At 34.6% G+C, this 244,051-nt stretch overlaps 23 protein-coding genes and 1 pseudogene across 56 annotated transcripts; 8 read left to right on the top strand and 16 right to left on the bottom strand.

The window, feature by feature from the left end:
* The first annotated feature begins 5,509 nt into the window (after nucleotides 1-5,509).
* LOC103498711 (agamous-like MADS-box protein AGL11) lies at nucleotides 5,510-13,225 on the top strand. 4 transcript variants are annotated; one of them, XM_008461436.3, is made up of 9 exons: nucleotides 5,510-5,619; nucleotides 5,917-6,157; nucleotides 10,971-11,052; nucleotides 11,316-11,377; nucleotides 11,740-11,839; nucleotides 12,337-12,378; nucleotides 12,473-12,514; nucleotides 12,614-12,780; nucleotides 12,947-13,225. In XM_008461436.3, the coding sequence occupies exons 2-9, from the start codon at nucleotides 5,976-5,978 to the stop codon at nucleotides 12,948-12,950; spliced, it is 681 nt and encodes a 226-aa protein (XP_008459658.1). In that variant the 5' UTR covers nucleotides 5,510-5,619; nucleotides 5,917-5,975; the 3' UTR covers nucleotides 12,951-13,225. The 4 variants fall into 4 exon arrangements, with proteins under 4 accessions (XP_008459658.1, XP_008459656.1, XP_016902404.1 ...); XM_008461434.3 differs by having other exon boundaries at nucleotides 5,511-5,619; nucleotides 11,728-11,839; XM_017046915.2 differs by having other exon boundaries at nucleotides 5,536-5,619; nucleotides 5,921-6,157; nucleotides 11,728-11,839.
* A 949-nt stretch (nucleotides 13,226-14,174) lies between these two features.
* LOC103498712 (regulator of nonsense transcripts UPF3) lies at nucleotides 14,175-20,923 on the top strand. 3 transcript variants are annotated; one of them, XM_008461438.3, is made up of 13 exons: nucleotides 14,175-14,462; nucleotides 14,868-14,974; nucleotides 15,279-15,374; nucleotides 15,451-15,549; nucleotides 15,761-15,840; nucleotides 16,210-16,305; nucleotides 17,159-17,282; nucleotides 18,034-18,092; nucleotides 18,297-18,771; nucleotides 18,964-19,056; nucleotides 19,161-19,273; nucleotides 19,358-19,410; nucleotides 20,244-20,923. In XM_008461438.3, the coding sequence occupies exons 1-12, from the start codon at nucleotides 14,323-14,325 to the stop codon at nucleotides 19,394-19,396; spliced, it is 1,521 nt and encodes a 506-aa protein (XP_008459660.1). In that variant the 5' UTR covers nucleotides 14,175-14,322; the 3' UTR covers nucleotides 19,397-19,410; nucleotides 20,244-20,923. The 3 variants fall into 3 exon arrangements, with proteins under 3 accessions (XP_008459660.1, XP_050946045.1, XP_008459659.1); XM_051090088.1 differs by having other exon boundaries at nucleotides 14,185-14,462; nucleotides 18,303-18,771; XM_008461437.3 differs by having other exon boundaries at nucleotides 14,185-14,462; nucleotides 18,276-18,771.
* Nucleotides 20,924-21,446: 523 nt separating this feature from the next.
* Nucleotides 21,447-25,899, bottom strand: LOC103498713 (putative methylesterase 12, chloroplastic). The gene is made up of 6 exons (XM_008461439.3): nucleotides 25,069-25,899; nucleotides 24,445-24,504; nucleotides 23,150-23,389; nucleotides 22,715-22,858; nucleotides 22,353-22,487; nucleotides 21,447-21,874 (listed from the first exon to the last, which is right to left on the bottom strand). Exons 1-6 carry the CDS (start codon nucleotides 25,312-25,314, stop codon nucleotides 21,602-21,604), a joined length of 1,098 nt encoding a protein of 365 aa, XP_008459661.1. The 5' UTR covers nucleotides 25,315-25,899; the 3' UTR covers nucleotides 21,447-21,601.
* Nucleotides 25,900-28,212: 2,313 nt separating this feature from the next.
* Nucleotides 28,213-31,537, bottom strand: LOC103498714 (uncharacterized). The gene is made up of 5 exons (XM_008461442.3): nucleotides 30,617-31,537; nucleotides 29,718-30,185; nucleotides 29,073-29,450; nucleotides 28,891-28,958; nucleotides 28,213-28,809 (listed from the first exon to the last, which is right to left on the bottom strand). The coding sequence occupies exons 1-5, from the start codon at nucleotides 31,280-31,282 to the stop codon at nucleotides 28,599-28,601; spliced, it is 1,791 nt and encodes a 596-aa protein (XP_008459664.1). The 5' UTR covers nucleotides 31,283-31,537; the 3' UTR covers nucleotides 28,213-28,598.
* Nucleotides 31,538-41,820: 10,283 nt separating this feature from the next.
* Nucleotides 41,821-43,887, bottom strand: LOC103498715 (transcription factor MYB8-like). The gene is made up of 3 exons (XM_008461443.3): nucleotides 43,082-43,887; nucleotides 42,835-42,964; nucleotides 41,821-42,727 (listed from the first exon to the last, which is right to left on the bottom strand). Exons 1-3 carry the CDS (start codon nucleotides 43,212-43,214, stop codon nucleotides 42,109-42,111), a joined length of 882 nt encoding a protein of 293 aa, XP_008459665.1. The 5' UTR covers nucleotides 43,215-43,887; the 3' UTR covers nucleotides 41,821-42,108.
* A 2,929-nt stretch (nucleotides 43,888-46,816) lies between these two features.
* Nucleotides 46,817-62,532, bottom strand: LOC103498716 (O-fucosyltransferase 9). Of its 3 annotated transcripts, XM_051090086.1 has the most exons (11): nucleotides 61,709-62,532; nucleotides 60,961-61,030; nucleotides 60,117-60,184; nucleotides 55,507-55,595; nucleotides 52,805-53,002; nucleotides 52,421-52,625; nucleotides 52,152-52,319; nucleotides 49,008-49,175; nucleotides 48,741-48,931; nucleotides 48,081-48,273; nucleotides 46,817-47,208 (listed from the first exon to the last, which is right to left on the bottom strand). In XM_051090086.1, exons 1-10 carry the CDS (start codon nucleotides 62,072-62,074, stop codon nucleotides 48,126-48,128), a joined length of 1,671 nt encoding a protein of 556 aa, XP_050946043.1. In that variant the 5' UTR covers nucleotides 62,075-62,532; the 3' UTR covers nucleotides 46,817-47,208; nucleotides 48,081-48,125. The 3 variants fall into 3 exon arrangements, with proteins under 3 accessions (XP_050946043.1, XP_008459666.1, XP_050946044.1); XM_008461444.2 differs by lacking the exon at nucleotides 46,817-47,208 and having other exon boundaries at nucleotides 47,849-48,273; XM_051090087.1 differs by lacking the exon at nucleotides 46,817-47,208 and having other exon boundaries at nucleotides 48,124-48,273; nucleotides 48,741-48,824.
* Nucleotides 62,533-63,914: 1,382 nt separating this feature from the next.
* Nucleotides 63,915-68,259, top strand: LOC103498717 (uncharacterized). The gene is made up of 5 exons (XM_008461446.3): nucleotides 63,915-64,095; nucleotides 64,286-64,869; nucleotides 65,783-66,973; nucleotides 67,093-67,163; nucleotides 67,741-68,259. Exons 2-5 carry the CDS (start codon nucleotides 64,306-64,308, stop codon nucleotides 68,072-68,074), a joined length of 2,160 nt encoding a protein of 719 aa, XP_008459668.1. The 5' UTR covers nucleotides 63,915-64,095; nucleotides 64,286-64,305; the 3' UTR covers nucleotides 68,075-68,259.
* Nucleotides 68,260-69,921: 1,662 nt separating this feature from the next.
* Nucleotides 69,922-99,973, bottom strand: LOC103498718 (fanconi-associated nuclease 1 homolog). Of its 7 annotated transcripts, none has more exons than XM_051090081.1 (15): nucleotides 99,711-99,973; nucleotides 99,442-99,613; nucleotides 98,180-98,667; nucleotides 96,294-96,398; nucleotides 92,496-92,793; nucleotides 92,350-92,412; nucleotides 83,315-83,389; nucleotides 83,114-83,223; nucleotides 73,706-73,776; nucleotides 73,531-73,618; nucleotides 73,276-73,416; nucleotides 72,985-73,193; nucleotides 71,690-71,993; nucleotides 71,343-71,576; nucleotides 69,922-70,932 (listed from the first exon to the last, which is right to left on the bottom strand). In XM_051090081.1, the coding sequence occupies exons 1-15, from the start codon at nucleotides 99,789-99,791 to the stop codon at nucleotides 70,498-70,500; spliced, it is 2,874 nt and encodes a 957-aa protein (XP_050946038.1). In that variant the 5' UTR covers nucleotides 99,792-99,973; the 3' UTR covers nucleotides 69,922-70,497. The 7 variants fall into 7 exon arrangements, with proteins under 7 accessions (XP_050946038.1, XP_050946037.1, XP_050946040.1 ...); XM_051090080.1 differs by having other exon boundaries at nucleotides 83,114-83,229; nucleotides 99,711-99,972; XM_051090083.1 differs by having other exon boundaries at nucleotides 83,114-83,229; nucleotides 92,496-92,757; nucleotides 99,711-99,972.
* Nucleotides 99,974-101,396: 1,423 nt separating this feature from the next.
* Nucleotides 101,397-120,047, bottom strand: LOC103498719 (ran-binding protein M homolog). Its single transcript, XM_008461449.3, has 10 exons — nucleotides 119,392-120,047; nucleotides 118,944-119,090; nucleotides 118,772-118,858; nucleotides 116,670-116,715; nucleotides 115,375-115,451; nucleotides 114,547-114,709; nucleotides 112,962-113,030; nucleotides 103,922-103,981; nucleotides 103,736-103,822; nucleotides 101,397-101,885 (listed from the first exon to the last, which is right to left on the bottom strand). The coding sequence occupies exons 1-10, from the start codon at nucleotides 119,778-119,780 to the stop codon at nucleotides 101,604-101,606; spliced, it is 1,407 nt and encodes a 468-aa protein (XP_008459671.1). The 5' UTR covers nucleotides 119,781-120,047; the 3' UTR covers nucleotides 101,397-101,603.
* On the bottom strand, nucleotides 103,990-112,950 carry LOC107991677 (60S ribosomal protein L32-1-like; annotated as a pseudogene).
* Nucleotides 120,048-124,364: 4,317 nt separating the features above from the next.
* LOC103498722 (uncharacterized) lies at nucleotides 124,365-136,152 on the top strand. 3 transcript variants are annotated; one of them, XM_008461451.3, is made up of 11 exons: nucleotides 124,365-124,671; nucleotides 124,785-124,823; nucleotides 126,547-126,638; nucleotides 127,038-127,287; nucleotides 127,428-127,547; nucleotides 127,661-127,736; nucleotides 128,549-128,757; nucleotides 128,859-128,967; nucleotides 130,295-130,387; nucleotides 134,053-134,213; nucleotides 135,451-136,152. In XM_008461451.3, the coding sequence occupies exons 1-11, from the start codon at nucleotides 124,483-124,485 to the stop codon at nucleotides 136,012-136,014; spliced, it is 1,902 nt and encodes a 633-aa protein (XP_008459673.1). In that variant the 5' UTR covers nucleotides 124,365-124,482; the 3' UTR covers nucleotides 136,015-136,152. The 3 variants fall into 3 exon arrangements, with proteins under 3 accessions (XP_008459673.1, XP_008459674.1, XP_050946036.1); XM_008461452.3 differs by lacking the exon at nucleotides 124,365-124,671 and adding an exon at nucleotides 125,897-126,186 and having other exon boundaries at nucleotides 124,797-124,823; XM_051090079.1 differs by lacking the exons at nucleotides 124,365-124,671; nucleotides 124,785-124,823 and adding an exon at nucleotides 126,163-126,225.
* Nucleotides 136,153-136,971: 819 nt separating this feature from the next.
* On the bottom strand, nucleotides 136,972-140,761 carry LOC103498723 (FT-interacting protein 7). Its single transcript, XM_008461455.3, has one exon. The coding sequence runs from the start codon at nucleotides 140,166-140,168 to the stop codon at nucleotides 137,127-137,129; it is 3,042 nt and encodes a 1,013-aa protein (XP_008459677.1). The 5' UTR covers nucleotides 140,169-140,761; the 3' UTR covers nucleotides 136,972-137,126.
* A 5,473-nt stretch (nucleotides 140,762-146,234) lies between these two features.
* LOC103498724 (transcription factor bHLH80) lies at nucleotides 146,235-150,704 on the bottom strand. Of its 6 annotated transcripts, none has more exons than XR_007823649.1 (6): nucleotides 150,024-150,704; nucleotides 149,806-149,934; nucleotides 149,449-149,514; nucleotides 147,794-148,027; nucleotides 146,865-146,933; nucleotides 146,482-146,652 (listed from the first exon to the last, which is right to left on the bottom strand). XR_007823649.1 is itself a non-coding variant. In XM_008461456.3 (5 exons), the coding sequence occupies exons 1-5, from the start codon at nucleotides 150,438-150,440 to the stop codon at nucleotides 146,605-146,607; spliced, it is 729 nt and encodes a 242-aa protein (XP_008459678.1). In that variant the 5' UTR covers nucleotides 150,441-150,695; the 3' UTR covers nucleotides 146,235-146,604. The 6 variants fall into 6 exon arrangements, 3 of the variants coding, with proteins under 3 accessions (XP_008459678.1, XP_008459679.1, XP_050946035.1); XR_539636.3 differs by lacking the exon at nucleotides 146,482-146,652 and adding an exon at nucleotides 147,235-147,623 and having other exon boundaries at nucleotides 146,885-146,933; XR_539637.3 differs by lacking the exon at nucleotides 146,482-146,652 and adding an exon at nucleotides 147,235-147,614 and having other exon boundaries at nucleotides 146,885-146,933.
* A 5,627-nt stretch (nucleotides 150,705-156,331) lies between these two features.
* LOC107991676 (protein NRT1/ PTR FAMILY 5.10-like) lies at nucleotides 156,332-160,566 on the bottom strand. Its single transcript, XM_017046939.2, has 3 exons — nucleotides 158,900-160,566; nucleotides 157,861-158,420; nucleotides 156,332-157,178 (listed from the first exon to the last, which is right to left on the bottom strand). The coding sequence occupies exons 1-3, from the start codon at nucleotides 159,320-159,322 to the stop codon at nucleotides 156,359-156,361; spliced, it is 1,803 nt and encodes a 600-aa protein (XP_016902428.1). The 5' UTR covers nucleotides 159,323-160,566; the 3' UTR covers nucleotides 156,332-156,358.
* A 587-nt stretch (nucleotides 160,567-161,153) lies between these two features.
* On the bottom strand, nucleotides 161,154-164,142 carry LOC103498766 (protein NRT1/ PTR FAMILY 5.10-like). Its single transcript, XM_017046940.2, has 4 exons — nucleotides 163,054-164,142; nucleotides 162,766-162,983; nucleotides 162,100-162,647; nucleotides 161,154-161,973 (listed from the first exon to the last, which is right to left on the bottom strand). Exons 1-4 carry the CDS (start codon nucleotides 163,184-163,186, stop codon nucleotides 161,166-161,168), a joined length of 1,707 nt encoding a protein of 568 aa, XP_016902429.1. The 5' UTR covers nucleotides 163,187-164,142; the 3' UTR covers nucleotides 161,154-161,165.
* Nucleotides 164,143-164,291: 149 nt separating this feature from the next.
* On the bottom strand, nucleotides 164,292-166,558 carry LOC103498725 (protein NRT1/ PTR FAMILY 5.10-like). Its single transcript, XM_008461458.3, has 4 exons — nucleotides 166,383-166,558; nucleotides 166,067-166,284; nucleotides 165,478-165,989; nucleotides 164,292-165,176 (listed from the first exon to the last, which is right to left on the bottom strand). Exons 1-4 carry the CDS (start codon nucleotides 166,495-166,497, stop codon nucleotides 164,372-164,374), a joined length of 1,650 nt encoding a protein of 549 aa, XP_008459680.1. The 5' UTR covers nucleotides 166,498-166,558; the 3' UTR covers nucleotides 164,292-164,371.
* A 10,278-nt stretch (nucleotides 166,559-176,836) lies between these two features.
* LOC103498726 (patellin-3-like) lies at nucleotides 176,837-179,587 on the top strand. The gene is made up of 4 exons (XM_051090075.1): nucleotides 176,837-178,282; nucleotides 178,380-178,504; nucleotides 178,633-178,774; nucleotides 178,867-179,587. Exons 1-4 carry the CDS (start codon nucleotides 176,984-176,986, stop codon nucleotides 179,122-179,124), a joined length of 1,824 nt encoding a protein of 607 aa, XP_050946032.1. The 5' UTR covers nucleotides 176,837-176,983; the 3' UTR covers nucleotides 179,125-179,587.
* A 1,403-nt stretch (nucleotides 179,588-180,990) lies between these two features.
* LOC103498728 (uncharacterized) lies at nucleotides 180,991-184,624 on the top strand. 5 transcript variants are annotated; one of them, XM_008461460.3, is made up of 7 exons: nucleotides 180,991-181,570; nucleotides 181,866-181,934; nucleotides 183,117-183,236; nucleotides 183,335-183,409; nucleotides 183,523-183,657; nucleotides 184,011-184,152; nucleotides 184,312-184,624. In XM_008461460.3, the coding sequence occupies exons 1-7, from the start codon at nucleotides 181,247-181,249 to the stop codon at nucleotides 184,467-184,469; spliced, it is 1,023 nt and encodes a 340-aa protein (XP_008459682.2). In that variant the 5' UTR covers nucleotides 180,991-181,246; the 3' UTR covers nucleotides 184,470-184,624. The 5 variants fall into 5 exon arrangements, with proteins under 5 accessions (XP_008459682.2, XP_008459683.2, XP_050946033.1 ...); XM_051090076.1 differs by having other exon boundaries at nucleotides 181,194-181,570; nucleotides 183,111-183,236; XM_008461462.3 differs by having other exon boundaries at nucleotides 181,427-181,570; nucleotides 181,847-181,934.
* Nucleotides 184,625-189,283: 4,659 nt separating this feature from the next.
* Nucleotides 189,284-191,280, top strand: LOC103498731 (uncharacterized). The gene is made up of 3 exons (XM_008461467.3): nucleotides 189,284-189,822; nucleotides 189,937-190,214; nucleotides 190,600-191,280. The coding sequence occupies exons 1-3, from the start codon at nucleotides 189,703-189,705 to the stop codon at nucleotides 191,132-191,134; spliced, it is 933 nt and encodes a 310-aa protein (XP_008459689.2). The 5' UTR covers nucleotides 189,284-189,702; the 3' UTR covers nucleotides 191,135-191,280.
* A 132-nt stretch (nucleotides 191,281-191,412) lies between these two features.
* On the bottom strand, nucleotides 191,413-195,645 carry LOC103498730 (uncharacterized). 8 transcript variants are annotated; one of them, XR_539638.3, is made up of 4 exons: nucleotides 195,310-195,590; nucleotides 194,598-194,740; nucleotides 192,731-192,814; nucleotides 191,413-191,779 (listed from the first exon to the last, which is right to left on the bottom strand). XR_539638.3 is itself a non-coding variant. In XM_051090070.1 (4 exons), exons 1-3 carry the CDS (start codon nucleotides 195,440-195,442, stop codon nucleotides 194,123-194,125), a joined length of 327 nt encoding a protein of 108 aa, XP_050946027.1. In that variant the 5' UTR covers nucleotides 195,443-195,593; the 3' UTR covers nucleotides 192,253-192,567; nucleotides 194,093-194,122. The 8 variants fall into 8 exon arrangements, 7 of the variants coding, with proteins under 7 accessions (XP_008459687.1, XP_050946029.1, XP_050946028.1 ...); XM_051090070.1 differs by lacking the exons at nucleotides 191,413-191,779; nucleotides 192,731-192,814 and adding exons at nucleotides 192,253-192,567; nucleotides 194,093-194,173 and having other exon boundaries at nucleotides 195,310-195,593; XM_008461465.3 differs by lacking the exon at nucleotides 192,731-192,814 and having other exon boundaries at nucleotides 195,310-195,645.
* A 925-nt stretch (nucleotides 195,646-196,570) lies between these two features.
* Nucleotides 196,571-199,418, top strand: LOC127150976 (uncharacterized). The gene is made up of 3 exons (XM_051090050.1): nucleotides 196,571-197,691; nucleotides 197,919-198,700; nucleotides 198,868-199,418. Exons 1-3 carry the CDS (start codon nucleotides 196,755-196,757, stop codon nucleotides 199,291-199,293), a joined length of 2,145 nt encoding a protein of 714 aa, XP_050946007.1. The 5' UTR covers nucleotides 196,571-196,754; the 3' UTR covers nucleotides 199,294-199,418.
* Nucleotides 199,419-199,862: 444 nt separating this feature from the next.
* Nucleotides 199,863-202,261, bottom strand: LOC127150975 (uncharacterized). Its single transcript, XM_051090049.1, has 5 exons — nucleotides 202,013-202,261; nucleotides 201,071-201,928; nucleotides 200,496-200,867; nucleotides 200,172-200,258; nucleotides 199,863-200,084 (listed from the first exon to the last, which is right to left on the bottom strand). The coding sequence occupies exons 1-5, from the start codon at nucleotides 202,118-202,120 to the stop codon at nucleotides 199,863-199,865; spliced, it is 1,647 nt and encodes a 548-aa protein (XP_050946006.1). The 5' UTR covers nucleotides 202,121-202,261.
* A 1,654-nt stretch (nucleotides 202,262-203,915) lies between these two features.
* On the bottom strand, nucleotides 203,916-222,535 carry LOC103498729 (ubiquitin carboxyl-terminal hydrolase 2). Its single transcript, XM_008461463.3, has 6 exons — nucleotides 222,298-222,535; nucleotides 221,253-221,296; nucleotides 220,973-221,019; nucleotides 205,237-205,283; nucleotides 205,060-205,162; nucleotides 203,916-204,945 (listed from the first exon to the last, which is right to left on the bottom strand). Exons 2-6 carry the CDS (start codon nucleotides 221,281-221,283, stop codon nucleotides 204,172-204,174), a joined length of 1,002 nt encoding a protein of 333 aa, XP_008459685.1. The 5' UTR covers nucleotides 221,284-221,296; nucleotides 222,298-222,535; the 3' UTR covers nucleotides 203,916-204,171.
* A 7,564-nt stretch (nucleotides 222,536-230,099) lies between these two features.
* On the bottom strand, nucleotides 230,100-243,338 carry LOC103498732 (uncharacterized). 3 transcript variants are annotated; one of them, XM_051090068.1, is made up of 7 exons: nucleotides 243,063-243,337; nucleotides 233,696-233,810; nucleotides 232,500-232,515; nucleotides 232,268-232,369; nucleotides 231,460-231,601; nucleotides 231,337-231,383; nucleotides 230,100-230,827 (listed from the first exon to the last, which is right to left on the bottom strand). In XM_051090068.1, exons 2-7 carry the CDS (start codon nucleotides 233,701-233,703, stop codon nucleotides 230,603-230,605), a joined length of 540 nt encoding a protein of 179 aa, XP_050946025.1. In that variant the 5' UTR covers nucleotides 233,704-233,810; nucleotides 243,063-243,337; the 3' UTR covers nucleotides 230,100-230,602. The 3 variants fall into 3 exon arrangements, with proteins under 3 accessions (XP_050946025.1, XP_008459690.2, XP_008459691.2); XM_008461468.3 differs by lacking the exon at nucleotides 232,500-232,515 and having other exon boundaries at nucleotides 243,063-243,338; XM_008461469.3 differs by lacking the exons at nucleotides 231,337-231,383; nucleotides 232,500-232,515 and having other exon boundaries at nucleotides 231,449-231,601.
* Nucleotides 243,339-244,051: the final 713 nt, after the last annotated feature.

Raw genomic sequence — 244,051 nt, 5'->3', positions numbered from 1 at the left:
ACTACTACAAAAATCACAAATATAGTTTGTTACATATTTGTAAATCTATAAGTATATTTTTGTAACAAATATAAGAACCAAAATACTTGAAAAATATACAATAACTAAAATAAATAGTTCAAAGTTTAGAAATTAAAATAGAACAAATTTGGAAGTATAAGAATTAGTAAAAATATAAAGACTAAACGTAACTAACCAAAATAGCATTTAAACCTAAAAATAAATTAGGCAATGTGATTGAATTTGAACTGAAATGGTTGAATACTAATTAAGATTTAGATTAATTAAGTTGGGAATAATATTATATAATTAACGTATACTTTTTCTTGGGTTGATCAATTTAGACGGCCACCCTGATGTCACTTAAATTAAGTTTTTAATTCTTATATAGGAAAAGAGTGGATAAAATGAAATTGATTAGATTGTCCAAATCAATTTGAATGGCGAATATTTCAAATTAATAAAATGTATAGTTAACAATGTGATAGAAATGATATAGGTAAAAAAAATAAAAGTATATTATATAATTAGAATTGGGTTTAGGGTAAGGTTATATGTTGTGAGTGAGAAGGAAAATTAAAAGAGAAATGTTTAGGGTCATAGTTGACCTTTGAGAGAAGGGCAATAGTGTCCAAATTGATTGGTTGTTGTGGTAATAATGAGTACCCAAAATAACCCAAACAAAGATTGGAAAAAGAGGTTTCTATTTAAGGATGGAAGAAAGTGAGATTTCTAGATAAATTCATACCCACTAGATTCTAATTTTAAAATGGTCTCACTTCTTATTTAGCTAAGTGAGAAATTCCTATTCCTATTTTCAATCACTAACAAACCCCCTCTTTTGTTCTTTATTATTATTATTATTATTATTATTATTACTATTACAATCTTTCTAAATACAAACTAACAATTATTTTATTTTTTGTTTCAATTTCTTCTTCTTCTTCCTCTTTTTTTTTCCTCTAACAATTTATTTAATAACAAATATCTTTTGATATCCACATATACATATCTCATATAGATTAATTATTTAACAGATTTTTTGCTGCTTGGTTTATAAACATTCATTCAAATTATTAAAAAAAAAAATGTCTCTTTCTAATTCATAATTTCTTTAATTTATCCAATCTTTCAAATCTCTATCCTGATTCATATAGTACTCTTGGTTTTATTCCATTTGATTTGTTTTGTTAATTATAACATTTTTTTTAGTATAATACATGATAAGAAAATTTGAATTATATATAAACCTCTTCTAATGAATTAATACTGTTATGTTTTTTTTTTTTTTTGTTAAAGACCATATATATGTATGAGTTATATATATATATATATATATATATATATATATATTATTGTCTTTGGGAAATGTAAAGATGGATTTAAAGATGAGTGAATGTTAAAGACATAAACAAAGTAATTAAAATGAGCATCATTGGCAGTGTTTTTAAGTTGTAACGTTTTTACTTTGTTTTTCAGCTTAAGAGGTAGACGTCGTCTTTCCTTCTTTCTTTTTCTTCCATCCTACTCATTTTCTAGGTCAAGATGGATTTTCTTTTCCTCTAAAAACAACAAAAATTATTATTAAAATAACAAAACTTCTACGACTAAAAATATGAATTTCTTAAAAATGTAAATTAATGGACTAAAATTGAGTTGGCAGTGGCATTATATCGAGTGTTTTCTAATTTTATACAAGTTCGTAACTTGTTTAGTAAAACAAAAATATAATTTATAATTCAAAGTGTAGAAAGTTAGTTTTTGTGTGTCATATTTATAAAAGTGTGAAGGCAATTAAATAGCATAACTAAAAGAAAGAATATTGTGAAAGAATTAGAAGGAAATAGCGTTGATGATGAGAAGTTATTATTCAATCATTTGAACGAATTGTAATAAAGTGTGTGTTTTAATTTAATATAAAGGTATTAAGTACCATCTTAATCTTAGTCCTGTCATCTGTCTGTGTCTTTATAGGTTAGGTAGAGGAAGGGTAGATGAATGATCCAACACCATGCACACACACACACACATATATATATATATATGAATCAAATTTAAATAATCTTTATTATATTATAGGATACTATGATTCAAATAAATATCTTGTTTTAAATAAATACTAATTGATAACTACTTCCCAATTACACCAACAAAATGCATTATTTATGATATACTATGTGAGTAAGCCGAAGTAAGTTAGGATGCTACAAAAGTGTCAACCTAGTTGAGATGTTTTCGATATACAACCTTTTAGTATAAGCTTGTTTCAAAAAAAGAAAAAAGGACAAAGCAAGAGTTGAAATCAATCCTTAATTTGGCTTCTCTAATAGCTATTCACTTTTAGAGACAATTCAAAAACCTAGTAGATAGTTTACCAAGTCGAGAGAGAGAGAGAGAGCAATTAGAAGGAATGCTAGAGTATTACTCATTAGATGTGTTAGAATCCAAAACCCAACATGTGTTAGTCATTTCAGCATACTATTTCATCACCCAACATAGGATAATTGCTTTAAGCTTAAACATGCTTAACTTTGAAGTTCATCAATCGAGTATTGAAACGAAGGTACACTCCTAGTAGCTTTCAATTTTTTGAAGTATTTTCTTACGACCATATTTTCATATTTTTGTGTAATTCATTTTATTTGGATTTTGGTATTGATTCATTCATTTATCCATCGTAAACTCATCAAACATTACATTAATATGGGTCTTTGATTTAAGAGGATAAGGATTGATTTGAATCTCTAGTAACATGCATACATCATTTGAAAGAAAGGGTGAATATGAAATTGAAATTGGAAGGGGTTTTTGAATTAGTGTTGGTGTTTTCTTTTCTTTCTTTTTTTTTTTTTTTTTTTTTTTTTGAAAAGAGAGAGAGAGAGAGAGAGAGAAAGAAAAAAGAAATAATAAATTAAGAGTAAAGCATTGATTGTATTATGGACCACAAAAGAGAGAAAGAAAGAAAGAAAGAAAGAAAGAAAAAAAGAAAAAGGGGAATCCAAAAAAAAGGGTTAAGAATAGGGAAAGAAAGGGAGCATTTTAGGTGAGGAATCAAAAAACCCCCCACCAAACCCTAATTTAGATAAAAGTATTGAATTTGAAGATTTTGAGTTTGTTAGCAAAAACAGGTAACCAAAATTAACCAAAGTGGTCCTGATCTCAATTCGAAATATATATATATATATATATATATATATATATATATATATATCCATCCATACTTATCTATCTCTCACCCTCCTACCTCATTCTACACATTTTCACACCCCCACCTCTCTTGATCTCTCTTAATACATTTTCTAATTACCTCAATTCAATATTTTCATTTCATTAGGATATATGACACTTCTGATCTCACCTGCATCCACTTTTGTTCATTTATATATATATATATATATATATATACACATTACTAGAAATAGAGTACTCAGCTAATCTATATACAAAATTACATTTAAATAGAGGCATAATATATGGACAAGAATTTTGCGAGACTTACTACTACTCTTTCATCTTTCTATTTCTTCTTACCAATAATAATATTCCCATCCCATCCTCTCATTCATCATAGACGACCTACTACTTTACCTACGACACATTTATACACCATGCATATCTCTATCTCTATCTCTATCTCTATCTCTATCTCTATCTCTCTCTACACACACACACATATATGCCCTCTCTCTCTCTCTCCCTCTTTCTTCTATTATTATTTAAATTAATCAACTACATATTTCTTTAATTAAAATTTCTTATACTTTTTTCAAGATTATAAGTTAACAATTGCATTGAAACCTTAATCAACAACAACTCCACTTTTAACTCTAAGCTACCTACTTCAGGAATGTAATATGTAAATAACTTTAATTGTAATTTTTTTTTAAATATATATATATATATATATATGTAAATTATATATGTTCAAAAAGTAGTGTGTTGTTGAATAATGTGATCCAAACAAAAAGTATTGTTTGAATAGAATTAATTAATCGAATTCTTTTTTATCTACGTTGACTTAGCAACGGACCCAAAAACCTCAATTATAGAAACCCAAAAAAAGAAAAAAAAAAAAAAAAGAAATCTATATCTTTCGGTAGTTTGTCTCAAATCTATATATAAAAATATTCATGTCTTCAGCTTATGTCTTTGTTACACTTTCAAGGTTTACATAAAAGACGAGAATGATATATATATATATATATATATTATTATTATTACAAACAAATATTGTTGGTAATTTAGTTATTTATCATTGGACTATAACTAATGTTGGAAAGCAAAAAGAAAATAATTGTTGGTTCAAACCAAAATCATTATCATACTAGAAAAGAAATTTCATATATTAAGATTGATGAAGATGATGATTCATGATAAAGTATGTTATTATGTGTACATAGGGTAAGGTTGATCATGTTAGAATAAACTACTAATTGTAAATCATAAATTTTCAACAAAATTAACATCCTCTATCCTATATATGTTATTTCTATAACCATGAAAATGGAAGAAACATATAAAAATAGTTATAGAATTATCTTTCTTGATTGGGCGACATGGCAGAAACTTGATTTGCCCCAAACAAACTCAACATTTATATAACCCTACTTTCTACTAGAATCTAATTAAACTTATACAATTATACATATATATAAAAGAAAAAACCCTACAAATTAAAAATGATAGATAAAGGGCTCTTCATGTAAAAACAAAAAAAATTTAGACAGTAATTAATATGACCAACATAATCAAAGGAGAGAGTGGGGAATGAAAATAAAAACAGTAGACGTAATAGATTATAGATACCTCAACTATGTGTCACCAACACCTAGATGATATCTTTGTTGAGTTTTAGCCTTAATTTGAACTTATTGATCCCATTATACCTTTTGTATCTTGTTAAAAAGAAAGTTGCATGACAGAAGAACACATTGTACGTAGTAGAATGGATCGATATATATCCTCAAGATTGAGGAGGTCTTCGTCTGTCTCAAAAGATATGTCTCTAAGATATATGTAGGGATATTGAGAATTAATTAAGAGTTGTGATTTGAGAAGCTAGGGTGGGGTTTCGAAATAGAATTGAGTAGGGTTTTGGTTTGGGTGTATGGAGTACTGGTGAGATAAGGAAGGATGGAAAGGAAGAGTGATGTGGGTTAGGTTGATTAGATTTGTAAGCATTAATTAAGTGAATTAAATAAAAAGAAAGAAAGAAGAAGATGATGATGATATATAATTAAGAATAGATTGTGTTGTTGGGTGTAGAGAACTAAGGAGTGAAGAAGAGAGAAAGGGGCAAAAAGGTAAAATAAGAAAGAAAAGAGAAAAGTAAAGGAAAGAATTGCTGGTTATGGTGGGAATTTGCAGATGCAGAGAAGTTTCAATTCAGCTATTAACTCCAATGTCTTATATCATTTTTAGGCAAGACTCCCACTCCCACTTCCTATTTCTATTCTTTTTTATTTTATTTTATTTTTTTATTTTTATTTTATTTTTTATTTTTGTATTTACACAAAGTTGCTTAGTAAAGAAGCTTCATTTTTCTCTCTTTCTTTTTATTGGAAAATTTTTCCCATTCCTCAACTTCTCCTTCTCACCTCAAACCCCAATTTCTCTAAGGTTTGTTTTTTTTTCTTTTCCCTTCATCATCCTTTTTCAAACCCCTACTTCCAAAAATATAATAAAATAAAAAAAATAATAATTTCCTTTATTTCTTCCCCTTCATGCATCTATTTTTCTTTCTTTTTTTTTTTTTTTTCCTTTATCATTTAGATCTGTTCATCCATAAAACTAATTAAATCATTTATCATCATCTTCTACTTTAGGTACGGATGATGCATGATCTGTTATGATCTATTTTATATATTGTTGTAAATGAATTTATTAATTATTAAAATTGATTAATTTTTTTGTTAGGAAGAAGAAGAAGAAGAAGAAGAATTGAGAAGAATTATTGGAGGATCATATAAATAAGAATGGGGAGAGGAAAGATAGAGATAAAGAGAATAGAGAACACAACAAATAGACAAGTGACATTCTGTAAGAGAAGAAATGGACTTTTGAAAAAAGCTTATGAACTCTCTGTTCTTTGTGATGCTGAAGTTGCTCTCATTGTCTTCTCCAGCCGTGGCCGTCTCTATGAATACTCCAATAACAGGTTCTTCCATTCCCTACCTCCATTATTATTATTATTATTCTTTTCCTCCTTCATCTCCATATTTTACTTCACTCCCCAACACCTATATATACCACACCATTAATATATTATTCCAACTTCTAATTAATTAACCTTTTAATTATTTCCTCATCTTCTTCATCCTCTTCATGTTTTTTTTTTCTTTTGGTTTTTAGGGGCATAGATGAAGAAATATTGTGTTAATTAATTATTTAATTACCTCCATAGGTAATAATATAGATGTAGTGTTTGGTTTATATACTTTTTAAATTTGTGTCCATAAAAAGATTTCTAAACTTATTCTCAACTAATTTTCCAAAATGATTATTGTAACTAAACTCTTACACAACTTCTTCTATCGGCCATCTCGAAGTTGGGAAGTTTTATTTCTGAAAAGATTGTGTTCTAAAGCCCTTTTAAACTTTAAAAATATCTAATTAATTAGTTCTAATATATGATTTAATGCATTAAAAAAGATCAAAAATTTATTTATACATATGAAATAAGTATTGAACAACATTTATGACTAATATAGCCTCAGCTTTCAAGAGTTGAGAGTATCTACCCAGTATTTCCACGAATTTTGAAGCAATTTTATTAGACACAAAACATATCATATTGATGCAAAAATGTAATGGTTAACAGGGTTTAGTTAACAAAAATTAATGTTTAAAAAATAAATATACACAAGCCAAAAAGTTTAACAACTTATTAAGAAGTTAAAAAATTTGATAGATTTCCACTTAACATACTATAAGTACTATCAACCCACCCAGTACTGCCAAAAGAAGTGGGTATATATGGATCTTGAGAGTTTTCACATGTGAGTAAGGGTATCTTGGAGAATGTTAATGTCAATAATGACAACACCAATACTTAAAGTTTTTGGACTAAACTTATAGTTATTTCTAATGGTTTATTCCTAGGGAAGTATGAACAAAGTATGAGGAAGAAAAAGATGATAAAAAGTATGAAAAAATTGGCCATATGTATGACTGCCAAAACCCCATTTTTCATTGGTGTTGGATTTGGAATGGATATATTCATCAAAAGTGTGGTTTCCTTGTATAGTTTAGATTTATGAGGCATGAGCTGTGTTTAACAAAATTCTGCCCTAAATATGTCATCTTTTTTCAACAATGAACCAACTGTTCATTTTACATTAAAAAGGAAATAAAACAAAACACTTCTTCCCTTTTCATACTCAATGTTCCCTTCATTTCTAGGGTTTCAAACCTTACAACTTCGACCAACCTTCAAAATATAAGATTATATAATTAACAACTTTTATAATTTTTTTAAACAATTAGGGGTCATTTGTTGAAATTTTTTAGTATATTTGAGTGCACCTTCCCAATCACACATCATTTGTCTCTTGTTAAAAAAAAAAAAAAAAAAGGCCATTGGGTTTAAAAAACAAATTGGTCTTTTGTTCTATTTTTCTTCTAATTTAAATCTGAAATAGTTTGATTTATTATCTGTAATCTTACCTTTTAAAAAAGAAATTAAATAAATATTTTGTGGGAGAGTGAACTTACATTTTACCCCAAATATAATTTTGAGAAATTGTTTTAAATAAATAAAAAACTATATTAAAAATATTTATAAATATAACAAAATTTCTATCGTCTATCAATGATGTCACTTAGAAACATCTATTAGACTATATCATCTATCGGTGTTGTTTTTTTGTATGTTATAAATATTTTGTTTCATCTTGCACAAACGATTCTTTAAATTTTCAACAGATATTCTTATAATCATCATGAATCCTGTAAAAAAATATTTTTCTCCAAGGATTTTACACATTTCAAATAATTAAGCTAAGAAATATTAATCACCATGTTTTGTAAAATATATATTGTAAATGTCCCCCATATTCAATTCCTAAGCTTAGTCTCTCTCCCCTCATTGTTTTGATCTTTTTTTTTTTACTTTTAGATTTTTTTTCTTCTTTTTTTGCTCTTATTAAGTATCATCTGCACTTCTGAATTTGTTTTTGTTGATTTCCAAGAATATTTCCTATTTGTTTGGCTTCTGTGTTCCTTTTTATGTGTGTGTGTGTTTAATACTCTTTTAAGGAATCAGATTATTGTTTGTCAAAGCTTTGCCCCATCAATTTTTTTCAATAACTATGGTTTAATTATTTTGTTTTCCAAAATAAAGTTTCTTATCAGAAATAATGTATTATTGTTTAAGTTGTTGGAAACTTTCCTTTTCTGTTTTGAAAAATATCAATTCATACTAATAACTAAACTTTGAAATTGTACCAATTCAAACCTAAATTACTAATTCATTATATTGATTTAAACCTTTTTCCTAAAAGAATAAATAAATTAAATCTATAAACTGATCTGTAAAAAGAGTATTAGTTACTTATGTGGATCTTGAGAAAACCAAGAGTGTGAAGTCTGACAAAACAGCTTTGAAACAAGCTTTTCCAATGGCAATTAAATTTTATAGGACTATTCAGAACACCTGTCTTTTGCATATCCATTTTTTCACACCCCTTTGTGTTTTTCCCTCTTTGTGTAAATATCCAAACATAATCTCTATATAGAATCTATAGCCCATACATACAACACCATCTCTCCTTACTTTTCCATTTTAAGCTATAATAATTAGTTTGAGTTTGTTCCAATTCCCTATATCTCCCCCTTTTTCTCCTTTGCTATATCTTTCTTTCTTCCATGGGGTTTTCTTTTCAAATTTATAGAAAAACCTTCCAAAACAAAACCCAATGGTACCATTGCCTATTCTCATGTCAACAAAAATTGAAGCTCCTGACATTAGAGAGATTTGTAGGGTTTGCTGGAGAAAAATTAAGTGACCAATACCAGAGACTGTCCATTATACTACCAGTCTTCTCATATGCTTTGAATGTGTCTAGATTTGAACACACCCACATACTATTATAAAAGAGAGAAATAATGTTTCATATAAACATAATATCTTAAGGCGCAATTAACCTTCCAACTTGTCTTGGGTTGAAGTGGCCAAAATGTTCAAGTCTCCTATTATCATAGCCATATTGTTATAAGTTGCAGTGAAATTATCAGAAAACCCTTAGTCATTAGTGTTTACTATCTGTAATCATTCCCTCTCCTAGTTTGTAACCAGCAATAAAATAGTTTACATTATTCTGAATGCAACACATATTATTATTATAACCTAGACTAAAATAGTCGGTTCTTCAAATACATACTATATATTATAACTAAAGTACTAGCAAATATAACACGATACAAAAGAATATGCAAATATAACAAAACATTTAGATTTAACTTTAGACTATATAGCCGATAGTAGTCTATCATCGATACATTTTACTATATTGTTATTATGTGAATATATGAGACACATTTTTTTTAACAAGATACTAATGGAAGAGGGTTCAAGGAGTGCACCACGATATCTCAACAAGGTTGAGACATCCTTAACATCATGACATCAAAATTTTTTTATTAATCAACAAAAACAATAATATATAAAAGAGACCTAGCTAGAGGAGAGCTCGAAGAGTTGATAATACAACAAGGAATAGGGCTAGAGAAAAGTCATTTTGCATCGCCTTGAATTTAGTAGGAGGACATGAAATAATAAAACTGATATCACATCTAAACGAGAAAGAATACAAAAGCATATGGTTAAAAAAGATTTAGAATTGAAAGCTAATTATACCTATGTACTAACAAGAGCTACAGGTTCAATCATAGAAACTTTATAATTAAGCATATTTAGCTAAACAATTATATGTTGTTTTTTAGCTTAGAATAATTTTAAGATTATTCTAAGCTAAAAAACAACATATAATTGTTTATATGAAAATAATCTTCACTGTTGAAAGCATAGAAAGTAATTAAAAACGATGAAGAGACTTTTATTAGAGCGTTTCTAAAAAAAAATTGAGTTATGTTTTTATTGTTTTATTTAGGGAATATGTGAGGGCAGAGAAAATTGAAGTTATAAATTTGAAATGGATACTATAAATTATAAATTATAAGTAGGTTGTCTCAAGATGGCCTTTTATAAATTTCTGAGAGAACACATATTTGGTATTAAAGGATATATATTATAAAGAAATTAGAGTGCAGTCTGTTCTCTGAAATTTCATCATTTTCATGACAAATCTCAGTTCATTGAAGGATCTGTGTCGGAACATACACATTTACATATATTAGGCAATAATTGGAAGTGAGTTTGCATCTGCCTTCCCCATAAATATATTTTCTTTTACCTTTTCTAAATGCTTTTTCTTCACACACATATATTTGCTTTATCATGATTAAAACATTTTATTATTAACTTAAAAAAAAAGTGTCGTCTATTAAAAAAAAAAAAAAAAACTTTAGGAAAAGAAAGAATGTATACATATGAAAAACCAAAATAAAAATCTAGGTTATGTTTTTTTTTTCTTTGACAGAATCGTTTTAGGACTGTTTTCTTATGGGAAAAAAAAATCTATGTCATCATTTTGGGTATTTTTACAATATTTTTCATACTAATAATGTTATGCAAGGTAAGTGTTTGCTTTGAAAAAAAAGTCAATTTATTTGTTAAGATTAAAAGTGTAAGACTTTCCTAAATGGTGGACTAAAATAAAATAATATTCAAAGTTAAGGTTGCTTCTTACATTAATTAGTACATGTAGATCATCCATTATAGTAATATTTGGTTGAATCGGTAATTATTCTAAGATAAAATATCTTGCTGATTAAAAAAAAGTGAATGAATGTTGATAATTAAGAATGCTAATAATGAAATTGGTTGATATAATTATATGTAAATATTGCAGCATCAAAACAACTATTGAGAGGTACAAGAAGGCTTGTTCTGATAGCTCAGCCACTAGCTCTGTCACTGAATTAAACACTCAAGTCAGCTTCTCTCTCTCTCCCTCTCCATAATTAACTATTTTTAAATCTCGAGAGTAATTTTAGGCATTCAAAAGTGAGTATTGTAACACATACATGATGTACAATAAATTCATAAGTTAGTTAATTGGTTTCATAGTCCTAAAAGTTTTCTCTAGCTATGACAGATTTTCTTTCCCACAAATTTCTTAATATTCATGAAGCCTAACATGTTATTATGATATATATATATATATATATATATGATATATGGGGGAAAATTGAAGTATTATCAGCAAGAATCGGCTAAACTGCGTCAACAGATACAAATGCTTCAGAATTCCAACAGGTTATTATTATGAGTGATTTTTCTTTAATACACCATTCCATATATAAATTATATAATACAATATTGGGCTAAATATATAATTTTATCTTTAAATATTTGGGTTTCTTTTTTTGTTTTGTTTTGTTTTTTTTTTTTCAATTTCGTCCCTAATTTTTGTTTGTGTGTGTGTGTGTGTTAAGTATATATATAGAGGTATTAAAGAAAAAGATTGGGGACGAAATTAGAAAGAAAAAAAAAATAAAGAAAAGAGAGAAATTGAAAATATTGAAAAAGAAAAAGATTATATATTTAGCCAAAAAAGAAAGAAATATGAAAGGTGGTGTTGAATAAGCTACTCTCATGTGTTGAAGCAATCTTGTTAGGCACTTGATGGGGGACTCCTTGAGTGCTCTTACTGTCAAAGAACTCAAGCAGCTTGAAAATAGGCTTGAAAGAGGCATCACTAGAATCAGATCAAAGAAGGTTCTATATATATATATATATTTTTTCTTGCTCAAACTTTTTTTTTTTTTTTAATTTACATGATGTCACTAATTCAATTCTGAATCTAAATCAGTATTGGAAAGTTATTACTTTTTTTTTTTTTTTACTACTTTATGTATTAGGATATTTCTTCTCCATTTGAAAGATGGAACAATATGCATCATTCTAGTTCAATGCATATATTTAGTATTTGGGTTTGAGATATTTTGAGGGTAGTTTGGTTTGTTAAAACGTTTGGATGTTACATCTCTATTTAAATTTTGTGGTGATATTAGATCGTATATATTTATCTTGTTTTCTTTTTCAATATGGGCGGTAAGAACAAATATTTATGTTAGTTATATTGAACTAGATATGCTATATTTTTTTATTTGTCATTAATTATTGTTGCACTAATACTTGAAATCTTCCCCTTTTATATGAAGTTTTAAAAGTAAGTAATATATATTTTTTTTTCTTCTTAATTTGTTGAACAGCATGAAATGTTGCTAGCAGAAATTGAGTACCTTCAGAAAAGGGTAATTGATCTAGATTGAAACCACCACACACACACATTTACCTTTCTAATTTAGTTCCTGATCATCTTTTGCGATAATGCTGTTCTTGTATTAGGAGATTGAGCTGGAGAATGAAAATGTGTGTATTAGAACCAAGGTATGTATACATCATACATTATCATTCCTTCTTGTGTGTGTGTGTGTATATATCTATCGGAGTTTGAAATGGACAATATATATATATATATATATATAGATAGCGGAAGTAGAGAGGGTTCAACAAGCAAACATGGCCGTATCTGGACAAGAACTGAATGCAATTCAAGCATTGGCTAATTCTCGCAATTTCTTCTCTCCCAATATCATGGAACCTGCTGGACCTGTTTCTTTCTCTCATCAAGACAAGAAGATGCTTCATCTTGGGTACCTATTCTTTCCTTTTTCAAATTCTATGTTTCTTAAAATATAATCTGTGTTGACATTAATTGAGATTCAATATTGGATCGATAAAATCAAAAAGTCAATACTGATCTTATGTTTGAATTGGCAATGAGTATTTTTTTTTTTCTTCTTTCTTGTGATATCACAGGTGATGAAATGATCTGCAGCTGTTTTGGAGACCAAAATGATGGGGACAATTGTTTGTTTTAATTAATATTCAGAAAATCATTGAGATTACAAAAAGAATTAAAATAAAATATGCCCATCATTTTCTAAGTACAAAATTTAATTAATTTTCCTCAATGATCAGTGATGATCAGAGCGTGATGTGATTTAATTTGCAGTTGTGTGTTTCAAATTCTATATATATTATTATATACACTACGACATACATATGATATATATGCTACAATGACTCTAATGCTAATGATGTATGTAATTCTATGGATGATTTTTGTGCCTACATGGACCAATACGAATTTGAAACTTTGCAACTTTTAAGTTTATCTACTTTTTCTCTTAAATATATGGCTTTATCTAAGTTTCAACTCTTTTTTCTTTCTTTTTTTTTTTCTTTTTTTCCCTTTTCATTAAGTCATTTTTACTCAGAGTTTGGTGGAATGATATTGAATATATAGCTCTCTCTTATTAAATTATATTGCTGTTCAAATAAGTTATATATTACTATACACATTATTTTGTAGGTATAATATGCTTTATAATATCAAGGCATAATGCAAAATTCAGTAGGGCTTTACAGAATGTCAATGAATTTAATTACATATAGCTAGAAATGGTTGCATACATGAACCAAAACTTAAGCGTATTTAACTTGGAATAATTCTATGTTTAATGATCACCTCCTACACAATCATATTGAAGGGGACGTAGGGGATTGTCAAGGTCTTCCATCGATAGATCTGATTTCTAAATTCTAGGCCGATGTTTGAGAATAATTTAGAAGCTCAAATAGGTAGAAGGAATTAAATGAAACATCCAACCCAATATTTGGCGTGTGATTCATATTTGCTATGGTATGATGGGTTTAGAGTATAAACAAAAGTAAATTAAACATATATAAGAGTTTAGAAAACGTGTCTCTGTTAGATCTGTTTTTATGGTTCTCTTTTTATAATTTAGAGGTGGCCTGCGTAGTGCAGTGATTTTTTCAAATTATTAAATTTTTTCTTTTTGATAAAATATATACTCTAAATTATCCTATTATTGTAGATTTGTAGTTAAAGAAGAAGAAGAAGAAAAAAAAAAAGAGTCTGGGCCTTTAGTTGGGGCGAAGGTGGTGTAATAGTGGGCCTGATAAAAGAGTGAAAGAAGCCCAAAAGAGTTTGGCGAGCTTTCGGTCGTTTCATCTTCTCCGAACTCTCGTCGTTAGCGTTAGTAACCCCAATTCCCAAAAAACATTTTGTTGTTCTTGACTCGGTTGAGAATTTAGAAACCAAAAGCCGAAAGGGAAATTCTCCAATTCTTTTGTTGGTGTTCGCAGTGCGAGTGCGGGGGGTTTTTCAGATGAAGGACCCGTTGGAGAGGACCAAAGTAGTGATTAGGCACTTGCCCCCTTCTCTTTCTCACTCAGATCTCTTCCACCATATTCATGATCGATTCGCCGGTCGCTTCAATTGGTCTTACTATCGTCCCGGAAAGACCAGGTTTCCCCCTTTTTCTCTATTCACCATAAAACTACTCTTCCCAACTGGGTTTTCACTTTTATGTTGTTATCATGTCCTCCTTCTATTTTCAGAAATCTGGATGTTCTTTAACGCTTTTCGCCAACTGGGTATTTCTCGTATTGTGCGTTTGCGTGCTTTATCCTCTTTCTTCCCCCTTATGTGGGTTCATTGGGGGTTGGTGTCATTAGAATGATTGCTGTAGGACGCCCCTTCAATTTCATGCCCAATTGTTGTTTATGATTGTCATCTCCGGATACTAAATAAAAAAAATCGTGTTCTATACTTTGTGTATTTTTTTCTTTTCTCTTGGTTTCTATGGACTGCAGCTCACAATACTGAAGATTTTTTACTCATTCAGAGGTTTCTTCTGAAATAATTTTGCAGTCAGAAGGACCAGAGGTACGCTCGAGCCTACATAGACTTTACCAGACCTGAAGATGTTTTTGAGTTTGCCGAGTTCTTTGATGGCCATGTTTTCGTTAATGAGAAGGGTAAAGCCGAAAACTTTTTCCCTTTTTCCTGTATTGAACTTATCAGTGGCTTCTCGTTTCTTATGGCCTTCGTGGGTGGTTCACTGAAGCTCAACCCGTTTCTAAGAAGTGGGAAATAACAATATTATGAATGACACCAATGCTTAATATAGATTGCTCCCTTTTATGTTTTCTGATGTTCATTTTCCAATTGACTACACATCACCTTCGATATTGTGACAATGTTTAATTGTTCGAATCATGTTTAGTTCAACATGCTTGGAGTTTTGATTGAAGTTAACTTATTCTAGTCAAATGATTACAGGTGCTCAGTATAAGGCTGTAGTTGAATATGCCCCTTCACAGCGTGTTCCAAGATCATCTACCAAGAAGGATGGTCGTGAGGGGACAATATACAAAGGTAATGATCAGTTAGTGAGAAGATGGAATAAGCGATTGTTCTCGTTGTGTAAATTTTCTTTTCTCGATGAAAGCAGATCCAGATTATTTGGAGTTTCTCAAACTTATTGCAAAGCCTGCCGAGCATCTTCCCAGTGCTGAAATACAATTGGAAAGGAAAGAAGCCGAGCAATCTGGTTTGTTATTATGTTCACTTACTGGATTATTGACATTACTTGCATTCGTAAAGTCATTGCAAGATTGCCAAATATGTATATGATGTAAAATAGAGTGCCAAAAAGTTGCTGAATAGTCATTTCGTAACTTTGCTATGAACTGCCAGAGGGATACTATTAACTCTAAATTTGGATAATTCTAGAAGTTTTATGTATCCACTTTTGTTTGCAGGTGCTGCTAAAGAAACACCAATTGTTACCCCTCTCATGGAGTTTGTTCGCCAGAAACGAGCTGTTGAAAGTGGAACACAGGTGAGATTGCTGTATTCTTGATAGAATGGACCTATGTGTGTGCTATATTTTAGAAACATTTGTTCACTAAAATGAAGGTTGGAACCAGTTAATTTTACTTTATCTTTTCTACTTCACAAGATATTGGTTGTCCATATAGAGATCAATATTAATACATTCATTGAGGCGACATTCCTTTGTTTGAATTTATCTGATGCTTGTGTAATGACTTCAGTTTCTTTTCCTTTCATATGAGTTAATTTCATGCATTCAATGAATCCAAAGGCTCTTAGGACGGATACCTATGTGGTCTTGAAGATTTTTATTCCTCTTCTAACTTATAATGTATCAATTTCTCATTATCTCATGCTAAGTGTTTTGATTCAATAGGGATCTTCAGTACCTCGGAAGGTCAAAAGGGGTGGGGCAGCTTCATCTAGAAAGCCTGAGTCGAATTCCATGAAGCGAGGAATGGAGAAAAAGAAGGCATGTGCTACTTTCAATGTTTTCTTCCTAACGTTATAAGATCCCAAGTGTTAATTTGTTACTCGCTAGTGTCTTCACTATTTCCGCCCTATTGTTTTTGGGCAAATAAGCTTTATTGGCTTGTCTTAGATCTAAGAGGTAAGTGTTTTTAACTAACAAATGCCTTAAAGGAGAATTACGGAAGTTCTTAGTTACATATGCCTAAAGAGAGGCATTAAACCAGCAATGGTCTCAATCTCCTCCCAAGGCCTCTCAAAACCCTTCCTCTCTAGTCAAATATTCCATTAAAATAATCTAGTGAAATATTTTACAACATTGATCACATAAGACCACAATCTCTATTACAAACCAAACTAACTCCAACAGCCTCAACAAAAGTTGGAAATCAAGGTAGCAAACTGCCATCTCTAAAGGATGCAATGTAATCTAAATCCTCAAATGCTCCCCTGCTATGAATGCATTGGTGCAGCCTGAACACAAAGGAAGATTGTCTCTGTATATAATCTTTTTTTCTTTATAGGAAGCATCTCTGATATAATCTATAACGTTAACTCCCTAATGTAAGTCCTTGCTTCTATTTATGCCACTCTAAAAACTTGACATTCTTGGAAGTTTCTTCCTTTACGGTGAGGTGGAGTTGAAAGTAATGATATTGATGTGTTGACTGTGCAGAAACCAACCTAAACTGTATCAAACGAGACCACCTCAAGATCATGAATCATGAATGTTGGAATTGATGCTTTAGTTTTTTGGCCCCTAGATGTCATACTTGCTTATTCTTTTTCATGAACAACTTGTGTCTTCTATAATATTTTGTCTGAAGGTTTTAGTTTAATTTCTGTTATACATGCAGTATATTTTAAAGGACAGTGTGAAGAACACAAACCGCAGAGACAAGTCAAATTTCATTTTGGTGCCCAGGCGAGATGATCAGTCCGCTAATTCAAGTGGAATTGGAATTTCGGATGTTGGTGCAGGTATATCTATTTATATGTCTTTGTGTTCGGCGAGGTCATTTAAATTGTCATGTTTTGTTCCCAGTTATTGATCCAAAAAATTTTATTAGTAGACTGTTGAGAATGAGTCTGATTTAAACTCTCTTAGCAATTCAGTGTTACTAGTCATTGAGGAGCAGAGGAATGTCCTATTTGATTTAATCTGTGAACACTTATGCCCTACTCTGCTGCCAACTTGCTATTTTAAATAATTTTTTTTCCGATGCATGCTTGTTATGATGAGACTTGTTTTGTTATTTTTCTTTCTGGCGGAGTTCTCAGAACTATTTTTCGTTTCTCCTATTACAAATTACCAGAGCCCTGTAGTAATGCTCTTGAGAAACTCACTTTTCTCCTTATTAATAATTATGGCATTGTTTCTTCCCCGGATTTTTCCATATTGTGATGTGCAGGTTTTAGAATTATAATATTTGGACCTACATTTAACATAGGCATTATTAGCTTACCTTAAACACTTGGAAGTGATATATTTGAGAGATGGGAGGGGGCGCCTTTGCTTTGTCTTATCAAATTATGTTTATCAGGAAAAGGAAAAAATAAACAAGGTCATCCAGTAGATAGTGCGCGTTGTCTGAAATTTTGAATTATGTTCTTTTGCTGCATTGGACTTGCTACAAACTTATTTCTTTTAATTTATCAATATGTTCTACATGTTTATAATGAACTTGCAGTCTAGAATTTGAAGGCTCTATTTCATATGTATCTGTAACAGCTGACTTTGGAAAGAAAAAAATTCTGCTTCTCAAGGGGAAAGAGCGAGATATATCTCATGTATGTTTCTTTTGTTCTCTTGACTAATTATGTGATTACGACTTTTGTTTCTCTCTTCAGAACTATTAACTTCCATGAATGATTTCCAATCTCACTGAAGGCTTATTTTGGGAGGGCGCAAATTCCATTCTTTTTCCTTGAATTTTAACACACATCCATTTGATGGATAATGATACTTTCCAGGTTTCTGATGACATGTTACAGTTGCAGAGTGCTACATCTTCTGGGAATTCTCCTGCAAGTGCATCAAAACATAATCATAGGCGTGAGGCTGGTGGAAGCGTGATCAGAAGCATCCTTTTAAATAATGAAGCACGTCATGGACAGAGTTCATCAGTAGCTCAGTCTCATCAAAAAATTCAGATCCTGAACTCAGACAATGGGAAGCGGCCACCTCGTCCCACTAATGCTCGATCTGGGTCTAATGATATCTCCAGTAATGAACCAAATCCATCTGGTTCAGAAGGGGATGGAAAAAGGGCTCCAGACAATAAGTTTAGTAAAAAGGAACTTCATGGCCTGGGTAGTGCTAGTGAGAAGCAAGAGAAACGAATAAGAAACAAAGATAGACCTGATCGTGGAGTTTGGGCACCACGCAGTCGTTCAGATGCCTCAGTCTCACAACTTGAGGAATCCTCTGTTTCACAATCTAGTCATTTGCTTTCTGACTCAGTTGAAGGTACTCAGACTATTATACTCCTTTGGAGAATGGAGATAAAGAGACTACTTGCTTATAATATACAATCATATTATTGAAGTATCAGATCTTAATCATTGTGTCAAATCATCCTGCTTGATGAGCTGTGTATTTATATCAGTACTTAATGTTTCACATATGAAATTATAATACTATATTTTTTTGAGTTTACAGCATACCGCGGGGAAATGAAAGAAGATATTCATGGAAGCAGGACTGCGGATGTTACAACCATTGTGAGTGGGCGTAACAGTTCTGTGGAAAATGGTTGTACTTTCTCACGAACTTTTCTTATGTTATCCAACTATTTTAGGAAAATTTCCAAGTACTTTCTACTTTAGGTAATCTAAAACAAGTTGTGCTCTCTTCAGGTTCTGTTAGACATGTTGGACGTCGTGGGGCTGGCCATGTTATGAAGGATGATGGGTCTTTGAACCCAAATGAAGGGAAGCCGTCCAAAAGAGGTGTTGCTGGTGGTCATGAGGTTCGCTTCTGCATCCAAGCTAGTGTCTGTCTTGTATTACACGATCACTTCTTTTTAAAAATTTATTTTCTTTGATGCATGCAGAAACAAGTATGGGTTCAGAAGTCATCTTCAGGTTCTTAGCATAATTAAATCATGTGAGTTCTTTTTCAAATTAGCAATGTTTTTATCTCCTTTAAGTGTATCTTTTATGAGGTTTTTCTCTCTAGGGATATCTGACTGAATGACTAAGAAGGTCAAAATTGACTAAAGATTCTGGTTTGAAGTACATATAGCACATGTTAAAATTGATTGTGCTAACATTTGTCAGATATTTAATTTGGCATGCAACTCATGATAGTTTCATGCCTCTTAGCACTTCTAATATTCTTAGCACTCGGTAACTTTCCATGTAAATTAGCTTGTTTATGGTAATGTCTTCGTGTATGTTTTAATTGGTATGAACTTTGTTGTTTTATTATTATTTTTACGAGAAATAGGAAACAAAGTATGTGGTAGATGTGAATTTGTGATGAAATTTTTATGTAAGTGGGAAACGTCAAGTTAGTGAAAATGACAGAAAGGTCTAACAATTAACAAAAAGTTGGCTTTATACTGTAATTTCTTAAAGGATATGAATGTGCATGTACATTAAAACATAACATGGACGGACAAATTTATCAGAAGGGGGAAGCTTGTATGTCTTGCTATGAAAGATATAACTTATTGCTACTATATTATTATTCTTCTGCTGAAAGATTTACTGCTCTATGCTATGACATTTAATGTAATTCCTCGCATCCCCATCCTCACTGCTGCCATGCATTCTTCTTGAATTCAGCATATGCCTGCTGTACGGTCATACTTTCACCGATCATTGGCTAGATGTTGTTATTTGTTGTCTTTAGGTCTTCTTGTTTATTATATCGGTAAGGACATGTATTGCTTTCCATTGGACCATGACCGTAATGATGTCTATGTTATCCGACAGATAGTGGCATCCAGACAGGACTATGGTTCCTCAAACTTCCAGGGGGATTATCTCCATTCTGAGGACTTAATGCACATCCTCAGAAGGCATCATGTAAAATGGAGATATGCCCTGGAAGCAGTTGGTAACAGTAATAGGTTTCATGAACTGGATTGCAAGACTTGCAATTGTTTCGTCGTATACAGGTGGTTACAAAACACAAGGTTCTCTGGTTGAAGACCGAATGTGCGTTCTATGGATTTTTGGTTTTACGAAATCGAAGTTTCTTTGGTTGAAGACCAAATATGGTTGTGGATTTTGGTTTGGTATGATCTGATTTTTTTGCCCAACATACCAAGTGTGAATGCTTCACCTGGAGGAACGTGCTGGTACATATACATACGTGGCTCGAAAGACAGGAGATCAAAGCCAAGAGGGAGATTCCAACTTTTCCCTTTGCTTGATGTTTTGGTCACGAGCCAAGTTTTTTTTTTTCCCTTGGAAGCTGAATGTAGGAAGTACCTAGTAGTGCTCTACTTACCATAATTTCACTGGGGGTGGTTGGTACACAATTGTACTTTGATTCTATGCGTGGGGCAGTGAATCAGAAACATCAAAGTTATACTGTTTCATGTCGTATATGGAAAATGTGATTGGATTATGATGTGTTGCTATCGACTAATATATATCAGTTTTATTTATTTTCCCTTGTGCTATAATTTCATATTATGGTTGTACTATTTGGTCTGATGACCTCTATTCATTTGATTTCACAGGTTTTTCCTTAATATGTTGCATCACAGACTTGATTCTATCAAGAGATACGTAGTTTTTTTTATTAAGATTCATGAGCCAAATATCCTTTTATTGCTCTAGAATGGATAAGATCAGTTGCATTTACTTGTCTATTGTCATATTTTGAGGTCTAAAAACATGTAATATCGAAGGTCAACTTGGTAAAAATAAATACAATACCATACCAGGATGTGCGTTATAGAGTTGAATTATCATTTCAGTGAAACTTTTTTGGTCTCTAAAACCATTGAGATATTTCCTGTAGATTGTCGTATGCCTTTTTGATAGGAACAAGTTCATTGCGTTTCTAATATTCACAAACCAAACTCATGATTTTGTTATTTCTGGTGACCATATTTTTACTTCTCATTTTATTTCAACTTTATATTTCAATAGAAAAGACTGGTTTTTTTCTTATACCACTGAAAATTCTAACACCAGGAGATGAGTTATCTGGATCCAAGTTTTTCGTTTTGTTTTTGTTTTTTGGGTTCTGCTATAAATAAATAACTTAAAAATGAAATGAAGGAAAAAATATTCTTCTTTTTGTTCTTTCTATGAGACAGATGGAGAGTGAGCCTAGATTATGGTATTTGAGCAATTTCCAGGAGAATCTTGTGTAGTGATTGTGGCTTAGAGAAAAAGGGGCAATGATCACTGCCTTTTATCTTGAAAACTCTTTCAGGTGGATTTACCCTCACCAACTTTTCTTGAACATCAGGTGAGAGTGCGTGATCATCGAGCGTTTGGACGAAAAATCGGCGCCCGGTTCCATAGTTTTCAGGGGATAGTGAGAGTTTCTCCATGACTGGACCCAATGGGAAGGGTCTCATTGAAACCATTGCCAAGGCAACATCCTGCATCGCCACCAACCATTTTAGTTTTCAGCTCACTTACATAACATCACCATGTATATTTACACTCAGAAACTAATCTACAATGGACAAACGTATAAGTATTAACCCCTAGTCAAAATCTAGCACATACAACATGAAATACTACAACTTCTAGAAGAAACTACAAACATATTACGGGAAGAGATTCTAAACCAAACTCAGAGTTCACGAACTCCTAGTTTTGATATTTCACCAAAAATAAATCATTGGTTGATTGGAAAATAACATTGTTCAACGATCCTAGGTAGGCCGCACAAAAAAGGAAAATAAAGCATACAGGCTCTGTTTCACAGTTCATTTTCAACATCGAACACATAATATCTTCCCAAAGTTATAAATGGGATAGTAACCTTTAAAGCCACCCAGTCACAGTTGTTTCAAATAGTTCAGAAAATGACAACAAAAGCAATTTAAAAAGAAAAAAAAGGTCAGAAAATACCTTGGTAGGAGATTGATTGAAATACAACCCTTTGATTTGCTCTTTCTCAAACATGAATCCTGTAGGCGGTTTATCTTTTCCATTCCCATAGATCAAAAACTTCGAATCTTTCATAAAAATCTCTTCAGATCCAAGCTGCAACACAATTATTCGTAAGGGAACATATAAAAACAAATTTATACCACAAAATCCATATATGCCTAAAATGGAAGCTCATATAACAAAATGTTATCCATTGTTACAAGTTGCAGAATGTCCAATATTAAGCCATAGAAACTGCTCATTGGTTTTTAACATCCATATAAATAACAGAAAGTTTCTAAAATGCCAAGACAAGCGACTTTCTATGTCTAACCACATACCTCTTCCATGAATACATCAAAAGGTCTCTGGCCAGTAGCCACCATCGTTGCACAGACGTAAATTGCTTTCGATATTTTATTTGAGAAATGTTCCAATGCATAAGAAAGACAAGCGCCTCCACTACTGTGGCCAACTAGAACAACCTTCAAAATACCAACAATTGTTAACATATGCACAACCAAAAGGCAATGGTCGTTTTAAAAAATGGCTTTGTAAAATTTCAACTGGAAGAAAAGCCCATTTGGAATGACTTTCTAAGTGTTTATAAACACTATTCATTTACACTTATAAACACCTAAAAAGTCAACCACTCGAAGTTGATTGTCTTTAAAACCATCTTAACCTTAAGAATAAGTTAAGAAAAACAACTGTTTGAAAGAAAATCTTTAAACTAAGCTCTCCAACAAACAACCCCTTGTTATTTGTTATCCAACCTTTTCATCATCAGGAAGATCTTGTAGATAATCAGTCAATGGCTTTGAATACTCTGCTAGAGTATTCACCCTGTTTGTATCTGTTAGATCAATACCAGAACCTTTGAGATCAATGGCTATGGGAGATAATCCGACTTCCTCTAGTAGAGAAATAGTTTTGTACCAGCACCAAGCTCCAAATCCTTCACCATGAACTAAAACGAACTTTTTTTCTTTCAGATTTTCCAGAAATTCAGGTGCCTGAAAAAAGATGTGATAACTCCATCAATGCAAACCCCACTCATGGTAAGAAAGATAGCTAAATTTAACATTATACACCTCCAAAATTTAACAGACATGTCTGTCTCATTAAAAAGTGGAACTGAAGAAACAGATCACCATGTTTCCTTTCTACATGAAATAGTGACATGATTAGTGTTAAGGGTACAGAATCTCATAACAAGTAAGCTAGCAACTGTATGTTTCTCTTATTTTTCCTTTTTTTTTTATCAAGAAAAAAATGTTTTTGGTAATGAGTATGGGCACTAACAAATTTGAAGGTTAATTATTACCACTAACCATTATTGATCATTGCAAAATACTTCCAGGGTGCACATTGAGCACGGGATATGCATGAGTTTCAAGATTGTTAAAAATGCTTGTAGATACTAAAAAGTGTATATTTTTTTATTGCATTTAGTTATGCAATCTATAGTACTTGAGAAAAAAAAATTAACTATTTTCTCAAGGTGCATACTGAAAAAGTATTTTACTTAAGAAACCACTTGTTTAATGTCATACGTGTGGTATAACTTTTGAGAATAGTGATTACTTTTTCCATAAGCACTTTTTCGGAAACAACAATGACGTGCTTTTATAAGCACCTTTAAGTTCCTTTACATGCTTTTAGAATTCAAAAAAATACATTTTGACTTTATAACCAAAAATTATAAAAGGTTTGTAGGTAAGCATTTTTTATCGGTTCCAAAAGAGTACCAAATTCACCATAATTCTTTACGGTGCAAAAAATAATAAATATTAACACCCCTAGTGAAGATCTAGCATAAACAGCAATTGGGTAAGACTCTAAGGTACAACTCAGGACAATTGTAAGAGAAAGAAAATCATAGAAGATTTGAAGCAAGAACCTGCCATTCGTACACAAGATTATCTTTTTCCTTAGTGATTGAAGTAGCAAGAAGTAAAATGAAAAAGAAAAATGAAACATGTCATGTAAACAGCATTCAAATTCGGCAAAACCACAACAAAAACAATCAAAGAAAGAAAAAGAAAAAGGTAGACATTCTAAGCCTCACCTGCACATTTGCTTCACCAGAAGCCACATCTGCTCCACATAACTTTGAATCTTTCTTCCCCTGACCCAGAAAGGAAGACAACACGAATCTCTGTAAGTTCTAATGTAATAGATCTTGGTCAAAAAAACAACGAAAAACTTGCTTGACTGAATGGCAGCTCTTCAGAGCAAGCATCAATGTCGTTATTACAATATGTGGCCATGAAACCATAGCTCACGAGGTCCAAAACTCATTAAGATCCTACTGATTACATTGCAATAGTCTTCTACTTTCTAATTCATTGCTTACATCTTATAATTTGCACCACATGGTAGGTTAATGACCTAAAAGTTACTTTCTGACGTCTATAATTAAGCAAGCAAAGATCATTCATTCTCTTCATACTGACAAAAAGAACATAGTAATGATAACCTGAAAAGGTCAACCACAAGGGAAAAAGGAACTATTTAAAACTGAAAAGTAGACTCACAAAGATTATAAAATATGAAAAACTCCTAAAAGGCAATCGACCATAAAATTAAACAGAGCTTAATCACGATGAGCCACTTTTCTTGAAAGATTCAATCATCCCCAAAGTATGTAATCCGAAGTATAAAGAAACAAACAAACAAAATGAAGTCCCACCTGCTTCCCATTAGAAAATGGATCGGAGAGATTGCGTCTTCGAGAGCTTGTCGAGCCAATTCTTTTGGAAGTGGATCCATCAAACCTCTGAGATAATTGAAGCTGTTGAAGAGCCAATGAGAGAGCTTGCTTCTGCAAATACTCTTCCTCACTCTGCAACTTCCTCTGGGACCGACCCATTCTCTTGCTTCGAGATCCAATCTCTTTGACATCCTTCTTTGACTTACAAATTAGGCTATTACCCATTATTCAGAACCTAATTCCAAACGAAACCCACAAAGTTTTTGAACTCAAAGCCAAAAGAAATTAGGAAGAATTTGAAAAAAAAAAAAAAAAGGAAGTCTAAGGAGAGAAATTGGGGGTTTTGTCCACCCCCTTGAGGGGGATTTGATTCAGCATGAGATTTTTTTGGTCAAGAGTTTAGTTAGAGAGAGTGGGTGAAAAAGAAGGAAAAGCAAGAAGAAAAGGGAGAGTTGTTGAATAAGAGAGAGGAAAGAAAACAAAAAAGAAAGAAAAGGGTCGTGTCGAGTTGAGGTTTTGAAAAAATTGAAATTGCAAAGACTTTTTAATGGTGAATCCGTGTGAAATGAAAAGAACAACCCATGTTTACAAATCACCTCAGAATCTTATTAGTATTACTCAATGGAAGAAAAAGGAATAATAATGGCAGACGTGTAACAAACAGCAAGATTTGATTTTGGGAATCATTGATAATTTTGAGAAGAGGTTGTAAATGGGGAAGAAGCTGAAAACAGCAACTTTGCAGTTGAAAACGTGAAGGGGGAGAGGGAGAGTTCAATGGAAGAAGAATTGTTTACTCTTGGTTAAATTAATACAGCGGACTCAGGATAATAAATGTTACTTGTCTACTTTTTAAAGCCATGCAGCTTTTTCATTCAATTTTCCATCGATTTTGGCGGTTGCAGCTCTTCAAACAATCGTGCTGCTATATATTTAAACACCAAATTTCATTCAATCAATAATCATAACTTTTGCAACTCAACTGCCACAGTATCCTTCCCTTCGTTCTCAATGAGAAGGCCAGGTTGTGAGTAAGTTCACGTTAGATAATAGCAGAGGATTTTAAACATACCTTTCATCAAATGACTTTGACTGTTTAAATAAACTAGCAATGCAAAATCTATGTTTGGATTGGATTTATAACTCTCCCTCTTAAATTTTCTAAACCATTTAACCATTACGCAATGGATTGTTACTACTTAAGATTTAAGATTTGTAACCAACGGTTTAGTGCATCATCCATTCAACTTTTCAAAGGCTCATTTTATGGAGTCGGTTGAGAATGTGGACTTTTCTAAGATCCTCCCAAGATCTTTTAATCCCCTTTGGGTTATTTGAATTTTTCTGTGGATTCTTTTAGAGCACCTCAATATCTTTGGTTTTTATCTATAGATCTTGTGAACAAACTATTTGAATCAACCTTCTAAGGTCACGAGTAATTATTGGTTAAGTGTAAATGTTACTGGCCACCTAAGTATGTCATTTCAAGCATTTATCTTTAATTTTAAGTTTTAGACTATTGAATATTGTGTGTGTTTTCACATAAAATAATATCAAGTATCTTGTCGATGCATCAATAAGGCAAAATTAGTATTGTTAAAAAAATAGTAATCATATTTAAAAAAGTTACTATACAGATAAATCTAAAAAAAAAATTCACAAAACTACCATTAGTTTAATATAATTGACACTGCATTTTTTAGAGGACGAATGTTTGATCTCTATTGTTATTTGCTATACTAAAAAAGGTCTAAGAATTATTCCTATACAAACCTTTTTTTATTTATTTTTCTACCAATTACAATTCTATTTCAAACAACTTCAACAAATATTTATAGGTATTAATGTTTCTAATACCATTTTTTTTTTTAAAATTGTGGTTGTTAATGACTTCCAAAATCTGAGTCAACATCAGCTCTTTCATAACCTATCACTATAATAATAATAATAATAATAATAATAATAATAATAATAATAATAATAATAATAATAATAATAATAATAATAATAATAATAATAATAATAATAATAATAATAATAATAATAAATACTTAAAAAAAGGGCATTGGCCTGAAAGAATAATTGTGATTAAAGAAAGATAATGGAAACTATATACCATATGCTATTTTAAAGGTTAAAATACAGTTTGTCATTTAACTTCGATAAAAAAATTTAGTCTGAGTCAATTTAATCCGTAAATCTTGATTTGTACCGTTTTCTCTTTTTTAAGAAAAACATACGATCAAACATTCTATTTTATACTAGGAAAAAAGACACTCCATATATGAAAAGGTGATCTACCATATGGAAAGACTTCATTCTAGACCTTAAACGTTTAAGAGAAGATGCCTACACAATAATTGAGTTTAAAATATTGTTAAGATTTAATAAGATTTTCTATATGTACGTTGATTGATAAATTGATTAGGAATTAATAAAAGTGTTTATAAGCTACAAAGATTAAGTCACTACTTATTGGTAAAGTACTCAAAAAAAAATTAGAATTTGGTTCAAGTTGAGGATTGACCCAAACAGAACCAACCGATTCAATTGGGTTTAGTTTCATTCTACTTCTGATAAAAATGGCCCCAAACCAAACAGGTTAATTGCAACTGCAGTTGTTATGAAGTTTAATGGGCTAAGTAGACAAATTGAGTCCATGTATCGAAATCAACCAAACCATTGAGGTCGAGTTAGTCAACCTCGAGGACCCAAGCTACCAAACGAGGAGACTAATTTTAATTTTGATTTTAACAAAAAAAAAAAAAAAAAAGTTGCTATTATTTGAAAATATATGCCTAAGAAATATTTCATAACTTAAAATAACAAAATGCATAAAAGGTCGGCAAGAAGAAGATTAATGAATTCGGTTCAGCGTCCATTCGAACCGAACGGGCTGGCTAATCACCCCTTAAATTATAGCTTTTACCAGCTTTGCTGCAATTGTCATGGCTTGCTTTTTAGAACGGATGTTTTCATCACTCGTCACAATCCCAAAGACACGATTAATCTTTAAATAAACTCCCCAGTGCACAACCCAAGCATGAATTACAATCACGATCCTGGTGAGTTTAGACTTTGCAGAACAGCTCAAAACTTAAAAAGTTACAGTAAGAATACGTATAAAATTCCAACCTAAGAAACACTTTATATGTAGGAGCACTACAAGTAGGGTAATGTTAAGTTTATGGCCTACTCCCATCACCTTGCCATCTCCAAGAGGATACAGAAACGGCAACAAAATAGGTGATGCTCGGAGATTCCATCAACTCATTAAAGATAACTAGACAAACTTTTTTAACAGTGAAAGAGGGTTTTACAACCTACCAAAGCAAATCCAACACTAACACCATACAACTTTCCCTACATTCCTAAGCCCTAAAAGAAGCAAGCCTTTTTACACATTGGTCCACAATTACCAGAAACACAACAGATAGAACAAGTAGGCTGTTGAGATGAATCTGGGTATGACAATGGAAAAGAAACACCAACGAGGAGGGTTCTGATCTCTAACCAGACATGTAAGACATTGCCCGCCTGAAATCCAATGATCCTAGAGCTGATTCTGGGAAATGATTCCTGCCCGGTACCCATAAACGTTTATTTGCCAGCATTACTTGTGGTTGGGAACCATTTGCACCGTCTTGGCCAGCAGTTGATGAAGAAGCTTCATTCTTCTTTTTTACAAATGCAAAGAATTCGGCAACTTGACGAGCATACCTTTAACAAGGCACATATACAGCGGATAAGAATCAAATGGAACAAACATATGCAGCTCTAGTACTAAAAAATGCAACTTACCGGCTCTTAGCTTCAACATCTTTGCTGAAGTCAATGTTTGGTTCACAATCAAGAACCAAGGCAGGCACCTGCTACCCAGAAAATAGGATCAGAAGTTGAGGGAAAAAGAAAAACAGAAGCTACTTTAACCTGGATATAAATTTTGAAATAGTGAAATAGTGCGCATTGTTGAGGCAGATCACCTTCTGAATACTTCTATGCATATGGTCGCCCTCCAAGAAAAAGACACGGTCCCTGATATCAGGGTGTAAAGAATTGTCTAGATGTAATGGTAGCTTACTGACGGACAGAACCCCATGGTTACCACTTTGGAAAGGGAACAGCCAGCTTTCATGCTTCTCGTGCAAGTCACGGAGATACTCTAAACTGACCCCACCTTCTTCAGTTCTCTTACGTAACTTCATTCTTTGATGACAAGTATCAGGGCTTGCTCTAAGATAGATGAAACCGTCAGGAACAAGCCCAGGCAAGGTTGACACAACTGGATCAAACCATGAGTCATAGATGCTGATCTCCATCTCATTCATCCAATTTGCTTCATGAACAGCTCTCACAAACACCTTCAATAGTGTCAATGAAACAAAAGCGTCATGGTTTAAATTAAAGTTGGGGTCCGTCTTCTTCTCAAATGAACAGTCAAGTAAGGGCAAAGAAAGAAAAAGCAGGCAATTAAGTTCATCATTGCCGGTCTCAATGTAACAAAAGACCTTACTCTAGTACAAATTGAAAACTCAGTGTTATTGAATAATCATAAAGCTACGGCACAAGATATGATTGAATCTATGAGAATAATAATAAAAAAAAAGATTACAAATGATATTTCTTACCATTCTATCGCTGAAAACGCTCCTTTCCATCAACCTGAGTGGCTTGATTCCACCAGATGACTCTCTCTCCTGCATAACCCTTGTGACAAATACATAATTCTGGAAAGTATATGCATATCTCTGAGGCTCGGCATAGAAAGCATTTAGTATATTGAAGTGTTCAGGTCCAATATCCTGCCACTTGCCAATAGGCTCCGGAACCACTTCAACCAGGTCACGTAGTTCGAGAGTTTCATTAGCTATTCTTTGAAGGAATGTTGTCTTTCCAACACTAATGTTGCCCTCAACACAGAATGTAAGACGTTTTTTCAGAGATGACCTTGCATCTGAGCTTGAACTGTCCTCAGTCAACTCCTTATCTACACTGTCTTTTATATAACTGGTTATACTTTCAGCATGATTTCTGTGGATAATTCCAACAGAACTCTGTAAGAACTCAACCATCTTCGTGCTAGAATCACCAAAGAACTGCAAAAGAGCAGAGAGTGCTTTTCATGACAGCTTTAGTTATGTTCTTCGAGCTACACAATTAGTTGCTCTCTAAGTACACGTTAATAAGCCAAACAATCATGGCTTTTCAGAAATTTAACTTTTGACATATACGAAACTGTTAATTCATTATAGATGTATAAGAAACTGTAACAATAGCAATCGCTGGTCTCTAAATAAGCACGCTTACACAGAACACTTTGAGAATAGTACTTTAATCAACCAAAGCACTTCCACTCTTTCAAAAGTCATACCTAATTCAGCTTCAAAAGGAAACACAGTCAACCCTCAACGTTTCTATACTTCTAGCATTACATGAAGCTAGCAGAAATTAACATCAGGCACAGAAATCTCGAAAACTATATTCATAAATGCAGTATTTAGAAGCGCAAGTGGGCAAAAAATTTCACCTTATCTTTATACAACTGCTTGAGCTCAGCCACCCCTGCAATCCCCTTCTCTACCAGCTTCTTCAAATTTCTTGGACCAACTCCTGGAATGGTCAACAAATCAGGATTACCAACCAACACGCCTCCACCAGCCAGACTCTTCTGCCTCCTACTCGACTTCGACCCCTTTTCCTCTAAAACCTTCTCTCCTTCTTCATCATTATCACAGGCAAATTCATCTTCGTCTCCACCATTCTCACCAGCTACACTCACTCGCGAGCTCTTCAACCCCTCAACAGAAGAAGAAGAAAACAACCTATCAGAATCCGTGTGCAGCCACGCCGGGCGTAACCCATTTCGACTATCCTTGAACACAGCCCAAGGCCGCAATGCGGCAGGGGCATCAACTGCGCATCTGCACAAGAAGCAATTTCTTGAGGAATTAGCGGCGGAAAAGCGGGAAGAGACGGCAGCAGAAGAAGGGTTTCTGGAAAGAGAGGCTGAGGTGAAGGGGGAGGGACCGCCGGCGGTGTGAAATGAGGAAGCAGCAGACATTAGAAGGGGGTGTGGTGGTTTAAAGATGAAGGGGGTGGTGTTGGAAGGTAGAGAGGAAAAGGGTTTAACCGCAGTACAGAGAATGGGGACTGAGGAAGAAGAGGAAGGGTTTAATCGCAACAGCTTCTGCATCTCTAGTAGTTCTTGAGGGCATCTCAATGAGCAAAAGGCCTTTCAAAGAGTTGGAAGAGGAGAGAGAGGGACATTATACAGAAACAAAGGGCGGGAAAGTGGGAGGTGAAGAATGGGGTTTGTGGGGTTTCGACGGAAATGGAGAAACTGTATGAGGAGAAACTGTAGAAGGAGGTTAAGGGTTTAAAGTTGCGGCCATGAATGATGTGCCACTGCCACCCGTTGCCAGAGGGTTTTTGATTTTCGTTGGTATTGACCTCAGGCCGTATTTGTAGTCCATTTTGTGGGGTTCATAATTATATATTAGGATTTAACTCGTAGATAATTATAATTCATCCCAAATTTACGAATAATAATTAAGTATATAGTAATATTTTTAAAAAATTATAAATATAGTAAAATCTATCAGACGTCTATCGATTTTATTATATTTATATCGATAGATGTTGATAGATTTTGTTATATTTACAATTTTTTAAAAATGTTGCTATATATTTAATTATTTTGAATTTAATTATTATATTTGCAACTATTCATAGATTATAATAGTAATAATCTTGACCAAGTATATCTTTAGAAAATCGATTTCATATTAACTATTTTAGAAATCGATCAAACTGTATTATGGAGATCATTTTTTCAAAGAAAGCAAAATGAACCAATTTAAGAAAGCTATAAAAGTGATCAAGTAAATTCATTGACAAAGAGACCTTATACGACACAAATTTCATCTATAGAATTATTAGTATTGTGTTTCTACAACATCACATTACTTCATGGTATCACAATGCTTCTATGTAGGGCTATAGAATCTTGAGCTTTGTTGCACCCTTTTTCTATAGTACTACAACATTTTTCCAATTATGTTGATCGGGTATGGTGATAAAGTTTCATAGATTTAAATCTATAATTCATAAATAAAAGGCATGTAGTATACGAAATGAAACAAAAATTCACATGGTGAAAAAAACAAAGTTAGGATCATCTTTTTATCATTCTTACACTTTTGGAGAGGTTCAAAGTGAATGAGAATGAACTCATATTAATTAGAGATTGATCTACAACTAAAGGAAGAAAGAAACCCATTAGTAGTTGAAAGTGTATGGTTAGAAAAATTGAGTTAAGAATCATAATTTTTCTGCTTAACATGACATTGGGATTATCCAAATTTGATGAAAGTGAATCCATATTTTCCATACAAAAGTAAATTTCAAAACGTATCATATTTTCCTCCTACTTTTTTTTTTCTTCTTGTCATTCTTGAAAGGGACAGCATTGACCACTTTAGGGAGAGAATATCCCATCACATTTTAAGAATAGCAAGAAGAAAGAAACCCCACACCACAATGCTTCTTCACTTAAATCATGGGTGAAAGTAGGATTATCAAATTTTATTTTTACTGTGGGGATGATCAAATTTGATGAAAATTAACCAATAAGGGAGATATATGGACATCATTAATTATGTGGGGAATTAAATGATGTATGTTTGTTATGCCTTACCACCATTCTATTTTTTAAGGTAATCAACATTAATGATATATCAAACACATGTTTCTTTTAAATCTTCCACTTTAATTAAATATCTCCCAAATCTTTCACATTTTTCACATTCTCCATTCTTTTTTCCTACATTAATTAAAACAAGGATTTCAAAACATTATTTTTCTGTGTCATAGATGTTTTTCTCTAAAGATTCACACTCATCAGCCAAGAATTAAAAAAGTGGAAAGTTTGGTGGACAAGTTGTCTCTGGGTGATGCAAAGGAAAGACTGACTTACTACAAACATGCAAAAGTACTCTAAAGAAAAAGACTTATAATTGTTCATCAAAAGAGAAGAAAGAGATCATCTTGTTGGTTGTTGGGTTGTTGGGGTGTTGATTTCTTAGAGAATGGACCTCATAATCATATGTTTTTAGATATTCGAAGGCTTTGATGGTATGGATCTTATTTGAAATTGGTTCTTCTGCTCCTTATCCCCTCCAAAGGAAGGAGTATGTAAGGCCTCTATTATTATTATTATTATTATTTTTTTTTTTGGAGGTGGTTTCTCATAGGCTTTTGATTAAAGGGGCTTAGGCCCAAGGGCTTTACGATCCAACCATTTTCATTATTCAATCCAATTTGTTTATAATTTTTATGATAGGAGCTCCTTTTAGAATTTAATGGCTCAAAATTTCTCATTCAAATATACATTAATTTCATCGTCATCCTTTGAAAATTGATGAATGAATAAATAAATAAATAAATTCTACTTCCAAAATATCCCTTTGTAGATATTGAATCAAACGAGAATAAGTATAACAATTTTTTTTTTTTTTTTTTAAATTTAAAACATGAAAAATGTTTTAAGATTTATTATGGGTTAATTGCAAAAACTAGCATTTTAATTCTGATGTTGGTGGAATTGGATGTCCAAACTATATACTAAGTGTTGAAATGAAATCATTATATGTTTGTAACTGCAACTACCACTTTGCCCAGGATTTATTAATAATAACAGTTAAAGCTTATAAAAATGATTTTATTGGGTATTGTATGGGCCACAAGGAGAAGAGAAACATTGGGTTATATGCATCCACTACCCATTTAGAGTAGCCCATCCCCATAGTTCCCACTAAATTTAATCAATAAATTACAGCTTGTTTATGTTTGTTCAACCATTGCTAGGATTGAAAATCAAATTGCATTGATTGAAATTTAATTAGATAATAATTGATGTGTGTTCTTTAAGTACTAAAAATAAAAATTAAAAGAATGGGAGAAGGGGGGGGGGGGGGGGTTGGGTTAAGGAAAGAGAAAGTAAGAGAGGTTTGGTATGGAAAGTAATAAGAAGATACAATAATGAAATAATGTGAGGAAAATATGGTGATGGCATGTGACAAATTAAAAAAAGATATATTAAGATAAGTATTAGGTGAAGTTTGCACACAAACAATAAATTAAATTACTTCCCTCAATTTGGGGCATTTTTTTCATCCGAAAAAAGCTTTAACATATATTATCTCATCATTGTATTAATTAACCCTAATTTCTAATTAGTCACAACAACACACGTTGCTTTAATACTTTATTTCATTTATGCTTATATATTTGATAAATACTTTATTTCTTCGGACAAAATGAATGGAGTTTAGGGAGAAAAGAATAGGGTTGAAGTGTTAATAGAGTTTTTAAATTAATAAACTGTTGTAGGTTGTGTTGTGTTTAGAGAATAGAATAATATTTGGAACTCTCCAAAAACAATTATAGTTCAAACTTCAAACAATAATTTATGAGACGTGAGACTTGGAGATTCGAGACTTAAAATAATGCTTTTTTCTTTCTTTCTTTCTTTCTTTCTTTCTAAAATTTATATATATATATATATATGTGTGTGTGTGTGTGTGTATATGATTAATTAATTAATTGAAATTATTGATGATGGTATGATATAATGAAGTATATAATAAAAATAGAGTGAGAGATAGAGAGAGAAATAGAAGAAGAAGAAGAAGAAAAAAGGTGTCACAATCTTGAGAAGGAAGGTGCCAAGAAAATTAGGTAGGAAATAACGTGGGAATGGCGTGGATTAATTGGACTTCCTTCCCACAATACCAAATTCTTAATTACCTCTACAATCAATATATATATATATATATCTATTTTCAATCAGTATATGTTTACATGATTTATTCATCCTTCCTCTATTTTTATGTTTGGGGGTAATGGTTGAAATCTGAATAATGGGAAGGAGGGGGGGGGGGGGGGGGGGTGGTGGGAAGATAAGGCCAATCTTTGAAAGATACATTATAATAATAATGGAGAAAAGGATAGAAACAGACCAAAAAAAAAAGAAAGAGTAGACCCCAAAGATTTTAATGAAAAAGTGGAATAGGTAGTTGATGCTTTTAACATCATATCACTACCAACTTTCACCCACCAATATTACTTCTCACAATTTTTCTTTTTTTTGGATTATGACTATCATATCCTTTAAAAAAGAAACAAATAAATTATCATTCTTAGTTCAACAATCTCAAGATATAAGATCCATCCTTATATCAAAATTCACAATAGTAATTAGTATATCTTATTTATTACGAACTATCTTCATATTGCTCCTATCCATAATCTCATGATTTCAAAAGAAAATTGTGGTAAATTTATTTGACAAGTATCTCTAGTATTATACACTTTATAGGTTAATTTTTAAGGTCATTAAATTAAAGAAAAAGGAAGAACAAAATTAACCCTAAAAAACATAAAACAAAGTAGTCATATATGTACGATTTGTCTATGCCAAACTCCTAGTTGGTTTGGGTTTATCCATTCTCTCTTAAACACTTTTTTTCTAAAGTCCTTTTCATATTTCCCTGTGCATATACACTACTCATTCATCTTTGGTTTCTCATCATGTGGAAATAAAAGTTTGCGACTCTTTTTCCTTTTTCATGTTTGATTGTCTTTTTATAACTATGTATAGATATCGTGGTTATTATTACAATCTCAATTAAGCTAACTTTTCTTCACACATACATATTTGATTGTCAATTTTTGTTTTTTCTTTTTAAAAAAAAATCAATCCTAGTGTCAATTGTATCTCTAGACTTTCAATTTTAAAAATTGAATGCAATTAATAAAGTTGGAACCCTCCAAATCACAAAATTATAAAAACGGTGACAATTATGACTTGAACATGGAAATTATTTTTGTGGTTAACCATTGATTATTAAATGTTTAATTATATGGACTTAATATATATATATATATATATAGATATATAGATATATAGATATATAATTTAAAAATAGATAATGTTGAGGTGAAGTTGTATGTTTTAGATAAAATGAATTAATTATAATATTATATATGTTGAGGATAGTTTATTTAGACCGCCAATAATTAAAGTATTTATTTATGTTTCTTTCTTATTATCTCAGCCTACGTATAATTAATATCTTCTAACGTATGAAGATATGCTTAAAGTTTGAAGCTCAAAGTTGGCATCTTAATTAATCAAACACACCTAATTTTCTTCTAACATATAACATATATATATATATCAAGATTAATTTATATAGTTGACATAAAATATATAAAATAATCCAATTGTTTAGACTACAAAAACATCTCAATTAATATAACTTCTCTTATTTAAATAGCTAACTTATATAGGTGTGGCATAATTATATTATTTTTTTTCCCCACTTTTCCCTCTTGGTCATGGTTGGTTGCATATTAGGTGTTCATTTTTTTTTCTTCTTTTTCAAACTCTCTCTTCCTCTTTCTTTTTAATTAATTTGCCTTGCCGACCATATTATAATTACTTTTTACATTACCATGCATACACCCTATCTTACCTACTCGGTACAACCCTATACATTATAATATTAAAGATGATGAACTCTTTTTTACCCAAACCAAAAACTTTTTGATTGAGATCCACAACACATAATATATACATCAATTAATAGTTCTGTCATGTCTTTTTCTATATATATATATATCACATTGTTAATCTTATTTGTATATTTTTTTTTTTATATTTTTGCTTTAGGAGAAAAATTATATTAATTCTATATCTTCAAATTTTGATTAAAGATTATTAACAATATATATTCATATATTCTTACCATTGATAAGAAGTAAGAGACTTATATGTAATGTGTTTAACTTCTAGCTAGTAATATGTGCTAAAAAAAAGTGTTAGTTATTCCATTGGAGGATTTTTAAAAAAGCAATATTGGCTTAGTCATATTTTATACTTTTTAATAGAAGAATTGTCAGGTTATAAAGCTCGTTTTTGTTTTTAAAAAAATATTCTAAACAACTTGTTATATTCATGTTATTCTTTTTCTCTCATGATAGAAATGAAATATTAGCAAACTTTAATAGAAGAATAAGAGTAATAAAAAGTGAATCACATTGTCTATCATTGACTATTTTTAGAAAGTTATATATGGAGAATCACTTTTTTAATTTGACGTTAATTTACAAAATTGGAGAGCACATATATGTATATATATATATCTTTCAAATATTTGAAAATCAGCATATAAAATTTTGGTTGTGTTTTATTTTAGAATTTGTAATTTCAAAATATTCTGTTTTCCTTTTTTTTTCTTAATAAATCTTAAAGCCGATTTTATTTGAAAGTTAATTTTTATTAAATTGGTTAAATAATAATAAAGTTTAAATTTTATTTTAGTATCTATATTTTGGGGTCTAATTAATATTTTACTATATTTTAAAAATATTCACTTTAGTCAATGCATTTTTAACTTTGTTCATTCTTGTTTTCTACGTCGAAATGTACGTTTCGGTCCTTTTTACTATTGAAAAAGCGACTATTTTAATTTGATATTTTAAGTTTGATTTCATTTTAAAAGAAATAAGAAAATGGTAGTCAAGTTTGATTTCATTTTAAAAGAAATAAAAAAATGGTAGTCACTTCTTAACAAAGGTCAAAGACAAAAAGAAACATTCTAAAAGTTCAACCACCAAATGAACCAAAGTTAAAAAATATAAAAACTAAATAGAACGTTTGAAAGTATAAAGACAAAAATGAAATTTTAAAGTCAAAATTATAAGGATCAAAATAGTAATACATTAATAACTAATAATAATTTTCATGCAAGAAAAAAGATATATAATTATGCCAATATTCTTATAAAATTCTTAAAGTAAAAACTTATAGATAATAGAGTTTTTCAAAAAAATCATTGCCATCATCTTTCTCTTAAGGTGGCTTGAAATACACTTTCAAGTATTTAATTTAGAATATTAGTCACTTTTAAAAAAATTGAAGTGTTTAATAAACGTTCAAAATAAATTTTGAAATTATTTCATAGAAAAAGTTAAAATAAAAATATGTTAATTTAAAATAAATTTCTTTAAGCCAATCAAAAGGGTCCTTGATCTAAGGACATTTATGTAAGAATTTTCACTTTCCTTTATATGTGATGTAACTTGGTTTCTCTCTGGTCCTCTTTAATTCCTTTGTACTTATTGTATATTATTGAGAATGAGAAGGATGAATAAGATAAGGTGCTAACAAGCTGAGATATTTCAATGCATTTATTGATTCATATTTATATACAAATTAATAATAGAGACTAAATTTAAAGAAATTTTAAAAATATAGAAATAAAAAGTTGAACAATGTCTTAAAATACATAAACTAAAATGGTATGTTACCTACGTATTATTATATTTTTATACTTGGATAAAATTTTCCATCATAAACATAAAATCTTGTAGCTTTATTTTTTAGTTTCACAAGAAAAGAAAAGTATCTAATAGTATCATATTGATAGGGATTGTTTAAATTGTGTCCTAGAGTAGACATAGATCGTGGCTACTTTTAGGTAATATGTTGAGAACAATAATGTTCTTATTCCCAATACAATTTATAATATATTATATATAATGAACTATATGGTAAAGTGTGTAAGAAATAATTAAAAGATGGGTATACACAATTTGTAGTATGATGATTCTCTAAAAAGGTCATGTGGCCTCTTAAAGAGAGTTTCAACATTATGTGTGTATATATATATATATATATATATATATATTATAAACACTTATAAATGAAGTTTTTGGTGAAAGGGGAATAATAATAATAATAGAAAAATATATAATAAATACGGAAGAGAAGAGTACTTCCTTTATAGTTTATAATTATATTAATCTACATGTGAAGAAGTTTTTGTTAAATCTCTCATTAAAATTTTCACATAATAAAAAACCAATTTGTTATTCATTAAAGTTTCTGAAGTGTTACAATTTTACAACTATAATAGTTTGAGCTTCAAATGAACCCTATTTTTGTTTATGGGTTATTATAAATGTAGGAATATATTTATGAACAATTTAATCAACAACCATTATCCTGGCAATATGTATATATTAAATTATTTTTTGGAAGAGAGAGGGTGAAGCAAATGAATGAGTTGTAGAGGAGAGAGATGGTAGGGGAGAGTTGTGTTTTATTATATTAAATTAATGTGTAGAATCCCATACCCTCAACTCATGAACTGTAACTGCACATGTCATTTCATCACTTCCTTCTAATAATATAATTCCTTTTTCTTTTCTTTTCTTTTCTTTTCTTTTTTTGTTTTCTTTATTATCTTCTTTAATAATTTCATTTTGTTATTCCTTTTTTCTCCACCTTATATGTATATAATATCACACACACAGATAGTCTATCCCCCATCGGTCATCGGCCGTAATCAGTGAGCTGCATGCAGCCACCACCCCCTATCTCCTATCTCCTAACTCCCAAGTCTATGTACCTTTTAAACTAACCAACTGTTTTCTACCTTTTCAATTATATTTCTCAATCACTCATTGCCTTACCTAACTCCAAACACATCACATGTTCTTTTTCTCTCTTCCAATCACATTTAGATGCTCCCATCCCCCTTTTCTCCTCTTCCTCCCTCCTTCCCCACCTCAATCATATATCTTTTCTTTTTCTTTTTCTTTACCTACAATGAAGTCTCATAACTTAGTTTGATGTTATTATTAAATTTCAACCATATGTAGACAACTTTTATAGTATTATAAATATTAATTCATCTCTTCTGATAATCTTAAATTCATGAACATTCATATATAGAAATATTTATAGGCATATTAAAGAATATTTAAAATCCTATTGTCAAAATATATGGGAAAAGGAAGCTTACCTAAATAATGGGAAAAATATTTTGACACTTTTAAAATTAAATTAATTTAAATTTATTAATACTAAATAATCAACGACAATAGCTATTATGATATCTATCAATATCATGAGAGTATCGATTCAATTTCATTCTAGTTGAAGCTTAATCACACTAAACATATCATTATAAACATTTAATCGATGGATCAAAAGAGATAGAAATATAAATGAACAAGGCAAAGAGTATATGTGAGAAGTAAAATCTCATCTGTTTAAGATGAATAATTGTGTCAGTCACTGTGTGGAGAGAAGGGAATGATATATATATATATATATATATATAGAAAGGTATGGAAGAGTTGGTTAAGATGAAAAAAAAAGCTAAAAAACAGACTGGTTAGATTCGAGATTAAAAAGGGGCAGTATGTTTAAGTTAGATGGAAGTGCAATAGGAAAGAGAGAAATTAGCTGATAATGTGGAGTTGAAGTTTAGAGAGGAAAAAGAATTGAATGAAGTTGATAAACGTGTGGGTTAGGAGGATGGTGAGAAGGTCCCATCAAACAACAACAAAAACATATATATTTATATATTTATTGGGTTGGGTAATTTAAATTATTAGATAAAGTTTGGTAGGTTTTCCCTATTCCCACTATATATTATATAAATATTCTCATCGTTACAAATCATAAAACAAATTCAAATTTAAAACCCATCCTTCTAGAACCCAAACACCCAACTAATTAAGTATTTCTTTCTTTTAAGTAATTAACTATTATATACTACCATAACCCTCATCATGTGTCTTACTATATATGTCCTTTGCTTGGGAGAGACATTGTTTGGTTTTACATTTTCAAAATTATGATCTTTAATCCTTAAATATTTTAAACTAAACATACAAGTTTTAAAATATGTGAGATTATTTTTAAATCTAGAAAAATCAATCAAAATAGTCTATTTACAATAAATGGTAAAATAAACCAAAATATATAAACTACCATTTGTCTATGATAGATACATATAGTAGTCTATTATAGATAAATTATAATATTTTTACTATATTCTTATAAATATTTTCATAAATTACTCAAACACCTAATTTACCTCTATGTCCAAACCAAAAGAATATCCAATAAAATACATAAATGTCAACTAGCTAAGCTCGTAAATATGTAACAAACAAAAAATAATTGAACTAAAAGAACACCTTGCAACCTTAACCACCATGTCATTACATGCAATCGTGGGCATGTGTCAAAGGATTGACTTATAAATAGCATTGTTCGATCGTACTATTTGAAGGGAAGCACGTAAGTAACCCACAAAAAAGAGATTCAACCTTATTTCTCATCATGCTTTTAGTCAAATTATTCACTTCAAATAATCAATTATATATATATATATATCAGCTAAGATATACTTGATTGATCTTTTGTTTAAAATACTTTGAGTATGTTGCTGTTATATATAAAAGCAAGACCTATAGTTATTGGGTTGGGAATTGACACTTTCCATATATTACCAAATTCTTTCCACCAATTTTTGTGTTGCAATAGAAGAAAGGCACCCAAAATATAATCCCTCTTTTTTTCTTTTCTTTTTCTTATCTCTCCTTTCCTAAATAAAGAAAATAAAAATATATTAAGATAATGATTTTTTTTTTTTATTGGGTTGTTATCTTAAAGTAACTTTCTGATAATTTTGAAGGAGTAAAAGTACAATTTAGTATAGTGGATAAAACATTAATAATAACTTTCATAGTTAATTAAAAAAAGAAAAGAAAAGATCAAAAGAAAAGAAAAGAGAAAGGAAGGTAATATATTAATAGATAAAGAATAATGATAAAAAGTAAAAATGGGAGAAGACGTGAAAGATGATATGATGAAATTATAGATGAATCCACTTTTAGTAACCCAATAGGGATTTACACATTAGGTTTAATTAGCTAATGGAAAATGACCCAAAACTTGATTAAAAATTTCTTTTCTTTTATGGGTTTTGGGTTTTTGGGTTTTGAGTGAATAAAAATGTTTGTCAATCTACAATATCTATAGATATCTACATTACAATAATAATTAATAATTTTGGCATTGAAAGTTGGGAGATTTAGATTTTGATATTATTCTCTCCTATCTCCCTACAAACCTCTTTCTAAAAACAAATGTCTCTATGAAGAAGAACCCAAAGCACTTCCCCGGAACCACCCGTACGTCCTCTCACAATTCCGGCAACTCTCCCCGCCCTTCTCCCATCCCAATTGCCAGCACAAGCACATCACCAACGCCCTTCTCTCTTCTCGCAATCTCGACTCTGCCGAGCTCCCCAGTACTGACCCTCCCCTCACCCCCTCTCCCTGAAATGGTTGCAGCCCAATTGAGAGCTCCAAATTCACCTCTGTTTTCACATGGACTCCCAACATGGTTTCCGCCGCAGCCACCGGCGGATCCATCTCCGTGGTGGTCCCGCTTCCTTCTTCGTCGGCGTCGGAGGAGTGGACGTTGTTTGCAGGCTTCACAATCGGAAGTTCTGCGATGTTGGGAAGAGAGGAGGAAGAAGAGGAGGAATGGTTGGGCGTGAGATGCTGATGATGACGACGATGATGGTGATGACTCTGGTAAGGCAAACGTGGGGAGAGGGCGGTGCCGGCGGTGGGGGGTTCGTTAAGAGGGCGGTGGGTTTGTGGATCGATGCCACGGGTGATGAGTTTTCTCTTGATGTGAGTGTTCCAATAGTTTTTGATTTCGTTATCTGTTCTTCCAGGTAATTTACCCGCAATCACAGACCATCTGATAAAATGAAAATTGAAAAAGAAGGAAAACCCAAATGAGATTAGATTGGAAGAAATTAAAAAGGAAAGAAAAGACGAGAAATAATAATTAAGAGATACACATACTTGTTTCCAAGAAGGGAATGGAGTCTGATGATGAGTTCATCTTCATCTTCAGTGAAATTGCCACGTTTGAGATCAGGACGAAGGTAATTGATCCAACGAAGCCTACAGCTTTTGCCACAACGAAGCAATCCTAAAAATATATAGAAAATGAAAGAATTGAAATAAGAATTAATTAGATCAGAAAAGGAAAGAAAGAAAGAATGAAAATTGTACGTAATTTAGTTTTTGTTTTAGAAGAAATACAAACCAGCAGCCTTAGGGAGAGTACGCCAACAGCCTTCACCATGGAGGCGAATGTAATCGATGAGGCGTTGATCTTCATCTTTGGTCCAAGCACCTTTGTTGGTGTGGGCTTTCTCACAGCAAGGGGATCTCCCCATAACAACGACCAACAACCAACACACACACACACACTAACTCAATCCAAATATTATTAATCAACAAAAACAAGAAAGTAAGGAGGATAGAAGAGGAAGAAGAAGAGGGTATTGTTGTTTTTCCTTCTTTTTTATATATATATATATATATATGTATATATGTGGTGTATGGATGGAAAAAGAAAAGGGTAAAAGGGATATATAGAAGAAATGAAAGGCAAATGGAGGTTATGTATGGCTATGCCTATGTGTAACCACTAACAACTTCTCTCTTTCTTTTCTTTTTCTATCTTACCAACTTGGTCAAATCCAACCCCACACCACAACACTCTCTCTTCTTTCATTAAGTGTCCGACTTTTTTGCTTTCCCTTTTCTTCTCTCTCTTCTTTCCCTTCCCTTTTACCTAAAGCTAAATTATTCATTCAATCCACTTCCCTACATCTCAGACACTAACACATATTTTTCTCCATTTTCTTGCTCCAAATTTTTTTAATTATAATTTTACTTTTCTTTTATATTATATAATGAGTGAAACTAAAATGAGTTATTATTTTAAGATGTACCTAACTAACGGTGAATTTAAATCCGCATATACGTAAAGGAAATAAAAGAGAAGAGTTTGTAATTAGAAGCAAGTTATTAGGTTTGTATCCATTACCACTTCATCTATCATCAAAAGCATTCACTATTTCGAGAGAGAGAGAGAGAGAGAAGATGGTTAATTATCTTTTCATTTTGATATTTTCTAATAATAGTGTGTTGTTTTTCACAATTTAAAACTTTTGGTTACAATTCTAATTAAGCTGCACAAACATTTGAACCCCAATAACCATATATTCTCTATTTCACAAGCTCTTCTTGAGTACAATCATATCTAAGTTTCTTTAGAATTTGATTCTCTTCTCACATGCCCATTAACATCTAATTCCCAAGACTTTTGATACCAATGTCAAACCCCCAAATACTCCCAGAGGACATTTTGTTTATATGGTAATCACTTATTAAAAAAATAATACAAATTCAAACCTCATGTCATTATAATTAATTTTGAATGATTAAGTACTTTAGTATATATACACCATTAATAAAAACAACTGAAAATAAAATTAATTATAAATATGATTAAATCATACCCAAATTATAAAGTTGGTCCTAAACTTTTAATTAAGAATAATGAAAATTTCCTTTTTCTCTTCTCATTTATTAAATAATCTGGTTGACATGATAATATTCCATTTTGTAATATCATATTGGTATTACCAACATCTACATTCTCATTATTCTTCCATACCAAATATACCCTCTTGGAACCTTTTTTTTTTTTTCTTTTTTTTTCCTATTTCTCATTTTTTTAGTAATGTATATATCATTTTCAAATAATAAAGAATCAATTTTGAAAGAGAAAGAAAAAACAGCATTTAATTTTTATTTTTTTTTTATTTTTTGACATATTCGAACAGTATGAGATTATTATTTCTCTCATTCACATTTATGCGTAATATGAAGTTTTGCAAAATTTATGTAATGTAGACCTTTGAACAATGTTTCCAAATTTTGAACTTTGTTGTACAAATTGTGTTGTGTGTAGAGAGAGTCCCTCCAAAAATGACTGCCCAACCAACAAAATGAATCCAACTAATTATCATTGTTATTATTTCATTCCTAATATGTCAATTTGTTTTTAATATTGGCTTGGATATATAAACATTTTAATTTCCTCATACAAATCAATCCAAACATATCCATATTAATGTAATGTCAAATAAATTGAATTGAACAAAGCTACCATTCATTCATACCTACGTGATAATTACAGGACCGATACTACTAATGGTTTGAAATTCATTTAATCAAAAGTTTGTAGTTTTTATGAATTTATGATCATATTACTTCAAAAGCATTATCATTTTTCATAAATATGATTGCTTCTTTTCTTAAATAGTAGCTTTTTTCACCCATTTGTTTCTTCTTTCGTGAGTAATCATTTATTTTAGGTCGTTTCCTTTTAAGTCTATAATTAATTGTCTCGTTCCTTTCATCAATTGCTCATTGGCCAACTTTCTATGTTAGGTAGACATCGATTCTTGATTCTTTATAATTTGATTAGAAAACCACCATCAAAGGACGATATATTCTCTAATTTTCTTAATCTTGATCCTTAACTTTGTGTTGTACTTCTCTCTTGTTATCGTGTACGTGTATAGATATTTCTTGTTTCTTACTACTACATATAATAGTTCTTCAATCTAATCCAATTGTATCGAAAAAAATGTAGTTAAAAAAAATAATATAATCAACGATTTAAAAGGAAAGATAACAATGAGTACATTTTACCAAAAGCAGGTCAAAACATTTGAAACCAACTTAAATGAAATGGAAAATTTGAATTTGAAAAGGAATAAAAACTTTTTTTGAAAAACATAATAAAAAAGAAAAGGTTAGTTTAGGATAGTGTGTTTGGTGACCAATGTGTTGGTTTTTAGTGGATGTTTTTATTATAGAAAATGATAAAGAAAAGTGAATCAAATGGTTTGGAAGGTTTAGGGTTTCAATATGAGTTTGATGTTTAGGTAAAAATAATATGCTGCTCACAATTCACAAGAGGGAAGATACTTAGAACAATCAACAAAAGGACCAAAAAACTCACACAAACTGCCAAAACAACATCAATCAGTAGGTTCAATAGCTAGAGTTTCATCATTTTTATCACTTTAATTTCAATTCATTGTAGATTAAACATTGAAAAATATTTGAAGTTCCTAAACTAAACTTATTAAATTTATGTTTTACATCTTCTCATGCCAACAAATTTAAGCCCTATTATCACACGTGTGAACCATATTTATTGTGCCTCCTTTCAACCCACAACCTTCGATTTTTCTTTTAATCTTTTGCTAGCTAATTAGATACATCTCTTGTATGTGTTCGGATTTGTCCAAAAACTAATGAAAACTAGCCTTCTATTGACATCACATATCATTTGAAGTGATGCTCATTTCAAATGCTATGTTTTTTAAAGAACCAATTCGGCCAATGTTCGAATTATTTTGATTTACTTTGTTCATAAATTGAGACAAGGTTCTACTATGAATCTATGATATTACATGGGAGGGCACTTGCAACCCCAGTTGGAGGATTGTTGCTTTTTTTTTTTTTTTTTTTTTTTTTCTTTTCTTTTAAGAAAAGATGATTGAAATGAATATCGCATTAGAGCTCCAACAAAACTTTGAAAACTACTAAGAAATATGATTTTGCTCTTACACATTATTTTATATAGATAATACACTTTTGTATAAAATGAATCATTACTATTAGAACATTTTATTTCAAGAACATCAGAGAAGACACATGAAGATGACAAACTAATATCCTGCTTTCATTGTTTATTTATATTATGGGAACTGTTTTAATTAAATGATTTATCCTACCAAATAAGTTCTCTAAACAAGACATTCAAATTCAAACATGCTCTAACACATATATATTTTTTAATTAATAGAAGTAATTGGAAAGATAAATTTTACTCTACTGTTTGTTTGTGTTTTGGAGTTTTGCTGGTAGATTTGGTTTCCTGAATAAAAGTTCTAAACAATTAATTGTGGAGTGACACAAAAGGGTAATATAAAAAATTATCAAAGAAAACAAAAGAGATGAAATAAGAGGGGTATGTTAGCAAAAAAAAAGTAGGTAGAACAAGCAAGGTCGGTCTTTTTTGTCCTCATTGCAAAATCCCTAATTTTTAGGTTTTGGAGACCTGTGTTTTGTTGGTTTTCCCTTTCTCACTCTTTTTTTTGTGGCTCACAAACTTTCAAATACATACATACAAACAAATTCCCCTAATCTTTCTTTCCTACTTTCCTTCAGTTGCATGAAAAAAACTATCACCAAATTGTATTTTCAACCAACTGGGTTTCCCAATTTCAACATTTTAGGTCTGCACGTTCTTGTGTTCATAGAATTGAAGAAGCTGTCCCAGAGTTTGTACATACCAAATTACTACACATCCAAAAGTTTAAGTCAATGATTTAAGATAAATCTATTTTTCTTTTAACATCGTTCTCCATGTTATTCCTTCACTCCTAAACTTACAATACTACCACAAGATAGCCTTCAACAATTAAAATGAAATAAAACAACTATGGCATTGTAGATGTTCGACCTTAAAAGCTTGAACTCGAGACTCTTTATTTTTTTTTTTAATTAAATGTAGGGGAGGAAAGATTTGAATCCAAGACCTGTTGTCCAACAATACATACACTTATCTGGGTCTTCACATTTAGCTGAGCCATAAAGAAAGAATAGCGACCTAGTTTATCAATCAGGGGGAAATCTGGGAGACCATACATGAAGAACGTGAATATTTGCTAATTGGACATGTGTTATGACTTGTAAAGCTTGTGGGGGGGGGGGGGGGGGGGGGGGGGGAGGGGGGGAATAAAATTCAGATTAGTCCATGATTTAAGTTCTTTTTCCTCAACTCATATGAAGAAAACAGGAATAAAAAGAAAACAGAGTCATCAACATGTGTTATACTTTATTGGTTGTTGACCATGTGGGTTTAGCTAAGAGACAGCTAAGACAACAAAATGGTTGCACATAGAGCACCTGCTACTATGTGGGACAGAAACATTGCGGATGAGTAAAAAGAATAATATCTTAAAATCATTTGACATCAGAATGTTATGTTTTTTTGCATATACAATGAATTTTTTGTCAGTTAACCAATTCCAGCGGCTAAAATAACCCCACTCAATCACAGCCTACAAAACTATCCCCTCTCAACTTACATGAAACTTCAAAGAATATTTATGTGTTCCAATTTCATATAATACGATGAAAAAATTATAGGTATAAAGAAAAATGTGTACCTTTGCAGACCAAAAAGAAAAAAGAAAATCTGTATGTCCAAAAGCTTAATCATGGTTCTTCGTGTTTGGTACTTTGCACATGCAATCTGGCATGGGAAACGTATACAGCGATCCACTGGACTTTTTCATTTCCATTCCCTTTTGGTCATTATGGCGAAGCATGTCTTGCATTTGTTGCGCGAAGTTCTGCCATCTAGATTCGAGTTTGTTACCAAATATTAACAAAAAAATGTCAGTATAACCAGCAAGATATAATCAATGAACTGCTTCATGAAATAATAAATCAAAACTAAAGTGAATGTTTCTGGGTAAGAATGTCGCACACTGTCCATTTGATTCTCTTCCTTGAAATACATGAAATCATATATTGGAACTTAAGTAACCATTATTATGCTTGACAATGAAGCAGTTGCATAATTCATATATTCTTTGGTAAGGTTATGCATTTGTTTATTCAGTTCTTATTTCAGAAAATACAAACAAGTTGACCTGACATAACCAGGTAAAGTGTTAAGGGAGACAATGGTAAAAAAGTTTCGAAGTATCCAAAATACAGATCTTAAAGTTACAGAACTTAATTGAACCAATTTTGTAACACAATAACGAGGCACAAACATTCAAAAGAAAAGAAAGGTATTAGTGTGTGAAGCTTCAGCATACCGTATATTAGGATCATCAAAAATTAACGCTAGTTTCCTCTTATCTGGTTTGACTGTCTTTGCATGTCCAGCATAAATATAGCGCCTGTGACCCATCAAAAAGTGGGGGAAATTCCCACCTTGAGTTGTGACAAAGACTTCACTATGAAGACATACCGTGTAATCAAGAGCAGCCAATCTAGAAGAGTGGCGCTGCATCACAGACCTTCTTTGAGCTAAACGATCAACTTGTTTGTCAGATAAATCTAAGAATAAATTGATAAAGTACCTTGAAAGGAGCAAGTTCTTCCTTAGTAGCTATGGTATCTTTTGTTTCTAAACGCGGAAACATCTGCCTAAGTGGGGCCATATACTTTTCTGCTTTATAAATTTTTCCTGCTGCCACATATATGGAACTTGTATTATCAAAACCCATTCCTCTAAGCATCATTCCGACCTACAATATCATATAAAGGTGAATTATGAATCAGCAGACTGGAAACACAGGTTTTAAGGGTATGAAAGCATTATATTTATTGGCCCTGGACAGATCTCTTGCAAGCCCAAAAGTTTTCATCGGAGTAGAACATTATTGTGAAACAACAATTGGCCAAAGGCAGACAAATCCAACAAGAATACAAAACAAAGTATCAACAAGTAAATTTTCAAATAACCAACAAAGGAAGAAAGAAAGAACAAAGGGATAAAAAGGGTGGGCATCCTAGTAATTTTTAGATGCAAAGACCATAAATGAAGCAGCAAAATGTTCTAAATCTTGCCCTCTTCATGTGGCAACTTATCAACAAAATCACAATAGATAAGGACAAGAGTGAATGATAGCTCTGGCTTCACAATAGCAAATAATGAAGGGTCTTCACAAAGATTCTCAAGCAGCAAAAACAGGTTCATAAAATATCGCTAATTGATGACTTAAATAAAACTCTGCAACAATATACTAGGTCTTAAATCACCAATTGACCCAAAGTTTAAACTAGTAGGTGAAGGTAAATTTAATTATATATCACTAACGTTCCCCTCACTTGTGAGTTTGAATTATTTGAAAGGCCCAACAAGTGGAAATCAATTTAATTGAGGAGAAAATAACAATGCAAAGGGTTGAACACAAAACCTCCTGAACGAGCAGATTGCTCTGATGCCATCTTAAATCACAATTGACCTAAAAGCTTAAGCTAGTAGTTGAATACAAATTTAATTATATATCACTAACACTAGGTACTTTGGTTCATAAATTATCAACACCAACAGATTTTTGTTCACTGCCATGAAGAACGATTCAGAAAAATTGATGCTAATGGAGTGTTTCGGCCCCAACCAAGTGAGTGGGGTGGACTATTATACCCAATTCCATGCTTGGGACTCCAAGTATAATAGTTGATGTTTTCAACTATATAACCTACAATTAACTACAGTATTACTATTTCAAGTCCCTCTTTGTTAGCGTGTTTATTACTTCCTACTTCCTAGTTCTTACTTATCTTCTCTTCTTTGTTATAACGTCTACAATTTTGCCTACCCATACTAAAATAGTCTATACCTCAAACACGCACTATTAAAACACACACTAAAATAGTTTGCACTCTAAACACATATTATTATAATCGACAAACTATAAAAACCACTAATTATAATAACCAACTCAATACCCCAAACAACCTCTAAGACAACAAGATGGTTTGAAATTTTGTGAACAAACTAACCATGGCATGGTTCTAAATATTCTTTTATATATCTTTCATATGCAACTCAAAAATTCTAGCAGAGCAACTTGCTTGATCCTACTAGATTTGGTTGCTAAAAAAATATTAAATCCCAAGTAGGTGGCCACTATAGGCTTAAACCTATCCCTTCTAAACCATTTATTATTTATATTGACCCTTCCTAACCTCTAGGGTAACTTTCTTAACTTTCACAAACAAATATATAAGAAATCACAAGAATTTCTCTTGACGTTTTAACAAATAATGTGCTTTAAAACAACAAAATCCAAAGAAGAAACGGCCTAAGGTTTTCAGGGTAGAGAAAACTCCATCCGAAGGAAACTTCTTGACAATGAATCAAGACACTGTAATCATAAAGGAATTTAGGAACCAACTTAAGCATAGTTCAATTGGTTTAGACGATATACCTTGGATTAAGAGGTTAAATGTTCACATCCTCAACACCACATATTATTGAGAAAAAAGGTAAAGAAGTCATACAAGGTTACAAAAATAAGCAAAATGAAGAATGCCCTTATATATTCCTTCTGTCTCTTTACGCTCTTTAATGCTTGTTTGGTTTGTAAGACTTTAGAGACACTTACCAGGTACATTTAGTAGGAAGGGTTGATGAGGGGAGGAATGCGCAGGTTTGGTGAGTTGGGGGACGGTGAAGATGCCCATGAATCTTGGCAGGCTTGATTAGGGGAATGTAGTTTTGTGGTCTATGAAAAACTGTTCGGTGGCTTCTGAGAGCTCTCCCTTTCCTTCACTTGGCTTCCATCATCCATTATCTGAACATGGCTCTCATATCTTTAATTGGAAAGTTTGAGCTCAAGGTGGGGAGACGGATATCTGTTCTTAGAGTCCTAACCCCATTAAAGGTTTATCTTGTATATCCCTCTCAATGTTTGTTGATTCCATCCCAGAAAATGAGTCAGTTTTTTGGTCTTCGAGGAAGATAAAAATTCCAAAGGTTCAAATTTTCATTTTGCATGTCACCACAGAAGAGCTAACGATTTAGATTCACCTTCACAAAAGATGTCTACTTTGATTGGGTTTCAGTTTGCTATACACACCGCCCAAGGGAGATTAATCAAGGAACTCCTTCCCCATCTTCCTTTTAGAAAGAATGGAAGGATTTTATGTAAAGCGGGAGTTAGCATTGTGTTGTGGAGTTTGCGGGGTGAGAAGAATCATAGGATTCTTGGAGAGGGATGGAGAAAGACCGTAATAAAGTTTAGTTCCTTGTTAAGTTCTATGCTTCTCTTTGGGTGTCAAAAGCTTTTTGCAACTATTCTTTAGATCTTATTTTATTTCGTCTCATTCTGTAGTTGGATTCCCTTTTGTGCACTTGGATTTTCTGAGAAGCCCTTGTATTATTCCTTTTTTTTTCCTTCTATGAAAGTTCCATTTATTATTAAATTGCAGCTCATAATTTTGTCTTTGGAACTAGGTCCAGTTTTTATAACATGTGAAATATTTTTATGAAATTTTTGTCCAAATTTCATCATATAAAATTATTAAAATATTTAAATATGTGTATCTAGATTCATCTATGGGTTGCCTTTTGAAACAACCAGTGATCACTGGGTCCATTATGTGATGTACTAAGTGATGGTGTTTATACGACATACACATTTCATCCTAAAAATATTATTTCAGAAAACTGAGAAAGATAATTGATTAAGATGATGAAGTCCAGGTATATTCACCTCCAGTGGGGTTAAAGGACATTTTCCATCCACCCTATTAACACCAGGCCTTATTACTCTCCCCCGTCTTCTGAATTTTCCTCTCCAGCTCCTTTCTCTAGCCAGGTCCATCTCGTGCTTCTCTTCCTCTCCACCATCATATTCACAGCACGAAAATGCAACCATATCCTTTTATAAGCAGAATACTTACTTTTAGTCATATATTACATTTGAAAGGCAATATAGTGAACATGAATGAAAAGAAAAGAAAAGAAAGCCACGATGGACACCTCTTCGAAACGAAGATGAACTGAAATATATTTTCCTCCACTTTGAGAGCTTTTTTTTATCATTCGATCAACCATGAGATCTGCCAGCATTCTTATAGATTCTGCAAACCTCAAAGCTTCAAAATTGGCTAAGCATCTAAGTGCTTGAACATCAGAAGGAACTCCATGAGCCAACCGGTTGGAAAACGGGGCAATCCTTACAGCCCTACACCACAGAATGAGAAGTGATTCTTGTCATCGTCTGAAACTGTTGAAATCAAGAACCTACAACTGTTGGTCTTAATACATTTGACGAACGTTATCAAACTGGATGGAGACCGCCAGAGATCTAAATGGAATAAACTTCTCAAGTCAAAATCCTATTTTTAGACAAGGAAAACATACCTCAATTGCAAGAGCTTCGGAAGGACTTTATGTAAATAGTACATTGGGCTTGACCATGCTTTTACTCTTAAGTTCACAATACTGCTTATGTTATTATTATACTGCTGCAGCACATCAGCTGGGAGCTCTCTCACAATATTAACATGCTTGCTTAATGCTTGTATGAAAAAGTCCTCATCGAAAATATCACCAAATTTGCTGCCACAAGTAGGAAAAGGAAGAAAACTACATGAATGGTTTCTGTTCGTCTGGGATTTTAAAGAAATAAAAAAGCATTTACTTCTGCCATTTGAAAGATTTAACTACCAGTGGCACCTAGGCACCAGGAGCAAACACGATGCCCAGTGCCAAATAAGACCACATTGCAGAAAGCCTCTAATAATATGGTTTTACAAATTGGCTGGACATGGTATCTGGTGTAAAAAAATAATCTTCAGCTTGCAGATTTTGAGCTGAGGAAGCTTTTTGGACATGGGGACTTGAATAATGAACACCTATTGCCTTAAAACTAACGTAGAAAGAATGGATCAATGTTAAACTATCATGGAGAATGCTTACCTTACACAGGTTAGATACATATTTTAAAGTCCCTAGCTTTTCAGATTATTTTTAAAATCTCAGAGATGACATGGAAAAGGTACATCCTTAGGACACACTCAAGACACATGGAGGACACATTTCACAGAGAAAACATCAAAATAATGAAGTTCTCAGTCAAGCCTGGGAATAAATATATCACAGAACCAAGATATAAATTAATAAAATGAATCCATCATATTTAAAAAATATGCGTCCTAAGACTTCCAATCATCCACGCGTATGAAAGAAGGGGTAAAAGCGGAAATCGGTTGAGAGAAAGATGCAGGGGACATGGAATTTATAGTTACAATAGTGGGGAAAATTTTGTGAGTTTTTAAGAGAGGTTCTGGGGATCATTTTGGGGTGTGGAGAATTTGATCTGAGGTAGCTTCGGGGGAGGGAGGCACTCTCACATCAGCCCTTAGATTTTCATTCTGTGTTCTTGAATCGTCACTGTTTTTGCTCTGTTTCTATTTTGTCATTATCATACCATTCATTATGGTTATTTGGCAGGATTTCTTGATTAAATATCATATTATCAAGGAAGTAGTTCCCCTGTTTTCCATCTTGTTGGGTATTTTCTGAGAGCAGGAGCAGTTGGATACCTAACAGTGTTGCACGAAATAATTTTTAAAATGAATATATCTAACAATGCTCGCAAGAAAAAAGACTTCCTTCTTTAACTCTTGGTCGAAATTTGCAAATTCGGATTTGCTTGAGGAATGTTGTGTTAGAGTTCAAATTCTTGGTTTTTTCCTGAAAGGACAGATACTTTTCCTCCAAATTCTGGTTCTTTTTCATTCAGAGTTTAAAATTCCAGGCTCAAATGTGAATTTTGTGCGAGGAATTCCAAGCAATCAATCAATTGCTTCCCGTTCCAGCAAGCAAGATTCTGATGAAAACTCAATAGTAAGCACTAGAATTGAAGATTTCAAAAATTCTGAATCTGAGGACCAAGAAGAAGAAGAGACAGTGGATGACTTTAGCAAGGAATTTAGCTTTTTATTTCAAACAGAGGAAGCATAGGTGATTGGAAAGGCAGGAGACTTTTCATTTTCCCTCTCATTAAGAAGGAAATCCCTCAGAATCTTCATTCAATAACTGAAGATTGTGATCTTGTTCTTGGTTAAGAATAGGTGTTGGCTTTTTTACCCTAGTGGGTTGATGTTTTTCATTGAAGAAATAACATTTTGGTGTTGCGTGGCAGAAGCTCTTTGATTGTCTCTCGACAGTAGAAGAGAGTATTTCTTAATCTAGCAGCCCTTGGTTTTCCACATCATGGCATCAAAGTCCTTCCAAGACTTTTGCTGTTTTTTACCAAAGTCCTCAGTCATTGTTGAAGGCTGTCTTTTTTCCAGCTTATTAGTTTCAGTGTTTTGTTGTATTGTTGCTGTTGTTTTTTATTTGCTCTCCTCTGTTTTGGAGCTTTTTGTTTCCGTTCTTGTTTGTTTCTTTTGTTCCATTTGAATTCAGGGGTCAAATTCAGTTGGTGGTTTGTCTTTTCCATTTTGGGTTATATTTTTTCTTCTTGTTTATTTCTCTGTACTTCGAGCATTAGACTTATTTCATTAATTCTATGAGATAGTCTTGTCTCCATTTCAAACAACAATGCTAAAAGTAGTCAATGAAAAATGAAGCACGATAGAAAAAGATGAATTAGAAATATAAGATTGGAAGAAAGTGGCAATGAACTACTCCCCCGAGATGAGACAAAAGCAGGAGAACAAAAAGGGTTTGCAGATTTAATTAGAGATCCCCCAAATGAGTTGAAGGAAGAGAACGAAGTGGAAGTTGTCAGATTTTTAAAAAGTAAAGTTCTTTCCCAATTTCATCAACGACCTAGAAAGAAAGAGGGGGGGAACAAAAAACATGCTCACAAGAGAAGTAAAGCAAGCAAGCAATCATAATGATTATCTTTTGATATAAGAAAATCATTTAATTTCTTTCCTACGAAAGAAAAAAACAAATTGTTTTTCTTTAAAAATATGTACAGAAGAAAGTAATCGGTGTTAATTAGCAATGATATGGTTTTATGGGAAAGAAGACAGGCCTTGTTAAAACTAGCTAAACAAGTAACGATCTGAAAAGTACAAATAATTGAGTAATGGAAACTTGATTTCAACCTTGAATCTCGCCAAACACTATTCAAATGAAATATTGGAATGACAAGAGAAGCATTCAGTAGTCCAGCCACAGCAACTGCATCACATATCTGTGTGTTGAATGCAGTCAGAGTTAGCAAATCAGTTATTAAGACCAAAAAATATGTAATTCTACGAGTTATTCCGCATGTGGCAATTGCCAATCAATATCCCTCCTCTCTTTCCCAGCCTGCCTCCCTATGAACATAAAGGAAAATCATCCAGTCCACTAAAGTCAAGATTGAGAGTGACCAGTAACATTCATAGACATTGATACCTTTTATAACTACAGAATAATTGGATGTTTAGGGGGTGAGGGAGGGGCTTTTCGGAGTTTGGTCTCTTGTTAGATATCATGATTCTCCTTGGGTTTCAAAGACCTTTTGGCTACTCTTATATGTTCTATTTTATATAGCTAGAGTCTCTTCCCTTGTTTTAGAGGGATTCCTCTCTCTTTCGGTGGGGTTAGTTTTCTAGCGCCCCTGATCACTTCATTTCTTTTCTAAATGAAAATTATGTTTCAATATACATATAAATAATAATAACTTTTTTCTTTTTATCTGGGAGTTGATAAGATATAAAATTGATGTTCTTTAGTAATGGGACCCACCAACTCCTTGAGCCAAAGACCAGGTGTGGGGTTCACAACTCCTACTTCCCAACTTCTTGGCCAAACACACTCTAAGAATTACAATTTAAGTGATGATATTAATTGCAAACAAAACCAGGTTTCTTCCTATTTTTAACCCACACTTCAATAAGACAATAATTATATTTCAGACTTAATCCATATTGAAAATGTTACATTGCTGATCTTTAATCACCCCATAAACTTTCCACAAATCAATAAAAAATTTAGTATATTTGTCATGATAATTGGACATTTGGATTATGATTGAGACACAAGATCTCAGCACACAAATCAGAATTCGTTAGTATTGTCAGAGTGTGTGAGGCAAGAAACTTTGGGATTAGGAACTAGGCTTAAATCAGCATTGAGTACTCGAATCATTCCCCTTATAATTGTAAATATGGACCATGACATTAAGACAAATCAGAATTAGACTTCTTATGGTCAGAGTGTCTGAGGCAAGAAATCTGGGATCAGGAACTCGCTAGCAAAAACATTGCCATTTTCTCCAAGTTGTAAATCATTCTCCCTATAATTCAACAGTTAGAACATTACATTAAGAGATCTTATCACAAACTAAATCTGCATTATTCACTCTGATAATGGTACTGAAAATTTTAATGAACAATTAACCAATTTCTTGCAAGATAAGGGTATTTTTCATCAAGCTACTTGTTGAGATACTCCTCGGAAAAATGGTATTGTTGAGCGAAAAATAGACATTTACTTGAAGTTGCTTGTGCTCTTATTTTTCTATGCACACACCAAAATATTTGTGGGGTTAGGGTGATGCAATTCTTACAGCTATGTACCTCATAAATTGAATGCCGACTAAGGTTTTGAATTTTTAAAACTCTGGAATCATTTCCAAGAATTTTTTCCTACTTTTAGGTTGTTTTCTGACTTACCAATAAACTTATTTGGGTGTATTGTTTATGTTCATACTAAATTTGATCCTTGAGCCATTAAATGCATTTTTGTAGACTATGCCTCTCATAAGAAGGCTTACAAATGTTTTGACCTTTCGACGAAAAGGTATTTTAAGAGTATGAACGTATTTTTCTTGGAAAATCAACCATTTCTTTAGCTTTAGTTCTCTTCAGGAGGAGACATCTAACCTTGAAGATAATTTCTAAGACATTCACCTACCACAGGCATCATTGGTTCTGAAATTACGAGTTCTAATCCTTAGATGCCAAGAGTGGAAACTGGAAAGTTCTTCTTTAGGGGGAGAAACACTACAGATTGATTTGACAAGTCGAAAACCTGAACTTTGGGATTTTATTAAAAGAAACTTGACTTAGAGGGATCAAGAATAGACAGTTAATCTATCACAGGGCCAATCTAATTCTCCGATGAATGATTTTGCAAATCCAACTCACATAAACTCTCCTTCCCATAATTCTTCAAGTACTTTTCTCATAATTCTCCCAGTTCTTTGCATAATCCTTAACATAATGTCACTGATCTTGATATTTCAATTGCCCATAGGAAAGCCACTTGGAAATAGACCAATTATACCATTGCAAACTATCTTTCTTATCATAGATTGTATGATAGTCATAAAGTCTTCCCATCCAAAACAACCAACTTGTTTGTTCCAATGAATATACAGGAGGCCCTAAATGATTTGAATTGGATATTAGCAATGGTGGATGAGATGAATGTGCTGAAACAAAGTTGCACATGGGACATAGTAGAAAAGATAAGAAAACAGTGGGATGCAAATGGGTGTTCACTGTAAAATGTAAAGTTGATGGTAGTGTCAAAAGGTACAAGGCCGGATTGGTTGCCAAGGGGTTCGCTCAGACCTATGGAGTTGATTATCAAGAAACATTTGCTCTAGTTACTAAAATTATCTATTAGACTTTTGTTGTCTGCAGCAATTAATTTTTATGGGCCTTCTATTAACTTGATGTTAAGAATGTCTTTCTCAATGGGGATCTTGAAGAAGAGGTATTTATGGATTTGTCATCAGGCTTTGAGGTGGATCTCGGGTTTAACAAAGTGTACAAGTTAAAGAAAGTATTATGTGGCATTAAAGCAGTCACGAGCTATGAATTCGCCGGGTTGTTGTTTTCGTAGTGTATGTTGATGATATCATAATTACAAGTAATGACGAGACAGGACTGACTTTCGTGAAGAAAAAACTAGTTAATGATTTCCAAATCAAAGACTAAGAAACCTTAAGATACTTCCTAGGCATGGAGTTTGCTAGGTCCAAAAGTGGTATTCTTGTCAACCAAAGGAAGTATATCTTGATCTACTAATAAAGACTGGTTACATGGAAGCAGAAACTCTCATTGAGCAGAACCAAAAATTGGAAGCAGCTACTAAAAAAGAGAGAAAAGAAATAGAAAAGTACCAGAGACTTGTGGGGAAACTTACATATCTCTCTCTCACATGTCCTGACATCACTTTTGCAGTTAGTATCGTAAGTCAGTTCACACATGCTCCTGGACCAGCTCATTCTGATGCAGTTTGTAGAATCCTGAGATATTTGAAAGCTACTCTAGAAAAAGGCATATTGTTTAAAAAGCATGACCGTGTACATCAATGTTGATTGGGCAAGTAGCACGACTGATAGAAGATCCACTTCTGGTTATTGCTCTTGTTTGTCAAAGGAAATCTAGACTTGACGAAGTAAAAAACAGAGTGTGGTTGCAAGATGTAGTGCAGAAGCAAAATTTAAGACATTAGCCCTGATACTTGCAAGGGCATATGGATAAGACTATTGGAAGAATAGAGATTCTCTCAGACAATGTCTATGTGCACTTGTTGTGATAACAAGGCAGCAATTCCCATTGCCCACGGTCCAGTACTTCATGATAGGACGAAACAATTGAAGTTGATAAACACTTCACAAAGGAGAAGATTTGTTCAAGGAATAATATGCATCCTCTATCTTCCAACAATAGAACAAATTTCAAATGTGTTAACTAAAGGTCTTCCAAAGTGACAATTCAATAACTTGATTGACAAGCTAGATATGGATGATATCTTCAAACCAACATGAGTGGAAGTGTTGATTATTTCCTTTATTCTCAATATTTTTATTTTTATTTTTTTGGATAATATGTGTATTCATATTTTCCTTATTTGTTGGGTATTTCTTCTTAGGAAAACCCTTTCTTTCTATGAGACATAAGAAAAAGAATACGTTATACACATAAAAGGGAAAATACCATAAAGGAAAATACTAAAGAGAAATAACCTAAAATACTAATTAGAAAAAAACCCTAATTTTCTTTAACAGTTAGTATGGTTAAAGTGTGAGGCAAGAGGGCTTGAGTGTAGAAACTTGGCTAGCAACAACATTGCTTGTGTCACAAATTGAAATTTCTCTTGGAGCCTGATTATTTGTTGGAACCAATCATTTTAGGTATAGGCATCACTACAGTTATTAGGGAACTTAGGAAAGCAATTGGGGTTACTCACAAGAATTCATGAAAAAATCTCCCGTTACTACAATTTCACAGGATGTTTTGGGAGAACCATTGGTTAAGGGATCGTTCTTTTTGTTCCTCTCAACCTAACTGTGTCTACATTGCCTCTATTTATTTTTATTTATTTATTTAGTTTTTTTTTTTTTTTTTTTGGGGGGGGGGGGGGGGGGGGGGGGGGGTTGCAAGCCTTTTTTCTCTTTCATATTTTCCTCAAATTAGTCCCTATATCTATATCCTTTTCAACAAAGCTATGTAGGTTGTTTTTTATGTGATTGATTTGAAGACTAATTCAGCATAGAGGTTTTGGAATGAGCACCCTCTTTCACCTTCTTGTTTTCAGGATCAGCTACTTTCCAGAGTATTTGGAATGAGCAAAACAGCAGAGTAGTAGGAAGAAGAAACTTAAAGAGCTGCTTTGAAATCTACAAATCACAGTACCATCATTTTTTCCCCTACAGTCTTTGCACACCAACAATACATAAAAGCGGTATTCTTCTTCATGAACTAAAACTCACCGACAACCTTTGCTGATTTAACCCACCGTTGGCTTCAATGATAAGAAAACCATTCGACTTTGGCAACTCTGCAGATCATTTAAGAGGAAAAATGTGAAACGGTTTAATAAAGAGGTAACTACAATGAGGGGAGATAGAGACTGTTTGGAAGTTGAGTTAAGAGAGAGGGGAAGATCAACTAAGAAAACTAATTTAGTGTATTTGGGAACTTTTTTATAAATGTTTTCTCCTGGCCAGCTTTACAGAACAGCTGATGTTGATATTTCTTCCAAAATCACATGTCATAAAATAATGAACTTAGAGTAAACTTAACATATTCAAATTAGTTTTTTCAAAACAAACTGTTGTACAGACCTCCACCCTCCTTATAAGCCTTGGGAAAAATCAAAAACCATAAATTGGGAAATGATAATAAAAAACTTGTCTTATTGCAGAAAAATGCTGAAATACTTGGAGGAATGGGAGACGTAGTTGCTCCTAACATCTATATGTCTTATAGTGTCTTTTGAAGCTTGAGGTGCATTAAAATCCAACAGCTTGAAAGTTGAAGTATGAAGCAAAAAAGGAAAAGGTGAGGGATTTTCTTTGCCAAGCACTGAACAGAAATACATAACTAAAGTTTTTATTCATGGAAAAATATAACATTATGAATACTAAAAAAATGAAAATTAGATTAGAAGATTTCAAGAGATCTTCTAGAAAAATGAGAGTTCCTGGATCACATTTTTTGACCAACTTTCTGAAGTAGATGTAGAAGTGAGTTTCAGGAATAGGGCTGAGTTGAACTCCGTAACTTTAGAACTTGGTTATAAAACTTAGAACTAAGTAATAACAAGTCTCAAACCTGTCACAGTGCTGCTATTGATGCATGGTTTCCAAACATTGTGCACTCTCGAATTCCATGCAGTTGACAACTGCACAACCACCAATCAATTTTCATTAGGTCAACGTCCATAGAAATTCTGAACAGAAAATCTCAATTGAAAGACAGAATTCAGAGAAAAGAATAGTTAATAATATGAGGGTTAGGATGATGAGATGGAATTGTTCAGAAGTTAAGACGGAGGAGATTTCATAGCAGACAGTGTAAATAATGGGGAGTTAACTTTGTTTTGGTTGCTTGATCACTCAGTTGAAGAAATGCTTTTCAAAATCTTACTCATAAATACCTTCAATTAGGGACATCCTTTAACCTTTTTTTTTCTGTATACATAAATATCTTTAATCGTTTGCTTTCGCATCTATATCCTTTGTGTAAACAGCCTTCTGGAAATCATGAAACTCTTACTGTTTCTAAAATATTTCATTAAATGAGAAGCTATCGAAAATATAAGATCTTTCGTAGCAAAATATCACTAAAAAACCTACTTCCTGGCTGCGAGGTAGAAAAAACTTAATTACACCATCAGAAGCCTATGAATCTCTAAATTTCCCTTCCATTTCACTACTTTTCATAGAAACAATACAATGACACGAGGGAAAAGAGATAGAACTTCCTCACAAAGTAGATTTTCAGTCAATTTGGAAATTATCATTCCCATAACAAAACCAGGTGAAAAAGACTAGAAACAGAAAAGAGTGCACAAAAATACCGCATGCGTGGTACTATTTCGGCTCTCAGCTTCCATGAAAGGCCAGAGCTTCTCAAAAACCTGAGGACTCCTATACAAAGACCCCGGCGGAGCGCGTTTGCTAACTGAAACAACCCTGGTTTTCAGATTGGAAATGGAAACATCGAAATTCAAGGAGCCCATATACAATAACATCATTGAAATATACAACAAGGGAGCAAACAAAAGTAGCCCTTTTCTTCTAAACACCGCCGACAAAATAAGAAAAACCAATTTCTCCATAATGCTGCTCTGCTTCGAGTCACGAACACTGAAACCGCCGGTACCGCTACCACTATCACTGCCAGTCCGACTTCTTAGTTGCCGATGCCGAGGCGAGCCATGCATTGCGGCAATGGTCGATGTTAAGGATTACACGAACCTCACGATTCCGAAAGAAACAAAAGATCTGGATCGGAAATTCACCTCGTGGAATCGAATTTTCATCTTTTTTTTTTTTTTTCTTTTCTTTTCTTTTGTGTGGGAAAATGGCTTCGAATTCCTCAATTGTCAGCCCCAAGAAGTAGCAATTTCGACATACGGCACATGTTGAATTAAGATTCAGAGACTTGGGTCCTGGAATCCCGTAAATGGGTTGCTAGAAGAAATGAAGGGAGAAAGGAAGAGGGGACAGGATTCATAAATTGGAGTGGGAAGAGCAGGACATAAATTGGAGCATTGATAGAGAGCTCATCCATGAGCTGGGATTGTTAAGTGTTGAATGCGTAGGCCGGAGCTTTTTGCATACTTTCTTCTTTTCAATATTCTTTTTTTTTTTTTTTTTGTTTAGATTACAAACCTTTTCAATGCCAATTCTATACATTTAAATTTGTAAAAGTAATATAAAGTTTGGTGTGTCCTCTTCTTTGTTTTTCTATTGAGGAGTATAAACCATTTTGTCCACATCCTCAAATACATGGAATACTTTGGATTAAGAAGGTAATATTATTTAGTTCCTCATTTTATTGAACAGAATAGAAACAATTCCCTTTTTTCTCATTACATCCACTATTCTTTTATCACCCACCCATTCATCTATGTTTTAACTTGTAGTGATTTGCTCATCTTAGTTTTTTATCCTTATATTTTTAGAAAAGCCTATTCCCTACTTTAATTATACTCTTAAATCTTCTTCTTCTTCTTTTTTTGTCGTAGTTAAAAAATTAAACTTTAAATTTATCCAAATTTTAAAATTAAACTTTCAAACTTTCATAATTGATTGATTGTGTACACTGTGTATTGATTATACAAATTTGAGTATTCAACTTTTATTATTTGTGGTTCAATTTTTACCATTATTGTATGTTTAAAAGTTCAATCTTTAATACTTTTTAAGGATTATGGTCTAATTTTTATTATTTAAAATCTGAGAGTCTACTTGTAACTACCACCTCAGTTAGGATTTTATCTTTTTTTGACATTTTACATTTTGCCCCTTCTTTTTATATTTGACAATTTGTATTAAAAAATAATATTCATTTAGAATTTTTAAAAGATATATCTTAGACACTCAAGTTTGAAAAGATATGATAGGTTTGCTCCTTCCTTATTTATATACGATGTCCAAATAAACCCTCGATTTAATCAAAAAGGCTAATTAGTTTAACCATCAATAATTTAGTATACGTGTGAGGGGCTCAAACCCCTTCAACTTCTATTAGCTAGCCTATTGTTAATTTGCCTTCCAAATTCTTGGGTTCAAACCTTGTTCTTATATTATTATATGACCCTTATTTTTACGTTCCATATTGCCTTCTGTCTTTGTTAGCTTTTTTTTCCTGTTTCATTTTCTTCTTCTTAGACTGTTTTCATCCACCTATTGAAGTAAGAATTGGAAGTAAAAAATAACGCACTTAAATTCTTTTTCTTACGAAACTAATACACTTTTTAAAAATCGTTCAAACAGTTATTTTCGATCAATATTGGATGTGATCGACCACTTTGTCTAAGAAATTAGTTTTTTTTTTTTTCAACTCATAGAATTTTGAAAGATATTTTTTTCGCATATTCTCAAATATTAGACTAAAACTTTTATATTTTCAAAAATTTAAGAAACTGTGGTTATCTTTACCAAATTGGGTTAATTTAGTCAAATGACAATAATTATGTGAGATAATAGGTAGAAGATGTAGGTAACTTTGTAAACATTATTGAAAAGGTGCTAATTTTGTGTGATTTAAATTTAAAGGGATTAGTTGTCATACCATAATTTTCCTCAACTCTCTCCCTCGCCTTTTCAAACAGAATTCGCCACTCACGTCATGGAGCCATCGGCGACTGCCTCGCATACCCTCCAACGGCCCCCTTCTTCCACCTCCCGCACTGCTCAACCTCCATCCACGACGCCTAGCCTAAACAGAATTCCTCAAGTATGTTCCAATTTCTGGCGGTTTTATTGTTCGCATTTCGTTATTTCCTTTTTTTTTTTCTTCTGGTTAATGTTTCAGCTATTTCTGTTTTCTTGCTGCTGAGGTTAGGTGAATTTTGAGATAATGGGGGAATTAATCTTGGGAAACTATGATCATTACTCATCTTTTTCTTACATTGTATCGTCTTCAGGGTTTGTAACTCCCGCCGTCATGAAACGTGTGTACTATCTCCTGCTCCAATTGTCTTTAGGTGAGCAGTTTGATTTATCTAGAACTGAAGCTGCGTTGAATGAGTTGAACCACGAATTTGGTCGGTTTGGATTCAAGGAAAGTTCGCGGGATTTTTTGGGTCTGGCAGATGTTTTGTTCAAAGAACTTGATAGGAGGTTTAAAGGAGTTTTTCGTGATTTGAGAAATGTCTCTTTTAGCCCTTCTCCTGAAGTTGCTCATAAAGATAATGATTTGTGGGATACCATTGAAGAGTTTATGTTGCTCTTAAGAAGTTGTTTGGTTATCATGACTCTCGTCGAGTTTGAGCAAGACGCTTTACTTGAAAAGGCCGGATTCCTTCTTTCAGTTCTCAGGAAATTGCTCCATTTGATTACAACTGGAAAGGAGGAGAAAGAGTCAATCAGCTTGGAAAAGTCTTTTTTACACGAATGCAAAATCACTGGATCTGATTGTACTACCTTTGTCTCTGAGGATTTGTTTGCTTCCTTGTGTATTTTAGAACCTTCTGATCCATGCCATCCATTTATATGTGCAGTCCTTGAGGTTCTTACAGAAGTTCCTTCTCTCTTTGGGGTCTTATTCATTTCTCTGCTTTTTGCTGCATTTTCACCTTTTTTTTCCCTTGTTTGAAATATCTTTTCTCAACAAGTTATTTATCGATTACCTTGATTAAAAAGATATAATATTTTGATATCTTTACCTATGAGATAAGAATGTTGTAGTTTAGGAATATTATGAGCAACTTACATGCTCAATTGCACTCACGTTGGGAAATGGCTGGATTTAACGTCTTTTTGTGGATGCTTGTCACTTAATTCTTTTGTAATTATGAGCTTGACCAGTCCTATCCTATAGACTATAGTTAGGATAAGACTCCTTTTTTTTTTTTTTTTTTTCCTGTTGGTCTGGTGTTTTATGTATGCCCTTTAAAGTTTTTCATTTTTTACGATGAAAGCGTGGTTATTTTCAAGAGAGAAAAGAAATGCACATGCTAAACTGAACATATTCACATGAAGTGCACTGTTATCTTTTGCTAATATTTATCATCTAGTTCACATTTCTTATATATCAAGAATTTCTTTGGTTGGATCATCAACTTATTAGTGTCCTCCACAAGTTTTATGCAAAAGGAAAATGCCCTTGGTTTAAAGGTTGGGCAGCTATGATTATTTTATAGCATTATCACTTTTGCTCTCTGATCTTTGATGTTGGCTTTTCTTCGCCCACCATTCAGCTTGACAATCTCCGTATGTTCACATAATATCTTCTTAGTGGAGGAATGGATTTCAGCGGGCAGTCAATTCTCATGATTGTTTTGCACAAACTGTTCACCTTGTTGTGATAAGCTTCTTATTTTTGGGGTACCATTTTGGCTTTATTGATTTGCTTATACATTATTATTACTCATGTGTGTGTTGATTTGTCACTGCAATTAATTTAGGATATTAATTCTCAGGTATTTGTGGACGAGCTTCTGATGCATAGATCGTTAAGAGAATACTTCATGCTGGTAGATTCTGCATCTTCTACTAATAAAATGGTATTTGTGCACAACCTAGATCATGGTGGAATTGGGACAGTGCTGGAGGTCATTTCTGCTCATTTTATCTTGTCGGTCTCTAATCAACAGGCATTTCATAATTTCCTCAATAGACTATATTGGGCACGCTATGGGGATTTAAAAGTTCCTGAATTAAGCCTGACCTCAGCTTTATCATTACTTCTAAATCCTGTCATGCTCTCTGCACCCAAACTGTTCCAGGCTCATTTTATTTCACTGGTTTGTGAAGTCATTGGCGTTTTCTTGAAATCCCCAAACCCAGATCAGAGGCTTATGGATTGGTACCTTGTAGGGTTTGAAAAGGCAATCGTGTTGTATAATAGGCATATTTCTAATTCTTATATGAAAGATACCCCATTGAATTCCAATGGCTGTTTTTCCGATCCAAGTGTGCCATGGAATAGTGCTCAGCAACCTTTTGAATCTTATATCCATCAAGTTAGGAGAGAAAAAATTAACCATCTTTCTTCCAAATATGAAAACACATGTTTGTTTTTTAGGGAAAAATCAGAGCTGCTAGCCTTATCGATTTCGTATGTCGAGGAGAACAGACATATTTTGGATGAATCACTTGAAGATGATCCTTTATCAATCTTACATTGTATACTTCTTGGAGCTTCTCAGGATGATGTTAATGACACTGAAATTTACAAGGCTGGGTATACAAGTCAATATGATATTTATCTTCTTGCTTCTATATTGAAGTTGATGAGTTCATCATTTTTGCCTGCTATCCGGTGTCTAAGGCACCATGGAAATTCAGATGGCCTTAAAACCTTACTAGACGTTTCATCTAGTAAGGAGTACAGTTTTATTTTGAGTATCATTAGCTGTTTTCAGGAATTTGATATTTTCTTACCAAATCAGAATCTCATATCTGAAGTGATGAAATCTCACCCAAAGAGGCATAAGAATTCCAAGTGGATGTTCCTGCATTTTATAGGACTACTGGCATTAAGCTTTTCTATAGGGTCTGACATCTTAGTCAAAGACTGTGTACTTGCAATTATGGCAACGTTGAATTTGTTTGTTTTTGAAGAGGGAGATTTAGATGCTTTATCATCATTAATTGGCTCAGCTAAAGAGGTACATTTTATTTTGTTTTGTTTTTAATTACTTCGATTTGCTTTGCTCTTTAATTTTTCTTGTCTTTCATTTCACCGTTACTTTGAATTACTGCTTTTAACTATTGACATATCCTACAGGGTGTCTACCACCTAAAATCTAGTAAAACAGTTGCAATGGAGTTCCAAAAGATTCAGACAATTCACGTAAGGTAAAGGGAGCCACTTTTTACAATATCTTTAGAACTATTTCGTATATGAACAAAATAACACTCTCTTTCTCATTTTCTGGGTTCATTATACTTCACTGTTATGTATTTGTGTCATTTGGTGTCTGAATTCGCTCTTTATGGTTAACCGTCTTACATTTGAAAATGCAAATATCATGTGGTTCTCTTTTATGTACTTGTTCCTGCTTCCTCACCTTATAGACTACTATTCTTCATAGTTGGTTTTGCTTCTTTAGAGAGATTCTTAAAACGTTTCTCTTTCTGGCATTGTACAAGTAAAACAACGAGAAAAATGTTTTTAAACCCAAATTCTTCAGGTGACTGGACTAAATTGTTCTCTTCTGTACAGCCTTGTTTTAAGATGTTTGATTGTTTAAGTTGCATTTCTTATTAGCACTTCTTTATGCTGCTGCTTTGCGTACTTTTCAGTTCTGCAATTTGTCATTCTCGTGACATTAACATATCAGAAATAGATCTTGGCTGGAATGGAATGGTTTGACCATATATTACTATAAAGAGCTTTTGTGAGGGGTATATTTATTTAACCTTCATCTTGCAGTACAACTTCTCTCGAAAGCTGCCATCATAGAATACGGGATGAGTCAGGACAATGGTTGGAAACTGCAGCCATTCATAGTAGTGAAAAGGAGAGTAGTATTGAAGTAGAGGAAGCGGAAGAAACTTGGAGTGGGGAGATATTTCTAAAATGTTTGGGCTCTTCATCCCATGATGATATAGTAGACTTTGTGGAGTGCAAGCGTGGGAAGGATTATTCGCAGTGGATGAAGAATAGACAAAAATATCGCAAATGGAAATCACATAAATTGGCAGTGTTGAGATGGAAGAAAAAGAAACATATCTGGAAATGTATCAAAACAAAAAATGATAACTGATTTGCTAACATAGCTTTCTGGGTATATAGTTTTTTTTAACAAAAGAATTTTAGATCTTGTCTCATTTCCGTTCTCCGTGTACAAACAATCAAATTGAAACTCCCGGATCAAAAGACTCATTCAAAGTGAATTCTGTAAAAATCTTGCTACTGCACCAATTGATTCACTTGTTACACTCGTTTCTAGTTCTCGTCCCTCCATTGTGTTTCACTTTGAGAATGCATCAATTGTCCCTCTTTTTACATGCAACAAAATCATACAAAAAAGACAACATTGAACAGTAAATCTTTCTCATATCACAAGGTTCAAATTATCGAAGTCCTTATTTTATTGAAATTTTAGAAAATTTGATGTAATTATTTGTAATTAGAATGTGTAACTTTGACCGTAGTCTAATTAGACTACATTTGACCATTTTTAATCATTTCTATAAAGTAAGATAACTTTTAAATATATAGGGTAGAAATTTGGGTAAATGTCGATGTGAATAGATTTTTTTTTATAAAAGAAAAAATATTAATTGGTTTGAAGAAATATATTATTTCAAAATCAAAGGAAATGCAATGTTTGCATACATAATATTTATAAATTACCTTCCTAATACCAAAAAATGATCTTGGTGCATCTAATTCATAGTGTTGATAATTCTCGTAGAGTACTTCAATGTCATCCTACATTGAAAATGTTGATCATAGTCACTTAAATGAAAATGATAGGACTCGTACAACAATCAATTGGTGGATACATCTCATTGGTTGTTGATCTTCTTTCAGATGGATAATAACTATTTGGTGAAAAGGTAGGTTGGAAATTGTTGTGGTCAAGTTTTAAAGGAGCATCATGATTTGAGTAAGAATAATTATCTTGACCATAGCTTTGTTGTGTATTACTTAGGCTCATCGTCTCTATATTTGAAATTAAGGAATTCTCGTCAGAATCAAAATATTTTGCATATTATTGTCAATGGAACAACAATTCTTTTGCCACCCACTTGAGATCCATCGTGAAAATTCAATAGAAAATGTTTGAGAGAAGTTAGTAATTTATATGCTATTTTTATCAATTTTGGTTTCTTTGGATGGTAAAAAAGTAAAACTCATATCAATTCAATTTTGAGATAAAATTATATCATTGTATGAAATTATACGATTGGCGTAATCAAGACAAGTTCATAAACCTTAAAAAATATCAATTGACCTTAATCGTAAAAAAAGAATGGAATAAAAAGAGAAAAAAAACTTTAAAATTGTGAGAAACAAGAGAAAAGTCAAAATTTCCCTATATCAAAATATCGAACTGATCGAAATACCAAGATTCTCACTACTTGTACCATTCAAATGTTTCTAAAATTGACGAGCTTTTGAAAGTTTAATTATTTTTGTCAAGAATCTTTGATCAATCATTATTTGGAGGAAATGAGAAGATGTAAAAGTGTAGGGTAAGTTTGGGTCCTAATATGTTTAGTAAAAATGGTCTTCACGACTCTCCAATAAATCAAACAATGCAGATAGCTGGGTGGAGAATTTCTTGAGTCTTCGTGAGGATTGAAAATTTATGAATGTCACTCTACTCAATCTCCAAATCTAGTTTGGGCTTTAAGGGCTCATAAATACGTGTACATGGCAATATTCATAGTGAATTGAAATACATTGCAACAAAGATAATTTCGATAAACAAAATTTTCCACGAAAAAAAAATTATGAATAACAAAAATCAAACGGTTGGTATCTAGTAAAGAAGTTGACAAACCTCTAACCTCGAAAGAAACTCCTAGAAAATGACATTAGACCAACCTACGTCGCAATGACATTGTGTAGCAAAGGAAAACAAAAAAAAACAAAAAACCACACAGAGAATGTGAGCTTTATTATGCCTAGAGTGCAGGGTGAAAGTCAATGTTCAGGGGTGAACAATTGTAAAATCATAAAATTAGTTGATGTAAAATCAAATGTAGTACATTATATTATCCCCCAAACAAATTCTCCTACTTGGTGTCGTTTTTCCTACAAAGCGAACTAATTTAGTATTTACCCAAAACCCTACTTCTTAGTTATTTCAGTTGCAGCTCTTGAAAGCTTTTCACAAACTTTTCACAAGGTTTTACCCTTTCAGCTACCAATCCAAAAAGCACTTCCATGTCATTAAGTGACAACCACTTCATCGTCTATTCACAAATCGTATCTTTCAATGCATTACTTGGGATTTTCAAGGATCGTTTCTTCAATTTTTTCTTCCCAGAATTCATGCCTACTGATCGACAGATTTAAGTCATTCTCTCAACCTATAAATACGTGCGTTATGACAGTCATCCTTGTAACATTTCCCAACCAAGGTACCATTGGTTTCTTAGGTAGCTTTGGTTTCAACTTTGAAGACAGGCTCGATTTGCCTATTCTGTTGATGATTGACCTTTTAAGTTGATTTTAGCATGGGGTGATTTTGCAGACTTCTGTTATGAAGCCACAATCCATTAAAAGTAACATCCATGCCCGCTGCTGTTCAGAGAGTCTGTCTTTGGGACCTTTTACTTCGACGAGTTTAGCTTCACCACTGTATTCACTATTAAAGCGCCACAACAACAAATCTGGCATTCCACTAGACCAACTTCGATAATCTTGTGCAAGATGCCGACATAGTGAAGCCATACAAGGGCCACCAATACATGTGACAGCTGCCCGAAGCTCGGCTAGTGAGTGTCGGTCCCAGTTAACTCCATTACATGATGTTCCCTTGTGTGATTCCCAAGACGTAATCAGGATCTCCTCACCCATCCCATCTTGAATTTTCTGAAGTTGAGATTCTATACTGTTCTGTCTCAATATGTAAAAGCTATCTGTTCCAAAATCCAGGGGAGCAGTCTGCCAAAGACAGGTTTCCAATGTAAAGATTTAACTCAAAAAAGAAAAATATTAGAACTCGTAAAACCTTATATCTAACAACAGACCCGGTAAAACACTCATCCTCAGATTAATACAAACGCGGCTTTTACATAAGAAACGCTTAGTAAGTTGAATAGATCATTTTTCCAATGCGTAACATTTATCTTACATAGTTTCAGCATGACACCTTTAATGACAATTAAAAGTGCATGGGATTCTGACTCGAGCTTTATTGACTTCCATGAGAGTGCAAGGACTGTAAGACCCACTAAATAAATATAGCTGACCAGCTCATACCACGGTTTGCATTGCAAACTATGTACCCCCAAGAGAGAGTGCAAGGAAAATATTGAGACTAGTGTTTATTGGCTTTCTTTACTAAAACATACCTGAAATTTTGTCCGGAAGACATTTGGGACATCGGAAAATATGACATCCCACAAGAGAAGCCCAAAAATGGTTAACCAAATGCCACTTTCGGAATGAACACCTTGCCATCCACCTCCCTCCCCACTATAATACTCAAGGGCGAGTTGCTCAACTGAACATTGTTCGCCACTTTCTCCATAAAACCTGCTCTTCATACCTGTTTCACGGTTCAATGGTCGCCCTTGGATGCGTACCTACTTGTTTGCAATAAAGGCTACAGTTACTAACATATACCAGAACCAATTACTTTGATAATAGATCCGGTAGACATTAAACCTCAGAATAACAGCCATGTATATGTTAATACCTCTGTGATTTTCCTATTGATAGACTCAGCAAAACTAGGGATTTTCCACCGCCGTGGTGGTTTTCCTAACCGAAGGATGCGCCTTTGCAATCCCATTCTTGAACCAGCTCGAACCCATGGATCTAACAATCCATGCTCAGCAACTAACAGGCTCTCACTGGGATAGCCCAAATGCTCCAAATCAATTGACAACCTTAAGGTCCAATATCCTCTTCTTCCATCACGAGTGTAACAGTTTAGCAAACGCTTTAGTAGTAGCACTGCATCGTTGTACCTACTCAGAAATACACGTTCCTTTTTAGCCCTGATGATGAAGTTACATGAACAATGTAACTATTCCAATAAACATATTTGACCAATTTTTTGTAACGATCACTCTATAAAGCCTTTTCTGCATGATTTATCAAATTGGCAATCAGAAAGGTAGTTACTGGACACCAAACTTTACCTTTACTCTCTGGTAACACATTTAATTGACCAAATAGAATAGCCTTCTGATTGTCAAGCTAAAAGAAATGAAGCTAATTCTGATAGCTTCCTCGTATTACTGATCAGTTGGGAGCAAAGCGAGAAAAATTCAGGGATAAAAACTGGGGTAACAAGAATGGGTAAAGGTGTAAGAAAATATCACCAGGCCGTTAACGGTCTTGTCAAAATGTCGGTGCTCAGGGTTGATAAAAAGGGGAAGAATTCTACTTTCCACAGTAATAAATGTAATAAGTGGTAATATAAAATAAATATACATTACGAGATAGGAAATGTTAGATATAAAGAAGAAAATGTCAGATATAATAAAATTATATGGAAATCTCGAAGGTCCAACAGTTTAATTTGTTGAATGCCAAGGGTAAAGGTATTTCAAATTCTGCCAAAACAAAGGAAGGATCGTTCTAGCCAAGTGCGGATTTACTCATTCTATTTACATTAACGACTCATGTCAAAATGCAAAGCGTTGTGCTCTCAAGGCAAGGATGTATGGAGTGTTCTCTATTTCCTTTCTTCTCCTCCGGTGCGTTAACATAACACTCCATTAGCATTTATTAGCATTCATACTATCCTTTCTTACTTCCTTTACGTTCAATTCATGCATGAATGGTGATATTTCATCCAATACAGCTAATTTTTTTAGTAGTCAATGTTAGTTCAATATCAAAGTGCAGAAAAGGCCAAGATGGTAGGCCAAAGCATGAATATGTGTATATGCCAAAGCATGAATATGTATTCGTGCACATACATGTCTCGTGTATGTGTAAATAAAATGGGGCTGAAGCAGAAATTTTAAGATGCAGATAGACCTATTCTCACGCTCAAGAAAGGAAACACCAAGAGACACTACTTTTGAATAGATCCATGATGCTGAAAAGCATGAAAAGAATGGAACTGATTCAGAGGTAGTGCACTGGTTTGGCTGCACATGAGAGTCAGCAACTGATACACATCTTAAAATCATTTTGTCGTCCTTCTCATCCAGAGCTTGATCAATTAGTTGTGCAACTTCCATAGCCTATAAAGTATAAGCATTACATAAAGCAAAATATCACAAGAGTCAAGAACAAAACAAAATTAGCATGAGAAGAAAGTTAAACCTCTTCATAAGCAAGCAAATCATTTCGATCCAAGAAAATCTGATCTGAGACTATGCAGCTGTAGGTAGGATACTTGACTACTCCCATATCAACAAGCAGAAAGGCTGACAAATCCTGCTCTCCATTGAGGAAGAAAAGCCTCTGCACAAGGAACAAAATTGGCATTTTGCGTTAAAAAATAGGCCAGGCTAAAATTTTCTGATGAAAGTTACGTCAAAGATGAAAAATTGAAAACATAATGCAGATAACAGCTACCTCAGCACGCCAGATAAGCAGCTCAGCTTTAGATGATATCCTAGCGCAGATACCAGCTATGCCCAGAATTAGATCTGGAAGTAGTGGACTACAGAAACAATGTGAAAGAAAAATTTCTAATTTCTAATTATACAACATAGTTGATGTCTTCAACAAAAAGGAAAGGCATATATACCACGACCCATCTTCATAAGCGGACAAAAGAGAGGCAACAAGATCATCCTTTCTCATGCTGCTATTGCAATTCTGAGACCTCGAAAGGAGTATGGAAGAAACATCAGATAAACATGCAAAAGTACACAAGTCTAGTGAGTGAATTGATAGTAGGTCTGAGCAAGCTTGAATTGCACGGTTACCCGTTTCAGACTGAAGCAATCCAACTTCTTGCTAATAGTTCGATCACCTCTTCAATGGTTTGATTTGAAACTTAGTGGTGGAAATAAATTTTCTTTTATTATCTTCTTGGTTTCCTAGAGAACTTGAAGGCACTGTTGTCGGCTTAAAGTTTCTGGGCTTTGGGTGAAGTTTCAGGCTTCTTCTAGGAGTAGTATAAGAGCTTTTCAGTTTTTTGGTTCCAAGTTCAGGCTTCCTCTCGAAAATGCTCAAGACCTTCATTTCCCCACTTTACTAGAGTCCATAAAGATTACCAAAGTTCTTCAGGAAGGTTTTTCAATTCTTTTTTAAGTTTTTGTGGAGTTGGTAGGGAGAAAATTGTAGAGTTGAGTGATGAGAGTTTCGTCTAAAGGGTCATACTTTTTGTATAGAAATAGTTCTAAAGGGGAGATGTCTTTTTATGAACTCAAAGGACCCCAAACACATACCAGGTCACTTTTTCTGCCATTCATTCGCTCCGAGTATCTTTTGAACATTGTCTATGCATGACATCAATGGGGTAAGTATGCTCTCTCGTCTCTCGTCTCTCGTCTCTCGTCTCACCTCTCTCTTTCCTCCATTGTCTTCTCCATTGATTTTCTGCTCCTTTCCGGTAATTTACCTGGCATCTTTTTCAGTGTTCTTCGTGGTTTTCTTCGCCTTAGTTCTTGCACAATGGAAGTAGCAAGTTTCAAAATACTTCATATGCACTTTCGCGTTTGGTTGGAAAACGACCACTTTCACGTGGAGGATGTGGAAGCTCAATGATCTGTAGTCATATCAGAAGCCCATCTGATTTGGTTCCTAGCAGCGATAACAAAGTTAGTTAGAAAAGCTCGGAGGATCGTTTCTTTCTGAAATTTGGGGAGCTCGACCGTGGGAGAACAAACCTCCCAAAGTTCAGATCCAGTTGGGTTTTATGTTGCAACTTCTGGCCTGCTTCAAGAGGTCGTTCAACCGTCAGGGTTCTTTCAAGGGAATACAAGAAGGGTTGGTCGTGCTTCCTCCAAATGTTGGAATAGTTCTTATCAAACTTGGAGTGTAAGAAATGGTTATCGAGCCATCGGCTTCCAAATCAACCCTTTCACAGCTCCAAAGATCGACTTATGTTGATAAAGTTGAGTCCATGGATTATACAAATATTGACCAGAATATAGGAACCCGGGACATAGCAAAGGCAAGCTTGAATCCTTACAGCCCTCCCTTGTTTCGAAGTCAGGAATATAAATTCCTCCGGCCTCTATTTGGGCATCAGCAAAAATAGAGCATTTACTCAGGTCATCTGCAATTTCACCATTCGGGTAATCCGACCTCTCCTTATTGGGTGCATAAGAATGAAAAGGTTTTCGTGGAAGATTTCAGCTGTATGGATTATTTCCAGGCTCTTTCATAATGAGTGGAAGCATATTGCCGAAACTCCGAGGACCACTTTCAAGAACAAATCAGCATCAATCCTTTGTATGCTGATAAGGCATTAATCCGCCTCTCCCCGAAGGAATTTGGAAGGTTTGGTAGAGCTCTAGGTAAATGGCAGCGTATTGGACTCTTTCATATTTTAGTCGAAAAATGGAACAAGTTCAAACATGGCAGGCTGGAAGTTATTCAAGGATTCCGAGGGTGGTTATCCATCAACAACTTACTGTTGGATTATTAGAAAAAGGATGTCTTTGCTGCAATTGGGAATTATTTTGGTGGCCTCAAGAGCCTATCCTTAGATACATTGAATATGATTAATGTGTGGAAAGCTAAAATTAAGGTGAAGAAAAATCTCTGTGGTTTTTTACCGACAACAATTAAATTGAAGGATGAATCTCGTGGAAACTTCTATTTTAATTTTGGTGATATTGAAGTTCTAGAAGAACTTTCAGTGGTTCAAAATCCCTTTTTTATCAAGGATTTCCGAATCCTATTGACTTAGTAAGAATTAATAAAGTTTTGAAAGATGAAGGGTTGGGTTTGAATGGCTTAAATCCGGAATGGGATTTTCTCAAGGGAAATTGTATAAAGAGACAAAAAGTTGCAATCAATAAGGAGAGAAAAAATTACGGCCAAGACTTTTGCATTGCCCAATGAAAACCCAAAAGTCACTCTACCATTAAATATTCAATTAAATCCCTCCCAAATTAATTCGATTGATACCTCATTAAAGGAAAGCCAAAAGGCAAAAAAGTCACACACATGGCACCCAGACTTCTTCAAATCACCAACAGCCACCTTCTATGCCATCAGAGCTTCAGCTTTTGTCCCCCCCTCCCCCCTATCGAGTGCTTTAGAGTCCTTTAAAGTTTCCCTCGACCAAGCTCCCATCAACTCTTCATCATCAGGCTCTTTCTCTTCTTCTACCCTTCCACTCGTCAGCTAGATCAAGGTCAAGATTAAAACCGAAAGAAGAAATCTTCAAAGGTCTTCCCACATTGCCTCAAGCCCTTTCCAAAGTATTTCATTGGAAGGAAAAACTTCAGGAAGATCTCGATTAAGTGTTCCTTAAGAGCCCAGATTCTTAAATATCAAGCTCTAGACTTGTTAGTGGCAAATCGTTTCTTTGCTCATCCCTCAGTTTATTCCAGCAGTTTCAAGGACTTTTTAAAGATGAATCCAAATTTATTGGAAGTTAGTTGTACCCGGTTGCAAGCTCCAACCCGTTCTACAAAGTTGGTGTGAACTAAAGTCTTTATTTTTTGTATGAATGTTCTGCTCTCAATGTGAGAGGATGTACTTTATTTATAGGAAAAATAGGTGGTTACATAGTAACTAACAGCTATTAATAAATCTTAACGGTCTATTAATGAATAACAACTCTTAACTAAAAAGAGTTCAGATATAATAGAAAGCAATAAAGTAGTAGATTTATTTGATTTACATCATTCCACTCCCCGAACATCAAACTTGTCTCGAGTTTGCTATGAAAGCTGAAATTCATCCGGTGCATTGTAGCTTCTAAGGTCGGTAGTTCAATTTTGTAAGCATTGGGCTCATATTTAGCAAGTATTCTACATGGGCAATCTGTTTGTCTTTCATCTTTCAATAGGTTCCAACGGGGAACCTCTTCTTCTTCAAATGTGCCATTACAAGATCGCCAACTTGGAAATAGACTTCCTTTTTCTTCTTATTCTTTTCTTCTTTGTAGGACTTAGTAGTTTTAGTGATATGGTCAATGACTTCTCTGTGAAGTTTCTGTATTCTTTCAGCTAATTGTTCAGCTTCCTCTTGGATTTCTACTTCTTTAGGAAGACTAGTTAGGTCGAATGTCAGCCTTGGTGCCTTGGTGTACACGATCTCAAAGGGGCATTTGCCCGTGGTTCTATTCATCATATTGTTAAAAGCAATTTCTGCTTGTAGGAGGGCCATGTCCCATTGTCTAGGGTGGTTTCCACTAAGGCATCAAATTAGATTTCCTAAGGACTGGTTAGTTACCTCAGTTTGTTCATCTATTTGTGGGTGAGCAATGGTACTAAACTTCAAGGTGGTGTCAAACTTCTTCCACAATGTCTTCCAAAAATGGCTAAGAAATTTTGTATCTTGGTCAGAAACTATTTGTTTTGGGATGCCATGTAGTCTAACAATTTCCTTAAAGAAGAGAGTGGCAATGTGCAATGCATCTGTGGTTTTTTTACAAGGCAAGAAATGAGACATCTTGCTGAATCTGTCCACCACAACCATTTTCGAGTCGAAGCCCCTTTGAGTCTTAGGTAAACCCACAACGAAGTCAATTGACAAATCCTCCCATATGTTCTTAGGAATTGGAAGAGGAGTGTAGGGACCGGCATTAGATGAAGATCCTTTTGCTCTTTGGCAAATATAACATCTTTGTCTCGTCTAGCTTGAGGCCAATAAAACCTCTTGATGACAATCTGAAAAGTCTTTTCTTGACCAAAGTGACCAGTTAGGCCTCCCGAATGAGCTTCTTTTATAAGGGCTTCCCTTAAGGAAGTATGGGGAATGCATAATTGGTCTCCTTTGAAGAGAAAACCTTCCACCAAATGATAATCTCTATCATGGATATGATCAATACAATGACTCTAAATCTCACCAAAGTCTTCATCAGTCTCATATAGCGTTGGAAGATGATTAAAGGCTGTAATTTCAGCTGAAAGCACAGTTAGGAGAGTCTCTTTTCTGCTTAAGGCATCTGCAACTCTGTTTTCTTTGCCCGCTTGATGCTTGATTAAGAAATCAAATCTTTGGATATAAGACACCCATCTAGCATGCATCTTGTTAATGTTTTTTTTGGGCTTGGAGATACTTTAAGGAGAAATGATCAGTGAGCAGTACAAACTCCTTAGATAATAAGTAGTGCTCCCACTGTTTTAAGGCCCTAACAAGTGCATAAAGTTCCTACTCATATGTGCTCCAATTTTGCCTAGGACTCAATTTTTCACTAAAAAATTCTACCGGATGACCACCTTGGGAAAGGACCGCACCAATTCCCACTCCACTGGCGTCTACTGCCACTTCAAAAGGGCTGTCAACCTCTGGTAATTTGAGGACGGGTTGGCTGGCAAGCTTTCTTTTGAGGGAGTCAAAACTGTGCTGCTGTTTTTTCCCCAATAAAAGGCTCCCTTCTTCAAACAATCAGTCATAGGAACTGTTATAGAGCTAAAGTTCTTAATAAACTTCCTGTAAAAAGATGCTAGTCCCATAAAAGCTTGAATCTCCTTTGCTGTTTTAGGGATCGGCCATTTAGTTATAGCTTCCACCTTGCTTTCATCCATCTTCACTTGATTTTCAGATATAATAAAGCCCTGGAAAGATATTTCTTCCGTGCAGAAAATACATTTCTTCAAATTAATGAACAACTTATCTTTTGAAGGGCTTCAAAAACTAGTCTTAGGTGCTGCATGTGGTCTTGTTCATTCTTGCTATAGATTAAGATATCATCAAAGTAGACTACCACGAATTTGTTTAAGAATATATGTAACACTTGGTGCATCAATCGCATAAAGGTACTTGGGGCATTTGGTAAGCCAAAAGACATCACTAACCATTCAAATAACCCCTCATTAGTCTTGAAGGCCGTCTTCCACTCATCTCCCGGCCTTATTCTAATTTGATGATATCCACTTCTTAGGTCTACCTTTGAAAAAACAAGAGCTCCAAGTTGGTCAAGGAGATCATTAATTCTTAGGGAAGCGATACTTGACCATGATTTTGTTGATGGCTCAACTGTCTACACACATCCTCCAGCTGCCATCCTTCTTTGGAGTTAATAGAGCTGGTACGGCACAAGGGCTGATGCTTGGCTGAATCTGCCCTTTTTTTCAACAAATCTTCAATGTGTTGGTGTAAGAACTCATACTCCTTAGGACTCATTCTGTAATGAGGAAGGTTGGGAAGAGAGGAGCCGGGTATCAAATCAATAATGTGCTGGATGTCTCGAAGAGGAGGCAATGCAGAGGGTTCCTCTATTATAGGTTGAAATTGGCGCAATAGGTCTTGCACCTTTGGTGGAATCAAGCTGGAAATTTCTGTAGTACGAGGGTCTGCAATAACAAAACCCAAAATATCAGATTCTCTAGTTTCTAGATATTTTTTTCCACTTACAGTGATGAAAAGATGACTTTCAGCCTTCTTTTCATAGACTCCTTTCTCATTCTTCTTGATTAGGGGCATCAACACAATCTTCTTGTTCATCCATTGGAACTCATATGTGTTCTCTCCCCCTATGAATAGCTTGAATGTCGTATTGCCATGATCTTTCAAGTAAAATATGGCAAACATCCATATCCAAGACATCACACACAATTTGATCTTTATAGGTCCCTCCACTTGATAAAGGGACTGAACAAACCTCATTTATTTGTGCATCACCACCTTTCTTGATCCACCCAATCTTGTAAGGACATGAATGAGGCTCCGTTTTCAGCTTAAGTGCAGCCACAAGCTTCTTGGAGACAAAATTTTCACTGTTGCTGCTGTCAATGATTACACTGCACACTTTGCCTTGATGGTACATCGGGTCTTGAAAAGGCTATGCCTTTGTTGGTAAGAGGTGTCACTTTTTGGAGTAATTAAGACTCTTTGCAGCACACATGATAGCCTCTCTCCATCATCGGGTTCTAATACTTCTTCTTCTTAAGAGAAATCCTCTTCTTGTTCCTCAATATAATCTTCATCTTCTTCAAGAATAGCCACTGTCTTTCTTTTAGGGCAAGCATTTGAGAGATGGTCAGTTTGACCACAGTGAAAACACTTGCTTAAATTCGACCTTTGATAGGCATTTTCCGCTGCTTCTTTCCATTTGTCTCATTAATTTTATCCTTCTCTTGATCTTTGTTATAACGAGTCACAGGGGATTGAGTTGCAGCCGATTTGGAACTAGTGTTCCATGGTCCCCTCCTTGTATTTTTCTTCAAATTCAACTCAATAATTTCTCAAACGGATTCTGCATGGTAATAGCATCAGCAAGATTTAAAAAAGGTTGTAATTTTACCTTCTCTTTGATGTCCAACCTTAATCCTCCTACAAACCGTGCAATAAGGTGCTGCTCGTTCTCCATCAGGTTGGTTTTTGCACCCAACCGGTGAAATTCCTCTATATAATCAGCAACTTTTCTTGCTCCTTGTCGGCAATTATGATACTGATTATAAAGAGTTTGCTCATAATTGATAGGGAGGAAACATGTCTTCATTAATTTTTTTTCATTTTCTCCCATGAAGCAATAGGTCTCTTCCCATTTTTTCGCCTATTAACCTCGAGTTGTTTCCACCAAGCCGATGCTCCAGCCTTCAATTTTAATGCTACTAAGTGGACTTTCTTTACCTCGAGAGTGTTCATATAACTGAAAAAATTTTCAGTATTCTTCAACCAATCAAGAAAAATCTCAATATTACGTTTACCATCGTAGCTTGGAAGATCAATTTTCATCTTGTATTCTCCTGGTTCTCTCCTTCTTTCATCAAATTGAGGTCGAAATCTTCTATTCTGGTTAAAAAAGGTCTTTCTTGCAGCTCATCATCAGAGGAACTCCAATCTTGAGGTTCTTGATACATTTCTTGGTTTCTTGGAAAAGGATTTTGATAGACTTGAAATGGTCTCCTTCGTTCTTAGACATCATATCTCCTTTCTTGATGATTTATTTCAGCCCTACAAATTCCAGCACCACGTATGCCACACTGCCCCCAGTCACAAACACGTTCTTGATGAACATCTTGATGAGGTGCCAATGCCTCTAGTCTTTGTAAGACTTCTTGAAGTGTATTTTCGATTCTTTCCGCAAAAGCTTCCACGGACAGCAAGCGTCTCGAGGTAGTTCTTGGAGAGAGGACGGGATTTTCTTCCGCCTCTTGGTTTTGAGCAAGTTGCTCTGCTGCCCCCAGATTAGCACGTCGGACAGTCATTCGACCCAGAAACTTTTGGCGCTTTGATACCAAATGGTGTGAACTAAAGAGTATTTTTTGTATGAATGTTCTGCTCTCAATGTGAGAGGATGTACTTTATTTATAGGAAAAATAGGTGGTTACATAGTAACTAACAGCAATTAACAAATCTTAACAGCCTATTAATGAATAACAAATCTTAACTAAAAAGAGATAAGATATAATAGAAAGCAATAAAGTAGTAGATTTATTTGATTTACATCAAAAGTCAAATCTATTTCCTCTCATCCTATGCAGTTAAGTATGGTGAGTTTTCTTTACCCAACTCAAAGGTGAAATTCTTGAGGGGCTCCCCGAGCAGAACCCCTCTCCATCTTTTGACTCTCCTTTCAGCATTAGTAGTGAGGAAATTGAGCATTTTGATAAGACAGCCAAGCCGGAGGGGGAGAGACATTTTGAGCCTCTAGAAAGAAATCTTAATGCCCTTTTCTATTGCGAGGAAGACCTAATTTTTTAAAAACTGCCCCTTGCTACTCGCCCTTTTCCCCGGCCTTGCGACATACCAAAAAATCTAAAGTCAATAGTTGCTGAGTGTGGTCTTATTCAAGTACGATCCTTCGGATGTTCATTATAGTCCCTCCAGTTGTTGAACCGTGCTTCCTTTCCTAGATTTCTCTCGCACTAGGTGGATGAGTTAAGCCTTGTTGTTTGTGGTAGCCTACTTGATTGTGTTTTGGTCTCCGTTTTTATAGCTCGTCAAAGGGGAGTATTTTCTGGGGAATTCTTTTGGAATAAATTTTGCTTGTTTTGGAAGATTTATTCGAGTTCCTCTGGGTTCTAGAAGGCACAGACAAGAAAAGTTTGGAGGTGGCCAGCTACTTCTCTTCGACGCTTCTCTTTCTCCTCTCATTTTGAAGTTTTGGGTGTGCAAGTTATTATATTCGAATGGACTCCTCTTGAGAGAGTTGTCAAGTTTTTCTTTGTATTTAGATTTCTATGGATGTTTCGCCTTGGAAAGGCTTTGCTCTGTTTGACTTCATTTGTTTAGGTTGTCTTCTTTTTGTTGCCTAAGTTTTCACTTAGATTGTATTCTCCCTTATTTCTTTTGCTCTTAGTACAATACTCTTGTACTTTAAATTTAAATCTCATATATTATCATTAATATAGAGGCTTGTCTCCATTTCAAGGAAAAGAAATCTAGGACACTATTGACTTATGGAACAAATTCTTTTCAAGTAAGGTCGTAAAAGAATGTAATAGGATTCGGATATTTTGGTAAAACCATTACATTTTGATTACCAAATTAGTTTTTAATCTCCTTTATTTATCTTTTTAGGATTCTTGTAATATGTTTGAAGAGAGATTTTTTATCTGCAAACGCTTTTGAATGATCAGACAATCTTGTTTCCTTAGAAAAAAAGTTATGGTTCATTCCAAACTTGTAGATGATCACTTCAATGTGGAGTTCTCAATCACTCAAAAATCTCATCTTAACATAAGTTCATACAATCGTTTAGTTTCTAATATTAAAAAATAACATAAATCCACACGATAAAGGTGATTGATGATACACAAAACAGTAACATTGTTGCTTTAATGAAATCTTAAGATATTATACCTTTGATTCTACTTGCCCCTTGTGGACTTGTTCAAATGGCCTATGGACAGCCAAAAAATATTTTGAACTTATGGTACTATTCAACTCTTAAAGGGGGTGTTTAAACCAAGGTGTTAGAGTTGGAGGAATTAAACTCCACTCCTGGCCAGCCTTTCATGAACACCATGACTACATAACTCTCCAGAATTAACTACTCTACACCTTACCCCAAATGCCTCCTAAGTGTAAGATGCACTCACTAACAAGTTACAGTGAAGAGGAACACTAACTAGCAAACCTTCTTAAGCATGCGCATAACTTCACGAAGCTCAGAGACAGTGAGAATATTCAAAATCTGGATCATGTCAGTGTTATCAGCTTCAGTTGTATCAAAGCAACATAGATAACCTGCTTCTGAAGGTGGACTGGGGTTAAGGAGAATCCCAAAATTTAATTGCCCTTGCAAGGAAGATTGTGCTTGTGGGTGAAGATAATTTACCTGAGAGCTCCTCGGCTGCCCTTTTAGGATCCAATACTTCTTTGTAAGAAGTACAAGACATCCGAAACCATGGTCCTGAAAACAAAACAAAACAACACAAGAAAATAAATATTTTAGGCATGAAGAAAACTTAGATGATGTAAGAGGAGGCACGCAGAGAAAAACATGTTAGTATAACAACAAAATAATAGTTTATCTTTCTCTTTTTGTGAATTAACAGTCAATAACCAAAAGAAAATGAGAGCAGTTATCCCGGTTAATAATTATATTTGTGCCAACATAGTACTCATAGAATGTTGTTACCAAAAATTGTTGGTGAAACGGAACTGTTTTAAGTAAACTAATTGGCTTAAAGATCCTTCGCTCCATTTATCTTCATTGATCTCATAGTCAACAGCAAAATTGTAGAAAATATATGCTTTATCTCTTAAAAAGGAGGCCGTGATTGCTGATTATTAGTGTGCTGCTAATCAATCCTGGAAATATGGGGCTTAGAAAACGGGTTTTTTTTTATAGAGAAATGGGTGACATGCTGGCTATTCTGGAGGTTCTAAATTCTTGGACTCCTCTTGACAGCCCGGACTGTCTTAGATGGATGATTGATGCCTCCAGGACTTTTACGACCAAATCAGCTTTTTGAACAGTGCTAGAAGAACTTTTACGCCAACCATTCCTTTAGTCAGTCTTGTATGGAAGCTCAAAATTCCTAAAAAGGTGAAACTCTTCTTGTGGTCTATGACAAACTCTAGAGGAAGCTTAAAATTATGGGCCTCTCCATCTCTATCTGCTGCTTACGTGGGAACAGTGATGAAACTCTTGATCAACTTTTTCTGCAATGTGACTTTGCTAGGAAGGGTCATTGGGAATTTACGCGAGATATAAATAAATGCGGAATAAACTAAATTATATCTCAAATTCCCACTTCACAGGTTAGAACCAAATAAGCAACGAATCATAAAATTGTAAATAACGTAGCGAAAGGGAAAAAAGGAGAACGACACTATTAGAATTATTAGAATTAGTGGGCTTAGCCCATTGGGAAGATTTACCCTAAATATTTTTTCCTTTTTTATCTCTTTGTACTTTTCTATTCATTCCCTCTTGTACCTATTGTATGAATATCATAAAATAATAAAAACTAAAAACATCATGGTTTTTCTCCCGATTCTCGGGTTTCCACGTAAGCTAGTTTCGTGTTTATTGCTTTCAATATGGTATCAGAACAGGTGATCCAGGGAAGTCCTGTGTTCAAGCCCCTGTATTGTCGTTTCCTCCCCAATTAAAAATTAATTTCTACTTGTTGGGCCTTTCAAACATTTCAGCCCACAAGTGAGGTAAAATTGATTTCCACTTGTTGGGTCTTTCAAATATTTCAAGCCCACAAGTGAGGGGAGTGTTGGTGATATATAATTAAATTTGCCTTCAACCACCAGCTTAAGCTTTTGGGTGAATTGGCAGTTTAATATGGTATTAGAGCGAAACAACAAAACCCTAGAAAAAATTTTAGGAATCACCCCCACCAAAACAGCCGCCGCCGCCGTGGACACCACCATGGAAAAACTACTCCAACGGATTCAGACGCCGCCGATCTATCAAATGGGCCAACCCTCGTCGCCGTCCGCGCAACCTTCCGGCCAGAAACCACTTCACGCGCCGCCTCTGTCGAGCGCGTGGGCCCACGCGCCGCCGTCCATTAATCTCACTGCCCATCCCATCCGCTTCTACTCGTCGTCGCTGTTCAACCGTCTCACCCTTCCGATCATCCACCGCCACACGTGTCGCCCATCGCCGCCGGACAGCAACCTTCAAAACTGTCAAATTTGTACAGCAGTGCAAATCTGTCCGTCGACCATTTACAACAACCTTTCTTCTATAGGAACGGGGCTGACCAACACCATAACAGATTGGGGATTGAAGCGGACGAGTCATCGGCACCCTTCGATTATGGACAGCCATATGTTTGTGGTATCGGGATTAATTAAACCTACAGAAGAGCTGTTTTTGAAGTTAGTGCATCCTTGGCACAAACCAATCTACCGATGTATTCCAAGAACTCGGTCATTTCGCTTCCTAACGTGCCTTCAAATTATATAACTAACTCTTTTGCCTTTAGTGCTCGATCCTTGACCCATGATAATGGGAAACCAATTCTCGTTTGTGAGCATTACAAGAAACAACGGTATACCAAGGACCAGTGTTGGAAACTCCACGGTCGGTCCCCAAGAGGTAACAAACGCTCCTCCAACGAGCAACAGAACTCAGGACGTACCAATGTTAGGGAGACTGCCAGCACCTCTCAGCCAATTGTCCCTACTGCTAGCCAGACCAACTCTCATACTCTAAGTGCCATTGCTCAATCAAGTATGTCTCAGTCCCTTGGCCTTATTAGTGTTGATGGGTCGAATCCCTGGATTTTGGACTCGGGGGTCACAGATCACTTAACAGGTTTCTCGGAGCACTTTGTCTCTTATACCCCATATGCCGGTAATGAGAAAATCCGAATAGCCGATGGCTTTTTAGCCCCAATTGCTGGGAAAGGACAAATAGTCCTCTTTGACGGTTTCTCCCTCCATAATGTTTTGCATGTGCCTAAGCTTTCTTACAATTTGTTATCTATTAGTAAGATCACCCATGAGTTGTACTGTAAAGCTCCTTTCTTACCTGAGTCTGTTTGCTTTCGAGACTTAAATTCGGAGAGGACGATTGGCACTGCCCGACATAGTAGGGGACTTTACATCCTTAATGATGATACCTCTGACAGTAGTATCTCTACGATTATTTTACTGTCTTCCTATTTTAGCAACTCTGAACATGACTTTATATTATGGCATTTTTGGTTAGGTCACCCGAACTTTACATATATGAAATATTTGTTTTCCCATCTCTTTCTTAAAATAGATGTCTCCTCGTTAACTTGTGATGTGTGCATTCGGGCAAAACAACATCGTGTTTCTTTTCCCTCACAACCATATAAACCCACACAACCGTTTACCCTTATCCATAGTGACGTTTGGGGGTCCCTCCAAGGTCACCACCTCATCTAGAAAAAGGTGGTTTGTAACTTTCATCGATGATCATACCCATCTTACCTGGGTCTACCTTATCACCGATAAATCTGAGGTTTTCGTTATTTTCCAAAACTTCTATCACACAATTGAAACACAATTCCATAAAAAAATTGTTATTCTACAATGGTCTGGAATTCCAAAACCATAACTTTAGTGAATTTCTAGCCTCTAAAAGGATTGTTCACCAAAACTCGTGCGCCTACACTCCTCAACAAAATGGAGTGGCTGAGCGAAAAGATCACCACCTTCTGGAAGTAGCCCATTCCCTTATGCTTTCCACTTCCCTTCCTTCATACCTATGGGGAGATGCTATTCTTACAGCAGCTCATTTAATCAATAGAATGCCTTCTAGTATCCTCCACCTTCAAACTCCCTTAGAATGTCTTAAGGAGTCCTACCCCTCTACTCATCTTGTTTTAAAGGTTCCTCTTCGTGTGTTTGGGTGTACCGCTTATGTCCATAGTTTTGGCCCTAATCAGACCAAATTTACCCCTCGAGCTCAGGCTTGTGTGTTTGTTGGGTATCCCCTTGGTTATAAATGTTTTCACCCGCCGTCCAAGAAATACTTTGTCACTATGGATGTTACTTTCTGTAAGAACCAACCCTATTTTCCTGTTAGCCATCTTTAGGGGGAGAGTGTGGGTGAAGAGTCTAACAACACCTTTGAATTTATCGAACCTACTCCTAGTACCGTGTCTGACATTGATCCTCACCCTATAATCCTACCCACAAACCAAGTTCTTTGGAAAACATATTACAGGAGGAATCTCATATAGAAGGAATCTCAAAAAGACCATTGAGGCATATACTGACTCAGATTGGGCAGGATCTATTGTTGACAAAAAGTCTACCTCCGGTTATTGTACCTTTGTTTGGGGCAATCTTGTAACTTGGAGAGTAAGAAGCAAAGTGTTGTGGCCAGGAGCAGTGTTGAGGCCAAATATAAAGCTATGAGTTAGGGAATATGTGAGGAAATTTGACTCCAGAAAGTCCTTATAAGGAATGTGAAACTCCATTGAAGCTCTTTTGTGATAATAAAACTGCAATTAGTATTGCTAACAACCCAGTTCAACATGATAGAACTAAACATGTTGAGATTGATCGACATTTCATCAAAGAAAGACTTGACAGTGGAAGCATATGCATTTCGTACATCCCTTCGAGTCGACAGGTTGCTGATGTCCTCACCAAGGGGCTTCTCAGACCAAACTTCGACTTTTGTGTTAGCAAGTTGAGCTTCATTGATATTTACATCCCAACTTGAGGGAGAGTGTTAGAATTATTAGAATTAGTGGGCTTAGCCCATTGGGAACTTTTATCCTATATATTTTTTCCTTTTTTCTCTTTGTACTTTTCTATTTATTCCCTCTTGTACCTATTGTATGAATATCAGAAAATAATAAAAACTAAAAACATCGTGGTTTTTCTCCCGGTTCTCGGATTTCCACATAAGCCGATTTCGTATTTATTGCTTTCAATAGACATTGAAAATTATACCTGTTCACTCCAAACTTAAGACTACGTTCAGTCTTTTGCAACTACAAGTTCTACTGTGTTAGAACACTTGCTAACAAGAACAAGATCTTAATTTATTATAATGAACTATAAGAAAATACAAGATAAACCCAAGTATAAGGCATTTGGAACCTCCCTTTTGATTACTCTCACCCAAGCCCTAAATCACTCCACAGAATAACCTCCCTCTCTCACTTGCCCTCCCTCCATTTATAACAAGATGTAACCACCCTAGTAACCACACTAACATAATAACTACTAGTAACCACACTTACATAATAACTACCAGTAACTTTCTAAGTATCTAACTACCCTTATACCCCTAACCCTATACTAATCTAATTACTCTTATACAAGATAAACCCGTGTATACTAATCTAGGTATCTAACATACTATGATGGAGATTGAAAGAAATCCAAATCCACGCTCACAAATCTCTCCCCAAATAGCCCAACAAAAGCCAATACCACATGTTGGTATCTTGGAATAAAATAAGAGAAATTCTCAACCCAAATAGAAAAACACACTGTATTTTCAAATAGTAAGATCACTGCCCCTCACTAAAGTGCTGAAAAAACACTCAATGCTCTTCAAAAAAAAATTATGCTCACGGCACACTTCAATTTATCAAATTTTTTTCTTCAATGGTGAGGAGGCTCTCAGCCAACTGCTGGATTTTTCTTTCAACAATTTGCTTCATTGAATAGAGAACTCCACCGCCACTTGCATCCTTTAATCATGACTTGCCTCTCAAATGGCCAATGGGATTACTTGCTTTCCTTTTTTAAAAAAGGAAACAGCCTCTTTATTAATATATTGATACTGAGACAAAAGCTCATCGTACAAGAGAATTATACAATGAACATATAAATCATGGATCAAGAGGTGCACCTGGGCATCTCAACTAGCATGTAAACCATGGAATTAAACAATGAGTATGTAAACCATGGATATGATGAGGTGCTTCGGGGACTACTTGCTTACTGAAGTCAATAAAAAAAATATTGGCCAACTATTTCCTTTTATTTTTCATCTCTTGGTTGATTCACCGCCTCAATTTTTTTTTTAATAAAAAGCACACCTCCCTGGTTGATCAATTAAAAACTTGTTTATTGGACTTAGAAATAAGAGATGGAGTTTTTTAGAAACTTGTTTATTGGTCTCTTCTGTTTGAAACTTTTGGGTTGACTTGCTTCCTTCCTAACAAAATTGATGATCGGATGATGGAAGAATTAGATTGTCCCGTCTATGGCGGTAGGGTAGAATTTTATGGAAATGTGCCACTCTTACTTTGGTGTTTATGGAATGAAAGAAACAGCATAAAAAATTAAAGACAAGTGTGCTTCCTTTAATGCTCTTTGGATGGTTGTGCAACACACAACCCTCTTGGTGGTGTACGAATTACACCAAATTCTTTTGTAATTATATCCTTTCCATGATTTTTAACAATTGGAAGGCTCTTATCTAATAGTTTTTTTTTTTTTGTAATTATATCCTCTTTGTTGTTCTCCGTTGAACATACATATTTGTTTCCTGTAAAGAAAAATCTTATAGTCAATAGTAGAAAATCACTAATGCATGATTAAATAAATTATCCATAAAAGCGTCAAACTACAAATAGCACCATGGTAATTGGTAAGCACTAGCCTAGTGTTATGCCCCGAAGTGCCAAAGCACACGGCATGTTAGGTGGACCATGTCGAGTAGCTAAGGAGCACACCCATAGGCTGACTTGAGGTTAGCCAAGACACATGCCCAAGGTGTCATGGCATGTGGGCTAGCACACAACAATCTACAAGAAATTAGCATAATGCAAGGCATGACGTCGGCTGGCTGCTCATGCCACATGCTTAGTGGCCAACATATGCGGTCGACAACCAGGTGGCGTACACAAGAATGCCAAAGTGTGCTGGGAGAGCAAGCACCCAACATAGGCAAGCCCGCACAGAATCCTGCAGGCGCTTAGGTGTGAGAGCGTCAGCGTGGTCAAGATAGGGCAGCAACACACTCAACGTAAGGAGCAGTGGGGGTGCACAACGCCAGATAGATGAACGGTGTGTCATAAGCCAACGCCAAGTAGCAACCGGCAAGGCATGCACACACATGGCATTCACGAGAGGTGTAGCCTCAACACTTATATAGCGCGAGCGATCGAGCAAGCACTAGGGTGTGAATGGAAGCTTGGTCTAGGGTGAGGAAAAATGCAACACAACACTCTTGGAGCTAGCTCGTTTCGGCTTCAACAAAAAAACACTCTCGGAGCCATCTTACCCAAAGGCAAGGCACGTGACAAGTAATTCTAAGAGTCACTTAATAATAGAAAATTATTATTAAGTATAGTCTAGGAAGCACGGACAAGCGACATGCTAACACGGCAGCAAGCTAATTTTCAAAAAAGTAAGACACGACACGTTGGGGATACGTTATTTAAAAAAATAATAAATAATTATATGTCGTGCATATAAACATATTGTAAAACATTCCATTTGAAAACATCAAAATAACAAGTTAAACACTATAGAATTCATGAATTTATGCAGTGAAGGTTTGGACGTGAATGTTGGGGTGTGAACATTTGGATGTGGAGGTTTGGGCTTGAAGTTTTGGGCATGGAGAAATGAGGGATATCGTGGCTTTGGGAGGTCTGTTTTTTAGGAAAAGAAAATGACAAAGACAATAATAATAAGCCGATAATGAGGGGTTGATGGTCTGTCTTTGGGCTGGGCATTTGAGCTTTTAAAATGTTAGTTTTAGTAAATTTTTTCTTCCCAAATTTCCAGGTTCTATGTCCCAGCCGTGCTGGGCTTGTACGAAATTAAAAAACAATAATAAAATGGGCATGTCAAGGGCGTGTGGTGTCAAAGAAGTGTCGGACATCGTCACTTGGTCGTCTTAGAAGTGTCGGTGCTTCTTAGAGTATACTTGTCCAACTAAGTTGGTAAGGATGCTTGGAAGATAGTAGAAAGTGGCGTGCAAAATAGGTGAGTGGCTAGTGATTGGTAGTTATTCATGATCATGGGAGATTATTCCAAGATCCTGGTTAGTTACTTCCAACACAGGTGGTTAGCTTGATCCTGGGAGGCTATTCCAAGATCATGGATGGTTACCTGACAAAAGGGGATGAGTGGGTAGTTGCTCAAGTAGTGGGAGATTGGAGTACTAGGCAAGATTTGGGTAGTTACTTATTAATGGGCATGATCGTGGGTAGAGTCCTAAAAGGTAGGTTAGTTACTTGATCATGGTGAGTGGGCTCCTATTTGTAAGGGAAGTGGGCAGTTGCCTCCCCCACTCGTTCACTCACCCCACCTTTCTCTCCCCATAGGTAAAGGGCGAAAAATTCCTCTTTTGAATTTACCATGTCACACCTAGTACAATTGAAAAATTAACACAGATCCGTTAAAAGATTGTACTTTGTTCTTTGGCACTACCATATTATTGGTACAAAATCTTAAATTGAGAAATTGTTAACCTTTTTTTACGATAGTATTTCTATGATACACTATACTCCATTACGATAGCATTTGGCACAGTCACCTATTTATATGACATACTCATGAACCAAACACCTATTGGGCATTACAAAATGTATCAGAGAATGCGAAAGGGAAATTGCAGTGAGACATTATTCCAAAACCAACCAAGCAGCAAAAATTTGATTATGGTCTTTCTATGATTTGTGCCAGATGGAGATGTTAAGAACTTTTTTTGGTTTGGGTCGTCTTGTGCATTGGCTGATTGTGGGACGGACAATCGCATGAAGAAAGAAAAGATACATTGTAGTTCTTTATTTAAATATTAATTATTAATTATTTGTTTTTTTATAAAAACAATTGCTTTAATTAAGAAATAATGAAAGAATACACGGACATGAAAAAACAAAATTCAAAAAGTCCCTACTGAAGAAGGACCCTCCAACTAGTGCAATTTATTATAAATACGAGCATATGAAAGCAACTATCACCTTGCACCAAACCCTTGCATGTTATTTAGTTTTTATTGGGCCGAATACCAAAAAGCTTAAAAGCATGAAATCCTAATCAACGCAGAAATCTAATTTGGTCTTACTTACTCCCGGACCTTCTAATATCATGTCCAAATTAGAAGATCAACAGTGGGGTTGAAACATCTGAACCCCTCCATAAATCTCACATGTCAACTTTGACTCGAATACATTTTATTAGGAACTTGGTCTTTTTGTATGTCATTTATCATTTTAAGTTAAAATACCATTTTGGTCCCTATACATTGAAGTTTTTTAATTTTAGTCCTCATATTTTCAATTGCCTAATTGGAGTCCTTGCACTTTCAACAAATCTTAAATTTAGTCCTCAATGCTAGTATGGGGACTAAAATGATATTTAAAACTTTTTTATCAACGGGAGTGAGAATAGAAAACAAAATGTAAATTGCAAGTGATGGTTCAGTACACAAAAACTAGAAGGAAACCAAACCTTTCCGCAAATAAAGACGGATAAAAAGCCTCTGACTGTCATCTGAAAGTGAACTGAATACATCTGTCCAAAGCGGAATCCATAAAAGACAAGAAAAAGCTTGAAACAAACTAGATAAATGATGATAAATAACTTTGATAAGTTACCTAGAAAATGTTTTTCATCACCGGACAATAAATGGGAATAACTTTGTAATACTTCTTGTATCAAAACAGAAAAGTTCTTCTGATATTTCAAAGCATTAGGAGTGAAATTTTTCGTTGAATCAATTGCTTTCTGAATGCTTGTCCATAAACTTTTGAACTCCTCATCATCAAAATTATTTTCATGAAATAATTTGTTGTTGTCACACATGACCTCAATGGGTACAACGTCAACAGAACTTCTGGGAGCAGTTGTCACAAGTCCCTGAAAGATATGGGAGTCCAAAAACATTTTTTCCCTCTTGTTGTAGGAGGCAGTTTATGACGTAAATTAAAATAAACGCAAAAGAATATAATTGTCAGCATTTTGATAGCCAAATGACATCTCCCCAAGCTAGCCAAAGAAGTCACAGAAAACTAACCAATTGGCTTGAATGACAAATAAGAGCATAGGAAAATGTCACAAAGAACGAAAACCATACCCACATAAGAAAGAGAGACACGCACAAATATATTAACAGCAATACCACTCATTTATACAAAAATTTAACTGATATATATGAGTTGTTTTACTTAGGTTGAAAAACACTTTTGTTCTCAAAAAATTTAGTGAAGTAACAATTTAATTTCTTTATCGTAAGCAGAATATAGTCTCTGTACTTACAACTTTGTAGAACTTTAGTTCTTGATTTTAAAAATATATTATTTTTTACAGGAAATTGCAATTTCATTGTTTAGATGAAATTACAGAAAGATGACCTATCATTTATTACAATTTTTAAAATATAGGGACTAAACGCTCTATTTTTCCTCTCTCGCCAAAGATCCCATAAAATAGTACACACCTCAGTAAGCCATAAAAACCAACCCTTTTTATGAAAAGGCCTAGGGAGGAGGAACTCCCCTATCATATCACTAATATCTCTATGATGCGCTAGCCTGAAGTCCAACATCTAAAAGAAGGACCTTCGAATAAATCTCACAAACTCACATCCTAAATTTATGATCATGCCTTCCTACGCAGGCTGTGTGAAGCTCTTTTATGCAGAAGTTTGATGCTAGCTTGGCGGGCTAGAGGAGCGTTTGTGGGACGATCAAGGAGTTCTTCCTCCATTCGCCTTTTAGGTAGAAATGTCATTGTTTGTGGCTTGTTCGGGTGTGTGTTGTGCTTTGGATATTTGAGGGAAGGGGAGAGGGGGATGATATGATGTTTAGAGGTAGGGAAAGAGACCCTTGTGGGGTGTGGTTCTTAGCTAGATTTCATGTATCCCTTTAGGCTTTAGTTACGAATACCTTTTGTAATTATTCGCTTGGAAACATTTTACTTAGTTGGAACCCCTTCCTTTAGTTGGGGTGTTTTTGGTGGACTTGTTTTATTGTATGCCTTGATTTATTTATTTTTTGAAAAGGAGACAAGTTTCTTTGTTAATATAAAAACTCGAAGTACAAAAAAATTATACAATGAAAATAATAGAAAAGCCCAAAATAGAGAACTGGGAGGCGCAAAACACTATAGATCAAGACACCGCGACATTGTCCCAATGGGCAGCAACTAAACCATTAGGTAGAAAAGCAATTTTGAATAGCTTAGGGAATTGAAGATTTAGGGGGATACCACCTACCCATGAATCTTCTAGAAGGCCAATCTTCTTCCATTACCAAGCTTAAATGAGGCCAATGTTTCCACCTTCCTCCACATTCTTGAAATGCTAACCAAGGACTTTTTAGACTATTCCCAGATTTGTCCAACGTATGCCAATCAAAAGTTTCTTTGCCATGAATACTTCTTATAACTTGCCTCCACAATGTGGTATCTTCCTTCGTGTATCTCCATCCCCATTTAGCAAGAAAAGCCATATTTTGAATTTTGATGCCTCCTAAACCAAGCACCCCATCAAGCTGAGAAGGTGTAACCTTTCTCCAAGACGCCAAATGATTTACTTTACTACTGGAGTGCCCTTCCCAGTAGAAATTTCTCATTAGCTTTTCCAGAGTAGAAGCCACATTGTCAAGAATGGCAAAGAAAGACAAATAATAGGTGGGGAGGCTGGCCAAGACTGAATTACATTAAGTTCGTCTTCCTCCTCTAGAAATAATGAATCCTTTTCATCTATCCAGATTTTTGTGCACCCTATCAATCAATGGTTGCCAGAAGACTTTCTGTCTTTGCTAGCCTCCCAAAGGGAGACCTAAGTACAGAAAAGGAAGTTTTTCCGCCTTGCGTCCTAATTTTTTTGCCATTTGGAACAAATCTTCTTCTCCCACATTAACTCCACTTAGTGCAGATTTATCCCAATTAACTTTTTGTTCAAAGCACCATTCAAGCAATTTAATGGCCTCCTTTAATTTGAGAAGCAGGGCCTCATCATATTTATAGAAAAGGATTGTATCATCCGCGTATTGGAGGATGGGATATGGACATTTTCCTTTCCAACCATGAAGCCTTCAAAATGCCCATTAGTGTAGAGCTTGTTGATGATGGTGCCTAGAACCTCGCTGACAAGAAGAAATAAAAAAGGAGAGAAGGGGCCTCCTTGACGAATGCCTCTAGAAGCCACAATTCTGCCTCTTGATTTCCCATTGATGAAAATAGAAAAGCGAGGGTTTTTAAGGCAATCCAACCTCCAGGTTGACCATTTAGAGCTGAACCTTTTACAATGCAGTACTTTCTCTAGAAAACCCCAATCCACTCTATCACATGCTTTTTCAAGATCTAGCTTCAAAATCCAACCCTTTTTTTCGTTTTAGCCCAATAATTTTAAACTGCCTCATTAGCTATTAAGATTAGATCTAGAATCTGCCTTCTTTCAATGAATGCGCTTTGAAATGGACTTAATCGAATCCATAACGTGTTTTAGACAATCCGCTAAAACTTTTGCTATCACCTTGTATGTGAGGGTGATGAGGCTAATCCTGGGCGAGAACCGCATTTTCTTTCTTTTGTATTAAACAAATGAAATTTTCTTAAACACAAGCATTTAACCTTCCATTTCTGTGAAAATCATCAAACAGATTTTTGAAGCTTCCTTTTAGCTTAGACCAGTGCTTCACAAGGAATTCTGTGGTGAAACCATCCGGACCCAGAGCTTGGTTTCTACTGAGTGCGTCAGCCTTGAATATTTCCTCATCTGAAAATCTGGTAACAAGCAACACATTTCTGATTGGGAGTGACACAAGGCCAGTCTGTGATGAAAGGAATGTGTCAGTCCCCTGGAATCCTTTTGTATAGGCCATCAAAAAATCCCAATAAAAGCCTTTCAATGTCCCAAAAGGACTTCCTTGCTTCCCCTTGCTCATCAACCAATTTTGTGATTAGGTTTCCCCTCTTTTTTGCATTAAGAAATCGGTAAAAAAAGCCAGTGTTATCATCCCCCACAACCAGCCAGTTCAGTTTACTTTTCTGAATGCAGTTCCTCTCTTCAACTCTGTAAATGCTTATGAATGTAGTTCCTTGAATTTTTTTCATTTTTTCTCAATGAAAGTTGTTTTTATCAAAAAAATATGATCTTGTCTTCCCTCATCTTTCGACAAGGAGCGTAACATCATTGTCCAACTAACAAGGTAACTTCCTCAAAAGTCAATCAAAAGTGTTAACTCATCCATTTCGTAGTTTGAAAATTCATACTTATATTTCAACAAAGAAATAATGACTGTGTTACATTTTTATTTTATTTTTTCCTATCGCTTATTTGAATATTTGTGTCCTCTGAAATTAGAGTATTACAATGCTCTTTTGAAATCGTACCACAATTTTTTTTTATGCATGAGAACGTTCAAGTGTCCAGTAGGCCAAAGAAATACCTTGAAGCTCAGGCAATACTTCTCAATTAGGGGAGACAAAAACTTGGTTAATTCGCGTGGAAGATATCCAAGCATCTTACAACATTCAGAATCTGCAGAAATAACCTATATCAAAAGGACAGCAGTTATTTTAACAAATAAAGAAAATGGAGAAGGTATGTTGTAGGAGTAAAAGTCTTCTTTGTTTCCCGGTGCTTAAAGCTTCTCTTCCAGGATTAAATGTATACAGATTTAAAGATGTACAGGAGTAAAAGTATATTCATTCAAGACATACAGATACAGATGACTTCCCCCCCCCCCCCCCCCCCCCCCCCCCGCTCTCTCTCTCTCTCTCTCTCTCTCTCTCTCTCTCTCTCTCTCTCTCTCTCTCTCTCTCTCTCTCTCTCTCTCTCTCTCTCTCTCTCTCTCTCTCCAACTATTATGAAGGTCTGTATTCAGATTAATATAGAGGTCATACTTTCAGCAAGTACCAAAACAGTTAGAATTGTATGAAGTAGAGAATGCTAGGTTTGCAGGTGGTCCAGCTATAGTAATGAGAATCCTCCATTAAAGATAACTCAAAAGCGGAATGAAGAGATCTTTGCAAAATTTTCATGGACAGAACCGAACTCAAGTACGAGAAACCTGCACAGATTTGCTATTTGAGGCACTGGATGTCAGCTTATGGTGTGGACAGTGAAGTACAAGGTGCCAGCAATCACCCAAGGGTGAATTTAGAAGTCTTCTATGGACATTCTCTCTATCAAGAAAGACGCTTGTAACAAAATTTGAGCAGGATTTTGACATTCTCCAACCTAAGAGGATTTAGAGGACAGTACTCTTGCTCTTTCTCATTGACAAGGCTTGAGTCATCGAGCAGCATCAAATATCCGAGGCTCCTCAGCTTTGCAAACGAGAAACCTTTAGTGAAAATAGGAGAAAAGGGAGTTGTACTGGCGTAATGATGGACCAAATAGCTACCATATGATTAGTCTGCAATGAACCAACTCAAATTAGAAACAAATGTTCTTTGAGATGTTTTGATAGCAATACGACTTTTTACATGGACTATCCAGTTCATATTCACTCAGAGGTGCCCTATACAATCCATTAAGTAGGCAGAAGAAACTGCAATAGTGTTACAATCGTAAACACTGCCAAATAGTTCTAACTGCTATCAGAAAACAACTTGTCCCTTGTTCAGATCTTGGCCCGGTACATACTACAAGAAACTCAGACCCCAACCCCATGACAACGGAGAGTTAATGTGATCTACTGTATATTACGTTTTCAGCCTTGTAGTGCGTCAAAAGTAAGGAAGAGTCATTTGCCTTTGGGATAGGCACTTTCTTGGTCAGAACTCTGAACTTAGCTAGCTGCCGGACCTCATGTGCCTATTGCAAGTTCTCATACCCATGGCTTATTCACATTTTTTTAAACGGAGACAAACTTTTAATTCACAAAAATACCATAATCTATATTTGAGGCTACAGTTGCAATACCTTCTGTTCAAATGGTGAGAAATTGGCTCATACAACGACCAAGAGTTTACTATAACCCTAGTTTAACATGCTTGGAGTTAGAATGGATGATAACTACATACAAATGCAGGGGAACATAGAAACTCAGTAAATTTCCAGCAGTCAAGAGTTCAATTTCCAAAATTTTCTGCTAGGAGTTCTCAAAGTTTAGTAGTTCATTGTTTCCCTGCTCAACTGTGTCATAATTTGCCAATACTTAGGGTTATTTCAGGATCCATTTAGAGCAGTTAATACCATTATAGGTTTACGATAGAAAACATAAACACTTCAGTATTTGAGTAGTCAATCTTCATAAGTTTTCTCAAGTGAATTGGAGGTGCATTTCCTGCAATAATGTAAATAGAGACAGTAACAGAAGAATCATACCTTGATGGCATTGGGATCCTTTACATTGGTAGGATCCCTTTCAAGAGAGATTCTTTCCCCGAGATTTAACTCTTTTTCATCACTAAACTTACGACCGACAATAAAAGTTTGAAGAATCAACCCAGATAAATCATCCCTGGCAACAAGCATCCCAGATGTTTTATTCTTAGGAGAGCAGCAAATTTCTGAAGCACCATTAGTTCTTTCACAATGATTTAGGGCATCAAATAAACAGTCCTTTTGTGGCCGCATTGCACATTCTACTAATGATTCACATATAATTTCGTCATTTTCAATACAAGATGCATCTTTGGGCAACTTATGGACAGTACTGGGCATTAGACCATCACCAGGACCCACAGAAGACTCCTTTTTCTCTGATTTCAGAACATGAGATTGAGGTTGATCTTTGGATCGGGAATAGAAGTTTAGTTGAAGAAGAGTGCTTTGAGTCAACTTCCGCTTTGTTCCCCTAGATAAGCATTCATCTGGAAACCACAATATTACACTGACCAGTCACTATAAAAATCAAAGAAACAAATATAGTACTAATAACAGTTCATTATTTTTGAGTTGAGAATGTAGTTAAGGTTTCAGAAACAGTTGATACTAGGTTTCAAGTCACACTATTGCCTATGGCTCACAATTGGTAATATGCATTAACACTGCTTTCACTTCATCTATCCATCCCATTTAAGGATAAGGTTTTAAAGTAAGTAATCAGGTGCTAATAAATCATCACAAAAAAGAAGTACAAACTTCATTTGAAGCACCTACAAGATGCTTAATAAAGAGTCGATGCTCAACATACAGTGATACATAACAAATTACAAATTCAAAACATAAACCAGAGGAAGAGCAAACTATGACAATCCAGAATTCAAGAAGGCTAAGACTGAACAAGGAAGATGAACACATTCCAATTTAAACAAATATCTTGCACCGAAAAACTTGAAACACCAATCTGATCGTTATGGCAAAGATTAGTTTCTTTCAACACTTGATTTGAAAGATTTGACGAAATTTGAAAGATTTGACGAAATTTCAGCATCATATAGTACGTAATGACACACTAACCCTACCAAAGAAACCTAATAGAAAGCTACACTTCTTTAGATGAATAGATGCACACTGAAATTCTTTCACAACTGAGCACAGTTCGCAGACAAACTTTCATAGAGAGGCAAATCTTATCAGCAAAGTATCTATATATGTGTGTGTGTGTGTGTGTGTGTGTAATAATCTTAAGATAAGAAGTATACCAAGATGGGAGTTGATAGTGGAGTCTTCCCCATTTACTCTGCAACTGCAAACTGGGCAAGTAACATATTTCCGGGAGCTACTGCTTTCAATGTCCCGATCATCATAAGGATCCAGATTTTTCTCAACGGGAAGGGGATTGCAATGATCATCAGAGCAGAGATTCAAAGTGCTCTGTACAATCCAAACAACGAGATACATAAAACAAAAGTGAAGAAAGAATTGAATCTTCAAAAGGAAAAAGAAGAAAGAGGAGGAGATAAATGGGCACCTCGAGAATGGCAAGACGATTAGGAAGAAAGCGTCTACGTTTGCCTACCAATCGGACCAAGCTCTCTCTTCCTTTTAACATAATTGAGAATCGGATTAGGGCTGCTGCATCTCCAGTGCCGTTACCTTCTACGCCGTCCTGCCATGATCGGATTCATATTACACTCTATGTATTCAAAGGGAGCGGGAAATGGTCTCAAGTTCGCGCCAACTTGCCGAAGGGTATGGCTACTCTCTTGCTTACATTCCAGATATTGAGAATAGGGAAATTCCAATTTATTAATTTAGTATGCTCTAAAGTTGTATAGTAAAAAAAAAATATTACTCTTTCGTTTAAGCACAGAGTAGGCTTAAACCGGAACATTTATGTCTACATACAAGTATCAATTAAGTTAAGCTTTTTGAAAAAACAAAAAACAATAATATTACTTAATTGCAATGTTTGTGTGCATAAACATGTAATCTTATTTACTAGATTAAAGTTTCATTGATGCACTAATTTAATCCTCAAATTTTGGTTTTAACCTCTAGATTCTAGGATGTAACAATTAGTCCTTGCATTTAATTGTAACAATTTAGTCTTAAGCGTAACAATTATAACAATTTAGTATCAATCGTATAAGTTAGTGTTGACGTTTTCTTTTCTTTTTTTGCATAAACAAAATAATTAAATAATTAGAGATGAGATCTTAATAAAATAGTGAGTCTACGTCATAAGTTTTAAAAAAATGACATTTAGTTTTAATGAATTGTTTTACAAGTTAGAAGCAATTGTTACAAACTTAAAGATACCAAAACTATATTGTTAGTATGAAAACAAAATTTTTACTTTTATAAAAGTTTAGGATCAAAAAATAATCTCTAGTTCATCGATGCATTAAATATAAGAATACATCATATATAACTTATTTATCATAATTCTAATTGTCTTAGAGTTGATGTGTGTTCTAACTTCTTCCTAAACAAACATCAAGAGAATCCTCTCTATCTTCATTCATGAAATGGTATTTGCATGAAGCGCGTAATGAATATGTGCACAAGAAATAGAACATACAACAATACAGAAACGTAATTTATCCAAAGTTCAAAATTAGAATTGAAGATTCAGCATAAACATATTTGTAACGACGGTAATATTTCATCTTCCAAAGAATCTAGAAAGATCAAATTAGTTAACAGCTTAATGAAATCTAGTCGATTTGCATGCTAATAGAGGGGTCATGCATCCCCCATACCTATAAACAATAATTCCAACCTACTTGATTTGAACTCCCTTTCCACTGTTTACAAACACAGACATTTCCTTTCATACCTACTAGGGTCCAGAGGACTTACAAATCATTTCTTTTCATTTCCCATCTCCCTCCCTACCAGTGTTTTAATTTATTTAATCGTATAAATCTGACAACTTATAGGGTGGCTGCGACCTAACTATGGGTCCTGGAAACAAAAACAACTCGAAGGCAGATGACCGAAACTCAACAGCCCGGAACAACTATGACCTGTTGTTTGATTCATTTTGAATGAGAGATGGTAAAGGAATAACAATAAAAACCCTACGATCCGAGGGCTCTATACAGCTCAATGGCCATTTTATCACTATCTTGACAACATCATTGCCTATTATTTCCACTAACTCACAGTTGTTTGCTTTCTGCGAAGGTGCAATAAATGTGCATTATATGAATTTCGTTAAACCTGATCATGTTTATAGTAGATAAAAAATTCATACAAAGTAGAGTCCTGACTTTACAAGATTACAGGCATACACAGAGAGAACCCCAATTTCCTAAAGAAATGAAACACTACTGGACCCCTATTAGGTATAGAGTATTTCCAGGCACAGTAACATAATGAGAAAGGTAATGAGACATAACAGGACGTATCCTAGGCACTAGCACTTAGACTTTTTGATGCTGTTAAGCACTCTGTGCAGTTGAAAAGCTTCACCTTGATCCCCATTCAAAGACCTTCTCACCAAGCAGCAAGCAGTCAGCTGCCTCAATAACCGTTCGAGATACGGATGCAAACAACCTTGTAAATTTTTCACATTTGGATTAGTTGATAAGACCATGGCATTCACCGTGTCAGCTACAATTTCACGCTGTGTATCCTCGAGAAGATAACCAACAGGGGACTCTTGAGGTTGTTCATATGCCAACAAAGCAACAGAGTCCTAGGAAAAGAGAGTTCAATTGATTAGTTACAGGATCTTATTAATCATATCGAGAGCCATTACCAGAAATACATGCACTAGAACTCTGTGTTCCAAATGGAAGACATCATTCAAAAAACAAATAGGTTATACTCCTACTGTATTATACAATTAACTTCAAGAATTTACCATTATGGATACGTTAGTGGCATAATAATTCTAAACGAAATTTGACACAAAATATTAAAACACGAAGTTATTTTACAAAACTAAGGTGGATTACTTTCCACAACATCAATGAAAGGCCTACAAGAACATTAGAACTCATTCCCAACATTGTTCTCTTCTTTTTCTAAGAAATTATTTCATAGCTGAATGAAATCTCTGTGGAGACAATTTCATTGATAAATATAGCTTGACTGAATTGCAAGTTTAGTCCCTCAATTTTCATATTTTGAGTCTAATAGATCCCTAAATGTCTAGTAAACCCACAATTAATATACAACATTTTTCAAAAATCGACAAGTATATTAAACATTAAATTGAATTTTATGAATTTCATGCCTAGTAGGAATATAAACTTTCAAATTACTATCCACAATGAGTTTTAAAGATGTGGAACAGGTTGAGGACCTATTAATTACAAAATTTAAAGTTAAAGGGCATATTAGACACTTTTTTTAATGTTTAGAGATCTATTAGAGAAAAAAAACGAAAATTCAAAGACCAATTATGCACTTGTAAAAGTTCAAATGCCTATCTGATATAGACCTAAAAGTTTAGCAACTGGACTTGTATACTATAGTGCTAATATTAATATTATTATATTATTGTAGATGATATCCTTGGCATAATCTCCTTTACCAACTTGGATGAAAAAACCCTTGAAACTTATTTATCGAGAGCACAATGACATCTTTAAATGAGCTGAATCATAACACCCAAAACATGAACATGAAGAACTTTGAAATATACGTTGATTCCATTCCATCCATAACTTGGAAGGAGGGCTTTGATTGGCATTAGTCCATAATAAACATGCATTTGAACTCAACAAAGAAACAGACAGGAGCTGCAACATGTTGTCTCTAAGAACCACTCCGGTTGATTTTCCATTTTTTACAGGAAACAAACAGTTCATGGGAAAAAGTTCCAAATGAGTATAAGATCAGCTCTCCTCCCACTCAGCAACCAAAGGAGATAACATTGAACTTCTACTGGTCTTAAAAAAGGACGCATAATTACAAAATTGTAGAGTATCACACCTAGTGAAGATAAAAAATATCGCTTAGACCAAAAACTAGAAAATCTTTATGAAAATTCTCAAAAATTTGTATTTCTCCCCCAAAAAGATCTCTGAAAGCAATGGTTCAGTATAATTGTAAACCAAAGAATCTCAAATTTTTCTTTGAGAAGGTGACCGCAAAATATGTTCCATGAACTTTTGCAGTCTTTATGGAGAACACTTAACAAACTGAGAATAATATACAACATTTGTATAATCCCATCTGTTGGGTGGGAGGTAATTTCTAATAAGGTCGTTTGTGGACAATGTGGTGTAAATAAAGAAGAGAAAAGTTTCATCACCTTTGCAATCAACACTTCTATTTGAAAAATATTCGTTTGAATTGCACTGCTTTAATTTTCTATATTTAATCATGCTATCCTTCGGTGTATTTTCTTTTAGTTACTGTTTCTTGTATTTTTTAGCATTAGACTCTTTTCATTATATCCATAAAAGGTCCTATTTCCTTTTTATAAAAAATCCTAAAACTATTTGCATGCACAGGCATGTAAATACTTGGATACAAGGTATTTTGACTTGTACTAAATGATTCCACACTTCCTACAAGGAAAAAAAATCTCAGTACCTGAACTAGATCCTGAAACCCAGGCAGACCATAAAACTTTCCCAATTGATTCCTTCCATATTTAACTGCCTCCTCTAGCGCTCCAGCCTGCAAATATTAACAGCAGAAAACACATAAACAATCCGATAAAACATTACAATTGGAAAAATATGTGACAATTACATATTTCTAGAATGAAAAACGTACCCTGACTAGTTCAATGAATTTTTGACAATGAAGAAGAAAGCAAGTGGCTGATTTTTCATCCTGTAAGAAGCAAACTTGAAATTTAGACAAAATAATAATAAATAAATAAATAAAAAGATCTTTGCAAGAAGATTGTACTTGACTTGATTAAATAGGATACAAAGAAATGAAGAACCAAACTTGATTAATTAGAAAAGCAAATTATGGGATATATATTTGTTTTTGGCAATGCGGAAATAAGAACAGGATGATGAAACACTATCTCTTCTTGGTACTGAATTCCTCTTCTTTATTGATTCATGTATGGGTTACAATATGGAATTGAGTGAACTCAATTCCCTTCTCTCTCTACTATCTTTCTCTCTCTCAAGAAATCACAGTGAATCTTCTTACAAAATTCTCATATCCCTCCCACCTAAATTATCTTAGTATTTATTATACTACCCTTGCCGGCCTCTAACTAACTCACACGTGAAGAGTATGTGATGTGCTACTACAGCTACTCAGTCAGTTACCCTGCCCCTGCGCGGTACTTCTTCGACTTCCCTTGAAACTCTATAACTAACTCTTCCTTCTGCCATAAACAAATCTAATTTGGGATAAAGTTTCTCATTTCGCTTTTTCCGCAAAGTGAGTTGCCTATAAGTACAGATCTTTAAAAAGACATAATCTCCAACACAATATTCTATATGTCTTCTTTTTCGGTTAGCATAAGCTTTCATCTGTTCTTGTGCTAGACGTAAATGGTCTCGCAGAGCACTCAAAATCTCATCCCTTTCCTGTAGCATCTCTTCAACTGACAAATTCTTTGATTGCATACTGCCATAGGATAGTAAGGCAGGTGGTTTCCTGCCGTAAACAACCAGAAAAGGGGACATCCCAATGGCCCGTTGAAATGTAGTGTTACACCAGTACTCGGTCCAAGGAAGCCATTTTACCCGCTCCTTAGGCTTTTCATTGCAAAAGCACCTGAGATAGGTTTCAACTCCCCTGTTGACTACCTCTCTGCCCATCAGTTTGAGGGTGGTAAGTCGTACTCTTGTTCAACTTGGTTCCAGATAATCTAAACAATTCCTGCCAAAAATGACTCTGAAAAATTTTATCCCAGTCTGATACAATGGACAAGGGAAACCCGTGCAACCTCACAACTTCCCTTACAAACAATTCGGCCACCACTTTTGCGGAAAAGGGGTGTTTAAGAGGCAGGAAATGACCGTACTTGCTCAATCTATCCACCACTACCAAAATCACTTCAAACCCATTAGCCTTTGGTAGGCCTTCCACAAAGTCCATAGATATATCATTCCAAATGGCTTGCGGAATCTCCAAGGGTACTAATAATCCAACAGGGGACAAGGCTAGCGATTTGTTTCTTTGGCATATCAAACATTCCACACAATGCTTCTTAATATCTGCCTTCATTCCTTCCCAATATAAGTCACTAGATACCCTCTTGTAGGTTCGTAAAAACCCTGAGTGCCCTCCAACAACAGAATTATGGTAGGTATCTAAAATTGTGGGAATTAACGAGGAAGTTTTGGTAATCACCAACCTATCCTTATACTTCAGAACATCATTTTGGAGTGAATATTTACTCCCCTGCAGATCTTCCAACTCTCTCAATTCTGCCATCAACTTCTGGAATTTGGGATCCTGATGCACTTCTTTCTTAATCAGTTCCAAATCCACTGTCACCAGCACAGACAAGCATTTTAATTGTACCTCAGCTGGCATTCGAGACAGGGCGTCCCAGCTCGATTTTCAGCACCTGGCTTGTACATTACTTCAAAGGAGTACCCCAAAAGTTTTGCTATCCAGTTTTGGTATTGAGGTTGAATAACCCTTTGTTCTAATAAAAATTTCAGCTACACGTCGATAATACCCCGTGAGCCCCAAAAAACCTCTAACTTCTTTGATGTTCGTAGGTTTTGGCCACTTAGTAATCGACTTGATCTTTTCTGGTCCACTTCAACCCCTTCTCCGGATATAATATGACCTAAGTATTCCACTTTTTGCTGAGCAAAACTGCATTTCTTCTTGTTTACGTACAACTCATGTTCTCTTAGTACGGACAACACCTTTCTCATATGTTCCACGTGATCAACTGTGTCCCTACTGTAGATGAGTATGCCATCAAAGAATACAAGTACAAATTTTCTCAAAAAGGACTTAAATATTGTATTCATCAACGCTTGAAAAATGGCTAGTGCGTTAGTCAATCCAAAGGGCATAACTAGAACTCATAATGACCCTCGTGAGTTCTAAAAGCCGTTTTTTCAATATGCTCATCTACCATTCTAATTTGGTGATACCCTGACTTCAAGTCAATTTTGGAGAAGACAGCCGCTCCACTTAATTCATCAAATAATTCCTCAACTACTAGGATTCGAAATTTATCTGGAATCGTTGCACTATTCACAGCCCTGTAATCCACACAAAAACGCTAACTTCCATCTTTTTTCTTCACCAGTATAAAATAGGACTAGAAAAAGGGCTGATGTTGGGCCTTATAACTCCTGATTCCAACATTTCCTTGACTAGTTTTTCCATTTCTTCCTTCTGTTAAAGCCCATAACAATAAGGTCTCACATTTATAGGATCGATTCCCTGCTTCAAGTGTATCTGATGCTCTATTTCCCTTCTGGGGGGAGTTTTTCTAGCCATTCGAACACATCCTCAAATTGTTTCAATACCGTGCTCAAGGAGCTATCGGCCTCAATCTCCATATGTGCCATATAGCAATCGTTGTCAGCCAGAGTTACAAGTTCTACTGCTCGACATTCAACGAGGAAACCTTCGCCTTCCACTCCCCAAGCTTTGATCATATTCTTGAGACTAACCCTTGCTTTAGTCAAGCTTGGATCTCCTTGAATTTTGATGGATTTTCCTTCAACGGAAAAGGTTAGCAACAGACTCTTCCAGTCCACCGTTGTTACCCCTAAGGAGTGGAGCCACTGCATTCCTAGTATGATATCAACCCCACCGAGCTCCAAGGGTAAAAAATCTTCCTTAACTGTCCAGTTCTTCATACGTATTTCCAGCCTCTCACAAACCCCCTTACCTTCGACAGCAGCTCCTGAGCCTAAAATAACATCGTAGTGTGCTGTCTCTTTAATTGGAATAAGCAACTTCTTGACTAACTTTTCAGACACAAAGTTATGAGTCGCGCCACAATCGATTGTGTTCATTCCACAGCTTACCTCTCACCTTCATAGTGCCCGGGTCATTCAGACCTACCACTGAGTTGATTGAGAGTTCAACAAAAGTGGTGGTATCTCCCTTGACTTCTAACTTATTCAACTCTCCCTTCTCTACCTCTTCACCATCGACAATCTTGAGCTCTTCTTTATCATTTGCTACTACAAACATTCTTAACTCACGATGCTCCTTCATTTTACACTTATGGTCAGCCGAATACTTCTCGTTGCATCTGAAACATAAACCTTTTTCCTTCCGAATTTGAAATTCTGCATTCGGTAGTCGCTTATAGGTTCCTTCTCTTCGATTTTCATTTGGGCCAGGACTTCTCAAGGTGATCGTTCTAGTAAGGAATGAGGTATTTCCTTTAATTTCTCCAGTAGCATTGTTAGTGGCGACCTTATTTCCTCCAAATGTTGAACGAAGTTTTTCCCGTCGGAATACCCGTTTAAATTTGCTTCTCTTCTGAAAATCTCTCTGTTTTCTACAAACTGCGCTACCTCCATCATTTCGGCTAAACTCTTCGGTCTACAGAAAAGCAACTTCCGCTCTAATCCAGGGTACTAGTCCCTTCATGAAGGCATCCTCCACCACTCATTCTGGCAAATCGGATAATGGTGCAACGAGCTTATCGAATAGGTTCCTATACTCTTCTACAGAGGATTCCTGTTTGATTCGTAACAATTGTGCATTGATAGTTTCGTTTTTACTCGATCTAAACTGCACTAACATTCATTCTTTAAGATTCGTCCAACTTATAAATTTATCCCTTTCTTCTTGCAATCTAAACCAGTTTAACGTCGGGTCGTCAAAACTAATAGTAGACATTAACATTTTTTCAGACTCGGTCAACTTATGGATTTAGAAGTACCTTTCGGCGCAGAATAGCCACGAATCCGGATCTTCGCCAGTGAACACAAGCATTTCGACCCTTTTGAACTTGTTTCAGTCACTGTAGCTTTCATCGGTTTCGCTCTTCTTTTTCGTTTTGGTCGTCTCCGAAATTTTGCTTCGATTCCTCTGTTTTGCTCGATGAGGCTTCGTTCTCCTTTCTTTTATCATTTTCGACATCGCGCACAGGCATTTCTATCGTTCTTTCTCTCATCACGAATCGTTCCCGCGCATTCGTTTCCATCATCATTAACAACATTTGCTGCTGTTTTTCTGATTGTAGCCACATTAGCTCGATGTTCTTCGATATTTTGCTCAAGCTAAATTCGATCTGCGCATTTTGCTTATTTCTTTCTTCATTCCAGCAATCTCTTGATCGATCATCTTCAATCGTTCTTTGATGCGTGTCTGGACCATTTCGATGTTACGGATCGTCGGCTCTGATACCAATTTAAGGAAACACTATCTTCTTGGTACTGAATTCCTCTTCTTTATTGATTCATGTATGGGTTACAATATGGAATTGAGTGAAACTCAATTCCCTTCTCTCTCTACTATCTTTCTCTCTTTCAATAAATCACAGTGAATCTTCTTACAAAATTCTAATATCCCTCCCGCCTAATTCTCTTAGTATTTATACTACCCTTGTCGGCCTCTAACTAACTCACACGTGAAGAGTGTGTGATGTGCCACTACAGCTAATATAACTAACTCCAACTAATATAACTAACTTTTCCTTCTGCTGTAAACAAATCTAATTGGGGGTCTAACATAGGAAAACCAAGAAAAAACCATTTCTAGAACCCAATACTAAGAGTCTTCACAATTTTTTTATCGTGGGGGCTGGAGGGAGTAAAATAGTTGGTAAGTTTGTCCATTGTTCAATCAGAGCTTCCAGAAAGATGTAGTTCCCTATTTCTGTTTTTTTTTAAACCAAAAAAGGGAAATGTATTAACGAAATCTCACTACAAAGCATGATGAAAAAACTGGCATTCAAGGATCTAAATTGTTCGTTCATCTTCTTGGTTGCGCAACCTAGCAAGCTTGTTGGTAACTACAACATCAAGTTGAGCTGCCCTCTCAACAATCTCTTTCCTTTTCTTGAAACATCATGGGCGATCTCAGCACAGTAAGTTCTGTTGTGCATCACCAAGAGTTCGAGCTCATTGACATTATGAATGACAAACTTCTTGAACCCATTAGGCAGGTAGTAACAGGTCTTCTTGTCGGTGCTGTAACCAATATTTGGCATCAATGTGCAACCTTTAAACTTTCTTCTAACTTTGGAATCAATACCCTTTGGTCTTCTCCAGTTTCCGTTGACGGAGATCTTTCAATCACTTTGAGGTCTCTTGAACTTCTTGGTCCTCTTCTTCACAATCTTCTTCGACAGCAAAGGCACTGCCATTTTCGCTTATATAGATACTAGGGTTGCAAAGGCACCGCCATTTTCGCTTATATAGATACTAGGGTTTCCTTTGGCCATCCAAGCTTTGATACCCTATTTCTCTGTTGGTAAAGTCTAGGGAAGAGATGTTGAAGGTTTGCGTCCCTTGTCCATACATCCTTCAAAAAAAAAAAAGAGCGAACCCACGTCATTGTCGACCTTGGTTGATGTGTAAGCATAAACCATGTAATTCAAGTCATATATGCATGCATACAAATAATATGTACACATGCATATGTATGTGTATATATGTATATGTACACGTATGTACACAGATATACACATACATGAGCCTGGAATTGACACAACATGGTCTAAGCACTCGCTCATTCTCTGGACTCTCGCTCTCGCTTTAGTCCTTTAGTTCTTACTATCGGCCTCTAATTTATGCCGGGGGGTACTTTTCTTTGGTTAAAGTCACCATGCTACCGTTCATTGTTTTGATAATATATAATTAAGTTTACCATCACTCATCAACTTAAGATTTTAGATTAATTAGTGATTTAAAATGGTATCAGATCAAGTTGGTTCAAAAGGCCTTGTGTTAAAAGTTTCAAACTACTGTATTGTTGTTTCCTCCCTATTGATATTTGTTTCCACTTGTTGAGCATTTCACATATTTCAAGCCCAAACGTGAAGAGGTGTGTTAGATGATATATAATTAAGTTTTACCTTCACCCATCAGCTTAAGCTTTTGGGTCAATTGATTATTTAAGAGTTGCCAGACCTTAAGAAGTCGTTTGGGGCAAGAACTACGTAAGACTATAATAACAACATTTTGCTGCAATAAACACTTTTTAAAAATCTCCAATTAGCTACAGTAAACACTGTTTCAAAACTCTTCATTTGTAGGGGCAAACATGGCAAGCCAAAAAACGAAGTTGAACGATTGAAACCGCCCGAACCAAAGGTGAATGGTCGGTTTTTCCTTTAAAACAGTTGGAGTCGGATTTTCTAAAAAACAGTTCAAAACCAACCATCACTGACCGATATTTAAACTGAATTCCACTGCCACCAACCAATTCTTAAGAAATACTAATATTATATATTAAAATCTCGTGTCCCATCGTTTGGATAAAAACCACTATTTAGTTTAATAATTAGAATCTTTATTTTTTTTCTCTCTCCTGACACACAAAAGTTTTCTCCTTTTCCAAAAAAAATCTGATTTTATCTTTTCTCAAAATATTGGATTTTCTCTTCTTTTTCCTTCCATCTCTAAAAGTAATTAACTTTTTTTTTCCCACTCTCTTCCTTCCTCTCCTCCGACAGAGGCATCGTCCCTTTCTTCTTCTTTTCTTCTGTTTTAAATCTCTCTTGCCTTTTCTTCTTCCTTCTTTTCTCTCTTCTGAGTCTCCCTTTCCCAACTTCTTTTGTTTTTCACCAATAAATTACAATTTTTAAAATATTTTCTTCTCTTCCTCTCCATCCTCCTTCATTTCGTCATCTTCCTTTTCCCTTTCTTCACTGTTTTCTCTTTTCCCTCCTCACTTCAAGTTTTTTTTTAATTGTGTTCTTTCAACTCATTTATCTTCCTAACAATAACAACAACAAAGATCCCTGATAAACACCACCCGAAACCATCTGTCTCGCCTGATGTTTGGCCTATCAACACTCCCATACACCCTAAAACCAACAAAATCTAGTTGATGTCAAACCGATCATGCAGCGCCAGCAGTGGTTTTTGTCTTAAACCAAACCAACCGATACTCACCGGTCACCTCTATCCATTTGTTACAATATTTACTATTTGCTACAGTTTATACTATTTGACATTCACCATTTTTTATTCTTTGCTATGGTGTTTACTATTTCCTTCTTAAACTAAAATAGTTTACACCTAAAACACATACTATTATAATCCAAACAAAAATAATTTACACCCTAAACACAAATTTTTTTTTAAGAAACAGATATATTCATAGAACAAGAGAGAAACAACCTAAGGGCAACGGACAAGAAGGCCCTTCCCAAGAAAACTAAAGAATAAAGGTCTTCCAATTGTTGAAAATCATAGAAATGTTGTAATTACAAAAGTGTTTGGAGTAATTCGTACTCCACCAAGAAGTTCTATGTTGCAATACAGTCCAACAAGAATCAAAAGAATTATAATTGTATTCAAAATTCTACTATTACTCTCTTTCCAAATACACAACAAAAGGGAATGGGTAGCACAACTCCACAGGATGTAACCTTTCAGACTATTACCTCTAATTTTGAGCCCTTCCAACAACCAACTGTCAATCTTACTAGGAAGACAAACCTAACTGTTGGATTCCAACACACCAAACACAAATTATTATAACCCAACTATAATAGCCTAGGATTATAATAATTCACTCCTTATCCCAAATATTCCATAAGTTGTCATCAAATCACAAATGTTGGATTGTAACCTCTAAGTAGGTTTCCTAGATATTATTGAGGTATTGTTGAATAAAAAATAATTCCACAAATCTTCCCGGATTAATGTAATGTTAGTTTGGTATCAGCTCTCAACAAAGGGATCAGACATGACAAGGCAAAAAAATCTCCCCACCTGCAGTGACAAAGCTCAAGCAAGCGAAGGGGCTGAAATCCTCACCCCAAGGTCAATCTCTTTTAAGCTTTTCTGAATATTTTGATGGAGATGGCCATGAACAATTAGAAGTGACGACTATAGAAGATGAATTTCTTTTCAAGTTTTTCTGAATATTTTGAGGAATATGGCCTTCTATTTTGTGTGAAAGAAATTTTTACTGATTTGAAATTACTATGGGTTTGAAAATAATCAAATCCAAACCCATTCTATCTCAAATCCAACACAAATTTCTCAAGAAGAGAATAAACTTCTTTATTGAAATTCAATCAAATGATTACAAAGAAAAGGAAATTCAAATTGCACAGATCGCAATTCGGAAGGTAGGACTCTCCCTCACTTCTAATCCGTAAACCCTCTCTTTCAAGTGTTCTACAGAATAGACCAACTCACTTCTCAAAGATGATAACTAACTTCAACGGTAAACTATTCCTTCTATTTATAGGCTACGCTATTCCCCAGTGGTCCCCCCTTCTCTAACAATTATCAGTCTTTTCACAATTAGTTACACCGTCATTACTCTTCTTCTCTCTCCTACGATATTGGTGTATAATTGGAGGTCTAACACCCATCCAGTCAAACTTGAGAAAAACCTTGTTGAAACCCATGAGTTCGACAGTGGAGGAGATCCAATTGAAGCCAATGTGGTTGAATTTGGAACATCTAGAGGTTTTTCAAGAAAATTCCCTCAATAATTGAATGCTGATTTGTTTCGTGTAAGTATTATGCTCACCTTGTAACTTCTGAAGTTGGAACGTCAGAATATGGGAAGGCAAATGGGCATCCAACATGTTGTATTCAGGTATTGTTGAATAAAGAATAGTTCCAAGATTAGTGTTACATTAGAAAGCATACATAGTTGGGTATTATGTGTTTTGGAGCTGGGAAAACAAGCTTGAGAAATTGAATTAAAAACACTGGTTCACCTGAACAATCTGCGGATACCACTCGCTAAGCTTTCCAAGTGCAGCATCAATCTCCCCCTTCCGGATAAGCTTCATCAACAAAAGAAAACTGATCAAAAGCAAAGTTCTATAACAGCTAACAGATTGACATAACATGTTGAATTATGAGCAGTTCCCTCTTTCTCTCCAGAATGTAGCAGCCATTGCATTTGTTTTCTTGTAAAACAAAATTAAGTGGTATGATGGGTGGAAGAAAGTAACTATGCTAAGCAGATTATATTAGTTAAGTTGAATCTGATTGTTCTTTGGTATGGGTCGGAATACTCTCTTTAGCATATAGAAAATGGAACGAGATAAAGTCCAAGAAAATAAGAAACACATCATGGCGGTGCATATGAACAGCAAGTTCTGTTGTAACTTGTAAGTATCCTTCTTCCATGTTTCTGCATAGCTAAAAAAGGTTTTTGCTGCCCTTGTGTTGTTTTCCTTTTTCATTTTTATATGTATACAGGCTCCTTATAAAGTTTAAAAAACATTTTTAGTCCATGAATTTTTATGGGAGTATATTTAGTCCATGAGAAGTTCAGTTTGTAACAATTTAACCCTTACACTTTCAAATTTGTAACAATCAAGTCCCTAAGCCTCAATAAATTATTTTAATTTATAATTTGTAACGATTTAGTTCCCATCGTGCAAAATATTATTAAGATTCAATGAAAGTTCTTACACATGGAGATTGGTAAACTAATTAGAAATCGAATGTGTTTATAAACTATAAAGACTAAGCCATTACAAAATAAACATGTAATAAACATTGATACCTAGTTTCCATGAGAAATATCCAACTAAATTGTTTTCTTTGAAAATGGAAACAGAAGTCTAATGATCAAACGTACAAAAAAAACAATAATTAAAGGAAAATACATCAAAGGATACAACAAGATTAAACAGAGAAAAGAAAAGCATTCCAGTTCAAACTAATATCTTGAATAGAATAATTAGAGTAAGCCTTTGAAAGTACGGAGACTAACTTGCTCTACGGACAAAATTGTTATAAATTTAAATTTATAGGATAAAATCGTTACAAATTAAAATTTAGGGACTAAATTGTTACTTTTATGGAAGTTCAAGGACCAAAAGTAAGTTTTTGCACCCTCTAATAAAAATTCATCATTCTTATTCTTTTTTCATCAACAAAAGAACATTCTTTTTGCTCAGATTCTAGAGGGTCTTGTCCAGCTCATTGAAATTTTTTATGTTCTCTCTTGTCTCGGTTTATGTTGTATGTGTTCTTTTAATCCTTTTTGCTCTTGGTATATGTCTCTTGTATTTTGAGCTTTAGTCTCTTTCATTTATATTAATAAAGAGACTTGTTTCCGTTTCAAAAACTCAGTAAAAGAATATTTCTTTCTGTTTCAAGTAAAATATTGAATGGTGCTTCAAAAGGCAGGGCAAAGAAACATTATGTTTCACATTTCTGACAATTATACACAAATTTATTTGAGAGAGAGTTAGAGCAGATAAATTGAGGAAAAGCTCCACAAATAAAGAACAGATGAGAATTCAAAAATCCTGATCCACAGGAATCTGGTGAAATAATTCATACCTGCCTTAAAGTCTTTCTCTGGTTTAGAGCATACATGATATCTTGTTCATCAAAGCCATTTTCCTGAGCTATATAGATAGGAGGAACGGTGCTTTTGCAAGCCATATCAAACGCACTGAGGGTATCCTCATAACCATAATGTTGCAAGTATGAGCGCACTATTCTGATAACAAAAACAAAAGTATCTCAAGTCAGATCCCACTCTCGGTTCTGACATGAAACATAAATAGCTTACAAATATGCACAAGTAAAAGCTTGTCCCTCATTCAAGCTCTATCATGTTGCTTTGTAGTGTACTGTCACTATGCTCAATGAAATGCCAATTCCTTATATTCATAAATGGGCACATACATCCATGCATGTATATATCAACAGTACTTGCTAGTTAATTGGCTTCTGGACAAATATGAATCATTAATTAATTAATTAAGAAATGTGGCTTCTGACTGATGGAAGGTTGTTATAGTTAATCTATCTCATAGATGTTATCATTGAAACACCAATTCAATAACTTCTGTTACTTTATCAAATAACTAATCATCTTATAAATCTGTAAAACATGACTTTCAGAGAAATCTGCCTCTCTTTATGTGAATGTTCAAGAGTTGCCAAATTGGTTGAAAGCTCATGAAAAGGCTATAAGGTTATAAGGTACCCTAGTTACGATTTATTAATAGACATTGGTCAACTATCCATGGATTGGGAAATTAATCTGCAACCAAATGTTGTATAGTCAAATGGTTACTCTACAATGTCAAACTTCATAAATTAAAATGTCAAATTTAAGGGTCACGGGATTTAAGGATTTCTGAAAACAAGTTTCTTTACCTATAACTGACATTTGATGGCAAAGATAACTTCTCGATGGTGGTTTGTTGCTTCATCCTCTCTTGAGCTTCAAATAACTACGAACAACAATGCAACACAGGAAAAATATTAATACGCAATTCGGTTGCCCATCTCTGTATTTAGGTACCACAAAACAAGTATGGACTACCAAACAACAAACAAAGTGAGCTTATAAGAATATTTTGGGAGCATGATCCCATTTCTGTAACTTCAAAACTCGGCACATCACATAATACAACTATGATAATAACTCCTAAAAATTCTAGCCTCTTTTCATATTGTCAATGAAAAGTTTATCTAAAAATATGTGGTATACTTACGGATGATCTTGTTGAGGAGAATTCAAATGTTTACTTTACACATGGCTTTGATACCTTGTTTCAGGATGGTGTAAATGTTCCAGCTGAATTCACCTATAATTCCTGCTAAATTATCTGCTTTGATTGAAAAATGTGGCTTGCAGATGAAATCAATACCACCTAGTTCTTCTTTAGTTAATTTTAGCTTGGTGGTTTAGTCCCGGAATTAAAATATTATTGTGAAATTCTCATGTTAGGGCAACTAAGACATACTAGTTGCAAGCTTGGAAGCGGACAGTTTAGAAGTTGGTTTTCTTTGCAGTTTGATTCTCATACTTAGGGTCATATTGGACTTCTTACCTCGTCTGCTCATTGGTCCTCTGTCGACTTTGGCAAGTTTAGGTGTTCCTTTGTCATGGTTTCCTCTATGGAGTTGGTTTGCTAGATTTAAATGTTTGCCTTTTGATGTCTTCTACTCTTCTTATTTAAATGGTATTGTCTTTTGTTTTTTGGAGTCTATTTCTCTTGAAGGTTAATGTATCTTTTCGTACTAGTTTCTATTTTTAGTTAGGTTTCAAGAAAAAAAACAAACAAACAGCAAGGTTTTCAACTTAACAAAAACAAAGGATTTTCTTTTGTACAAAAGGTTATATATCTGTTGTCTTAGCAGGTGAAAACAAGTCTTAGACAGAAAATACTCGTTCTGGCAACTAAAAGTACCAGAAGTATAATAGACTATTAAGGTTAGCATCCTAAAAAGTCAACCCAAATACCCATGATTGAGGAGAAAAAAAACTGAGGCTGTGTCAGTATAACTAGTTGTGCTTGGGTTCGGTGCTGGAAAGGAAATACTTTTAAACAAGATGTGGGAGAAAAATAGAGATGTATTTTCTGCTTTTCGAGAACGAATATAAAATACTCAGACTATAGCAGAGGTAAACAGATATTTACGGGAACCAAAAATCCAAAGCTGACCTTTAGATCAAACGCAAATGATTTCTGTCCAAAGTTGACTTGCACCCTGCGAAATTGAAATAAAATGTATCTCAAAATCAAGATATCCATAAAAATTATAAAACAAATGTTTCATAAAAATTAACAATGAACAAGTTCAGTCTGGTAGCCAAGGATGTTAATATGTATCTTATATCTTAAATATATTAATAACATAACAGTCACCTAGCTGTATATTGTAACTTGTAAGGCTGCACAACGTCAGAAAGAAGCCAATATAAGAAGAAAGCCTTCAGACTTCAATCATCATTTATCACAAGCAAAAAGTTGAAAAACTTTTAGAGGCCTACAAAAGAGAAAAGGAGACGGCCAATGAAATTTTGTGGATCTCATTCCTCTGTGGAGTTAACATCCGAGACGTGATTCAGAAGAGGTTCCTAAAATGATGGTTCAACCAAGCTAGTTGTGTGCTCTGTTTGTTATGCAAATGGGAAGACCCAACATTTAGTATTTGTCCAGCTTCGATTAGTCTGATTGGTTAGCTCTATTTGAGAATTGAGAATGTCATGGGCCATCTTGGAGTACTTTGCCCAGCTCGTTTGGTAAATTATATCTTTTGAAATTAATTGTTCTTAGAACAGTTGTTTTGGCTCCTAATTTTGGATAATAATTTTTTGTTTCCCATTTTGTACTTTTCATAAACTCAACAAGAAGTTACTATTTCTTATGAAAAAAAAAGTAAATAGATAGCAGAAACAAATTTCAAAACAAGAAACAACACTCACAAACCAAAGAATACTATAAGCAGGGAAGAGAAGAAACAGAAATCACCACCAATCCCAATAACAGATATTATCTCAAGAAAGCTCTCCCTTTGTAGTAAAAAAATAATCGCAATTAGCATGAAAAGTTTCCAAGTTTGCGCTTAAAAGAAGATGAGGTTGTTTGCATGGCTTGTTTCTTTCAAGTGGATTGATACCTACAGTGTCATCCAGACACTGTGTATGAGTTTGTATGTCACAAAAACTGAAACCACCAAAATTTCCTGGTTAAAATCACGGATCAACTTTTCTAGAGTTTTAATGGCATCATTCGGGGCATGAAAGAGAGAAATACAACCATGTATCCAACACTGCCAAACCAGGCCAAAACCTTTAATTCGTAAAACAACATCCAGGAAGTTCCAATCTACAGTATCAAAATCCTTCTCAAGATCCAGTTTAAGAAATCATCAGGTGCACTTAGATGATCAATGAGTTCTTTCTTCATCCTCCTTTCAAGGAAAAAGGAAAGTTCTTGTGGAAAGTGGGGGTGTGGGATATGTTGTAGGGTCTATCAGGTGAGAGGAACAATGGAATCTTTCGAAGGCTTTAGCAAACCTCTTGTGATGTTTGGTCCTTTACCCGGCTCCATATTTCTTTGTGAGCTCCAATAATGACGTTTTTTTTTTCGTAATTATCCGCTTAATTTTAACTTGCTTGATCAGAGGTCTTTCTTTTGGTTAGCCTATGTTTTTATGTGGCCCTATGTTTTTTTTTTCTTTTTATGCTTTGTATTATTTCCTTCTTTTTTTCTCAATGGAAGTATGGTTATTCATCTCTATAAAATTATATATATATATTAAAGAAAACCCTAAGCCGAGTGGATTTTTTATAGCCATGGTATTTGGCACCATCCAACTACTCCACGAAAAGATTCCATGTGCCTTGTGTCAGCTCAGAGAAATAAAGGGCTCACATGTTAAGCTTTCCATCCAAGGAGCGGACCTTAAATTTGGGCACATTGCTACCCGAAAATCATGAAAGTTTTGCTGTAGAAGTTTCGATTACTTCACACTAGTAACATCAGTAATGGATTACTACGAAGGAATTACAAAGCAAAAAGGCCTTTTATTTCGCTAAAGAAACATCAAATACTTCACGCTGATTCCAACTTCCAACTACATCTATTTAGTTTAAGACAGGACTTACTACATCGCTAGTAGAGCTCCATCATGTTGTTAAAAAACCCTAAGGCATATATAATCCTAATTAAGCACATATAATCCTAATTAAATTGTCAGAATAGACATGGTATATGCAAATGAAGTATCAAATGGGAAAAAAGTTTGATGACGAGCATACTCTTCGTTTTGGCTGTGAACGGCAATAGTAGGAAACAAGGGCCCCTTCATGTCTTTTTCTACTGCTCCGACTACTATCCCATTTTTTCTGGTACATTGACAGAAAGAATCATTTCATGATAACCTTTAAAAATACCTTACAACTGAACAATTACTGCGCACGAATGTCTTACGTGAAAAAGAATTCCTGTGAGGCGTAATTAATTCCAGCACCAACCGTATCGCCAGATGTATATGTTGGACCAAAAGGTTCTTTCTTACCTAATCCACGATAAAGTAGTCCGTCATCTCCATGATATCCACAGCTATTAGGCTCCCACCTACGCGTCCAAATTAACAAGACAAGGCATATGAGTGATTTTGAAGCCTAGAATCAGAAGGGGAGGGGGGGATATTATCTAAGGAAAGCCAAACTGAGTTACATCTACTCAAAGATTATAAGATAAGCACTAACTCGATAATTGCAGATACCGTATTCAGATCCATTAATCAATCAATTCCAATAAAAGGTACATTGGTACCACTTCCTAGTGACAGAAATAATAGACACGATGAAGGCAATCAAAGAAAAACGACAAATGAATCGAGAAATAAAGAAAAATAAGGGAAATATGTCCCAACCCGGGCTGCCTTCGCATCTTAAAGCTTTCGGTGGTGAAACCAATGGCAATCTGCCCTTTTGCCCCAGCGTCCTTTACATGAATCTCGAAGTAGTAAACAAGTCGTTTAACTGGAGCTGGCTTGTTGGCTTGGACGACACCAACATCGTGGCCGTGAAGATTCACGTTCGTATACTTGACAGAGAGCTTATCGGGGGTAACCAACAAGAAACCTCCGGAACTGTTGATGGTGTTGAGCTCGGTGGGAGAGTCTTCGTCCTCGTCCATGTCGCATAGGCCTCGAGGCAGCCCCAATCGAGCCATTTCCAAGAAGTGCAATCCGAGATCTTGGGGAGAAGTAGAAGTAGTGGTGTTATTGACGCTGTTGCTGATGTTGCTGTGATTGTTCATCTTCAATCAAGATTAGCTCGCCCCCACTAGAATTGAAGAACCATTTGAGAAATCGAATGAATTTCAAATGGAGGTTTTGGGGGAATTGAAGAAAAGGAAAGAGGAAGCGCAACGGAGCAACAAAGAAAAGAATCTGTAGTATTTTCTTCTGTTTCGTTTTTCCTCCCCTTTTTCTTTTTTCCCCGACTTTTGCTTCGTGCAAATGCAACGATTCTGTAGTTAGAGAGGCTTGTTTTTTTGGTTACCCAAACTTGGTTCTCCTGTGTACTGTCGTTGCCTGTTTCAATTTTTTAACGATGACAGTTTTTTTTTTATATATAGAAAATTTACTTTTTCACTTCTTGTTTGGTCCCTTTTTCAAAAAAATGTACATTTTCTGTTTTTAGGTTTATAAACATCAACTCTAATTTTAAAACTGTTTTAAAAACCTAACCATTAAAAACGTATGTTTTAAAATTTCATAGACAACATATATCTATTATTGTAAATACGTAAACTACAAATGTACATTTCTAATACTCATCAACTACATGCACGTGTTTTTCAAAACTTTAAGACCAAAAAAAAAAAAAAAAAAAAAAGTAGTTTTCACTCTTGCTTCTTCCCTCGCATATAATGCCTACCATTGGATTTTCAGCTTTTTTTTTTTTTTTTAATTTTCTCAACTCTTGGAAAGCAAAGAAACAAACGATCGTGTCTTGTTCATCATAGGCTTAATATAGAGTATTGGCAGTAGCAACCAATGAGTTAGTTTGGTTAATTTGACGTCTCTTTCGATTTCAAGTATTTGTTGTTAAGTCGTTTCTCGTTTTGTGTGACAACAAAGTTGCCATTCATGTAACTTTCAGTTCCATGTATCATGAACTCACAAGGCGTATGGAGCTTAATTATCATTTCGAGCGTGATCATGTTGATAGATGCACTATCAAGTTCATGCCAAATCGGTTTTACTTCCAATTGGCATATCTCTTTACAAATACTCTCAATTGGCATATCTCTTTACAAATACTCTTTCTCCTTCATCCTCTAAACCATTGTTGTCCAAGATGGGCATAGTAAATTTCCCTTAGTCAATCTTCAACAAGAGCATAAGAGTTAGTTTTGTGTATAGTTATTTTAATCATTGTTTGTTGACTCTAGTTAATCTTTAACTACCTTGTAACTGATACTTGAGTTGTATATAATTTATTTTGTATAGCATCAAAAGACTCAAAAGTATTGTAATCACAAATTCATAAGTTTACTGACAATAGACGTATTATATGCAATGGTTTATATAGTATGTGATATACAGGTCATTCACGTAGTAAAAAAAATTAAAGATATACATAGATTGGATTGAGAGTGTTTTTTGGACCAACTAAAAAATTTGGGTTGGTTGGATTGACAACCCAAAAAACCAAAATAAAAGCCCTCTACCCTAATCCAACCCGATCCTTAAAATTAGGGTTGGATTGTTGGATAATAACATACCAAAGGACCCAAATAAAGCCTCTACTCTAATCCAACTTAACCCTTGAATCTCATAATAGCTTGTTTTTTATTTTTAAGTTTAAATACATGAGTTTGTTAATAACCCATCATTACTAACTAAAATCTCATTAAATTCAAATATAAAATACCAAATACACCTGACATTTAATACAAGATCTTAGGCACAAACAAATACCATAACAAATATAAAAGAAAATGTTAAAAAATTCACAAACTAATCAATAAAAAATATTATGGTTTTTTAATTAATGTATATGTAATCAATATTGGATTGACTTAACCCAAATTTACTTCCAGCCAAACTACATCATAACCCAAACCAACAAAAACAAAAAATGATTAACCCAACGCAACTCAACAATAAAATTAATCCAACTCAACCTTTACATCTTGGGTTGAATAGTACAGATTATTCGAGTTGTCAAGTTATTTAAACATCTTTTTAAAAAAAAAAACTACAAGAAAAACATATTTTTTTAAATATCCACCAACATTCTTACGAAATATTTATTAAAAGTCATAAACAGCTTAGTTCAATTGATACTTATATGCTAATGAGAACCAATAGATCTTTAAGTTCAATTTCTCACCCCATTTTGTATTAAAAAACCTTTTAAAAATTATTATAAATGCGGACATGTTAGGTCATATGTATTAAAATAACAATATCATTGTGAATATTAATTAATGATTAGGGGGTGTTTCGTTGGCCATAAAAACAATGAGTTGGTAATAATTATAGAGAAGTTATTGGGGGAATTGACACAAATAACGATGTGAAATTTGAGTAGTTTGGTTAAAACTTTGAGTTGAATAACGAAGTAGTAAGCTTTCTTAATTATTAAAAAGCCAAATAGAGATTGGTTTTTTTTTACCCTCCTAATCTAACTCTCTCGAACTACTTAAATCGGCAAATACCCATTTTAGAATGAACTCTTCTAGTTTCATCCCTCCTTGATAGATGAACAAATATGTTAGAAATTTTGTTATAAAATAATTTGGGAGTACAAACATTTTTCTTGCATAAAAAAGTTTGTATGCTAAATCCGATGGAAAAGGAGAAAAGAAGACTCATTTACATATATACATGCAACCAAAACTATTTTTAAATATAGCAAAACGAATCAAAATATTTTTAAAAAATATAGCAAAATCCAATGTCTATCTATGATACATAGACCGCAGTAGCCTACTATATGTGTATATTTGTAACATGATAAACACATATAATAGTTTATCATGAATATATAAATATAAATATATCAATATTTTTATCACATACATATTGTGATATATAAATTATGTCATTTAAAATAATTTATCTATCCTTAAAACAATTATTTTTAATTATAAATTCACTTTTCCTCAAAACTTGAATTGGTAAAGTTGAGAGCGGTCGCGAGACTACGATACAAAAGTTTCTACGAAAACTAACCAATAAACCACAAAAAATCAAACAATAAAATACTGAAAATCAAGTAGGGAAAAGTGTTCGACCCAACATTGAGTATATTATCTGAATTCCATAATGAAAATTTGTGTACAGAAAAAGTGAAATTACATGCATACGTATATATGCACATTCATACAAGTGTTTAAATTCGTACGATAAATTGCTCATATGTTAGTTAAAAACGTTAACCCACTAGTAAGAAAAAAGGAAATGAATCATAAAAGTGATATATCATTTAGGGTATGTTTGAGGGAATAGTTATAAATGAGAGAGTTGGGTTATGTAATTCAATTTTAGTTATGGGAAATGGTAATCATAACCCTAGTTTTACCCTTCAATTCTTCTATAGTTTTTTTTTTCCTTCTCATTTATAATTTTTATAGCTAATGAGTTTTGCTAATTTTAATCTTTTTATTTAAAAAACACAGTCTGTTTTTAAGTTATGAATTTTGGTACAATTACATTATTAAAATTTTATTTTATTTTTACTATTGAATTAGTTAATTTATTGTGATTACATAATTAGATTTTAAATTTAATTATATTCAATCAACTCAATGTTCGAATTCACATCGATATATTTGTGAAATTAAAATGTTGATATCAATCTCAACAGTTAATTAGCTTAAATAACCAAGAAATGTCAATTCAATAAAAAAAATGGTAAAATTTTAACAAACTACCATAAATTGATTACAACGATAAACTATAAGGACTATTTTATTAAATTAAGAATTAGTGGGACTGTAATTTCAACAAACCTATTATTTAGAGGTGGTTTGTCTATATCTTTCCTATTTCACAATGTTATTTTGGTTATTAAATTAAGTTTGGTTAAATTAACATAACAAGTTTTTTTGTTATAAAGGTGGTAGGTTCATGAATTTTTTACTCAATAATTGTTGCAAAATGACTAAAATAAATATTTTGAAAATATATAAATCACATTAAAAATAAAAATTAAAGTTAATATTTTAAAAACAGACTAAAATAAATTGGAGATAAACCTAAAACTAGATTTATTGTAATTTTTCATTAGAAAACAAAACTATAGTTGGTAAAAGCATTGATTGTTATTTTCTATTTTCGGTACTTCTTATTTTCAGTTGTTATTTACATGTTTACGGGTTGCGTACGTGTCACGTTCATAAAAACCGATTTATTGAAACGTAATACAGACTTAAAAAATGTTGAAAATGAACACTGTAGTTAAATAAATTAAGACAATCTTTTTTTACAAAAACTAGGACGATTTGGTAAATTAAATATACAAAATTTGTGTATTGGATTTAAAATATGAATTAAAAAAAAATATTTGCACATAACGATTATTTGAAAAAGATTGAAAATGAACATCATATTTGAAAAAAATTAAGGCAAAATTGTTTTACTATTCGATTTATAATACGAATAATATATATTTCATAACAGTATTTACGTAATCATTCCACTAACACATCTTATCATAACACTTTTTTTAAATCTCTATCGTATCACTACCTTTGTAACTCTTCCCACAAATACATATTTATCCTAATATTAGATTTATGATAATATTAACTAGGGTAATCCAACCCTTTCCCCACACCAACCCTTCGGATTCGGGTATTTATTTATCAAACCCCATCAAGGAGGATGGGCCTGAGTTGATATGTTTTAAGACTTATTACTAAGCCCAACACATAAAAGAAGAGCAGCAGCAGTAGTGAGCCTCCGCCTGCCCTCTCGTCTCTCCAGCGGAGGAAGTTCTAAGCCATGGAAGACATAGAAGACTTGCTCATCGGCGGCGGCGGAGCTCCCCCTGGTTACCGTCTTCCGATAACTGCAGTGGGTGTAAAGCCGAAGAAAAAGAACTTGTTCAAATCTAATCCTAGTGCTGATGATTCGAGCAACCAGCCCTCTCCGACCCAAAATCCACTTGTACCTAAGATTCCAGGCACACAGGTCTCTCTCTGCTGACCTCCTTGTATCGCGTTAAATGTATCTTTTTTTGTTTGTATGGTTTTCATATTTCTTTTGCGGATACTAACAACTGTCTACTTCGATGTCATTGGCAGACAATTTATGTTAAAACCTTTGGATGCTCTCACAACCAGGTTAGTTCTTCATCCCCGCATATAAAATTGATTTTTGTTATTTCCTGGGCTTAAATGCAGGTCTATGGCTTGAATTCCGTCAGAGTTTGTTTGTTGTCTGAAAAACACTTAATCCAGTTAGAGGTTGATTGGTTATTAGCTTTTTATCCTTGCAATTTATTGCGTTCTTTAACTTGATTTTACATTTCCATCCTGGATTCATTGTTTTGACTTTTATGGATTTTACCTAAGGCTTTCAAAGGATTTTAATTGATTAGAATCAAAGCTTTCAGATGTGATAAATATATGACAATAAAACTAGAACTTTTTTTAGCAGATTTAATGCGTGATGCTGACACATCGTATATTAAATTTTTTCTAATGAAGAACAAAATTTTCTCCTTAATCATGATGTGATCCAATTTTTCAAGAGGAAAAGTCCTATTTGGAAAAGAAATTTAACAAGGCGTGCTACTAGCTGAATGGAAGAAAGATTGAAATCATCAAATTATATTTTTACGAAGTAAGACACTCTATGCACACTGCCTAGATTTTCATAATACTACAAGCCCTTTGATGGCATTCTAAGCATTAAAGAATTTGCTCTCTTCATGAATTAACTCTCTTTTTTCTTAGTGCAAGATAAGTTTTACTTGTTTTGGAGGAACCTAAGGAATTCGGTTCTTGATTCCGTGGAAATCTACAATATTCTATTTGCAAACAAAAGCACAAACATTTAATATATGATTCACGTCATGTTATCCCTTTTACATAGAATGTATCGGGCATCATGGAGGAAAATTGAACAATAAGTCCTTAGCTTGCATCATTGGTAATTAACTTTAAGTAGTTTAATGAAATACATGTGGAAATTTGTACGGAAGACAACCCAAATTTTGGGGAGAAAATGAAATATGCCTTTTATTTATTTATCATTTATTCTTTCCCCTGAAAATAAGGTGTTTTGGCCTTTTGTTGATGTCACATTCGGGTGAAATTGCCAAAATAAACTTGCACATGTAGAAAAGCCCATCTCGCTCTCGCTCTTTCTTCTCTTCCTTTCCTCACTCATAAATCACTCTCCTCTCTCACAGCCGGAGTTGGTGCATGATTTTCGCTGAAGTTGGTCGCGCCTAAGAAGAAGAACAACAACATGGAAAGAGAAAAAAAGAAGAAAAATGAATAAGGAGTTTCGCCGAAGTTGGTTTTTGGAGAAGAAGATAAAGGAAAGAGGAAAAAGAGAAAGTATAGTTTTCTCAAAGTTGGTCGACTGGAGTAGAAGAATAAGATAGAAAGAGAAAAAAAGAGTTTTGCAGAAGTTGGTATGTCGGAAGTTGTGATCTGGCCGGAGAAGAAGTTGGAAAGAGGAAGAAAGAAATCAATGGCAAGTTCGTAACTTCACTTATCACGACGTCAACAGGAGGTCAATTAACACTGTTTTAAAAAGTGGGGCATTTTTCATTTTGGGTGTCTAAAATAGGTCGGTCATGCAATTATTCCAATTCATGGATCTTAGGTGAATCCTTAAATCAAGTCAACGTATGAAATTATGAGATCAGTGTTTTGGATTGGAAAAGGAAGTTACCAATATTTGGTCGTTGGTATTAATATGCCAATATTTTCTATTATTAATCTTAACAATGATTTAAATTTGTGAGGTTGCTTATATTATCAGGGTTAGTTGTGTCATCATTGCTAAAATAAAAATTGGATACAATTTTCTCATTGTTGTGCTCATTGACAGAGTGACAGCGAATACATGGCTGGTCAGCTTTCAGCATTTGGTTATTTGTTAAGCGACAATCCTGAAGATGCAGACTTGTGGCTTATAAATACGTATGATCTGCTCCTTCAAGTTTAAAAGTTGTGTCATCATAAATTGCCTGTGAATGCTTGCAGGTGCTTTAATTGATTCTGTGATCAAAGAAATTATGTGCCTCTAATAACGTGGTTTGTTACTATGGGTGTGGGGTGTGGGCCTTAGTATACTCTTGACAGCAATTATTCAATAACTTTTTGTCTCTTTCCCTTGTTGGTTATTACATCTTCTTGAGGACATTTACCTTCAATGTTCTCTTCCTAGTGCTCCACATTTATGTGCTTTGTTGTTGATAGTGGTGCATATATTTGCTTTACTACAGACCTATAGTTTTGCATATAAATCATGAAATATTTTTCTTCCTCATGTACAAAAGGGTCAATATTTGGAATATAGCCTGATAAATATTTCTGCAGTTGCACAGTTAAATCCCCTAGTCAGTCTGCTATGGACACTCTAATAACAAAATGCAAAAATGCAAAAAAGCCTCTTGTAGTAGCTGGGTGTGTACCACAAGGTAGTCGAGATTTAAAGGAGTTAGAAGGGGTCAGTATCGTAGGAGTTCAGCAGATTGATCGCGTGGTAGAAGTTGTGGAAGAGACACTAAAAGGCCATGAAGTAAGGCTGTTAAATCGCAAGACACTGCCAGCACTTGACCTTCCAAAAGTGTGAATTGTTTCCTTTTCAAACTTTTTGAGACTTTTTATTTATTTATTTATTTAAATAAAAGCTTTTGTAGCTAATATTTTCTTTCTACCCTTTGGCTAACTATATAAAAAAATGATTTAATTTTGATATTTGAACAGGTGAGAAAGAACAAGTTCATTGAAATACTTCCAATCAATGTTGGCTGTTTAGGTGCTTGCACTTATTGCAAGACAAAACATGCTCGCGGTCACTTGGGAAGTTACACTGTTGATAGCCTTGTAAGGACTTTAAACTAATGTATGGCTTTTGTAAAACACGTGTCCTCCAGTTTTCAGTCAGAAACTTTATGTTGTTCTGTCTGAAAAGGGATTTGTGAAAACTGTATTTGTAGGTAAAGCGTGTAAGATCTGTCATCAATGAAGGAGTCAGGGAAATATGGTTGAGCAGTGAAGATACGGGGGCCTATGGTACGCTGCACTACATCCGAGATTGCTTTTCATTTTTATAGTATATGACAAACTGATACTTTTTTGCTTGTAAATTTTTGTTGTGTCAATTGAGTTGTGATGGAAGATTGGAAGATTACGATGAATCCACCTAACTATAAGTTGGATTTTCTAAAAAGTTAATCTTGATGAAAATTTGTATGAAGATTATGTTCTTTCATCACAGTGGACATTTATCAGTTCTTCAAATTATCAATTTTGATGCGCATTATAAAAATTCATGAGAAATAGTTAAATTATCTTTTCCAGGTTAAAGAAGAAATTAAGTGTAAGACTAAAGCCAAGATTGGAGAGCTTAAAAACTTTGATTCGTCCACCAATTTGATTAGTTTTTCTTCCAAAAGCATGATAAAAGGTTTATTGTAGAGTTTTACATATCTTTTTGAGGAGCATTTTGAACTGTTGTTAATTATTTTGTTATTCTTCTTTCCTAGCGCTTTCCTGTGCTTCTGTTTGTACTATCGTATTTCCAAATAGGTTAGCCTAATGATCAAAATGAAGCTGCAAAATGAGATACAATTAGCCAACAACCTTAGGTCTAGATCTTTATGTCAATTTACGAGGCGCTAGCAAGAATAACCAAAAAAATGGACAAGGTGGCTGACCAACCATTGACTGGTTTTTTGTCATGAATCTAACGATAATTTTTAAATTTTGGCTGACATTTCTTTTATGATACCATCGAATTTGAATGTTGATATAACGTATACTATCCAAGGTTGCTAAAATTGTAAAACATTTGTTCTTGCTAATGCTGTGTAATGCAATTTCAGGCCGTGACATTGGGGTCAATCTTCCAATTTTATTAAATGCAATTGTTGCTGAGCTTCCACCTGATGCAAGCACAATGCTTCGGATTGGGATGACAAATCCTCCTTTCATTCTTGAGCACTTGAAAGAGATAGCAAAGGTTTTGTCTCATCCATGCGTATACTCCTTTTTGCATGTACCAGTTCAATCTGGAAGCGATGCAATCTTAAGTGTAAGCATTGTCTCCACATAAATTTCCTTATATGTATATATTTTTGACGAATTCCTGATGCCAGAACAGTTCTGAGGAACAATGGTTATATTTTCTCCCAGGCAATGAATCGAGAATATACAGTCAGTGAGTTCAGGACTGTAGTAGATACCTTAACTGAGCTTGTTCCTGGGATGCAGATTGCAACTGATATAATATGTGGATTTCCCGGTTAGTAAGTGGGCGTAAGGCTATGTATTGATTATTAGACTCGTATCTTTGTCTCTCCGTAGGTGTACATGGTTTTTTTGTTCTTTGCATACTGTTTTGGATTGGGAATATATGCTTCCACGTTCATTGATTTCTATGTTGCAAGATACCAACTACTGGAACAGTGTAATCTGTAAATTATGGGCTGCTATTCTTTCTCAACCTGCCTAATTGTTGCTGCATTAGATTCATTGTTTGGAGATTACACAGCCTGAAGCTCTCTATTGCTTTTTGAAGACTTGAAGGATTGCCCTTGTTTTAGTCTTTAATTTTGAGATTGTTTTTTTGGGTCTTCCCATTTGTTTCTTGCTGTATTTTCGGTCCCATTTTGTTTTCTGGATTTTTGTAACAAGCTGAATGCTTTTATTATTGTTTCTTTGTTGGTTTGTTTATGTTTATACTCGGGATACGATGCTTGGCACTAAGGGGGTGTCAACCTAGTTGAGATGTCCGGGTGCGCTTCTTGATCCCTATAGGACTCCCTTGATTACTATTTCTTTATTGCCCTCTTTGTATAAATCTCTTTTACTTTGAGTTCTTATCAATAAAGAAGTTTTTGTCTCCGTTTCAAAAAAAATCTGTAAATTATTGTCTTCATAGAAAATGCAATATTTGAACCTAACATAAAAATATTTTAACATATAAATTTGTCCTAATGATGAAACTACGTCTGATTATTATGGAAATGTAACCCTTTGGCCTTATGGAGATATCTCATATCACCTCTTTTTTGCTGTGGAACTCTGGTTAATCCCACTTTCTTTACCGTACACAAAATAATTATATTATTTTGAGAACACCTGAAAAATACATCAGAGTCCATGGTTATTGAAAATTCAAGCACGAATTGTTTGTTTTGGTCTCCATGCGGCAGTGTGAAGATTTATTGTTTGTATGACCATTACCCCCCATTTGTGTCTTTGTGTCATCTTGAATGTTTGTTTCTCCATCAATGTTTGCTTCTCCATCAATGTTTGCATACAGTATTACTCACATTTGGGTAGCCTGTAATATACTAATATTTGAGCTGTTTTCCCCCTTTTGTGGGGTATCTGAAAATTGAGAGAAATAACATGATTATCAGGGAGAGAGAGAGAGAGATCGTGTGAGGAGGTTTGGGAGGGGGCTAGGTACGAAGCCTTCTTGTCGGGGCCTGGTCATGGACCTTTTTGTAATATTGATCTTTGTTTGATTTTATCACATTGAAGTACCTTTATGCGGTAAGTTTTTAGGCTTTATTTTTTAATTATTATTACCTTATATATTTGTCATTTCTTGTGCTTTTCAGGGGAAACAGATGAAGATTTTTGTGAAACTATCAACCTTATTAAAGAGTACAATTTACCTCAAGTTCACATCTCACAGTTCTATCCTCGACCAGGTATGCAAATGGCATAGTTTATCACCTCTGTATTTATTTGCTTAGAATTTAAATATGGGAACAATTTGACATGATTCATGAATGCTAATGACTAGCTTAAGAATCCACACTCGCATACACACATTTTGTTAGTCTAAATCCAAACACTTTTTGAACCCATCCCATTTAGTCATATTATTTTTGCTTGCAACTTGTTTAATTAGGTGATGAAAAAGGGGCTTTTCCCGTATTAATGTATCTGATTCTTGTTCTTTTTAACGGAAAAACAGAGCTTGAAAAAAAAAAGAAAAAGAAGGTTGTACAGAAACAACAACCGGTCAGTTTAAAGGGTGGAATAGAGATGTTTTGTGGAGATGTTCAGATTAAAAAGAAGGAAACCATTGCTAGGATTGATGTTGTTGCCATGGAGTTGGAAGGTCTCTTGGATAGTCCCCTTAAAGAGGAGAGAGTTATTTTAAAATGGGATCTTGCAGAGATGATTTGGAAGGAAAATGTTTGTTGGAACCAAAAGTCTAAAATAAGTCTAAAATTAAGTGGGCTAAGGAAGGGGATTGTGATATTGGTTCAAATGGTAGAAGGAACAAGAATCATATAGGTCTCTTGCTTTTAGAGTGAGACAGTGGTGAAAGCACAAGGGATGTAATGGAGATTGAGGAGGAAATCATTGGGTTTTTCTCAAATCTTTATAGCCCGGATGCCGGGGCCGTTTGTGGAGGGCATCGATTGGAGCCCTATCTTGACAAGGGAAGATGAGGATTTGGTGGCCCTGTTTACTTTGGACGAGGTTAAAAAGGCCGTATTCAGCTGTGACAGAAACAAATCTCTAGGTGCTGATGGCTTTTCTATGGCTTTCTTCCAGGATAATTGGAATATTATCGAGGAAGATTTGGAGGGGTGTTTAAGGAATTATTTGTAAGAGGAATCTTGAATAGCTCGTTGGTGGAAACTTTTGTTTGCTTGATTCCCAAAAAGGATAATGCCAACAGGGTTAGGGAGTTTTGGCCTATTTGCCCTATCACTTAGTGTCTAAGATTCTGGCTAAGGTTCTTACCAACCGGTTGAAAAAAGTGATGCCGACTACCATATCTGAGGCCCAAGGTGCCTTTGTGACGAGGAGGCAGATCCTGGATCAAGCTCTTATAGCTAACCATTAAGGAGCTTAGGTTGAAGAACACGGAGGGTGGGATGCTAAAGCTCGACTTTGAGAAAGCGTATGACCATGTGGATTGAGATTTTATGGATAGAGTGCTGATGAAGAAAGGTTTTGGTTATAATTGGAGGATGTGCATGTGGGGTGTGTGAGGAATGTGAAATATTCTATCCTCATCAATGGTACCCAAAAGGGTCGATTCAAGTGTCTTGAGGTTTATGACAAAGGGACCCTTTGTCTCCCTTCCTGTTTTTACTTGTTGTGGATGTCTTGAGTTGGATCATTGTCAAGGGGTGGAAGGAAACATTATTGATCCTTTTCGGATTGGAAGGAATGGAGATGTCTTATCGCATCGTTAATTTACAAATGACACTGTTATGGGAAAGAGGAGTCATTTCTCATCATTAACCATATTGTAGCTTTCTTTGAAGATATGTCGGGGTTTAAAACTAATAAGAGTAAGTGTACCATTTTTGGGATTAACACTTCTCAAGTTAAGTTGTAGAGGTGGGCAGAGGTGTTTGATTGTGAGGTTGGTTCCTTCCCTTCTTCTTACCTTGGGCTTTCTCTAGGTGGCAATCTGAGAGCTCTGACTTTTTGGGATCCGATTTGTGAGAAAATCCGTAAGAAATTGGTGGTGTGGAAGAAAGGGTTCTTTTCAAAAGTGATTAGATATCCTTGGCTAGGTCAATGTTGAGTGGTATCCCTATGTATTATTTATAACACATTTTAGGGCTCCTAGCTCGGTGTGTAAGGGTATTGAAAAATACAAGAGAGATTTTTTGTGGGTAAGGGTGGACGAAAGACATGACTTTCTCCTGGTTAGGTGGGAGGCAGTGGGGAGTCCTGTTAGTTAGAGGGGTTTAGTCGAGAATCTAAGAATCCGCGACAAAGCATTGTTGGCCAACTGGTTCTTGCGCTTTTCCCTTGAAACCGATTCTTTATGGCATAGGATCATTGTGGGTAAGCATGACACCCATCATTTTGAATGGGTGACAAAAGGAGTTAAAAGACACATCGTAATCGTTGAAAGTATCTCTTTCGAGCTTCTGACCTTCTTCTGTTTTACTTGTTGCTTTGTGGGGGATGGTAAGGATACATATTCTTGGGAGGACCAATGGGTAGGGGAGAGTTCCCTTTGTTCTTTATCTCTGCATATTTGTCATTTATCCTCCTCCAAACTGCATGATATTGGATCTTTTGGTTGGGTATGAGAATCTCACGTCCTTTTCTTTCATGTTCCATTGTAATTTGACCAATAAGGAAATGACGGAGGTTGCCTCTCTTATTTCTTTAGTTGAGAGGTATGCTTTAGAGAGGGAACAAGGGATATTCGTGTTTGGAGTCCTAACCCAAGCCAGGGATGTATGTGTAAATCTTTGTTTAGTTTGTTGTTGGATCCCTCCCCTCCTAGGGTGTGTTTTTTATGTGGTCTGGTGGACTAAGGTTCCTAAGAAAGTTAGGTTCTTTATCTGGAAAGTCTAGCTTGGTCAGGTTATCACTGTTAATAGGCTTGCTAGGAGGAGGACTTCGCTTGTTGAGCCTTTTGTTGCTTGCTTTTTCTGAAGGCGAAGGAAGACCTTGTTCATCCCTTTTAGGATTGCTAGTATGTTCGAGCTGTGTGGAGTTTTTCCTAAAGTTTTTTTCTGCAGGAGTTTGGCGTTAGCTCTATGGGCCACTGGAGCATTCGTGCGGAGATCGAGGAGTTCCTCCTCCATCCACCCTTTAGAGAGATGAGATTTCTTTTTATGGCTTGTTGGGGTGTATGTTGTTATTTGGGACATTTGGTGGTAGAGGAATGACCGGTGTTTCGTGGTAGGGAAAAGGATCATAGTGAGGTTTAGTCCTTGATTAGATTTCACGTTTCCCTTCAGGCTTCGATTTGGGAGACTTTTTCCAGCTATTCCATTGCTAACATTTTACTTAGTTGGACTCTCTTTTAGTTAGGGTGTTTTGGTGGGCTGGTCTTTTGTTTGTCCATGTATTCTTTCACTTTTTTTTTTAGTGAAAGTTGTTTCTATGGCAAAAAAAAAAAAAAAAAAAAAGAAAAGAAAAGAAAAAGAAAAAGAAAAAACCTCAAGAAAGAGCTCAATGAATATCCAAAAAGTCTGTTAGGTAGGATGGCAGAATTTTCAAATTTCAATCACTTGTTTTGGATCTCTGTATTATTCAATCAACCTTTTTTTTCTTTATACCTATGGTGTGATAAAAGCCACAGTATGACAAGTTATGTATTGCATGTGCAAACCAATTCGAGCGATCTCCAACCTTGCAATTGGTGAACTAGAAAATAAATAATAATAATATGCATGTGGATTAATTCAAGAGTTTGCATATGTTACATTAGAACCCTGGTTGTAGCAATATCTTTCAATACCAACCAAATTATGCTTGATGTTTTTGGAAAATTTCCCTTATCTATAAAACTAAATAGAATGTGATTGTATAAAACTAATATTTCCAGCGGCCAGACATTTAAGATGAAAAAACACTATCACTCGCTATTATCATTCAGGGACACCTGCTGCTAGGATGAAGAAAGTTCCAAGTGCTATTGTCAAGAAACGAAGCCGTGAGTTGACTTCTGTTTTTGAAGCTTTTACGCCATATAATGGAATGGAGGGCAGAGTGGAAAGAATTTGGATAACAGAAATTGCTGCAGATGGCATTCACTTGGTAAGATAGTCATACTACCTAATGTCTATCTTTTCTTAGTCTTCCAACTTGTAATTTGCCTACAGTTTAGTGGCTAGTTTCAGGTGACTACTAAGTACTATCCATAGTTAGGACGATGGTAAGAAATTTGCTTGGGTCAGTTTTGACCCAAATTTTTAGACATCTAGGTTTTTAATTGGTCTTTTAGCTTAATGGAAATGAAAATTTATTTACAGTTACAGACAAAACAGGGAGAAAATAGAATAGGGAACTGATAGAATCCACTGTTGCAGTTTCAGAATCCAAATATTTTAGATTCGAGTCTGTTGTTTAACAAATTAATATTAGAAATTATCTACTGCAAATGTAATTAAACATTTAAATCATCTGTTGATCTTGGAGTGAATTAGAATTGGTTAAACCTAATCAAAATTAGGATTTCAAGACATTAAGAAGGTATTTTGATTGGTCCTTTGTAAATGGGTTAGTTAGCTTGTCAGTTGGATCCAAAGGATGTATTTTGAAGAGCTCTGAATAGTCAGAAAGAATTTGTTTATCCTTGGGGTTCTAGTTTTTGGATACGAGGTTTCATTATTATTTTTTTTTAAGTGGACCGGGGAATGTAGTTGACCAAGAAAAATAATAAGCAAGAAGCCAAAGTCCAAACGGTAGGACTTGAAATATCAGTGAACTTTCCATGGTACTAGTGGAGTAAATAATACCTTACACCCATGAGTCATTATCTTAAAAATGGATCATCGACTCACGCGTAAGAGTATGAGCATAGGTTGGCAATTGTAAGAGATCAATGGCCAAGAAGGAAAACGGAACCAACGGGATGGTAAGAGGTACAAAAGAGCCAATCAAGACTTGAACTATACAGTATACAGTCAGGGACCAAGACTACCAAACAAAGGAAACGTAAATTTATTCCTAACAACCACTTGACGCTGGAAGAAAGGTGGTCTGAAGCATTGACCAGTAGTAAGCAAGGCTGGTTATACTTGCATCAAGGATATTAATTTTAGAACTTATGAAATGATTTTTACGATTAAATCCTCTCTCTTCTTTTCTCTGTTTCTCAACGGCGGCTGTGTTTGTTCTTCCTCAGTTCTTTTTAATAAATTCAATTCCCAGTGGAACTAGATTTCCTCTGATCTGTATTCTTAAAATTGCCGTTTCTGTACGCTGTGATCTAATGTTTCAAAGAACTTCTGTTTCTTTTCTTGATTAGCTCAATTTATTTTCGCTTCCCTAGGTTGGCCATACCAAGGGATACATACAGGTGCTTGTAATTGCCCCGGAAACTATGCTGGGAACTTCTGCTATGGCGAAGATAACATCCATTGGAAGGTGGTCTGTTTTTGGGGAAGTGATTGAAACCATCAGTACAAAACATCATAAAACTACTCTGGAAGACACGTTGACTCGAGACAAAGTTTCTCCCTGCTCCAACACTCACGAAACTTGTGCATGTTCCACGGAACCTGAATCTTGTGCTTGTGAACTGGGAAGCTGCAAAGGAGCAGTCTCTGTGGGTGATGAAGTTGATTCCTCAAGGAATATCCCATTGCCTGAAGAGCCAAAACGGAAGAATCTGATTGAATGGGTATTGAGGAGACGGAAGAGCCAAGTGATGCCCAAAAGGGAGGAGACAGAAAATCCCATAGTAACTGAGAGAAAGCAAACATTGGCTGGAGGAAGACTGGATGAGTGGGGGGTCGTTGATATGATTCTTGTTGGTGGAATACTAATCAGTACCTTCACAATTTTTGGTCTACTGTTTCATGTTGGATCCACAACACTCTCCTCCAGTTGGTGATTCTATACAATGCCAATTTGTATTCAACCATTTTTAAGAAAGTTTGTAACAATTTTTATTTCAGCTTTTCATCCAGAGATGTGTTTTTTGCAGTCACCAGCTCGAATGTAACTTGAGATCTCAGCGATTTTGTTTCCATTTCACAGTTCTGTTTAGAGTTGCATTGACTTTGAATTTGTTAGGTTACATTAGATTATCTCAAACTTAGTTTGTCAAACAACTAAAATTGTTATAGGGAATTGAAGTGTCTCTAAGGGTGATTGGATAGCACTTTTAAAATCAATAATTAAGTGTAGCAACATTTAAAAAGAATTGCAAATAAATCTAGTTGTTGATAGACTTCTGATATTGTATAATATTTTAGAAAGGTATTTTAATTAATATGATTTTAGAGTTGGGCTTTTTAGCACCACCAAGAATCTGAAATGATTTTTCCACATGATCACATTTTTAATCCATATAACAATTTTCAAATTGTCAAAAAGTTAATTCAATAATATTTGACGTGACATTTTTCTTTAGAGGTCGAAAGTTGAATCCTCTATCCTATAATTATTTTGTGCTGCGAACTTATAGGACACTCGAGTATCTTTCTTAAGATATTAAGACTTAAAATGCTCTTTTATCGAATCCTTAAGTAGCTTAAACCATATGTCTTTAGCTATAGCTTATAATTATAATCCAAAAGCCATAGTATAGAGAATTACGAATGAGACCCAATGAATTTAGGGTGTTCACTATTTATTTCCTTTTAATCTTTAAATCATACATTTTTCATTCCTTTTAATCTTTAAATCATACCTTTTAACAAGAGAAGAAAACAAAAGAATTTCTCATGAACGATGGATAATCGCATCAATTAGATTTATTTAGTGTAATTACAAGAAGAAAAAGAAATATAAGGGACATAATTTGCTCAAAATTGAACTTTAAAAAATAATAATAAAAGCTGAAAGCTAGAAAAAATATATATATATATATATATATTGCGATGATTTTGATGGTGTTTGAACTTATTAACAATATATATATATAAAATTAAACATATAAGATGGATAGAAATCAAGAGAAGTGATCTCAGAGGTCATTTGTTTGTGAGCCTCTTTATAAATTTATAATAACATCATATCGGCCCTTGATGGCAGCCGCTTGAAAAAATTCACAGGAACTGATGGCAACTTCCTTCTGAATCTCGGGTGCCGGAACAAGTATAGTCCGATCAGAATCGCCACCACCTGGAACGGCGTAACGTAGATGAAAACCGCCCACATCAACGCGAAGATGATGAACAGTGCTGTGGCCCTCGGATCTCTCCACCCCAGAATCGCCTGAGCCCTTTCCCCTTGCGTCGCCAAATCTCCTACAACCGTCTGCACTTTTCCGGCCACACTCCTCAGCCGGTCGTACCTCATCCTCACCGTGTCAATATGCTTCGTCGTTGGAAAGTTGTCGAACTCTTCATCCAACTCGTCCGGGTGAGTGTGCTCCGCCTGCGACAATCGCGCGTCCATGTGCGGCGGATACCTCGGACGGAACCGGTAATTCCAGATTCCGATTACAAATAGGTAAAGGAAGACGGTCGGGAGGATTAACTCGGGGTAACAAACAAGAATCAAGAACAGGACATGGACGAGGCAGGTTGTGATAGGGTTTTTCCAGATGCACACATCGTTGAACCATCGGTAAATCGCGGTGATTCCTGAGAGAAGCGACATTATGCGATTGAAATTCGCTTTGCTTCTTCTGAGGCTGAACATGTGGTAATCGACATCGAGCATGTACTCCACGGCTTCTCGCCGGAGTGGGGGCTCAGCTCGAGACAGCCTCGCCGCTACTATGTTCATCGCGTGGAAGCGGAGTAGATCGATGTGGCGGACAGGGATTGGTTGCAGGTAGTGCATTTTGGGGAGCAATGGCTTCCCGTACTGTGTCAACATGTTGGCCCAGGCCGTGCAGGTGAATCTCAAAGCCAATTGAAGCTCTCCATGCTTTTTCAGGCCAGAGGGCTGAAGAACCAATAAAGGGTAATAATGCGTATATACTTTGTCTGTCTCTAATGTGGATAATCGAATCCTTACTTTTCCAATTCTCTGGTCTTTTGCGTCTTCTTTGCTTCCGTTTGTGTGAGCATTATCGAAAACCCCAATTGTGATTACAGTGCAAGGATCGTAAACTTCCCATGTGTACTGTTCGTTCCAGCGAGGGTTGAGGGTGTCTAATAGGGTTCTGGTTCGAACCCATTTGTTGCCATATTTGGCCACGCAGTAAGCATCTGTGGTTCTTCCTTCTTTGCTCTTCATTGGTAGCAGATTCCGAGCGCTCAAAATCCCTAATTCGAGTACTCCGATGCTGTCTTTTCTGAGGACTTTGGAGGATGGCTGAAGATCGCTGCTGAAGTGCGTTGATTCATCTAGAACATGGTACCCGGAATCGATCCAGAGACGGACATGGATCTTACTGGAGAATTTCTCCTTCTTTTTCTCTGTTTCCTCTAATTTAGCGATGTATGGAGGGTGGAGATTGTACCAGCGGGCGTCTGGGAGTTTTGTGGACTCGATTCTCTGTGGAACTTCTCTTGACGGGACTATAACTCTTCCCAGAATCTCCCCTGTTCCTCTATCTTCAACAGAGATGATGATGAAATCTTCAAATGGTTCGGATGCTACAAACATTAGCTCCTCGTTCCAAACTGGGTTGATCACTCGCATCTGAGAAGGTTTGGTTACTTTACCCTGATTAGAGAATTGTATTCTCACAAATGTATCTGGTGGCTTCGATTTGTCTGATGGGATGAGGTCTTGAGCTTCGATTACTTGGGCTCTTAGATAGTAGAGTTTAGGAGAGAAATAAACCTTTGATCTTGTGTTGGCGAGGTTGCTATGGCTGATGCTGTGAGCATCAGAATGCCAAGCATCAGGGAAGGACTCATCAGCCTGAGTTCCCATCCAAACAGCTAGCATCACTTCCCCTTTTGCTTTGATCCCCTTCTTGTCCACTAGTTTGTACCATTGAGGAGCCAATGGACTATCAGGAGGAACTCTCAATGGAACCTCAGGGATATCAAAGAAAACTCTCCCCACAAAATCATCCTTCCCCAAATCCTTGTCTTTCACAGTTACTTCCAGTAAGCTTGCTTGCAATCTCTCTTTTGAGAAGGCAAAAATCTGCTTCCAAACTGGGTTTTGATTCTTCTCCAAGTGCTTTGTGACTCCTTTGTAGTTCCCCACCTTCACTTCCACATAAGGGTCTAAACTCCCTGAAACATCCATGACAGGGAGATCTTTAGCTTTAACCACGTTCACATACAGAAAATGCATCTGCTCTACCATATCGTAGGTGCTGATGATCTTGTCTTTTCCTCTGTAGCCGTATCGCAGTCTTGCTGCCAATGGGGGGTTGGTCTCCACCAATGCGTACTCTGGATTTTGCTTAGGAATTGGTAAATGCATTACTGTCGCCGGGGATGGACCTGCTTGAGCGAAGTCCATCCGGGTTGCCATTGGTGGAGGCCGCTTGAATTCTGTCGGTGGTGGAGCCACCGAGGCCGCAGCCGCAGCCGGAGCTGTTCCTATGGAGTGGAAGGTCTTGACGTCCTTTTCCTTCTTCTTCTTGACCTTCGCACTCTCGTATCCATTCGCGGGGACTTGCAGTTCCTCCTGATCGAATATGTTGGGATTGATTTCCTGCAGGGGGGTTTCGAAATGGGGAGGTTGTGCTGACGCTGGATGAGTAGGAGGAGGAGGAGAAAAAGAAGACGAATCATCATCGTGAATCATATACATCCGAAATCCAATATCGCCTTTGATATGAGAGAAAAGGCCACGTTTGTCAAGTGGGTATCTCTGAACATTAGCTTCCTGTTCAGAAAGAGGCACCGACATGCCGGAGATTCTAACACGGCCGAGAAAATCCCGGCGGTGGCCGGATTTCCTCTCGTTATAAACCACAACATCGATGGTCTTGTTGGGAAAATCTTTTGGGTGGGAGATGTTGAAGAGGAGCTTCTCATTCCAGTAAGGATTGAGATCTCTATGTTTGGTATGAGTCCTCTGTTTTTGGTCGTCAAAATCAACCTCGACAAAGGGGCTGGCGGAGTCGCCGTCTTTGGGCATGAGGTCGCTGGCGTCGAGGATTTCTACTACGAGCTTGGTCATGGCGGAGGGAAGGAGAGGGATAGGGATTGGGATCCGTAATAGAGGAGTGAAGAAGAAGAGGGGTTGGTAGAAGGAAGAGTGAGAGTAAAGAAGATGAAGATGAAGATGAAGAGAATGAGATGATCATTTGGGATTGTTGGAGTATGAAGACAGATACAGATGGTGGTTTTAGAGAGAGAGAGAGAGAGAGAGAGAGAGGAGAGGGGGTGTTTGTTTGTTTGGTGGTGTTAAAGTGGATTGTGACTTTGTTTGAGACAGATTCTTATGTGCTCAAACCCTTTATCAGCCACTCCTCTCCCCTCTTCTATGTGTATTTCAGATATTCTTTTCTTTGTTTTTTTTTTGGTACAGATACAGCATAGCATATTAGCAGTTACGTAATGATAATAATTAATAGCGGGTGTTGAAAAATAAAAAAAGAAAAAAGAGATAATAAATAATGGTGGGGTTGATGAAAATAATGATTTAGGTAGAGGGGTAGCGAGAATTATTATTATTGTTTATTATTATTAGGGAAACTATTTATTATTATTTCAAAGCATCTTTTATTTTGGATTAAATGATTTTATTTAAGTACAACCCAACAATTAGGGAGAAGAGATTCCTTTGAACCTTTGGTCACGAGCATGTATAATAATATGGTCATATCTTACTTTATTTAGATTAAGAATGAATTATTAAGCTTAGTTATATACATATTTTTTACTATCGATTTATTGTCTTTCTGAAGGGTTTTTATAAGTCTCTGGGTTTTTAGATTTATGTTTATTTAAGTTAATCAAAATATTTTCCGTTTAATAGGTAAATATAAATATGTATGGTGAACTTCATTAGTGCGGAATTTAATCAAGCACCAAATTGATTTAAAATTAGTGGACCAATCATTTTGTTAAGTAAACATGAAGTAACCAAGTCATAGGCAAGAGTTGAGAGTCTTGTTAAAACATTCTAAAAGGGACATGGGTTTTATAAACATGATCCTAAGAGCTTAAAATATGCCACCAATTTTCAAAGAGATTGAAATTGTCGTAATTCTAAAATTTTATGTGAGTAAACCCTTGCCTTTGTAATAATTTTATAACGAATTATATATATATATATATATATATATATAGAAAAATTATTTTAAATACTAAAATTGTTGAAAGTATTTACTAATAGTAAAATTTTATTTTTTATCTTTGAGAAATCAAAATAGATATTTATCGGTGTTCATCAATTGTGATATTCTATCGTGGTCTATCATATATACAAAATAAAATTTTATTATATTTATAAAATTTCATTTTAAAATAATCAACAATAGATGCAAAATGGAGAGGAAAGTAGAAAATAATTTCATAAATTATAGGATATATAATATTATTCTAAAAAATATGAACGAATCTAATCGGTTTTCATTTAAGCATATATATAAAATTGTAAATTTCTTGACTGTCATATGGAGAGCGATCTAAATCAAAATTTATTATTTTAAATTCGTGTGATATTTACACTTTTGGTTAATAAAACTACTCTAATTATATTAATTTTGAAATATTAACTCATGAACTTGGGACTCGGAGAAAAAAGAAAGGAGGAAAACTCTAATTCATTCAAACTCTCATTATTGTTAACTAATTTTAACGTCTGTAGTTGGATTGATGCACTAATTAAGTTTCATACAAATAGAATTTTGAATTACAGAAAACTTCATATATATGAGTGTGTGGTCAAGTTCTTTTTTAAAACAATATTCCAAATTTGATTAATAGACATCTCCCTTTCAAAGAATTAGGCTGATAAGTATATAAATACTAACATAATTAGGGAGATTGTTAATTTGTTTGGCCTAAAAGGTCAGCACTATTATAAATTATCATTGTGCTTTTGCCCATGAAAAAAGTAGAAATGAAAATAATTAACAACAATAAATGTTTTGACCATTAAAAATATGCATTAAAAGATTCATCCTTTTAGCCAAAAGACAAATGGGAAAAGAATGGATAGGGAAAGAAAAGAAATAGTATAGAATATCCCACAGTATTTTCTTTTTTGCTTTGCTTTGCATCAAATTCCTTTGCATATATATGGTTTCGCTTTTTATAAAAGTTAGAAAGAAGAAGCTAACAAATTACATTGTTTAATTATTAGTATATGTATGTCTTAGTAACTACAATTTTTAATTTGATTTCAATTTCTCTATCCTCCATTGTCTAAATTTTTTTAAATCTTTCAAAATTAAAATTAAGTTCAATTATATATTATTTTAAACCTTCGAGTCTCGAACTTGTTTAATTTTAGTTTAAATTCTTTTAATATTTATATTTTAGTAAATCTTAAATTTAATCTCTTTAAATCGATATTGATCAAAACTATATATATAAAATCATACTTCCAATACATGAATATGTTTCTAAAATTTGTAGTGACCTGAAGTATTGTTAAAAAAATTAATATTAAAGGTTAAATTTAAGAGTTATTTAAAATACATGAACTAAAACAAAGTATTTGAAAGCAATAGGTTAGAATGAACATTCTTCAAAGTATGGAGACGAAAATGATATCTTAACCTAACTATAAAGTTAGAATGATAATGGTAATTTAATTTAAAAATTAAATCAAATGGATCGGAGAAAAATCATAATATAGAAGTTTTATAGAACGAATAATAATGGGTAAAGACGTGAAGATGTTCTTCACCTCTCATTTATATCCTTTTTGGAAATTTGTTTTTGTATGATTAGAATATTCATTTGCATGGCCCCTCCTCTTAGCTTCTTTATTCTAATTTATAAATGTTCTTCTTCTCTTTTGATGATGCACAGACTAGAGAGTTCAATGCAGCTTTTTTTTTCCTTTTTCTTTCTTTGTTTTTCTCTTCTTGAAGTACTTCGGAATCCGAACAAAACTTTTGAACATTCCCAACCCGTGCATGCAACAATTGAAACCAACTATTAATGTACATATAATAATCCCACCCGGATTACTAAATTAAACTTTTTAATTAAATTAACTTCAATTCTTCATTAACATCCATAGTTGAAGTCTTATCCAACAACAAAGTTTGTCCATATATATAATTAGTATAAGCAAGTCGATCCTTCACAAGTTGTTCATAATTATAATTGGATGATATGTGTCTGTTTTATCCTTGTAAATTACATCTTTTCCTCAAATACCACTAATTTCTTTAATGAACAATTTTCTTATAGTTCAAGCATAAATGAAGTTTACCTCTCAGGTTAGTGAGAGGGTGGGATCCCTTGTCCAAATACCTGAAATAATCACTCAAAGAAAACTACTCATTTACTTATAAGAAAGAAGTGAATTACATGTTGTGAATTTATGTTTCCAGCTCTCTATTTAGTGAAGTATCCAAAATGATAGGTTTATTGAGTCGACAACTCAGGTCACTCGCACTCGTGCAAATTAAAGGATTAACCTCAAAGATAAGAGTTCGTAAATACTGAAGATTAAGATTGAGTTGCACATGATCCTCTTATGAAATATTTATCTCATCAATTAACGAATTTTACAAAGATGAATTAATCAATATTTGGCGATTCGGTCTTTCTGTAGGATACCCTACCATATGTCTCCACATGAACGGTTTTAAACCATTAGTAACTATTGCAAAGTGGGTCGTATATATTCATATTACCACCGAGATAAGACACCAAACCTTGTCCATATAATAAGCCCTTAGGTTATTTCTAAAACATAATCCACCCGTATTTTAACTATATACTGTTCAAGACTACATAATAACCTTGGTTTTTATGATTAGTAGATAAATTAATATTGCATTAATAATTAAATCCCAACATAATTGATATCTAAGTAAGTTTTGATATTCATATCATCTATATTGTTAAGGAAAAAAAAAAAAAAAGAGAAAAAACTAGAATGAGCTAAGAAATTTGAAAATATTTCAGATTTGAAAATATCTTTAAAGAACTAACAAATACACTGAATTTATAAGTCAGAACTTATACTCACTGACATTTGTCTATCTTTAATAGAAGTCTATCATCGATCGACTTCTATTGCTCATATAAGCATCGATATAGGAGATAATATCAAGAAACTAAAATTAAGTTTGTGTCGCAATAAAATCAAGTTTGTGTATTAGAATTTTAGGCATTAATCGTAATGGATATTCGTTTCAATTAATGAAAATTTGAGTGTTTTGACATTGTAATTCTCCAATTAATTTGTTATCAAATTCTGGAATGCCATAATCCAAGTCTCTCAATAATCTAATTTTATCACCAATAATCTAAATCTACTAGTGATAGTAGTTTTTATTGATAAAAACATTAACAACAAGATAGAAGATAAAACAAAAATGTGAATCACTTTAAAATCTTTGTAATGATATTCTTCTATCATTGATACAAGTTTATTGATTATAAAAATAATGATAGAAGCACTAGTGATTATTTATATCCATGGTTGAAACTAAACAAAAATAGGGAATCTTGCTAATATATGTTTATAAGGATATACTTCTATCACTTATAGAAGTTGATACACTATCAATAATAATATCGTTGATATACTGTTGATATACACATTGATAGACTTCTATCGCTGGTATATCGTTAATACACTTCTTTCAGTAATAGAATCATTATGGATTAACTACTTCTCTATTCCTATTATATTATTGATACACTTTTATTAAGTGATAGAATCATTAAGGATCAACTTTTACCAATTATAAAAGCTAAAAAAATGTGAATCAAGCTAATCTATTTTCACTAATAAAAGTTTATTGGTTACTAAAGTTTATCACTAATAGTGTGTGTTAATCATTGATAGACGAGTAGATATCGATGATAGAGGTCTTTCATTGATAGTATGCTATCACTGTTATGTTTATTTGATAGAATCGTAACGTAGATATAAAAATATCGATTATAGTCTACTCTCATTGTTATACTATTATAATCAGGTGATTGAATTATAATAATTCTATAAAAATTTCAAAAATAGGCATTGATAGATTTGAAAAATTGGTAATTTCATTCCTTCAAAAGGCTTTTGGAATATTTTCTATAATTGAAGGTAAATTCTACTAAATCTGTAATTAGGGTTGAAAAATAAGTCTATTGGCGATGAACTTATATCACTTATAGACTTTTGAAAAGGAAAAATTTCATACCTCCATCAAATTTTTCATTTCCGACAAATTTTTATGTTAAAGAGTTTTTTTTTTTTTTTTTTTACATTTTCATGCTAAAGGTAAATTTTGCTATATTTAAAACTAAACTTAAAATTAGTTTTAAATTTCGCTATTTTTACCTCATTTTATTAGGTTAAACCTTGGGATAGTTGCAAATGTAGTAATTATATTCAAAATAATCAAGTATATAGCAACATTTTAAAAAAATTGCAAATATAGCAAAATTTGTCAAAATCTATCAACGATAGAAGTCTATTACCGATAGACCATGTAGTAAATGTTGGTCTATCACTGATAAACCATAGGAGTCTATCAACGATAGAAGTCTATCACCGATAGATTTTGCTATATTTACAATTTTTTCAAAATGTTGCTACATAGTTAATAATTATTCTAACAATTGCTATCCATTCTAATTACCCTTAAACCTTTATAATATATTATATAATAAATATATTATTTTTTTTAAAAAAATTGTTTATAACATACATACTATATTGTTTAAATGTTTTTATTTTTATTTTATTTAGTTTTGTGTTTAACATTTTAAAGCTCGGAATACATTAAAAACATAAAAATGTAACTAATGTTATTTTCAGAATTGACTCAGTTTCGGATCAAAACCAGTTTTTAGAGACCAAAAATAATATAAATCTAAAAAAGTAAAACAAAAATCGAATGGTCAACCAAGCAGACCGTATGTACCATACCACTCTTTCAAATAGGATTTAATATTGTAAAATTAAAATATGTTCCGTCCACGGTGACAATTGAATCTTTGTTTATCCGATAAGTAATAGCTTGTAATGTAATCGGGGAATGGAAAAAAAAATGTAACTAAAAATAAATAAATAAATAAAAGGGAAAAAAGGGGAAACGAACAAATTGATCTGTGATTTCGATTCCAAAAGCTTTCGCCTGATAATATTGGGTGGATGTTGAAAATACAATTACACAAAACAAGTACCTTAAATTAGAGACCTAATATTCTAATGGACTATTCAACAATTTTTTTTCCCAAAAAAAAAAAAAAAGGAGTCCCCCAACATTTTGTTACACCTGTTTATTGCGTAGGAATGCAATATATATGAATGCATGCATTACAAGGTTGATATTTTCTTTAGAACCAAAGAGATAACAATATTATAGCTAAAACACCTTCATTTACTTTTTACGACCTTTCAAGTCCCCAGAAATCCTACTAATTTACACTAATCGTGGAAGGGCGATTTCTGCAGGCTGGAGTAGTATTCTTCCTTCAACCTGTTATTCCTTGACCATGCATTTACACCTGCGCTGATGCTCCGTAAGTTCCTGTCGGGTTTCAGGACAATTCAGTTTGAATGTAACTTTACAGCCTATAACTTGAAGCAAAGTGATATAACTCCATTACAGATTAGGTTTACAAACTGATGTGATTTGAAGTAATAACCAAAGAAACGATTTTTGAGGCTCCAACAGTTTTCATATAAACTTGTAGTCATAGATGAATCTAAAGACAGCGTCTGGTTAATTCAGTTGAATACCTGAATTTGCTTTTGAAGGAATTTGACATACTCTACTGCTTCTTCTAACATATCTGCAGTGTTTGTTTGCTGCAAGAAGATTGAAAAATGACAGATTGATAAATTTATTTATGCTTCAACTAACAAATATGGATGACTGTCATATAGTTTCACAATTTCCATAAATCAGATCTTAGTTTCAAGTTTAAAGTTAATGGAAATGAATCTTTTGTCCATATGAAAACCATGCTTATATAGTCTCACAATGGTTAGAAACAGTACAAGAGAGTGTATGAATATATAAGGATAATATGTCCAGTAGAAAAACCACGTGGATTCAAGCCAATAAACAACCATTGCAGAAATAAGAAAGATATACCATCCTTCCTACCCATAATAATTTAAATATGGTAAAACTGCATCATCGGTGCTGTGGTTATAAAAATGGTTTTAAATGATCTTCAGCCTCATTTCTACACCAGTGGACAAACGGAATTAAGATGTGTTGGTTAAGTTGGTGACTTGCTTTTCCAACTTCCCAACTCCCCTCTCTCCCTTTTTTGTCCTCCACTCTTTCCCCTTCTAGTCATTAGCGCCACTCTTCTCCGACCATCGGTTACCTACTATGCCTACCAGTTATCACCATCGTCATCTGACATATGCCTAAATCATTCTCTTATACACCACATTTTTGTTTGTTCGCAGCAGATGTCCTTCACGCTTGTTTTCCAGCCAGCAAATCAAGAAAGAAAGTCCCTCCGTCCAAAAGTCCTAATAGCACTAAATTCAAACCAAGTTATCAGTTCCAACTCATTTCTCTGTTTACATGCTAAAAGAAAACCCATGTATGTTCACAGGAATTATTATTTTGGGTAATTTGTTTATAGAGAGATAGAATCAGAGTGGGTATAAAAAGATTATGGGCTTCTTAAATGCATTTACTTAGACACCTTTTGAGTAGCGCACATGGATTTCTCTGAGGAATAGGCTTCAAGATTTCTTTCTTAACTCTCTCAGTCAACTCAACCCTTTGTTTTTGCTCTACAAGTTGGAGGCAGCTTCTAGTTTTCTCTTAGTTGAATTGAAGCTTCAGTCTGCTTCTAATTTCGTCTCTGCCATTCCACTTTGCTTACCTAATTTTCAGCTCAACTGGAAAAGAAAACATGCTGAAGTGCTCCCAAGCTCTGCACCATTAGATTAATCATTGCATTTTTCCGTTAGTCAAATAACGGTCAAATCCTAGGCACTGTTTAGAACTGTTTTCTAAATTATAAGGACTAACGTTTTCCTTTGAAGCCTCATCGAGGAGACCCAGAAGTTTGTCTTTCATTAAAAATATTCAGAAGTTCTCATTACAAAATCAACCATCAAAGATAAGTCACCAAAATGCATTGAAGTTCTTCCAGGATTCCAACAAACAAATGCATTCGTGTATACAATCCTAACCTCACCCTCACGTGTTCAATCTTAAGTTGCTCCACCCATTGGTCTAATCTTCAATGAACTGATTGGCATAATGCATGTAGCTGAGGTCTAGATCGTTTGGTTAGTATTAAGAAGCTGAAGAATCTTAAAAGGCACATCTTCATTCACTGCCCCTGCCCTTCCCTTCCCTTCCCTTCTCTGCAAAAATATGGACTGAAGTCTTTAGTGCCTTTGGTTGGAATGCCGTCCCACCTTTTAGAGCTTACAAATTGACTTGAATTGCTACTAATAGAATACATATTCAAATCTACAAAGAGTATTCTTTGGCTACATATCATCAGAGCAGTTTTATGGAAGATGTGAAACAAAAGGAATCTTAGGATTTTCCAAGAGACAGAAAGTTGTCCACAAGAAAACTTTGAAACAACTGTCTCTATAGCTCTTTACTGGTGTAAGAATATACTTCCTTTCAACAATGACCGCTTAAATTCTCCCCTTTTGAATTGGAGAAGGGTTTTGTAAACTCTCTGTCCTTGGATAGTATCTCGCTTTTGTATCATTTCATTGTTTAGTAAAATTATTCACTATCCAAAAATAGATGAATATTTATTTTCTACATATTAATAAACCGACATTCCCATAACATCTGATACATGAGAAGATTAAAAAATGCAATATATTAGCATACTTGCCACATCCATTAAAGACCAAATCCAGTGAAGTTTGGTAAACTTCATCAGTCCAAAATTTTTGTAAGAAGGCTTTGTTGCTCAGAAGATGTAAAAATGCATTTTGTAATTATTGTCTACTGTCCATCATAGCACACTGTAGGTCTGTAAGTGGTTTTCGTAATTACTCACTGATAGTCTTTTTTGTTTTTTGGGTAATCTATTTCATCAATCAATGAAATGGTTTCCGTGCCCTATCGGGAAAAAATATTATCTGAAATTAGTAAGGATTGAAGGTCAACCTTCAGGTCCACGTCCAACCTCACAATCTTGTCCTCATTACTCAACTAATTGTACACATGTTAGACTTCATTAATCATAAAGTAAAGTTCCAGCCAAAACTGGAATTCAAGGAAGAAACTGCAAGAACAACATGGCAGAACAGAATTTTCAATATATCATATAAGATAGATCTAAATTCATTCATAACCATCATTCATGACATAGTTTACCTTATCCATGTTGGGGACAACTTCCTGAAGCTTCCTTATTCTGTCACTAATTCTAGTCCTACGAACCTACCATAAAAAAAAAAAAAAAAAAAAATTAAATAATATCTTTTTGTTGCGTGTGTTTTAGTGATTAGACAAACAAGTAATGATTTAGCATAGCTCGGCAACAAACAACAGAGAGGGGTAGAAAGTGAGAATGAAATAGACACAAAAGGAGAGCACAGATGATGAATGGTGAATAGAGCAAAAAAAAATCCATTTCAGAAGTCAGCAAACGTTATGGAGAGGTGAGATTGGTTATTGAGAAGTGGTCAACGAAAAGAGTGAAGGAAGATATAAGCTTTTAAAAGAACTAACCCTCTCAGCAATGCTCCGAGGATGCGTCGCACAGCCACGCTTGGCTCTCACCCGGCAGGGCACAGAGTCCTCCAATAACTTCTCCATTTCCATGTCTATCAAACTGGAAACTCCACTTCCTTCTCTTTTCTGCCCAAAATTTTCACATAAATAATTTGAAGGGAAAACAAATCCCGAGTGGGAATCGTGAAACAGAAGGTAGCAAATAAAATGATTACCAGTTGAGGGGAAAATTTGGGGAAGAAGTTTTGGGCGTCGACATCTGTAGCTGGCTTGGAGGTGGGAGAGATGTCGAGAGTGGGGGAGGAATTGAGAGGATAGGAGGTGTAAAATCCTTCAGCAATTCCAGAGGGAGCAAGAAACTCAGGTGGGGAGCTATTCTGCCTGTGGAAGGCGGGAGAGGGATTGGGGTCGAACAAGGGGTGATCCCCGGGAGCTGAGACGAGGTCGGAGGAGTTGGCGGCAAGAAGCTGAGTCAAGCAGGGATTGGGCTTGAGAGGGTCCTCTTCGTCGTCCTCCAAAAGCGCTTCCAACCAGGCGGCAGGAGCAGAGCGGAAGCGAGCAAGGCCGGGGCCGCCACCGGAGGTACGACTACTAGCAGTAGCAGTGGCAGCAGCACCAGTTGTGGATTGCATCTGCTGAGGGTGGAGGTACAGTCAGTCAGTCAGTCGTAAAGACGACAGCAGCAGCAGCAGCAGCAGCAGCAGCAGCAGCACAGGAGGGGGGGATTGAGTTGAGATTTGATTTAAGGAGAAAGGAAAGAAAGGAAACCCAATCCCATGATCCCCTGCTACTCAGGTGTACGGTATCCCTCATCTCTCATTTCCTAACCCACTGATGAATGATGATCCCAGTTTTTTTTTTAATCTGTTTGGGGATGACGTGTTCACGGGAACTCCGCCTCTACGCAACAAACAAACTAATATCATCAATTAAATAATCCATTGAAAAGGTAACCCTCTCTTCCTCTTTCATTATTTTTCTGGATCTCATCAAACTGCCTTGATTCAATAAAACGCGTCTCCAACGCGATTCATAGCGCGTCATTTCATTTCCCCCCCCCCCCCCCCCCCACCCCCTTCTTTTTCCTTTTTACTTTTTAGACATACCATACTCACCATCAACTACAGTTTCGTGATCCAAAGCTTCCTTTGCATTTACCCTCTACCTATTGGTATCCAACTTATGTTGATGAACATGATTTGCAAAACACAACAAAGTAATCTCAACTTTGTAAATGTACGTATCAAAGAGTTGAAAGCTAATTTAAAGCCATTATGATCAAACATATTTACTTCCTTCACAATTGATCCAACAAAGCTTCAACATTTCAACCTAATGATAATAATAATATAATAATAATATGAAATTAAACATCAATATAAATATATTATTTTTAGTTCATTCCAATTGTTTTATCTATATATATACCATCTAAACGGGACTATAGGAGAGGAAATTTGGTTTTCCCCATTTGCCCCTTTTAGTGATTGGCTAATATGTAGTTTCACATTAAAAATAATTATAAAAAGCTCTCATTTTCTCTAATTTAAAGTATGCTATCTTTTCCTTTATATATATATATATATATATATATATATATATATATAATTTGACGTGAATTGTGTTTTTCAATCCTCTATGACATTGAGTTTAGACGATATTAAACACATGCATGTAACTTGGGTAGTTTAAGTTCAAACTTGTTCAAATAAATGGTGAAATTTTTTTAACAGTCAACTATGACGAGTGTGTTTTTCAAATTAATAAATCAATTTTCCATTCAACAACTTTAAATTAAAATTTCCAAAAAATTCAAACCACATATCAAATTTTTGGTCAAATTAATTAGAATTTCTCTCAATTGACAAAAGTTATAAGTGATGGTTAAACTTCAAACTAAGAAAAATAAGAAATAGATATACATCATTGATAGAAGTTACCGATAATAGACTTTAATAAAAGAGTTAGCGGCTGTCACTATAACCATACTTCAAACTAAGAAAAACAAGAAGCAAAATGCACTTGGTTATGATCGATAAAAACTATAAATGATAGACATTAATAAAAATTATTAATAACTATCAATGATAGAAGCTATTAGTGATATTCATATATCGATCAGGTTTCTTTCAAAGTTGATAACAAGTTATAGAAGTCTATTATTGTTAGTTATTGATAGCCTTAAGCTTTTAGTCTTTTACTAATTTTGTGCTATATATGCAATTATTTTATCAATGTATTGTATATTCTATTATTTTTTGCTTAAATGTCATTTGTGCAAGTGACCTTTTTACAAAAGTAAAAGAAGAAAAGTTGAACGAGATCTGTCCTTTTGATTGGACAACATATAAGAGTGAGAAAAAGAATTCAAATTATAATAACTGATATTCAATTATAACAACATTACTGATAGAAGATATAAATGATAGTAAATAATAACACATTTTTTAAATTGCAAGCTATCTCCACTAGCAATTATTAGCGATAGCAGCTAACTATACAAACTGATAACACATTTTTTAAATCGAAAGTTAGTCTGTTGTTTAGTGGCTATCCTTGATAAAAGTTATTGTTGATAGCCATTATTAATGATATGAACTAATGACACATTTCTCAAAGTAAAAGCTATCACTAATAGCATCTATTAATGATGATAACAACTTATAACAACTATCAATTGCTATTAGTGATAATAACTCATATGTAGCGGCTATCAATGATATTTACTAATTGTAGCTATCAATGATAGCTTTCAATGTGAGAAAATCGGAAAGAAGTTTATGAGTGACTCTCAATGATAGAACCTACCGGTGATAGCTTTTAATTTGAGAAATTCAAGAAGAAACATCCAAAATGATGGTTGCATGCGGGTGTTTTAGTATTTTACTGATGGTTGCATGTAGGTATTCTAATATTTTACTGACTTTTGAGTTATATATGCAATTATTTTATCTTTGTGCTATATGTGTTATTTTTTTAGGTTTTTTTGTCATTTATGAAACTAACCCAAACACTATTGTTCCTCTAATGAAGAAATATATTGTTCGTGATCCAATCATAAACTAAGTCCCTTATGAGTCGATGAAAAGGTGGGCCACATTATTCAAGTTCCTAAAGTCAACACTTGAAAACTACTCATCTACTTACAATAATGTACGGGAAGGAATGAATTTCATCTTGTAGGATTACATTTTTAGCTCTCTTTTCAGTCAAGTACTCAAAATGATAAACATATTGAGTCGTGACCCAGATCACTCTTACTCATGCAAATCAAAGGATGACTCCTTATAGGTAGGAGTTCATAACTCACTTAGGGTCCATATCTAGTAATATATGATCATTATGTGAAATATTAAGTTCTTGAATTAATGAAATTATAGAGAGAGCGCTACAAGAAGTGGGGTTACTTCCGACACATAAAAACATCGGAAGAAGTGTAAACCACGTCGGGAATTCAATTCAACCCGCTTCAAAAATTCCAATTCAACCTCCCCTCTAATTCTTAACTCATTCCATTCCATTCAATTAATTCTAAACCTCCTTCCCCCTTAAATTTTCAAATTTTCAACTTAAAATTTAAATTCTCCAACCCAATTTCTCAAATAAACCCCCTCAAATTTTCAACCCACATTTCAAAACTAATTCAATATTCAATCTAAACAAAACTATAAACTAACTTCAAAACTAACAAAAAATGGTTTGAAACTTACAAAAAATGGAAGAACGGTGGCGCGACGGCGGCAAAGGCAAGGCAAGGCGGGCGTGGGCGAATCGTTTCTCGTCTTCTCCTTCGTTTTAGTTCTGTCTTTCACATAACTGAAACAAAATATATAAGAGAACTCTCGACGCACCACAAAGATATGTTAGGAGTTTCGCCTAGTACCCAACGCCATTAGTGATTTGTCGGAAATAATTTGCAACATTCCCAACGAATCACTAATGTCGTTGGAACAGATATAATCATTTTAGACGCCATGCATGGGACGTCGGGAACCTTACTCTGACATAATTAATGTTCGAGTTTTTCTCGACATCTCATGCAAGCTATCGAGAACTATGTTACCCATTTCTTACACCAAACGAGAACCGTCGAGAACAGGTGTGCTCATTCCTAACGTCATGCATGGAACGTCGAGAAACGTTATATATTTATCTTAATTGTGAACTATTCTCGATGCCCTAGACCCTGACGTCGAGAATGGCTTCTTGTTTTTCGACGTTCTTCATGAAACGTCGAGACAATGTAATATTAAAATAATGTTTTCTCCGTGTCACGACATATACAAAACGACGTCGGGAATAGACCTCTGTCCCGATGTTGCTTCTTTCGACGCTACTTTGTGCGTTGAGAACCCACCAAATTCTTGTAGTGGAGATTATTATTTTGCAGTCCAATCTTTTATACAAACTCATTGTATAGGATACTCTAACTCACATATGTCTTCGCAGGAACGATTTGGATTATTTTGTTTGTAACATCTACAATTGTAGATGTGAGTTGTATCTATAGTGTTATCTTATCCATCACTACAACTCTTCAAATTATTACTTGAACATAATTCATTGTATGTCACCTACATGTTGTTCAAGTTTCATGTAAAACAGCCTTGAATTTTGTTTATTAGATTAAGTTGTTATGTAATTTTAAGATGGGGTGGTCAACAGTAACCATAAACTTATTTATTTATTTATTTATTTATTTACAAAACAAATAGTTTAGGGCATAAAATCCAATCCACCCATGGTGGGGTGGGGTGGTCTTCAAGTCAAATAGGTGAAAAATGAGGTTTTCAAGCACGGTAACTAAGTGCAACATAGTTACACAGGGAAACCATGGACAAAACAACAATAATGGAGATCTCAAATTACATCAATAAAGCTTGAACCTCTCTCACGTAATGAAAATTTCAAACCAAAAGATTTCAAACATTTTTTTAATCAAATTCGACCCAGAATAGGGTTTCAAAATCACCGATTGTTGAAAAAACTTAAGCTAGTAGATGAATGTAAATTCATTTATATATCATCTACAGCAAAGTGATTCTCCATAAGAAGTAAAACATCATCATTTTTTCCAGAAGAATAGCATCTATACCCACTTCATCATCAGGAGAGATGCGTTAAAGTTTGATTTAAATGTTCATAGGGGAGGAGCAAGCCAACATGAGCCTTTAAATGTTCATAGGGGAGGAGCAAGCCAACATGAGAATTAAAGTCCTACAAAATAGGATCATAATCTTATTACGGATTGTCGATCTAAAGATTCAACTAAGTTCATCACCTACCAAGTAGGATCGTAATCAATATTACAGTGACCATAAAAAGTCAGAAAATTGCGTTTATTACAAATAGCAGTAGCAATGAACAAAAAGATTATGATATGCAACGAGTTTGAGGAAGGACAAAGAAAGAAAAGTGTCCAAGAAGTCATCAGTTTTTTACTTCTCCTAAATGCTAAATTTGTTTGTGATGTAGAGATGAAGATATTAGATGAAATAAAAATGTAATGAATGAGGAAAAGCGGTGCAACACAGTTGAGAAGAAAGGGCGTGTGGAAAAGTTGAGAATTGATTGCTTTTTGGTTAAGATTGTGTGTACTTTCTCTTTCTAATAAAATCAGAAATGTTTGTGTTTGTTTGAGGTAAAATTAAGGAGGGCAAGGAAGGAAAGCATAACGTACCACACATTCATTGCCACAACAAAGCCTTTGCCTTTTATTTGGGTCTCCACTTTCATTCCCTTTTGGTGCTTCCCATCCATAAATGATATTCTTTGTCATTCATCTTTTTCACCTCTCTTTTCCTCACTCTTTTTTAAAATATCTAAGTTTACATTCAAAATTGTCCCATCTAATTACTTTGATTGGCGTTTGTTAAAGCCCCACAAATCATGTTCAAATGAGAGGCTCTAACCAAAAGAAAAATACCCCTTCAATCCTTTACAAAATGGTACTTCATTGTGCATGGTTGTAATGGAGTAAAATACTATTTTGTTCTTGGAGTCAACTCGTACAAAATATTTTGTAAAGAATTATCAAACCTCGTGATTGGATTGAGTTGTTCATTTTTTTCAGTTCATTGGGTCTCTTAAAGACTCATATAAATTAAACATTCAAACTTATATAATATTTAAATCAGAGTCCATACCAATAACTTACCACTTATAGAGTATTGACCCTCCAACATTTAATTATTTAATTTAAAAAATTAAACATAAATATGAATTCTAACTCTTACATGTAAAAGAAAATCAGAAACAATAGACATAAAGGGTTGCATTATAACACATTCCATGTATAACAGTTTCAGGTAAATGACACGTTCTTTGCTTGAAGTAAATTAAAATGTATAAGTAAGAAAGGATGATATGTAATTAACAAACGCAAAAATGTGAATTATATTGTACTTTCTTTAAATTTGTTTAAGCCAAGGTAAACCAAAAAATACTTGAAAAAGACAAGTTTAGGGTTATTTTTGTGTTGATGAGATCATTAATTTTTTAGTTAAAAAATATAGGAGTCACGTTTTGATGAAGATCAGGATTAAACCGTTCATCTTTCTACATTGTATTTATATACGTAGGAGTTGGCAAAATATACATATGCAAGTAATCCTACCTTACCAATGCCAGCAAGAAGCCAATAAAAGTAATCAAGATGCGCCTTGTTTATGTTGTTAGCAAACCACCCACCTCTTCCATCGTCTCCACCAGTTGCTTCTTCTATGACGGATACAAGAAGGCTGCTAAGTAAATTCCCGACCCCGAAGATGCTCAGATATAGTGCAAGTCCCACACTCTTTACCTCGCTCGAAACTTGGTCATAGAAGAACTCCTGCAAACCTACCATTGTGAAAACGCTCGAAACTCCGAGGAGGAGGAGCTGAGGAGTTAGCCACCAGATGGTGATAGGAATCGTAGAGTTTGGGTTTTGAGTTAACCCATGTTCTCGAGCGACTGCTAGTCTCTTGACTTCAACAAGAGCGGCCACCACCATTGAAAGAGTGGATATGAACATCCCAACTCCAATTCTTTGTAGCATTGAGATTCCAGAGGGTTTGAGGGTGAATATTCTCGCTATCGGAACCAGAAGTCGGTCATAGATCGGAACAAAGAGCACAACAGCAATGCAGCCAAAGCATTGGATTGTAGCAGCGGGTATTTTGAAGCTTGGTCTGATTGATCTGTCCATGGTGGAACCTTGCTTGACGAAGAAGGTTGAGCATTGTGATAAAACGATGGCATAACTCAAACTTGCTATCCAAATGGGGATGAGCCTTAGGACGCCCTTTGCTTCCTCTACCTCGACTATGTTACACGTTTTCCCATCGTCATCAGAGTCCACTGGAGCAACCAAAGCCTTGTTAAGGAACCTGTCAACTTAAAGCTGGGTGAGTTGCGGGTAGAGCTACACGTACACTGAAAATTCACGTGTCCAATAGGTAAACCCAGATCTTATTCAATTAAAAAAGTTAGGAAAACATTCATAATAAGCAAAATATAAAGGTCACTCGTATGAGTAAAATATAAATAATCAATATATATTTTTAGCTTATTTAAACAATATAAAATGTCTATTTATTAATTTGAATGCTTTTACTTGAATTTCAACATCTTATAAAAAGTAATTTCTATAAAACTTCAACATCTTATACCTTTAAATTAAAGCCATCTGAAATTTTGTCCAAACTTAAAAAGAAGATTGAGATATATCGTTTTAAATGATCAAAATGAATAAATCTTCCTTCGTGTTCGGAATAGATTTAGCATCATGTATTATGTTGCTGCTTCCCTACCATATATAAGAGACATGGAATAGACAAATGTAGAATTGCTGCTTCCTAGCTAGTCCATGTTAGCGCGTTATCTCAACTTTCTGTTTTCTGAATTGAAATCAAACTATAAAAATAGATTAACAAAATAAATTATAAAACTAACATTTTAACTGTAAACACAAGAAGATTATCAAATAATTAAAAGGAGGAAAACGGCGCTTAATCAACATCAACAGATGAAAGAAAAATAAGAGAGACAAAACTCAACTAATTAGCTTACCTCAATTGTCCACATCTTCGATAAAGCATTGCGTCTTGACCTTCCTCTGAAATATCAATCTCCGAAGATGCCGTTCTCCAGTTTCGAGCCGCATTGAAAAAAACCCGACCAATTCTCATGAACGGTTTCTCTTCATCGTTAGCTATCGTAACGAACCGGTAAGTTTGAGTTCCAAGTAAGAAGACGAGGAGCGCAACTAAGGAGGAGATGCAGGGAATGCCGAAGCCCAGGCACCAACCGAGGTTATCTTGAATATAGCTTAAAATGATAAGAGCAATGAAGGATCCAAGAGTAGTGGCAAAGTACCACCAGTTGAAGAAAGAGCATTTGGCTATGCATTCTTGAGGATCTTCTCCATCAAATTGATCACAACCAAATGCCTGAAGACAAGGCTTGTGACCACCTTGTGCAAATGCAACCAAATACAAAGAGCTGAAGAAGAGCACGACATGGAGAACAGGGCGAGCTGAAGCTCCCGTGGCGGCCGAGGCAGCAGAGCCAGAACCCTGGAAACTGCTTGGTGAAGCAAGCATAGCTGAGAGCGTGAGCAGGCCAAGTCCCTGCATCTCAATTCACTCATTATTTAGTCCTTCAACTTAAATTAATTGTAACCATACTTTCAAATTGAGACAATTTAGTTCCTAAATTAGTGAATTAAATTTTGTATTGTGAAAGTATCATTAATCAAGTGAAGGTCACATTTATTTATAGATTTTAACTAAATCGCTATAAGATAAACATTAACTTAAGCGTCGAAAATTGTTGTAAATTTTAGAGTATATTTACAAATTAAAATTTAAGGCTTTAAAGTATGCTAAATAAAAGAAATGTCCTAAATTTTATACTTTGGGTAACATTCAAAAGTTTCAAAGTCACTACTAAACTAATTAGTTAAAAAATATCCTTACATCTAGTTTCATACACTTCATAAATTATAAGAATTGGGGTAAATGTAATATGTATATGGAAATGGAGAAAATTGATTAAATAAATAAATAAATAATGCAAGAGTTTAAGAGAATGAAGAAAAGAAAGGAACCAGGATGTAAAGAGCGGAGGCGAGGATAATTGTAAGGTAGCGTCCGAGGAAGGAATCAGCAAAAGAGGCGGCAACCAGTGGGAGCAAAGAAGCTGTTCCAATCCATAGATTTACATTCTGGGCGGCGCTGGCCATGGACTGTTCCATCTCCACCGTCAAGTAGCTTACCAGATTGGTGCTTATCCCGAAGAATGCGAACCGCTCCGCAATTTCAACCCCGATTATCACCCCCGCCGCTCTCCACCCTCCCGACTGTGATCGCCGGTTGCCCGGGATGGCGTCGTTTAAGATCGGCGAATCATCCATATATGGGAATTGGGAATCGAAATTTGAAATGAAATCCATCCATCCCCGTCGTAATTTATTAGAAGCAGAGAGGGACAGTTGGTTGAAACCCTCGTCTCCACCATATTCTTCCTTCATTTCCTATACTTCCTATACATGTCTCACTGCATGCTTGCTTTGGAAATCCCAATTTTGATTTCTAAATATCCTTCTTCCTATCCTACACCTGCACCTACACCTGCACCTACTATTTATTATCTTGTATTATCCCCTTCTGCATGCTTTCCCTTGATTCTCTTCTTAACCATAACACTACTTTAATTTTAATCAATTTACATCCTTTATCATTTATTCCTCTGTTTTCTTCATCTCACACTATTTATTATAAAAGCTTAGAATTTCCTTAGTTTTATTGCTTAATTGGTTCATGTATGTTCTTTTAGATAGATTTTAAACCGCAATGCTTCGATTATGGGTTATTCATCTATTTAATCGTTGTTTTGTTCTTTTATCGAGGGAAAATGTTAGACAATTGTTATTATTTACTTACGACCCTATAAATAAGGGGAAGTTGACAGGTGAGATGGAAGAGAGAAATGTGAGAGAAAGTTATCGTCACGGTGGGCCCAGCAGTCAGTTAGTAGTAGGAGGGGATTAGGCCGTGAGGATCGAAGAAGAGAGTGTGCAGAATTTTGGTGAAGATAAGGGGATTAGTAGTACGTTGGTGGCCGTGTTTTATTTACTTTCTTATGTCTTTTATGTTGTTTAAAGTTTGTTCTTGAATCTTTGTTTTAGTTGGGAAAGGATTGAGATCCTAATAGTGTTGTTTGCTTTCAGTTTCTATCTCATTTTGTAAATATGTTTGGATATTGAAAAATAGAATCATCACTGTGGGATACTACCAATTTGGTATCAGAGCAATTGAACCTGGGCAAGCGTAAGAAGATGGCCAAGAAAAGCGAAGAACGGTTGGATTTTGTGGAGCGAGAAATTTTGAAAATGCGTACAGAGTTGAAGAAACTACCTGCAATGGATGGGAATATGTCACTGATTTTGAAGAGTATTGAGAACATTAATACATAGATGGAAAAACAGCATATGCAACAACAAGCGATTCTAAAATTCATGGAGAATTTGACTGCTATTCATACAGAATTTCAAAGCTTAAAACATCGAGTTTGTTAGTAGATAGACCCAGAGAAATACGTTGATGCAGTGCTTAGCAACAGATCGAGATCAATGGCTAACTCTTTCCTCCCTTAGTTGTCTCTTTTGTAATTTGTGCAACTTGTTGTTGAAGGATGTTCTGAACATGGGTGAATGACTTTGTTTTCGGTTATCGGTTCGCATTGAATTCATATTAATTAGGATGTGGATGTTTACTTTAAGTTGTTTGGACTAAGTTTATAATACTGTTTTCCATCATAACTATCCTTATTGGATTAGATGTTTGATCGACATTTTTAATCTTGCTTGAGACAGAGTTCTAGGCTTAAACTAGCATATTAGACTAGTGTTGCATTGGGCAGAGGAAGAGAAGGTATGCCTACAAATAAGTTACAATTAAAGAGACAAGCTTTAGGACAAATACGAATTTATATCCCAAAATTTTAGAAATTGTATAATTAAAATCTTCAATTTTGTAAGTATACAATTTAAATCTATGATATGAATCGATCAAACTTAAGCTAATCAACTTATCGGTAAACTTCTTCAAATGTTGATTTGATCAAAATGAAAAAGAAACTCTAATCTAGAATATAATAAATTGTTCCGTTTTTTTTTTAAGTTTAGTATATAAGTTTCACACAATAATTTTTTTTAATCTATTAACCACAAAATTGGATCCAGTAGACAATTTTGAAAGTTCATCAGCTAGCCACACATGGATGGTTAAGAATTAAACTTAAATTTAACCCAAAAAAGATTTGTTAATAATGAGAGAGAGAGAGAGAGAGAGAGAGAGAGATTGTACGTTGAGTCAGATGTTATAAACGTGGGATTTGGCAACAAAAAGGAAGGCAACGAAGCCAAGAACACTAAGGGCAGCCAATAAGAGGTAAAAGTAATCAAGATGTGCGTTGTTAAGATTGTTGGAAAACCAGCTGCGATGCCCATTGGCTTTAGTTGCCGTATCAATGACCGATATCAAAAGGCTGCTTAAGATGTTTCCCATACCAAGTATACTGATAAAAATGGCAGGTCCAACACTTTTCAAATCTTTTGGGACTTGATTATAGCACAGCTCTTGAAGCCCAACCACTGTAAAAACATCAGCCAAACCATTCAACACATATTGAGGAACCAACCACCAGAACCTCATTGGAATTGTCATCTCAGGTATATCAATCAGTCCATGTTCGAGTGCGGTCTGCAAACGTTTTTTCTCAACCAGAGAAGCAACCGCCATAGAGATAGTAGATATGACCATCCCAGTTCCTATTCTTTGCAATGTCGTTATGCCCGATGGATTTCCTGTAACTTTTTTGGCAATGGGAACAAACAAAAGATCATAGACCACGATGAAGATAACTATTGTGAAAGAAACAAGTGCTTCCAGTGAAGCGGCAGGAATGATGAAACCCGACATAATTGATCTGTCCAATGTAGCTGCTTGTTTGGTGAAGAAGGTGGCATCTTGTGAGAACGCAATGGTGAACACAACAACTGTAACCCATATTATAAGAATTCTGAGAATTGCCTTTGCTTCTTCAAGCTCACTGATGCTACACGTCATTGCAGTTTGGTTGGAATCAATAGGAACAATAATACAAGCTTTGTTGAGAAACCTGTCACACCAAACAATAATATGCATTCTGTCTAAGAAAAACAATGATTGACAAAACCGTCATGATTCAAGCCATCAAAGAACTTTCAATCTCATTTTCACTGGTAAATGGATGTAATATTCTTACTTGAATTGTTGAGAAGTAGACAAATCTTTGGCAGTTTGCTCGTCTTGAAAGGTGATTGATGAGGCAGGAGCTCTCAAATTCCTAATAGAAGCCACAAACACCCGAACAATTCTAAAAAATGGGCTCTTATCCGATTGCTTCAGGGTATTAAATCGATAAGTCTTGGTCCCAAGGAGAAAAAGAATGAAACCAGTGACCATTGAAACACAAGGAATTCCAAATCCCACAGCCCAACTAAGATTTTCCTGCGCATATGATATAGTCGGAATGGCTGCCACGATTCCGAAGCACGCACCAAAATACCACCAGTTGAAGAAGGAGCTCTTGAATTTGGCCTCTTGGGGATTTTGGGGATCAAACTGATCGGCTCCAAAAGCCTGGACGCAGGGCCTGTGCCCACCCTGTGCTATCCCAATTAGACACAGAGATAAGAAGAATAAAATGAGGTGAAGCTTGGGAGAGGAACAGGGCGCGAATTTGTTAGGGATTGCGCAGATGGAGGAGCTTGCAGTAGGAAGTAGCGTAGACAGAACCAACAACCCCAGTCCCTGTTCGAAATTCCAAAGTTTAAGGGAACAAGGGGATCAAGACAGAATCAGAAGCCAAAGAAGACGGTTTAAATGGAAATCAAAAAGAAAATGATGATGAGGGAGAGAGAGTAGAGACCAAAATATATGAAATAGATGCAAAAACAATAGTACGGTATCGTCCGAAGAAGGAATCGGCAAGAAATGCTCCAAAGAGAGTGAGAAGCATGGAGGTGCCAGCCCAGACATTGACAATCTCGGCCGCCGCAACGACGGAAATGCGAAGGGGGCCTGTCAGGTAGGTTATGAGGTTGGCGCCGATCCCGTAGAAAGCAAATCTCTCAGCAACCTCCATCCCTAAAATGAGAATCACGAATGAATTGACGAAGAGGAAGTACAGATAAGATATTAGAGAGATTTGGTTCACCTATGATGAAAGATGCGGATCGCCAAGTGGCGGAGGAGGATCTGAGGAGAGGTTGACCTTTGTAATCAACGGCGCCGTCAACCATGTCGGTAAGCAGCGGAGTTGCGTGGTCCATCGAGTCGATGAGGTCCATAGTTGGAAGAGCAGCAACCACCCTGACGCTGCCAATTCAAAAGGACATGGAACCTCCAAGGAAGCTGTCCGACTTCGAGTTGATTGTAAGGAAGGAGAAATAGTGGACACTAACAGTAACACTTTTTCTTCCTTCATATTATCCACCGTTTATCTTGTTTCTCTAAATTCAAATTATTAAGTTCGTTCAGTTGTAATTTCGTTGGGAACGTGTTTGGCTGTTTCCTAGGTTGATAACGATGGAAAGGAGATGTAATAGGACTTACAAACGAAATCAATCCAAACATGAGGTCGGAATTATAGCCTATTACAAATCCATTGGCCTCCCAGAAAGACCCTAGATACAAACGTGGGCTTCGCTGAAATAGAAAACTCTGTTGATGAGGCATGCCCACTAGCCTCAAATATTCCTCGCACGAATTAGTATTCCCAAAGTTCTATCCAGATGTACCACAATTTGGGAGTCGTCGAATTAGTTTAATCAAAACAAAAAGAAGATAATGAGTAAATAAATAAATTGCCACTAGAAGCATCCGACCCTAGGGGGAAAATGTCGTTTTGATGGAAATGGTTAACCCATGGTTTTCTCCTCAAACTCATGCATAACATGAAGTTCTGCAAGACTACAACAGAGAGAATTCTAAGAGATTCTGATAAGTCCCCGGGACTTAAGGTTTACACTAGAAAGAATAAGTAAGGTTGAAAGAGACTTATAGTTAGTTTTATCTTGTGGGCCCATAGGAATATTGTTAGTTGGGTCAGTTTATTTTCCCTCATATACTCTGTAATTGAAGAGGGGCATCTTTTGTGGCAACAGACTTATAGTAGAATTCTCTTTGAGAATTGTGGAGATCGAGAAGCTCTCAAAGCATTCCCCCGTTGTTGATAAATAAATTAAGGCTGTGGCCTTACCAGATTCATTCCACAAACCATTCAAAGATGTTCTCAGCATCAAACGAAACAAAACCATCTGAAAGGTTATGGACAATAAATGCGATCTTTCATGTATATTGTTCAATAGATTAAAAAGAGATTTTCCTTACAGTAAAAGAAATGCACTTTTGAGCATGTAGAAAGTCAATTCAAAGAGACTAAACCAAGTATCATACGAGATAAAATCTATAGCCTAGTGTAAATATTATAATACAAGGCTACAATAGATAAGAATTGTTGCAGTCGTACTTTTTTACCTGCTGTGTACATGTGATTTGGAAACAAACAGGAAAGCGACAAAGGCAACAACACTGAGCGCAGACAATAGCAAGTAAAAGTAATCAAGATGTGCCTTGTTCAGATTGTTGGAAAACCAACTATTCTGCTCACTGCCTCCAGTTACTTCATCAATAATAGAAACTAAAAGACTGCTTAAAATGCTTCCCATGCCCAAGACGCTAGTATAAAAGGCAAGGCCCATGCTTTTCAAATCTGTTGGAACTTGATCGTAGAAAAACTCTTGGAGACCAACCAATGTAAAAACTTCAGCCAAACCAAACAAGGTATATTGAGGAACTAGCCACCAAAAGCTCATTGGAATTGTTATGTCAGGCCTATCAACCAGACCGTGTTCATCAGCAATTCTTAATCTTTTCCTCTCAACCATGGTTGCAACCAACATTGAAATGGCAGACACGACCAGCCCAGTTCCTATACGCTGCAGTGTTGTGATACCAGATTGTATTCCTGTAAAAGCTCTGGCTATAGGAACAAATAAAAGATCATAGATGGTAATAAAGATAACGATCGAAAGTGGAACAAATGAATCGAGTGCAGCAGCAGGAATGATAAAGCCTGATAAAATTGATCTATCTATTGTGGCTCCTTGTTTGGTGAAGAATGTAGAGTCCTGTGCAAACACAATAGCAAATACAAGGACTGTAATCCATACTGGAAAAATTCTAAGAACTGCCTTTGCTTCTTCAACCTCGCTGGCACTGCACATCACTCCATGTTTGTTGGAGTCCTTTGGCACAATGCAAGCTTTGTTAAGAAAACTGCCAAATTTGAGGATCCAACGATTGTTAACACTGTATGTTGGCAATTATGCCAATTGATTAACTTGCACACCACCCACTTCATTTCCATTAGTAGAGAGCAACTGAAGTTTTTGATTGAATTAATGAAAACTGTAAATACGGAAGTCACTATGATCTCTAACTTATGTTAGCATTTCAATAGCAGTAATGACAATCAGAGAAAAATAGAACCATCATCTAAAGTTTAAAGAATTAAATGAATATGATAGACTAAATTCTAGTTACTTCATATTGGGCAAAGATTTTGTAATATTCTTACCTGAACTGTCCAGTATTCTGTTCTGACAAATCTGGACCATCTCCTTCTTCATCAAAGGTGACCGTAGAAGAAGCTCTACAATTCCTGATTGCAGACACAAATACCCGGCCGATTCTCAGAAATGGGGTCTTAGCATACATTTTGATACTATAACGATACGTGTTGGTCCCAAATAGAAACAAAAACGATGCAATCACCATCATAATACAAGGAATTCCAAATCCCAAACTCCAACTTAGGTTCTCCTCTGTATACGTTACCAGTAAAATGGCTACAAAGGTGCCAGCGCAGACACCAAAAAACCACCAATTGAAGAAGGAGCTTTTGGATTTGGCCTCTTGAGGGTGTAGGGCGTCAAATTGATCGGCTCCAAAAGCCTGTACGCAAGGCTTATGACCACCTTGCCCTATCCCTATAAGATACAGGGAGACGAAGAAGAAGATGAGCTGAAATTGGGAGTTCTGGGAGGAGGTTGTAGGAAGCATAGCAGAGAAAGATAGGAGTGACAGTCCCTGTAAGGAATTTTCAAGAGGATCAGGAATAGGATCATCTTCAAAGTGCGATGGAAAGAAGGAGCAGAAAGAGATACCAAGACATAAATTGCAGAAGAAAAAAGAATGGTGCGATATCGTCCGAAGAAGGAATCGGCGAGAAAGGCTCCGAGGAGAGTGAGTAGCATGGAGATGCCTGACCAGATGTTAACGGTCTCGGCGGCAGTGGCCACAGACTGGCCGAGTGGGCCGGTCAGATAAGTTATGAGGTTGGAGCCGATTCCGTAGTAAGCAAATCTCTCTGCCACCTCTACCCCTAAATCAAATGGAGAATATATATAGAAGTGTGTGGGAACTGGGAGTTGAGTTTGGTGGGTAAATGAATGTAATTGTATAAACTAATAATATACAAACCTATCATGAAAGAGGCGGACCTCCAACCACCGGAGCAGAATCGGAGGGCTGGCTGACCTTTGAAATCCACGGCGCTCTCCACAGTCTGGCTGAGTAGTGGAGTTGGCTGCTCCATTTTTGAAGGGAGGACAAACAGTGGAAGAAATGGAGTTGGATGGGATCTGAAAGATGAAGAGATACGATCTTTACTTAAATTCAACCATATGTAAGTTAGGGGCCACAAGGAGAATCAAAATCATAAATGATAAATTGTCAAAACCGCGGAACAGTGAATTTCTACCGTATAAATGGGATAATCATGACTTAAATACCTCTATCTACTTTGCAATATAGACCCCTAACTACAAAAATCACAAATACTTGTAATTAATACATACTATACAATTCTTTTAATTTTCTAATTTTTCCTACAAAAACAGACCATCTTCTGTAGAGGTTTTCTGACGCATTTGTTCTTCCATTTTTTAAAGGCTTTCCGTTTTTCCACGATCGGTTTCTTTTCCGTCACTTTTCCATCGTCTGCACGCCTTCCTTTTTTAATTGGTTTGCACCACCCAAAGTATCGATGGTTTGCACCACCCAAAGTATCGATGGTTTTTTTCGCTTCTGTTCCTTCTTCAACCTTTGGATGCTTCTGTTCCTTCTTCAACCTTGGATTTTTCCTCTATTTTTTGCATGTATCGGTAAAAAATACGAGTTCTCAAAATTTTCTTCATATTTTCTCTGCTTCTAACATTCTTCAAATTTTCAAATGGCTTCCCATCTGCATTTGTTTTCCACCCGCACTGTCGCTTCCCTTAATTCTGATTGATTGTGTTCCGGTGAATCTTCTATTTTTTAGATCATATTTAGCATGATTTTAGAGAGGGTCATTATATTTGCCATAATTTTAGAGAATGGTTGGAATTTGAATTTGAATTTTACTTAGATTTGAGATTTGAATCTTTTAAATAATTTTTCGTTACTTTTTTAATGTTTATATTAATAGTTAATTATTGCATCATCTTTATCATTATTTTAGGACGTATTCATTGTGTTAATATTTAATAGCTAAAGTTTGAATATATAATTATTGAAGGTAAAAATCAAAATAATTATAGGATATTGAAACCAATTAAACATGTTTAGGGACCCTTGAAAGAATATACTAATTTTTTTTATTTAGTTAATAATTCATAAGTGAGTGTGTTCACAAATACACTGTAATCGGTTTGCACCCAAAGTATCGGTGAGTTGTTTCGTTTCACACTTCTGTTTCTTCTTCAATCTTTGGATTTTTCCTCTGTTTTCTGTATCGGTAAAAAATACCAAGTTCTTAAATTTTTCTTCAAATTTTCTCCGGTCCTAACATTCTTCAAATTTTCAAATGGCTTTCCACCCGCACCGTCGCTTTCCACTTCTTCTTTTAGTACAAATTTTCGTTTCCCTTAATTCCGAGTGGTTGGCAAAATTAAAGATAGATCACATCTTATTTGGCATGATTTTAGGGAGAGTATTGGGATTTGATTCTAAACTTAAGTATTTTCGTTATATTTGCCATAATTTTAGGGAATGGTTGGAATTTGCTACTTGCATCATCTTTATCGTTATTTTAGGAATTATTCATTGCATTAAAATTTTAGGACGTGTTCATTGCATTAATAGCTAAAGTTTGAATATATAATTATTGAAGGTAAAAATCGGAATAATTATGGGATATTGAAACCAATTGAATATGTTTAGGGATATTTGAAAAAATATAATAAGTTTTTTATTTAGTTAATAATTATCATAAATGGGTGTATTCACAAATACACTGTAATCAGATATGGGATATTTTATTTGATTTTCCGATATTCTTAAATATACTATATTTGAATCTGGACAGTTCTCATCCATTGAGGGGTAATTTCGGACAAAAAAGTGGGAAACTATTTCAGACAGTTAGCTTTCTCATAAATAAAAGAAAATAAGAGTTTGCTATTTTTCTAATTTATATTCTTATATTTGTCATTTCCACGGATTCCTCTGTAAGTTATCGGATTTGACTTCTTGTCATCTCATCGATGTTGTGAAGCCCGAGACCCGAGTAGCCTGTAGCCCAAACTCGAATTTAAATTTAAATTTTTGGTTACATAGCATGGTTTATATTTGGGAAATGGACAAAAATTAAAATCTATTATGTTTGTATCATGCTTTGAAATGTTTAATTTAAAAATTAAGTTATTTTAAAAAAAAATTAGAGCTTTTACGAGCAATCTAAAATAGTTATTTAAATGTATTTTAAATAATTTAAATAAAAATGAATTTCTTCAAAAATATTTTTTTTGAAATCTTAGGATGCATTTGGATCGCCTATAAACAAAAATTTTCTTTCAAGAATACATTTTTTAAAAAATATTTTTTATAAAATGAGCTTAAAATCTAAATACTTACACGTTTGGTTTGATCTATTCGTAAATGTTTTCGGTTTGTCTTGTACTAACCATGTTTATACTTTGGTCAAATTACCATACTCAAGACTACTAAACATTATGAACTAATTTCATAAAGAAATACACAAATTTTGAATATTATCTTAAAATTATTAACTTTTTAGTTACTTGGCTAAACATTAATTTTATTTTTTTATTTTCTTTTTTGACAATTCAATTTTAGAAGCACAAATATCTTGAAATATAAATACATAACCATAAAAAACAAAAATTGATTTCCAACAACATAATATAAATAAGATCAAAAAAAATTTCGAGACAAAATAATATTATACAAAAAGATGTGCAATTCGATCACGTTCTTCATTCATCTCCATTTCATAAACTAAATGATCAAGTTTTTCATTGATTTCTTTTACAGATGTTAAGACGAAGTAGATTTGGCTGAAAGACAAATATTTGCAAATCTATGTATTTGAATGTATATGAACACACATTTAAAAAATACTCAAAGTATTATAGAAAAACAATGGGAGTAAAAAATATATAGGAAAAATGAATAGAAAAAATAGAAGTATTAAAAAAAAACAAAAAGAACATGGGAGTGAAAAATAGATAGAAAAAATGAATAGAAAAAATAGAAGTATTTAAAGAAAAAAACAAAAAGAATGTAGGAGTGAAAAATATATAGGAAAAAAGAATAGAAAAAATAGAAGTATTTAAAAAAAAAAAGTGGAGTGAAAAATAGATAGGAAAAAAAATAGAAAAAAAATAGAAGAAAAAGAATTAGATATTTGGGAGGAATTACTCAGTAAACACCAAATAAATATTTGTTTTAAAATTTTGTTGTGTTTTCTCCATAATAATTTATTTCATTGTTTTATATTTTAAAAATGTTATTTTAAACTAATGTCAAATACCTCAATTTATCTTAAATGAATTATTTTATAAATTAAATACTTCAACAGTCAATTCAAACACACTCTTTATGCGCCTAACCCATCTTTTGCATTTTGATACTGCCCTTGATTAATTTTGAAAATGTAATTATTCTAATTTAAATTTTAGAATATCCTTTTATTTATTTTCATCTTATTTTATTTTAAAATAATTATTATAGATAATACAAAAATTAAATTATAACATAATTTATTGAACTCCTATGGTGAATTTTAAATTTTTGTTATATATTTTAAATAGTTTTAATATTTTACTATTTAAAAAATGTCTCTTCAATTTATTTCTTTTCTTTATTTTAATTTCTTTGTTATCATAATATAAATTAATCTACCTTAAAAACAACCAGAAACTAAAGTATAATTTAACATAGATAATTTTAAGTTTAAAATTTAAAACAACATTTTTTTTAATTCTAAAATTTTATTTAACATCCATGTTGTTTTGTTTCCATTGTTTTAGGTCTTTAAAATAATGATTAATTTTAAAAGTAAACCTTGATTTTTTTTATATATATTGTAAATATTATTTTACCCTTTGGTAAGAAAAACTCATTATCATTGTTTGGCAGTTTCCTTTATCATGATTAGAGGCAAGTTTATTTATTTTTAATTATTTAATGAATAGAAGTGGTAAATAATATAACATTTGATGAAATATTTACACTTTCTATAAAAAAAATCAATTATAATAAATTTTAAATTTTAATGATCTTGTTGTATGAAGTGAAAATAATTTATTAAAATTTTCTACTTTTTAATAGAACCCTTTTAGTGAACAATAATTCTCCACCATTCTACTTTTTATATTCAAGATAAAATAAAGATGATAAAACTCACGATCATAATCATTATGTCAAAATAATTACTTTTTGTTATTCAATTAGTAATAATTAATAAACATAAACTAGGAGAATTTGTATTGGGTAGCACTGTGAGAATATGGTTTAGCAATAATAGCATCAACTTTTCCAATTTTACAAATATAGCAAATTTTTAATTCAATATTTTCTATTTCAAGCTTTTAATTCTTTTATTCTGTTTGTTTCTTTTAGGTTTATCCTCTTCTCCCTCTTCACAATTTCTCTTATAGGAAAAATATTTTGTTGCTTCAACGATTTGTTCTTCATAATCAGTATATTGTAATTGGTGTCCACAATTGGTAAAAGAGTTTTGATCATCATCTTTTCCTTCTTCTCTTTTGTGAATCACACATATTTATAAATGTATTGAAATTAAGGCTACAATTTGTTTTTCCTCATATCTCATATTTATAAATTTATTTAAACTTAGGCTACGATTTGTTCTTTCTCACCTCTTTTATATTGCATTAATCTTGATTTTAGAATATCAATGATACATTAATTGTAATATGAAACATAATGGTTGTTAATCGGAGTAATTTAATTTCGTCTATGATTGTTCTCTACTTTCTTCGATGTGTATTTTGGAGGTGAATCTGATTTCAAATTATCTTCTTTTAATTGTTTACGTTGGTTCTGTTTTGGTTTTAATTTGTATTAGTTTTGTATATCAGTGTTATGATGTACTTATATGAAATACTTGGTTAATATATTTACTATGTGATTTTTATTTTTGCAGTTCCTGTAGCTACTGATGGTTAAGTATATAATAAATCATGTATCAATTGTATTAATGGTATAAATCAATGCATTATTAAGTATATAAATAATATAACTCAACTTATCATTATCAAGTATATCAACAATTAACATATTAGTAAAGCGAACCATTATCAAGAATCAATCAAGTTTATCGGTATAATATCAATATTGTATAAAGTATATAAGCAAGACTTCAAGTATATCAAATGCATTTAATCAATATAGTGTATCAGTGAATAAATTCTAAATATATATGCAGTACATCAAGTATATCAAACATATCATATGTGTTAAGCGAATCAAATTTGTTGAATATAACAAGTTTATCAACAGTGCATCAAATGTAACAAGCTTATCGGTGAAACATTTAAGTGTATCAAACTAATCAAATGTATCAATGAAACACAACGTGAAAGCAAGTTTGTAATCTTCCATTTTCAAATTTAGGCTAGTTCGGATTTTGATATTTTTGCAAAACCAACAGTTATGTGTTGTGGACCTAACTTATTGAACCTATTATGAAAAATGTGTAAGAAGCCCTAAAAGTTATAGTGGGTGTATTTTAGATACATCAGCAAGTTAAGTTATTATACATCAAACAATAAATTAAAACATTTTAAATGTGTATTGGACATCAATTAGTAAACACTAGAAATAATGCATTTAAAATTGATTAAGGTAAGTATACACAATAATCGTGTTAAATTTTATTTTAATCTCTCAAAATAGGTCATTCTTAAAAAAAAACAAAAAATTGATATACCTCTAAAAATAGAGATAAATAAATGTCTACGTGTGTGTATTATTAAGTTAGAAATGCTTAACTCAAACATTTAAATACATTTGTAATAATTTTTTTTTTAATTTTCCATCATAAGACTATATGTCACTTTCATGATATTAATGGATTTTTTCCTGTATGTTCTTGAAACCCATTCCGGCACGTAATCTAAAATTTTAAGTTCAAATTATATTATGGTGGTTGTAAAAGAAATATATATATATATATTTATATATATATATATATAGCGTTTACTTTTTTTTTTTTAATTTAAAAAAGCCTAATTTATGATGGTGGTTTATATGAAAATTGAAGATAGAGAGAAAGGGACAGCAGAGAAACAACAAGCTACAACTTTGCTTGGCCAGTGGGGGCAATAACCAGATAGATTCGTAGACCAGACTCGGCATTCATTTAACAACCTGACAAAAATACCCCTACTTTTATATCATATTATATATTTCAATTATTTTTAAATCAAACTGTGTCTATATTCTAAAATAGATTGATTTACATTTTCTTTTAGGCCGTAACTTTTACTTTAATTAGGTTTTAAACTCAATTCCATGTATGGTCCATTATTCTAAAATAACAAAGCATTTCTCTCTCTTTTACGCCTTCAATGTTATTGTTTTATGAAAAAATAAATATTTATATTTGTTTTTGAAATTGAGCAATATTATATTTATTTTAGAAAGAGTGTTTGTTTTGGTGATGGTTTACAATAAGTTTAGTTGATACAACAATAAATTAAATTTGGTTGAGATTTTGCATATTAAATCAATAGAGTTATTTATTGTCATTGGAATACTTTGAATTTTATACCTGTAATATTTGTATAAAAGAAAACTGCCGGCGGGGAAACAATGATATATGGGGAGTGGACAGGCTGTGAGAAACGGAAGGAAGAGAAAGGACAGGTGTGGAAAGAGAAGAGAGATAAACGTGAGTGGCAAATAGAAGTAGGTCCCAGCAGGAATGGAATCCGAGATTTTATTCTCTGCGACAGCCATGTCCGTATATATTATACAAATTGGGTTCAACGCCCAGCAAACCACAAGGAATTATCTCCTTCCCAATCCCACCTAAGCCTATAGCCTTGCTTGGACTTTTGAAAACCACGGGCTGGAATCATCTCTATCCATTTTTTTTTATGCTTACCAAATGCAATCAACATACGGAACAGTATATATTTATGTATAATCATTAAAACACACAAATTCTCCCCCCTCCCCCTAACAATTTACGACAAAAATTAAAAAAAAAAAAGATTAATACAGATTTCTTTTGAAGATGACAAAAAAAACGAACGATGTTGGTACATACTTGATACACTCGACATCATACTAATATACACTACTTATATCCATTTGATACATTTTATATAATTACGATGTACACTTGATACTTTTCTAATATGTTCTTCGTACGCTTATACACTACTAATATCCATTTAACATATTATCCATATTCACTCTAATATACTTGATATCCTTCTAATAAACATTTAATATTCACTTGATACATTTGATATATATTTCATATACGCTCAATACACATTTTGATACACACTTGATACGTGTTTGATATACCAAAATTTTAGATTTACGATAATAGATTTTGAAATTTTTGTTAATGGATTGCGAAAAGAAAAATATATATTTATTTTAAAAATATAAACTACAAAAAAAGTGTTTTATGTTCTTTTACCAAAGTCGATAAATAACGTCTTATTTTTAAAATATCACATTACTTTATTTACTTAAATGTCATTGGACATATTTACTTAATTATCATTAGATAAAAAAACTTTAATATTTTGTTGTCATTTTTAATATTTGTGGCAAGGGTATATTTTGTATCATTTGATTTGACTTTTTTAAGGCTATATTTGTAAAATAAAATAAAAAGAAAACAAAAGTGTGCGATAAACCTACAAATCCCTAAATTCAACCTGCCACACACTATAATTGTCCGCTAACAGTTAATTCGTACATATGATTTTAGTATTTGAAAAAAGAATTAGTAATTGTTGAGATACTTATCTTTTCTTTTTCTTTTTTATACCATTTTAAAATGGTTCAAATCTTTTTTTATCATTTTTAAAATTGCTTTCAATCCTAAACTAAACACAAATTTGGACGATATAAAAAATACTATTTAAAAGTATACAATTGAATTTGAAACTAATTTTAATTGATTAAAACTTATTTAGGAGTGCTTAAAAATATGACACAAGATGAGGATTACTCTCTAACATGCCATGATAAATATAACTTGTGTAGTTACATTTAAATTTCAAATGTTTATAACCTCGTTTGATATCTATATTTTAAAATCGAGGACAGTATAATAAGAAATTTTACCTAAACATGAGTAATTTTTTCGAATTTAAAGAGAAAAAAAATGAAATTCATGAATCAATGTATATTGATTTAAACTATAAAACTGTTAAAATCTAAGGTCTGTTTGGTTCGTGATCCGAAATTTATTTTGAAAAACAAAGAATTTAGAGGAAAACAAAAATAAAATATTATTTTTACTGTATTCAAAATCACGTTTAGTTTCAATTTAAAATTTTGAAATTCGAATTCAAACTTTAAAATTTGTGTGTTAGTTGTAAATTTGAAAATACAATGATGCATGTTATGTTCATAATTTCTAAAAAAACAAAACTATAATTCTTTTTTTAGAATGAGCTATTTTACATTGTTATTTAAAATCGTTTTTAAATGTTAAGTATACCCAACCCGTTTGGATTATTTTTTACATTTTTTAAAAAACGTGAAAATAAAAAACAATCACGAATTAAATTTGAATATCTTTTGTTTCTAAAATAATAATAAAATTAGAAAGCTTGTGGGAAAAAAATTGCACGTAAAACTCAAACTAATTAGAGCTGGAGATTGTAGCAACTTCACTTGGCTTAGATAATCATCAAGGTTAGTTGGCAATTCTTAAACTAAAGTCGTGTACTTTTATGTATGTATATTAGTCCACTTTTAAAAGGTTAAGAGAAAGATAATGACAACTAATGTCACTCTGGAAACAGTGTTTTCTTTTTCTTATTATTATTCACAGGGTTAACGAAAAAAGTAAGATAAAAATGGTATCCGCTTGCAATATTCTGAGTTTGGTTTGAGTTATGAGAATAAATTTAGTTCTTACAAATAGTTAGTAAATTAAAAGGTTTAGAATAAAATTGAAAACTTTTAAATAGTAGTAAAATGACACCAAACTCTAGATGATCCTATTAATTATAGGACAAGTTTGTGACCACAATAATTTAAAGTACGTTTGATAGATAATTCATATTCTATTTTATGTTTTTATGATTCAATCCATATTTGTTTGGTAGACAATTTGGATTCTGTTTGTAAAAATCATTTTTAGACCATGCAATTCGAGCAGTGTAAAGTCTGAAAACAACATTTTTTTTAATGTTTTTATCATATATAGATTTTGAACTTTACAATTTTTGAAAAATAAAATTATATTAAATATATACAAAAGTATTTAGAAATTCAATATGTGATGTTATGAATTCAATCTATTTTTTTAATATTATATGTATATTATATAATATTTATAAATTATATAATAATATAAAATAATAATTATATGAAATTTAGGCTAAATTACAAATTCGATCTATATGATTTTAAAAGGACTGAGTTTGATCACTATAGTTCATAATTGAAATTTGGTTTTCTTAGTTGATAAAATCATACAAAATAGTCTCGTTTCTAAGGACTATTTATAAAGGTTGTCAAGTGATAAGGTCTATATATGAGATTTAATCAAACTACGTACTAAAATCTAACTTTATTCGAAAAATAGGAACTAAAATTGTAATTTAATAAATTTTTTATACATAAAATATGTTCATAAATAGATTAATAATAGTTTATAAAATAAAATTTAGTAATTAAGTAAGACTAGTTTTATGGTTTATAAATATAGATTGAAACACATTTTTTAAATAGAATTTAACATACCATCAAACACATATTCGAAAATATATAATACAACTTTACTTAGGTGTTTGGTTTTAGATAATGTACCAAACATACACCTACTTCTAAAACTAAATTTTATGATTTGAAAGGGAAGAGTAAAGTTAAAAGAATGAAATTGATGATTGGAAGTTTGAGAAGGGAGAATAACGTTGTAAAAAGAAGGGGAGGAGAAGGATGTGAAGGAGATAGAAAAGAGGAGAAGGACCCACAAACAAAATGGTATGACAGCTGGCGAAGGGCTCTGACAGTCTGTTCTTTCTTATCATTACAACGGCAAACAACACACATACCCCTCCTCTCGCATACTTTTTCTTCTTCTTTGCTAGGGTGTCCAAATCATTATTATCAAAATAAAATAAATATCAAACAATTCATTTTCGAACTGTTTTCAAATTAACAAAATCAACCACAAAAACAAATATTTATAAAAATATAGACGGTAATATTTGAATACTGATTCGTTGTAACTCAAACTAATTTATCGTTTCCATAATTTTTCTTAATATTTTATACATTTGAATTTCTTTTTTGTCTTTTTAGTAGATTTATTTTAGTAGGTTGTAACATTTTTCTATTTTTGAAAAAAATTGATTTACGTAAAACAATTAATTATCAATAAAAAATAAATACTAAAATAATCATTTCCCAACATTCACACGCCAATCTATTTCCATTTATTTCTATTTCCATCCCTTTCCTTCCTTCCTTTCTCTGTCTCACAATATACTCCTTATTCTCTCTTCTCTCTGCTCTCTACTCCCTACTCCCTACTCTCTACTCTCTCTCCTTCTTCCTTCTTTCTAATCATGGCTGAGGAAACCCAGAAGCCTGCTGCTGCCGAACCGCCGCCTTCTTCCCAGCCTGTCCCGGAAGAACCTCCTGTTGTTCCGCCTCCTGCCCCTGAGAAGGAACTACCTGACCCTGCTCCTGCTCCTGCTCCTGCGAACCCTGATTCGGTGGAGGAAGTTGCAGAGGCCGAGAAGCCCAAGGCGGCCGAAGACTTTGAGAAGATCTCTCAGTCGGTTTCTTTCAAGGAGGAGACCAACGTTGTTGCTGAGCTTCCGGAGTCGCAGAGGAAGGCGCTGGCCGATCTTAAGCTTCTGATTCAGGAGGCTCTCAATAACCACGACTTCACTGCCCCTCTACCCCCTCCCCCGGCCAAGGAAGAAGAGAAGCCGACCGAGGAAAAGAAGGAAGACACTGACAAACCTGCCGAAGACCCTAAAATCGAACAGGAATCCCAAGCTGTACCCGAGGAACAACCTCTCAAGGATGTGGTCGAAGAGCCTCCCAAAACCCAACCAGAACCAGAACCAGAGACCGTGACCGTCACGGTCACGGTGGAAGATACAATCACTCCTAATCCCGCGCCCGAGACTTCCTTGGCTCCAAAACCCGAAGAGAAGGCGGCAGACACGTCGAAGGTGGTGGAAAAAGTGGCAGTTATCGACGAAGATGGTGCCAAGACGGTGGAAGCGATCGAGGAAACTGTAGTTGCGGTCTCGACCTCGGAGCCGAAGGAACCAACCCTTCCCAAGGAAGAGGCGGAGGCAGAGGCCGAAGCAGAAGCGGCGGAGCCTGTACCGCCACCTCCACCAGAGGAGGTGTTTATCTGGGGAATTCCTCTCCTCGGCGACGAAAGGAGCGATGTGATCCTGTTGAAATTCCTCCGAGCCAGAGACTTCAAGGTGAAAGATGCTTTCACTATGATCAAGAACACGGTTCGTTGGCGAAAACAATTCGGCATCGAGGCTCTTCTGGACGAGGACTTGGGGAACCAGTGGGACAAAGTGGTGTTCTCCCATGGCGTCGACAGGGAAGGCCACCCAGTCTGCTACAACGTGTTCGGTGAGTTCGAGAACAAGGACTTGTATCAGACCACCTTCTCTGACGACGAAAAGAGCCTCAAATTCTTGCGATGGAGGATTCAGTTTTTGGAGAAGAGCATCAGAAAGCTCGACTTCAGCCCCAGTTGCATCTCCACCATTGTTCAAGTCAACGACCTCAAAAACTCGCCTGGACTCACAAAGTGGGAGCTCAGAAACGCCACCAAGCGAGCTCTGCAACTATTCCAAGACAATTATCCTGAATTCGCTGCCAAACAGGTATCGCCGTATTCATTTCATTTTTCTTTCTCCCTCCAAAACAATTTTATTAAATAATTGTTTGGACTTACGATGGATGGATTTAATTCCTCTGAAGGTGTTCATCAACGTGCCATGGTGGTACTTAGCTGTGAACAGGATGATCAGCCCCTTCTTCACTCAGAGAACGAAAAGCAAGTTTGTGTTCGCTGGACCATCCAAGACTGCTGAGACCCTATTCAAGTGAGTGTATAATTACAAATTTTGTTTTGATTTGTTTTATTTGTCTTTTTCATTTTTCCGCCATTATGTCTCAGTCAGTCTCATTTAGCCTTGGCCTGCACTTTTGTTTCCTTGTGTTCCTCTCTCAGGTACGTTGCTCCTGAACAAGTACCAGTTCAATATGGTGGATTAAGCAGGGAAGGCGAGCAAGAATTTTCCGTTGAAGACCCTGTTACTGAAGTTGCCATTAAGGCAGCAACCAAACACACTGTTGAATTCCCAATTTCTGAGGTAGGAGGAGGACATGTTCTTATCAGAATGTCTTGTGTTTTTTCTCTGTTTATTTGATTTGAATCTAAAAGCAGATCCATCTGTTTTTGTAGCCAAGCCTTCTGGTTTGGGAATTGAGAGTTGTAGGATGGGATGTCAGCTATGGGGCAGAGTTCTCGCCCAGTGCTGAAGGTGGCTATACTGTGATTGTACAAAAGACAACGAAGCTTGGGCCAGCTGATGAACCTGTGATTTCCAACAGCTACAGGGTTGGCGAAGCTGGTAAAATTGTGCTCACCATCGACAATTTGAGCTCCAAGAAGAAGAAGATCTTGTTGTACAGATCAAAGACCAAACCCGTTTCTGATTGATGGAGTTGCAAAAGCTTTGATCAAATCACCTATTTCAATTTGATGATGAACACAAAACTGCAGACACAATAAGCAGGGTTCTCTATTTATGAATGATACAGTGTTTTTTCTTTTCTTGTTCCATTTGTTGAAAAATTTAAATCTTATTTCTCCAATTTGGATAGTCTTACAAACAGGATTGGTGGGTGGGAGTTGGATTTCTTTTGTATGCCTTCTTTCTTTCCATGTTTGCTTGGTTGTTGTGATCATTTGGGGTTGCAGCTAGATTGGCGGGGAGAGCTGTCTGAAATTGTCTGGACTCCCAGGAACAAGAGAGAGAGGAGAGGGCTTTGTGTTGGTTCTCTTGATAGTATTCTGTAATATTTGTGTAAATTTGTTGTATTATTTATTTGTTACTCTATTTCCTTCAATCTGTGTATTGGTTTATTTTTCTACCTTAAATCAAAAGATTTGTTGCGCTTAATTTCATTTTCTTCTTTGATCATTCATGTTTGTTAATACAGTTGTATTTTCTTGGCATGATTAGCTTTCTGCCAATGACTTGACCGACAAGTTTCAAAGCCATCCAGCCTGTTTTTGTTCTCTCATCTGGCTTTTGATAATGGAGTTTTGAAATTGTGGAAAATGACTATTTTATTAAAAGGATAATTACTTTGTTGGATGAACCAAAATAATTGTAGAGAGAGAGTTGGCCAGAGCACGTATCAGTAGAAGTTCCAAAGTCTCTCTTTTTCATGTTGATGGGTTTTGATAAGTCTTATCACAAATATAATACCTTGAAGGTAAATATATAGATAGATTACCCAATGAACTCTATAGATTCAAGGGTTGAGATGTTTTTTCTTTTACCTAGTTCAATATGAACTATACCAGATTTTTGGTTTAACTATTCATAAATATAAAATTTGGGGTTTCTACTCCACGTTCTTCTTTGCAATTTCTATCATGTCTCCTAGTTTTCTTGATTTCTGTCAAGCTTTCTCCAGTGAATCGATCAAGATCTTTCCATCTCTCGTGCTCTCTCCATATTTAATCTCTCAAGCTCTCCCCAAATTCATTATCAACTCTCATTCTAAACTTTTCCTGAGTTTAAGGGTTTGTGAGATGAAGAAGGAATTTGGTTCTATAATGATTTGAGAGTTAGTGGCTGATGTTGTTAAGAAGAAGAGTGAATTTTATTACTTATCGAAGATCTCGGTGAAACTTGAGAGATTCCGACCCATAATTCTATTGCTTATAGAAGAACTCGGTTAAGCTCAGGAGTACCCGACCCAATCTCGATGATTTGACTCTTCAGCAAGTTAAGCAAGTCATATCTCGAGGCTCAATCTCAGATCAATCTCGACACACCCGATGCTTTGTTCCCGATTCGTTCGGTGAAGGAGCGGTTACTTCCTAAGACAACTCGGTTACTTTATACTACTTTGTAAAAATGAATAATAAATGGTTGAACTTTGTATTAAAAATCAGCAAGAGAGAGAACTTTGTATTAAAAATCAGCAAGAGAGAGAACTTTGTATTAGAAATCAGCAAGAGAGAGAACTTTATATTAGAAATCAGCAAGAGAGAGAACTTTATATTAGAAATCAGCAAGAGAGAAAAAAAGTTCTAGAGGAATAAAACTCATCTTTGAAATTCTCTAAATTTGTTTGATCTTGGAAGAAGTTGAATAAAATTCCATGGCTACTTCGAAGTGGACATAGCACTATTAGCCGAACCACTATAAATTTGTTTTGTTCGTCTACTATTTCTTGAAATCTCCATTAATGCTTTTTTTTCTAAGCCCTAAAAATCTACTCGTCGAGGTTAATATGATTTCTGCCTTTTATATTTCCGTTCGATTGCATGTCTTGAGCGAGTTAGGACAATTGTCCTTGAAATTGAGATCAGCATCTTTCATATAGCAGATGTCCAGAAGATTGTCGAGAGGTCCCACAATCAAATAAATTTGTAGGTGACTTTGAGTGGTTGTGAAAAGAAAATACCGGCAATGGCTAAGTTATAAAAAATCTCCACCACTTAGTGGTGATACAACTCTGTGCTCAACTGTACGTATTGGGTGACGTGTGATTGTTGTATCATATAAAAGAAAGAGAGAAAGAAAAGAAATGGTAAATCTAGGATGAGGATAATGCTTATGGGTCCCATGAGTTGCAGCGTTCAAACTGGGATTTCTCCGAATCTCGCTGGTTCCTTCACTTTGGTTTGCAATCCCAATCCGAGGAGAGTTTCTTCATTCCTTCCCAGAAATAGAAGTAGAATTAGAATTAGAAGTAGAAGTATAAGTAGGGTCCTCCTGATCATTACTAAACGCCATTTCAGCAAGAACAGAATATTTCATTCTCAAGCACAACCTCCCCTACTTTCTGCCGAGAGAAGATGGAATTTGTCTGTGTATGCAACCACCTCTCTGGACCTTCCGCTGCTTCCCTTTGGTGTCAATGACGTAAATCACCAACCCCTTCTCTGCATTTACTTCAACTTTTATTAGCTCTGCACCAAATCCCCAAACCTATGTAATCTGAACAAAAATCAATTCCTTCTTTTACTTTCTATTTTGTGTCCATGGTGGATTTTGTTTCTCTTTTTCTTAGCTATCTCTTGAATGTTTTCTGTAGCTCTTCTTTAATATAACGTCTTTTCATCCCCTCCAATCTTCCTTATCTTTCATCAACTGCTACAACACTCGACTCTTTCTTGTTCGTTTAAAACTGTATTCCAGATTCTTACCTGCTTTGCAGGTTCTTGTTCCGTCGGAGAGTAAAACACTGCATCTCTATGAAGCCAGGTATCTAGCTCTATTGGATGAGGTACATACTTTTATACACATTTAGCTTATATAATGTCACATTTGTGTATCAAGTCTGGTTGCTGCTACGAATTGCGCATGTTTGTCCTGCATGGACGCGCTTTCAAATTTCTGTCTTTTATGGTGTACAAATCTTAACATCATGTAGCTGTTTCATTTTTAGATTGGCTAATCATATTGATTTGTGTTCTGATCTGTGAGGCTGTCCATCAGCTGCGTCTTTAATCTTTTGTTATGCATTAACATCTTAGTGGGATCTATCTCCCTTACAAGTTAGAACAATTTAAAACAGGAAGATACCAAGTTTTTGTTTCTTATTATGATAATGGGGTTTGGTTTTGCAGTACGATTTTTTTAATTTGAATAGGCTTAATGTGCTAGTAGTCCATAGTTTTCGAGCATGTTTGGAATGATTTTTTAAGCGTTTTAAAATATTTTTGTTTTCACTTAGAAATAGTAGTTTTAATTCAAGTGGGATGGAAACAAGGTCAGTCTTCTACTTATCCGTGGCTTAAGTTCTGTGTGTGTACATATATGTATATCATATTTATCTATTTGCTTTCAATTCCATGTGATCATGTATTCTATAACTCCTTGGTATGTTCTGCTGCTGGAGCCAATTTGGTCCTTGTTCTATGATAAGATTTTGAGTCTGCATGCATTCCTCAACCTGTAAATATTTCATATTCTTTTTGGTTTTCTCCGCTGCAAACCAAAGGAATGAGGTTTGTGCAAATAGCGGATCAAGATGAGTGATTTCTCCTTGTTTGGAAGGGATGGAACTTCTTCTCGGCCCCCAAACTGTTCGACTTGCTGATTATCTTTCTACTTCCTGCTTTTCCTTTATTGACATTATGATATTCTTCAGTTAATTTTTTTAGTGGTGCTTGCTTCAGTCCCACTGTGGTGGTTGATTGGTTGGTTGGTTAGCCTTTGAATTTAGGTTTACCTTTTTGGCATTTTTGGTTCTTTTCTTTTTCTCCCTCTTCTTCTAGGGGAGGGTTTATTTTTTATTTTTTTCTTCCTTTTCATATATCGATGAAATTTTTGCTTTTTGTAAAAAAAAAAAAAAAAAAAAAAAAAAAAAAACCGAGATGTATGTAATGTCATCATTTTTTTAGAAAAAGATTTTTACTTGCTCTATTTATTCAAATCAGCCCTGACTTGAGCATACTAGTTGCAGTCTTTATTTAGGAAGAACAAACTTTTCGTGCATTTTGTGTTGGATCCTGTCGCTGTCAGTGACTCATCAAGGGAAATATCGTTTGCAGCTAGACATGCTTGTTTAGTTTTTATTGAGAATGTAAGTTTCAAAACATTGAATATGTATATATACGTATATATCTTTAACGTATACACATGAAAATATTTTGATCTACAAGCAGTTTCAGCTAATTGCAGGTCGAGAGATTGCAGGTGGGGGCATTAGTTACCATCAGAGGAATTGGACGCGTCAAAATCATTGAGCTTCTGCAAGCAAGTGATAAGTGAATTGATTAAAACCAGTTCTTTATTTACCCGTAAATGAATTAAAATCAAATGCTAATTTGTGGTCATTTTAACCATCTTATGGTATACTATCTTTCCAGGTGGATCCTTATTTACGTGGCAGAATTTTATCTGTGAGGGATAATATTGTTCAAGATGAATGTTCGTTAAGTTCAAAAGTGATGGACGTCAAAAACGTTCTTCATAATTTGAATAGTTTGGAGATCAAATTGAAGGTATGGCTTTTTCCCTCTCTCAGCAGCAGTTGTTTCTAAGAAATTGAACTGGAAGGCACTTGTGGGGCAGTAGATCTTGGGTGGGTTTTTGGAAGGGTAAAAAATTGTGTTTTCAGCTGATTAAGCAAAATTTCCAAAGGTCTGAAAATTTCGATTTCATGTTTTTTGGTTACATTAATTTTCCCTCCCATTCCCAACGCCATGTCCCATTTCCAGTGGGTTCCCGGGGAAAAGTGAACGACTTAACCTTTAAGTGAGACACCTTCAGGGAATCTGCCATGAAGGAGTTTTCTAGTTGCTTTGGTGGTATGCCTTTTTGTACATCATTTCATTCTCTACAACTGAATAACCAGGCTCCCAAGGAGGTATTGTTGCAGACTCAAATACTGAACTCACTTAATTGGGCTGTAAAGGGTATATATGTGGACATTGATCAAAATTTTGTACCATCGTTGGCCGAAAGAGTATCGTTCGCAGCCTTCCAACCAATTTCAGGTAAATTCTCTTTGAACCGCACAACCTATTTGCTTTCATTTTCTAGTTGAACTTGTAGTTTGAGTTTCTACAATAGAAGTTCTAATTTCCTTTTCAGGAAAAAACTAAGTTTTAAAGTTAATATGATCTAATTAATTAATTTATTTATTTATTTTTCAGGATCAACTAAATCTGAATTACAGAGTTTGCAGCTAAAAAAACTCAAGGCAATGGATATGAAGAATACACTTGAAAGGCTAAATAAATCATTGAAATTAATAAAAGAAAATATTTCTACGGTGGCAGCCAAACTTGCTATACAATCAATTGAAATTTAGTAGTCTGAAAACTATGGCTTGGACATTCCGTGGTGATGATAACCAACCCCAATCATGAAAGGTTGTGAAGTTGTCAACGTGGGAGTTCATTTTACTTTGTTGGCCATACATGCAATCCTAAAACGTATTTATGCTATTTTAATTATTTTGTTTTTTGTTTTTTCTTTTCTTAAAACTGATCTAATAAATTAAAGGACAGACATTGGTACACGTGGGTACAACCGCTTAATCGTGATAACCAACCTCAATCATGAATGTAGGCGTTATTCGACAATGCAACTCCATTTCAAGGTAGAATTGATTGTTTCAGGCTCCAAATCCACTTGAAAATAGCTCTAGTTTCTCTCTCGGCCTCCAAACCACAAAGTCTACATGAAAACTTGAAGAAACGAAGAAACTGTATAGAGCTGAAATAACAATGGTGAGGGATATTGGGCCAAATTTAACATAACCTGTTTGTAGTGTTGCAGTAAGGTTATAGAGTCGAGGCACTGTCCTGTCCTGCAGCATCGAGTTTCAGCAGTAAGGTTAGCGTTGTAGGGGTCTCCTACTTTCTGTTTTTGGCTCCTTTTTGCTTTGTTTCATGCCTTGAGATCATTTTGTTCCTAATGTTATTTTTTTCAATTCATATTTAAATTTCTTAAACATTCGATCAAATACGGTTCCAACAAAATCAACATAGGAAAGTATCAAATAATTCATTTTTTTTTTGGTGTTACATATTCAAATAATGGGTTTTGAACATGTGGAGTTTTATCCGTGGAAATTTTTTAGACTTTACGAAAGAGAAAAATGAAAGGACCTCATTGGGGAGGCCAATTGTACCCCTCCAAAATGGATGAAATTGGATTACCAGTTTTGATGCAAAAATAAAATTTGAGTGTGGAGCATCATTGATATTTTTTTTTGGGAAAAATCTTCCCACATTCTTCCGAATTAGACCACTTCCTAGTTGGATGTAAATTAAATCATTGGCCAAAATTGGATCATTTTCTTTAAGCCATAGCATTGACTATTTTGGACCATTTTGTGTGCAATCTAGTCCACCACTAAAAAGCATCAATTGTAACCTTTAGTTCATTTTTCTGCATCATAGACCATTCCAAAGATACGATTCCACACTTATCAACCCTACTAATCGAGCTAAAGAATTGCAAAACAAAAGAAAATGAAAAAAAACCAACAAAACACTAGTTTTGATGCAAAAATAAAAACTGAGTCTGAAAATCACTGAACAATTTTTTGGAATAAAATTCCAACATTCCTCAAAATGAGACCATATAAGGGTCAAGTGTGGGACTCTTTGACATTGATCAAAATTGAGTCATTTCTTTTGTAGGTTATAGCAGCGGCCATTTTTCGAACATTTTTGGTGAATATCTCGATCCACCATTAAGGAACACCAATTGCGAGCCTTAGCTCATTTTCTTGTGCCATAAACCATGTTAAAGATACGATCCCACGCTTATTAGCCCATAATAATTTAACTAAAAAAGTGCAGGACCAAAACAAATTAAAGAAACCTTTGGATGACTAGTTTGGACACCAAGATAAATCCTAGTTTGGGACATCACTGGTAAAGTTTTTCTAAAAAAAAAACTTTAATATTCCTCCAAATGAGACCACTTACTAGTTAGATGTTAATTTTCAAGTTTTTTTGATATTAGCAAAAAATATGATCATTTTTAGTAGGCTATAACGTTAACCATTTTTTGAACGTTCTGAGTGCCACCTTAGTCCACCAAGAAGGAGCGCCAATCGTGATCCTTAAGTAATATTTGTGTCATAGAACTTGCAAAAAATACAATCATTCACTTATCCGCCCATAATCATTAAATTAAAGAGGTGCATGAACCAAAATAAATAATAGAAACTGTTCTAAGACTAATTTGAATGCCAAAATAAAAACAAGGCTTCAAAGTAGTAGTAATTGGTGCTTGATCTTTTTTTAGGTTTATGCATTTTGTATTAACAGATTATGTATCACACTCCCTCCCGAACCACTTACTCTTAACTCGAGAGACGATGTGAAGTCAATCGATACTGTCTCTTACTCGATGATACTTGTTGATCCTAACTTCTTAGACCCTGACTTAATTCAAAATTCAGCGGAAGCATAAAACTCATTTTTATTTTAAGGAAAATTAAGTGCAACTCATCTTATTACAATCTTATATAAAACATGGTATTCACAAGGTTTTGACCATATCTAGACTTCTAATATATTTCTTCTCACAACAGTATTACATAATCATAACAACTTTGCAATTTCTTCTAAAAGACTGGTTGACATGGCAACAATAAGCTCGACTTAGGCAACATGATCCTTACTTGGAAAGTGAAAAAACATTTTGAAAGAATGAGCTGAAAATGCCTAGTGAATGATATTTTCAAAACATAATTTCTAAATAGTTATACTCAATGCTTTAGGTTTAAACATATAATCATTGAAAACATAGTACAGAGTAAAACTTTTAGAAACTTTTCTAAGATTCCTCAACACATCCATAAATACCTTAAGCTATTTCATACCAGTTTCCTACTATACATCCATAACATAACATATGTCAAGTTGAACCGGAGCTTCCTCACATAGGCATTATGCCTTCACTAATGTAATCGTCCTAGGCTCCTCTATAAAGCCATAGCATCAGTAATTGGAAATCATGTGTGCACATTCAGAGGTAATTTGTAGAGTATTGGCATAACTCTATGAAAACATTTATAATGCAAATACTTGCATAACTTGAATTTAGCTTAGAAGCTATTGCTTGTATAACTTGAAACCATGCTTGGTAAACAACATTTAAAACAAGTTTTACTCACTCACTTGATCCTTCCTTCCTTAGCTTGAAAAATTTCACAGAATTTCACTTATCCTGAAAATAGTTGTACTCCATTTAATCCCTAATAATTAGAAAATATCTAAACTTCAAGCAAAAATTGCTAAAACATCCAAAAATTCTCAAAATTGTCCAAAAGGCTGGTCGATGTGCATGCATAGGCAGCAGGCTTGGCACGCGCACAAGAGCCATGGGTCGCTTGCTAACCTCCCCTGTCGCACGTTGTGGTGTTGTGCGCATGGTGTCGCGTCCCTTGGGACCACCAAGGCCACTTGTGTGCTACCCCACCTTGATGCTCTGCAACTCGATGCAATATTAAAAAATTGGTGGCTTTTTCAACTAGAAGCATAACTCAACTTTTGAGCTTAATAACTTAAAATTCAGAACTCTAATCCAGAAATTTCCTTCTACAAATTTGCTTAGAAATATCTTAGCTAGCTTACTTCAAGATTTCAACTTTTAAGTACAAGAGATGCATCTTATAGCCTCTGAAAACTCAGCATTGCTCAAAGTAACCTAATAAATGACTTTTTATGCTTCAACCCCAATGTTAGTCTTCTTCCTCAACTCTTTTTGGTCTAGCAACTTTATCCTTAATACTAGACATAATTTAGGAGATTTTGTCGTTGGAAAGTGGTAAATGGCAAGAGTAGTTGGGTAGCATTCCTTCTCTAAAGTTTCTTTATTTGTAGAGGTCCTTGCTTTGGATACCTCCTTCTCACACTTTCCACCTCATGCTTGCATGGCCAACACTTGACCACCTCCTTAATCACTTTACACCTCCTACTAACCTCTTTACCCCTCATCCTTGCATGAATCAAAGACCTTACATGTTGTACACCTCATACTTATTACCAACAAAATTTGTTTGTCTTGAAATGGCCCTTCCCTGCTGTCAACCCCTTTCCTTGTCGATCTTTACTTTCTTTGTTTGTTCCAGGCTACCATGATGCTCAAACTATAAAACTCCAATGATTTTATGTTACTTGAATCATATTACCCAAATGTCATGTTTAACTAATTCATTAAAATAAAATTCCTCCTTTAACCAAAGCCATTACATTTGTCTTAAGAGGTTTTCAAGAGTTCTTTGATTCGGGTGTAATCACCGTCAACCTTAGTGAGATCTTTTCCAAGTTTTTTCTTTTTAATATAAACTTAAAAACCAATAGACACAATCCATAATCATCTCTTGTTCTTTAAAAGACCTGGAAATTCTTAAGATTCAAGGTTTACATTTACGAGCTAAAATATTTGGGGTTATATCTCTAGACGAATCGCTAACACATTTAAATAAAGGTTTAGTCTCATAAGTTGTTCATTTAGGAGGCCAATAGTACGACCCAAAACCACATTTGAACAAAACTTTAACTTCCCCAAAGGGATATTAAGAAAATGATGACTTGAACTCTAGTTATTTTTTATTATTATTTTTTAAAATCTTTTTTATCTTTGTTGTTCAAGCTAATCGATTTGGGATTTCTAGTTTCTATTTTAGGTGCTTGGAGTTTTTTATTTGAGGATTATAGATGTAAAAGTTTAGAGTTTTATCTCAAAAAATATCTACGATCAATTAAAAAAAAACTCGAAGGGACTCTTTTGCAAAGGTCGATGATTTAGCCTATAATGTCGATTCTAAACTAACATCTTAGAATTATAATTATGGGTTGGAAAATACCAACTTTCCAAGTGTTATCGTAAGTTTTTGCGACGAGTTGGTTATAAGGGTTGTTTAGAACTACCATAAAAACTGTCATCTGTACAATGACGGTTACTCATGATGGCAATTCATAACTAGCATCAAATCTTGCGACTTCATACCTATATGATGAAGATTAGCTTATGATTTTAGTTCAGAATCATCCTCACATCTGATAAAAGAAAAATCTCACGTCATTAAACAAGTATGTCAATTTGTAATTAACATTGTATACCTAATAGATGACGGTGGTAAATTGACCTTGTGTCTATTCAACCTATTTTATTTAGATGGCGTTTAATACCCACCATTGTTGTTACGGAAAGAGACTTACAATCATTTCTACCGTTTAAACTTTAAACTTAATACTAGCAAGTTGGATTGTGCAGAGCTTGTCACCGCACAATTAATTTTGTCTTGCGGGTTGAGTTGTTTTCCCCTCATTGATTGTCGATCCATTTGTCTAGTGTCAATGGAGTCTATCTAGATATTTTAGGAAGGACAAAACAACAAGAAGAAGAAGATAAGTTTAAAAGAAAAATGAAGATAAGAAATTGGTGATCTACATGGAAACTTATAGGTTGCGTCTGTGGGATTTTATGTCCCCAACTCCCAACAGGATATTTTTAGGATATTTGTTTTGGACGTCATCCATTGGCTGCTCTGCAAATCTTTTGTTGGCTAAGAGAGAATGGGATTTGCCTCTGCCGGAGCGCAGTTGATTTCCCTTCCACCAACTGGGAGCAGTAGCCGCCGTGTCGAGAAGCCAATTCAGCCACCTTACTCCCAATTTGCTTATCCTCTCCCTTCTGTATGTTTATTTTCCCTTTTCTTCTCTACCTTAAATGTATTCCCCAACATGTTTACTACTATGATGGAATCCTCATTTTCTTAAGAGTAAAGGATTGAGCTTTCTTTTTTTTAGTGGAAATACAATAATTGGGGTGATTGGAAATGGAAGGGTAAACTGCGTTATTATAGCGTAAAGGGCCGAGTGAAGGATGATGATGATGACGCTTGTGAACTAGTGAATGGAATGGAGCTTTCAATTGGGGAACAACCTCATCATTCAATTCCTGCATATCTCTTTAAGGCAGTCAAGAACAATAATGGAACTGCTATTCTTCTCTTGTCCGATCTCTTTGCCTTTCAAGATTCTTCCATTAGAGACTTTGCTTATCGTCTCGCTTGCAATGGCTTCAAGTATGCTGCCCTAACATTCACATTCAATTCCAATTTTGTATCAAATAATATGTAAATGTTAAAATAATAAATCAAAGTTAACTAAATATATATTATAACAATAGAAAAATATTTATTGCTCTTTCATTTTGAATTATGTTTAAGAAATTTCAATTACAAAAAAAATATTAATAAACATTGTTTTGAAGAATTGTTAAAAAATATTTATAAAAAGTAGAAAATTTTCAAACCTATACATTTATAGAATCAATGATAGTAAATTAGATTGAAATTAAAAATACACTTTGAAACAAGGTTTAAAAGTTGTGTCCCGTAACATTTTGTGCCAAATGCATTTTTTTCCCTCTTAACGACGCCACAATTGTTTGCTGAAGTTGAACTGCAGTGTCTTACTTCCAGATTTAGTTAACGAAGATCCATGGGAGAAACCGCCAGCTCAACACTCTGCAAAACAAGAGATGCAGAGGATTGCAGAAGACATAGGAACAGTAACAAAATGGTTGACCGACGAGTTTTCAGCGGCAGGCCTCTCAAGGAAGCTTGGGATCATAGGATTTGGTTATGGAGGAGGCCGAGTAATAGATGTTCTAGCTCGAGACAAGGGTGCCTGTTTCTTGATTGGAGCCTCCCTCTATGGCACTGAGGTAGATCCATCACTTGCCACCAAAGTCAAGGTTCCTGTGTTGCTCATCTCAGGGGACGATGACCCACTTTGTCCAGTGAGTGTCATGAAGGATTTGGAGAAAGGGATGGGAGAAGGTTCCAAGTTAGTGATATTTGAAGGAAGAGGCCATGGCTTTGTTCACAATCCTGGATCTCCAGAAGAAGATGATGATGCTGAACAGGCTTTTCTAATGCTTAGAAATTGGCTACATCACGGCTTGATTGCAACTAATAATTTAGCTAACTGCCATGGGTAATATAGTAATAAATGAAATCAATCTGATTCTTGTCCCCGTTACTTCGATTCCAAAATGCCGAAGGCCAGGGGGATGCCGCACTTTTGCGCAATTCAGCAATGCGATGAAGTCATTAATAAACACATACTTTCAATTGGTGGGATCAATGTGTACATAATTTCTAGGCTAAAATTGATTTTGCTAAAATTTCAACGATCCATATCAGACGAGTTATAACTAAAATGGTAAAAACAAAAACAAAAGCGAAACCTAAGTTTCATCAACCAGAGTCCAAAATATTGTATCAAGTTTCCCCACTACATAAGCCATCAAACTGCAAAGAGTATGATACAAAAGATGGTTGTCAAAGCATGAATTAGATAAACAAAGTGAGGGTGGCAAGAAGAGTACTTATTGATTTCTTTTTTCCTCTCCAGCTCGGGAAACTCTATGAGCAACAGGGAAAAGTTACAGATGCTTACAAAAATCTGCAGCGTGCATGGAGGTGAAATATAATGTCAACAAGCAAAAAAGTTTGTATTACACAATGGAAACCAAACATGGGAAACGTAAGCTTCAACAATCTCAAGTAAAATTACGGTTTCACATCCATTCAATCTCAAGACGGCTTGCTTCTCACATGATTTGTCCTTAATCTTGACCCTCCTGGATAAAACCAAATGCCAACCAGATATTAAAAAATAAAAATGCCGACAAATCATATCTGCTTTAGAAACTTCAGGAAACGGCAAATGGATTCTCCTTCAGTTACAAATATATGAACAAAAAAATGTGAACGGAATGAATATACGGACATCAATTTCTACATAACAAGAAACCAAACTACATGTTAAAATAAATAAATATCAACAACAACAACAACAACAATAATAAAAAGGTAGCAGCTAAAAGACTAGCTATTCCTGTGAAGCAAATATTAGAAATGTGCTTGCACAACGAGGACAAGCAACTTGACGTTTTAGATTCTTTTCCATAGTTGGGTTTATTTATTTTAATTTTAATTTTTATCATTACGGTTATAATTAAGTGGGCTAGGTTTGGTTCTTTTCCTTACTTCGACAAGTTTCCCCGTGTCTAGAAACCATCCCAAACTAAGAAAAATACAAATACATTAAAGATGCCCACTCAATTTAAGGTTCCTTTATTTTGCTTCATAGGTCCCAAATCTCCAACCCATATTTTTCCTATTGTCAAAAATAAGAAATAAGACACATTATAATTATGATAAAAGAAAAACAGATCGGATACCATAACCTTTTGGGAGGGCTATCTCTCACAAAACAGCATGCCTCTCTCACACGACAGCATTCCCAGAACTCCAGTTCCCTCCCAAAGCCTGAACTCCTATTTATAATCCTCAACTCGAACATAACTCCAAATAATATTCTCAATATTTCCGTACTAACATTCCTTAACAAGGACCATCAGGACACCTATCACCATATCATCATTATTCTCTTACTATTCTGTTATAAACACTAAAAAGTTGTCATTATTCTGTTATGAATGCACCAAGAAAGATCAAAATCCACCGAATAAAATAAATTGTACAAGAAATTCTGGATGAAGAACAAATAGAAGCTAAGAAGCACAGACACTTTAGTTTGGCTAGCATGTCCATGAACCTGTCCGACACATGAACACTTTGACGCTGGGTGAACATCTATCGGACACTTGTTACTGCAACAAATGCATTAGACATGTATAGAACACTCGATTGAATATACTAAAAAGACACATATATGACAATAATAATAACTTTTGAGAGTAGAATACATGAAGCTAAGTCTTTTAAGCATATAAATGCATCTTTTACTAAGAAATGCTATATATTTTTTAAAAAAGAATATTTTAAGAAACATTTCCTTATTGTGTCGTGTACTAGATTTTTAAAATATGACATTTCGCTGTGTCGTGTTGTACTTGTGTCCTGCATCCGTGGATGTGCTTCTTATAATAGAAGAGGTGCCATCAGTTTTACTTTTTCACAAAAGCTACATAAACAAGGATAGAAATAAACATGAGATTTAAATTTTTGGACATATAATACCCACCAAGAGACCTAAGACACCAGAAAAGCACAAACATCAAACAGGACACGACACAGGCATGGCAACAAGTCAATTTCTTGGGAAATGTTGGGCAGACACGTTGGAGATACTTTATTTCTCAAAAGTTTGTTGATTATTTTTTGTTAATGAAATAACTTTCATTGATAACAAAGGAAAGAAACAAGGGGATAAAAAAGACAATCCCTCAAAAGGAAACACAATTCAAGAAAAAGGCTCCAATTGTGCAAAATAGACCATAGACTAATTTAAAAAGCTGTTTAAAATCAAAGCTCAAAGGGAAACATGAAATATAACAAAGGACCAAACATCCAAAGGGCCATTCTCCTAACTTTTAAGAATTCTACCATTTCTCACACCCCAAGGATCCCACAAAGTCCCTCAATATCCCCCTTAGACAATCTCCAGGACCATAGTGAACCCACATGGACCTGGGGATTTGTTCCTATTGCACCCAAAGGCTGCTTTTCTAATCTCCTCCCTTCCCTATCTTCGTAATCGAACACCAATCAATGCCATTGATAAACGGTTTGTTAGTTACATGTGGACTATAAAGATTGGAGAGAATTTCTTTTTCAATTTTCTTTTCTTTCCAAATGATCTTTCCTCTTCCATTTTCCATCAGCCCAATGGAATTCTTGCTTTTTACCACTGACCAAAAGATGTTAGTCTCCTCTAGTCCAAATGACCATATTTTGATTTCAACTAACATTTTGTTACCTAACTACTAACCAGATCAACAAACTCCACTTTTATGGATTCTTGTTTTTGTTTCAAAGAATCATCCAACAGACCCTTCATCTCTGCCAGATTAATCCCAGCTACTGATTCATTCCATCTCAATGATCAAGGGGACTTAGAAGAAAGATGTTTGACCAGATATGCAAACCTGAAGGGTCACAAGTGTAATTCTGAAAACTCAAGAATGATTGGCCAATGATCTAACAGCGCTCTCAGCCCCACCACCTATCTAAACTCACCAAAATAAAGGTGCAACCACATGGACAATTTATTAAATGTTAGTATGGTGTCCCAACCACATGGACAATTTATTACAAAAAAAGGTAGTGTATTCAACAGACAATTCGTCAAAAATACTGTATGTGCTTTCAGGATGAGTTGTGTGTCTGGCACATATTACACCCTATCAAATAAAAAAGGTTGATCAAATAATATCATGTTAAACAAACTAAGGGTCGTTTGAATTGACTTAAGAAAATTTTTTTTCAAAAATTTCATTTTTATTTAAAATAAACTTCAAAATCTGTTTTTAGTGTCTTTCAAACACCTAACCTTTTTCCAAAATGACTTATTTTTTAAACTAAACACTTGATAATGTATTCCAAACACACCCTAATTCAAGGAGATGATTTTACTGTAAATGTGAATTTCACCTGTGAAGGTTGAGCCTCAGTGATTTTTGGAGACGTGAATTTGGCGGTGGAACCTTGAAATAAAGAATTGCAATCTGTGTATGCTGACCCAATGCCCAATCCAGCACCAAAAGCAATAGATGCCCAACGAGTCACCGGACTCCCTAGTTGTTAATCACGACACAGTGCTCATTAGTGAGTTTATTAGCATCAAACAACCGAAGTTTCAGAAGCATGATAACACATTGATTAACGAGTTCGGTACTTCAACATAAACAACAAAAGAAGCCATTTATTTTGCAAAAGTCCTGTATGTCCGCAATTGGCTGACTGGATTAAAATTCACAAGTTTTCTTAACAAAAACGTGGAAAATTCTGACATTTGGAAATGGATACACGAGTAGTACAGAAAAAAAAATTGTCAGCAAATATGTGAAGACCCAAGTTACGCGAACCTAAATTTAAGTTTATAGTCTTGTCTAGAATAAATCTGTACATCCCTTTCATTCATAGACAAACATACATCCCAAATCGACAGACGAAAAAAATCTTAACATACGATTGATCCAATAGAATAACATGCAATTCCAATTTATAGGAAATAATAGCAAGAGAAAGAAATGCTTAGGTTAAAACTGCAATGTTTCCCATCCGCCATGTGAAGATTAGGAAACTATAAAAAAGTGGAAATAAGAAAACAGAATGGGTGAGAAAGAATTATGATTATCATTACTGAAGAAAAGGAGGCCACCAAATGCACCAGCGAAGGAAGAGTAAACGAATCGACGCAGAGTCAAATCAAGACAAGCATCCCACTTGGCATTCAAATCGTGGGGTGGAGGCACAACCCCTTTGTTCTCAGCCATATCCAGGAAGGAATTGTCAGACGCTATCAAGGGATATAAAGTTGTATGATATCCTCTCCCACTTCCTTCCTTCAATCTTCTTCGTCTTCTTATTGTCCTGCAATTCTTTCGGCTTTGTGAGAAAGGGAAAAAGGGTAATGGCCGTACCGTATTATGAGGGTTTCCATCGGACCTTTGTCATGCATCCTTTGCTAAGCAGGTTCAGCCCGGCCCCTTTCGTATTTGGGCCCATTGATATTTAAAAGAATAAGGGTAATTAGAATGGACATCCAACTTTTTTAAGGGACGGCCGGCAATTATATGTATAACAGTAAATATAACAAAATCTATTCAAATATTGATATATACTAATAAACTCTTTCAACAATACTTTGCTATATTTATAATTTTTTAAAAATATTGTTACACTTAATAATTATTCTAAAAATTGCTATTTATTATAATTATACTTCATTTTAGAAAATCGACTCTTATCTTGTTTTAAGAAATAGCAAAAGAAAAAAAGAAAAACTACCGTACCATGAATTTAGGATGATTTGATTTTCTGTTTGTTTTCCCATTTTACCCTTGGAAAATTTTAAGCCAAGAACTTTGTTAAATATATGAGTTTTTGTAATGTATAACAGATTTGGTATAAAATATTAAGGATATGGCAATTTATGAAACAATTTGCAAATATAGCAAATTGATGATTTTTTTAAAATATATTCCAATATTACCCTTGTTTTAAAAACAATCCTGGCGCGAATTTCTCCTCCTTCATTCGTCTGCGTGATTTTCTCCTTCTCCAATATATTCTCCACGATTTTCTCACTTCTTCCGCCTTACCATTCTCAAGAACGCCTTCTTCCGCACGACGCCTTGTTCCGCCTCCAACGACGCCTTCGTTCGCCTCCAACGACGCCTTCTTCCGCCTCCAACCAGTCGTCATCTTCGGTCTCCAACCAGTCGTCATCTTCAGTCTCCAACCACAACTTCTTCCGCCTCCAACCATCTGGTATGTAGTCTTTCATTTTAGTTTCATTAAATCATCTGGTATGTAGTCTTTCATTTTAGTTTCGTTAAATCTCTAGATTCTTTCTTTTTAGTATTTTAGTTTTTCTGTTTGTAATCTTGGATATGAATTCATCTTCTTGCAGAATTACATGTCTATCATTTTCATTTATTAATGATAGTGATAGACTTGTATCCTAGTGTATCACTGATAGAAGTCTATCACTAATACGCTATGATACAAGTCTATCACTGATAGACACTTTGTCTTCTAGCACTAATACACTATTTTTTGCACATTCTGCAGTAATTTGGAATTATGATTAAACTTCCCATAGTAGTGTTTCACAGTGGACAGTGGGATGATACAAATAGTTACTTGAATTACAAGACTACAGGTGTATTGGTTGATGAGATGATGTCTTTTGAAAATTTTGTGAGTTTGATATTAAGAGAAGTTCTATTTGATGCATCTCCTTCTTCAATACAACTGTCAATTTTATTGGATTATGGTATCACTAATATTCAAACTGTGGTTCAAATTCAAGAAGATAAAGATGTTACTTGGTTTCTAAGTTTAGTTAAAGGGCAAATTACAAGACATCCATTAGTTGCCCATGCTATTGCTCATGTCCCTGATATGGATTTAGAATGGTCTAGTGTTGTTGACAGTGGGATGGATAATTTGTGTTCTTTGCTGCCTTCTTCTTCCATTGATGACGATTTTCAAATTCTTACGGATATTCATGTTAGTAGCTTGTCTTCTACATTTTATTTGAAAGAAAAGGATATGTTTGCTAGCAAGGAATTACTATCAAAGTCATTTTACTACATTGCTATAAAGAACAACTTTGAGTTCAAGACTGTGAGATCAAATTCTAAATCTATTGAGTTTAAGTGCTCCCAAGATAATTGTCCATGGTATGTTCGTGCATCTCGTTACAAGGGTGGGGAATTATGGCGGCTAAGGAAGTATATTGCTAATCACAATTGCTCCATAAATGTTATTCAAACTACTCATAAACAAGCATCTTCATCACTGATTAGTGATTGTATTGGAAAAGACTTTAGTTCTTTTGATCGTTCAACTCCAAATGATATTATGATTCACATGCGTACTAAACTTGGTGTAAATGTTAGCTACTATAAAGCGTGGAGGGCAAAGGAACTTGTTATGAATTCTTTGAATGGTGAAGCAAAAGAATCTTATGCCTTGATTCCAAACTTTTTCATGAAACTAAAAGAAATTAACCCAGGTATGTTTTTATTCTTACAATTTATATATCATCAATCAAGCTTTTAATGATATGGTCTATCACTGACAAGTTCTATCAGTGATAAGCCTTATAGTAAATGAGCATATCATCAGACGACTGGTGTTATGGTGGTTTACTATAGGGTCTATCAGTGATAAACCATATCAGTGACAGACCTATAGTAAAACTGATACAGAGGGACATTTTAATAATATTTTTTATTTCAGGTTCATTCACTGCTTATGAAACTGATACAGAGGGACATTTTAAGTACTGTTTTATGGCTATTGGAGCATGCATTGAAGGATGGAAATATTGTAGGCCCAATATATCAGTTGACGGTACATTTTTGAAATCTAAATATGGTGGAACTCTTTTGACAGCCTCAACAATTGATGGTAATAATCAAATTTTCCCATTGGCCTTTAGTATTGTAGATTCTGAAAATGATGCATCCTGGAGATGGTTTTTTGAGAATATAAAGAATAGTTTAGGGGATCGGGAAGATTTAGTTGTAATATCTGATCGACATTTAAGTATCCCAAAAAGTGTTCATAATGTTTTTCCAAATGCTGAATATTGCGTTTGTTTGCAACACCTTCTAAAAAGTTTGAAGTTGATATATAAGGACCCTATAATTGATAAGCTCTTCTTTAGATGTGGAAAAGCATATACAGTTGTTGATTTTGAGACTAATATGAGATGGATGGAGTCTATGTATCCTAGTATACGAGACTATCTTAGTAAGGTTAATTTTGAAAAGTGGGCTCGAGCATATTGTACAAGGAAAAGATATCAAATGATGACTACAAACATTTCAGAAAGCTTAAATGCAGTTCTAAAAGAATCTAGAGATTTGCCCGTTGCAGCATTACTCGATTCTATCAGACAAATACTTCAAAATTGGTTTTATGATCGAAGAAAAGTTGCATGTTGTATGAGAACTGTTTTAACTAGTTGGGCTGAGGGAGAATTACGAATTCAACATCAAAACTCAAGAAGCTTCACAGTAAGTTTTTGTGTTTCAATGTTTATTTATTTAGTTAAAGGGTAATGTAACAAGACCTATCAATGATAGACTCTATCGCTGATAGATTCTTATCAGTGATTGTTTATATCAGCGATAGATTCTATCAGGGATAAACCATATATGTTGACTAAGTTTTTTTTCTTCAGGTTAATGCTATTAATGATGTTGAATTTCAAGTGATTGATGGAAGAAAACAATTTATTGTACGGTTAGATTGCAAATCATGTACCTGTCGCGTTTGGGATCTTGATGAAATTCCATGTGCCCACGCTCTTGCTGTTCTTCGTGGGCGTAATATGAATACTTACTCTTTTGTTTCCAAGTATTTTTTGTCAAGTACTTTGATTTCAACTTATACTGGATCAGTTCGTCCGGTTGGGAACCATGCCAATTGGAAATCTATTGGGATTGAGAATAACATACTACCTCCAACTTTCAAGCGTCGAGCAGGACGACCGCGAAAACAAAGAATATTATCAATTGGCGAGAAGAAAAGTCACTCAAGATGCAGCCATTGTCATCGTGCTGGTCACAATCGTAGAAATTGCAAATTTCCACCATTTTTACAGTGACGTGATATTATGTTTTCTATAATAAACTTTTAGCTTTAGCATATAGAGCATTTATTTTGTGTGTGTAGTAAATACTTTCTATTTGTTTGATTCAAACCGTTCAATAATAATCTACCTTTTTCTCACGACTATAAAAGTAAAAGTGACTTTATTGTAAAGTCTATCACACATAGTTTCTATCAACAATAGATTTTGTAAAGTAATAATATGAAGTAATCCACTATAAAGTCTATCATAGATAGTTTCTATCAAGGATAGACTTTATTGTGTAGTCATCACCAATGATAGGAACCAATGTACAACTGAAGGAACTAGAAGGGATTTAGTTGATGAAAGGAATGGTTCAATAAATACTAATCTCAATGCAAACAAAGACAGACAAAAAACTTTTTCTTGATTAATATAGTAAAATCAACTAACAGCATATGAAGGTCCAATGTGAACTCTGTCACAAACATCCACAAAACAACTATTGCACTACAATATCTATCTACTAAATATTAAGAGATTTGCAATGTGAAGTCTACCACAAATATCAACAAAACTACTGCACTACAATATCCATCTACTTATAATTGAGAGATTTGCAAATCAAAACTAGGTGCTAGATCCCTTATTCTAGGAGAATATCTTGTTGGTTTTGGAGAATCATTCTTCTTGCCTCTTACATTCTTTTGTTCTTTCACATTCTCCAACACTTTCTTTGATGGTTTAGGTTGTCTCTTCGGCCTAGCTTTTTCAATATTCGTCGCTATTTCCATAATTTTCACTTTTGCCTTTTCTTGAACAACCTGAAAATATATAATATTGAATTAGAGTTTATCTACATATATACATTAAGTCTATCATAAAACAACAAAATGTGATTATTATAATACCTTCACTTTGTTTGATGTGTCATGCACCATTTTTGACTTATTTTCACGATGATTATCATCTTCCTCGGTTTCCTCATTATCTTCAATCTTTTGCAGATATTAATATTAGTATTGCAATGAAAAGAATTATAGAAATTGTCAATATCCTATCATTGATAGACTTTTGAATCAGAATTGAAATTTCAGAATAGTCTATCACTAATAGACTTAAATCATAGAAAGAATAGTCTATCATTGATACAATTCTACCATTGATAGACTTTTCACACACAAACATAATAGTCTTGGAAAAAATAAAAGTAAAAGAACTATTAGTAATTTTACCTCTTTCTCTTTATCAACATCAGCATCAATCATTTCTAAACTTATTGGTGGAGGAGGATTCTTTTCCAAGGGCTCTTGAGATTGTTTTTCACTTTCACATTTGTGCGAAAGTCTTTGATTTACCACTTCTGTCAATGAAAGTAACAAACGAACAATCTCCTCTTGTCCCTTCTTCAAGCACTCTAAATCTTCTTTGTGCTGTTTTTTTAAATCTTGAATATCTTCATGTAAAGAAGATATTCTTTTTGCCATATTGCTTTCCTTCATAGCACATGCTTCTTCATCCAATTTATCATTTTCTAATTCCAAAAAATATCTGAAGTACTCAGATTTCATTTCTTCTTCTGATGCAACAATGGGGACCACAGATAGCTAAAAAACAAAATATATAATCAGTGTTAAACAACAAAGAAACTATCACTGATATGGATCTATAACTGATAAGGATCTATCACTGATATGGATCTATCACTGATAAGGATCTATCATTGATAAGGATCTATCACTAATATGGATCTATCACTTAGTAACAACAAATTTAGAAAATACTAGAAACGAAAACAAATGAAACTTACATTTTTTTCCAGAAAGATGTTATCTTCAAGATCTTGCCAATCGAGTTGTTCACTGGATTCCCAATTTAATATTCTTGGACACCCTTTCCCTATTCTTGTCACATACCCACTAGCAAGTTGAGGAAGTATTTCGTATGCCCAGTAAGCTAGAACCATAGGGAAGCCTTGTAGAAAGGCACACGCTTTAGATTCTGTTTCTAAGTTCTTAGACTTTCTTTTGGATTTCACCGCATTTTGAATGAATTGCTTTGTAAGACTGAAGCACAACCTTCCCCAAGGATAATTCCTAAACTTCTCTTTATCATCCAACATCTTTACATGTTTTAAATCCAACATATTGTGATTTTGTTTAGGAATTAAAACATTGTACAAGAAGTAAAGGTTGGCTAATTTTACTAGCTCTTCTTCATCGGTGCAGTATTTACAGTGATAGTTAAAAGCAGTCTTCAATTCTTGTCTACTAATGGAAGTGTTATTTCTAAAAAACAATTGTTTAACCATAGACTCATTTTCTTCCGTTGCATCTAAAACATCTTCTATAGGATATTCACCACAATTTAATCCTGTAATCAAACAAAAATCTCGCAGTCCAAACTCCACAATGTTACCTTCGATGTTGAAAAGAAGAACATTGTTGTCCGTTGAGACACATTGTCTTCTAATCAAGTGTGCTAATAGTTGTAAAGGTATTTTTGTCATTTTTAAATTTAACAAGTGCCCAAATGGTCCTTCTTTAAACAAGTCTAGACAACTAGGTGATAAACTTTCGATAATATGGTCAGAAGTTTGTAGATTACAGTACACAGTGATTCTTAAGGTTGACTTCCACATTTCTTTGGGAATAATTAATTGTTTTCCCTGTTTAGAGCAAAATAATTGTTACAAATATGCAACATACTAACTTAGAAACAAAACAATATATATATATATATAATGGAATACCTTCTCTTTTTTTATCTTCTTTTTGCTTGATGAAGCTTCATGTGTTGAGACTCTTTTTGCACATTTTTCATTTGGTTCGCTTTCCATAATATTTTTTTTCTTATCCATCTATTAAAATTACAACAAACACATCAACCCAATGAACTAAACATCCCCCAAACATATCAGTGATACAAACATATAATAACAATCCAACATAAACAAAGTAAAACATCCTTCAAGCTGATAGAAACATATCACTGATAGAACATAAACAACATCACATAAAAATATATACTAACACACAAACCTATACACTAAACTAAAAATATACATTAAACTAAATTATCACTGATAGACCCTAACCCTATACACTAACACACAAACCTAAAACAGATCAGCATGTTATACATTCCATCATAAACCAGTTAAACATCCTCCAAATTCATTAATCAGTGATAGAAACTTATCACTGACAGACCCTAAGCAACATAACACACAAAATCTAAATTAGACTAGAGCTTTTACTAATTTCCCAAGTCAAACAGGCTAAACATCTTCGAAGACTATCAGGGATTGAAACATATCAACGATAGACCCTAGGCAACAACAATGCCCGTTAAATGGTTATCTACTAACATCCCAATGCAAACAAACTAAATATCCCTCAAGACTATCAGTGATACAAATATATCACCGATAGACCCTAACCCTATACACTAACACACAAACCTAAAACAGATCTGCATGTTAAACATTTCAACATAAACAAGTTAAACCCTAAATCAGTGATAGAAACACATCATTGATAGACACAAACTGAAAAACACAGCGTAGAATGTAGTGCGGTGGAATGAAAACAAAATAGAAGAAAATAGTACCTGCAGCGTGGCGGAAGGAAAATAAAATAGAAGGAAGTAGTAGGGCAGAACGGCACCGGCACCGAAAAACCAAATGGAAGTAGGAAGAAAGTGGAAGAAAATAGAAAGAGGAGGAAAGTACCGGCACCGAAAAACCAAATGGGAGGAAGAAAGTGGAAGAAAATAGGAAGAGGATGAAACGGACTACACTCGCGAAGAATCGTCTGCACTTTCCCACTCGCGAAGAATCTGCTTGAAACGCGAAGAAAGTGGAAGAAAATATATGTAGGGGTAATTTCGTCTTTTTCATTAAAAATTGCCATATTTGCAATTTTTTATAATTTTTGCTACGTCCTTAATATATTTTGGGTCAAATGCTATATACCCACTCGGCCCTAAATATATAAGTTCTCTACAAGTTATCCTATTTTTTTCAAATCCAAATTGTCTTTTCTTTATGAATATTTCGGGGTTCATTTTTCAAATTTTTTATGCTTAAATTAAGATAATTGAGTGTGAGAATTTCAGTAATCAAGCTTTTAAATTAAATCTCAAATTCAGTATTATCTTTGGATTGTTGACCAAAAAATTTGTTATAGTTAAATATCAATTTTATGTTTCAATTAACTGTTTAAGTAGGCTGAATTCATAACTCTACTTCCCCTATAACATTACAAGTGGATCCACTAGTTTGCCAAGACTAAACTTGGATCAAGAAGCCTAACTTACTTAAGGCTGAAGGTTTCTGAATCATAAATATAACAATTTAGAAAATCATAAACATTGCAGTAAAATTTCAATTGTAAATCGATAAAACTCTCATGCAAAGAAAATATATAATCCAAAACGATGTCCAAACTCCAACAACACCACAAAATGTATCTAACCGACACACTAATCAATAAACAATTTCAAAGTTCAAGAATAACAAGGATGCATCTAATGTAACACAATTACAAAATATCTAATGCAACTCATGGAGACTGGTGGCAAATATCTTACTCTAGTGGAGTCTTGAGAGCTCAGATCTCAAAGTTCAAAAGTATTATTATAGAAACAAGGACTTTGAGGGTTGAGAGTATTATATATATAAATCTAGTTTAATAAAAACATGAACATCCAAGTGTAGTCTTTTCTTTATCCAAAGTTTAAGCATGAAGATCATCAAGTGTATATTCGAACAAATAAAAAGATTCTTGTGCAGAGTGACACCAAAGACGAGGGGTTGAAAAAGATTAGATTATCTATTGTGTAGGGTAAGAACACCAAAAAGGTAAGCTACATATCAACGATAATACAAGAGTAACCCAAAAGCAAGCTTCACCTAGGGCCACCAGTTTTCTGCTTAGCCTTCTCGATAAGGGGTTTCAACTGTTTTTTTTCCGCAAGAATCTTTAGGAAGTTGAACAAAAAGGGTATGTAATTGTGCTTCCTTCTGATATTTTCAGTTCTCCACTTCTTGAGTTTTTCCTCTTCCATCAAGATTTTCTCTGTAGCACTCTCAATCCCAGCATTTACTTCTGATAGCGATTTGTTCAAAAATTCATTATTGCTATTCTCCAACAGTGTTTCTGATTGCAAGGCTAACTGCTGCAAAATGCGCTCTCTCTTCTTCTGGAGCTCCTTAAGCTCAACAGTATACATCTCTTTTCGATTCTTAATTATGGCCATGAGGTTGAATCTTATCTCACTCTTTGAGTACCTTTCAATGCGTTCTTGAATCACAGGTTGAACCATCTTCAGCCACTCAAGGTCACCGTGGCTGCCTGGGCAAGGGCCATGGCTAATAGGTCCATCCTTTAACCCATCAAGTTCATAAAGTACCCCGTCGATAGGTAAGTAGCTTATAAAATGGTACACATCATCATCCTTGCTAGAAGCTTTTTGCTCATCAGGAACGAAGGGTTCTGGCCTTGCAAAACTATTGTGGGCCGTACGTATAGCTTCACTATTATTAATAGCCAAACCTTTGAGTTCAGGTGGGAAGTTCTTAGTGAAATCCTTCAACTTGGATAGCTCTGGGCCAATGTCAATATCGGGACAATTCATCAGAATAGACAAGATTGCTTGAGTTGCACAAGCATTGTTAATTACCTGTGACATAGGGAAAGGAACTGGATGTTAGAAAAAGTCAACAAAAAAGTTATACATTCCTATTTATCACTAGATAAGTGATAAGTCCTCCATGTTCAATATCATAAAGCTGACCTGACTCGCAAAAAATAAATTTGGGTTAGGATCCTTAATAACAAGACGATCATCTTTGTCCCCTGGACGCCATTTGAATAGAAATATCAAACCATATATAGGCCTGAAGATGGACAAGATTAAAATACATGTCTTATTAACAGAATGTCAGACACAAAAATCGAACGCCATACATACCTCATATTGTTAAGAGAGTGGAGATCCAACGAGTACAACTCTTCAACCTGAAAAAATAGTGTTTTCAAAGCAGCTACTTAATATTAGAACACCCTAACCCTAATGGAAAGAGAAGAATTATGGAAAAGAAACACATGTAGCGTAAATATATTTCTCTTTCTAAATACACACAAAAAATATATTGAACTCCTGAACAATCAAAGCGATCATTGCCTAATTTGTGCATATAGTGTTCCTGAGAGATGGCCATGACATACTTCTCTTTTTCTTTTTTTGGAGTTCAGAACATATATGTTAGTGCATATATGAATCTAAAATTTCAAAATAAACTTGTTTTTCGGCTTACGTAAGAACCATTCGATCTTATTATGTCCAAGTTTTTTTGGATAAGATTTTAATGTCCAAGTTCAATACTAACAATAGCATAGGTGGAGTGGAGCATTTTCAAAGTGATGCCAGGTGAGTTGAGCAGTTGCTAGACGCCACCAGACATCAAGTGAACAACCTCAGGGGGTCACTCAAATAATGGATGCATCAGTGAAGAGATGATTCCCACTTCCCCTTTAGCCTTTATAGCCTTTATAGTTAGGAGAGTTAGTTCATAGAATAAATCTTCGCACTATCTATTAACTTAATACCACAAGTGGCACACCCCCACCTGGAACATGAGGGGACGTGTTCCAGGTGTGGACGCAACTTGGAGAGCTCTGATGCCTCTACGCGAAGCGCCAAAACGCCTACTTTTTGAACTTAGACTTTAACCTTACTTAAATGAGAACGTGCTCTTGAGCTTTTACTTAATAAGAACTTGCTTGACAATATGAAAACGCAGCACTTCTTAACTTGGAAGAACCGAAAAACTTTGTTCCTTTTTAAGAATCTTGTTACAATTACAAGCGATGCTTAAATAAACTAAAACTCAACATAAACTCCTAAACTTAAACTCCAACGCCTTGCATAGAGAGCTAGCACAACGCAGTAGCTCACCCTCTCTACATAACCTCCTTGCTTCGCTTACCGGGGAAAGGAGAACGTTAAGCCTAATGCTTCATGAGTGACATTTTAAGAAAACTTTTTGCGGAATACAAACACATGCATAAGACCATTTACAAGTCAACTCCTCAAGCACACTCTAAGAATAAGAAACACCTCATTATCCTCTACTTATTCCTTTTGCCCGGATATGGAACCTCCTCAATGCATAGACTACTATGATGATTTTCGTTTTACCACCATCTTTTCAGACCCTTGTTCAATTCCAATTGCTTAAACGGTCAACTCGAATGCAAACATCTTAACATGGATAGCCACCACCTCGCCATGCGGACCACTCAACACATGATTGCCTTGACTCTTATGTGCACATAAGAGCTAGCTCAGAATAGGGATAAAGCTAATGATTTACTCGCATACAAGTATTTCATTCAAGCAACATAAAATGCATGCTTCAACTCGTAGATATACTCTCAAACAATCAAGCTTTTCTTATAAATCATAAACAAGATTATGACATGCATTGCACTATAGATAACATAACATGACTTTGAAAGAAGAGCTTTAGAAATCTCTGTTCTTTTCTTTGAAAGGATCACTCATGAAGTCAAGTGCTTTCTCCTAATTCCTTCTTAACGCCTAACTTAACTTACGTTCTCCTCTGATATTCTCTGGGCAAAGCTTTAACACTTAGAACTTCCTTATAACTTCCTTTGAACTTACAAGATCTATTTATACTGGTTCTAAATCGGATTAGTCATCCTTAATCTCATCTTAGCTCACCAGCTCCTACTTAATGCTTTGCAAGTGGTAGTTTAGTATCCTTCTTAATCCATGCTTAATTTAAACTTAACACGTGTATAGCTAACTAATCACTCAGGTTTAACACTTAACTGACTCCTCGCGTAGCTCATCATCTGATAATTGGTAAAGTGTTCGTTGCCACCTTCCCCTCTCTCATTATCTTGTCTTAGTGTGTTGCCTAGCTTCATTACGAGTACCACCCTTCCTCTCGTCGCCTAGCTAGAATGCATACTTCTTCAAAACGACTAGTCCTTACACAATAATTTTTAACATCCTCAAAACACATAACACTTATACTTTAGTTATTTTTTATAGCTTCTTTCTTTACAACCTCCTTACCCCAAAATGCGAGTTTCACAACCAGGATGTTGCGGTACATCCTAATTCTATAAAGGATGACGCACATGGACCCTCACCTCTTGCGTATGCTAACCCAAGCCCAAAAATCCTAGATCACTAACAACCCCCCCCCCCCCCCCCTAAAACCCTAACTTCAAGTTAATTACCCTTATAACCTTATTAATACCATACTAATATCACTACTAGGACCCTTCAGTAGGATTCATGGAATCAACCTTAGCACTTCTTACTAAATTAAATATCATTGTTCTATCCCTTGCTTTTAGCCATGCTTAGCCCTTTAAGCCCTCCATGAGTCTAAAGAGAGTTGGGAGACCTATTAGGCCCACCAAAGCCTCCCTATAGAAAAGGGTACCAACTAAGTAAGATATCAAAGTCTCAAGCAAAACATCCCTTGGGCCGGGCCTCCCTATAGAAAAGGGTACCAACTAAGTAAGATATCGAAGTATAAAGCAAAACATCACTTGGGCCCCTTTACACACCATTAAAAGCTCTAGAACATTTAAAAGCACCTTTAATAGCTCTATTATTTCTTTCACTCCACAGGTCCCATAACAGAGCACAGACACCCTAACAAACTACCAAAAGACGACCCTTTTCTTCGATGTTTTAACAGAGCATAAGCATCAAGGCCCTATGAGGCATAAGCCTCATTTTAATTGTAATAATAATCATAAAATATAAAATCTTGTATGCTCACTCATTGTAATGCAAAACAATATATGTTGGAAAATTGTTAAAATATAAAATAGTAAAAACAAAGTTTGGAGTAACTGCAGCACCACACAAAATTAAGATTAAGGAGAAGAAGAAAAACAACTTTTGTCTTGGCTGTGAGAGGGGAAAACAATGGATAAGTAGTAGGGAAAAAAACGGTAGCTAACCTCTTTCTTATGGAGTAGAAAGCTCACTAGTTAGCCATCTGCTATTATTTTGCAAATTGTTGGTGGAAATTATTCTCAATTTTTTAAGTTGTTTGAGTTTTAGAGTCTTAGCCTAAATGTACAGAAAGTTTTGTTGGAGCCCTTATTAAAGAAAAGTCCTAGACTAATCTGAGCAAACTTATCAAAGGCTTTGTTGGCAGAAATTTGGTTTGAACGAAACCAAAGAATCTTTCGTGATAAGGAGATGCATTGGTTAAACCGCTTTGAGATAGTTAATTGGAACGCGGCAGCTTGGTATGCTTTACAAAAAGATTTTGAAGTATTCTCCATCCAAAAAATTAGTCTTAATCGGCGGGCCTCATTTTTCCAGACCATTAGAAGCCACCTTCTTCATGAAACACATTTTTGCAGCCATCACTGAAAGATTGTTGTCTTTGCATTCTCAGGCCTTTCATGCCTTATTTGTGCTGCTTTTTCTTGTTGCTTAGTTTATTTTTTTCTCAGCTCCTGCTTGCTGTATTTTTGAAAGTTTTTATTATGTATCTTGGGCTGTATTTTTGTTGGATGATGAGGGCGCTAAGAGGGTTTTGGATCTGGTATATGATCATAGTAATTTGCATCTTTTGTCAAGAAGAAATCGAAAATATTCACAAGGGAAGATGAAATTATGGGATTTTACTGGAGATTCTTTTGAAGGTGTTGGGATGTTTGAAGTGGCCAATTTGTCATTAAATGAGCCAGATTTAGAGGCAGTAATTTTCACTGATGATGGTAGTGGTCCTAGTAGAAATGAGGATAAGAATTGTGAGGATGAAGATGTCATGGAAGATTGAGGATGTTGTTTTAAGCTTCTACTTTAGTCTTTACATTTTGTTTTGGATGAAAGTGAGATTTCTATTTAGGATTTTCTATTTGTACTGTAGTTTGGAACTTTTTAAAGAACTTAGAGACAACTAATGTACTCTATTTATGTTTTAAGGAAGTATTGTTATGTTCTAACATATATGAGTAATTTCTCTACAAGAATTATTACATATATTATTTTTAAAAATAAAAAAATTATAGTGTCTCTCTAACGTGTTGCGTCCCACTTTTCTAGAAATTGAGTGTATTGTTGTGTCGTGTCGCGTGTCAATGTTTGTGCTTCCTAGACCAAAACCAACATTTCAATCCTTTGAGAGTGAACTTTTTTATTCCAAAAAGCCAAGAGGAGCATCAAACAACTGAGCACCCTCAATAGAACTATAAAAAAGATGCATAGGGTAGAGGATAACATTAAAATCACATGCCACACATCACCTCAAGCCACAATAACCAAAAGGGCTTTCCAGCTCTTTCCGAGAATGCATATCTCCTCCTAATTCCCAGATTTTGTAGATCCCTAAAATCCAAAAATATTTCCCCTACTCCATTCCTTCAAGAAACAGTTAAGGAGAAATCTCCTCTAACTGCTTTCTTAGTCGTACAAGGCCAACTCTTCCAAATAATTAGATTTCTCCCCAAGGACCCATCTGACTCCCTACACTCCCACTCTTCTCATCTACTTTTCCAAATACTTTCAATCCTCAATTTCCATACCAACAACTATATCCAAACATTCTTGAGTAAGCAAGTCCTTAACAAGCATCCTTTTAACTCTTCCCTTCAACCCCCTCACATTCTTTTTTTTTTAAAAAGAAAAAAGAAAATGAGCCTCTTCTTCGAGAAAATGAATAGATGTTACATAAGATAATACAAGGAAGGGACAAGGTCAAAGCCCCCAAAGATCAGCAAGTGCACCCAGACATCTCAACTAGGTTGGCACCTCCTTAGCACCGTCAACATATTCAGACTAAGACCAAAAGATATTTGCGCTGTTATCATTGTTGTACTTGGATTTTCTTTTGGTCTTTGGATTTTCCTTGGTTTAAGTTGTTGGCGCTAGTACGGATACGCCTCATGATCCCCTCCCCCCTCTTTTTTTGCTTCTCTTTATTCTCACCGTATAATTTTCTTGTATTTTGAGTTTTACATTAATAAAGAAGCTTGTCTCTGTTTAAAAAAGAAAAGATATAACCAAAAGCAAAATGAGAATAGAACTATCTCATACGAACAACCCAAAACTATGAAATGAAGAGAGACCACCGACTAAAAATCCAAGAAAAAAAATAACAAATAGTTTCATTTGCAAAACCACTGCACAATTCAATAACCCATTCATTTATCATTATTGAGCCCAGCTTCTTCTTTGTTCCAAGGGAGAATATTAGTTCCGAATTAAGTGTTTCAAGAGACTTGAATCCCAATCCCTTTTACTGCAACCTTCAAACCACACAAGTTTCACTATACATATTCCAATGTAAACGATTGTTAAGTTCTCTCCCTTCTCTTTCCCCTCTCCCTTCTCCTACCCTTTTCCGATAGCCGGTTTCTTCGACAGACTTTTCGGACAAGTCTCAAAGCACGACATGGAGGTTGTCAGTTGCAAAATCGATCAGTCCCACTATGCATTTGGAGAGAGGAAGATAGTTGTTTATTGAAGATGTGTAAGCCTGTAAAAGCACTTCTATTTTCGTTAGCCAACTTGGATGGACTCAATTAGTAAGATCTGATTTACTCAGAACTTCGATGGACAGTTATTTAAAAAAAATTTTGGGATGTTGACAGAGGAAGAATGAGAATTTAGAAGTTTCAAGCAAGCTCTAGATGGGTCCTAAGCCAATCATGAGCCATATCCAGGGGTCTTTTCAATATTAGAGTTTGCCCAGGAAAAGATCAGCAAGGATGGATATCGTTTTGCAAGATGATGGAGAATTTTGTTAAAAAAATGGACTATGTTAGATGGTACTCTGGCAATATCTCCAAGTTTCCTTCTCCACAAATGGTAGAAAAGATGGTTATGTTGGTAAGGCTAAGTCTAGTAGCTCTGAACTCAAAGCTCCAAGGTCTAAAACAATGGAAGGCAAGATTTTAGGCCAAAAAGGAAGCTACAAGCGCCCAGTCATCCTTCCCCTCAAAAAACATAAGCAGTGCTTGATCAAGAACCATGAACTTGCTAAGGTTAACTTTAAAAACCTTTGGATTATATCAAAAGTATTTGCTTTAGATGACTGAAAATTGATCCGTAAGAGGGGGAAAGAATTTTCTAAACGAAAATTGTAATAAATCCTCTATTTGATGAGAACGCCCTTATTAGTATTGATCAAGAATCAATCATAGACCTTATTTGAGAGGAAGGAAAATGGCAGGCTTAGAGGAATTTCCACCTCAATTTGAAAGATAGGACAACATCAAACATAGTCGGCCCACTTGTTTAAAAAAGCTACGATGGTTGGCTTAAAATCAAAAACCTTCCTCTAGATTATTTGTGTAGAAGCACCTTTGAGGTTATCGGGGATCAATTTGAAGGTCTTATTGACATAGCCCTTGAAACTCTGAATCTAACAAATTTTAGTGAAGCCCGGATTCAGGTAAAGAACTTATGTGGTTTTGTACCGTCAACGATTGAAATTACAGATCTAAAGGGGGAATATTTATCTACATTTTGGTGACTTTGAATTTCTAAATCCTCCTAGACCTTCCAAAGTTCCTAAGTTCCTATTTTGCTGGATGATTTTAAAAGTTCTATTGATGACTTGAGAATTAGGATGTCTTGTTAGATGAAGATTTTGATCTTTCCTCCTTTCCATCCGTATTGAATGTTCCGAAATCAGTTTTTGCAACTCTCCCCGCGAGTAGAAATCCATTTGAAATTCGTAGCTTTATTCGACCATCCCATCGACGCCAAAGAAGAAGACAGAGGCCGGCAATCAGGTCAATAGTGAATTGATTGCGTGGGCATCTGAACAGCCCCCTCTTTGAATTTTTTCGAACCCAAGAAAACGGCTGTTGCAAAATGGTAGTGGGGCCCACATCTTTTGATTCTGTTTTTAGAACTCCGGTAGACGAAGAGCCATCAAGTGAGAGGAATAAAAAAAAAGGCCCACTTAATTACGATTAAGAGTAATTTCGAAATTTACTCCAAATTATTGATGACAACTCAACACATTTAAAGCAAACGTTACAGAATGCTTCATGTAATTGAAAACTTACATTCTGTTAGTTTAGGAGCCCAGCTTTCTCCAGGTTCTGGATTTTCTAGCTGTTTCAAGTTTGCCGAAGGAAGTAAACTCACTCATGCTCCAAAAATTCTCAAGCATTACACCCGCAAACAAATCTCCTTCAATAATGTTTAGACTACCCTACTAAAATCGAAACTAAATGGGGTTTGCACCCTTAAAGCCCCTTCTTCGGCTTCTTTTCGAAATCACCTTCTCAAGCCCTCCTTTCTAATAAAACCCTGGATCTCCTACCAAGCATTTCAACTACTTGAAGCTTCCCAACTCTAACACTAAAATAACTTTGTTGTGAAGCTCCCTTTGTCATGTTACCAAGTTCTCTGAGAAGCTATCCACCGAGGCTTTGTATTCACCTTTCAGCATCAGCAGTGAGGAGTCTATGGGTTTCCTTAATGGTTTTGACCACAAGAGTAATGTAGAAATTGAAGGGACATATCTTACTGCCTTATTTGATGAAGTCGTCAAATCAAAGTCCCTCGAATTACCTAAGGATCTGTTGTCCTTAGTCAACAACTGTGGCATCATCTCGGTTTAAGGAGACAACTTAGTCTTAATTTCTCTCACCCAGCCCATGAAGATAATTTCTTGAAACTCAGATTGTTGCGAGGGCCAAGAGGTAGTTCCAATCAAGTTGTACTTTGGTGGGCATGAAGGTGCTGGACAGTATATCTGGTACAGGACAAGGAACAAGGTGGAAGGTTCTAAACTAGTGGACTTGTTGAATTCTTGTGAAGATGTCATATGTGAAAGGACACTAACATATACTCCATATCATGATAATGCAGGGACATATTTGTCCTTGTATTGGCCTCCCACGCGTGTAGATGGCAAATGTGGAAAGCCATTACTGTGGTTTCTGGTGTTTGTGTAAAAGAATTGTCATTTGGTATTTATTCTGGAGAAGGCAAATATTTTAGTGGTTACAAGGGAGTAAGCCTCTATAGTTGGTATCAAGAGAAGATTGATGGAACAATCATTCTCCTTAAGGGAGCATCATCATTGACCTATAAAGTCACTGAAGCTGATTATAACTGTCGTTTGATATTTGAGTTCATATCAGTTTGTTTGGATTTTATTGTTGGAGAACTCGTGTTGTCTGATCCAACAGGCATTGTTCTCCCAGAGCTTCCTAAAGTGGAAATGCTTGCTCTCACTAGAAAGGCAATTGAAAGTGAAGTCCTAACTGCAATAAAAGTGATCCTAAAGGGTGCCCATCAGAAATTTGTCTGGGATAAGTATATAAAAGAAGTATCGTATCGGTGGTACAATTCAGCTGAAGTAGGAGATACCAAGTCTTTTGAGATTTTACTTACACATTGCTCGTGTTCTTATAAAGTTCGTCTTGAGTACATTAGTCATTGCTAAAGATGTGAGTGCATTGTGATAGATTCCTTAGGAAGATCAATTGAGCCAACCTATGTTGATACTTCATCAGTGTTATCAGGCATCCCTAAGATTGATAAGCTGGAGATAGAAGGAAGAGGTTTTCATACCAATTTATGCCATTCGTGGCACTTACAGTGAAGGAAAAGAAGGGAAGAGTAGAATACAGTGGCTTAGGTCCATGTTGGGAGCCCTGATCTTATTTCTATCCCAGAATGCAACATAGCAACTTGGTGCTCTCTAACCAAGGAGTTAGTGAATTACTCCACTCAAGATCTTTATCTCAACTGGGTAGTCTTTCTCTCTCAACCAGTCCCCTAGCCCTAGTTTTTGTTTTGGTGACTTTGTCTACACTTCTACTGTTGTCTTTCCCCTACATTTTTATTTTGTTTTGTTTACACAGCAGCTGTTTTGCTAGCAAAATTTTATACTTGCTTTATTTTGGGATATGTTGTTTTGGTGCTAAGAGGGTGTCAACCTAGTTGAGACGTCTGGGTGCACCTTCTGATCCTCTTTGCTTATTGCTCTCTAGGCTTCTTTTTTTCTTGAAATCCATAAGTGTTTAGGCCAGCTTACGCACACCTCGACTAATCTCGGGACAACCTGCCTGACCCTACAACATTTGGGTGTCAAGGAAACTCGTACTTTGAGTTTTATTACACTCATTGTATAACTCTCTTGTACTTTGAGTTTAATTATTAATAAAGAAGTTTGTCTCCATTTCAAAAAAACTCATTCAACATTATCTGGAGTATGGTATTCACTCTTCAAAGGCTTTTCGTCTACCAAATTGTGGAGTATAATTGCTTTCCAACAAGGGAGGTAGTGGAGAGATGGTTGATTAATGAACGAACAAAAAACTTCCCATTTGATTCTAACTTCCAAATTCTTTTATCTGTGCTGGGCGAGATCCTCCTTTCAAAAAGACCAATGGGTGCTTGAAAATCAGCTACCTCTTCATCTTTTAAAAGTCTCTTGAAATTTAGAGCCCGTGAAGTAGTAGAGGAGTCCCAAAAGTCCTTTAGAGCCCCATTAGGATGCAAAAACCGTTTAAATAGCCTTGGAGAAGAACCTTTTAAAGGAACAACATCTGCCCAAGAATCATACCAAAATGCTATTCTTGAACCATCACCAAGTTCGAACGATGCCAAGGAATCCACTTGAAGCCAGCACCTAAAAATATGAATCCAAGGACTATGAAAACTATGAGTGTTATTTCATCCAAATAAACTTTCTCCATGGATACTCTTCACTACTTGAACCCATGAGGGATTCTTTTCATTAAAAAATCTACATCCCCATTTGGAAAGGAAGGGCTAAATTTTTTAACTTTAGACTCCAAACATTGAGCCACCCATCCTCTTGCAAACATGGTACCACCTTCCAATTAACTAAGTGATTCAATTTGCCAAAGAATGTCCTTCCCATAAGAAGTTTCATAATAAGCACTCCACTTTTTGCAGTTTAGTTTAGTAGCCTCTTCCAACAACCTCGTTTTCTTCAACATTGATGCCACAACCTCACAGTCTAGAAAATGGTCTTCAACATTGAGCTAAAGATTGTTGAGCATCTTTAGAAGCTTACTTTCTCATATAATTTACTGAACAATTTAGCTTTTTAAGTTCCCTAGCTAGTCTACTACTATCCTCTCCTCCTTTTTTTTTCCTTTTTGAAAGAGAATTTCCTTTTAAAACTAAACCTTTGAAACCTTCCTTTACCAATTGACTCTGTCGTGAGAACCATTACCCCTAATAACCACATTACTAGGAGAAAACAGGAAACCCAAAAAGTTTAAAGCAAAATCAAGGTTTGCCAACAATCAACACTTTGAATAAAACCATACTTTCCCCTTGTCCCATCATCCACAAAATTAACCACGGGAGCAAGCATAGGTAACCTCTCTTCCAAAGAATAAGCCAAAGCACACTCAAAAACCACGAAAAGGTTTCAAAAACTCAGATATGAGAAAAGACTCTTCCTGTCCACCTGCCCTTCCCCTCCTCGACACACTTATAACCAAAAGCAATTAAGGAAACAACTAAGGATAAGACACCAAAGGCAAGCAAGAGGACTTACCTAGCAAGCTTACGGTTTGTTCAACCACTAGAAGAGACTGAAATGAGCTCCCATTAAAAGGGCCATTTTGAGTACGCTTGTTAGAAACCAAAATTGCCCTCCCCCCGACTCCTCCTTGAATAAATCAAGCCTTCTCTCAACTTCAAACCCATCCAACTTCTCATTCAACTGACAACAAATTTGAGGCTATATGAGGATGGCATGGAGAACCTCTCAATAAAGTTATCTTCATATTAGGAATCGTGAAGCTTGAGTAATTGAAAAAATTAGGAGCAAGGAAGCAATTATTGACCTATTAATACAAACAGAAGCTTTGAGCTTTGGAACTGCAAACCTCCAAAAGATCTGGATTTTCGTCATAGAGTAAGGGTTTGCGTAGTTGTTTCCCTTAAGGAGCAAACTTTGGAGCTTCAATAGAGCATACTCCTAAAGATCCAAACGTTGAAAGACGTCTTTTATCGTACAAAATATTTCAAGAAAAACTTCAAGGAACAAACTTTCTTTTTGCCTTCAAAGTGGCACGACTTGTTGAGGGCCTTAGCTTCAAGGGACGACATAGAGACGCCAGTTGTTGGAGTGCCCTCGAGAGGGAGGCTGTTTGATTTCTAAAAAAACTAACGATGACCTGGCAGAAAGTTTCTCTTTAATAAAATCGCAGTCACTCATTTTATTAATTAAAGGCGCCATTTGGTTCTCTTTCCTTTTTTTTCGATGCTTCATATACCAAATTTTTAAAAAACGATAGTTAGTAGGGAAATGGGGCCACTAAATTCTTCGTTCAACTGTCTTCTACTGATTTGTCAATCCCCTTTAAACGTCGCTCTTCATATTCTAGAACATCAATTACTTTTTCAGTTTAGACATCTGTCTCTGTCATCCTCTTCGACACCAGTGAGGGATCGTGGATATGATTTAGAGCTTTGAAAGGGTTTCTTGCTAAGAGGGAGCTGCAGAGGTGGATTTGAGGGTGTCTAGTTCATGGGGGAAGAAGGAAACATTGAACTCTTCATCTTTCAAGATCTCCCTGACTCTCAATTGATCAATGGGATTTTGAAAGTCGTTCACAATAAGAGAACCTTTGGTGGAACTAAGGGGATCCATAGTCTCAATATACCAAAATTCAAGAAGATAATACCTCTATTGATATCTGTAATTTTGATAGTTGAAGGCATAAAACCGCATAAATTTTGTTTAACTTGAATCCTTGTGTCACTGCAGCTTGTTTTTATTAGATGAATCAAACAACTTTCATACCCTTTATTTTGTACACGTCACTGTAGTATGTTAGGTTTAATGTTCTATAGCAATGCTCTCCAACCCCCCAAAGTGATCACCAATAACTTCAAACATTTTTCTCCAGCAATAGTCCAAGGGAAGGTTTTTTATTCTTAACCATCCTACAAAACCTTTCTTAACAAGAGGCCGACTATGTTTGAATTTATCCCATTTCTCAAATTTGAGATAAAAAGACCCCATCTCCTGCCATCTTCCTGCTTCAATGATGATATCCCCTATCGAGCCCTGATCTAGACTTATGAGGGCATTATTGTCAAATAGAGGGTTGATGATGATTTTTGCTTGAATATAAATTTCCAATATTTTCCAGATGTCTCTCCGGTCATCAACTGCAAAGAGTCTTGTAACAATCCAAAGATGTTCGAACTTTGCTCTAATAACTAGTATTTTTAATCACCCATTGACTTTGTTTTTCTGTCTTCGAACTTCCCTTTCTTTTCAACAAAGCCTTTGATGTCTTTTGATTCGACCGTGTCTGCATAGCTAGAAATATTGGCCAGTGGCAAAATGTTAGCCTTGGAGTGATCGTGCGAGAACCATTTAACATATTCCACCTTAGAAATGAAGTTTTCCAACATGTCGTGAAAAGACCTCCATCTCTGTACGTCTTCCCCCTGAACAAACCTTTAAGATTGAGTGACTTCAAGGTTTTGGCAAAGAATAGCAGCTTAAACCCAACCAATCTTTGTCTTAAACTTTGACATCTTAAGTCTTCCTCTACCCAGGTCTCCAAACTTTTGGTAATATCTATCAGTTGGACTTCTTAATAATTCAAAGACAGCTTTGAAGAACCATACTAATTGATTTTCAGAAACTAACAACATTTTGTAAGCTTACACATCTTCAACATGAAATTTATCTCCTTTCCAAATACAATAACGCGATTGGAGAACTCTGCATCTGACCACTTCCATTACGTTTGTTGTTTAGTTTAGAAGGTACAATCGGCTAAAGAAAATTCTAGGGAAGAGGCTCCGTTGTCAGCCTCAACGAGGAAAGAGTAAAGGAGAGAGGGGAGAGAACTTACCTTTCAAACTCTTCCTCTCTATGGTTGAATGTGAGATAACCCTCCGATTCCTTTCATCCCACAATACCCAAAGGGTGGCACAAACACTAGGCACTATTTCCCAAATGGTGGATCGATGAGAAACTCTAACAGCTCTATGACAAACATACATCATGCTGAAAATCTAGAAAAAAGCATCCCAAACAAAGTTCACCAACTCACAATGCCAAAGAATACGGTCCAAGTCTTTCACCGCCTTCCAATAAAGAATGCAGCAAAAGGGCCCAACTAACGACACTTTCCTTGAAAGCCTATCCAACGTGCTAAGGCGACTGTGAAGAACCTGCCAAGTAAAAAACCTCACCTTTCTAGGGACCTTAATTCGCCACACCGAAGAGAAAACCGACTCACCCTAGGGGGAAAAGTTAACCAAAGACTAGAAAAAGGACTTACAAGAGAGTCCCTCCAAAGGACTAGCGCTCGAAACCCTTACATCTCTCCTCCCAAGACAAAAGAAATGACTCTCAAGAAGAGAAATAAGAGCCACAACATCTTTCATTTCCTATTGGAAAAAGCCCGACATAACTCAAAGGAGAACGAACAACAGCTCCTAGACCACACCAAAAAATAGAAAATCCATCACAAAATGATTTTTTAAAGAAGATAACTAATTAATCTGAGGAAATAACCCACACATGGGTTTGTCTCCCACCCAAAGATCTTCCCAAAAATACGTCTCTCTACCGTCCCCCACCACACAATGAACCCAAGGAATAAAATCAGAAAGCTTTTTTGATATGACCTTCCAAAGATTCTGGTAAGCTCCTTTAACCCCTTTAGCTAACCACTCGAAAGGATGGAGACCATGTTTACTCACAATCATCCTATGCCAAAGAGAATTGGGCTCAACGAAGAAAAGCCACAACCATTTGGCTAAGAGGGCTTTATTATGATTCCTTAGGTTTCAAATTTCTAACCCCCCGAACAATATTGACTTCTCAATCACCAAAAAAATATGGTCCAAGTCTTCCTCCGCCTTCCAATAAAGAACGCAGCAAAAGGGCCCAACTAGCGGCAACACCTTCCTTAAAAGCCTACCCAACGTGCTAAGGCGGCTGTGAAGAACCTGCCAAGTAAAAAACCTCACCTTTGTAGAGACCTTAATCCGCCACACCGAAGAGAAAACCGACTCACCCTAAGGGGAAGAGTTAACCAAAGACTAGAAAAAAGACTTACTCGAGATTCCCCCCAAAGGACTAGGGCTCCAAACCCTCACATCTCTCCTCCTAAGACAAAAGAAACGACTCTCGAGAAGAGAAATAAGAGCCACAAAATCTTCCATTTCCTATTGGAAAAAGCCCGACATAACTCAAAGGAGAACGAACAAGAGTTCCTAAACCACACCAAAAAATAGAAAATCCATCACAAAATGATTTTTTAAAGATAACTAATTAAACTGAGGAAATAACCCATAGATGGGTTTGTCTCCCACCCAAAGATCTTCCCAAAAATACGTCTCTCTACCGTCCCCCACCACACAATGAACCCAAGGAATAAAATCAGGAAGCTCTTTTGATATGTCCTTCCAAAGATTCCGATAAGCTCCTTTAACCCCTTTAGCTAACCACTCGAAAGGATGGAGACCATGTTCACTCATAACAATCCTACGCCAAAGAGAATTGGGCTCAATGGAGAAAAGCCACAACCATTAGGCTAAGAGGGCTTTATTATGAGTCCTTAGGTTTCAAATTTCTAACCCCCCCCCCCCCCCCCGACAATATTGAATTCTCAATCACCTCCCATCTTATATGATGAGAGCCTTCACCTCTCATCTTATACGATGAGAGCCTTTGCCTTTTCCTTCATCCCCCCCTTTTTCCCCATGGAAGTCCCACATCAACCTCTCTAAACACTTGGTAACTTACCTCAGTGTTTAAAGTGGGAAAAGAAATAGACCGAAATACCACTCAAAATAGACTTAATCAAAGTGAGACAGTTAGATTTAGAAAATAAACTCTTTTTCCACGAAGCCAACCTTCTGCAAATTTTATCCACCACACAATCCTAAAAAGAGACACTCTTAGGATTATTCCCAAGAGGAAGGTCCAAATAGGAAGAGGGAAGACTCCCAATCCCACAACCGATCCAATCAGCCCACCTTTTGATCTTCTCTTCCTCACTATTAATACCCAGAACACAGCACTCACTCCCATTAATCCTTAATCCTAACATATCCTCAAAAAAGGCCAAAAAAACAAAAAGGGCCCTCTCATTGGGAATACAAAAGATGTTTCCAATTTTCAGTAAGGAAAGAATAACTATGGCTTTTATAGCCAGTATATCTTCGAAGTTTACACCAAAAAAGAAGTACTAAAGATGGTAGAATCTATAATGTCCTTTGAAGTCTTGCCTCTATCCTAAAAGATTTTTGCATTGATTTCACCCCAAATTTACCACAAAACCGCATAAATCATGCAAATTCAAAAGTGTTCTTAAATGGCTTTGGATTCCATCCAATATATGCCTTATGTTACTCTTTGATTTAATATGGTATTTGGATTCCAACCGAAGTATCCAATAATCACATCCACTTTCATCAATTTTCATGTTCGTGTAACCTAATTCCAGTCACAAGAAAATTAAATAAATCAAGCAAAAGTATTTGAAGTATGTTTAATTCGGGCCAACTTCTCTTAAATCTAATTCTGGGAGTTGAAGAGGCATTTGACATATGTATCTTCATATTACAATAGCATGCATAATTAGAGATATGAGTCAAAAGAGGACATCAATGGCATATAGAAAGAGAACAACATTGGCATCCAAATAAAACCTACTTGAACACCTTTAACTTGCATCTGTTGAATAAGCTCCGTAAAGACACCTGGAAAGGGAACAATATGATCCAGCATTTTTCTCAAGTCAATTGAAACTCATGATTTCTATACAAACCATTTCTAAGACTACTTTAATTGTACAAAAATAAATTGGACGTTATACTTCTAAAAGAATGCTATAGAGCAAGTTATCTACTTGTTTGCTAATATCTAATCATGGAAAAGCATTAATATAATAATTAAATAAATAAGGAAAACCAAAAACCAAACAAATGTATACCGGGATCAGACTCAATTGTGCACCAAGACATGATGATTCAAACGCTGCACAACACAAAAAGATCTTTAGTGCATACACAAAGCATGGTTTAAAATAACGAGAACTACCAGCACTTATCAGTACTTGATCATATCCACCGATGATAAGTAAAAAAAATACGAGCAAAAATTTTGGTTAACAGTAGAATAGGTTTGTTGGGAAAAGGCGAATAAATACTGGTGATATGGACATTTCTGCTTCAAGAATATATTCTCAGACGTGAAAGTAAGATAACAAAATTTCTGTCTGCCAAAACCCGTATTTAAGAAGAAAGATATGGGAAGTGGGAATGCAATAAAGTTGGGATCTAAACCATCCCAGAAGTCCTACTTTAACCGGGAGTTTTCCCTTTGTTCCACCAACATGAGTGTCTAATGAGGTAATCACGACACTTTTCTATAAAAATTTGTTGTTTCATAATCTAAAATCAAATCTATAGCATCCATGACACCTATATAGGCATAAAACACATGAAATGTTATAAATTCTTTTTTAAAAAATTTAAATAAAAAGCAAGCATGGGCAGACAACTATTTGAAGTCCATTACTAAATCTCAAAAATAACGAAGTGGGCCTGGAAAAGCAACGGATGAATCAATAAGAAGAAATGACAGATGAGTACATCCAACTGTTGAGAAGCAAGCAAGAGAAACAAAATCGAGGAACAGCGTAAGCTCAGTAACGAGCGGGGGAGGCGCAGTTCTTTGCTTCTACCGTTATTCAATTGAGTTTCGATGAGTGCGACGAAGTGACGGGCTTCAAATGGGGGGAACAGACATATGCAACAAATCAAAATGGCGGTACACCCACGTTCGAATTGGAACAGCCAAACACAAACCACGTTCCTACTTACCATAAGATTGATATTCGGCTATTTTATTGAACAAAGAATAAAATTAAAAATTAAAATCAGAAAATCAAACGACTACTCCATTCTTTCATTGAGCAAGTCCTAATTTATTTTTTCAATTGAGAAGAAAGACAAAGATGGAGATTGAGAGAATACCGGTAACAATACAAGGGTAGAAAATAAATGTAAACTCGCTATGAGGGAGGCTCCGGCGGCAACACTGAACAGTAGGGAGATAGCGGTGACACTGAGCTGCTAAAACAGAGGAGGAGATGGCGTGGAACACGGTGAATAGATTAGGGCTGCTGGGCTGCCGAGGTTTTTTTTTTCTCTTCCATTTCTTTTCGGAAATTAATGTAGGCAGATTCTATCGAGATAGACATTGAGTAGCCGTGTGGATGCAAAGTAGGTTATTTAGGTTATAATGTGAGGTGTAGTTTAGTTCGATAATTTGTGTATTAAGTGCATATTATTATAATATAAATTATAATCATATGTAAAATAAATGTTGATTATTTTAAATTATTTATAATTTTCGTGTTCTATTATTCTTTATCAAATAAAGAGTTATGTATGTGAAATATAATTTTTTTAAAATATAATTAAAATTATATGTTCCACCCATTTATATAAAATTAACTGAATTTTAATTTATGTTTGAAAAAACTATTTATTTTTGTTTGTCATTTTGAGAGATAATTTAATTGACATGAAATTGTTAAAAATGTACCAATGCAATTCATGTTTTCCATTCACAAAACTCCTCCCTTTTTTATGTACACAATTGGTTCTAAAATAAAACATAGCTCATAACTGCATAATTACATTTTGACCCCCAAGATATTTCAAACTTATATTCTTATTTTCATTTTTTTTCTTTTTTATATCGTTTTTATTTATAGAAATAATCAATTTTATCCTATACTCCACTAGTTAATTTGTTTAACATTTTGATTTTTTTGATTTTTTACTGAATTTTGAAATAAAATTTTATAGATTTTTTGTAACTTTAATTAATTTAAAAGATTATAGTTTTATTTTTTATATAATAATATGCTTCAAATCGAAATAAAATAGTATTTTAATTTTTAAATTTAATTATTGAAAGTTATAGTTTTTTATCATTATATTCGAGGAATAAAAGGTCATAAAACTTTAATTTTAATTTTAATTTAGACTCTAAATTTTTCTCAAAACTATATTATTTAAGTTTAGAAGATAATTTTAAAAATGTGATTAAACTAAATTAGGAATTTCTACCCATGTAGCGTAAATAATACATTTAACTACATAATTGCAATTTAATGAGCTATTATCTTACACAAAAATATAACTTAATTTACCTCAACTCTCCATATATGTGTGTATGTACTAGCACTATATTCTAAAATGAAAGAAACGTTAATTTAAAAAAAAAAAAAAAAAGTAAGATACATAATTGTAAAATGATAATTTAATGATAATAATAATAATAATAAATCTTAAAAATCCAAAAGGAAAAAAGAGAAGAATGATAAATTGTATTCTAAAAATATTATTATAATTAAACTAAAAGCGTAGTTGGAATGATTTAGCAAAGAAGATTTCTCAAAAATTCATTTTTATTTGTACACTTTTGATAAATACTTCTTAAAATAAAAACACAAATGTGTGACAACTTTTTGAGAAGTGTTTTTATTTAAAAATTTACAATTTTGACCAATGACGATTGGAGGTGGTTTGCAGTGGTCGTCGGAGTTGGTTGCTGAAAATTCGTTGGTAGTTGGATATTGGTTGATGACAGTCACCAGAAGTGGTATAAAAAAGTTGAACGATGAACTTCTCAATCCTTAAAACAAAAGCACACTTAGGATTGAATAATAGTAATGATGGTTATTTGAAATCATATTCTAGTCCCCAATTAAAACTAAATCTTATTCCAAACAAGGATTGGACTATTATAGCTAGTCCACTCCACCCACTCCACTTCATGCTGCAAACATACCCTAATAGTTCAAAAAAAATTTATATTTTGTAAATATTTGATGCTCTATTTGAAAATGTCATGTTGCATAGGTTTCATTAATATTAGAACAAAAAGTATAAACATTTTAAGAAAGAGAGAAACATTATTATTTATAAAGAAATTGTAGTGAGTGGCAAAAAAAACAAGTTCAACACAAGTGATACACTTGAAACATACTTGATACATACATACATACATAAATAAAACAATTTGACATTTTTGTAAACAAGTTGATCTTTGTTAACTTTAGAGCCAACAAACGTGAAAACCCCTTTTAGGTGGCATTTGGCAAGGAGTGAGTTGATATAGCACTAGGTTATTATAGTTAGGTCATAATAATGGTGTTTGGGATGTAGTCTGAGTTATAATAGTATGTGTTTTGTGATTTATATTTTTACAATAAATATATATTTTTCTTTTTTCAATCCTTTAACAAAAATTTAAAATCTTGTATCATAAAATCAAATATTTGGTATACCAAGCGTATATCAAATGTATCAAGTGTATACTAAAAGTGAACCAATTGTATATCAAATGTATATCACACGTCTATCAAGTGCATATCAAATGTATATCACACGTCCATCAAGTGTATATCAAATGTGTACCAATTGTATATCAAGCATATGAAGTGTATATCAAATGTATATCAAGTATATTAAGTGCCTATTAGAAAGGTTTCAAGTACATGTCACAAATGCATTAAGTGTATCAAAGTGGACATTAGTAATGTATCGAGTGTGTCAAGTATGTACCAATGGTATATGAAGGTATATTAGGGTATCACTTGAGTTGAACTTGTTTTGCCATTTTTGCAAAAGTAAATAAGTTTGTGCTATAAATCTAATTTTTTAAACTCACTTTGCTAGACATGCAAAAAAAAAAAAAAACCCTTATTTATATGGTTATTTCTAAATCTAGCAAAATATCACAATTTATCAAGATAGAACTATCGATATCTATTTGTATCATGAAAAACACTCACACATATATATAGTAGTTAGGGTTGACACAAAAACTAGAGGAACAAGGAATCCCTAATTGGGGAAGGGCAGGGACGGGGAGGCCATCACCGACCCCACCTACAATTTATATTTTTAAATATAATATATGTATATATATATATACACACACACTTAATCCACCATACCATATCTTTTTTCCTCGTACTTGTTTGGCCCACCATACCTAATTTCTCTTTATTTAGTACTTATTTGGCTCACCACACTTTGTAATCCAGGTAGGCCTTTTAGGTCTCTTTAAATTTACCAAATCTTGAAGACTTGACATATTGAAGTTGCTATCGATGAGGTTGTGACTCGTGATCATCCACTGCAATTGAGGTTCGTTCGCTCTCAATGTTGTCATTATCGTCGGAGTTGTCTACTATTGTTGTGGTTGTCCATTGCCACAGGTTATGTTGTCGTCACCAATTTCGTTTGAAACATGAGCTATTTTCTTTTTTAAAAAGATAGGAAATATGGGGAATGGGTCTTCGACGACCTTTTCCTCGACGGGGAACCCTCGCTTGGTGCCTATACTCCAAAGCATGTTTGTACAGGACGAAGTTTGCCTATGGCTAGATGTCCAAACCATCTGAACCACTTTATGTCTATGTTTTGTACCTGGTTTAGCATGTTGCTTTCTTTTCCAGGTTGTTTTGCTTTTAATTGATTGTTGCTATTTGTCATATGCAAGTTAGTCGCGTTTAAAATTGCTTATAGTATACTACAAGGGAAACTCATTAGTCATTCAACGACTGAGCCTTAGTTGTATTTTTACAAACTAAGTTTTTTTGTAATTGTTAGTCTTTAATGCTTTCTTTAACGATGTTTTCAAAGCTTTTCTTTGTTTCACATTTTATAAAATCATTTTCTCTCAAAATGTGAAGGAAGGCTACATCATATAACAAGATTTTCCATGACTTTTAGATTTTGTATGACTAACTTGCTCGTCAAGTTAGAGTAAGGGCCACACATTCACCCGTTCCATATTGAAAAGTTTGCGATTGTGATACTCGACGGGGTGAGGACAGGGATGGGACAAATTTTCCCTAAGGGGACAGGGATGAGGAAGGCCCCTGACCTCGACCATGATCTTGTTGCCAATCCTAATAGTATTCTAGCTAATTTAGTCTATCATGGTTTATCGCATATAAAATTGCAATATTTTACTATATTTTGTAAATATTTTCATATGTTTTTAAACTTAAACGAAAATAACTTCATTTTTTTAATAATTTCAAAATTAAAATAAAACTATCTATGTCTATCTTAACCATGATAGATTGAATCATATTGAAGTCCCCCACCACGAACCATTCCTAACTCTACCCTTGTGAGTGTAATTAAAATTTGTAGTGTTTTATTTTTATTTTTATTTTTCTTCTTCTGTCTTTTTTTTTTTTTTTGTTGGAGGGGTGTGGGGCTAGAGGTTTTTTGTTTAGGGTTTATAAATTAAAAAAAAGTGTTATTTTCAAATATAGCAAAATGAATCAAAATATTTATAAGATATAGTATAATTTCATAGTTTATCTACAATGAATAAATGAAAAAGACTATTGCATGTGTCTATCTAATATACACAAATGATAGTCTATCTTGGTTTATTATAATCTATCATAGATAGATTGTGATATTTTATTATATCTGTAAATATTTTCATTTTTGTCATTTAAAATAATTGGTGTTTCTACCGCATGCAATGCATATGTCCTTTTTCTTTTTATTTGTGAAATATGTGTTTGGTTTAATAATTTGGATCAACTATTATTTATATAAATAAAAAATATTTGTTATTTTCATTTAATGATATTATTAAGTTGGTAAATTTTTATATCGGAGGAGTATAATTTCGATGTAACTAATTTAGTAATTACTTTTGAAACTTCAAAATTTTAGTTTAACATCGTGATCATTATGTATTTCAAAAAACATTATAATTACTAAATGTTAGTAATCAAGTCATGCTATAGTTTAATTGTCGGATGAGTTCATTTTAATCCAATTAAAGGGATTTTTGTAGTACGTGCAAAGAGATTTACTAATTATTTTGAATATCATAATCTAATATGTTTGATTGTTATTTGTCAATGAGATTTATCTTATACATTTAAGACATTATAAGATATTATGCATTTATTTTGCCTGGTTATCGAAAACGTGTTGTTCACTTGTGATTGATGTTCCAAATCATTCTTCAAAATGCAACTATATCAATTTTCAAACAACAATACTTTTTGAAACCCTACAACTTATTACACTAATTATATGCAATGCAATCTCCTAATTCTAAAATTTTAACGAAGAGATTTGGCACTAATGGACACAGAAAAACAAATTAAAAGGAGAAAGCTAAATCGTTGTACAAGGCAATAGTAGGAGTGAATATGTTAGAAAACTGTTAGGTTTCAAAAAAAACCTTTCAAATTTATTATCGATTTTGCTTAAATGAATCATTGGCTTTTAGAATTAGTTTTAAGAATCAAAATATGTGATTTAAGCTCCATTCTTAAAATTAATTATAAGAACTAAATATGTAATTTAAGTCTATTAGATATAGACTAGCTCTTCACATTCTAACTCAACTAATTATTAAAATTGTGTAACATCTACTTGGTAAGCCTAAATAACTTGACTATTTTATGAACAATATATGTTGTAGGCATGAAATGGACTCATTGATGAAGTGCTCATATAAATCAAATGAGAATGCTATTATTTATTTATTTATCTTTGTATGTATGTTCAATTCATGCGTTTCATGACCACTAAAGTAGGCCTGGTCGTATAATTATTTGTCTATAGTGAATGAGAACAAAAGTTTAAGAAAAGAAATCTATTAAAAAATACATGATTTTTTAAGTCAAAAAACGACACCAACATATATCCAATATTAATTCAACTCAACCCACCTTTGGACACCAAAAGTAGCCTTGGCAAACATATACATTTTTTGTTTTTTAAAATTGAAAACCAAAAACTATGATTCTCAAATAGAGCCTAAGCTATTCAAATTGATATAAAAACTAACGAGGGATAATTACTTCACAAAAATTGATAAACATTCAAATGTAGAATGTATTTTTTGAGAATTTCACTAAATTCGCACTAGACAAATGTTTTACACTTAGGCATGTTTAAGATAGTGAACGCCATCAATTGTAACTTACGAAAGAGTAAATCTCATTTGATTACTAGTTTTTTATTATCTTAATAAAACATATACCCTACCATAAAATCTGCAATAAAATATTATTGGGATATTTTCAAAATATAAAAAAGTGGCAAAATATTTACAATCTATAGAGCAATTTCGAAAACATGGAAAAAGTCCAGAGACCCACCGTGTAAAATACCAGAAATGCTCTGTCAATCACACCGTCAACAACGCGCGCAATATATTTAAGTTCGTTTAGATTAATATGACTACAATTTATCTTTTCAATTCCATCATTTAATTTAGTTACACAATTATTTAATTTGATTACGTTTAAATTTGGTTACACGATCGTTTAAATTTGGTCGTTTAGATTTGGGGACCCAAATCTAAATGTTTTTTTTTAAATTTGGTACACGATCGTTATAGTTATTTAAAGGATGATTTATTTTTTTTACACGATCATTTACTTTTTTTTTACACAATCGTTTATATTTGGCTATTCCAATCCAAGTGATTTTTTCAAGATTATTTACACACGATCTTTTATTTTTTTTACACGATCGTTTAATTTGGTTACGTTTAAATTTGGATACATGATCATTTAGATTCGGGTGATCTGGGCTTTTTTTCCAAAATTTGGTACACAATTTTTTTAATTCTTTTGGTACATGATCGTTTAGATTTCTCTAATCTAAACGATGATTTATTTTTTTTATACTTAGTTTACATTTGGCTACTCTAATCCAAATAAAAAGTTATTTATACACGATCTCTTATTATTTTTACACGATCGTTTATTTTTTTTAAACAATAATTTACTTTTTTTTAAAACGATCATTTATGTTTGGCTACTCCAATCTAAATGATTTTTTTTCAAGATTCTTTATACACAATCTTTTATTTTTTTTACACGATCATTTACTTTTTTTACACGATCATTTACATTTGGCTACTCCAATCTAAATGATTTTTTTTTAAGATTCTTTATACACGATCTTTTATTTTTTTTACACGATTGTTTACTTTTTTACACGATAGTTTATATTTGGCTTCTTCAATCTAAATGATTTTTTTTTCAAGATTTTTCATACACGATCCTTTAGATTTTGCTATTTTTTTGTATACAGTCATTTAAATTTGGTTAACTTAATGTAAACGACGTAAAAAAAGGAAAAGAAGAAAGACGATAGAAAGAAATCGCAGCGAAAAAAAAATAAAAGTAGAAAGACGATGGAAAGAAATCGAAAAAAGAAGAGAGAAATAAGGAAGACAGATTAAACGACGTAAATAAAGAATTGAAAAATAAAAAAGATGATGGAAAAAGATCGCAGAAAAAAATAAAAAAGAAGAAAAACAATGAAAGATATCACAAGAGAAAGATAAAGAAATTACAGGAGGAAGACGGTTTTATCGCAAGGAAGAGAGAGATGAAAGAGCAAACCTAAAATATTTAAAAAATAACTAATTATAAACTTTGTTACATGAACCGTAAATAATTTGATAAAGTTTCCTAATATTATAACCGTCAAACTAAAAAGTAATCAATCAGATTACCATATTTTTAAAATATTTTCTGTTAACAACTTTCTAATTTGGTCTAGTATCGTGTTTTGGATAATCGCTAAATTTTATTGATAAGGTCACACTATCATTGTTTGCCCAATCACGTCGATAAAGAAAATCCAAATTCAAAATAAAAAAAAGTTAAAAATTGCTTAATACGGTAAACATTTTTTACTTGATACGTTAAAAAAATCCAACATTCTGGAAGATTGTTTTATAACAACAAAAATAAAGAAAGTCATCAATAAAATATTAAAAAAATTCATTATGTTTACATTAACAGTAACGTTTAAGCAATCAATAACGATACAATTACATTTACAAAATGATTAAGTAAATATGTTCAAAAGATTGAGATCCATAACATTTAATTCATCCATAAAAATTCATTACGCTTTCCCATTTTCACTTGCAGTTTATACTCTATTATACTTGCAGGATTCTAGTTTCTTTTCCATCACAAGCATTATCCTATTGAAATTGGAGCATAATTGACTCTTGCAGTGTGAGAGTAACTTTGGAATATTTGCAGTTTTGATCACTTGGTCGTTCACATTCGGTAATTTGCACCATCACGTGGGTCCAATCTTCTGCGACATGGACCGCTCCACAATAGAAAACTGATAATTGAAACGTGCAAGTGCAAATTGAAAAAAAAAAAAATGAACAGGATCAAATATGCTATTTCAAGACGAGAAATTCTATAAACGCTACAGAACAAATGCCCCCTTCTTAATGCTTCACTTTCTCAAAGAATCTTGAAAGTGGCACAGGACCATCAGTCTCTTCTTCATTGTCACTGGAAGAGTGCTTGGTTCTCGACCTATGCTTCTTTTCCCTCTTAGATCTTTTTGATTTGGACTTGGATCTTCTAGATTCTCTTTCTTCTTCGTTGCTGCTGGATGAATCAGAGGATGAACTTGAGGAGCTACACTCGGACAATTTCCTCTTGGAATGCTACGGCAGCAAAAGTAAAAAGGACGGTATTTTTACATAATCTAATAATCAAGAGATTCATATTTACTGAAAAAAGGAAGCAAGATGGTTAACAAGATAGAACAGAGATAAATAATCATGGTTGATTAGACTTTGCAGAATTTTTAATTACTTTCAAGCATGATATATTCAAGACTTATGTTTGAGAGTTCAATTTAGTTCCGAGGGGTCATTGTATGATAACTCTTTTATATGAATGTTAACTCTGGAGATAAAATGGAAGAAATCGGTTTACAAGAATTTATTGACTTGAAAATCACCAAAGTTTTACCGGATTAAATTAAACTAGACACCGAAATACCCTGGTGCTAAAGGGATGTTTCATGATTTCATAGTGCTCATACTACCAAAATGACCAAAGTAACTTGAGTGGCATCAAATTTAACAATACTTATCAACTCAAAGGAGCAAGCATTATCAAAAAGCAATATAGCTGAATCGGGGTAGTAAGAGTTTAACAATGTCAGCACCTTTCTCTTTTTTTTGCTCCGCTTCTTTAATTCTCTGTTCTTCCTATCTGTAATGCTGACTGCTTTAGAAGATCTCAGTTATCTAATTAATATCAAAATGCATCAAACGTACCCTTTTCGTACCCTTTTCATGACCAGTCTTGCTACTAGAACGATTTCTTCCATGAGCAAGTTTTCGTGCACGCTCAGCATCCAATTGTGCTCTATATTCTTTCATCATTCTATCCGTATCTGCTTCCAGCTCTCCCCTTTTCAACTCATCTTCCTGTAGCACCAAACAATGCATGGAAATGCAGGTAAAATTGTTAATAAACATGGCAACATAAAAGTCCCCAAGATATTAGACTAGGGCACATCTGGATAAATATAGACACCGAAGGAGAAACTGTGATAGAAATCGGTAAGAGCTGCGATATAATTTTTGGGGAATTTGAGTCCCTTTTCTCTCCTTACAAGCTGTCATCAACATGTGTTTACCCCTGTATTCTCCTAGTATTTACTACCCAAACCTTCATATTCTTACATGATGACCAAGGACATTAACTTTCCACACTTTCAAACTCTTAATTAATAATTACACAATTTCCCATCTCGTGATCCCCAAATCTTTTCTTTTCCCAGTTCTAGATTACTTCCCTTTTTCTTTCTAGCGTAAGCTTTCATCATCGGTGGGTCTATCAAACTAACGGTCTCAATCTAACAATAAGAGATTCTGTGTCAGTTAAAAAAATAATGATGGGCAACTTTATTATTGTTAAGAAAAAGAACGTGCTGCTCACAAATTGAGAAAACAAAGACAACAATATGATATCGTCATGGATAACACTACACTTGGGTAAAGAATTTGCAAGGGCGAACGAAGTTAAAACAACCAAATTTAGATGCTAATGGATGAGTAAACAACTGGAAAATTTAGTCCACAGAGACTTACCTTTTGCTTCCTTTTATACTCCTCCCAGGTAATCGTGTGAGAAGTATTAAGGCTGGCCAAACGAGCAGCATGCCACGCTGGTGAATGAAATGAACCATCCACCTGAGATAGTCCTCATCAATAACAATAAAGGAGAAGATCATATCCCTATTATATTGATGAATAATTAGCATAAGAATCTCACTTATATACAAAATAAAAAAGAACTGTATATATAAATAAAAAATCTTACTTCATTAATAACAGGCCTGTCATCAACCAATTATCCAGGGCTAACTTGGATTTTGTTCTCCAACAGATCATATAGTCATCAAAATGAAGATCCAAGCAGTGACAGAGTCAGACTACTTTATTGATGATTCATAAAGGGAAAATAACTATTTGTTCTTATTTTTATGCAGGATTACTATGCTATTTCTAAACAACAGTAGCCTAACTTAAGCCAACATATATCGTTTCCCCAAAAGTAACATCTTCTCGTTTCTTTAGGAGTTTCAATATAAGAGAAGTAGTTACTAAATGTTCAATAAAACTAAAGCCAGATAAAAGTACAAACTTAAAATGAGAGTTGTAATAATAAACAAGTGATTGGAGAAAAACAATACTTCCAGTTAAAATGACAAACTTTACACTAATCAATATCTTTATTTAAGATGAGAATTGAGAAACAGTAGCCATCCATAACTAAACAATGCAATCCATACAGGAGCCATTTATTTATTTCGAGAAGGTGATGGCAACATAAATGTCATAGAGGACGGAAAAAGAAACCCAACAGTAATTTAGAAGATCAAGGGTCTGTTTAGATTGAATTAAAAAAAACGTTTTTGGAAAAAATCATTTTTATTTGAACTCTTCTGATAAAGAACTTTTCAAATGCACTTGAGTGGTTGCCAAACACACTAATTTTTTTGTTCTTTTTAAAATGACTTATTTATAAAATTAACCACCTGAGAATGTATTGCGAACACCCCTCCCCCTGGCCAAAAAGACATAATAATAACTTAACACAACATAGAAACTACAAAATGTTGCCTTCTCCAAAATGTCCTTACGTATATATGTTCTGTACCACCTAGGAAGAAAAAACGCTATTGATATAAATCACAATTGTTTTACTCTCCTCAAGAAGGATGTCTATGTTTTCTTTTAACAGTTAACATTGTATAAAGTCAAACCATCAAAGTCAATTTGTACCATGAACTAATCATGAATCTACAGCTAACTTACATTTTATTTCATTCAGAGACCCATTGAGTCTACTAAAACGGAATAAATAGACATTGATTGACTATAAACTTCCCTAGTACGAAATTATGAGCATATTGATCAGTACAAAAATTAAACATCACAAAGAGGGACATTTTCAATTCGAACATCTCAGCAGAAAGTAAATACGCAGGCTTAGTAGCGTGAAAAGGTACAAACCATTCCATCTTCAATCTCAGCTGGCCCAGTCGAGCTTGAGGATCCCAGCCTAGCTTTCTGCATTGCTTTGTATGCTTGATTCTTACCCATTTCGAAATATGTCCAGGCAAGAAATCTGAGGGAAAATGATCAGAAAAAAATCCAGCAACATACATATAGATGACAAAGATTGAAATAGTCCTAAAAAAAAAAAAAAGAAGAAGAAGAAGAAGAAGAACAAGTAGGAGAAGGTTATTTTGTATTGTAACTAATACAGATATCAATGCTTCATTTACAACATTGAACAGGATAGTGATAGAAATCACAGAAAAAGAGAAGGTAAAGCTCTCTCCTCTCTCCTTTCCTTCTTCCTCAACCCTCTTAGTCTTGCCCTCCATTTAGCTCACCAAGATGGTTAAGAGAAGGTTGCAGGTGTGGCTATGTAGAAACCTTCTCCTTCTAACAGATTGAGTACGGGTAATGAAGTTGTGTTTGAAGGTCGAAGGGTTGCTCAAGTGTCCGCTTGGGTTTGAAAAGAGAAGGAAGTAGTAGACGTGAAGCTTCTCTGTGCATTACTCTTCGAAGAAAATTTAAGATGGTTCTCCATATTTTCTCCCGATTGATATTTTTTTTGAAAAAGAAACTGACCTCTTTATTGATAATAATGAAGCTCAAAGTACAAAAGATTTATACCAAAGGCAAAATAAAAAGAGATCAAAGGAATCAAAAGACCAGTGGGCGTACCCAGACATCTTAACTAGGTTAACACTCCCTTGACACTCATCATTCCCAAACAAAATTTCAGCCCAAGATACACAATGTTATCTTAATAAGAAAGCAAAACAAACAGGGGATGTGAAGCAAAAAGATCCTCCCAATTGATTAATTAATCCACTCATGGCCTCACTTAAGCTTCTATGCTGATGGTTGCTAGATTGTCTGCACATTACTCTTGGAAGCAGACTTAAGATTGTTCTTGAAGAATATTTTGTCCCAATTGATAATTAATCCACTCATGGACAATAAGGCATTGATCAAGTTGAATAAAAACTTTCGACTGAAGGAGGAAAATGGAAATTATATGAGGATTAGTATCAACAACCTTCCTTTGCGGAAAAGATCAGTTTTTGAAGCCATTGGCAAGCAACTAGGGGGTTTGATAAGTATTTCTTTACAAATTTTTAACTGGTTAGATTGCTCAATAGCCTTGATAAAAGTGGAACAGAATATATGTGGTTTTATTCCAAGATCATAAAATTGGTGATTTTTCTATAAAATTAGGAAATATTGATTTAGTGCAAGTCTCCAGAAAATCATCTCTATAAATGATAACCTGCTATCCAGAAGAAAGAACCATCAACTAATTGGAACTTGATAGTTACAGAAAACTCACTCATAAGAGAGTCGGCCACTGTTATAGACCTTTCATGCCACAGAAGGCAATACCACGAAGCAGGAGCTCAAAATAGCTTTGACAATTTTGCGATCCACCCACCTACACTTATTTCTTGAAGAATAACAATATCAGATTGACATTTGATTAAGGCATCTTTTACCAAGAGCTCCTCATTGGTAGCATCCAAATTTCTATCATTCTAAACGATCTTCATAAAATACGAAAAATGCACTCTGAAGTCTCAAATCTGCTGCCTTTGTCATAATTCATAGAGGTAAATAGGGTACAAAGCTCTCTATAGACTTGATTCAATTTATTCTCTTGAACAACAGACTCTTGGGCTTTCGAGGGCATCACCATAAGCTCAAGACTGTCCTAGAGATTGCTTATGAATTTAACCATCATGCCAGTAGCTAAGAGTTGTTGAATAAGTTCTAAATCACCATCTTCCAGCTCTCTAATTAAAAAGTCAAACTCAATAAGCTTCATTTCGAGGTCCTCTATCTCAAACTTGTTCTTCCTCTTTTTTCCAGAGGCTTTTCATTTTGATGACTGTAATATTTGGAGAGTTCTTTGGAGGGAATGCCTCGTCAAGAACCAAGATCAGCTGAAGATGGAATAACAATACACTGAATAGTGGAGTCACAAGTGACTTTTTGCTTACCTTTATGGCACAGAGGGAGAAAGAGCAATCTCTTATTTATGGCACAAGTGAATAGTCTGTTGTTCTCATTCCCCAAAAGATTATCTAAAACTGTGACGTTACTTTGTCTTAGAGCAAGGGATTTTGACTTCAGGGCAACATCCCGGGGATCCTTGCATTCCCAGAGGAAATCAACAGCAACTTGGGAAGAGAAGCTTTCATGGATTCCAACAAACCTTTCGAAGAAGTGATCTAATACCACCTTGCCATTCATCCTTAACAACTAAACCTTAGTTGGGATGAAACCCCCAAAATTCCCAACCACGTTAATGGAAGTTTCAAGACAATTAGAAAGGTTATTATCATTTTTTTTAAGGACTTTCATTGACAAAATGAGAAAAAAATGAAAGAATACACGGACATACAAAGAGAAGGGAAATCCTACCACAAGAAGGGACTCCAACTATATACAAAATCAAGCCTAAAGGATAATTACAAAAAACCTTCTAAATCAAAGCCCAATAAGAAACGGGAAAACGAACAAGAGACCAAATTTCTTTGGCATCTCTCCACCCCTTAAAAACCCTAATGTTCCTGTCACCCCATAAATCCCAAACAATAGTGCAAACACTAGCAAGCTAGAGAAAACAGCCTTTCTCCCCAAATGGTGGATTGAGGAGGAATTTGTCAATCATAATTGTAACTCTGTGACGATCACACATCCAACCAAACAGCAAAAAAAAGAAAAAGAAAAAAGAAAAAAAAGTCTCAAACAAAGCTCGTGAAATCACAGCGCCAAAGAATATGGTCATGCCTTCCTTCACCTACCCATACAAGATGCAACACAAAGGCCCTACCAACAAAGGCAACTTTCTAACTAGTCCATCCGGCGTACTAATATGGCCATGGAGGACCTGCCAAGCGAAGAATCTCACCTTTCTAAGAATCTTAATCCTCCACATCACTGAAAAGTCAGACTTGTTTGTAATAGAGGAATCATCCAAAAAGGAAAAAAGACTTACACGAGTACCCTTCCAAAGGATTAGGGCTCCAAGCTCTCGTAGCTTCCCAAGGTGGGAGGGATGACTCCCAAGAAGAGAAAGGAGGGCAACCACATTTGTGTTTCCCTATCGGAAAGAGCACGACAAAACCCAAGGAAAACGAAGAGGAGCTCCCTAACCACACAAGAAAGCTAGACACGAAATGATTTTTGAGAGATGATAAATGATATAGCAGGGAAAATAACCCACAAAGAGGTCTCTTCCCCACCCTATTATCTTCCCCAAAATTATGTCTCTCTTCCCCCACCACACACTAAACTCGAAGAACAAAAGTAAAGAGCTCTTTCACAATAAGTAAAGAGCTCTTTCACAATATCTTTCCATAGATTCTGATAAGTGCCTTTAATCCCCTTTAGCTAGCCACTTGAAAGGATGAGAACCATCTTTACTAGCAATTATCCTAAGCTGTAGAGAATTGGGCTCAGAGAAAAGGAGCCACAATCATTTGGCTAAAAGAGATTTGTTTCAAGTCTTAAGGTTACCAATTTCTAAATCCCCAAAGGAAACCAGTTTTTCAATACCTCCCATCTAATAAGGTGGAACCTTTACCTTTTCCTTCATCAATCTCTTAACAAAGAAAGTCTCGCATCATTCTCTCCAACTGCTTTTTTCAAGAAGCCAACCTACTACAGACTTTGTCCTTCATAAAGTCCCATACAAAAACACAATCCAAATTATTCCCAAACTTTGTCCATCATGTTAAGGTCGATGAAGAAGTTAATATGTTCTTTAATAAAAAAAAACGTCAATTTTTTGAACTCAATCCAATCACTCCCACCTTACTCAAGAAATCCGTTTGAAGTACTAAGCCTCAAGGATCATCTTACAATGTCTTTGAAAGATATACAAGCATCAAACTTTTCTAGGGGTCAACGTGTATGCACCTAAGGATTTTGATAAGGTGTGAACTAAATACTCAAAGGTGAAATTCCTAAGAGGCACTTTATGCTATATGCCGGTCAATTCTCCTTTCAATGTGCACAGTGAAGAATTTGGACATTTGGAAAATATTGAAGGAAATAAGGGGCTGTCGCAATCAAAGCCTCTAGCAACAAACCTCAAAGCTTAGTTTCAATAGGATGAAGATTTGAAAGTTGCTGAAAAGTGGTCAGTTGGCCCACCATCAATTTAGCGGGTTCTTATTACACAACGTGTTGCATGTGCCACGAATTTCATATAATCTTCTCTCGATTAGCAAGATTACTCGTGAACTACTGCAAAGCAACATTCTTACTTGATTCTGTTTCTTTTCGGTACTTGAGCTTGAAGAGGATGATTGGCACTGCTCGACATAATAGGGGTCTTTACTTGCTTGATGATGATACCTCCTCTAGTAGCCAATCCGAGCTTTTACTCTTGTCCACGGTGATGTTTGGGGACCATACAAGGTCACTACCTCCGCTAGGAAACGATATTTTGAGACCTTTATTGATGACCATACTAGTCTTACTTGGGTTTTCTGATCTCCGACAAATCCACAATTACCTTCACATTCCAAGACTTCTATCACACCATAGAAACGCAATTCAATACAAATATTACAATCCTGCATAGTGATAATGGTCGTGAGTTTCAAAACCACTCTTAACGAGTTTTTATCCTCTAAAGGAATTGTTCACCAAATTTTATGTACTTACACCTCCCAACAAAATGGAGTTGCTGAATGAAAAAATCGTCACTTTTTGGAAGTTGCTCATTCCCTTATCTTCTCCACTTCTCTTCCTTCCTATCTCTAGGGTGATCATTCTCACTGTCGCTCATCTCGTCAACCGCATGCCCTCACGTGTCCTTCACTTCCAGACACTGTTAGATTGCCTCGAAGAATCCTATTCCTCCACCTGTCTCATCCTTGATGTTCCCCTTTGAGTGTTCGGATGCACAACCTGTGTCCATAGTTAGGGTCCTAACCAAATTAAATTAATTCCTAGGGTTTAGACTTATGTGTTTGTTGGGTATCTTTTGCACCAACAAGGCTATAAATGCTTCCACCCATCTTCATGAAAGTACTTCATTACCATGGATGTCACCTTTATTGAAGATCGTCCTTTCTTTCCGTTAGCCTATTTCAGAGGGAGAGTGTGAGTGAAGAGTCTAACTATATGCTTCCCATAGAGTCTACTTGTCCTACTGTGGTTACCTTACCTGACCCTAGCCCTTACAATACAGTTTGATCCACAAATCAAGTTCCTTAGGAAACCTACTATAGGAAAAATCTCAAAAAGGGAGTTGAGTTCCCTGCTGTTTAGACAACTCCAATCCAGGATTTTGAACCAATAAGGGATCAAGGTATGATTGATCCCATTAACTTAAATAGTAATAATAAAATAAGTAAGAATGACAGATATGCGGCGAATTCAACTGACTCACGTACCGACAGTAAGGCAAGTGAGAATAATGAGCTTGATACAACTGTTTTAGAAGATATGGGTAAGCAGGGCAGTATTGATCAGGTCATTGTAGATAGAGAGGACAAGATTGATGAGAACGAGTTGGTTGTTGAACATAATGAAAACAGTATCCACCTTGCCTTAGAGTGTCTGAAGTGGAAAGCTGCTGTCATGGAAGAAATGAGAGCCCTGGAAAAAAACAAGACCTGGGATCCCTGCAATCACAAAAAGGATCCCAAAAGGACACAACTCTCACATTGCCCTCCAGAGAGGCCCCCAAATAGTAAGAAGGAAAAGAACCAACCTTACAATTAAACACCTTTACCCACCTTTGTAACTTAGCATGATCCAAATTAATACCCAAAATAGTACACTTGCTTCTATTGATTTTTAACCCCAACATATCTTTAAAGAAAGCAACCATATGGTTGAGGATGAAGGACTTCTCTTTCCCAAAACAAAATAACATTGTATCATCAACAAATTATAGATGCGATAAGGTAACTTCATTTCTACCAATCTTAAAAGGCTCAATGATATTTCCTTCCACATCTTCGCAATCGAATTTAAGACATCCATGAGTAAAAACAGGAAAGGGGACATGGGATCCCCATGTCTCAAACCTTTGGAAGCTTGAATCGACCCTTTTGGAGATCCATATATGAGAATGGAGTACTTCACATTTCTAACACACCCCACGTCCACATTCTCCATTTATAACTGAAACCTTTCTTCAACAGCACTCTGTTCAGAAAGTCCCAATCCACGTGGTTGTATGCTTCTCAAAGTCAAGTTTCAACAACACACCCTCCTTACTCTTCGACCTATACTCCTCAATGGCTTCATTAGCTATAAGAGCTTGATCCAGATTTACCTTCCCGTAGAAAAAGCACCCTGAACTTCAGAAAATTGTTGACGAAAGCACTTTCCTTAATCAATTAGCAAGAGCTTTAGCCAAAATCTTATAAACACTAGCAATGAGATTGACAGGCCGAAACTCCATCACCCTGTTTGCGTTTTCCTTTTTATGAATCAAACAGATGACGGTTTCCACCAACGAGCCGTTCAGAATCCCTCTTTGAAAGAATTCCTTAACCACCACCAACCCCCCTCCCCGATAAGATTCCAATTCTCTTGAAAGAAAGCCATAGAGAACTCATTTACGTTAGGAGATTTGTTACCATCACAACTAAAAACAACTTTCTTAATCCCTTCTAAAGTAAACAGAACCACCGACTCCTCATCCTCCCTCGACGAGATGGAAAGAGACAAAGTCTTACAGTACAAGGGGCCGATTCTATTCCTACTTTAATGAACACTTGCCACAAGGTGGAAAAGCAAGGCATTGCGATCTCTACCTTTGACCCACATGCCTTCACTTTTTCCTCCAATTGCACGTTTCCTTCCTAACCACCTCCGCAAAAAGAACCTAAACAAAGTTCCTTTCCACCTTCACCGAACTGTCCAAAGACCCTCCAATTCCAGATCATCAAACCCCTTAATCTTAGCCAATACCTCTTGTTTCTGAATGGATGTCACAAAGACCTCTTTGTTCCACTTTCTTAACTTCCGTTACAACGCCCTCAACTTACCCATAAAATTAAAACCCTCCCAATTCCCCTCCGCAAACTCCTATCACCAACTAGAACCTAAGAATTAAACGAAGCTCGCTACCACATATCCTTAAAACGAATGGGTACAAGGCCCCCAATTTTGAAACCTAGACGTCAAAATGATAGGCCAGTGCCCGAAGTGACTCTTGGACCTACCACCGACGAACAATTGGATCCAACCCGAAAATAACAAAACTATGTCTATCCTACTTCTTGCTCTCCTATTGGCCCAGGTGAACAAACCATTCAAAAGAGGAGGATTCATCCAATTCCCACCTTTAATAAACTCATTAAACATCTTCACTGAACAACTGCTTCTCCTTAGAGGAGCTCTCTTTGCTTGAGACCGAATCATATTAGAGTCCCCCACCATGCACCATTCCGAACCACAAAAATAAAAAAGATCCCCCAACTCGTTCAAGGCAATTATAAGGTTAGTTGTTTTGGCAGCACATTAAATAAGCCTTCGCTTTTGATCCCAATCACACAAAAACGATCGACTATCCAAAGATCAAGATAAGATTTCTAACATTAATCCATCCCCCATATAAAGGGCATCAATGAGGATCTTCCATGTTGAGCATCGCTCTGAACTTCAAATTTCAAGTTAATGAACCTAAAGTCATCGAACCTTTGATTTTAGCAAGAAGAGATGCCATTGAAGCATCGTGATAAGTCGAAGCTTTGTTGGGATGAAAGTATTATTCTTTTCATTCAACTGTCCTTTAATGCTCCCGACGTCTATTTTTTTTTTTTCATTTTTTAAGAATGTTCTTAACGTTTATTAAACAATGAACTTCAATTTTAAATGCTCTAAACTGCCCTTTACTATGAACATCAAAGTTTGATTTCCAATCTCGAAATCCATGCTCTCAACCCTTTATCAAGGTTGGCACTAACCATCTGAGATCCATCAATAGTCCAATGAAGATCTAGAGTTACATTTTTATACCCTCTCAAAACCATAAAGTTCCTGCAATCCCCATGTACATTCCATTGAAAATTCTTGTCATTAGACCCAAATGCAATCAAGTTTCCATCTAGATTAAACTTTGCTGTATATATGACAATCTGAAGACCCGACACTAACATGATTGATGACTCCAAACTTGATGTTCGATGTTTGCATTTGGCCTAAATTGATCGTTCCATTGGCCAAAGATCAGTGGTAGCCAAAGCATTTTCTCCTTTCGAAGGGACATGATATTGAATTATGCTCAATATTTGACACTGCCTCTAAAATGACAAGAAAATAAATTATAGCATGCAAGCAAATAGAACACGATACAAAGAGAGCAAACATGAAATGTCTCTAACTCTTGAATTACATGAGTCTGCATGTGTCTTTCTTTTATGCATACTTTTAGATACACATATCTTCTGAAGCTACACACTCTCTTCATTCAACTCAACCCAAATGGGAAGTCTAATAGACTTTTTAAGTTCAAATAAAACAGAACATAAAAGAAAAAAGAACAACCAGCAAATCAAACACTTAAACCTGAGAATACTGGGATACCGCCTTTGGCTTATCTGTGTCTATACTTCATAGATTAAACATAGGAAATGACTTGATATTCCTATCTTATATATTTATGTGCAATTTTTCTATAAAAAAACTACATGACTAAGAAACAATACCTTTTTTTTATTCTGAAACAAAATTACTTTCTTGAAGAATTGAAACGTACAGGAATGAGCATTTTCACATTAAACCTCTCATCATAATCAACACTTCAAAAACATTCAGCCAGAAAATCTCAGTGACCAAGGGCAGCTACAACCCTCTCTATTTCCAAAATCCCAACCCAGATGCAAGGAACCAAAAAATAAAGCCATAGGAAATGTGCTAAAAATAACCCGACCAAATAGTAAATAACCCGACCAAATAGTTTATATACAAAAAAGCAGCAACCTAGTCTAACATTTTCAGAAGAAACATAGTGCATAAAAACAAGGAGAATGAGCTACAACCAAAATTAGCTAAATCCCTTGCTGAGTCCAACTCGATTTCCACATCCAAGGAAAAGCTGAGAGTGCGGCAGCCCAGTGCTAATTTCTCTGTTTCTTGTTTCCGGATTTAGAAAGGAAAGAATTTAACCTGTTCTTGTTTTCTATTTCTCATTTTCAATGAAGCTTTCCGTTAAAAATTTTGAAATCAAGTTTTTGTTTTATTTTGATTTTAAAATTTACAGAAAAAAATTACAGAAATTACTATCGAGCAAATTAAACGTTTCTATTTATTATTCAATAGAAAAAGAAAGACCAAAAGCACAAGAGAAATTTACCAATTAAGAAGCACAAATATACGAAGAAGATGATTCCAGTGGGGCGTTAGGCGTGAAGTCAACGAAGAAGCGAAAAGCTGACGGCAACGAAGAAGGCCCGCAGTGGCGTTAGTGGCACGCCAGAGTGCCGGTCGGTCGTCGGACAAAAGAAGATGAGAGGGAGAGACGAACGAAGAAGACCCAGTGTGGGAAAATGAACGATGAAGACTAGGGTTCGGTTTTTATTTTTTGTTTTAGTTTGGGGCGCTGTGCATTTTCTAACGAGAAATTATAGGATAATAGACGGGGACGGTAGTTTTAAAAAATATCTAACTCCAATTTCCTTTTAATATTTTTCTTATTAATATAACTTTAGGGCCGGGCCAACGAATGGGCTTTTAAATAACTGAGCCCAATCTTACTAAAATGGCCCAAACTCTTTTTGGTAGTTGGCATGAATGGACGTTATTCAGCCACGTGTCCATTTAGAATACAGATTTATTTCCCAGGAAGAGGTAAAATCTTTTCCCTTTGCAATTGCAGGTTTCCTCCTTTCTTCATCTTTATATCTCCTCCATTCTTTCCTCCGTTCCTTCCTCCATTCTTCCCTCCATTCTTTCCACCGTTCTTCATTTATTTCCTAAACATTATTCATCTATATTTCCACCGTTCTAAAATGAATGATTTGCATTTTACCTGTTAGGGTTTAGGGTTTTAGGGGTTAGGGTTGGGGTGGTAGGGGTTAAGAAGTTCGGGTTTTTGCCTTCGGGTTTTTCGAGGCTTGGGGTTTAGGGGTTTAGGGGTTCGGGGTTTCAGGGTTTCGGGGTTAGGGGTTCGGGGTTCGGGGTCTGGGGTCTGGGTTCGGGGTTCGGGCTTCGAGGTTCGGGCTTCGGTCTAGGGCTTTGGGCTTCGGTCTAGGGCTTCGGGTTTAGGGTCTAGGGTGTAGGGTCTGGGGTCTGGGGTCTGGGATGTCGAGTTTCGGGTTTCGGGTTTAGGGTGTAGGGTATGGG

This window comes from Cucumis melo, chromosome 9, assembly GCF_025177605.1.
Source record: "Cucumis melo cultivar AY chromosome 9, USDA_Cmelo_AY_1.0, whole genome shotgun sequence".
In the NCBI taxonomy this organism is placed as follows: domain Eukaryota; kingdom Viridiplantae; phylum Streptophyta; class Magnoliopsida; order Cucurbitales; family Cucurbitaceae; genus Cucumis; species Cucumis melo.
This window is presented reverse-complemented; position numbering and strand designations above follow the sequence as displayed.

What these genes read in the sequence shown, in the direction of transcription:
- LOC103498713 (XM_008461439.3), bottom strand. Translation starts at nt 25,314, where the DNA reads ATGGGTAATAGCCTAATTTGTAAGTCAAAGAAGGATGTCAAAGAGATT. An exon ending in CATTTTCTAATGGGAAGCAG is followed by an intron (nt 24,505 to 25,068) that starts GTGGGACTTCAT and finishes TTTCTGGGTCAG; the next exon opens with GGGAAGAAAGATTCAAAGTT. An exon ending in CTGGTGAAGCAAATGTGCAG is followed by an intron (nt 23,390 to 24,444) that starts GTGAGGCTTAGA and finishes ATCTTTTTTCAG; the next exon opens with GCACCTGAATTTCTGGAAAA.
- LOC103498722 (XM_008461451.3), top strand. Translation starts at nt 124,483, where the DNA reads ATGGAAGACATAGAAGACTTGCTCATCGGCGGCGGCGGAGCTCCCCCT. An exon ending in CTAAGATTCCAGGCACACAG is followed by an intron (nt 124,672 to 124,784) that starts GTCTCTCTCTGC and finishes TGTCATTGGCAG; the next exon opens with ACAATTTATGTTAAAACCTT. An exon ending in GTTACACTGTTGATAGCCTT is followed by an intron (nt 127,548 to 127,660) that starts GTAAGGACTTTA and finishes CTGTATTTGTAG; the next exon opens with GTAAAGCGTGTAAGATCTGT.
- LOC103498724 (XM_008461456.3), bottom strand. Translation starts at nt 150,440, where the DNA reads ATGCAATCCACAACTGGTGCTGCTGCCACTGCTACTGCTAGTAGTCGT. An exon ending in CTCGGAGCATTGCTGAGAGG is followed by an intron (nt 149,515 to 149,805) that starts GTTAGTTCTTTT and finishes TTTTTATGGTAG; the next exon opens with GTTCGTAGGACTAGAATTAG. An exon ending in TTGTCCCCAACATGGATAAG is followed by an intron (nt 146,934 to 149,448) that starts GTAAACTATGTC and finishes ATCTTCTTGCAG; the next exon opens with CAAACAAACACTGCAGATAT.
- LOC103498732 (XM_008461468.3), bottom strand. Translation starts at nt 233,785, where the DNA reads ATGGGTAAGAATCAAGCATACAAAGCAATGCAGAAAGCTAGGCTGGGA. An exon ending in CTGAGATTGAAGATGGAATG is followed by an intron (nt 232,370 to 233,695) that starts GTTTGTACCTTT and finishes GGACTATCTCAG; the next exon opens with GTGGATGGTTCATTTCATTC. An exon ending in GGAGCAAAAAAAAGAGAAAG is followed by an intron (nt 230,828 to 231,336) that starts GTGCTGACATTG and finishes TTGCTGCCGTAG; the next exon opens with CATTCCAAGAGGAAATTGTC.
- LOC103498711 (XM_008461434.3), top strand. Translation starts at nt 5,976, where the DNA reads ATGGGGAGAGGAAAGATAGAGATAAAGAGAATAGAGAACACAACAAAT. An exon ending in ATGCTTCAGAATTCCAACAG is followed by an intron (nt 11,378 to 11,727) that starts GTTATTATTATG and finishes CATGTGTTGAAG; the next exon opens with CAATCTTGTTAGGCACTTGA. An exon ending in TTGAGTACCTTCAGAAAAGG is followed by an intron (nt 12,379 to 12,472) that starts GTAATTGATCTA and finishes TTCTTGTATTAG; the next exon opens with GAGATTGAGCTGGAGAATGA.
- LOC103498716 (XM_051090086.1), bottom strand. Translation starts at nt 62,074, where the DNA reads ATGCATGGCTCGCCTCGGCATCGGCAACTAAGAAGTCGGACTGGCAGT. An exon ending in CCGAAGCTCTTGCAATTGAG is followed by an intron (nt 52,626 to 52,804) that starts GTATGTTTTCCT and finishes TCTGTGGTGTAG; the next exon opens with GGCTGTAAGGATTGCCCCGT. An exon ending in TTCATCTTCGTTTCGAAGAG is followed by an intron (nt 52,320 to 52,420) that starts GTGTCCATCGTG and finishes TGCTTATAAAAG; the next exon opens with GATATGGTTGCATTTTCGTG.
- LOC103498730 (XM_051090070.1), bottom strand. Translation starts at nt 195,442, where the DNA reads ATGGCTGAGAACAAAGGGGTTGTGCCTCCACCCCACGATTTGAATGCC. An exon ending in TGGTGGCCTCCTTTTCTTCA is followed by an intron (nt 194,741 to 195,309) that starts GTAATGATAATC and finishes ATTAACAACTAG; the next exon opens with GGAGTCCGGTGACTCGTTGG. An exon ending in CTGAGGCTCAACCTTCACAG is followed by an intron (nt 194,174 to 194,597) that starts GTGAAATTCACA and finishes TGGTGAGTTTAG; the next exon opens with ATAGGTGGTGGGGCTGAGAG.
- LOC103498712 (XM_008461437.3), top strand. Translation starts at nt 14,323, where the DNA reads ATGAAGGACCCGTTGGAGAGGACCAAAGTAGTGATTAGGCACTTGCCC. An exon ending in AATTTCGGATGTTGGTGCAG is followed by an intron (nt 17,283 to 18,033) that starts GTATATCTATTT and finishes TATCTGTAACAG; the next exon opens with CTGACTTTGGAAAGAAAAAA. An exon ending in GCTTTCTGACTCAGTTGAAG is followed by an intron (nt 18,772 to 18,963) that starts GTACTCAGACTA and finishes TTGAGTTTACAG; the next exon opens with CATACCGCGGGGAAATGAAA.
- LOC103498729 (XM_008461463.3), bottom strand. Translation starts at nt 221,283, where the DNA reads ATGTCTTGGTGCACAATTGAGTCTGATCCCG. An exon ending in CACAATTGAGTCTGATCCCG is followed by an intron (nt 221,020 to 221,252) that starts GTATACATTTGT and finishes TTCCCTTTCCAG; the next exon opens with GTGTCTTTACGGAGCTTATT. An exon ending in ATTTATTTTTTGCGAGTCAG is followed by an intron (nt 204,946 to 205,059) that starts GTCAGCTTTATG and finishes CCTATGTCACAG; the next exon opens with GTAATTAACAATGCTTGTGC.
- LOC103498718 (XM_051090080.1), bottom strand. Translation starts at nt 99,791, where the DNA reads ATGTTAAAAGGAAGAGAGAGCTTGGTCCGATTGGTAGGCAAACGTAGA. An exon ending in GGCAGCCGAGGAGCTCTCAG is followed by an intron (nt 83,230 to 83,314) that starts GTAAATTATCTT and finishes GTCCACCTTCAG; the next exon opens with AAGCAGGTTATCTATGTTGC. An exon ending in TTTCTTGAGCGTGAGAATAG is followed by an intron (nt 71,994 to 72,984) that starts GTCTATCTGCAT and finishes CTTCATCATCAG; the next exon opens with GGCTAAAAAGGAACGTGTAT.
- LOC103498731 (XM_008461467.3), top strand. Translation starts at nt 189,703, where the DNA reads ATGGGATTTGCCTCTGCCGGAGCGCAGTTGATTTCCCTTCCACCAACT. An exon ending in TTGCTTATCCTCTCCCTTCT is followed by an intron (nt 189,823 to 189,936) that starts GTATGTTTATTT and finishes TCTTTTTTTTAG; the next exon opens with TGGAAATACAATAATTGGGG. An exon ending in CTCGCTTGCAATGGCTTCAA is followed by an intron (nt 190,215 to 190,599) that starts GTATGCTGCCCT and finishes GTTGAACTGCAG; the next exon opens with TGTCTTACTTCCAGATTTAG.
- LOC107991676 (XM_017046939.2), bottom strand. Translation starts at nt 159,322, where the DNA reads ATGAAGGAAGAATATGGTGGAGACGAGGGTTTCAACCAACTGTCCCTC. An exon ending in CCTCCGCTCTTTACATCCTG is followed by an intron (nt 158,421 to 158,899) that starts GTTCCTTTCTTT and finishes ATTGAGATGCAG; the next exon opens with GGACTTGGCCTGCTCACGCT. An exon ending in CGAAGATGTGGACAATTGAG is followed by an intron (nt 157,179 to 157,860) that starts GTAAGCTAATTA and finishes TTAAGTTGACAG; the next exon opens with GTTCCTTAACAAGGCTTTGG.
- LOC103498714 (XM_008461442.3), bottom strand. Translation starts at nt 31,282, where the DNA reads ATGCAGAAGCTGTTGCGATTAAACCCTTCCTCTTCTTCCTCAGTCCCC. An exon ending in GCGTTTTCAGCGATAGAATG is followed by an intron (nt 29,451 to 29,717) that starts GTAAGAAATATC and finishes ACACTATTGAAG; the next exon opens with GTGTTTGTGAGAGCTGTTCA. An exon ending in GATGTTGAAGCTAAGAGCCG is followed by an intron (nt 28,810 to 28,890) that starts GTAAGTTGCATT and finishes GCCTTGTTAAAG; the next exon opens with GTATGCTCGTCAAGTTGCCG.
- LOC103498715 (XM_008461443.3), bottom strand. Translation starts at nt 43,214, where the DNA reads ATGGGGAGATCCCCTTGCTGTGAGAAAGCCCACACCAACAAAGGTGCT. An exon ending in TACTCTCCCTAAGGCTGCTG is followed by an intron (nt 42,965 to 43,081) that starts GTTTGTATTTCT and finishes ATATATTTTTAG; the next exon opens with GATTGCTTCGTTGTGGCAAA. An exon ending in CATTCCCTTCTTGGAAACAA is followed by an intron (nt 42,728 to 42,834) that starts GTATGTGTATCT and finishes TCATTTTATCAG; the next exon opens with ATGGTCTGTGATTGCGGGTA.
- LOC103498719 (XM_008461449.3), bottom strand. Translation starts at nt 119,780, where the DNA reads ATGAACAATCACAGCAACATCAGCAACAGCGTCAATAACACCACTACT. An exon ending in AGAGAAAGACTTTAAGGCAG is followed by an intron (nt 113,031 to 114,546) that starts GTATGAATTATT and finishes TTGTTGATGAAG; the next exon opens with CTTATCCGGAAGGGGGAGAT. An exon ending in GGTTTCAGGATCTAGTTCAG is followed by an intron (nt 101,886 to 103,735) that starts GTACTGAGATTT and finishes CTCTTTTCCTAG; the next exon opens with GACTCTGTTGCTTTGTTGGC.
- LOC127150976 (XM_051090050.1), top strand. Translation starts at nt 196,755, where the DNA reads ATGATTAAACTTCCCATAGTAGTGTTTCACAGTGGACAGTGGGATGAT. An exon ending in ACTAAAAGAAATTAACCCAG is followed by an intron (nt 197,692 to 197,918) that starts GTATGTTTTTAT and finishes TTTTTATTTCAG; the next exon opens with GTTCATTCACTGCTTATGAA. An exon ending in AAAACTCAAGAAGCTTCACA is followed by an intron (nt 198,701 to 198,867) that starts GTAAGTTTTTGT and finishes TTTTTTCTTCAG; the next exon opens with GTTAATGCTATTAATGATGT.
- LOC103498717 (XM_008461446.3), top strand. Translation starts at nt 64,306, where the DNA reads ATGAAACGTGTGTACTATCTCCTGCTCCAATTGTCTTTAGGTGAGCAG. An exon ending in TTATATGTGCAGTCCTTGAG is followed by an intron (nt 64,870 to 65,782) that starts GTTCTTACAGAA and finishes ATTAATTCTCAG; the next exon opens with GTATTTGTGGACGAGCTTCT. An exon ending in TAATTGGCTCAGCTAAAGAG is followed by an intron (nt 66,974 to 67,092) that starts GTACATTTTATT and finishes CATATCCTACAG; the next exon opens with GGTGTCTACCACCTAAAATC.
- LOC103498723 (XM_008461455.3), bottom strand. Translation starts at nt 140,168, where the DNA reads ATGACCAAGCTCGTAGTAGAAATCCTCGACGCCAGCGACCTCATGCCC.
- LOC103498728 (XM_051090076.1), top strand. Translation starts at nt 181,247, where the DNA reads ATGAGGATAATGCTTATGGGTCCCATGAGTTGCAGCGTTCAAACTGGG. An exon ending in TTCCCTTTGGTGTCAATGAC is followed by an intron (nt 181,571 to 181,865) that starts GTAAATCACCAA and finishes CCTGCTTTGCAG; the next exon opens with GTTCTTGTTCCGTCGGAGAG. An exon ending in GTTTAGTTTTTATTGAGAAT is followed by an intron (nt 183,237 to 183,334) that starts GTAAGTTTCAAA and finishes AGCTAATTGCAG; the next exon opens with GTCGAGAGATTGCAGGTGGG.
- LOC103498766 (XM_017046940.2), bottom strand. Translation starts at nt 163,186, where the DNA reads ATGGACCTCATCGACTCGATGGACCACGCAACTCCGCTGCTTACCGAC. An exon ending in CATCTATTTCATATATTTTG is followed by an intron (nt 162,648 to 162,765) that starts GTCTCTACTCTC and finishes AATTTCGAACAG; the next exon opens with GGACTGGGGTTGTTGGTTCT. An exon ending in TCTACTTCTCAACAATTCAA is followed by an intron (nt 161,974 to 162,099) that starts GTAAGAATATTA and finishes TTGGTGTGACAG; the next exon opens with GTTTCTCAACAAAGCTTGTA.
- LOC127150975 (XM_051090049.1), bottom strand. Translation starts at nt 202,120, where the DNA reads ATGGATAAGAAAAAAAATATTATGGAAAGCGAACCAAATGAAAAATGT. An exon ending in ACATCTTTCTGGAAAAAAAT is followed by an intron (nt 200,868 to 201,070) that starts GTAAGTTTCATT and finishes TTTGTTTTTTAG; the next exon opens with CTATCTGTGGTCCCCATTGT. An exon ending in ACACATCAAACAAAGTGAAG is followed by an intron (nt 200,085 to 200,171) that starts GTATTATAATAA and finishes ATATATTTTCAG; the next exon opens with GTTGTTCAAGAAAAGGCAAA.
- LOC103498725 (XM_008461458.3), bottom strand. Translation starts at nt 166,497, where the DNA reads ATGGAGCAGCCAACTCCACTACTCAGCCAGACTGTGGAGAGCGCCGTG. An exon ending in GTCCGCCTCTTTCATGATAG is followed by an intron (nt 166,285 to 166,382) that starts GTTTGTATATTA and finishes CATTTGATTTAG; the next exon opens with GGGTAGAGGTGGCAGAGAGA. An exon ending in CAGAATACTGGACAGTTCAG is followed by an intron (nt 165,177 to 165,477) that starts GTAAGAATATTA and finishes CAAATTTGGCAG; the next exon opens with TTTTCTTAACAAAGCTTGCA.
- LOC103498726 (XM_051090075.1), top strand. Translation starts at nt 176,984, where the DNA reads ATGGCTGAGGAAACCCAGAAGCCTGCTGCTGCCGAACCGCCGCCTTCT. An exon ending in ACTGCTGAGACCCTATTCAA is followed by an intron (nt 178,505 to 178,632) that starts GTGAGTGTATAA and finishes TTCCTCTCTCAG; the next exon opens with GTACGTTGCTCCTGAACAAG. An exon ending in TTGAATTCCCAATTTCTGAG is followed by an intron (nt 178,775 to 178,866) that starts GTAGGAGGAGGA and finishes CTGTTTTTGTAG; the next exon opens with CCAAGCCTTCTGGTTTGGGA.